This window comes from Ochotona curzoniae, unplaced genomic scaffold, assembly GCF_017591425.1.
Source record: "Ochotona curzoniae isolate NIBS_2020 unplaced genomic scaffold, NIBS_Ocur_1.0 contig_2754, whole genome shotgun sequence".
Classification (NCBI taxonomy): domain Eukaryota; kingdom Metazoa; phylum Chordata; class Mammalia; order Lagomorpha; family Ochotonidae; genus Ochotona; species Ochotona curzoniae.
This window is the reverse complement of record NW_024465582.1, coordinates 19,747,574-20,035,931: the sequence shown is the minus strand read 5'-3', so window position 1 is coordinate 20,035,931 and position 288,358 is coordinate 19,747,574. Positions and strand designations below refer to the sequence as shown.

The window sequence follows — 288,358 nt, the reverse complement described above, 5'->3', positions numbered from 1 at the left end:
TGACACTGTTCCCACCCTACCCCACGATGAAATGTTTTTGGAGTTTCAAAGCACGTTTGGGTACTGCTTCCTGATTGCAGTAAACCAATTCTTTTAACTAAGTTATTAAAAGAAACAGGATGGCTTTATGTTGGTATAAGTAATAGCATTTTGTTGTTCTTGTGCAGTTACCATGATGAACAACCTGTACATTCTTAAGCAATAGCAATGAGAACAACAAAATTATGTAACAGAGAAATTCATGCATGGCAGACCTTTTGGGGCCCTTTTTCTTAAAATTTTTTTTCTTAATTTTTCTTTATTCCCTCTACTAATTTTTGTCTACTAACTTTTGAAGTACCAAATATATATGTATATATTTCTTTCTCCAATTAGGCAACAGTATGTTAACTGTATCAATAGTGTCCCCTGCATTGGCCTATCTTTTTCTTTCTAAATAACTAATTTCTGTGATGTTTTTTACATCGGACACTGATGGTTGCCTATTAATGGAGATATTACTTATTTTTATTCTTTCTAATTTTGAATATGAGGGGCACCTTTGGGGCCAATAACTATTACCTACTGTTCCAATCAGAAGGAATGTTTTAAGAAGCTTCTTCACATCGTGCTGTGCCATCTTCAGTACTGATCTGTTTATTTTGAACAAGTACATATCTTTACATTCTTTCAATTATATTTTAGAGGTTGATCTAGAGCTTCCATCCACTGGCTCACTCTCTAATTGTCTGCAAAGTCTGAGGTTGGAGGAGAAGCTGTGATCACGTTCTAGGTCTCCCAGGTGCATGGCAGGAACCCTATTACTTCAGCTGTATTGCTGACTTCTAGATGCTTCCTGGGTGGTATCTGGAGTCAAAAGCCAGTCAGGACCCCAGAACAGGCAGTCTTACTTGAGTGTCAGTATCTCAGGCACAAAGCTAAATCCCTGTCTCTTTCTTCTTTACTGTTCCTATTTCTTAATCAATCAATTCTACATGATATGGGATAATATGAATAAGACCTTATTTCCTGGTGCTACAATTCATGCTTCCTCTGATTTTTCATTAGCCTTGTCCTGTAGTGCAGCATGTGTATTTCTCAGCACATGTGACATCCACATGTCAATACTTTTACACTTCCATTTTCTTATACGACCTTATACTTTTTAGGATAGGAATCATTCAGTACCTTCATGCTGTATACATTACCCTCTCAGTAGTAGCTACCTAGATTATCAGATCAATTTCAATGGTAATACTTAACAATGACCCCAAATTGCAAGAGTGGTGATGCTAGCAATTAGGATATGCTAGAGAAGTCATAAGTACTTCTTTTGAGTAAAAGTGTAAAAGTTCATTGAGTTTCTATGTATATGAAAAAAAGGTCCACATTATACAACTTCCATGACAGTCTATATTTAATCTAATTGTTCATCTCCTTATTCCTATATTATGCATCAAATCTTCTAGTAAGTACACATAGTGATAAAGCATATGTATTTGTTTTTTCCCTAACTAGTTTTCAACATCAATCTAGAGTCTTGAACATGTTTCACATCAATAAAAGACAGCCACTATATGGAGCAAGGTACACATTCCATGCTTGCCAAAGAATTCTCTATGTCACAGCAACCTTTATTGAAAGATTGAAAGTAAAAAATATATATATAATTGGCAACCAGATACATTTAAAATTGTATACCAAATAGTCTTATTCCAATAATGTAAGGAACAACAGACATATGTTACATCTCACAGTCCTTTGGCACTGCTGCCATATTTTAAAGTACTTTTTCCTCTCTAAAAATCCATCCTTCAATTCTCTAAAGATTTCTGCCTCTTTGGGAGACAATGCCATTACCCATTTCCTCATATTGATTGGGTCAGAAACATAACACCCCTTGCCGTCATGAAATCTGTGGATCGTATAACTCATGAGTAGCACAGTATACTGGTTAGGAGAATAAATTTGGGACCAGTCAAGGTGATTCTCCACATGCTTTAACTTCATGCTGTAAATTGTAACATATTACTTTTTATTTCTAAAGAAAGAGGGAAGAGGTCCTATTCCATAAACAGTAACTAATGTGGTAATTAATGAAGTGACATGTTTAATGCAATCAGTGTATTCCTGGAAATACAGTAACCTCAATATCCATTGGAGATAAAAAATAATTATAAAAGTAGATTCTTTCTTCAACCAGAATAAAGAATAGAGTATAGCACTTCAATGCTCACAGCTTCATGATCTTCCTGCCCCACAGTCCCCAGTGCAGGAGGAGGCTTTGTTCTGTTCTTTTGTCTTTACTGGTACTTAATCAATGGAGGTGAGTAGCAATCGTTGGACAGGCAGGTCTTCGACAGTACATAAATGAGATGTGCACTGGCACTGCCTGTAACTTTTCCAATTTTCCATGATGTTTCCCTTCTTCTTAGGGCAAGGGGCATTACTGACTGGCTCTTGCTCTTCTTTGGTGCTAGATTGTGCAATGTTCATTTACAGCAGGCACGACGCATGTGCTCAGCCAGGGAGGTAACACCCAAGGAAAATGGATTCATTCATAGGTTACATGAAAGAAAGCAAGGCCAACTTGTGATTCACTTTTGTGTAAAATGTGGAAGTAAGCCATGGTCATGCCCTGATTCCCTCTAAGATACTGGCATTTAATAAGAATTTTGATTAGAAATCAAGTATTTTATGTTCTCCACTTTGTTCTTCATATCAGTGTTGAAAATTGGGCAGTATCCATTCATAAAACTGAAAGATATATGTTACATATGGTAGATAAATAACACATAAATACAGGAATGGCCACATAATGATGTTTTAGTCATGGAAGGACCAAGTGTATGAAGGTGGCCGTTAGATTATGGCATGTGATGTGTAACAGACATCTTAGTTTGTGTAAGTATGCTCTGTGATGTTTGCATGATGATGTAGTTGCCTTGTGGCACATTTCTGAGAACCTGCTTCTTTTGCTAAGTGATGCATGACTGTATAGTGAATTTTCTCCAACTTCCTGAAATAAATTTGAACACAAGAACACAAAAAGGATAGATATTCCAGAGACCTGGTAGGAAACAGATGGCACATTCAGACAGGGTAATTAAGGATAATTTAATAAAAAAAAAGTCTAACTTGCAGAGGTGTCAGGAGAATTAAAGAGAAACCAACCAAGGAGGAAATAGTTGTTTTGCTTTCCTTAATTGAATATCTGTAATAGATTATATGTGTTGACAGTCTCATTCCTCCATGAAACAATGTAGTTAAAACAATAATCTAATCTCAAAAGTTTATAGGTGTTTCCTCCTCTGCATTCCTGCTGGACTCCATATCCACTCATTTGTCCCAACATCTGACAATCTCCCCCATGCCCTCAGTCATCATCTGCTATCGATAATAACTTATCTTACTTCACCATTCCTTCACTTCTCAGACACAAATGGAAAAAAAGTTCAATGCTTAGACACAACATTTAAGCATTCTAAGTTAGAAGAGAAAAAGAAAACCATTGAGAACTAATATATAAACACTTTGGTTAAACATGATGTTGGATATTTGACAAATCTTTTTTAAAATTGAATTTTTGTTGTTGTTCTTGCATTGTTTCATGATCCCTATGGACTCTAAGCAGAGTTCAGAGATGCAGATTAACAATGTATCTTCTTACTAAGATAGTATTTCCTTTATAAAATGACCAAGTAAATCATTTTGAATCCCAACCTCCTCTAAAACAATGTAATTCACTTCTGTAAAATACGATTTAGCACTGGGCATGCTCCTTTCTGGATGTCAGAACTCAACCCAGTTTTGGCATAGGGGTGGAAAGATATTGATCATCAGTTGCCATGGAGGTTTGGAAGCTAAATCCTATTCTATTTATTATTAAATCTCTACTGGGGCTTGATATTCCTTCTTCAAAGAAATCTCTCATTTTAAGCAGCCTTGTCAAATTTCAAATTTTCTATCAATATACTCTCATAATGCTTCTAATAATGCATTTACATTACAGGAAAAATGCACCATTAAATATTTACAGGAGTAGGCTGAGGAAGAGATTATCAAGTATTCCAGTTTCAATCAAAAGCTCTAGGAATAGTTCAGTAGCTGATGTTTTCCATTCTATAAAGATTATTGTAAGTAGTCACTAAAATTTTCAAAGCAATATTTTCCATCACAATACTTAGAAAATCTAATTTTTGTTTTAAGCTTTGGGGAAAAAAAAGGTTCTGTTGACTTGTTAAATAAACTATCATTACCAGGCATACTAAGCTGTATTTCTGTATTCAAAGCAATAAATATGACATATATAAATATATTTAAATGTACTTTTAGATGTTGTGTATCCCTTTGAATTCACTGCAAGGAATTTAACTTTCCTCTTTATTTCTCCAATGATTCATTCATTCAAGGAACAATATCAATATCAACATGTAGACATAATTTCCAGATTTTCTTTTGTTGTTAATTTCCAGTTTTATTCCAATGTGATCAGAAAATACATATAATGTGATTTCAATTTAGTTTGTTGAGACTTGTCACCCATTAGATGGCATGTGCTAAGGAATGACCTACATGCTGATGAGAGCAATGTGTGTTCTGCAGCTGTGGAATGGAAAGATCTGACATTTCTGTTAGGTCTAGAAAGTTGGAAAAAGTGAAGAATGGTCTGATTTTTTTTGCCTGTGGTTAGTAAAATTTACCTTGATAGTTAAGACTTCATATTTTCAGGGTTTTCAAAATGTATATATTTATTTCACTGCAGTTTCATGGACTGATTGACACTCTGCCACTTTTCCTAATTTCACTTTCAATTTTTTTTAATCTGAGAGTTTGAAAGAAATTATTGCACAGAAAGATCTTTCATCCAATGGTTCACTCCCAGAATGGCCAGACAAATTGGGTCAATCACAGTCAAGAGCTTAGAGCTTTTTCTAGATCTCCCACATGGGTTCACAGGCCCAAGGATTTGAGCCATCTTTCATTGTATTCCAAGGCACAAGTAGGGAAGTGGATTGGAAGTGGAGCAGCTGGGACTGGAGCTGTTACTAATATATAAGGCCCACACCATTAAGTGGAGGCTTAGTCTACTACACCACAGAGTTGGCCCCCCTTTTTAACTGTTTTTTCTTTTTCAAGATTTACTTATTTTTATGTGAACAGCATACTTATAGTCAGAAATGTAGAGACAGAGCAAATAATTATTTTAAGAAGGAACAATATTGATTTATTTGGAAGTGTTACAGAGAGCCTACCTCTTCTTGTCCACTTCACAGATGGCTGTAATGGCCAGGGCTCAGCCAGGTCAAAGTCAAGAGTTAGAGCTTCATCTGGGTCTCCCACATGGGTAGCAGTGGCTTACATATTTGGGCCATCTTTTCTTATTTTTCTCAAGTCGCTAGCAGGGTACTGGATCAGCAGTGGTGCAGCCGGGATTAGAACCTGTGTGCAATATGAAATGCTTGTGTCACAGGTGGTGACTTTACTTGCTAAAGCATACATTGGCTCCCAAAACATTTTTTACAGGTGCAGGGGGGAAAACCAAGATTTCACACACACACACACACACACACACACACACACACACACACACACAAAATGGATCAAGAAAAAGTAGTTGTTGCTTCTAAAATTAATAATATTTTAAGAGTGTTTCATTGTCAATGACACATTTTGCAGACATGATCTCATGCTAGCCTGTCAACCACTCATAGAAGTAGTTATTCTGTTTTAGATACCATGAAGTCGAGATTTAAAGAAGTGAAGAAATCTGACCAAGTCCACAAAGCTGGGGATCTTTAGTCATACTTCCTGATTCTGACATCCAGCTCTTTCTCCTCCAGTGGAGTTGGACAAGGCACCTCTTATGTGTAAGACATTACTGGTGTGTGAGATGTTCTGCCAGATATTGTCAGGTAGAAATACACCAGGAGCATGCTCTGTTTCTCCAGACTCTGTGATCTAATGCAATGGACATGACACAAGGGAACAGAGTTCCAGATCCTACTGAAGTGTGATTTTTGTGGTATATATATATATATATTTTTAAATGCTACAAATATGAAGAACTAAAGTTAATGTGAATAGAATGTGATCATGACATGAAGATCTGTTCATAGGGCATGGAAAGAGGGAAGTGCCTGCAGAGCAGAGGGCAGAAGGGTGAGTCAATGGGGAGAAGTGACCCTGGGGGGGCATCACCGTGGCATAGTTAGTGGTACCAGCATCCAATATCAAAGATTCTTGTTCCAGCTACCAAGAGTGGTAGACAGCAGTACTTCTTCTGTGTTCTGTTTCTGCTAGAATTAGGTTTTGAGGTTGTCCTGGTTTCATTTGAGGAAATCAGAGAAGGTCATATTTCTTAAAGGCAATGGACCCAAGGGACATGAGAGACACTTCGGGAATGTAGAATTTGATGAAGAGACAGTAGAGCTTATTTGTGGCAAGAACCGTTGGGATGATTGTGTCCAAGGCCCAGTGATTCTCTGTGTACAGTTGCACTGAAAGTTTGTAAGGGACTTAGGATGAACTAGTTGCTAAAAGTGGAGAAGTAGGATCCTGCAGATGAAAGGTAATTCCAAGAAAAATGAGAAAAGGGAACATTTTGAAGGTCCTGCAAGCCTTATGGAATGGGAAAATGGCACCATTTCAGGGTTGATATCAATGTTACTACGAGGCTTCCTGCTTGGTCACCTTTACCTAGAGTTGGCCACCACATGACTCCCACCAATAGTTTGACTCAATATCTCTATTACTAGGACATTGTTCTTTTTTCAGTTATACTGGTAGTAGTAACACCATGAAATGAATATTATAATTCCTTGCGCTGTGTCCATCAGCCATCAATAACTGGGCATGGCTCATTTCCTCCACAAGCCCAGCCTTGGCACTAGAATTTGTCACAATCCAGTGCTTTGGCCAGCCATTGCCAGTGGACCAGACTTAGTCCATCTCATAAAATCTCTAGTAAAATCTCTTTGCCTTTCCTAGTTTAGTGCTAAAGAAGAACTTAATGGTTCCAAATGGTCTCAATTACACTGGGAATAGGGTTTAATGTTTGCATTGAAAACATCCCCTTTGGTTAATGACTCATTTGTGACTGGAGCCTGCCCAGAGCTATTTTGCCACTTGGCTGAGACAGGATGTCCAAATGCTTTCCTCCGCACCCTACCTTTGGACACTTTTATACCAGGAAGCTGATTTCCTTTGGTGTCACTTTTCCCTGTGCTACTCACTTCCATCATCTTACCTGTAGGGAAGAAAATACTAACACAGTGCACAAATATTTTAAAACCTCAATTTGTAGGATGAACCATAAAAGCCCTATTGTTTCCCTGAGTTTGCATAAGGTGTCTTGGTTAAATATGGCTTGTGTGTAGTTTCCATTTCTTTTTCCCATTATAAAAGGCAAGCTTGCTTTTCACAACTGGTGTGACCCCTGCTCTGGGAGACTGCTGAGAATTTTTTTGTAGTTTTTAACAAGATGAGGTTTTCCTTTCCTCTCTTGAGTTACTAAAGCACTCTGCAAGTGGCTGCCATTATACCCTGTGCAGTGCAGGTAGAAGAAAAGTGGCATTGTCCACTTACTGATTGCCAGTGATGATCCTGGCCCATATCAGAGCCTGGACATGCTGTGGTTGGTCAAAGAGAAACAGTTTTACAGCTTCAAAGGACAGATAGCCTAGTGAAATAGACATGAAACGATCACAGTCATGTGTGTGGAGGTATGGTAAATGCCTCATAGAATGAGTCTGCAAAATTACAACAGAATATTTTTGAAAGATTCAGTTATACTTGATTGCTTGACAGACACAATGATGAAAAAGAATTGTTGACCCAAGGATGAGGAAGGATTCAGAAAAATGAAAGAGTATGGGTGTAAACTTTATGTATGAACAATGACCTTAACTTTCCTGGGAGGGCTTCTCTGGCTCTCAAAAACGCACTTTATCTATGATGGACAAATCCAAATTTCAGTCTAAAGGCCATTTTTAGAGGCCCTATGTAAAGGCCTTATTATCATTATGTAAAGGCCATTATTAGAGGCCTTATACATTTTATCTATGGTGAAATATGCTTATTTATATAATCATAAAGCAATAAGCATTGGCCAGTATAAAACTTAGAGCTGGACTGCCATTGAGGAAGGTCTGAAGGACAAGGACCAAGGTTAGATTGGCCTTTTATGTTTGGTATACTTGCTGTTGTGGCTAAAATAATTTTCCATCACTCTGGCTTTTGGGAACTAAATTACCAGACTTCCTAAGGAGAACATTGTCCCAATAAAGGAAAAGCATCCACAGGTATTGAGTGTTTCGACTGTGGGACACAAGAGAGAATGGTGGCAATGTCTTGTTTGGGTTTTGTTTTTCCCTTGATTTGCTTTCTTTTTTCAATCCCAGCCATTTTGACACCGAAAGTCATGGTTTCTCACTCTTCTTGTAGCATCTGACTGCATTCTCAGAGCCAGAAAAACCAAGACATAAATAACTTCAGGAAAGTGCTTATAAACAGTTTAAATATCCCTATATTGAAAAATTATTTTTCTTTTCAAGTAACTATTATTCATATTGAAGTTAGCTTACCAGACTGTCTAATTTGTAAGTTTTTTGAAACAAATCATTGACAGTTTCCTTCTATATCAGTCATAGAGTATGAGAATGAAAAGATTTCCAGGTTTCTACAGGACAAGGAAAATCATGAAAGGGAGCTAATTACTTAATATTTCACAAAGAAGAGTTGTTTGTCATTACTCTACATTAAAAAAAAAAAACACTATAACTTTCCCCACTATTTCTAATGCCTCTATAAAGGGACAGGATAAGGATGAACAAACTTACAGTATAGAAAGGAAATAGATGGCAAGGAAGAAATGCTTCCTTTATAGCTTTTACTATTTTGTAGTTACTTTATCAATTGCATTTGATAATTCAAATAAACTGACTTATCAGGCATAGAATAATGCCAGATGCATTCAATGCCCCACACCCAGTACAATTGTCGCTTGACATCTGGAGTTCAAAATCCATGAGTACTCAAATCTCTTCCAAAAATGATGAAATATATTTTACACATATATTTTACACATACCTTCCATATACTTTGCATATATTTTACACATACCTTCCATATACTTATAATCATCTGTAGATCACATATATATTTATAATGCATTTTTATATATTTATATTATATATAGCATATTTTTGCTATTATAATGTAAATGCTAATGTTGTAATAATGTTAATGTCATACTGTATTGCTTGAGAATGGCAATATAAGTGTCTATTCAGTACAGATTAAATATTTTTTCTAGTGCTTTCTATTCAAGGTGATACAATCCAACAATGGGGAGTCTGTGGATATATAAGTCTGCCTGGACTTGCTAAATTTAAAAAAAAGGAAAAAAATGAAGTAAGGAGAAAAAGGAAGAAGGCCAAAGAAGGCAAGCAAACACAGATATGTAACTGTGCAGAGAATTCTGACAGCTACATAATACATAAAATTAAGTTATCCTAGAATGTTTCAGGAACTTTAGGACATTTTAAAATCAGGTCACACCAGCAGGAACTCTCAGATAAGCCAATAGTAAGCAAAGTGAAATGAAACTCTAAATGGTGTCTAACTTATAAATGCCATGAGCCTATTTCCTAAAACATACTCTATTCATTATTAAAAATGTCTGAAGTCTTAAAGTTTGGACTAATGTGTTGTAATGGGTACTGGACTAGCTCTCCTACAGTGCACAATCAGGAAACTGGAAGACAGGCTGTGCAAGACTGAAATCTCTGAATAACAATGAGCACAGTATCCTCCCATTCGCACCTCCTCCCTCTTTGAGGGTTTCTGTTCTGCCACTATGCAGGGACCTGCCTATTCAGGAGATTCAGGATGGTCTTGTTTCTCAAGGCGATTGAAGTATTCTGCCATCACCAGAGAATGGGGTTCCTGAAGTCTGTACAGAAAAGGAAGGGTGAATTCTTGCCCAAAGAAGGGGACTCATGTGAACCCTCAAAAGCTTACCAAAGACTGTAGAATGGAATAGAGAAATAGAGCTCCCCAAAATGCTAAAGACATTGACATTTGGCACCAGCCACACAGGGAAAACAAGCTTAACATCTCATTAACATCTTAGCATTCAGCAGGGTACCAAAAAGGTGAGGTATACAGATGAACGAACTCATATTTTTGTAGTCATTCTTTTTCTATCCTGAGAAGTAAAAAGTGGAAATGATATAATATTTACTGTCCATGAACTTGGATAAATTAAGAGTCTGTAATTGAGGAGTCTAAAATTAAGGAGTCTATAACATTGCCCTTATAGCAACCAATAGAAAATAATATATAGATGACTAACAAAAGCAGTAAAATGAAGTGTGGAAGAAATCTGAACACAACAGAAGGCAGAAAATGAAAGAAACAAAAAAATGGAAGGAAATAGTAATATTTTACCTATAAGCCCAACACATCAATAATGCAACATGTGTTAATTTATATAAATTTATGTAAATTTATATAATTCATATATAATTTATCAATTTAGGTCATAGCTTGTCATACTAGATGAATAAAGTAAAGCAAAACAACATTCTATTTAAGAGACAAATATTTTTGAATGCATGAGAAAGCTGATTTATTAATATCAGGAAACTTAAAGATTAAATCTGAAAAGTAATAGACATTTACTTGTGATAAAATAAAATTATCAGGAAGATTATTTCTTAAATATGAGTGCACTGAACATCAAAGCTTTACAATTCATAATGCAAAGGCCAATGGATCTAGAGAAAATATAAAGCCTTGCAATCATAATTGGAAATTTTAATAAGCCTCTCTGGAATAACCGATAAAACCACCATAGAAGACAATCACTATGGCTGTAGGCTATCTGGATAAAACTGTTAAGCAGTTTCACTTAATCAGCATTATAGACCAACCGACCATAGAATACATGGGAGTGGATACAGGTGGCTCAACAAGGCATAGCTCCTCTTTGTTACAGACAGAATGAAGGAAAGACTATGTTGTCAAGATGCTAGTGACAGAAACTGAAAAAAAAAAAAATAACAAAGACTCCATAGGAAAATAGAAGAGTAGGTAGAGACAGGCCCCAGGTAGCACACTGGGCAGCCACCTGCCAACTCTGTGACTGCCATCTTACCACAAGGGAGGAAGAGATTACCATGTGCTCAGCTACTCAAAGTTTCAGCTGAGAGGGAATGCCACCAGTCACCCATTGGTTTTTACTTCAGCCTGGAGACCTGTCTGGGAACCTGCCAGGTGTGAGCCGGGGGAGGACACTGCTGTTGTCCCCTCTCCACCATGGCCAAATATCAGCCTTGGGAGTTAAATCAGGCAGCACATCTCTAGTCTGCCCCTAACATCGTCATACTCAGAGTTGGGGCAATGTGTTGAGCACAGGGAAGATCCCCCCCATCCTGGAGTTTGAGGCATTTGCTCGAGGGCTTTGCTCACATATTCTCTGCAAGAGAGGGGGTTCACTTTAATGTCTAGCGCTAACACCAGAAGTAGCTCATAAAAAAATCTTCTACCTTGAGAGATCTGGGTGTTGATCCTGCAATACCCTGCAACACCAGGACTGTAGGAATTTATTCTAAAATTCTGCATGACAAGGCAATCTGCCTGCTGGACATAAAATGGAATCTACTGCATTCTGCTACTCTGGACTCATACCATCCAGAGTAAAATTTCCTGTTAACCTTGTAATCACCCTGGTAAGACTAGAACAGGGTTTAATTTCTGTCTCCCAGACCTTCGACTAGGCCTGTTGGGTATTCTAAGCTACAGCATCAGTCCATGATATTTTCCTTTGGTGGTGTGGTCTATCAGGTTATAGATTTAGATCCTTGATCCATATTGAGTTCATTTTTGTGTAAGGTGTAAGCTAGGGTTATTGTTTTGTACTTTTGCACATATAGATCCAATTTGTCAAATGCCATTTGTGGAAGATCGTTCTTTCCTCCCAGATGGATTTCAGTACACTTGTCAAAAATTAATTAATTTCTGGGACTTCTATTTTGTTGTATTGACCTATATATGTAATACCAGGCTGTTTTGATTATAATTGTCCTCTTAAAGTATGGTGTTGTGATGCCTCCAAATTTGTTTTTACTGTTTAAAATAGTTTTAGGTATTTTGGGTCTCTTACATTTCCATATCAGTTTTAGCATCCTTTATTTCCAGATCCAAGAAGAAAGTTGGAGCATTTTGATTGGGATCACATTGAATAAATGAATTGTTTTTTCAGTAATATAAACCTTTTGATTATATCAGTTATACCAATTGACGGACGGAAAAAGTTTTTCCATATTTTGGTGTCTTACTCTTTTTACTTCTTCATTGTTTTGTAATTATCATTGCAGAGCTCCTTCACATCTCTGGTTAAAACTTTGGGAACAACACCTGAAGACATTTGAATAGGAAAATACTTGTGGATAGGACATAAAAAAACATGTACTTTTAAAAAGTTATCTACATTGAGCCTCTTTCAAAGGCACTAGGAAAGAGATTAAAAAGCCAAGCCTCTAACACAGGAAAATATTTTAAATGTATATATATATGTGTGTGTGTATAAATATTAAATATGCAAATAAAATATTGAAATGTATGTATATGTACATATGTGTATATGTATATACATTTGTACACTCACTAATTTTACCCCAAAAAAACCCTTTCAAGATGTACAAAGGATGTGAGTAGACATTTCACATATGAAGATACTTGTATTGATGCAAGTGCATAAAGATACTCAGCAGGGAGACATCTTTGCTCTTTGCCAAGGAGCAAAGATACCCTGTCCCATTTGGGAGTGTCATGTTAGACACCCAGCTCTGCTTCTTACTCCAGCCTCCTGCTAATGCACACTCTGGCAGGCAGTTCTAGGGTTCAAGCAGTTGGACCCCTGCCACCCACTTGGCAGACAGAGCTGAATTGGGTTCCTGGGTCACCACCTTCAGTCCCACCCAGACTACGAAGGCCGTTTGAGGAGTGAACCAGCATATGGGGTTTCTGCCTCCCAAATAAATCAATTATAAAGGAATACTCAGAATCTTTACTAATCAGAGAAGTAATAAAACCATAATGCAGTATCATTTCATACTCTTTAATAGATAAAATTGAATACATGGAAAAGGTCAGTATTGGAAAGAATGTGGGATGATTAGAACTTAAGGGAAAAACTCACACGAAGCATTTTGCACAGGAATGTTTGTGACAGCTTTATACATAGTAAATATAATTTAGTAACTTCCCAAAGCCCATCAGTGGGAAACTGGAGGACACATTTTGATGCACTTATACAAAAGAATAGCAATTGTGCAAATGTGTGTCTCAAAGAAAGGATGTTGAAAACTTAAACCCTGATACAGTTGTGTTGAGGGTGGGATCCTTGCAAGGTGATTAGTTCATAAGGGCTCTTCTCATGCATGGAGCACTGATATTACTGTGGCAGTGAGTTAGTTACAATAAGCAAGGGTGTGGAAAAATTGTGAATTTGACTCTCTTCAATTTCCTTCTGTCTCCTTCTCCTTTTCTAATCATTTTTATTGGAAAAGCAGATTTACAGAAAAGGAGAGTAAGAGAGCTATTCCATCCACTGTGGCTGGAACAATGGGAGCTGAGCAGATCTGAAGCCAGTAACCAGAAGCCTCTTCCAGATCTCCCACATGGGTGCAGGGTTCTGAGACTTTGGGCCATCCTCTGCTGCTTTCCCAGGCCACAATGGGAAGTGGGACAGCCGGGGACATAAACCAGTGACCATATGCTTGAAGGGGGAGGATTAACCTGTTGAGCCATATGGCCAGGTCTACTCTTTCTGATGCTTTCACACTCTGAGATAGAGAAAAACTCCTCACAAGATGTGAACTCGGAATCTTAGTCCTCTAGTTTCTATATCTGTGCCACATCAATCTCTGCTTTTTATTAAGTGTGTAGGCTCAAGTATCCCCTTACAGCACCACTAGGCCGACTTCGACTTGAATTATAGCATTCCACAGTTAAATGAACAGATAAGTGCTTGCAGCAACAAAAGTGACTCTCAGGGAATTTAATAGGAATAAATGAAATGATGGAAGTGTCTGACTGTATTTTTCATTTATATTAATCCCAAGAATGTACCATAGTAGCCTCTAGTGACAGTGACAGCATCAGCAATCATCAAGAAGAGGGAAAGCAAAGGTGAATTTCTCCCAATTGAATAAAGGGAATTATCCAGGACTCTGATTCCCTTTTTTAGTTTAAACTAATCTATATATTTGCTAAAAATTTAATGACTTGTGTGCTTAAAATATGTATTTCTGAAAAAAATTTGACTTGTGAAAGTTGATTTAAAATTTACTTATTTGAAAGAGTTACAAATGGAGAGATTTAGTATAACCCTGGTTCATTCCTTAAATGAATCCCCTGCAATGCTCAGCACTGGCCCAGGTTGAAATCAGGAACTGTATCTCCCACTTGGGCAGCAGAGGAGCAAGTGCTTGGGCCACCCTCCACAGCTTTTCCCAGTCCGTTAGCAGGGACCTGGATCAGAAGTATAGCAGCTAGGAAACAAACTGTTGTCCATATGAAATTACAATATTGTTGGTAGTGGCTTTATCCACTATGTCACAATGCTGGCCCCCAGTAAAATATTTTAAAGAAAAAGAAATATGAACAGGCTACACTTTACAGACATCATTTTGGTTGAATTGTGGAGGGAAGCTGGACAAGAAAGAGAGTAAAAAGATAAACCTAAGACTACTGCAATATCCAGGTAAGGCATGACCGTGGCTTCTATCAAGGGTATGGTAAAGATGACGAAGAAAATGCATTTGAAAGACCATAAAAAAGTAAATTAATTGAGATTGCTTACTGAGGGTGAAGGAAGGAAGGAAATGATGTGCATGTTCTGGTCTAAGTATCCTAGGAGAGTAATCAGGGCATTACTTAAGCTAGAGAACCCATGAGGGGTGAAGCAAGTACATGGTAAAAACAATTATTATTTTTTTTAGTGATGATTAAGTTCTAAGTGTTTATTTCTGTTTTTTTCCCCTACTGCTAGTTTAGAACCAATGAATTAAGAGCAATCTCTCTTTTATTTCATTGACTTCAAGCTGTACAAGCAACATGCTTACTTTGAAATGACTTCTCAGATCATATCCCGATTCAATTTACTTTCATCACTTCAGTATCTCTTCAAGCTAAGTATTCCCACAGGATTGGCCTAATTTTTTCCCTTCCCTATTTCCTGATACCAAGACAGATACTGTAAAAGAAAGTACTGACTTAACTCTGCAGAAACTCAGTAGTGTGACTTAGAAAAGAAAATATAAAATTGCTATGCTCATTCTCCACTCCTATTGAAAGAATTCTTACAAGCAGGAAGAGTATGCACAGGTATAGTGGAAACTAACAGTTTAGACAACTGTTTTAGAGCATAAAGAAGAAGGAGAAGAAGTGATGAAAGGCAGCCTGTTTTCCATGCATGAGCCGTTCCCCTGCTTTCCATGCATGAGCCGTTCCTTCAAGAGGAAACAGTCACACTGAGCAGGAAGATAAGTTACACTGCTCAGGAGACCATTGGCTTTCACTGACTGCTTAAAGTCTGTGGCATTTCTATGGGACTGTGACTTCAATGAATTCACTGGGCAAATTGTGACCCAGGTCATGTTTTCCAATGACACAGTCTTTTGATCAATCAGTTAGTTGCCATAGTTTCCATTTCATTTCAAAATCCCAGAATAAAGACTTGGTGCTGTATTGGGAAAAATCAACCGGTAGGAAAAATAAGAAAGCTTAGGAAGTAAATGAACTTTTCTCTTGAATCTAGCAAAAGATCTAAGCAAAAATCATTGCTGTGAACTCAGCACTTACTCCCTACAGTGTTATGGCAAACAGCTGATACAAGCAAGTGAATCAAATGAAAAAAGGTGTCAATTTTATGGTTGCTTCAGTTCCTCCAAAAACTGAGAGCACCTCTATCTTCCCAGTGACCTTTGCTCCAATGTGAGCTCTGAACTATGGATGCAGATGTTGGAAAATGAAAAATCTTGAGGCATTCGCAGCAACAGAAAAGCACACAGAGTGAAAATTGGAATTAGACAATCAAAACATTGTTTTTGCAAGAAATATAACTTGCAGGAATTCAAATATTTAAAAATTGGCAATTAAAATGTAAGATAATTGAATTTTAAAGCCACAAAATTGCCAGATTATAGCAGTCCTCAGATGATAAACAGTGGCTTTTTCCTAATTATCAGGTCTGCAAAGTTGCCTTGTATTATCAAAGACAGAGAGAGTGCATTGTGTTAGAGTGTCAGTAACTACAAGGGAAGGAATCAATATTGCATGTATTTTGGGAAGCCGTGCCAAAGAGAATGACCCATTTTCATTGTTGTTTCCATCTCAGGAAAAATGTACTTTGCTTCTGACTATGGGAATTGATGTGCTTGTTTATTCATAATGTAGATAGAGGAATTTCAGTTCGCTTCCAAGTAAAAAGCAAGAAAATACTTCTATCTGAAGGCTTGTGTGTTGTAGGAATCCCAGGAGTGATGCAAACAGGAGTTTCAAAGCAGAAACCCCATCACAATGTAACCCAGCTCAACCAGTTATGGAGGATTTCATTTTCTCATCTGTCAACTCACATGGTTAGTTCTGTGTTAGTTCCTCCTCCAATGGGAATACCACTGACTGTGGTAAAAGAGAATTTAAGAGTTGTTTCCCCAACAATTGCCTAGAAGGCTTTTTTTTCTATAATCTTGGACTAGAGAGTACAACAGTGTTGAATTTTAAATGCTTGTCATGCACTTAAAAAAAAAAGAATACAGTACCTTTGGCTATATCCAGAGGAATAGAGAAGTCATAGTATGAGTTACAGTAGAGAATCTAGGACTGGTTCTGTTTAAGAGATCCTTGGGATGACCTATGAAAACAATCCTGCAGCAGGCAAGCTAAGAGATGATTAGAAGAGAAAGTCAACATGTCAACACAATAGTCCTAATTTTGATAAAAAGATCAAATGGAATTGGAGTGGGAAAAAGCAGAAAAAAGAGTGAAAGTCCAGCTCCCGGGGTAAAACCCCACGCAGTGATAGTATGGTTCCCTTCACGTCTATGAATCCTTTGCTTCACGTTTCTCTTGTACCTTTGTGTTCAGTTCTGTGTGACCTACATACAGTTTATAGCTGCCAGAAGTGTACACATTTTATCAAAAAATTTCTCCCAGATTGATAGGCAACAATTTTTCCTGGTTTTCAACTGCTTTTTTTTATTTTTATTTTTCAACTGCTTTTTCTGGTAAAACTGGCACTCTATTAAGTTAGCTGGGATGCATAATGACATTATCCCCGTATAGGATTATGGCAGTAACTAACAAAACCAGGTATGTAATCACCTTTTGACTAAGCACTCTCATTTTTAGGAATTTATCTTGAAGAATTAGCTTTACACATAAAGGCAAATGGAACTTATTCAATGTTATATTTTAGTAACAGCAAAATAAGCAGTAACAAAAAATGCTTATCTAGGGAAAAGAGTAGAATATATTGTGGATTTCTATGAAGTCACAATCAGAATGAAGAACGTATCCACAAACATGGAGTGACTTCCAGATTGTATTGTTAAGTAAGAAAAAATGCAAAAGATAATATGTGCTATGCAAACTTTTGCTTGAGAAAGAAAGACAAATTGAAATAGTTATCAAAATTTTACTTTTTTTCCCCCCAAAACAACAGTCAAATGCAAAAATAAAACAAACTAAACTGACTATCTATTGGGTGGAAATGAGAAAGTTTGGGAGGGAGAAGTGTAAGCATCACCTACCAACTGAGTTGTGTAAGTTGACTACATATTGGAAAAATAAAGCTCAATTTATAAAGATACAAAAGTAAACCCCAAAATTGAATATGGGGAGAACAAATGAATCTAATTGTACATTAATTTGATAATATAGTCATAAGTGAAAACAATTAACTCAAATTCTTTTGGAAAAGATGACTTACCTAAAAAAAAAAAATTTAGTGAGACTGATGTTAGAAAGAAAACTGCAAAGAAAATGTTAAGCCTTACCTAGTAGGTTGTCACTGTAATGATATTTTAATTCTGAAACTGTTGAACTGAAAAGATGACAAGTAAATCTATTCCTGTAAGGAATAGTTCTTCACAAATGTGACATTCAGAAAGCTCAGGAAAAATAATAAAATATGAGATAAAATTTGAATTGGAAATATGAGTTCACTTTAAAATTATAATTCCTAGCTTTATTAAACTGATTGAAAAGAAGGGGCACTTAAGAGTTTAGTTTTAAACCAAATTTCAAAGGTGCACCACAATGGTGTAGCAGCTACAGCCACCCCCTGTGGTGTTAACATTTCCCATATAGTCTCTGGTTTAAGTCCCAGCTACACCACTTCCAATTTGGCTCTCTACTAATGTGCCTAGGAAGCCCATATTATGAAAGACAAAATGGAAAAGCAGGGTGACTTATTTTATTAGGAAATTTTATTTTTATTGAAAGATAGATTTATAGCTAGAAGGAGAGACAGAGAAGGAGTTCCCATCTCTTGGTTTACTCCCCAAATGCCCCCAACATTTAGATCGGCAGTTGTCTGGCACCAGGAGCCAGAAACACAACCTGCGTCTCCCATGGGCAGCAGGAGGCCCATCCCTTGAGCCCTCACTGCTGCCCCCCAGGGTGTGTGCCCAGCAGGCACTGGAAGCCAAAGCAGAAGCTGATCTCCAAGCAGACTCTGACATGGAACAAGGGTATCTTGGCTGATTAGGTCAAACATCTACAAACCATATAGATTTTAAATGATTGTATTTGTACATGTAGGAAACACATATCTTACTAAATTCAGTAAATTTGTGTTAGGGCACTTATCAAAGTCTAAAAAAATAAAGGATCAGTGAGTTTTAGTGTAAAAGATCATGGTTGTTCTCAAAGCATTTTCACTATTTTTTTGGCATACTCTTTGTTTCTATAACAGAAACCCAAGATGTGAGTTTGTTGAGACAGATGTACAGGGATGAAATTTTCTGGGTTAGGTAATGCCTTTAGCTGGATGACAAAGAGAGATAAATTAGTACAATAGAAATTGCAGAGTTTAAGAAATGGGCCGAATACTAGGATAGCAAGGAACAACCTCCAGTTTGGAACTCCACACCTGCCACAGGTATTCAGAAGGGAAAGGATACATCTGAAAATTTTATTTTCTGTCTCTACAGCTCATCTCAGAGCAGGTACACTATGTTTTCCCACATCTTAAAACTATCTTAATGAATGGCCAGCTCTGCATGCGAGTGTCTCAATGCCAACTTAAAGTGTCGTGCATTCTCGTTGTATACCACTTCCATCCAACTCATCCAATCCAAGTTGCTCAAAACCCCAAGCTGTCTTTTATTTTTAAAGTGTGTGGCCTACCACGGTACAAGTCTCATTAAGTGTTTAATAAGATATCTGTTAGTTGTTTTCTAATTGAGAAGGTTCTGTTCTTTTCACCACAAGAAATCACTTAGGGGACAAACAGCAACATATAATCATTAAACTTGATTGAACCTAATTGACTTGAATGCTAATGAGATGGAGAGTCCAGCATGCTTGGTTTCACTTAAACTTTGTTGACATCTCAGTAGCAGCTCTGCTTTCCTTCCAGGCTACCCGTAGCGCTCCACACTGTCTTGGGTACCACTGGTTTTGTGGTGTCAATGTTGTTTGTCATCTCTATCATGTCCCATGGCAGTTGCCAAGGGAACCAACTCACCAAATAAACAAAAACAATAAAAGAATCATCAGATTTGATTTTCTTTTTTTCATTTGCCTTGATGATGAAAAACATGGAAATGTTCTCTTCCCTCAGAGCACCCAGCACTCTTTCTTGCATTTCATTTTCTACCATTTGGAAACCAGTCTTTATTTAATGTAAGGGGCAAAAGAGAATTAGGCCAAGGTTGTGAAAGTCAGTTGATGTCAATGCCATCATCGTAGCCAACATGTTTATTCTCAGAAAGAAAACACTAAAATTGAATATCTATATTCTGATAGTATTCTTTGGTTTGGGGGCAAGGAGGGGGACAGGCAGACGAGTTTGTGTCTGATTTTAACTTGTATCTTGATATGTATGCTATAAAATATCAGACAACAAATTTTGTAAAGAGGAAAGTCTATGTAGCTCACAGTTTTTGAGGTTCAAGTGCAGAGTTGGGCAGCACCATTGGTTTGACCTCTGTTGGAGGGTGCTGGGTGGCAGAGGAGGAAAACATGTAGAGGAAGACTCATGTGGAGGGCCAAGAAGCAGCAAGGGCAACTGACCCCAGGCCAGACTTACACAACTCCATGACAACTCCCTTCCAAGGGCAGGCCCCCAGAAAGGACTTCTCACCAGGACTCACTTTCCATGCTTTCTCTCCCTTCCCCACAGGACCACTGTGGAGTCAAAACCTTCACTGTGAAAGGTCTCAGAGGTGAAATTCAGCATTCACAGTAATATCTAAACCATGGAAATAGAATAGTGAAGCAAATGAAAAGGCATCTTCTTAGTACAAAGTCTAAACTTGCTTTGTTTTCTTCTGAAGCATTTTCAACTATTGTCGCAGGTCATAGCTTGGGTGTTTTTTGATTGATTTTGTTTTGCTTTGGATGGTATTATGGTGGTAAGGGGCTGTCATGTTGTAGATAAATGTTTCTAAAAACTTGTGTGTGGGTGCATCTATGTAAACTTTCCTGGTTGAGGATTTGGGTCTTTAATTAGATACCCAAATAATCTGTGACTCTCCCAAGTTTATATAAGAAATCATGGCAAATATTCTCAAAATTAAATCGCTTGGATATCCTTATGCACTCTCCTTGCTCTTTCTCATAAGAGTTCCCCAGACAAACTTGAATTCGGGACTTGAAAATAGCATGATTATCTGAGAGCTGAATTACAAAATCTGTTTAGCTTTTCAGCAACCAAAATGATCCAATGCATAGATTAATCCCTTTCCTTTATTGAAGTAAATGATTGCCTCCATCCAGAAAGCAAAAGGTTAATTTTTTCCTCTGCCCACACTAGAAAAACAAAATCAGTGTGGGATGCAGCCATTTCACTTCTCCAAAAGCCAAAGTGGTTTCTGAGAAACCTCTTAGCACTTTGAAGAGTGAACGATCAGAACACTCATGATTAGAGAAATCAGATTAATTGGCCCCGAGTGTGAGGTGAGAGCGTGTTGTCTAATGCAGATGGCTGTGCAGAGTGAGCGCACACAAGCGTCCATCCAGCATCATTCAGGAATTGGAGGCTGTGTTTCTCAAAATGTGTTTCCAAAACTGCGTGGCCAGAGTGGTTTTCTGGAGCCCGTGAGAATGGCCAGTTCTCCGCAGCTGTCGAGGCTGAGGCATCCAGTCACAGGGAACGAAGGCAGAGCATCAGCAAGCCTAGAGAGGACTGGTAGCCGACTAATAGGTTGGAGAGTAACATTTTGCCTACATTAGCTTTATGTGAGAATGGAGGTGAGGCTTTTAAATCCCAACCAATTCCAAACTGCTGTGGAAAATTTTAAAGTGGATCTGCTCATGTTCGTTGGTCTCTTCCTTTAAGCTAGTAGAGTTATAAATTTTTAAAAACCTCTTAAAAATGCCCTGTGGTTGGCCTGCTTATCTTTCTTTCCTTACCTCACACTCCTGGTAACCATTGAGCCTTTTCCTGCTTTATAATTTTGCCTTTTCCATAAGATAATATATTTAGAATCCCCTTGTCTTTAGTTTTTTATTGTTTAGTTTTTTTTTTTTCAGATTGGTTTCTTTCACTTAGCCATATCCAAAAGTTGCCTTTGGTCCTTATCAAACCTCGGTTAACTCTGTTAGTGTGGCTCTGTTCCTGGCTTCTCTACTCTGTTTCATGTCTTTTCGTAACTTGATAGCTAATTTCCTTTTATCTCTGAATAATACTCCTTTGTCTGGATGTAGTATAGTTTGCTATTCTCTAACTTACTTAAATTCATCTTGATTATTCTGTTTATAATTATAAATAAAACTGCTATGAACATTTGTGTGTGAAGGCTTTTGTAATGATGCAAGTTTTCAATTCATTTGGGTAAATGCCAAGGAGCCTGATTGTTGGACCAAATGGAAGTTTGTGTTTAGTCTTGTTGGAATCTTCCAAACTGTCTTCCAAACTCATTATAGCCAGTTGATTTGCCACTAGCAATGAGTTAACATCGCTGTACTTTACATTTTTTTTTTAATCAGTATTTGACGTTGTCTGTGTTTCGGATTTGAGCGAATTTAGTTTGAGATATTCTTATGACAACTAAAGGTGGACATCTCTCCATATTCCCATTTGCCTTCTGTATTATCTTCTCTGATGTGCTGTTTAGATCTTTTATCCATTTTATAATCAGATTGTTTCCTTATTAATTTTTAAGAATTCTGTGTATATTGTAGATAGCTATCCCTTATCCTTTGCCTTCTTTTAAGTCCACCACTAACACAAGTTATTCAGTAGAGTTTCCCACATCTGGGGAAGTTGCAGGGATCAGCTCATCCCAAGTGGGACAGATAAACTTTGCCCTGAGAAAACCACCACTGTGCCCACAGTGTCTCCCCTGCCAGATATATGTCCATTGCCTTTTGCAGATATTTTCTCCTGGCCTGTGGTTTCTCTTCTTATTCTCACAAAACAATATTTCACAGAGCAGAAATCTTGAAAATTTTCTACTCGTCAAGTTTTCTTCGGTGGACTTTATTTTTGGTGCTAAATCTAACGTCAGCACTTAATTTGAGACCATTGAGATTTTCTCCTAACTCCTAGGGGTATTATAGCTTTGAGGGAATTTTGGCAACAATATGTTTCTAGATATATATTTTTTGTATATAGTTGTGTAACAATTCAGGATCATTTGTTGAAAAGACTATCACTCCATGGAATTGCCTTTGCACCTTATCAAACCTCAGTTGACTCTCTCTGTGTGGATCTGTTCCTGGGCTCTCCACTCTGTTCTTTTTATCTAATTTTGTATTTTTTTTTTGTTACTAGTACTGCACTGCCTTAAATAGAACCTTATGATAATATAAATAGATTGATGTTACAGTGTTTATTACAACACAGCATGAGAATACCTTTTTTATATTGAGCAAGTATCATGTTTGCGAGGTAATTATGCTTTCCAAGTGACAACTTAAATCTTGTTGAAGACAGTTGCTTCTATTTAAGCTATTTAAGTTTTGCAATAATGTGCCTTCTGTTTATCAAAGGCAGACTCAATGGAGGTCAATCTTGTTTTGGAAGGACACCACCATACTGCCCAAGCATCCAAACATTCCCTTGGATTCTTTAAGAGTGGCAACAAGATTTTTCTTAGAAGTTCAACAAACTAACTAGGACTCACTGCTACTTTCACTCAAAACACTTGAAGTGAGTCACAGCTATAAAAAGCATTTCTTCTTTTTAAGAGAGAAAGAAGAGAGATCTAGACCAAGACGTTACATCTGCTGGATAACTGCAATGACCAGAGCTGGAGCAGACAAAAGTCAGGAGCCTGAAGCTTACTGAGTCTTCCACATGGGTGCAGGGACCAGAGCACCTGGGCCATCTTTCACTGCTTTTCCAGGCACATTAGCCAAAAGCTGGATCAGAAGTGGAGCAGCCAGGGCTTGAACTGGTGTCCATAAAGCTCCTGCAGGAAAAGGTTTTACCTACTATGCCACAGACTAGTAGAATGTATTTTTGTTTTTTATAAAACATAGTGCCACTCTTTAGAGATCTCCACTGGTATTTAGAACTAATGAATGAATAATGCTTTATTTTTAGCTTGAGGTGAGACATCAGTTACTAAAAAGTATAATTCAGTAATTTTGCAATACATACACAAATTCCATAGTAATTTCTATACTATACATTAGCATTTCTACTTGCTAACATGGTTGTAACTTTTTGATAAGAGTTAAACATGAAACTATGAGTTTTCCAATTAGTCCTTGTTAGATTTCTGCAAACTACAACTTTTGTTAGTTTGAAAAAGTATTTAAATTAACAGATTTTATTTATAGTGGTTTTCAGTACTTAAAAAGGAGAGCATATAATTTTGACCACAGAATATAAAACAAAAAGTTTTGAATCTGTGTTTGCTAGTTTCAGAATAGCTTTAAGCATTGAATTTCATTAATTCAAAGGGCCACCCAACACATGTTTGGTCACCTGATTGTCTATAAAAGGACACATTTTAGGTTACATATTGATTCTCCTTTGGCTTACTTGTGATTTCCCCAAGCATTTTTTAAACATATATTATACGATAGAAAATACATTAAGTTATAAGAGAATACAGTTAAGTAAGGAATAGCTCTTTCTGGAAGAATCTGTAGCCAGTAGAGAAGATGATCTTTTAGAATGAGGCTAAAGAATGTTTGCTTTTGTGTCTTCAATGTGTAACATATGCATTTTAATTGCCACGCATAGTTTGCTTTAGAGGCAACTTGAGAGAAACTTAATTGAATACCTCTGATAGTCTTTTTATCTGCTCTAGTTTAAAAAAATAAACCTTCACAATACTTTCAAAAATAGAATGCCACAACACTCTATATTTTTACATGAACAACTATGCACCCTTGAGGCCATTTATTCCATTGGTAATCTTATTGAAGTGCATTGGCCATGGGTCAAATGGAATTTGTATTTGAAAGGAATGATTTGGTTAAAGTAATAGCTTCCCTGGATATAGAAAGAGCAGAAGATGGTCAAAGTATTTGGGCCTTTGACAGCCATGAGGGCAACCTGGCAGGAGGTCCTGGTTCTTGGCTTTAGCCTGGCCCACCCTGCTTTTGTGGCCACATGGAGTGTGAAACTACAAATAGAAGATCTCTTTCTCCCTCCATCTCTTTCTTTCACTGTTTCTCTTTCACTATTACCTCTCACCCTGCCTTTGAAATGAATGAATGAATGAATGTTTTTAGAAAGTATAGCTTTTCTCTAAATTAACCCAAGCCTAATTTTCTCTTAATGTACAATGTAAGCAGTTAAAAATAGTTAATCATTCAAAACATGCATGATAGTAGTGAAACTGAAGCAATTGAAGAAAAACAGGCAAAATAAATCCTTTCAAAAATATTGTGATATTGCAATGAGAAGAACAGCTGTTAAAAAGAAAGTATGGGATACAATATCCAAGATATTATTATATGGAATAATTTACATGGCTGCCCCTCAAAAGTCTAACCAAAATCCACCCCTCGCCCTTGTTGGAGTAACTCTTTCCACATCTTTGTGTGCAGTTCAGTTCAGCTAATACTAAGCCTAGGAAAGAAACAAAAATTAAAACGACATAAAGTGATCTGTATAGAAGAGCCAGGAAAGTATAGATAATTAGAAAAGTCAAGGAAAATAAGGTCATTGTTTAAAAATAGGAACAAAGTGGTTAATGGAAGAAGCATCCCTGAAGGAAAAGATGGTGTGGTCACCCAGGACTCCTGTGCAGCTGCTCTCCTTTCCAGGCGTGCACCAAGAAAATAACTCGGGCAGTTACTCTGGACTTTGCATGGAGAGTAAAACCCTGGTAATTTACGGGAATGTGTAGTGTTTAATACCAGTGGTGGAGAATTTCAAGTGAGCTAGAGCCTGCCTGAATACTCCAGATGTTAAAATTGGCAGTAGTGTCTTTTGACATAAAAAAGTACATGATATGTGAAATGTGATCATGCATGATTTGCTTTCATGTTCATATTTGCATAAGTCATAATTTGAATTCTAAATCCCTTGCATAGCAACAGAATTAGCCTGTGAGGGTCATAGGCTATTCTACTCTTTCATAGTTTGCTGTTAAGGATGTGAGTTTAATCTATAGAGGTAGCATTTACTGAATGTTTATTGTTGCATTTCCTTGATCATACATATATATGTGAGATGAAGCAAAATATGGGACATAAATGAGCCCCTATGCTGTTTGGGAAAATGATAGTGTTGCAATAGAGTGAAATCAGAACTGATCTTGGTATTGCTCCCTCTTCTCATTAGGAATCTTTATCTCTTCCTTTCTCCTAAAAAGTCTAAAATAATAAGAAACAAGCTCCCATGGGTAGAATGAATAAAAGAAATGTGATATAGAGAGATGGGAACATAGAAAAAGATCTCCCACTTACTGATTCACTTCCCTAGCAAAATTAGGGCTGAAGCCAAGAGCCAGTAACCCCGTCTTGGAGTCCTATGTGAATGACAGTGACCAAAGTACTTAAATCATCTTACTCCACTTTCCCAGGTGCATTAGCAGGGAACTGGAGTCTAAGTGGAGCAATCAGGACTTGAATGACTCCTTGGTATTGAATGCCAGCATCACAAATAGCAACTTAATCCTCTGCATAACAATTCTGGCTCCTCAAATAAACTAATCTTTTTTTCTTTAAAAAAAAAATGACATCTTCTCTCATTTTACTTGAAGACGTTTCATAGACCTTAACTAGGGAACATGCCTATTGAGACAATGTTTACTCTCCCTAGAACCTGCTGCCACCTTCCCTTCTAGCTCCAAGATGCATAGGAAAGATAAAAATCTGACATAATGAGGGGAGGGATAAATTTAAAGAAACCTAAGGCTATTAATCTTTGAAAACTTCACATTTCAGAAGGAGAATAAATTTCATAGATCTGTCAAACCCAGCATTTCCTTTGACCCTGACACCGTGAGACCCAATGAGCTACCCTGACTCCCATCATGGTAAAGAACATACGGTGCTGTGGAAATAAAAAGATCCAGTGTCCAGGTCCATCCAACAATAGGTCCACTACCTCAATACCTCTACCTGGTTGTTTTTAGTTTCTCAACATATAGTCAAAATGCAAAAAAAAAAAAAAAAAAGCAACTGTGAGTGGAATGCCCACACTGATGCCCTAACTAGAAAGCCATTGCCTTTGTAGAGGGAAAGATGAAAATGCAGGGAGTGGTGATCCTTGCCATTTCTCTGTTCAATGTAGTCCTTGCTTGCCGAGACAGATGACAGAAATCCACCATATTGGTACAAATTCTAGTATGTAGATTGTGTCTGTTAATCTGAAAAGGCATTATTTTCTGAAAGTGAAGGTCAGAAGTATATTGTATTTATATAGTGTGGAGCAGGGAAAAACCTGAGCTGGGTTCACAGGTCTTGGTACAAGCAGAAATGAATTGCTCTTTGCCCATAGTTGGCACAGAGAAGGTCCTGGAAGAGAGTTGTGAGTAGTGTATGAGTGAATAAAATATATATATCAATCTTTCCCTCATCAAAAGACACTATTCAGAAAACTTTCAGCATGAAAGGGGAACCATGTTGACAGGGTAACTTGCCCAGTAGGTGGCAGGCAGCATCTGGTCATGTCAGCTCAGAGCATTTGTGGTGGCTTTACAACAAAGGAACAATCCCACTAGGGACATAGACCATGTAACAATCCAAATAGCATGGGTTCCCTTCACAAGGCTAATCATGACTGCCATCCCTGAATGTCCAACATGCTAGCAAGAGCATTATATTTCAAAGAGAATAATCAATGGTTAAGCAGTGAGTCGACTATATTGAGCCCTTCCTGCTTGTCAAGAGGCAAAATTGCATGCAGGCTCTCAGTCTGCTCAGTCTTTGATCACAGCACCCTAGCTAGCAGCACTATGAGGGCTAGAGTATCTGAGCTAAGATTTGAAATTCCACATGGCAGTATGATAAAAACAAGCTTTAATGGCATATAGCCATGGGATCACTTTACTGGGTTGGAACACCTGTCTCTGGCTCACCGCCCTTGTAGTTGAAGCTGACTCACAATTATTTCTTTCTATCTAACGAGAGTTCCTGTAATCACTGCAGCAGGGAGCAGCCTGTCACCCACAGTGATGCTGGACAAACTATGGTGGAATCCATTCTCCATAGCTTCCGGGGGAACCACACTGGTTCCAGGTGACATTCATGTCTTTGCTTAGCAGTATCCTTACTCTATCCTCCCCCTCACTCCTTTGCTGCTGAAACAATATCCTCAATAAGTCATTAATAGAAGAATCAAGATCTCTGTATCCATGAATGACCAAATATGTCCTTTGATAGAAAATCCTTTCTCAGCTAAAAATGTCTTAAAATATTGCTTCTATCCCCTTGGTGATCACACTAAATGTATTTGAATATCAATAAAACAGGCTCAAGTGTAAAAGTTCTTATAGATTACTCATGTTAGCTGTAATAAAACTACAAAATTAAGGAGTGTGCAATTAGCCAGTAGTTACGATGTCTGCATCCAACATGGAAATGCCTGGATTTAATCCTTGTGTCTGCTTCCTAATTTCAATTTCCTACCAATGTGACACTAGGAATAGCAGGTGTATGATCAAATAATTGTATTCTTATCACTCTAGAGAGAGGCTTGGATTGCGTTCCTAGCTCCTGGCTTTGGCCTTCATGAGGCCCAACTACAACCCTGGTGGCTTCTTGCAGCTGGGGAGTGAACCAGCAGATGGGACTTTGATGTCTCTCTCTACAAAAAGTAAAACTACAAAACTACAACTACAAAAGTAAAATGAACTTAGCATAAAAATTAATCAAAGTAAAACTGCTAACTTTACATTAATATGGTAGGTTTTATTTTGGGGATCTTACCTGTATCTATCAGATTTAGAAACAGAAAGATGTAGCATCAGACTTGGTTCTGCATTTCATCTCTTATATTTTAACTTCAACAATACACAGGTACTTCACAATGTCTCTAGAAAATTATATTAAAATATGCGTATGCTGATGTAGAAGTTTTTAACATCCATAATTAAAAGATGTTTTGTATATACATTTACATATGTTAATTCTGTAACAGCAATGTAAATTCTCACTTGATAAATTTCCAAAGCTTTCTCTAATACATGGTAAGAAACATGTTAATCTCTTGAAATGTACATGAAATGGTATCTATTTAAAGTTTTTCTGGATTTAGAACAGAAATACTGTGTCAGATATTTCCCATCTTTATACCTGTTAATTACTTGTTGCAAATCACTACTTATGAAGCTGAAGGGATGCAAAGCAATGCTTGTGCTTGAAATATGGCCTCAAATAAGTGGGACACACTCTTTGAGTTTGGTCTGTCTATTCCACATGCCTCCTGAAGAGTCAGTGCTCCCACAATTTGATTTGTTTTGCATATTCACACAGAATGTGCACCATGACATCATTTGAGACTCTTCTGGTGGAATTGCTTTCAGAAACATAAATGCAACTATGATCACTGAAATTTAGGAAGCTGCATAAAATCCTACTTATGTTCATAATTTACTAGAGATTATTAATAAATGAAAATAAGTTAAAATCTATCTTAGAAAAACTGTGCCTTTTGCTGAATTACTCACAACTCCCTCACTTTTTGGAATTCATTTTGAGAATCCTTGTACTAAAATGGTTCTGAAATCATCTCTGCACTAAAGTTTGCCAGTCTCAGGAACATTGCACCAAAGTATGATGGGTCATCTTAAAAAGTGACTTAACAATCAACTTTTCCACACTGGAATAACTCGTCTTTGATTTAAAACTCAGAGGATGTAGTAATTGATTTTCTCCCATAGCGCAACCCCAGGCATAGGCTTGTGTGCCACTGGATTCTAAAGCTTTCTCTTCGTTCCAAGTAGTCTAATTTTTTGGATAAAATCCACTCTTTTTTTTAATGGTAAAAGCACATTTCTGTAATGAAGAGGAAAAATGCCTGCTTTGAACTAATTAAGTTTCAAGGACACCAATTCATATTAATTAGCAATAAAAATGAAGAATAAAAATATCCTCTGTCTCCCTGAAGTATCTTCATGAAGGTATGACTCATACAAATGCATTACTGTCCTAATGACATTTGTGAAGGATGAATGGTAATCAAATGCTGTAAAAAAAATAATTGAAGAATGGGAGAGCTGCTGTCTAACCAGCAATTTCTTTCTTTTTCCCCTAATATTCATTAACTTACTTTCTTGCCCATTTATTTATTTGGAAGAGTTATAGAAAGAGGGAGTGAAACAGAGAGCTTCCAACTGCTGGGTCAAACCCCAGCTTGCTGCAAGCCAGCTTGCCAGCCAAGTCCAGGAGCCAGGAGCTTCACCCAGGTCTCTTACATGGGTGGGACAGGCCCAAACACTTGGGCCATCTTCTGCTCTTTTTCTGAAGCCATTAGCAAGGTACTGGATATGAAGTGGAGCAGCCATCACATGAACCAATACAATATGGCATGCTACTCCACCACAACTCTAGCCCCTAATAAGAAATTTCTACAACCCTAAGTTAATTGTATATTCTGGTACATGAAAGTGGATTTTGATAAACAGAGCTTGTGGAAATGAATTATTTTGGTGTTTTTATGTTTTCTGCAATAACCTTGAATATAGCCAAGAGTCACTGGTTCTGCAGTCCCAATGGAAGTTTGTTTTTTTAGTTATTAAATTATTTCTGTCCCAAACTTTTGTGTTTCATGCATCAGCTATATTTAACCTTTCATTTGTGACTTCAAGGCCAGAACACTTAGAAAAATAGTGCTGGCTTTAGAGGTCCATTAAAGTTTATGAGATTTAGAAGCTACATTTAGGCACTCAAAGTCAATTTTCTTTTCCTCACTATCTGGAAAAAAAAACATTCTAAAATGTGATTTGAAGGCAAGGAAAAGATTGTTCACAAGTATATAAAAGTGCTACTAGTGATATAATAATGTCATTCAAGAGACCCCTACCAAATCATCTCAGTTGTCTACTTTTATGGTGGAACAAGAGGTTTTGAATTAGAGAATTTTCCAACAAAATTTTTCTAGTGATTCTGAATTAGAGAAATTTGACTTTTCTGTTGTGGCTAAAACCAGTACAGATTGGTAGTAATACAGATCCAAGTTCATCTCCCATCTCTCTTGGGTCCTATCTGGGCAATCTTTGTCAGTATTGCCTGCAAAGCATGAACAAAAAAAATACTGATCTTCCCTGTGACGGCAAACTGGGTAAGAAATTTGGCACATAAAGAGTCAAAGATACAATATATTGTGCACTTGTTATTTCCTCATCCATACCCTGGGCCACTTTTTAATTCACTGCATCTAGCTTTCTCCATGCCCCTTTCAGGTAGCCCACACTCCATTTAACATGATTCTTCCTAGAACTGTTCTCAAAAGGTCACCTCATTACACAGAATTTACAATCACTGCCTTGCTAGAAAATTCTTTCTAGGAAATTCTTTTGTATTTTCCTTGATACATGCTCTCCAGAGTATCCTTTAATTTCTTTGGCTTCTTCATGCCCTCTCTGTTCATCAACTGACATTTATGTTCCTCAGACATCTATCTATCCCCACACTCATGAATGAACTAGAATTCTTTGGTTAACAGCATCAGAGACGTGTATGTTGACTTGACTTAGACCTAGAATGTTTCTTTTCCAACAAGGAAAATGTGTTCAAGAATTTACAGGATGGCCATGACCTCAGCAACTACTAGATTCAGGATCTTTAACTTCTGTCTGAATCAAATCCCTGCTTTGGTCTCTTTTTTTCCTACGTTTATTTTCACTGAAAATAGGGCTTTCTCCCATAACAGTTCACCAACACAGCCATCAATGGCCTTGGAACATTGTACTGGCCTGATACAGACCTTGGATAGAATGTACTTTCGACCCAAAACTCTCAAATTGATTGTATACTCTGCTTGTTCACTGTCAAAGCCAGAATTGTACCACATAAGCAAGGGAGGATGACTATTCCATGCTATCACAACAGGAGAGAGAATAGATACAGTGTGGACTCTTGAAATAAGGAGGATTATTTAAACACTCGAGCAAGCAAGGGGAAAAGTACTAGAAAGTATTAAAGTTTATCAAAAGATTGAATTAACCCCAAGGTTGCACATGTTTTTCATTTAGATCATTTGCTAATTCGCGCCTGTGGGAATTAGGTTCTTGCCTTCCTAGAGCAACTCTGAGATTGGGGCACTAATCCTGTTTAATGATTAGATCTCAAAGAGATCAGTGCTGTGCCCTAAGAAACACATTCTTGGGTTGCAAAACTAGCCAACCACACACACTTCTAAAAAGATTTAAATCTCAAAAAGGTAGGAAAAGTTCAGAACCCAAATTATTTAAATCCAATGCTTTAGGGAAAGGAAGATCAGGGTTCTGAGACTGTAGGTCCTTGGTCAACAGACTGACTCCCCTCAGCCATTCTTACAGGTCAGGCAACTGCCAGAAAAACAACAGAGTTGAGTTACCTTAAGCAAATCTGCTATGCCTGCAGTAACTGTGTTTACAGACAGCCTTAGCTTTCCCTTATCGGTCACTTCTCTTTCAACCCTAGACACTTCAGAATGTTCAGTCTCTACCATAGCTCCTGATAAATTCCAAATAAATGTAATTCAGCACAGATACACCCATGAATTTCCATTATTTTACCTTAAACTTTCATGGCCCATAAACACATTATATTCAACATTTTAAAACATATTTAGTCAGACTTTTGACCTCTCTGCTGAAAATATCCTTTCCAAATTATGAGACGAACATCTTTCTCAGCCTTGACGCCCCATTATCAAGCTTCTTTTATCTGAAATGTATGGCACTCTTCCCACTGTACCAAGTCTCTCAATTCTAACTTCTATCATCAGAACCTATGAAAACAGGATCTTGATATTCCTGCCTTATCTCTACTTAGTTGACTTCAGGCATCTGATTCTATTAGAAATGTTCCCATTCAAATGACAGGAGAAAACTAATTGCCAGTTCACATAGCCAACTCCTATTTATATAAACCCTCTTTCTGTTATATGTCCTATTAGTGCATGGGCATTAGAGAGTTCTCTATTTCTTGTAACCTGTGAAATATTTATTTATTTATTTATTTATTTGAAAAAGCTACAGAGGAAGAAACAAACATGTTCCATCCAGTGGTTCATTCCCCAAGTGGCCACAACAGCCAGAAATGAGCCAAGCAGAAGCCAGAAATTAGGAGTTTCATCTGAGTCTCCCGTGTGTGTGCTAAGGGCCCAGAAACTAGGGCTATCCTCTACTGCTGTTCCCAGACTATTAGCAGGGAGCTGGATTCAAAACAGAGCAACCAAGATAGAAACGAGTGTCCATACAGGATGCTAACTTTGTAGTTGCCCAGTCGAACTCTTAAAAAGGTATATTATATATTACATATGTTATATATTTTACAGAGCTTTACTGAATGTCTGCTTTTTACAAGGAATTTTAGTAGGTGTGGGAGAAGCAGAGATTGGAAAGACCATCTCACAGTTGCAGGAAGTTGTATCCTGCTGAATGCCATAGCCCAGGATATAGATGTTATAGTACAATCAAGTGCAAGTGTTGCACTAGGAAAAAAAACATATATAGGAAGTTGGGAAATGCATAAAAGAGGCATTTGAGTGGGGAAAGGTACGGAAATTTCTTAAACAGAAAAACCGCTGAACTGGATTTTTAGAAGCAGGGAAATGTTAGCCAGACAAAAGTAGAGGGGAATGCAATGAAGCAGATGGAGAGAGCTGCAAATATGCAGACACTGAAAGAAAAAAGAGCTTGCAAAATTGCAAACACTTTCTCATTCTTTGAATAGCCAGCTCTAAATTTCAAATGAACCAAATGAAGTTGGAAGGAAAGTTCCCTCCATCAGATAAAAATTTATCTGAATATAACACTATAGATTTTTTTTAAAAAGAGTTCATGTAAATACAGAGTGGATCATTTCTCCAGAATATTTTCTTTCCATCATAGTATAAACATTCCAGGTAGATTAGAGTGATGCTAAATTGTCACATTAATAAGCTAATAAATTAAATGTATTTATGCAATTTATAAGTGTAAAGCTTAAATGTTATATGGTAATATAACAGATTACATACTAATGCATAAATATGTACTATATAAACATTAATATACATATAGAAATAACGTTAATAACTCAGAAATGAAACATACAGAATGGAGGAGTTGGCTGCTTTAGGAAGATCTCACTCAAGAGCTGAATGTTAATTTATAACCTAAATGATGAGAAAACACAAGAATCTGGAATTCAAAAATAATTTTATTTATTTCTAATTTATTTGAAAGATGGGGAAAGAGACAGAGGCAGAGAGACAGGCAGGGAGAGATGTCCCATCCACTGCTTCCCTCCTTCAATCTACAACAGCCAGGACTGCGCCAGGCTAAAGGCAGCAACACACACTTTAATCTGAGTTTCCCATGTGACTGGCAGACTCTTTAGCACTTGAACCATCTAGCGCTGCCTCCCAAAAGTGAGCATTAGCAGGAAGTTGCACCAGAAGCACAGAAGCCAGGACTTGAACAAGGCACACCAAATAGAGGTGCAGGAGTCTCAACCATCGCACCAAATGCCCACCAAAAAAGTACTGAGTAGGGCCCGGTGCGGTGGCGCAGTGGTTAAGGTCCTCACCTTGCACGCCCAGGATCCCATATGGGCGCCGGTTCTATCCCGGCAGCCCCGCTTCCCTTCCAGCTCCCTGCCTGTGGCCCGGGAAAGCAGTCGAGGACGGCCCAAAGCTTTGGGATCCTGCACCTGTGTGGGAGACCCAGAAGAGGCTCCTGGCTCCTGGATCGGCATAGTATCGGCCGTTGTGCTCACTTGGGGAGTGAATCATCAGAAGGAAGATCTTCCTCTCTGTATATATGCCTTTCCAATAATAAAAAAAAAAAGTACTGAGTAAAGCATCGGCAAATATTCTTTTAGCTGTTGATCTTGACCTGAGTTTTTAATATGTAAAGAAATACTTCTGAGACTGAAAATAACATTTAGTAAATAAGACTTAGACCTCCAGCTGGATCTGTCCTTGAGGTTATTATCTAGTAAGAGGAACCCATAGCTTTGCTTTTATTGGCTCCATAGTGTTGGGTAAAAAGGTTCATAGTGTTTGTGTAGTAGAAACTGAATTCTCACTGAGCCCAAACACTAAACATCCAAATGAGTAAAAGGTACGGAAAAAGACAAAAAGCTTCCTGCTTGAAGAGGGACACAAATAAGTATCATGTCTCCTTTGGTTCTTATTTTGACTATGGAACATATGTCTCTCCATGCATAAAACACTGCAGTTAACAGTTAAGGGACCGTCATTGCTCTCATACACCCACAAGACATGAATTTGGACTATGCCATTAGATTTACCATAACTGATCTGTTGAAAGCAGTGAACTATTAAAAGTAAATTGTTAGCAGTGTAAGAAAAAGACCCATTAAAACAAGCTTCTCAACAGAAGCAATGGAGGCCAGAAAATAGCAGAATGCCATTTTTAATGTGCACAATCGCAGGGGCTCCATTCTCAGGACCCGGTACCTTCCTGAATGCTCTAACTCTTGCTACCATCCCATTGTGGGTGAAGTTTTGACAAACAAGTTAGGAGATGGGGACACAAACATTCAGCATATGGCAGATACAAAATACCTTTTTATTTTCTTCTCAGTAATATGTTCCATTACCTCACTGCTTCCATGTTCCAATGGTAAAAATGGTTTCCTTGCCCCTATGAACATTCACCTCCTACCCTCACAGTCTCTCTTGCTACACAATTGGAGAGACGCCACCAGTTTAGCAGACTGTGATCTGATTACTCATTGCACCTTTCCCAGTGCAGTATCACTTCTACTTCAAGAATCTTGGTTCAGCATTTGTATTCCAAACTCAGTCCCTGTAGGGTCAACTCTGCTTGCATTGCACTCCATTATGCTGTTACACTGCATTGCAGCCCGATTGTGGATCAGCCAGAGCCCTGTTGTCAGTAACTTCTTTGAAAGAAAATGGTGAATAGGCAATATTCCCTATAAACTTTTGCTCATATAGTATCTGTCTTTCATCACGACAGGGAAATAAAATCTTTAGTGATTATGTGATTCTTCATCCAAAATTTTCCCTCTTAAGTGTGTAGATGTTGTTTCACTATTTATTTTCTTTTCTCTATTCTGGCTTTTCACTTTGATAGTTTTTTTATGAATGGAAGTTTGTGACATTTTCTTTTACTTTAAAAATACAGTATTTTTATTATTCTGTCATTCTTCATAACCTTATGAGATTAAAGTAGCCTCAACCATCTGCCACATAGTCTTTATCTCAACTGTTTTCTATGTAGATATTTATAATATATTCAAAACTTTCCCCAAAATATTTAACCTTAAATTCTCCTCCATTTATTTTACAGACTTGATAAAGATGCCAAAGATATAAAACCTTAAAATGAAATTATACATACCTTTTCCATAAAGAATTATCAAATTAAATTTCCCTGACATGCACAAATGTTACGAAACATTCTAAAGCTACTTTATGATTCTAAAATTAATCATTGGACCGCCGTAGCAATGGTAATAAGGAATAATGGATATGTTAAATTCGTGCAAAAGCTTTCATGAGTCATAAAAAAAAAACTGCTTGAATTTTAAATCATTGTGTTTAAAAGGGGGAAAGCAAATGATGAATAAAAGGCTTGGTATAATTCAAATGAGAAGTTAATTAGCATGATAATATTCTGTTAAAAGAGTATTCTTGCATGACTTCATTAATTAAATATATACTTCCTTAGAAGTCAACTTTACTAACAAATACATAAGTGAAAGGAAATATTTCCCCTAGGCTCCATGGTTTTATTCCTCAGTTAGCTCATGCCTTCCAGCTTCTTTCTCAGGTCCTGCCTTAAAAAATGCTTTCCACTTATTTGTTATTCTCTCAAGGATTCTCAAAAATGTGCCCAATTAGCAAATTTTACTTGTCCAATAATTAGAAGAATTGAGAAAAGTAAGCAAAATCTATTTAAATTTTTCCACACTACTTATTTCTTGCACTAACTTTTTCTATACCTATAGATTCTCACTTTGTCTTTCTAAGGAAAAAGATGCTCCCAGAGAATGGCCTAAGAGAGATTTTATTCATTTCCGACTTAAGGACATTTCAGATGTTAGTGAATAAAAGAAAAGGTATATATTTTAGATATGCAGAAAATTTTAACATGAATTTTTATGGTTGTAGAAATAATACCACTATTTCTTTTCTTGTATGATGAAGAGCTAGGGCAGGCTTTTGACCCAGAAATGAGAATGTCCCTTAGGAAGTTCACAACCCAGATGAAATTCAGTATCAGCCTGGCTTCTGCTCTAACTTCTTGCTAATGCTGCCCTAGAGAGGCAATGGGGATGGATCAGATCACTGGAGTCACACCACTCATAGGAGATGTGAGCTGAGTTCTCAGCTCCTGGCTTCAATCAGTCCAGTCTTACCTCTTGAGCATATTTGGGGAGGAAACCTGCAGATGGACATACTTGCTATTGTACTCTCTCTCTCAGAGAGATATATTGATGTATCTGTATCTATAGATATATATAGAGAGATATAAATATACAGGTAGATTAAGATATTTACTCTATTCTCTATATATTATATAGATGTAGAATTTTAAAATGAGAAATCTTTTTAAATAAAAGATTAGCTTATTGCAGAGAAACCATGCATTCATTGTTTCATCTACCCTTCAAACGTTTTTTGATTGGTAAGAATCAGGCTCTGATTGGCACTTAGACAATAATTGAACTAATGCTTGTGTCATTTGTAGCTCAACTGAGGAATTGCCACAATTAGTTTACCTGGATATTTTTGTCCTGGCTTCTACTAAGGAGATCTAAAGAGTCTCCTAGAGTGAATACAAATCTTACGAATGCAAGAAAGAGAGTAGCAGACATGAGAAGTTCAAACAAGGAGTTGCTGGTTCTATGTCAATGCTTGTGTCTCTTCGAAACTCTTACGTTGAAATCGTAACCCCTAAGGGGATGGTGTTACAAGGTGAGGTCTTTTGGGAGTAAACAAGGAGTAGAACATGAATGATTGTAATAAGAGACCCAGAAAGCTCCCTGTCCATTCACATACCAAGACACAGCATGAAAATGTCATCCTTGGCTCAGGCTCTCAGTGGATACCCGCTCTGCTGGACTGCCCAGACTGCAGGACTATGAGATAAAGTCTCACCATTTGTCCACCTCTCAGCTTGTGGCATTATGTTAGAGCAGCCCAAATGTACTGAGATGTTAGGCTATTGGAGTAAGAGATGCTGTGAGATGTGGGATGTGGCAAAAGACTCAGATTGTCAGAAGTGGAGGGAGTCTGCATCAGAGCTGAAAAGTATAGGGTAATCAAGCAGTGTTCGAACCTCCTGGGGAGTAGTGTTGGGCTGAAGTTCATTGTCAACTGACAATGAAGCATGACAGAACTGGTAGCCTAACAGGGCAGAGAGATAAAACTAAAAAGTGGCACATTTCCTATGGGGCAGTAGACCCTTCTGAGGCAGGTGATGCTAAATAAACTTGGACAACACTTTGAATATGCTGACAGTTTTAACTTAGTTTGAAAAGCAGAGGAAGAAAGAGTGAGAGAGATCTTCCATTTGCTGATTTAGAATATTGTTAGTTCAGTGAATATTGAAACACATCCAAATCCAAATAACGTTGTTATTGTGGTATAGCAAATCACAGTACTGAAAGGCACCAAGACCTGGGCACAACATTTTCTATTTTAGTACATGCTACAAGAGACTGAGCATGAAAGATTATCATAATTCTTCATTTCCTTATCTCTCAAAGCAAAGGTTTGTAGCATTGGTCAAATGACAGTAAGGGAATTGTGTCTTAGCCAGTGATAAGAAGTTGTTAAATGCTGTTATCATATTTTAAAATTAAGCACACAAGAATGTTCAATTATTCCTCAATAACTTCATTGTTTCACATAAATTTATAGCTAAAAGCTACCTAAATTTCCTTTGTTTTTTTTCTAAGAAATGCAATTATAGCATGAGTTGAGCTTATGTTCAGGAAGTAGTGGAGCATCCCTCATTATTGAGGCGTATATTTCAGTAGAGATAACAAATGTAAAAATCTTTCAAAATGTTAAGGTGTGAAGGATACAATTGTTAAAATGTTGGAAATTTCAAAATAATCTCAGAAGATGCAGACTTCAGAAGTGTGAGGCTTCTGGAGATGTCGAGATAATGAAAAGAATCAGTTAGAGGCAGAGAGAAGTCCTTGTGAAAGATACATCTTAGTTATTTCTCCAGAGACCAGGTGTTTAGGAGATGGATGTCAATTGGGAGACCATGCTGTGTTCAAGTTAGACAAAAAAATAATAAAAGGTGTTCATAAACCTGGAATACAAATAAGAAGTCAAATGGACAGTAAGATTAGCAAACCAGTGAAATTTATGAACTGTACTCATCACAAGTACTGATCATTTGAGTGGGACACATCCAAAGTTAAGTTGGGACAAAACAGAAGTAGCTAGAGATCTAGTCAAATTCAGCTTAATTGCCCAACTGTTGAACATGAAGGCTGTGCCTGAAGGTCTGAGTCTTCAGGGAGACTCTGTCCAAGGAGGAGCATGTCACCGATAAGATGATGCTGTTTAAAAACTTTACAAGCACCATCTAGGAGTACTTTTAAAATGAAATAAACATGAAGTCAGTATAACCCAAGCTAAATACAGTAAATTAGGATCCAAGGTAACAGGGTGCTAGCAAGGTCTATGTTTAGGTTGCTAAGGGGGAAAAAATCAAAATGCCCCTTCTCATACTTGTTATTACAAACTCAAAAGGTTGGACCAAAAAAGTTACCTTCTAAAGTCTTAAGTTTACCTGTGTGACAATTGTGACAAATGAAACTTTAAAAATATAGGACAAATCCATTGCATTCAATCTCATGGAAAGGAAATAGTGAAACCTGCTATATATAGTGCAGTATTTATAAAAGTATACATACTGTACTTTAAAACTTCATGGAAAATTTGACTTTAGGTAAATATGTTTCTGTGTAAGGATATTTTGAAACCCAGGTAAAACTTTTTCATAATGCGTATTTTCCATGAACTTGTTGAAGACCTCATGTGTTGTGTATTGCTTAAAATAGAAACAAATTAATATAAGCTAGTATCATTTAGTAGAACAGAAAAGCTACAAGAATGGAAAATGATCCTATAAAACAGATCCTGCCATATCCAGAGAAACCTTTTCCAAATAAACAAATGTATCTCGGGGTGCGGGGGTGGTTGGGAACTACCACAGGGAGGAATAAAATTAACGAATCTGGGAAAAAGATCAGGTGAACACAGACCATGTAGGCATTTCTAAATCTTACTTCCTAAAGAACTTTGGCAATGCCTATGAGTCAGCTAAAACAGAATTGCACAACTTGAGAAAGTGAGTCACACATGCTTCTTCAAAACAGAAAGTGCTTCAAAGCTACACACCAGGTACAGTTAAAAAAAAAAAAAGATAATTGAAATAAGCTCAGTGTTCCAACTGATTTGCTTTAAACCAGGGAAAAGCATTCACCTACATATGTAAGTATCCCACATTCTTTATTGAGGTAGTTCAAAGAAATCTAATTGATTGCAATTTGTTAGAAGTATATGAATCTGGGGAAGAAAAGGATCTGAGCACTTAGCTATTGCTAGCAGTGGGATCACAAGCAGGGCTTGCTTTTCATCCTTTCTTACCCTGATACTAATCCAAATGGATGAGCAAATAGCAGGATAACCCAGCTAAATACACTCTATCAAACAGGTGGTTAAGCCCTGGAAGGACAAGATGCATGAAACGCTTAAGGAAAGGAATTTAGCCTTTTGATAAGGAAGAGTGTTCACCAGGAGAAACATCTAAAAGGGCAGGAGAAATGTGCCAATAAATCTTAACTCAGAGTGTGCAAGGCTGAGTGGTGCATGGAAGTTAGCCCATGGCTCAGAACTAAGAAGTAGAGACCCAGGCCTTGGATGAAATCCTGTTTTGTCATCCTTTTTAAATCCCTTAAAAAAGGAAATGTCACTGAAATTTTAAGTAAAAGAGCTGTTTCATTTTGCATCCTTCCTAGTTACTCTTATTTAAAAATCAAAATAAATGGAAAGATTAGAACTACAGGGAAAAAAAAACTGTGAATTGTAAAACACAGACGGAAATGGCTTTGAACTTATGCTGCAACACACCTCAACTGACAAAGACAAACCTGGTCTTCCAAAACACATATTTGAATTCTATAGAGTTTGCGTTTCTTAATAGATGTCTAACATGAAAGTTATAAAACAACAAAACCAACCTGGTATTTCCTTTGTTGACAGCATAATCCTTAGCTCTGTTTCTTATACAATGTTCATAATTTTTTTTTAATATGCAAGCTTTCAAACATAAAATCATCACAATAGAAAAGTAACTGCTCATGCATCTGTGGAACTTCCAGTTTTGTGCTTGTTCTATCATTCATATTTTATCTTTTCCCCCAGAGTCTCATGTGCAACCATTTTAAAGCAAAACCCACACATCATATTATTTAGGCAGTATTTCATTAGGGGCATTTAACTGGCAGTGACTTTTTAAAACAAAGCCAAAATATAGTTATCACACACTCATAAAGTCATCAACATTTAAAAAAAATATATAATACTGAGTTTTGGCAACTGTCTCTATTATCTCAAAAGTTTTTTGCTTTATTTGAATTAGGATCCACTAGGATTTGGCTGTGACATCTAACTTTTCCTATTTTATCACACGTGTTTTTTGAACATTTATTCTTTTCACAGAACGTTATATGACTAATAAAGTCCTTGCCGTTTCTTTTAACATGTTCCTTGATTTCTAATTGATAAATGAGTTTAAATCTTAATTGGATTCAGATTCAACATTCCTGTGGGGGGAAATACGTCACAGGGATGTCATACACTTCCTCTTGCATCACATAAGGCATCTGGTCACCCCACTGTTCGGATAAAATTTCTCAACAAGTTCAGATATTTTTAGTCCTACACATCCTTTAGAAAGTAATCCTTTTAACCTGAAAGTTTTGAGTCCATCCATCAACTTTGCATTTGAATACAAAAATATCTTTTTTACTCTAAAATATTTCTCAGCACTTGAAACGCTACTGCCTTTCATCTAGCTAAGGGAATAAGGCTTTAGAGTGCTAATGCACTATGCATTTAATCATTTCTATTTAAGTCCTGGGGAGATGTAACTAGTACTATTTGTATTTTATAAATAAGGAAACTAGGACATCAAAATTTAAATAGCTTATGTAGAGTAAAACAGCTAGTCACTGCTGGAGCTGGGCTGTGAACATAAACAGCTTACTCCTTGATACAGTGCTCTCAATTACCAGAACCTGTTTTCTGGTCCCTTCACAGCAGGATCTCAGCATTGCCTAGGGAAGATGTTCTGTGAGTGATCATTCGATAATTATTTTTATAAAACCTCAGAGTCTGTTTTCTGTTTTAAATGTGGGGCCAAGAGAGTGGGTTTGGAACTTCTGGCAGTGGAAGTCAGCCACTGGATCATCATTGGCTGAATAATCCTTCACTGGAAATGAGCCTCTCAACTCAGCACAGAGCTTCAGGAGGGCTGCACATGGACTGTGAGAAGAAGATGCCCACCTGGCCAACCAGTCAGCTGAATCAGTCTTAGTGATCCATGAGGTGACAAATATCACAGCCAGATTATCCTTGGATTTCAAACAGGCCAGACACAGAGAGACTAATTGTTATATAGTCTCTGATGTATAGAAGTCTAAACATTGTTGCTCTGAGATTAGGATGGTGGTAACTGTAGGAAGGCGGCTGAACAGAATTGAGGGAGGTTGGACAATGGTTAACAAACCACAATCAGACACAATTCCTGAATGCTTATGTTCCATAGTTATGACCATAGCTCACAATGTATGAACAACTGTATAAAGAAGTAGATAAGAGGAACTGGTAAGCCCCAAACACCAAGAAATGAAAAGGAAATAAAAAGACAAGATGCTTGATTTTATCATTTTATGCTATTGTTCCAGGTTAAGATGTTGCACTATGCCTCATAAAATTTGTAAATACTGCATATTAATAAAAATGTTTGACGAAATATTTTTGGTAGGTGGAATACGCTAAGTGTTCTTTGTATCAATTAGTACATGCAGTTTTGGATAAGGCAGCATTCTTGGCACATTTATCTGAAACAAAGTAGAGTAGTTCCCAGGGGAAAGAATCCTTCTGCCAAGTTTAAGATGAAACAACAGAACTTGAAGATGCCAGTAAACACCTTCTTTATAAGCTGCAGTTTGTCCACAGGGACCCATTCTCTAGGAAGTCAGCCTCGTGCAACAAATAACAATATGTACATAGAAAGGACAACCCTGGGTGTTGCACATCCTTATTTAAGCGATAGGCTTCAATCCTAATCACACAGCAGGTGTGCAGTGCTTGTAAACTTCATTCAACAAGCATCTGCCACAAGATAACATCGGCAGTGTGCTGTGGCCTTAGAATCAAACTAATATTCATGGGATTTTTATCTATTATGTTTACAGTTCTGCTAGGTGGTTCAGAATAAATTCACTGTGCATAAATGTCCTTATGAAGGGGTGCTGGATGAGTGAGTGTGATAAGTAAATAGCGTGCAGTGTCTGCCACATGACTTCATTTTGTATTGCTCATGTTACTGCATGGGTATTGTAGAATCCACATGTAATGAGGTAAATATCAATGTTGGCTGGCAGTTCATGAGATGGGCAGAACTAAAGAACCACAGAGGATTCTAAGAGGAGGGAGCAGGATCTATGTGGACATAGATGGATAACCAGTCAACCTAGGTCCCACCCCGGCTCCCTGTTTCATACATTGCCCTGAGTAGGTCTTGGCAGTTTAAAACAAAGAGATGGGAACCTTCAGTTACAGAATTTTTTTTTTTTAGATTTCAAACATTTTAAAAATCAGAAAATGTTCAAACCACACTTATTACAATAGTTGGTACCTTAAATGCATTCTAAATGGATCAAATTTCCTAAAATACAGAGAAAGCTCCCAAAGTTCGAGCCTTTCTTTCTCTTTATCACCATCTGAAGAGATTCCTAAGCAACAACACTGAAATTATAGGCTCTGTTCCTAGAGAAAAGTATGAAAATGGATGGTGCTAGATGATCTCAAAATACCTTTACTTTTACATGAGAGGGTCTAAGCAAAATAAATGCACAAAGCCAACCTCAGGAGATGTTTTTATGTTAAAAAATTATTTTATTTGTAAAGTAGAGTTATAGAAAGGGTGATGGGGAGAAACAGAGAGATTGATCCTCCATCTACTGACTTGTTCACTCTCCAAATGGCTGCAATTGTTGAAGCTGGACACTGCTGATGCCAGGAGTTTCTTCTGGGTCTCCCACGCAGGGGCAGGCACCCAAGAACTTGAACTACATAGCACTACTGGGTTCCCAGGTGTATTTGCAGAGAGACAGATAGGAAGTGGAGTAGCTGGGACTTGAAGAGTGCCCACATGGGATCCAGCACTGCAGACAACAGCTTTATGTACTGTCACAGCGCTGGTCCCGGGATGGTTTCTTCAACAGATGCCCACACTCACTTCTGGGGCACTGAGTGGGGGACAAGGCAAACCTTCCTCCAGCATTTCTCCAAGTTCCCCCCAGTTCCTCTCACCCTGCTGATTTTCCCTATATTATTACAATAGTGTAGTCCTTCAATTACAATCATAAACCCATCATTCTGCTATTTAAGTTCATCCTGACATTGTAGGCTTACACAATGGCATAAAGTCCAGCATCCTATTGTCGGGATATATTTAACAGTTTCATTTGGAGTGCATCTTTTATTCCAGAGTAGATATGCATACTGCAATGCATTTTCACTTTTTGATATGGTAGTCTCTATTCTATAGTTCCTCAAGGTGAATATATGACCATGCATGTCAAAGAGGAGATTGTAGCAGAAGAAGGAAATGAAAGGCATATTGACACATTGCAAGTTCTTCATGGTTTGATAAGGATTAGCCAACTCATTATACCAGCTGATTCGTACCTACCTTCAAGAATACCACTTTTCCTGTTAACAAAGAAATTTCTAAGATCTGTGAAACAAGAACATCAAACAAGCTATGCTTTTTGTGGGATTCATGAATTACATCTGAGGATCCAGGGGAGCATACATTCTTTTTAATTAATCATCTACTCACATCACTTCCCTTAGCATCAGCCCTTTATTTTCTGAATAGTTTGTTTTCCCTCTCTGGGCTTACATACCAATTTAGATGATGCCAGCATGACCTTTTTATTCTGGCAGAGTCATTACCAGTTCCTGGTCATTTTTGTTTACTTATATTTTTTCCATTTCCCACACAAAGACTATAACATCTAAATCATTTATTAGTTTTGGTAGCAAACTAAATCTGTGCTTTCGTGTTGTTTTTCTGAGATGTTTAGATTCTGGCTGACTTTATTCATTTAGATGAGTACACTGTGGTGGATGAATTCCTTGTTCATAGCTAATAAAGCTAAATTTTGTTTGTGCAAAATGTTCTCAGGGCCAAGATGGATCTTCAGACTAAGATCATTATTGTTTGTCCTGGGTTTTAAATAGGGAACATTGGTGGTTAGCCTACCAGGAAAGAGAACAAATGGTTGGTCAGCATCACCCTGATTTTGGACACTTCATGATTGGTACATCTTGTTTGTTGAACTGAGGAACCACTTAACTCTAGTGGCTATGTTTAATGGCTATGTTCAAGGTTAATTTTGTTTTAAGCCTTCCGCCATAGAAACATTTGCTGAAAGTAAATGCTTACTGGATAGTGAGTTTCTAAGATGGTGAGAAATGGGTACCCTTTTGAACCCATTCTGAAGATAACCTGACCTACTATGATTGGACAAAAAGTTTATACAGTCTTTGACAATATTTGAATAAAGCTATAATAGCAGTACATTGTAATACAAAAAGGATTCAAAATCTTGCCAAACTGAAGTGACTTGTTTAACTATCACTCACTGATAATCCTCAATCTGGTTATATTAAGCAAGTCCACTCAGATTTATTTCTACCCATTTGAAGAGAAGGCATGGCAGCATTTAAATAGTAACAAAGGCACTTCAATTGGGAAGGGAACTTTACAACACCATTTGAAATAAAGCAAAGGTGATCTTCAAAACAAAAAGATGACATCAGGAAGTTTTCAATAGAGTTGAAGTGATTTTCTGCCAGCTCAAGGTGCCAGTTCGGATCCCAGCACCTCCATTTTGATCATTGATTCACTTAGAGTTGATTTTTGTATAAGGTGTAAAGTAGGCGTCTTGTTTTTTTTTTTTTTTTTTTTTTTTTTAAAGATTTATTTTTATTATTTTTTCATTGGAAAGGCAGATATACAGAGAGGAGAGACAGAGAGGAAGATCTTCCGTCCGATGATTCACTCCCCAAGTGAGCGCAACGGGCCGATACTATGCCGATCCGAAGCCAGGAGCCTCTTCCGGGTCTCCCACGCGGGTGCAGGTTCCCAAAGCCTTGGGCCGTCCTCGACTGCTTTCCCAGGCCACAGGCAGGGAGCTGGAAGGGAAGCGGGGCTGCCGGGATTAGAACCGGCGCCCATATGGGATCCCGGGCGTGCAAGGCGAGGACCTTTAACCACTTGCGCCACCGCGCCGGGCCCAAGGCGTCTTGTTTTTTTACTTCTGTACATATTGGGTCCAATTTTCCCAGCACCGTTTGTTGAAGAGACTATCCTTTATCCCTTGATTAATTTCAATGCATTTTCACAGAAAACTATATTCTCAAAGTCTGTTTTCTGGTATAGCAAGAAAAGCCATCGCCAGAGAAGCTGCCATTCCATATCAATGCCATTTCATGTGAATGAACCAAGGATTTAAACAGCAACGCCAGACCACTATAGGTAATCCAGACTTGTGAGACCAAAAGAATTTTTTCTTCCTGTTGTTGATTTTGTTTTATGGCTTTTCATTTAAAAGGATGAATAGTAACTGTATAATAGAGTCTAGCATATTGAGATGTGAAGATACAAGGCAGTATACATCTCTACTTCCAAAATGAACTCCCAATGAATCTGTTTAATGTATATTGACAATAGGATGCTGGACTCTGCCATTGTCCATACCTACAATCAGGATATACTTAAATAGCAGAATGATGGACTTATGGCTATTTATGAAGAAACTATACTATTATAATAATATATGGGAAATTAGCTGTGATGGGGAGTCTGGGGTTGGAGGGAAATCCCAGACCCTATGTCACTGTATCATCAAACAATAAAAAAAGGGATGCAGAAAAATCCCTTTAGTATGCATATTAGCATACCATGCTTCCACATGTATTACCTGTCCAAATATGACCGTCTATATTGAGTCACTTAGTTTTTTAAGGTAATTTTGGGGCCTGTACAAACTAGAGTCTCTGTATCTAGGCTATATCTGGGTTTGTCTGGCTTTATCCATGACCCTCCAGTAGCAGATTACTCTGAAACAGACTGGTGAATGACTCCATTGGATCTTAACAAGTTAGGTTTGATGCTAAGCAAGGGAAAGAAAAACATCCTACATTGTCCGTGGCTTCAGTCCATTCTTTCTCTCTCCCACCATGTTCACTTGTACTAAGTTTGTTGTGATTCTTATAAAGGTCTACTGAACACCAAAAGTATAATTCACCTATTTTGATATTTTGGTGACAATACCTGGAAAGCAGTCTATTTTTGCCAACCATCTGGATTCAGGCATTGGTAAAAGCAGTAACTAATCAATGCACAAAATTTTGGTAATTATTTAAATCACATGATAAGTATGCCAAAGTTAAACAGCAAGGAGCCTCTGCTTCTGTGAACCATTAACAACTGATGAAGCTGAATTTTGCTATTCAGCATTGGATCTCTACCCCTACATACAGCAAAGCATGTAGTAACCACCCAACAGTTACTACAATGCAAATAAAGTACGATCTGTGCCCATTTCTGGCTGCATTGCTTAAATCACAGGTGATGGGTCAGATTTTTGCTTGGAAATTTAATAGAACCCATTGTCACATGTCCTCTACCTTTTTCAATATTGTGGAAATGAAGAAAGTAAAACTTAAGATGGGATATTCACAGGATATTAACAGAGTTCTGTTTCTTTTCATCTCATAGCACCAATGAGGGGATTTTTTTTAAGTAAACAACACAAATGCAAAATAAAATTAAAGCATTAGAAATCTGGCCACAGTCAGCACTAAAACCACTAATTAAGAATTAAACGCCATTGATTAAGAATTAAGACATAAGCCTGAAGTATTTTATCTTCACGATGTTAACCATTATGTTTGTTTTCCACTCTCCAATTATCTATTTAAGCCCCACACCAGTCCTGTATTCGCTGTTTCCTGGACGATTTTATGATTTACCAGAAGTATATTCCCATTTTAAGTAAAGTTTCACATAAATTCAGCTTATTTAGAGAGGATCTGTTTGCTTTCAAAAGGATTGATCAGCAATTATAACTAAGCAATATTTTCCCTTTATTCCAAATATTACTTATAGAATGTTGAGTCTGGTTTATATGTGACTTTCCTGGTTTGTTTCCTTCGTAAAACAAGGCAATGGTTAAGGTGCTCTCCAATTTATGTAGGCACTGACTTCTAAGATAATTAACAAATCAACTGATAAAGCTGGTGATGTAATTTCCCTTAAATAATATCTGCTTGATAGATAATATTTCAGTCCAACATCTTATCATTCTCTCAACCTGTGAAGTAAGGGAACATGATGACTAACTTGGGGTGAAATTATTCATTATGGATCAGCATTTTGCTCTTTTGATATAAAATTGGCTAAGAGAATCAATGACTACATTGTTGAAACTAAAATGGAAAGCGTGTTTGAAGGTATTTTGAAAGTGTCTTTCAGATTCTTAGTTCCATTTGGAAAGTGGCTTCTTTATGAAACCCTGAACCTTTTCAGTTTCACTTACAGACTGATTCATACACTCCAATTTCATTGCCAAGGTCTGGCATGCAATCCAGGACTGTGTAGTCTGCAATGTGAAAATTCACATTAAATCAAAAGGAAGAAAAAAGTGACTTACAGTTATAAAAAACAGAAATGTGATTTTGAATATTTCTTATATTCAGAGTTCATATGCTATCTTTTAATCAGAAAATGGAGTTACCAGTAAATAGCAATTCCTCTTGTATCTAACCTAGGAAACTACATATTAAGTAATGTATTTAACTACAAAAATTAATTCAGTAATCAAGGCTTAATTAAAATAATGTTCTCATTTTTGTCACAAAGTGAATTACCATTTATCCCAAGATACCATATATCTGCCCATTGTGATTGTCCAGTGAAATCTAATATTCAGAAGCATAGTAGCCCATGAAGTATTCAAGTAAACAATAAAAAATTAAATGTTATTCACTAAGACTGCAAAGTGAAACTCTTTGTAACAGATGTTAAGCACCAAGTCTTATCAGACTCATTGTTGTACAGTTGGTCTTATCATTCACAAGCAAGCCTGCTTAAAACTTCTGTCTGCAAAGTAAACTCTATTTGCAATTATTTCTTGCTACCTCTAGAACCTCCACCTGGAACTAGGGCTGAATTGACCAGGACACACATGGACCATCATACTGGTTGTTCAAAACCAAGAAGCTTGTAGAAAGCTTCTTGTTACTCCCTGAACCCAAAAATGCCCCTGCCAAAGACTTGAATTTTTATCCTTCACCCATGAGACTATATGACTGCCTCTGGGATAAAAGCTAACAGGCTTACACCTGCCACACCAGGAAGCATAGCCAGTCTTTGTACTTGAACTTGTCAGTATCTACAACTTTGGAGCCTCGATCTGCTCTAAACCAATGTGCTAGCCTTCTCACAACCATTCTTGCTCCTGCTGTCTGTTCTATGCAATAGAAAAGTGACTTTTACTGTTATTATCGATCAGGTCACATTTCTGCTTTCCTCTTTAGGTTCTTCTTCAGTGGTTTCTTTACATTTTGAATAAAATCCACACCCCTGATAACTGGCATGTGCCTCTCCCACTCACCCTATCTTCCACCAAACTTCTCAGTCACTGTGTTCTAGCATCACAGATCCTACATGTCTCTCTTCAAAGCTTCTACACAGTTCTTAAGCAATTGTCTGAACAGCAATTACTTTATCCAAAGTCCAGTGAAATTCTTTCTTCGAAAGATTGCTATTTGTCTTCATTTTATCTGAAAGGCAGATAGAGATTGTGAGTGAGTGACAGAGAAAGAAAAAAGAAGGAGAAAGAGAGAGAATGGGGAGAAAGGAGAAAAATAGTCTATGTCAATGATTCATTTGCCAAATGCTTGGCAAAGCTACATGGGCCCTGCTGTAGCCTGGAGTCTCCAACTCCTTTCAGATTTCCACAATTTGAAAGAACTTCCCTAGTTTTGACTTACTGTTATGGAATGATGGGGACTTGGTACTTACAGAACTAGGATTCATGTACTACATTTGTTTTCAATATGCATGCAGGCTGATTTCCAGAATACTAGCCCTTTTGAGTGGAGCTTGCTTATGTTACCATATACCCTTTTTAAAAGATTGATTTTATTTTTATTGGAAAGGCAGATATACAGAGAGAAGGAGAAACAGAGAGGAAGATCTCTGGTTGATTCACTTCCCAAGTTGCTGCAACAGCCAAAGCTGAGCTGATCCTAAGCCAGGAGCCGGGAGACTCCTCTGGGTCTCCCACATGGGTATAGGGTTCCAAGGCTTTGGGCTGTCCTCAACTGCTTTCCCAGGCCACAAGCAGGGAGATGGATGGAAGTGGGGCCACCAGGATTAGCACTGGCACCCATATGGGATCCCAGCATGTTCAAGGCAAGGACTTTAGCCACTAGGCTACCACATTGAGCCCTATCATATGTCTTTTATTTCTCAACTATTTTGTACTCTATTCCACTCATTTCTGTTTGAAATATCTTGAAGATAATGGTCTCAAATTTATTTTTTGTTACTACATGTTTATTGATAGATGATGGTTCCTTCTTATTCATTAACTCAATATAATTAGAGTAACACATCCTCTTACAGTTTATTGTCTCATAATGGCTAACTAAAGTCTAAACATACCTAACAGTAAGCAAAAAATATGATCCTATGATACTGTCCTACAAATGCAAGGTGTCCTGACAAAATAGGAGTATAGCCTTCACATCAAAAATCATATTTCAGTATGAATAGAAAGTCAGATGTGAAGTAATTTTCATTTGCACATTAGACATTGGCTACTGTTGAATAACTTCTTTGGGTTAAAATTCCAATAACATAAATTAGGTAGTTAGCTTTGACTCTTTATCTTTCACTGCTAAGCAACCAAGGAAATTATTGAAGTAAACTGAAAAATAGGGTTTACAGCTGCTTAACTTGGTTTTACTTCAGTCATGCCTGAGAAATCATATACATGAACAAAACAGCGATACTCACGACCTGGTGCTTTTCTGATATGTCTACTTCTGCTTGGAGGGAAACCTAGGGGGCCAGATATTTTACCTCAAACCTTTACACAGTCAGAAAGTAAGGGAGAAGAGTGTTAAAAGAAGTATACGTCTTCCATCTGAATTCTAACAAAACTTGGTTGGTGACAAATCCAGCTCTGCCCTTTACTGGATTTGTGATGGAGAGCATGTTACTCAGCCTCTCTGTTTTCCCTCTGTAAAAGAAAAGTGACAGTATTATTCATAGCTACTTTGGATGGTGTCAGGAAAAGTAAATGATGGTCTAGAAAACACTTAAAACAGTACCTGGCACGTATTATTTGTGTTCCAAGAAACCGTCCTTAAATAATTATAATATTTACAACATTATACTTTATCAATAATTCCTTGATGACAAAATATAGGATTTATAAAAATGACAGAATAATTTAGGTTTACATCAGAATTTGTCTTCTACTTTAAAAATATTAGGATGTTCACTTCTCATCAAGGCCAACCCACACTAGTAAATGCTTTCATTGGCCTAAACATGTTTTTGTTAGAAAAGAAATATGACTTGCCTCATTGGCCTAAACTTGAACAGGAGACCAGGGAACATTGGGTGATTATAAGGATTTAACTTTATTTTTAAAACATCTGGAAAGAAAAAAAAAAGCTGGAAAGAATCTCTTAAGAGATTTGTTCTACCTTATTTTCCTTCAAGTTTATAAACTATATTTAAGTATTCCTAAGCAAGCTGCAATACATCCTGAGGAAAATTGTCACGGTTCTCTATCAGCCAAAGTTAACTCATGATGAATTGCAAATACATGAAGTCTCTCTTTGTTTCATGACCTAACTCTAAGGTTCATCTTAAAGAAAGAAGCCAGTTAATAAACACAAAGGCAAGCACATTCTGGATGAGAACTTATTAATGATTAAAATCAAGGCTCTTATCTGGATTAAAAATTCATTTCCCTAAATGCATATAGCCCACTGAGAGGGGAAGGTATGTCACAGATTACAAAAATGTAGTATTTAAAGTCTTCACTGGAAGAATGTTGTTCATTTTGCTTTGAGGAAATACTACAAGTTAGGGGATAATCAGAAGATGCTGAAGAAGATGGTCTTTGAGCTTGTCATAATGAATAAGCTGGATTTGGAAACATAGTATTGGGAGGCAAAGCTTTTAGGTCAGAGAAGGAGCAAGGCATGGAGAAGGAAGCTGGAGGAATGACATTGCAGTAGTCTTTGAGAGAAAATGTGTCATGAGCAACTCTGCTCTCCTGGGGGTTATATTTTATGTTTCCAGTGGCATACATGCTAGACAAAAGTGCTTGGAAATTCCAGCAGACTGTAATAAGAAGACAATTCAGTACATAGACAATGAGGGTTATGAAGCAAATCAACAAAGCATGGACGAGATGGTGACTGGGGACAGTCACACATCGGGGCAAGGTAGGAGTTGCTATCTTTCATAGGGTTGCTGCCATCTTGACATTCCTAAGAGGATGGCAGGAGAAACAGACACTGAAGAATGATGGAAATTTTTGTCATTTGTGTGATTGTCACAGTTTTATCATCTTTTCAATCTAGCCTAAATTGTTATGCCTTTCTCTCGCTCTCTCTCTCACACACACACTACCCACAGTTGAAAATATTGGATGCTTTTTCTTTTTATCTGAGTGTTTCCTGGTGGGTAGTTTTAGTTTTATTCTGTGTCATTCATTCATGTTCTGGTGATTGGAACAGCTCCTTTCTGGAACATTTTGGTCACCCAAGCTGGAAAAAGCTAAAGAGCTCTGGAAGATGGAGCACCAGCACCTAAAGGCTCCACCTCAAAGCGAATCCATCATGTCTGCACACGGCACATGTTCCAAAATGAGTCGAAGGTCCCACACAACCACACAAGCCAGCCCTGACATCCTACTTCCTCACAGGAAGTGGAGAGGCAGCATAGACGAAGCCTCAGATGAACTCATCTGGGAAGTGTGGTTTTTTCATTGTATTACAGGAAGAACACTTAACAAGATCTACCCTCTTAATATATCTTTAAGTGTCCAATAGAATGGATCTCTTAGATTTGTCTTGCTTAACTACAATATTGTGCGAACCTATATTCGTTGCAGCAATATACACAATAACCAAGCTATAAAAGTTATGTGGACATCCAATAACAGAACGAGTAAATAAGATGTTGTATATGCAGGTGATAGAATACTATTCAATCTTTAAAATGAAAAAGTTATTTAAATTGGAACAGTGTGGTTGAAACTAGGGAATGTTGTGCTGAGTGAAATAAGATAGTCACAGGAAGAAAGATGGCACTTGTATGAAATATCTGAAGTAGTCAAATTCACAGAAGCAAAGAATGGTGGTTAGCTGGAGCTTGGGAAAGGTAAAAAGGGTATTAGGGAGGGGAAATGAGAGTTATCTTGGTGTTTTGGGTTTGTTTTTTTTTTTTTTTTTTTAGTTTTTTATTACTCAGGGAAAAAACCCTTCTTTTTAATGTATTCATTTCATGCTTACCTTTGAAGAGATAAAACTGCATGTGTGCAGTCCCTGTGTGAGGCCGAGGACAAATGGAGATGATATATTGCATATTAATGCTCACATAATTCAATAAGAAGTAAACCTAATCAATGTGATAGACTAGAAACGTGGTTAACTTGGGCGCATTGTTGATTGGGAAGAGCAGTTTGCTGGGTGAGCTGGAAAAATTCTCTTTAGCTCTCTTGACTTTGTATAAGTGTCGAAAAATTTGTTCAGCCTGCACCCTGAAGCTACAGCTTATTCACCTTGCTTCACTGAAATCTTTTGCCTGTCTTATGTCACTTGCTACACTATTCACAATAGCCAACTTGTAGAACAAAGTTTATTCAAAAATGGACCTTGAAATGTGTTACATCTAATTTTTAAATGGTTTTTTCAGTTTTTTTTTTCTTGTGTAGGATGTGGGCATTAATAACTGGGAAAAAAAACTGATTCAAGTCAATCTACCTCCTACCTAATATATTCTTTTTTTTTCTAATATATTCTTAAAGAAAGAATGGCTGCATTGCAACTCAGAAGAGGGAACAATTCCCCTAGAATGCATGTGGAAATAACAATTGGAACACTTGAGATGATTTCAGGAACTCAACAAGCAAAGCATTTTTAAGTGATTTCAAGCCATCCTTTTCTTCAATATGATGTTTTGTCCAACTGATACATTTAGTCAATTCTAACATTACTCTAATGTGGAAAAGACATGCTTCCCAGAACAGACTAATGTAACAAGCCAACTTATCAGGAACTCCTGCCAATAGACAAAGTTTTAAGCAAAACTATTGATTCCTAAGCAAGACTAAAAGCCTATGCTTTGTGGACATAAAATAGTCTTGCCATGGCTTTTTACTGTGAAGTGGAAAGGCTCTTTAATAATTTTCCACCATGAAACCTTTATTCCATACAATAATGCTTAATGAGAAGATGGTAGAGAAATCATGGGATTCTTTTTCGAATACTTGAAAATATCTACATTTAGCTTACTTACACACAAAAAGAACTACTTTTTGGCAAAAGCAAAAAAAATTATCAAAACATTATTAATATAGGCATACAGTTTGAAGATACCAGTTCATGCCTTTTAAAAAGAAAAAATGAATTATCAAATGAACCACTTTTAAGCTTCCCATAAATATGTATTTGTGACTTTTAATTCAATAATAAGAATTATGTAAATTATACTTACATTTTATTTAATATTGTTTAATGTTTTAGGTAATTTGGTATTTAAAGCTCACCGGTAAATAAGGAGTAGTTGACAGGATTACTTCATTTTTTATTTTAAAGATAGAGGTGGGAGCAGGAGAGAAGGGAGAGAAAAATGTTACACCCACTGGTTCACTTCTCAAATACAATAGCCAGGGAGTTGGACAAGGCTGAACTCAGCTTGGTGTTCCAAGTGCAGGGCAGGAACTCAAGCTCTTGACCCATTATCTTCTGTCTTCCAGGGTGCATGTTAAAGGAAGCTGAACTGGAAGCAAAGCCAGGACTCAAATACAGGTGCTCTGATAAGGGTCTCCCCACAAGTGTTTTCACTATTGCACCAAAATGACTGCCCTGAAATTATTTTGTTAATCAAAGTATCTCCTCTGATGAAAAAAAAAAACCCACTATGTATATAAATCACATTATTGTTTCAATGAGACTTATCTAAATATTTTTCTAAATTCAACAACCATTTTAATAAGGAAGCAATCTACATAAGAAAGATTATAAATATAATTTTAACATAGAAAGGTTAAATGCATTAGAAATAAATCTTTAACAGTATTGTTGGGTTTTGGTGATTTGGGTTTTTTTTTTTTTTTGCCATTGGTTCACTATAGATAATTATTTCCTACTTTTAGAATGAGACAGGATTTGGTAGATATACTGTTCTCTCTCTCTTTTTTTTTAATAATGTTTACATAGTTGCTTACAGTGAGAAAGGTCAAAGATTAAGGGAAAGTAGATGAGCTCATTATTTCCAAATTTTCTTTTCCTTCTTCCTGTATCAGGGCGAATGGAGGAGATAGGGGAAAAGCCACACCCAACCTTCTAACCACCTCAGTACCTGACACCCAAGGTCATCCTAGCTGTGGAGCACACTCAGAGAGTTCTGCTAAAGTGATTTCAATAGTTCTGAAATGCTGTCCATCTCACCAATCCAAAGATGAAGCAATCTTTCCAAGGTCCATTGGCTGACATATTCCACCTTAGAGTCTCCATTTGTCCAAATACTTGCTGTGAAAGCTTAACTGAGAGCCCTCCTCCATCTGCTATGGCACCAGATGTCCCCTGCAGGCCCTAACTGACTGCCATATCCATGTGCATCTGGATATGCCATCCACTGCTCTCTGTAAGCCTCTGAGTAGGTCCAGTCCTGACACATGCTCTCCATGTTCAGAACACAGATCCTGGTTGGTGTTCTGAGTCCAGCAGTTCAGTTGGGGGGGATCCCCAAAGAAACTTCATCTGAAGTGATCCCAGACCTGTCTATTGTGTGTGCTTATAAGTACATGGTCTGGGTCAATCTATTATCCACATCAGCCTATGCACATACAATAGTAGTAGTAATTGCTGGGTCAGTTTTCTCTCCAGCCCTGTCTCTTACATAAAAAAAAAAAAAATGGATGTTATGGCCCAGACCAACTCTGCCTACCACACACTTGGCCCTCACATACACCAGCAGGAACAGCAGCCTAATTGGAGTGGCCCCAATACCCCCCGCCACTAGACTTAACCCCAGCACTGGTTCCTGTGCTTATAAGTATGTGCAGCAGACTTGTCCAGTCTGTCTCACATTCCATTCAACTCCACTATGTGTCAATGGGCATTGAACCCTAGTTCAACTCAACCAACCCTACTACCCAACCCACACTTATGTCAACAGGTGCCACCACCTGTCTAGCCACACATACCCCCAACCCTGGTTCTCATGTTCACCAGTGGGAGTTGCAGCCCATCAGGGAGATGCCCACCATTCCTCTGCTAGACCTGCTTCCAGTCCCAGATCTTGCACTCTTGAGCTGATTCTAAATTCTAACTTGACAGAATTTTCCCTCAGTCCCAGCACTTGCCAGCTGATGCTGCAGCAAAGCCCAACCAGCCTGCACTGAACTCTGGCTCATGCATGTACCAGTGGATACAGTTGATTAGCCCAACTTGGCTCTCCCCCAACCAAATTCACACGCAGGCCAACAGGTGTTATAGCCGTGCCTTGCCTGGTCTGTCACTGGACCTAGTTCTCATGCTCACCACAATAGCAGCCCAGCAAGGGAGTCCCCTAAAGCTCCCCTTCCTGGCTCACGCCCCCACTCAGGTGTCACATATTCTGGTGGGTGCAGTGGCTCACTACACCTTGACAATGGCTGGGGGCTTCTGTGGCCTGACTCAGCCCAGGTTGTTCCTAGTTCCAGCTCATTCTGGTAGGTGCTGCAGCCTATGCCAGGCCCAGCCAGCCCCCAGTTTTGGCCCTAATGTGTACTGCCTGGTGATTCAACCCAACCCTGCCTGTCCTGCACCCCAGGCTGATTCTCAGATCTACCAGTGGATATTGTGAACTGGCCAAGCCTGGCCTGCCCCCAGACTTAACCCAAACATATGCTGTCAGGTACCATAACCTGGCTTGGTCTGGACTGTTCCCAGACTTGGTTCTTGTGCTCACATACAGGGACTACATCCAATAGAGGAGTTGCCCAAACCCCTCTATTAGGTCTCCTCCCAGTGACAGATCTTGCACACATCAGTGGATCCTTGGCCAGCCTGACTTAGTCTACCTCCTGTGCTAGCAGGAACATTGCCAGGGATTTGTATTAGAAGTGGAGTAGCCAGGACTCAAACCAGCACCCACATGGGATAGTGGTGTTGCAGGTAGAGACTTAACCTACTATACCAGGCACTGGCTCCTGAAATACATAATTTTTAAAGACTTCAGAAAGTTTGAAATTTCTAACTTCATAACCTTAGCCATTACTATTTTAAACATTTGTTTTTATCTTGTGTTTTTAAGTATATTTTCATCAAAACTTGGCACTTTTGCTATAACTGCTTCAAATTACAGAAATATTTGTCATCTGACTGAATTAGCAGTCAACCATACTGCCTGTTTCCTTGACAGTTTCTGCACCTTGAATTTTCTATCAATCTATATCCTCTGTGGAGAGCAATTATATATATAAGGACTATGAGAGAATGGTAGAAATTTATTAATTGGATTACATGCAAGGAGGCATTTTGCTAACGGCTGTAAACTCTTGCTTGCATCTCATCCCACTCACTTCCACCTAACTCATTCCATTCCACCCAGATAAGCCTCCTCAGCATGTCTCACCAAGCAGATACCTCCGCTCTGCTGGAATGTGCCTTGTTATTCATCAGGATATCTGTTCAATAGACACCTAATCAAATATGATGCCCAAAGGCTCGCTTTTTTTTATTTGGGTTTCTTTTTTATTTCTTTGCATATGTGGCCATCTTACATGCTTACAACTTGACACCACCCTCATCAGTATTTGAGATCCACAAGAGTAAATATTTTTGCCAATCCCTGTTGTGCCTAATGTGGATTTGAATTTCAACAAAATATCCCCAGCCTAAATAAATGAATGAATGAGAGTTTTTCTGACTTCAATTCACAACAAAATATTTTAGAAGGATAAATGAATGTGGAATTAATAATTTTCTGCATTTTGAAATACAGACACATTAAAAATAACACAAGGAATCATCAAGAATTCATTATACCAAAAACAAATTAGTATATTTAACTGTTGTAGGCATTCACTGTATTTTCCTCACTGTCTGATTTCTCAATAGTAAAGACCTCACCAGAAAAATCGCTGCCTTGAATACACTGTCCATGCAGCCTTATCTGTGGCCTTATGCCAAGTTACTCTTTTACTCTCACTTCATCCAGAGAAGCAATCTGTTAGCCTGTGTTGGCTAGTAACTGAGTAAAAATACCAAGGCATACTTGAGAGTGGAAAAAAAAGGAGAGATTGAGTGATTGATTGGTTCGAGGTGGAATTGGTAAACCTTTTGTGACCTTCTAAAATATGTTTTTGGGAAGATGTGGAGCTTTTCAAACTGAGTGACAAGGGGAAATTGTTTTTTCAGAGCATCCTTCAAAGATTTTCATGACTATCTGAATGACCACAGACAAACTTGAAGGAAGATGTAGCATTTAATCTGACTCAGCACCTGGGACCTGGAATGAGTCTACGGCAGCGCTGATTGATCACTGCTCCTACCCGATCCTGCCTCACTGGTGAGTCCAACACACATCATGGGACATGAAATTGCATACTTGGTTTCTTTGAAAGGTTGGTGGGAAATGTATATTATGAGAAGAACTATGCATGTCTTTAAAAATGTTCATACTATGACTAATGTTAAATTTCATGAGTATTTTTAACTACTCTTATATGGTCCATATATTCATTTATGTGTTTTAACTCTTATAGCTTTGAAGTTTTATTTACCATTTTCTTTATGTGCCTTGAAATCAAGGCCTTAGTCTCTAAGAATCAATGTCAAGAGTGCAACAGCCAGTGATATATCAGCATCCTGAACCTGCCTTCATGACTGCATGTCTTCTTTGCTGTAGTTTTACCTATTGATTATCATCTGGATTGCTTTTTGATATTAGTTTATTTTCTTTCTCAATGGGGCAGCTCATTCAAAACTGTTCCATTTCCTTTTGTAGACACACAACAGCTACTTATACTCTAAATGATTCCATTGCTAAATATTAGTATTTTTCTTATCATGACATAAACTGTTAGTTTTTGTTTTGATTTGTCTCTTGTTTCGCAGAATGTACTTTCAAATAATGTTCATTGTTAGGAACTCCTGAGGAAGCCGGCCTTGCCTTGCTTAGCCATGCTTGTCTTTGCCACCAAATTCAACATTTCCAAGTTGGAGATCTTGAAGAGATAGACCAAACTTTCCGCATATCTTATCTCACCACCTTCTCGGAAGTCTTGAGAGTTTTTCATATTTTTTATCTGTTCTCATGGATAGCAAACCTACCAATTTATTGGTGCTAGATCCATGGCATGCCACTGCTGCTACCTTCTATTCTTGCTAATCCCTCATCATTCAATTAGTTTGGAAAAAAAGAGCACCTCAAAAGGGACATTTTAATCACAATATACCTTTGTTTCACATACACTAGCTAACTTTTCACCTATAGAACAATATTCAGATCTAAGTAGTCATTATTCACCCGGGCCATCTCCATCTTCCACCACAGTGAATACTTCTGGTACTGTTCATATTACAAAGAGAAGCTGATTGCCTCTTTAAAAAATGATTTATTTTGGGATCATTGTGGTGAATGAACAAGATAATCCTCCACCCACAGTACCAGCATCCCATATGGCTACTGGTGCTTGTCTTGATTGCTCAACATCTGATCCAGCTCCCTGTTTACAGTCTGGGAAAGCAGCAGAGAATAATTCAAGTCCTTGGGCCCCTGAACCCTTGTGGGATACCTGGGAGAAGTAAGTTCCTGGCTTCAGGTCAGTCCCGCTACAGCTGTGTGGTCAGTTGTGGTGTGAACCAGCAGATGGAAGATCCTCTCTCACTGTTACTCCCTCTTTCTCTCTGTAAATATGCTTTTCAAATTTAAAAAAGTATAAATCCTTAAATAAAATATTTATTTGTTTATTTGTTTACTTGAAAGGTAGTTAGAGGTGGAGAGACAAAGAGAGGATTTTCCAATCACTGTTCATTCCCCAAATGGCTGCAATGGCTGAGGCTGGGCTGATCTGAAGCTAAGAGCTTCTCTCAGGTCTCTTACATGGGTGCAAGTGCCCAAACACTTGGAGCATTTTCTACTTTCCCAGGCCATGAGCAGGGAGCAAGATTGGAAGTGGAGTAGCTGGGGCTTGAACCATGCCCCATAAGCAATGCCAACACTGCAGGCAGGGCTTTGTACACCACAGCACCAGCCTGAAGACGAAACATTGTGTCCTTCAGCTAGTTTAGTCAAAACCAAAATTTGAAACAATTATTTATTTCACCGGTTCTAATTTTGTGGTGTTTTATTTCATGCTGAAAGTTTGAATGAAAACTCAGAAAAAGTCAACATAGCAACAATAACTGACCATACAAACATAAATAAGTGTAAGACTATTTATGAGCAGTTGCCTGTGTTTTGACAAATATGAAGGGAAATGGCATCCTAAAAAAGCCATCTGTGTTCAAGCCAACAAACACATTGGGAAACGTTTCCCAGTGATTTTGGCTGCACGTATTAGCTCCTCAAATGTTAGTAAACATAAAGGACTAACCAAGTCAACCAAGGATCTCATCACTGGCAGGCATCAGGAATCTTTCACAAAATCTTTAGTCGTGAATGACTGTGTGACTCTGTTAACAGCCAGACCAAATATTTTTCTAGTCTTAAAACTCAAATGAATAACATTTTTATAGTTTACTCTTATGTCTCCTCCCACTGTGACTTATTGCAAATAGTCTTAAGCGTTTCTATGATATTCATGCATAAAATAACTTCAATCCAAGACTAAATGTCTCCAAACATCTTTCTGTTTCTGATGAGGTTAGTGTATCAGATCTGGGTTGTGTTTCCTTCCAAATCACTCTCGGGGCATAGGAGTATTAGGTCTTGAGTTACTTCATAGCATGAAATAAATATATTTATTTGAAATAATTAGCCAGGGTCAAAGGAGGCACTTGCAAGATCTTGAAATTTCTACTATAGATTTCTCAAAATCTCAAAGCCCCTCTTTGTTTTATAGCTACAAAATCCTGTTAACTTAAGCTCTATGTGAGATCATAAAATTTAGGCAAATGAATGTAGAAAATTGAGTTAGTTTCTCTCTCAGACAATGGGAAATCAAGATAATTTCAATTTTCTAGTTTTTATCATTTGTAATAGCTCATGGTAACAGATAACTGAATGCTGCTCTCCAACAACTCTTGGCAATGCAATAAAATGGATTTGCATCTATGAAAACTCCAGCTTTTTCTATTCAACGTGTATTTATTTACAAATTATTATCACTTTTAATGAATAAATGAAATCAATGTACTGTTAATTTTAGACACATGTTTTTCTAATAAAGCATAGACATGCTTAACCTTTATTGCCAGCTAATCTAACACATTCACTAGGTGACAAATGCCTTGTCTGCATCCCAGAATTGGAGAAGTCAGGAAAAATTAGATGCCAGAGTCCATTGTCATTAAAGTGTTAGGAACTGGATTCCTGCCTGTATAAATAAAAAGAATGCTTTTTTTTTTTTTCAGATAAAAGGCGCTGCTGGTAATTTCCTTAGTATTACTGTAAAAGATATTTTCTTTACTTTTGTGTATTTAAGACTGTTTCCTTTAGCAGATTTTTTGAGGCAATGCTGAGTGGGCAGAGAAGAGAATATGTGAGTTCCATGCTTTCTATTGCCACTAGCAGGCTTCTCCTATTACTGATGTTTATTCAGTGAAACAAATATTGTCTGAAATTCACAAACATGGAATGTGAAGAAATACGTAATTGTGTTCCTCTTCCTTCCTTCAGTACAGGTATCTTCAGGTTCTTTTACCCATCTATTTTTAATTCTTCCTAAACTCTTGGAGAATGTCAAAGCAGGTCCTCTTCTCTAACTAGTCTCTTGGTGATTTTATCAAGGCTTAACGTTGGGCTTCCATCTCGATGTTAGCGTTCCCAATGTCCTACCTCTAGTCCAGACCTGGTCCCAAACTCTGGATCTGTATATCTACCTGCTGTTTCAACACCTCCTCCTTGCATGCCCTACAGTGTGCTTAATTCAACAAGTCCCTCTTCAGGAGCACTCTCACTAAAAAACTGAATGGCTGACTTCACCTCGTGTAGCCTTTGCTCAGATATCTCTAACCCAAGGAGCCCTGCCTCAACTGCCTTGTAGAACACTACATCCAGCCCCTGTTCTTATCCTAGGCCCCCTAATCTTCTCTACCGCGTGCTACCTTTTGTACCCACAGTTCTTTCAACTTACTCTTTGTATTTAATTTGCATCTCCCTCCTAGCATACAAATTCCTTGAGGGCAGCAAGTTTTCTATTTCACAGTACATCCAAAGCACCTAGTACGTTGCCTGGTACAAAATACTTGTTCAGTAATTATGTATTGAATGAAAAAGGCCAATAATCAAAGTCATTTCTTAAGTTAAAGTACACGTAACTCCATGTGTCAATTAATGTATAAATCTGTAAGAAATGAAAAACCTGTCTCTCTACCCTGATCATTTTTGTTTTCCTGCCTAATATCTCTTGCATTTAGCTGTTTCTCTTCCCCTAATTTCCTTTCCCAAATGCCCTGAATCTCCTTCTGCCTTTGGATTCTACTGAGTAGAATCTATTGTGAATGGAATAACACAAAAGTAAGGGTCCATGACTGACTCTCAATTGTTAAAATCACAATCTCTACACTTCGTGTTCATTGTTAAGTAGGAAATACAAGCATCCTTTGCATGTCAACAAAGACTACTCTGTAGTGTGCTCAGACTTCACTGTGTTGTTGAGTGAAAATTCCAAAAAAAGTTTGAAACTACGATGGGTGAATGTATGACAGATGACAACTATATGTAAGCATGACAGACACATGATTTGTACATTTACTGGCTCACTACTCATATGAGCTCGTCTCATTGGCATGAGACTTAGCTCTACTTTCATCAGTGCTTAAAGTACAGGATACTGCACTTGCAAATATAAAAATACATCTACATCTAATATACATGTAGAACTAACCAAAACCAATCTTACTGTTTTACCACATGCTGTGTATTCTGGTGGTTTTGTTACAGTTTAGTCTAGACTAATTGAGCATTTTCTTAAAGGAGTATCAAGGAGTATCACTAAGTTGATTTGGTAATCCATTGAGTTACAATTTATACCATAAGTCACATTAATGGGTGACATTTAGTTTTTATTTTTCTGTTCTTCCGTGATATATTTATCATGATAGTTGCAAAAACTGAATATTAAAATTTCTGATGAGCTTGCTTTTATAAAAGAAACTTACAGCCATCAGCCTCTCTGTCCAATAGAAGCCTGGAACTGAGTATTCTGGAAAGTCTGGCAAAGTCAGTGGTAGCAGTTATGGAAAATGAGTGTTTTAATCCATGATAAAACTTCATGGGCTGGCATGATTGCTCATCTTGTTAGTCCTCTGCCTAATCAAGGAAGTTCTGGGTGCTCTTATGGGCTCCAGTTTTAATCTTGGATACTCCACTTCCCATGCAGCTCTCTGCTTGTGGCCTGGGAAAGCAGTATAGGATGTTTCAAAGCCTTGGGACCCTGCACTCAAGTGGAGACCTGTAAGAGGTTCCTGGCTCCTGACTTCAGATCAGCTTACTTTGGCCGTTGCAGTCATTTGGGAAGTGAACCAGTGGCTACAAGATCTTTACCTCTGTTTCTCCTTCACTTTGTAAATCTGCCTTTCCAATAAAAATAAATAAATATTTTTCAAAAGCTCTTCAGTAATATTATCTTCGTACACATTATGGCAGTTATTTTGCTTTAGAGAAAGTGTTTTTTCTTTGTTTCAATGTTTCCTTTCACATTTTAAATTTAAACTTTATTACCACTAATAAAAATACAAATAATTAATGTTGCTTCACTTTTAAAAGAATTTAATACACAAAATCCTCCAAGCAATAACAAAATGCATATTGACCTTTTAAAAATATATTTCATTTATTGTTAAATATATTTTTAGTTATACAAAAGAAGTAATTAGTGTCTTTCACACCTTTTAAAAGAAAATACAGACCACACACTGAGTTTTTAATTATACTTTTGTCATTTCATTGTCTTGCTAAATAAAAGAAAGCATTTAGGCATAATTTGTCTACTCAAATGTATAGCAGTAACATTTTTCTCACAAATGAATATGTCACAATTTTTATGGTCAGAGTGATTTGCAAGGCTATTTGTTTTCAGGACAGAAGAAAATGGAAAAATGCTAATTGGAAAAACTGCTTTTCTCCCAAGTACATTTAGCATTCAGCACAAATAGTATTGAACACCTTGGAAGATCATCAGGTGGTTTTCACCCAAAAGTGAGGTCACTGCAGGGCCGCTCACTCAGCCACATCCAAGGTCCAGCAGGTGCATCTATGGTGACCAAGAGGAGCTAAGTGGGGAGGTGAATGGAAGGCCTATACATCACCCAGTTTACAACAGTTACAGGTGAACTTGGACATTGTAAAATGCCTCCTAGTGTGGAAGAACTTCTCCTTTTCTCATGCCGTGGAATTACTTGAGAACAAGATGCAGAATACATGGAACAACATTCTTTGTCAATGGTGACTTATAAAGAGAAGCAAATGCCTCTTACTCTTGACAAATCCATTCCTGAAAGACCTGCCCTTCAGCTCTGAGCAGGGCATGCCTCAGCCTCCTTCTGCAGGTTCCATGATGGAAACCAATTAGATTCCATGATGTGAATCTGGCAATTTGTGTAACTAACCTTGAATCCTGGTGACAATCACATTTCAGAAGAGGAACGTGAACGTGAAGAAGTGTGGATGTTCTACCAGCCTGCTCTGAATCAGAATGGGGCCAGCATTTTAAGAACTCTACCTATTTCTAAATCAATAAACATAGCCAGTTGTATAGGCGTGTGTGAGGATATGTGTGTGAAGGGACTTCATTGTGGTAACAACATAAAAAGGAATTGAAGTTATAGAATCAATTCAGCCTGAATTTTCAACTAATTATTCTGTTACAGATTGGTAATTAATCTGACCATCGTCATCCTTATTGCCTCTCCTTTGGGAAGTGAAATGATTTGTGAACCTTCGGCGTTGAGGTTCGTCATTCGGCGTCACCGTTTCCTCTCCTGCTGAGAGGCTAAGTCCGTTCGGCGTCACCGTTTCCTCTCCTGCTGAGAGGCTAAGTCCGTCTTAGAAACTGAAGAGATAAAGGAAGTTTTTATCGGAAAATTTAGAAATATGAATTAGTTGAGTGACAGAACAAAGAAACCAGGAGATTCACTGGGCAAATATATATCAAGTACTTATGATCACAGTCCTCTTCTAAACACTGAGAACAGAGCAGTAAAAAACATAAAGAAAAGAACTATATGATCTCAAAGGTTCAAAAAAAAAAAAAAGAGGAGGAGCATAGGAGGCAGATGGGAAGAGAGAGAAGAAGGGAATGTGACTGGGTTCTTGAAATTATATCCGCAGATTGATGTGTTAAATTCTAATTAAAATTTTTAAATTTTCCACAAACATTGATAGGAAGAAAGCTGAAGCACAGGAGGAGGATGGTGAGCACGAATGGTGCACATTGTACATGAGGGCAGATGTGAGTTCTGTTGCTACCTAAGAAATTATCCAAAATGTAGTAGCTTGAAAAGCTTCCGTCAGGCAGTGGGTCGAGGCCAGCCACCTCTGAGACTTGGGGCCGACTTCCAGCTCATCTGCTCGTTGGCAGAACAGATTTCCCTGCAGCTGCAGGCACTGGTGCAGGCTGCTGCCTCACAGCCCACGGGCGCAGGTTCCGAGCTTCCAGAGGATCCAGATGCTCTTTTGATGGCTCTGCTGACAGGACAGGCCCTCAGAATAATCTGGAAAGCTGCTGGTAGTCCTATAATCTGACTATGGTATATACTTAGGTTTTATGAAGCACATTTCATTTTTAGAATCTTACTTTTAGGCTAAAAATGCAATATGTATGTAAAGAAAGAGATAGAGGAATACTTAGAGACATCCCTTCCCATACTTCTTGTCCACATTTCAAAGAAATTTCATCTGCCCTACTCATTCTGCCTTGATAGCTATGACCAAGAGTTTTCACATACTTCGATTGAGATGCCATTAGCTGCTTAAAAGATGAATTAATTATCACAACATGTGTAAGAATAAATACTGTGCCCGATGAATTGATGTGGAAAAGTGATTCCAGGTGTTGTCCTTCTTTTTGCCAACTCTGAATCGAGCTATGGAGAGCTTCCCAGTTTCTGTAATTTAAATGGAATTCCTCAATGTGTGCAAGAAATGACTGATGAGTGAAATGTACCTTTCTCTGGTGCATTTTTCCTTCCACATATTTCCCAGGCCCAAGAAATATCAGTTCACCATACTGAATTGATGCTACTCAAAAAAAAAAAAAAAAAAAAGAAAGAAAGAAAGAAAGAAAGAAGAAAGCTTACAGTTTTATATACCTGTGTCCAAAGGCAAGTAGTTGACTGGTCTATATCTTATGGATTATTGCTCCTTCCTGTATTCTCTTTTGTTTTTTTTAAAGATTTATTTATTTTTAATGGAAAGACAGATATGCAGAGAGAAAGATCTTCCATCTGTTGGTTTACTCCTCAAGTAGCCACAATGGCCAGAGCTGAGCTGATCCAAAGCACCAGGAGCCAGAAGATTCTTCAAGGTCTCCCATATGAGTGCAGGGTCCCAAGGCTTTGAGCCATCCTTCACTGCTTTCCTGGACCACAGCAGGGAGCTGAAAGGGAAGTGGAGCAGCCAGAACATGAACTGGCACCCACATGGGATCCCAGTGGTTGCAAGATGGGGACACCAGCCACTAGGCTACCGTGCTGGGCCCATTTTTAATGTTCTTCAAATTCCTTTTCATGATCTACATTCTAATATCTCATTGCTTTTATCTCCTAGAAATGACAACTTTCCCTCACAGTTGACAGGTCCTATGCCATTTTTGGATATTATATAAGTTAATGGTACATGTCAGGGTTAGATACAAACAAAGGCTACTTAAAGGCTGAATTACAGTTTATTTGCCCACTATTATTTTCATGGCTGATTTCTCCTCTATTTTAATTAAGGGATAAACACACTTTCCTAACCTAGGAGTCAGAAAACATTTTGTCTTTAGAATGCTATATAGAAAACACCTTTGTCTTCACAGGCCATATGATCTATGTGCTGTTTTACAATGCAACTGTATCAGAACAGGTGGCGAGGATGTATGTGTTTACTCTAGCCGTTAATATGCCCATATCTTCTATCAAAGTCCCCAGGTCTGGTTCCCAGTTTCTGCTCCTGCCTCCAGCAGGAGCAGAGCCTGGAAGGCAGTGATAATATTTCAAGTGTTCTTGCTACTCACACGGGAAACCAGGACCGTACTGGCTCCTGGCTTTGGTTTTAGCCATACCTTTTATCTTAAATGAGCCTATATGTTAATCAATGAGACATACAAATAGTATAAAACTATAAAGATAGTTCATGAAGCAATATTGGATTAAATGCCTTGTTAGTGACCTATGAGATAAAAAAAAAAATTATCTGGGACATAAAGGATTTAGATAAAATTGTTCTGGAATAATTGGGGAAAATCAATAAGACCACAGCCTAAACTGAAGTTCAGAGAAAGAAATGTGTATATATGCATGTTTCCACCAGTAAGTAAACCTGACTTGAAAAGAGGATTTGAATTAGTATTGGCCACAATTCACAATTCTTTGTTCCAAGGAATGAATGGTCAGCTTAAACAGAAAGGAGAACGATGCATTCTTGCACCTTAAATCATTAGTAGTAGAGCTTTATTAAGATTCCAACAGGATTAGGGGTTCACATTATTATTTCAGGGTTCTCTTAGCTTTTCAAAGACAGCAACAGAGAGAAAACAAGAGCAAGTGTGTGTGTGTGAGAGAGAGAGAGAGAAGGAGAGAGAGAGAGAAGCATTCAGTCCACTTCTCCCAAATATGCAACAGAGACTCACCTGAGCTCTCATCATTGTCCTCCGGGTCTGCATTGTCAGGAAGCTGAAGTCAGGAGCTGATAGAAATAGAAAACTTTCTCACAGCATCGGGATATCAATTCAGGGGGACAAGGACAGGCTTGATACATAGATCAGGGACCCAGAATGATTGTGAGATCCAAAAGGATAAGGCTTATACCATTGCTTCAGCCTTCCTGATGGGCCCAAACCTTGGTGTCTTGAAGAAGAGGTGGACAAGCATTGCGGAGAGCCATTCCCAAAATGTAACAGAGATGCTAAACAAGTGAGAAAAAAGACTCCATATTACCAACAAATTTCACTTTCCTGTGTTTCATAGATCAACATTTTATAGAGGTATATTATAAATCATACCATATGTTAGCTATGAACTATGAATCTCTGTCCTATTATGACAATTTTTTGGATGATGTCTGAAGCTTGTGAAAGTTGCTCATGTTATCTCTGTGAGTTTCCTTAGAAAGTGGTACACTTTGTCCTCCTTCTGCCACAACTGCACATCACCATTGTAAGGGAACAAAGATGGGCAGAGAACTCAAAGGTGGGCACTGCAGAGTGCATCAAATGAACAGATGATAGGACATTGTGAAATTTCATTATTGGCAGTATTACTTCAACATCATGGAAAGATTGATCTGTTACTTCATTCCTTCAAAAGAGCTTCTATATAATTATCTACTTACAAAATAATCTGATCCCTTTTTTTTTTGACTGTTGATGTTCTTCTCACAGAGAAACCTGACATTAAAAGGCTCAGCTAACCTGATCCCCTCTCTCTTCCCTTACACCATTCTTCCGTGCCCCCTCACACTTTACCTGTTATTCAAGACATTTTGGAGAACTTATTCTCCAGTATTGTCTCCGGCATGAGCGTTCTTCCGAATGAAGAACTGGGGTATCCCAACTTCACTAAGGAATACTGAAGCTTATAATTTGCTGTGAAGGGCAGGTGTAGGCAGTACTGATGAAGAATCGTTAAAAATCACAATGCAAGAATAAGTCTGCTAAAGAATTCTGATAAAATAGCATCAGAGTAAATTCAATAAAGAATCTTTAAAAACAGGGCATCAGAGCAAGCTCAATGTGATGATTGATGCTACTTGAATAATGATAGACTCTTGGTACAAGTAGGATGAAGTCTGAAGCTGTGCCTTTGTTTTTATATGAATTGAGCTTTAAAAAAAATCCACTGTGGCCACACAGCTTCTATCTGCATGAATTCAGGGTATTTATTTTGCTCAAGAATAAAAATCATCTAATTCTGTATTTATATGCATTCCCCAGGTCCTTTGGGTCTGGATTTTCCTTCTTCTCTTTATTTCTGTGCAATATTTTTTACAAATTCACTTTATATACGTAATGAAAGGACACAAATAGAGTAAATTGACATGGTCTGAAGCAAATTGTGGACCCAGGGTCCCACACAGCTCATTGAAGCCCTTCGTATTGCTGAGAGCATCTAAAGGCTAAACCAATGTCCTTGTTTAGAAAGATACATACAAAGTGTTTCCAAAATAGCTCAGATAATGAAAGAAGCCAAATTGTTAATTGTAGGGCACTAAATGCAAAAATTTCTATGAACTTTCTTAAGCTTTTGTTAAAAACAGATACACGAGTTCACCCTATGAACTAACTTCATCATTATGTGTAATTAGATCCACATAAGTAAGCACACTAACATGCATTTCTTTATCTGTATTTTGTCATGTTTTTATTCTTTGTTGCTGTTCTTTCACATCCTGATTCTTTGGAAATGTAGGTAGAAATTAAAATACATACTTTAAAAAATTACACAGTACCAAACAGAAAGTTAAAGTGGCCCACTTAGCCCACAAACCCAAATTGCTTTCCCCAGAGAAAAATAACAAAATCTGCTTTTCAACGGTTTATTTTATTTACTGCAAAGGCACAGTGACAGAGAGGGAAAGAGATCGCTCATCCTCTGATTCATCCCCCAAACAGCTGAGGCTGAATCAGGTCAAAGCCAGGAGCCAGGAACTCCATTTGAGTCTCCTACATGGGTGACAACAGCCCAAATACCTGAGCAAATTTGCACTAATTGCCCAAGCACATTAGTAGGGAGCTGGATCACAAAGGACAGGAACCAGTGCTTCAAGATGGGATGTCCCTACTGCAAGCAGCAATTGAACCTGATGCGTCCCAATGCTTATACCACAGTCCGTAATTTCTTCACAGCATTCTAGTTTCATGGAGCCACATCTTTCAGTTTATATAAAGGAGTTTTAAAATGCTTATGGAAAACGGAGTTTAAAGGTAGTTCATTTTGCTGTTGGTGAGGCTTTTTACTTAACATGATAATTCATATTGTAAAAGATAACTCAATGTGAGTGCCTTCAATAGGGCTCCTGATGTATTTCAGCATTCCTGTAACTTCTCCTCTACATTTAAAAAAAGTTTGCTATAGTTTTTGTTTTTCTTGTTTCCTCTTTTTCACTGATTGTTTTATTTCCTTTTTTGTCGTTGTTGTTTTTGTTATTTATCCTCTAATAGACTGAACCTTGTAGTGATTTTTAATCTAGTACTTCACTGTTATTGTTGATATTTAAACATATGGTTTCCGGGTCCAGCACCGTAGCCTAGCGGCTAAATTCCTTGCCTTGCACATGCTGGGATTCCATATGGGTGCTGGTTCTAACACCAGCAGCCCTGCTTCCCAGCCAGCTCCCTGATTGTGGCCTGGGAAAGTAGTTGAGGATGGCCCAAAGCCTTGGGATCCTGCACCTGCGTGGGAGACCCAGAAGAAACTCCTGGCTCCTGGCTTGGAATCAGCTCAGCTCCAGCCATTGCAGCCACTCAGGGAATGAATCAACAAATAGAAGATCTTCTTTGTCTCTCCTCCCTTCTGACTTTCCAATAAAAAATTAAAAAAATATATGTTTTCCATAACTGTCACACTTTTAGCAGTATCTTAGTATTCCCAGAAACCAAAAAAAAATGTCTATTTTTTTTCTTTCCTTTTCTTAACTTTTACTTTCCTCTCCTTGCTCCCTTGTTCCACTGCCATTTCTCCTGACTGGGTGAAATAATACAAAACTTTAATTCCAAATTGTACTAACTTTATTCTATTGTTTGCAGTAATCCTTTCTTTACAATCACATCAAGATTTGTAAATACAATATCAACAATTACTTAGGCTTACCTACAAGTTTTTCCCATTTTTTTATTTACCACGCATATTCCATTTTTTATTTTGCAGAACAGCATTTTGGGGAATGCTTTTCAGAAAGGATCATGATTTTACAATTACTTGTAAGTTAGAAATGACCCTTGTTTGGCTGTTATTTTAGTTCTTCCTTCATGAATGGAATTTTGGAATTCCACCCTGAATTTTGAAGACATTTTCCCATTATTTTCCAGCATCCTATGTCTTATACAGTAAGTCGACCCACCCCCTCTTTGTTTCCTGGACAGCTTCTTCCCTTCCCTGTAATTGATGGAACTTTTCTCTCTATCGTCACTGAGATCAGAATGAACTGATATAAGCTGATGATGAAGTCCAAGTGCTAATTCTTCTTAATAGGTTTCCCTTGGGGATTCGAATGTGATTTATAGTAAGATTAAAGGCCTGTTCTTGGAATTCTTTCCTGGGGACAAGGCTGTAGGTAGCTGCTCTTCATCACTGCCAGGTGCAGGTATATATCTGGGTTGTTTTGACCATCGTTGATGGCTCCCCCTTCCACCAGCTACCTGTTCCTTGAATCTTCCCTTGGTCCTCGAGTATGACTGAGGACTGTATCTGGGGCTTCATAAAATGCTCTCTCACCTTGCCAGCCTCTTCCCGTCTTTCCTCCCTTCTTCTTTTATAGTTTTCTGTTACTATGACCTATATTTTGTTTCCATATAGAAAACCATTTTATATAACTGCTCTTTTCTTTCTAACACCTTTATTCATTGTTGCATTTTTAACTTTCTGTCATTTCTAAGGGACTTGGGGAGGGAGAAAAGAGGAAAATTCTCACACATCAATGTTGAAATAGTGCTTCATACTCTATCACCTGGTTACCTTGGGTTTCTGATTTCTTTTTTGATCCACTGGGAGACAGATACACACACACACACACACACACACACACACACACACACACAGAGTGAGCATACTCCATCCATTGGTTCACTCCTTAAATGCCCACAATGGCTGGGCCGGAGCCAGGCTGAGGATATTCTGGGAACTCAATCCAGGCTCCCATATGGGCGGCAGACCCAATTACTTGAGTCATCATTGCTACCTAATAGTGTCTGCATTATCAGGAAGCTGAAGTTAGGAGCCATGGCCAGATATCAAAACCAGACTCTCCAGTATGGGCACTGGGCATTTTTTTTTAAGATTACCTATTTGCTGGTTCACTCCCTAAACAGCCACAACAGTCACAGATAAGCCATTCTGAAACCAGGAGTTTCTTCCAAGTCTCCCACACAGATACAGTGTCCCAAGCCTTTGAATTGTCCTCTACTGCTTTCCCAGGCCATAAGCAGAGACCTAGATCAGAAGCGGGGCAAATAGGGCATGAAACAGTGCCTTTATGGGATACTGGCACATGTAGGAGGTGATTAGCTAATTAAGCCTTCATGATGGCCTTGTGCCTGGGCATCTTAACCAGCATCTGCATACTCACGTCTATATCTGGTATAACAGGCTAGGCCTCAGCCTGTGGCAGCCACCTTCTGTGAGGGTGCTGATTCAAGTCCTGGCTGTTCTACTTCCAGTGTAGCTCTCTGCTAAAGGCCTAGAGAAGTAGCAGAGCATGACTCAAGTCCTTGGATCCCAGCACCATTGTGGGAGATCCAAAAGGGCTCAGGCTCCTGGGTTTGGATTGGCCTACCTTCAGCTATTGCTGCTGTTTGGAGAGTAGACCATCTAGTGGAAGATATACATCTCTGTATCTCTCCTTCCCTCTGCAATTCTGATTCTCAAATACAATTTTTTTAAATAAATCTTTTTTTTAAAATTGGGAAAAGTAAGAATGGCCCACATACAGAAAACTACCAACACCTGCTAGTGAGGATGTGGAAGTCGGAATGGAGAATACACAGGCAACTGAAAATTCACCTACCATATGACCCAACAATCCCATTACTGGGAATATATCCAAAGGATCTGATATATGAGGAAGCAAGTTGCACTCCTGTATTCATTGTATCACAATCAACAATTGCAAAAATATGGAAACAGCCTAGATGCCCATTGAAAGAAAATGTGGTACATCTACTCTATGGAATACTACTCAGCTATTAAAAAGAATGAAATTCTGTAGTGAAATGAGGCAATCCCCCCCAAGAAAACAGATATCACAAGTTAGCTCTAATACAAGATAACTTCCATCAAAAATACAAAACAAAAGGTAAATAAATAAAGGAGAATAAAGACACATATGTAACCCCACAAACAAAGGATGTACTAGAGACCAGACTACCAGGAAAAAAGAAAAATAAATAGAAGGCATCTCTGCTAAGGAAAGAATGTAGACTCCCAATGAAACTTCTAAGTATACTTAAACAACAGAAAATTTCAATCTTATTTTTGCCATGCTAACAGTGTCATGACCCATGCACAGAGCCAAAAGTTGGAACCATTTCTCTTTCACCTCTAATTTTAAGTGGTTGTTCCTTCGTGGTGCTCATTGCTAATATGGTTGAGGGGTTGTTTTGGTCATCTTAGGGAGTGGCTCTTGTTCCAATTTGCAGGGTTTTTTTTATGTCAAATCCAATTGTTTTTGCTTTGAGTTTTACCTTTTTGCACTTTTTGCACTTGCTAGTCATTTGTATCCTTTTCAGTAAGTCCTTGAGATTCATTAATTGATCATCCATAAGAGACTTTTTGATTGCTTGTAAACACCTGAGGTTGTAAATGTCCCTTCCAACACTGTTTTTGATACATCTCATGGGTAATTGTTCTTGTTCTGTTTTTGATACATCTCATGGGTAACTGTTCTTGTTTTTACTGTCATTTCTTCAGCACCACATGAGTGATGCAGTAGCATCAATTCCTACAAGGTTTTTTATTTTCATCACTTTAGTGGTGCTATGGTAACTCTGTAGCATGTTGTTTACCTTCATGTTGATGAAAACTTTCTGTTTTTCTCCCTGTTGTGGACTGTGTTTTCAGGCTCTGTATTTAAAGGGATGTATGATAGAATTGTAGCAGAGACTGACATGTCCAGATGTGGAGACATCATGCAGTATGCCTCTCTGCATCCAGACCAAAGATGGACTCCCCGTGAAACAGTCGCAACTATTCTGACAGTAGGATGCTGGCCTCTATGACATTGTCCGACATTGTCCGTGGCTACGATGTCAGGAAACACTTCAGTAGCAGGTTGATGGACTTATGACTGTTTATGAAGGACTGCCCATTGTAATACTAGAGGGGAAATTAATAGAGGAAGGACAGGACTTGGGGAATGGGGCAGGAAATTCCAGAGCCTATGGAACTGTATCATAAAGTAATAATAAGTAATAATAGTAATAATTAAAAAAATTCAAATGCTGGGATTCCAATGGGTGCCAGTTTGTGTCCCAGCTGCTCCATTTCTCATCCATCTCCCTGCTTATGGACTGAAAAAGCCATGGAGGACAGTCTAAACCATTGGGATCCCTGTGGAAGACGTGGAAGAAGCTCCTGGCTCCTTTCTTTATATCAGCTCAGCTATAGCCATTGTGGCCATTTGGGGAATGAATCATCAGATGGAAGATCTTTCTCTCTGTGTCTCTCCCCTCTGCAAATCTCCTTTCCCAATATAAATAAATAAGTCTTTTTTTTTTAAATTGAGAGCCATTGTGTAGTTTTCTTTCTACACACACTGTGCTCACTTACCTTACGCTGCTGAGTGAGTTGGACTTTGTTAGTGAAATTTTTCTCCAATACCTGACCTGGCATTAGTACTTGCTATGAATTAATACATTTAGCTTTTCCATCTTTTCTTCCTTGTTATTGGTTTTCCCATCACGGGACTTAATATTCCTATCCAAACATATTTGTCATGTTATATATCCCTGACTCGCTGCATGTACCCCCTGGCAATTAATTTTAACTTGCTTACATTTAATTGAACCATTGCTTTCAAGGCTGAGTCTCCATCTCTCTTCCCAATGTGTTGCAGGTATGTGATTAAGCTGTTTTGACCATCCTTTATGATTTCCCCTTCTACCATCTAAGTGATTATCCATGAAGTACTTCCAGTCCTTCTGATTAAACAGAAGCTTGAGAGCTCAGCCTCTGCATTCTCCTGTAATTTCCTAAAGCACACCTTTGTCATTGTGTTTCCATGGCACACTCTTTTTCCTAGCAATAACAGATTAATCAACTCCCCTCAGACCATGCCATGTTGGAGCAAAAAGCCATGGATTTATCCAGCCTCTGACTGTGGCAGGATTGACATTTTCACAATGCTGAATGAGCACTTATGCTCCCATAAAAAATCCTAATTGAAAGTAAACTTCAATTTAGATGTATCTGGGTGTATGTGATCAATTGAAGCCATCACTAACCTGAAGGCATGGGATTGATCTGAGAAAAGACCCTTCATGACAAAATGACCTTCAAAATGAGCAGCTCTAATAGTTTTCAACACTTATTTAGAACTTGGATCAATGAGATATTTTTCATATAGGACTCTTTACTGATAAATTATTTATAATTGCGAATCATAACAAGATCAGCTTATATTCCTTTTTCAAAAATTCTCTCCATGTTTTAAAGACTTATTGATATTTACTTGAAAGAAAAATTTAGAGCAAGAAGGAGAGACAGAGAGAGAGAGAGCTTCCATCTGCAAGTACATTCCCCAAATGTCTGGCACTGAGTCAATCCAAAGCCAGGAGCCAGGAGCTTATTCCAGATTTCTCACGTAGGTCAGAGACCCAAGGACTTGAGCCATCTTCTGCTGCTTTCCCAATCCTTAAACAGGTAGCAGAATGAGAATTGGAGTACCTGAGACTTAAACCAGCACCCAAATAGGCTGCTGGCACTGCCGGCGGGAGATTAGCCTGTTGAGTCACTGTGTCTGCTCCAAATTCTCTACAGCCTTATTTCCTGAACTTGGAAAAGGTCATACCTACCACCCAGCCTGGGTATGCCACTGGGGAAAAAATGAAGATACTTGTCCTGTTCATTTTGTGCCAAGAATCTCTTCAATATTTTACATAATTCTATATCAGAGATAAATATTTTTTATCCCTTTTCTGTTGAAAAACAAGAGCAGAAGGAAGTTAAGCAAAATGTGTTAAGATAATTGAAAAACAAAACAACAAAACAACAAACAATTAAACTCAAATCTCTCAGTCCCTAAGCTTATGCTTCCAGGGAGTCGGAGATTTAGATTGCAAATGTGATCCTCAAAGGACATGGTTGATGGAACTGACACCTGACGGCCCTCTTAAGTAGCACATAATAGTTTAATAGATATTAAACACACACACACAGTCAAGTGGAATAGGTGAAGAAACTGAGATGCAAGGAGGCTAATGAATGCAGACCACTTTGAGATTTGGGAGCAAGGATTTGAGTTCAGACCTGCAGGCTGGAGCTGGCATTGTGGTGCCAGGGATTTCAGCTTCTGCCTACCACATTAGCACCCCATCCTACTCGAATGCCAGCTCAAGTTCCAGCTACCCTGCTTCCCATCCAGCTCCCTGCTCACATGCCTGGGAAGGCAGAAGATGGCTCAAACACATGGACTTCTGCCACTTACGTGGGACCTCAATGGAACCCTGGACTTCTGGCTCAGCCCAGGCCATTGCAGCCATTTGGGGAGTGATCTACTGGATAGAAAATCTTTCTCTCACTTTCTGTATTCCACTTTCCTTTACTTCCTTCCTTTTTTCTCTAACTTTGCCTTTCAAACAAATACATAAGTAAATCCTTTCTAAAACATAACTGATGCCAGACCTGCAGGAATCATGAGACACACTCACTGATCATGAAATGCTTCCCTGATTTAAAGCACTTGTTCTCAGCCAAGATATGTGTCCAAGTGTGCAGAGTGAAGAAGTGTAGTTTTCAAAAGCATATTCGTTTGTATATAGTTATTTTATAACTATTTCACAAATACCTTGGTTTTTAGCACAAATCACTAAAAATGGTTCTTATTGGTGAATATTCACATATAAGGAGAATACCCGTATAAGTAGGGTAAGAAACTGGGAGAAATAAGTCAAGTTTTCCGATTTTCCAAAGTCACAATGAAATGACTAAACATTCCAGGTCCAAGTATGAGAAGTGAAGCAAGAAAAAATGTTAGGCACTCATCAGATATCTCTTTAAGATAGAAACCACAGGCTGGGGTTTTGGCATAGCATGTTAAACTGCCATGTATAACATCAGCATTCCATTTGGGCACCGGTTAAAGTCCCAGGTACTTCACTTCTTATCCAGCGTCTTGCTAATGCACCTGGAAATGCAGTGGAAGATGACACAAGTGCTTGCGCCCCTGGACCCACGTAGGAGATCTGGAAAAAGCTCCAGTCTCCTGGTTTCAACCCGGTACAGCCTCCATCTGGTTCAACGATTCGGGAAGTGAACTAATGAATGGAAACATGCATCTCTAAATCTCCTGTCTTTTTAAAGGCATGGTCAATACTTTTATCTGTCTGGTAATTCTATACGTTTAGCCAATTGCAGGGTTAAATTATAGCAGCAAAATAATGGCTAGGTACCTTAGACCCATGAGTCACATAGTTTTACAAAGTTTAAACACTCATCTTGATTCTTGCTTTCTCTCCGCAACTGAGTGTTAAGTCTTAACTTAGGCCTAATTCATGGTGAATTTTCCTGCTGATGTGCAGTAATGGCTGGAAGCCATGGAACCTTGTTTTTTTTTTTTTTCCAACCTCTGAAGGAAGGCTGGCAATGGACAAGGTGTCAAAGCCAAACTTTACCTACTTCAAGTTTTGCCAGGGTACAGCCCTGTTTGCTACCCACTGAACACAAGCTCATTAAACTTATTTTTGTCATCTGGCACTGGAACATGTGCAGGTTATTGGGAATTTTTCTGGATTAGATTAGACAAACAGCAGGGAGGAAGAAGAGGGAGGGACAGATGTAACATTCATTATGAAAGAAAAATTGAGAGTAGCCAGTGACTGCCTGTGGACGCCAAGGAATAAACAGGACCCACAGCAGGATCTGGATTTTTTTTTAGCCTAGGTGATTTGGGAATGCTTAAATTTGGGAGAAACATCAGCCAACAAAACTATTTGAAAATTGCTGATGAATACATCTACATAGAAATAAGAAAAGTGTTCACCAAATTAAGGTGAAAAACGGTGCTTGTCTTTCCTTTAATATTCAGATGGAATGATTAGAGAGGTCTCTCTGGCCTTAAATCCCATGATAAAATATTTAATCTGAGCTATAATTCTAGGTACTGATGGAGAAAGCAATTGAACATTAAGGCAGTTTCCTATAGGTTTGGGAATGGGATTCTTCGTTCCTACCGAGCATTAGGCAGCATCGCATGCTGCTTTGTCACGGGCACTGTTGTCATCTTCTATGCACATTAGTCAATTTATCTTCACAGCAAACCTACAAGCCAGCAGCTGTCAGCATGCCCACGTTTCCTGTGAAAAAACTAAGGCCAAGAGTTGCACATGGTATATCCAGACTGAGGGACATAGCCTCGATTAGGTGTGGGCCAGGGTCTTGGGACCCTGTACCCACATGGGAGACCTGGAGAAAGCTCCTGGGTCCTGGCTCCTGGCTTTGAATCAGCATAGCTCTGGCCACTGCAGCCACTTGGGGAGTGGACCAGTAGATGGAAGATCTTTCTGTCTCTCCTTGTCTCTGTATAACTGCCTTTCCAATAAAAATAAATACAGCTTTTTAAAAGAAAAATAAAATGCAACATTCTTTAGAAAACAAAATACAGTTTTGTGCTTACATATTGCATTTTGACCTTTCAAAAAGCCTGCTGCTAAGCATTATGATATCAGCACCTTGATACTGGACATTTTATTTCATCCCAGTCATCCATTTAGTTGACAGATTTATTGGACATCATTATGTTCTAGATACTCACCGAGGTACACAGACTACCCTGGAGGGACAGACATGCACAGATTTGTAATAGCAAGAAGGGGGAAAAATGTTACTTAACGCATTCACGCAGTCTTACCACACACATATGCAAAAATAAACAAGACCTGCTTTTGCTTTCTTTAGGGTGGTGTGTACGTGTGTGTGTGTGTGTGTGTGTGTCTCAGAAGAAATCCTTAAAGAGTAAGATGGCAATCCTTAAGTTTCTGTCAATGTTTTCCACTGATGAACATCTGGGTCCTCAAGGGAGAGCTCGGTTCCCAAGGCCACTTTAATGAGTTTGGAAATAAGAGGAGCAGGATCTCGTGGTCAGATCAGATCTGGATCAGTGATAAGAGGCCCTCTACGATGGTACCTGGTACCTGGCAGGCTCTTTTCTCAATGCCCTGTTGTGCTCACTCTTGTAACGCAAGCACCAGCTTTACAGAAAATGTCTTTTAATCCTGACTAGAAAGAGTAGCCATAGCTGTCATTCACAGCTTGAAAAATGATAAACCTGGGATCTGAACTTGGGCCTAACACTTTTGCTATTAGCCAGTGTATTGAATTATCTCTGTGGGGACCACAGGAGCCAGAATTCTGCCATTTTATCAAGTCAGAAGGATTTGTTTTTCAAGAGAGAAAGTGTAAGCATGGAATTTCTTTAACAAAGATTAATGCTCCCAGGAGAAAACACCTAGCTAAAGCTCCATGGCAGGCATGACTGGTAGTTTTAACAATAGAATTTTTGCGAGTTTCTTCATTTGCCATTCAGTTCATAGACTTCAGGGTACAATTCATTGGTTTCTATTATATTCACAGAATTGCACAGTAACATAATCAAGTTTAGGACATCTTCTTTACTAACAAAAGAAATCCTATACATTCCAATACAAACTGACAATTTTCATTTATACTTGGGTCACAAAAAAAGTATGATAAATCAGCTCCCACAAACACTTCATGTAACTTATTTATACCTGTATGATGGATACTTCCAAATTTGCATTCAGTAGTGAAATGATGTAAGATTTTATATTCTCAGTGCACCCCCACACTGTAACCACTGCGATTTTTCTTGTATTTTATAGATGAGAACACTGAAATACAAAAATATTAAATGATAGCTTCAATTCATTGTGGAGAAAAACCTAAGATGCAATACTGGTTCTAAAATCATGAAAATGCCCTTTTTATCATATAATACATTTTTATTGTATAATAGTTTATAGATTATAGATAAACCAGTCACATCCATCTCTGAAATACAAAGGGTGATTGTATTTTGAAAACTCTCCCGTTGTGCAAAAAGCAGTCAAAATGAAATGTCTTTATCGGTAACCGTCAAAACACCACTATTTAAATGAAAACTTTTCCAATCATTTTGCCACTTATTAAGTGTCATGCAAAGAAATAATTTTGTGTGAAATTATGATTGTTACCATGGTAATGAACTGTGGTATCAAACTCTACGCATAGATCACTCCTATGCAAGCTAAACAAAATAAAACTAGAGAAACGTTGAGAGCTTTTCATCCAAAGCTGAACCCATATTTCATAAGAATGTATAAAAAAATTAGAATCAGAATTTATATCACATGCCTTACCATACATATTAGTCTTTGTGCCAGTTTCTGTTGATTTAAAATAAGTCATTTTGAAGCCATTAGGAAAAGCTACTTTTTTAGTAGTTTTCTCTCTCAATTGAGGTTACTGTTTAGTGCACCATTATCTTCTTATGATGTATAAGTTAATAGACTAAAAATAAGGGCGGCAACAAAAGAATTTTCTCTATCTGAAAGGCAAACAAGAAAAAGAATGCTTGCTTCATTTAGAAATAGTAACAAAAATTTGAGAATACGTATTTCATCATTCTTATTCGCAATACATATTAAGTAATATATATGTATATTACATATACATGTATATATATATATATATACATAGTCTATGTATATATACATAGTCTCAATGACATCAAATGTTTTAACCTAATAATTTAATGTGTAAGAATTTGGCTTCATAAAATAATTATTGCTATGCATAAAATGAAAATCAAGGGATATTTAAGAAAGCATAATCTGTAACTTTTAAAAATCTAGGGGGATTCTGATAGACCAAAGAAGAAATTATTACTCAATTTTAATAGGCTAATAGGGGATTCCCAATTTGCATGTCCACCCATAATGATTTGGCAGATATGAATTTAAACAGGAGCCATTACCAGAGACCCGACCCTCACCCTGGTGACAGGCTCATCAAATGTGCTTCCTGCTTCAGGTCAAAACCAGACTCGGTCCCCAAGAATGTGGCTCCAGCACTTCATGGCCAAGGCCTTGCAACTAGCCTTGCATTCCAGGGAAACCAAAAGACCTAAACCAATCTTGCTGTTAATCCTATGGATGTGGTAATCCATTTAACATCTAATTTCCTGGCTGCTTTCTGTTGAAGATTGAACAAAACACCCTGCCCTGGCCATTGTGGCCATAGAGGGAATTAATCAGCAGATGGAAATTCTCCCTCTTTCTCTTGCTCTCTCTTTCTTTCTCTCTCTCTCTATATATATAATTCTGCCTTTAAAATAAAATAAATCTTTAAAGTTGGTTTAAAAAAAAAACAAAAAATCAGGCTTAAAAATGTTTGCCCTTTTGTCAAAAAAAATATAGACTGATTCTCTCTTATATAAGGAAACCAACATGGAAAGTGTAGCTTCAGTAATCTGATCCATGCTGGTTTTGTTTTTTTGTTGTTGTTGTTGGTTGTATGCTTTTTTGGCTTTATCTCATGTGTTTTGATGTTTTTTATTTCAGTTTTGTTTATTTCAAATAATTCCTTTTCTCTTGTCGAATTCATCACTGGCTCGTGGATTACACGGTGGCATCATTTTTCCCAAGAGATTTTGTCTCCTTTTTGTCACTCATGTGTTATTACTCAGTAGTGCGTTTTTTTCATGGTGCTATAATTTGTTATTGATGTTGCTGTTGTTGTGGCTGTTCTAACTCATACCAGTTGTTGACCTGTTTTCATGGCTTCTCAATTATGGAAATATATAGTGATGGAGTACTGGGGTCTATCATATACAGATGTGGGGGAATAATGGAACATGCATCCCTGCTTTCAGATGAAAGATAGATTCCCAATGAAACTGTTGGATGCTGGACTGCCTGACATTGTCTGTACCAACAATGTCGGGGTACACTTAAATAAGAGACTAATAGAATTATGATTCCTTATGAATGAGTACACTATTGTAGTAAAATGGGGAAAAATCTGTTGGGGCTGGGAGTTTGGGGGAGAATCCCAGTCTATAAAACTTGTACCACATAATTCAGAATTCAAAATAAAAACATTAATATATATAGAGAGAAATAAATGGTTATAATCTAAAATGGCCCTCTAATAGTTGAAGTATTTCTTAAAGCAAATGTAAGTAAATGTTCTTTAAATCACAGAGAAATAAAAACATTCATTTGGGTCTCTTTCCAAAAAAATGGTTAGCTATAAAGGTGATGAATGGCAGCAGTAGTTCACTAAGGAATTTAAATAATGTATAAGTTCAGCCTTTATGCATTTATTTGTCATACTGATGTTTTATGTTCCAATTTTCTCCTTAAGAAGAAAGTTGATAAATTGTTGATGATATGGTATATGGAGATTAAAGAAAAGACAGCAAGAAATAAAAAAATTAACTTTTGGCCTGGCACAGTAGCTTAGTGGCTAAAGTCCTTGCCTTGTACATACCAGGATCACATATGGATACTGGTTCAGATCCCAGCTGTTCCACTTCCAGCTCCCTGCTTGTGGCCTGGAAAAGCAGTAAAAGACACCCTACATCCTTGGCTCCTCTTCCCTCTGAATGGGGAACTCCTTGAAGACAAAGACCCTTGAGCCGCTCATTTTTGTAGCCACTCATTGATGCACCAGAAGTTGCCTGGTGTTTGCTTTTCTAATGTATAAATCAATCAATACAAGTATCTCTCACGTAGAAGATTTAGTAAAACTGACAGAATGAAAATCAGGATTTCCAGAAATGGGGCAAAAGACCAGCATAGTTTCTTGAACTCAAATATGCATAAAACGAAGTAAAAATGTATTCGCCAACATAAACATCTGCACGTAAACTTTTCATAATGTACGTCAATTAATTTATATCTCTTAAATAAGAATGTAAAAATGAAAATGATGGAATCATAACTCTGAAATGCTAAAAGAACAGGGAAAAACATGTTACCTCTTTGAAGATCTGTATAACCCTTCTCGGCCTTTTGGCTAAGATCAAGTGAAGATTTGTATTACAATGCAAACAGGAAGGCAGGAAAGGATGCTGATGTATGATCCAGTGCAGTGTCCTTTGGAAAAACAAAGCAGTCATTATTTCCAGGAAGATTCTCCAGCATAGGAAAGGCTAGTGATGCAGAGAATTCTTCTTAGGCAAACCCTTTACACCTTACCTTCTACCAGGAAATTCACTCCAGTACAATTTCAGTAGCTAAAAAGAAACTAATCGGGTTGGATAGCTTCTTCTTATCCAGTTTGTGCTTTTAAAAACTGTTGCCAAAGCAGCACATGTGCATTGCGGGAAATTAGAAAGTAATTCATCCTTCAGCAGGGACTGCTGCTACTCACTTAGGTGTCTACCTTTTCAGGCCTTTATGGACATGCGCACATGTATATATGCTTGTATATACAGAATCAGGTGCATAAACATGTCTTTGCAGTTTTATACAAACAGTATTAAATCGTACTGTATATCCTTTACTTCAATTTATTCTTTTTCCATTAAATAATCTCTACATTATCTTTTAATTGATTTTAGCTCCTCCATGAATAAGATTTTATCCAGTGTTCCCCAATTGACCCTAAAAAATCACATACAGCTGATTTATCCAAATATGAAATGCAGGATCCAATTTCGTATTTATTTATCATGTCTTTTAAGTTTCTTGTAATTGACCACAGTATGTTTAGTAAAATACCGACTTTTGACTAAAGCCTAACCAGTTACCTCCCAAGGCATATTCCTGGATTTATCTGGTTGGTTTGTTGATCAAATCAAGCATTTCATCAACATTTGATTTGTTGTTATCTGGTTGATCATTTAATTTGTTACATCCTGTCTTTTCTTCAAATGACACATTATATTTTGTACTTCATGAATTTGCTTTAGATAGTCTGCCAAGAATAATTCATAACAACAGCATGCATTTCACAGAGCATAAATCAAAAAGCACAGAATGAGTGGCTAACCTCCACTTAGGGATGCTGCAGTTGCTCTATTTACTAAGCTACTGTGTTCCCTCCTTTGTATAGCTAAGGTTTCCCTTTTTAATTAGAAAGTAACCTACGACATTTCCTTTCTGCCATTAACCCATAATCAGTTCCTCATTAACCATTTACACAAGGCTTTTGATCATGTTTAGGGTTTTATACATTAGTTGTAAAAGTATGCAGAAAGAACAAGATGGGGTGATCACCGTGCCAGGATACTGGGACCATGGTTTGAATGTGTTGCTTAAACATTCTGTCTTGGAAACGTAATGCCCAGGACCAATCGTGGTGGGAATTAGGACCTACTGAGAAAGGAATAGGCGGTGAGGGTGGGAGAGAGATCAGGGCCCTCAGCAGGGACTGGAGTTCTTCATTGTGAATGTGTTGAGTACAAAAGGGCAAGTCAACCTCATCTGACGCTGGTGTGTACCCTCCCCCTTGCTGTCATCAGGGATGGTGCAGAAAGATGGCTCTCGCCAGAGGCTGGCCCTTCCTTCTTGGATTTCCGGCTGCCAGAATTGTGAGTAAACACATCTATGTTCGTTACAAGTTATCTATCCTCTCTGATCCTCTGTTAGAGGAGTACAAAACAGATCAAGATTTCCAGGGTGGAGAGGCGGGATTGCCGTGGAGGGGAAGGCACGCGAACCATGCGCGTGCGTGTGTGTTTTGGGGGATGGGGGTGCAGTTGAAGTTACAAGTGTTATGATTTAAGTTACACCAGTGTTTGCTTTAGAGATATATTTATGAAACAGTACATGTTGGGAAAAGGGTGCAGGTCAGAGAGGCAACTGCGAGACAGAAGGAATTCACAACCAAACTGAATTTACTGTAAAAGAGAAGTGATTTGCAGAGGGAGGCCAGCTGCTGGCACGTGGTAGTGGCCCTGACGTTCAGTAGGCTGAGCCCTTCCTAATTTTAGGGTTTTGAAAATTTGGGGGGAGTGGGAGCGTTCAGGGCAATGGAGACGTGGGGGACCTGGGGTAGCTTTCACAGACATTTTGACCTTGGCTGGCCTTACCCTCCTAGGAGATTGCCGTTCGCTGTCGGGGAGTTGTAAAGACTGCAGAGCCAGAATGGCTGAGGCTCAGTCTTTGCTTCGTCAGTACAGATACATTTTTATGAAATCTCTGTAAATTTAGGTTTCACAACAAGAATAATATGGGAGTCAAAAGGTAAATTTGGCTATTAACAGGAGAGATAGATGGCAGGACGTTGCTAAAGGTTACTAACCCTGCTCATTGAGCATTGTCACCTGGCAGCACACATGTGATCCAACTATACATGTAGAAAGAATAATTAAAGTAAGCCAGTGATAAAAACATTTGCAAAGAAATTTGTGTACTTAGAAAATGCTTGAAAAAATAACTCATTTGTTTGATGGGAAAATTTTCCATGTGAGCAATAAGCCTAAAAAGTAATCTATTAGAACTAAAAGTCTTCGTGGAGATGTAGTGGGTATTTATAAAATAATAGTAAACCACAAAACCATTGTGAATATGCCTTTATGCATAAGAGTTGTCACTTAAAACACAACAGAGTCAATGAGATGTAAGTAGTTTTCAACAATTGAAACTGCCTTACACAGAAGGTAGGAAATTTACAACACAAATTATTACTACTGCTACTGTTACTATTTTACATTTCATTTAAAAATACATAGACTCTAAGTCATAAGATTCATTATTGAAAGAAGATGTATCATCCCTTCTTATATATTTTCAAAACATTCAGTTTGAAACAAATTGTCTCAGTATCTTTACCAGGTGAAGTCCCCCAAGGCAGTGAAAGCATTTGCCCGAGGAGTTCTGATTTGCAATAGAGTACTGCCACCTGCTGGACGTCTATCATATTTGCGTTCCAAAATACCACTCAACTGTGGTACTTTGTTTTTGCAAAATTTCCCATCTTAGTTCCCGTGAGTCAAGTACATCCGTCTTCCTTCAACAAAGTTCAACACCCTGTTTTGTCTAGATGGTGCCCCCTTACACACTTTCTCTGGAATTCTTCTATAAGTGAAGAAACACAAATACACAGATACACACACTTTCTACCAATTATCTCTCATGTATACCTATTACACCTGTATTTTGTATTGTTAGAACCTATTGTTTAACCTTTCAGCTGGACATTTCATTTGGCAATTGAATTCTCATCTGCACCCTGAAGTCTGTTTTCTGGGCATCCCCATTTCGCTTCACCTGTACATATTTCATAATCGATGATCGTGCCGTCATAAAAAGAACACCCAGCCTTCCTCAGAATCACCTTGAGAAAAATGCAGAAGGAGCCGTTCATGTGTGGTTCTGTGAGTTTCAGGTTTAAGGACAGGCTGATGCTCAAACAGATGAAATCCTTTAGAAATGGAAGGGTTGGCCAGATGCAAGCTGCGCTATGATGATGCCATCCAGGGCTACGCACGGGTGGGGTGGCACAGGTGGGGTGGCATGCCATGCTGAGGAGTGCCCATGCAACTCTGATAGCAAATCATCTGATCTGGTGGTTTATCTCACATCTGGCACGCCAATGAGATGAAAAGGGAACTGCATGACACTCAAGTCAGAATGCTCTCTGTTGCTTCAATTATATTAAAAAGGCAATATTAATCCCAAGATCTCGTGGATGTCTCACTCTTCAACACACCTTAACATTTATCAGTTATTTTGAAAAGGAAGAATAACTGTGTATGATTTAAAGTTTCCACCAAACATTTTTAAAAATCTTAAAAACCAATCTCGATTATGTTTGAGTCTATTAAGCCAAAATAAATTTGAAACCACTTGAGCGAATATCTCAGAGCATGCCCCACATGCGGGACTTGGGCTGGGTGGGAAACCGGGTGGGGCTTCTCCCTCAATATCCCCCTCTACCTCAGATACATGAAGGAAACAATATGGAAATAATAGTCATACCCACTTTCTGGTAGCCCTTGACCCTTTTTACCCAAATTAACTATGTAAAGATTGTCAAAATAAAAATAAATAAATAAATAAATAAATAAATAAATAAATAAATAAAATGAAAAGGCAAGCTAAAAAAAAAACATGAAAGACCATATGAGCAAAGTAAGAAAACTCCTCTGAGGCATTTGGGGGTGGGAATGAAGGAGCTGAATGGTCGTTGATTTCCATATTAAAGAACTCATTAGAATGCTGAAACTAGAATCCATCATTCATTTCCATCTCGGCTGTATTTTGTAACTGGCTTCAGCATGCTAAAGGGCTGTGGGTGTTGAGACTCCAAGAGCTTTAGACCAGGACTGCTACTCTGTATCAGAAGTTTGTATCTTTTGCTCAGCTTTGTCACATGAAGGGCGATGCATAGCAAGATACTGCAATATCTATTCCTGCCAGTTGTAATTCCTACTTCTCTTCTAAGGCATTTAAAGCAAGCAAACATGAAGTAGCTCTATCCAGCAATTAGACTGTAATCTCCCCTCATATATGTGATGTCAGTCATTAAGATGGTGGGGAAACACTGGGCATGGGAGGGGGTGGGTGATCGGCAGGTAGGAGCTCTCCTCCGGAGGACAGAACTGAAGCAGCCACGGAGCGGATGAAGAGAACTGGAGTGCACACGGCTAATTGAATCAAACGTGGACACATGAGAAGCAAGTGGAAATAAATGAACGGGTTAACACCCGTCAGGATCCAAGCAGCTTACAGGCACCGTAGGCCTGAAATGTTCATTACATTATATGCCTTGATTCTCTTACTCTGATCAACTCTCGGATGTGCCATGGTCTTAATATTACTTGTGGAAGTTTAATGATCTCCATTTGTAATGGAATCAATCAGGATATTCCTATCTTTTTGACATTAAATATGTCCATGGTTCAAAACTAACAAATTAGTGGACTTTTTAAAAAAGTATACATTGTTCTCCAGGGTTAAGTTTATATTTCTCTCTGTGCCTAAAGCTTTTCAACCAAAAAAAAAAAAAGGGAAGAGTAGTAATATAAAGAAAATAAGCTGTAACCTTCGTGTTGTTCATTTTTACCAAAGTTGGCAAGAAGATTCTTATCAATTCTTGGCCCACTGGCGTTCCAAGTTGTGTCTGTTCACTGACCATCAGGAAGCGCTGGAGGGAAGGATTGGTTTTTTTTTAAAAATATTTCTTTTCAGCAGAAATATAAATTTACAGAGAGAAAGATTTTCCATTCGCTGGCCCACTCCACAAGTGGCCACAAGGCCAGAGCTGAGCCCATCTGAAGCCAGGAGCCAGGAGCTTCCTCCAGGTCTCCCACGCGGGTGCAGGGTCCCAAGGCTTTGGGCCGTCCTCGACTGTTTTCCCAGGCCACAAGCAGGGAGCTGGATGGGAAGTGGAGCTGCCTAGACGTGAACCAGTACCTGTATGGGATTGCAACAGTTGCAAAGCAAGGATTTAGCCATTAGGACATCATGCCAGACTCGGAGGATTGGCCTTTAAGGGCAAGAGTTCCATTAGATTTTGGAAGAATGAAATGTTAGGAGTGAAATGAAAGGTTCTGCAGAAACAAAGAAAACTGAATTATCCTCAGAAGGCACCAAGTCTTTCCTCCTCTGCTTCCAAGAATGTCCATCTTGGTTAAAGAACCTGTGCTTCTTCAAAGGATCAGAAGGGGGCGCAGTAGAGCTGAAACCATTCCTCCCTTTCTACATGCTATCACTGACAGAGGATGATTAAGACTTTGGATCTCAACAGAAAATGGAAGACCACATTCACACCAGCTGCCTCCTGGTCTCCCAAAGGGGACAGAGGACCAAAGACTTGAGTCATCCCCCACTGCTTTCCCAAGCAGTGAACTGGATTGGAAGTGGAGCAGCTGGGACATGAACAGGTGCCCACATGGGATGCTGGCACAGTAAGCAGAGGCTTAGCCTGCTACACTGCAGCACCCTGAACATTTTATTTATTTACTTTTTAAAGATTTATTTATTTATTTGAAAGTCAGATATACAGAGAGGAGGAGAGACAGAGAGGAACATCTTCTGTCCGATGATCCATTCCCCAAGTGAGCGCAGCGGCCGATACTGTGCTGCTCCAAAGCCAGGATCCAGGAACTTCTTCCGGGTATCCCACACGGGTGCAGAGTCCCAAAGCACTGGGCCATCCTCAACTGCTTTCCCAGGTCACAAGCAGGGAGCTGGATGAGAAGTGGAGCTGCCGGGATTAGAACCGGCGCCCATATGGGATCCCGGCGTGTTCAAGGCGAGGACTTTAGCCGCTAGGCCATGCCGCCTGGGCCCACATTTTATTTTTTAAAATTGAAATCATATCATTAATCTTTCCAGACTACAAAGAATTAAAATCAGATATCAACAGCATAAATATTACTAGGAAAGTTACATATGAGAATTAAAATATGCTCCTGAATTAAAGCAATTAAAAATAAATTTAAAAATATTGAAACAGATGAAAGTGAAAACACAATATATCAAAATTAGTGAGAAATAGCAAATCCAGCCTAAAGAGGGAAGATTGTAGCAATAAATGCACACATTTAAAAAATTAAAAATTTCAGGCAAAAAAATTAAAAAAAAAAACATTTAATGACATATCTCAAGGACTTAGAAAAGCAAGAACCAACCCCAGAATTAGCAAGCAGCAAGAGATCAGAGCAGAAATGGATAAACACTGAAATTAATGAAACAATGCAGCAGACCAACAGAGAAAAAAAATTCAAATAACTAAAATTAGGCATGAAGAAAAAGGCACTAAAACTTGCAGTACAGAAATGCACAAAAACTATGATGAATAACTATATGCAACCAAACTCGAAGTGTTGAAAACAAAACCCAGAATTTTCTGCACATATATAACCTACAATGATTACATCAAGAAGTTACATAGAAAATCCAAGCAAATTCATAACAAATAATGAAATATAAGTAGAAACTAATCAATGAAAAATCCAGTACTGTGGTTTTACATCATAATCCTACAAAACAATGAGTAAACAATTCCAGTATTTTGTCAAACTCTTCCAAAATACTGAAAAGGATGAAACTGCCAAACTTGTTTTATGAGACCAGCATTACTCTGACTCAGAAATAAAGCAAAGACACAACACAGAAAGCAAACTAGAGGCCAGTGTCCTTGATAAGGAAATGTGAAAACTCTCAACAAAATATTAGCAAGTCAGATCCAACATGATGTCAAAAAAATACATTGTGATAAAATGAATTTCTCCCAGTTATTCAAGAACGGTTTAATGTTTGCAAATTAATGAATGTAATAAAGCACATCAGTGGAATGAAGAACAAGCCATAAGATTTGAATAGATGTGGGAAAAGTATTTGATAAGATTCAACATCCTTTCATGATAAAAACTCTCAATAAATCAGGTATAAAGGAACATACCTTAAAATTATAAAGGTTATATGTGACAAACCCACAATTAGTATCATACTGAACGGCGAAAAGCTGAAGCCATTTCCCCCACAGATCTGGTAAGACAAGGGTGCCCATGTTCATTGCTATCATTCAACATAGTCTTGTACATTCTAGCAAAAGCAACTAGGAAAGAAATAAAAGACGTTACAATTGGAAAGGAGGAAATCAAAATATATCTAAATATGTAAACTGTGTAGACATTTAGGCTCTTATTACTGGGATCTGAAAATTCCTCTGATTCAGTGAGATACTAGGGTGTTTTCTCTACAAAGTACAAGCAATTTCTGGTAGGAATTTACATAATACATAGAAGTCTCTGGAACATTTTCTGTGTGAGCATGGAATGGAATCTGGCATTAGTGTTTTATGGGCTATGAGAAAGCTTGTCTATCAGTGAGGTAGTATTTGAATCTTGCTTTTATTTCAGAAATAAAGAGGTTGTGTAATAATGAAATTAACTGCAGTTCTAATTAATTTTTCATTCCTTAAGCAACACATTTATTTTAAAAATTTAAAACCTCTTTTGTGATAGCCTAGGGAATGCTTAGCAAATTTTTCTGTTTCCCACCAGGGCAACTTTTGTACCAAAAACAATGGAACCAGCAAACAATGAGACAAGTACAAACTTCCCCCCACACACAATTTAATGTTGTAAAAAGACAAGAAATACAAAAGTTATCAAAAATCCATATTTATAGGTTCATTAGGAGGCGAAACAGTAGGGCTGGAACTCTTCTTATAATTGATTCATGGTACAAAGTAAAAATAATATCAAAAATACAGCAGCTACAACTGTCCAAAGCAGAAGCCACCTGCAAAAGGGTGGGACAGAGTGGGCTAACCGGGCACCCAGCGTGTCACGGCCTCAGCGACACAGGTTGGACGGGCTCAGCTCCCAGGGTCTGAAAGGAGGGTCACTTTGCACGCCTGGAGTCCACTTCTTCAAGAAGCCACTCGATGCCGTTCAGAAAGCCAGCGAGAGTCTCAGCATCGGCGTCCTGCACCTGTGAGGGAGGAGAGCGGTTGTCAGGGACAGCCTGGGGCCAGCGCCTCCCGGGCAGGGGCACACTGGTCCCCACACTGAGGCAGCAGGAGTTCAAGGATCCAGAAACACTGGGGGAACATCACTCCTGGATAAAAATGTGATCCTGTCTAGGGCATCACATCAGAGTAATTCGGAACTCAACTTTAGAAATGAGAGGAAGTGCATTTGCATGACCAAAGGAGGTGGAGAAATGGAATTAAATTAATATTGGTGCCTGAAACTTTTGAAATCCACAGGCAGTATGTCTTTGTGTTTTGCTTTTATTTATTTTCATGATATGCATTTTCCATGAACTTTTCGGAGAGCCTCTGTATGCATGGGTTTCAAAACGTGGGCGGCGGGGGGGGGGGGCAACCAAAATAACTTTTAATTCCATTTTCCAACAAAACAGGTAAAATACTCTTCGTATTAGAAGAGGCCTCCATCGGATTGACTTTGAAAATGGAAATACTTTTTCTGAATCCATAGGGTCAGCTGGCAAACATCATGATGATGCAAAACTGTGTCTTGAAGACCGTGATTGCTCCTGGTAGCAAAGCTCAGATTCTGACCTGTCAGCGGGCTGCACCTCTACCAGGAGCCTTCAAAGATTTTGTCCCAGATTTTTTTGAGGGGACAAAAACAACCCCTTACATTCCACAGGACATGAGCCTCCCAAAGATTCTGCAGAGCTCCACGGGAGAGGCAACGATTAGAAAGTCCGTTTTCATTCAGCAAAAGCATTTCCAGATTTAATTTTTATTTTTTTTGTCACCCAGAGGTTTTCATGTCAAGGATGTGTCATTTGTTTAATAAAGATTTTTTTTTCCCCACAGTACCGATTTACGTGCGCAGGGGATCAGCCCTCCCCTTCCCCAGACCTCCCTTCTATTATTTGTCCCTATGATAGTCCTTCGTTGCCCTGTTTCAGGCTTAACTTTCTGATATATCAATGTATCCTGACATGAGGAGTTAAAGGAAGAAAATAAAGTAAAAGAACATACAAGTATGTTTAAAAAATAGTAATGGGAATCCTATTGGAAAAGGGGTGTTTCATTTGAAGAAAGGATTCTATAATTTAAATACATTTTGGAAAGTAATGAGCCACAAGATGGAACCTATACTTCTGATGCATCAATAATGAAAAACAGTGTAGCTGCATCTAAGCCAAACAATTTACCATTACTATTGCGGGACTGTCAGGACAACGCAAAGGCTAGTAAGGAACACTTGAGCAGTTGTGGGTTAGCAACACCAATCAAATGGCTCTCATGGATTAAGCTACTGAAAGTGAGTTCAGGTCTTGGCATTTAGCCTAGAGTTAGGATGCGCGTGCCCTATGCTGGCATGATCAGGTTCAATTACCGACCCCAGCTCCCTGCTGGTGGACACCTCGGGCGGCAGCAGTGCTAACTCAGGTTAACCGAGCTTTCTTCACCCTGGAGGGAAATCTAGACTGAGCTCCCAGGTGGCCTCACAGCTTTAGCCCCGGGCCCAGCTCAGGCACTGCACGCATGCATTTACGGAGTAAACCCGCAAGAGGGCGCTCTCTATGCTGGCTCAGTGTTTCTCTCAAAACCAAAGCCAAAGCCAAGACAACCACCACCACCACCACAGCAACAATGAAAAGCCCTGACTTACAGAATGCCATTTCATCCAAGAGTATGATGCGCCGGAACGGATAAAATCAGAAGACAGAATGGAGAATAAAATGAGGTTTGTATCTCCAGGGAAGGCAGGAGCTTACCATCCACGGGTGCTTTCGGAGATTCAGACGCAGCTCATGGGCCAAATAAAAACAAGGCATCCTTTTGATACTTGCTTGAGAAATACAAGCTAAAACCAGCATGGGTCTGCCTGAAGGCCCAAAAGCTGGATCTGTCATTGCCGTAATACGAGAATACTCATCTTGCCACTCGTGTCCTGTGGAATGTAAGTTTAAATCATTAATTTGCATCACTTAAAACAGTTTGAAAAAAAATTTTTTTAAACAAACAAAAAGGGGGAACAAATTTTAACAGGATCCAAACATAACAAACGGCTTCTACTGCTGGTTCACTCACATGTCTGTATTCTTACAGAAGTAAAAGTGCTTGGGCATGCGCACTCTCCCAAATCCTGTCACTACCCTTTCTTTCCATCTAACCATGTTATTAGGTCTACCGTTTTTCCTAAAATGATCAAGTTTGTCCTTTACAGAATGTCTAGATCCTTTATGTTTTGGGGCAGGCAACATTTTTAAATGACCCCCGCATACCTTATCCTTGCACAATCCTTTTGCCTTTGGGTGTTGGAGGAACCTGTATATATGATGGAATACACCCCCATGCTTAAACTTAGACACACAATTGACTTTAAGAAGTAGGGAGTTATGCTCAGAGAAGATGTTCTAATCAGGCAGGCCCTGTAAAGCAATTCCTGTTGATGAGGAAGATTCTAAGGAAGGGAGAGTCTCCATACAGGATTTAAAAATGGAACCATGGGAAAGAATTTCTTGGCTGATAGCCAGCAAGGAAACAAGGACTTCAGGGCAATGACAGGAACCTGAATTCAGCCAGTAACTTGGATGATCTTGGAGGCAGTTGCTCAACAGAACCAACAGGAGGGGATATAATCCATATGACACCACCCTAATTTTAGTCATGAGATCGTAATTAAGAGAAGCCATTTTCTACCATGCCCAGATTTCTGACAGAAGGAACTATGAGCTAATAAGCAAGGGATGCTTTAAACTTCTATAGTTGAGCTAATTTATTACATGCCAATTGAAATGAACAACTAGTATAATTATCACCAGAGTACAGATAAACCTAACAGGCATCTCCTGCATTTTGGCAACAAGTCCCATTGATTTTTTGTTATTCTAGACTATTTCTCTTTTGCTTACCTTAATGTTATTATTAATGTTATGATGATGGTAATTATTATTATTATTATTTTACTATGTGGTTTTATAGGCTCTGGGGTTTTTCCTCTCCTTCCCCAAATCCCCTATTCTCACTGATTTCCCCAATATTACTGTAGTAGTAGAGTCCTTTATACACAGTCACATGTCCATCATTCTGCTATTTAAGTGTAACCTTACATTGTAGGTATGGACAATGGCAGAGGGTCCAGCGTCCTATTGTCAAGATATAGTCAACAGTTTCTTTGGGAGTTGATCTTGTGTTTGAAAGTAGAGATGTACACTGCATTGCATCTTCACAACTGGCTATGATAGTTTCTATTTTTAATCATTTTATTTCCACTACAGTTTCATTTAGTTGTATTTCTGTAGGCTTTAAAATGTTATACAGCTATAATTCATTGTTACCTTGCTTTTACAAAATTATAAAAAAGTAAAGTTAGGAACAAAATCTTCTTTGTGAGCTATATGTTTCCATCCCAGGGTTCTTCATTTCATTTTGCAGATGCAAATTTCATTGAGTCCCATTTTCTTCTGCCTGGAGAGGCTCTCCTTTAGGATGCCTTGCAGCTCAGATCCACTGAGGAAGAATTTCCTCAGTGCTGAGGGCTGAATCTACCAACCATATGTGTTCCATTCATGTTTTGGATATTTCATTGCCAAGGCCACAGTGTTAGAAGGTGGGTCCGTCGGTGAGAGCCTTCATGAAAAGATGAAAGCTGCTATGAAAAATGGGACCTGCAGAAGACAGGCCTCTTCCTTGCCTTCCTGCACTGTGAGTGCACTTATTCCTCTTGCCCTTCACCTTCTGCCTTGGGAGGATGCAGTTAAGAAGGTCTCACCAGATGCTACTTGTTACACTTTGAGGCCTCCAGAACTTGAGGAGTAACGGTCCGGTCTTAACAACCTACCCTGTCTGTGCTGTTCTGTAGGTGTGAAAGAAGAATCTAAGCCACTTGGGTTGGGCTTCTCTGAAATGGTTGACTTGGCCTTGGTTTATGAAAACATGTTCCTGCTGGTTCTAAGATACCCCTCCCGGTTCTCTGCTGCAGGGATTTCCTTCCAGGGCTTTCCAGCCTGCAGCGACTCTATCAGCAAGTACGACTCTGGACCTCTGTGCACGTGTTTCCTTTTTCTCCAGCTTCCTAAGTGAGCTCAATGTAGGGGCTTTTCCCAGGGTTTCAGCCTCACTGTTGAACTTGGCCCTGTACTGCAGAAAAGTCTCCAACACAGATGTCATTTCCTTCCCCAGGTCAGCAACGCCTGTTTTATAGCAGGATCATCACCCCAGGTGGGATTCCCATCCCTTTCTTCCCCCAAGGCTAGAGAGAGCTTTGGTTTCTGATCTCTCTCCAGTGGCAGCCATCCTTTGCCTGCAAACTGGAAGCCAGAGGAATTCCTGTCCCTATCTCTAGTGGCAGACAGTTGTAGTTGGCTTCCTACAGGAAAGGATATGGAAAGCAGTAGGATTTACCAGCCTGTGCAGTAGTCACCATCAGTACTGGCATGCCTCCATCACCATGGTGAACACTCAGCGTTCCTTGCTCCATCACAAACCTTCAACATGACCACCCAATGGAGGCCAGAGTCTGGGGGGGGTGTGTGTTAGGAAAGCTTTTCTTTGAAACTTGTAGTTTTAAACAGGAGTATGTGGAGGGCAGACTGGAGAAAAAAATAGGGACCGCATACATTCTAATTCCTGATTATACCCACATAGTATGGAGACCTTAGTGGGAACTCAACCATTGGTTGAACAAATGAATTCATTTTTATATCGCTTCTAATTTTTGCTTTTATATGTCTTTCTGATCATTTCCATAGAACTTCAAAATATAATTGCTTTTGTGCCTAGCAGATCATAAGAAAAATAAATTCAATAACATTCAAACCAGTGCATTAAAGAACTATATCATTTACATGTACACACATATTTATCTATGTATATTTTATATATACACATTTAAATGTGTGTAATAATTATATATAAACTTCATCTATTTTATCCTACCTTATTCACAAAGGATTTTGAAAAACTTTCTAATCCAGTGTCACTGTGATTTCACTGTGAGAGCATTCTCGACTAAACTACTTGCTGAAATAGTTGCACTTAACTAACAGCTCACTGTTACATGTGTCTACCATCTAGGTGAAAACAAACTTTTTTGTAATGATCTGCATAAATTTTAAATAAGACAACAATCAGACAAAACATCATTTTTTGCAGAAACCTCAATAGAAAGACAATATTTACACTGGAGCATCAAACTTTGACATGCAGCAGAATTCCCTGGGTGCTTATGAAAAAGAACCAGCCAGGACACAACGCTGATCTATGAATCATAACCCCTACAGGTTGAGATTAGCAGCTTTATGCCTCAGTTGGTCCTGATGCACACCAAGGCATGAGAAGGCATTATGAAAAGACACAGAGAAGCACATGGATAACATGCCACTCTATTTAGGAAGCCATTTTTTCATTTGTCTCACAAAGAACAACCTAGTGATGTTTTTCAAAGGAAATACTAGCCAGCTTACTTTTATGAGCTTCAGCATTCGCAACGTAGATGAATCCATCCACAACCTCACACACCTTCTGGATTTGTGGAATCACACTGTAGCGGCTCCCTTGTTGGTCATCTCCTTCGTTCTGGACACTGAACATCTTATTAACTGCACTGGTATGCTCTTCTCTTGCTCTGTCTCTCTCCTTCCTAAAAAAAAAGTGAAGGTAGAAAGTCAAATGATGCTACACAGGCTCCATCCCCCTATAACTAAATGTTCTAGTTCTGACATTTCAATTAGGCCACCCAGGTAGGCCTTACCTGGTAGTTGAATATAATATCAGGATGTTGAATTTATGTTGGTTGTTCAACTGAAAATTGACTCCTGATCCAATACCTAAAGGAGAAAATTGCAATTATCAAAACACATCATTAGGAAAGGCAAAAAAGACTAAAAATGTACTCAGTGAGGGTACAAAGGGCTCCCTCTCTCCACCTCTATCCTCAACCTTTGCTCCAAATTATCACCATCTCTTGCTTTGACTTTTATAATCTCTTGTATTAACCCATCCTGCACTAGTCCTTCTTCTGACAGTAGCCAGAGATTTTAATAAACAATGTTTTTCTAAATATGTCTCTTCTCTACAAAGTCATGGCTCCTCAGTAAAGAAGCAAAACCTTAATGTCATCTGGCCTTACCTTGTTGGAGACCAGGCTAGCTTTCATACCCTTCATGCCTGTGTTATAACCAATCTACTTGCATAAATAAGCTATGCTTCCATTCTAGGTAATACACTCATACAAAATGCTGAATCCTCTGGGCTGGCACTGCAGGCCTGGAGGCCACACTGACTATAGTCCTCACATCGTTAGATGTGATGCATGTCCCACAAGATAAAAAACAAACATACAAAAAAACTGCTCCTGATATTTATTTTCATCAATATATTTCCTAGAAATTATCCTTTCAACATATCTGACTTGGTCTGCAAGGGCACTATACTGCTGTATACTTCGGAGCCAAAACCCATTTTCTCACAAGGTTTGAGGCACAGTGAGATGGCTGACTTTATTCAATCACTTGGTTTCTATGTAAAACAAGTAATTGCATTTCATAATCAGAAAATTCCCCAGATTTCCGACCTCTTCCTCAGATGTAACTTCCAACTCGCAGCCTTCCCCGAGCTGGCCTGCACCAGGGACTCTTCTATTGCATTGTATTCTCGATTGCTTATTTTCTCACACCTTACGTTAAAGGAGTCAAGTTGCTGTTTTTACTCCCTATGTCATGTCTAAACCCTTATTCATCAATCCTATTTGAGCTTCATCCATTTGAGAAACACACCACTCAACTATATCATCATTTCTCCTTCCTTAGGCTTGTTGCTTTTCATTCTTTTTTGAATAGTCCCCTCCCCGAAAACATTCACTAAAGCTTTCATCACACATTTCACAAATCTTTCTCCTCATTCTCAACATGTTCTAAATCCATGTGTGCTCCACAGGATTCCCAAATCTCAGTGTCTAGCCCCGACTGTATTCTTGAAATCTGGACGTATAAAGTTACAACATTATTTGTTCAGGTACCAGATGCACAGGGACATCCTAAGGGCCTGAAACCACTCAAACTCCTAAAAACAAACTGAGAAGATCCCTGTCCTCATGAGCTTCCCTTCAAGTGGAGCACACAGGGTAGGCATCTCCCTTCGGATCTTCTCTGAAGTTATCCAAGTCAACAATACTCCAAAGAAAAGCTGTTATTCTCTTTAGAGATCCCTCCCTGACCCCAACCATCTCTGAGCCATTCCTTCAATGATTTTGAATCCTCACACACAGTTGTGTCATCTAACTGTAAACTCAAGTGGAAACCTGCAGCCCTCCGTACCACTGCTCATACAACATGCACTGTCAACTTTAGATCCTTAACATTCATCTTCTGAGGTCAGTTCAGACCCTCTTCATATTTTTAATCACAGAGTGAAGTAGTTTCCTCAGGTATCAACATGCCATTAGCCCCTTCTAACTCATTCAGAAGGCAGAGTTAGCTTTCTATGGTGTACTCATAATCACCTCAATCCTCTTGATTAGAGTCCTTCAACAGCTCTCAAATGCTTTGACATGATACGTAAGTGCCCGCCACCTGGCTCCACTATTTTCTAGACACAAGGGGCTTCTTCAGATGTGTCCTGCATAGCCAGAGCTTTGTGCTCTTCGATATGGAGTTCTCACTGCTGAGAATACATTTGACCCAATCTTTTCCTAATGGCCCATCAAATTTGTGTCTCCTAGAATGTAAGACTATGGTAAAAGTAAAGAATACGTTGTCAGGATGCTAAAGTGCATTTCTTTCTGTTTACCCCATTGGTGTCAAGTTGTGCTTGAATGATGATGTATTATAAATGAACATGAAAATTACCATCAATCTGCCTGTGTGGCAAGCCAGCCGTAGGACAGAGTTCCTCAGAAGACATCAAGCTCAACACCAAAGATGTATTCAGTTCTTCCAAACCTGGTCCAAACATAGCAAACCGTGGCTCATTTTGTATGATCAACGAGTGTAAAAAAGAGGTGACAGCGCCATACACAGGCCGGCTGGATTTTAAGGCTCTTCTTGTATGTGGACAACACATTTGATAGCTGTGTGAAATTATCACAGTTAGAAAACAAGTGCACAATACTTGGCCAGAGAATCATCTAACAGTATGTAACTTAATGGGTACCTACAGTCAGGAGATGGTGACTAACACAGTCCTCAGGGCAGCTTATGGTGACAAGGAAGTAAGAGGGTGAGAGACGCCCAGGGCATGGTCATGTACTTTCTTACCCTTCCCTGGGATTCTTGGCTGAATGATGGGATCTAACACTTGTTTGGGCAAAGTGCATTGCAGTAATGATTCTTAACCTGAGGAGGGCCACTCCTTAGCTCATGGCAGAAATGGCTGATAATGTCTGAACGGTATTTGCATTGTCACAGCTGGGGGAGTTGTGCTACCAGCAACTGGTGGGAGAAGGACAGGGACTCTATAGACCATCCTATGACACACAAAAACTCCCTTCCCCCAGGCACGCACACAGCATATAATCCACAATGTAGTAGTGCCAAGACTGAGCAGGCTTCCACTGAAGATAAACTACACAGAGACTTTGGTAGAAAGCCCCTGGAGGCTAGCTCCACCAACACCAACAACAAAGTACTGAGAGCACCCATACAGCCAAATGTCTTGGGGTCCCCTATTAATAATCCCAATCATACTGTTCAGAGCAGTCCCAATGATCCTTAACTGAAAGCCTAGCAAAATAAGAATCATTGTCTTTCTCAATGGCTATCAAGCTCTAAATGAGCAATTCAATGTTTTCTCAAAAATTAAAACAAAGTTACCCGAATCCCAGTAAAATCAAAAACCTTTTAAATAAATCAAGTTAGTTAAGAAAATTCACTAACTTAACAAAATCAGCTTTGTTAGGGTCATGATAATCTCTTAAGGAAAATAGAATCAGCTTTGAAACAGTAGGCTTGGCCCAACCAGAGCACTTTAATCCATTATATAAACCACTCGGAATCCTAACTTTGGTTCATCCAAGGTTTTAAACATTAGCTATAACTGGTATAATGATCAACAATAGCTACTATGATTATTACTACTCCCTAGAGAAAGTAATTCCACAGCATCTATACATGATGCCATAGTTGCTGATGAGGCCCTGTAGAGGCACTACCTGACAAGTAGGGCAGAGTGGCACATGTTGACATTGTAATTGCCAAAAATGCACATCTTTGATCAGTCTCCCAAGACCTGACATAATGGCATGTAGACTGGAATAGGGAAATACTGGGGGAGGTGGGGATATGGTATGTAGCTACTGAAACCAACACAGCAAAACAATTCTTACCTAAAGAATGAATATTTTCCTTGAATTGCTTACAATGGCTTCTTTAGGGTTCTTAACAAAGCAGGTCATATCCACATGTAGTCACATTATGAATCTTAGAAGCAGCATGAAGGGGTTTTCAATCTGAATTCTAAGCTATTGAAACCCTATCTGGACCTCTGGGAGAAGACAAATAAAAGGCTTTTTGCGGGGTGATCAGAAAGTCTTGTTTCCCAGAGCCCCCAAAGGGCTTTCTTCTCTGCCAAAGAACTGGTCTCCAATCTCTGGTCATTCCTTTTCTGGATATGGGAAAGCACTCACGACTCAACAAAAATAACAAGTATTCTAAGATAACGACAGTTTTTGGAAATATTTTTTTGTCTTGCCATCAGCACTGCTTATAACTATCCAAATACTGGCTGGGCAGCTTGGGAAGACAGAAAATGTTAAAACTCAAAGGGTTCTATGAAGAAAATCATGTGAGTCAGCCCCTAATTTTGAAAAAAAAAAAAAAAAGTTCACTTAGATAAAATCCATGCTACAAATTACCAGCCTGGTGAATACAGACTTATCCATAGTAACTGAGTAACATTTAGTATGGTTCTTTTAACTGGTACTTACACAGCCATGTAGTCCACCAAGGTGCTGTCAGTAACCTCAGAGATGGGCTTCTGCAGCATTTCCAGATCCGGAAGAGACTTCCAGTCCACGGAAGACCATGAAGGGAGATCTCGCAGGAGAAAAAACCTCCACAGAATGGGATCCCGCACGGTTTCATTCCAGTAATGATTCGTGCTTCCCAACTGACACAGATCGTGCGGGGAAAGGAACGACAGTATATACAGCTGTACGTCGAGCTGGAGCAGGGGCAAGCAGCCGGGAGGGGAAGAGCATCAAAAACGGGTCTCAGGAAGTTGTAGTTTGGGGCGTTATACACCCAACAAAGGTTGCACTAAGGAACTTAGGGCAACTTCCAGCCTGATTTTAATAGTTAGACCTGTCATTATGTAACTGTCTGCCTAGCATCAGGGGGTACAGATAAAAAGAAAACCAAACCAAAAACCACTGCCCATTCTTTCAAGCAAAATAACCAGGTCCTCTCCTCATGTCATCTATTTTATTATGGATATAACTTATTCTTCAAAATGAAAATAAGCCGTTATCAAGCAGAGAGTTTTCTGTTGTCATCTATTAAACCGGCTCCAAGAACCTCTCTATGGGGCAGTATTTCCATGTAGAATGGACGTTTAGTGTGAGTAATCAATAATCCAAAAGTGAAAACAGACTTGAAATAATTTCCACGAGTTTCTGCTCTATTTTCTGAGCTGCCTGAAAAGTATAACAATAAACGTGGCCAATCCTTGCAGCCACTCATCTTCCTGCATTCACTTCTAATACATGGTCACAGCTGCGATATCCTGCTAGCTCTTGGTTTGGGGGACCCCCTCCTGTGTGTTTCAAGCCTCGAGTAGCAGTAATGGTCTCCTTATTTCCCTCAGGTGTCCTAGTCCCCGTGCGGGGTGCCTGTGTTAGGGGTACAAAATCAGGAAGTGATTTGGCTGGCCACCTGCCCAGCTGGGGAGCACCAGGGGTCACTGCCAAGGCCAGTCGGGTACAACTGCATCTTGCTGGTGATGACACTGCCAGGAAGCACTGGGCAGGGCCAGATCCAGGCCCCGGGTCCTGGAGCCCACCCCCTAAAGTTCCCACAAATCTCCTGGGGGGCGGTTCTTCCAGCCTAAGCTCGGCCTAAGCCAGTCGCGGCCCGCGCTCACCGGCAGCCGAGTCAGGGAGCTGGCCTTCTCCTCCTCTTCCGCCTCCTCGCGAGGGGCAGTCCTGGCCACCCTCTCCTTACCAACCGACTGCCAGAAGTTCCTCCAGCCGCTGAGGATGGCGGCTTCCAGGCGGCCCCAGTCGCTGGCGGCCGGCGGCGGGGAGCTGGATTTACTGCGGGGCTCGCTTCCTGCCATGGTCACCGGCCCGGCGCATCACGCGCCGCAGGGCCGCGCCCGCGTGTTCGCCTCTCCCGCCTCTCCCGCCGCGGGGGGAGTAGCGTGTCCGCAGCCGGACCAGGCACCCCTGCAATAAGGTTCCTCACCCTCTTTCATTCCTGGCCCCAGGCTCGGCCACGCCCACCTCTGCCCACACTGTCACACTCCCTGACTTCACCTCTTGGCTGTACTTGGTCGCCCGGGGTGACTCATGCTTTTTCCAAGATCCACTACCACTATGCTGGGCTTATTAGTTGCTTCTTTCTCAGGGATGTGCTTTGTTTTTAATCATAGTTTGTTTGTTTGGCACAAATTGTACGTTGTGCTTGAAAAACTTGTTTTCTCAGGGATTAACAAGAATTGAGACTGGTGATGCAGTAGGAATCACTACAACATAAAGGAATTTGTTAAATGTCCCACCCACAAACCTTTTTTCTTCATTTATTCACATTCCTAAGAATAGAATTTTAAAAGCACAGGATTAAGTGTACTGTTCTTATTGCAGGGCATAAGAAATGGCTGTCTTGGTCTTTCATGATTAATCCTAGATTTTAAGTTAGATGTTATATAACAGTAAATTGAAATATTCTGCAAAGCCAAAAAAATCTAGTCTGTTTACCCAATTCTGCATAATCCACAACATACCCAATTCTTTATTTAAAAAAAAAAAGCTTATTTTTATTGGAAAGGCAGATTTACAGAGAGAAGGAGATACAGAGAGAAAAATATCCTGTCTGCTGGTTTACTCCCCAAGTGGCCACAATGGCTGAAACTGAGCCTATTCAAAGTCAGGAACCAGGAGCTTCTTCCGGGTCTCCCACACAGGTGCAGTGTCCTGAGGCTTTGGGCTGTCCTCTACTGCTTTCCCAAACCATAAGCAAGGAGCTGGTGGGAAGTGGAGCAACTGGGACACAGACTGGCACCCATATGGAATCCCATGTACAAGATCAATATTTAGTCACTGAGCCATTGTGCTGGGCCAACAAACCCAGTTGTAAATAATGTATCACCTTATAATTGGTCTCTGAGACAATTTCTGAAAGCCCTGTGAAAGACCAAATGACTGTAACGGACACCTGTGTTGACAAGAAATAACTACCTGGATTTTAATAATATCATTCTTTAAATTCTTAAGTTACTCTTCTTATTCTACTGTGCTTAAAGATAGGACATTAAAAGGTTAATTTACATAGAATCATGGAGTTAGATAAGGACAGGGCTATCAGTTTAAACTGAGACCTCAGGTTACCAAGTCCACATACCAAGCACTGTTCTAACCTGAAAGTTCCTAGGACCTGAGCAAGTGACCAGTTGGGATAATAGGGGGTTATTGTGGCAGAGAAGGTAAAACCACCATCTGCACTCCAGCATACTGTGAGTGCAGCTCCAATCTCAACTCTGTTTACAGTCTCTGTTCTACCGATAGCCCAGCTCCCTGCTAAGGCCCCGGGAAAAGCACTGGGAGATGGCCCACAGACCTCAGCCTGGCCCATCCACAGTGCTGCAGCTACCGGGGGACCAAACCATCATATGGGTGGTTTCTCTGTCTCTCCCTTGCTTTCTCTCTCTTCACCTGACTTTACATAAACAAAACCTTTTCAAAAGTCAGGTTAATAAACTGAGATGGTAAAGATTTCATTCTGACATAACCACCAAATACAGAACACAGAAAAACAGAGGAATATGGTTTTTATTATTTTTTTAATGTATAGGTTCCAACACTGTACTTAGAAATTTCCACAAGTAGGAAAAACAAACTAAACAGTAAAGAACACCAGCATGAATACAAATTCCATTCTGCACTTATGACTATATTAAATGTATATTAACATAATACTTCGATAACATGGCCTCATCTCCTATTGTGTTCTAATGTACACACAGGGAAGGAACTGAGGGAAAACTATAGAATCCTCCATTCCGTGGCAGAAGGGGCACCCTTATTGGAGCCAGAAAAGGGTACCCAAAAGGTGGAGAGAAAAAGACACTCTAACTCTAGCATGTAACCTAGCTGTAGGGTTTTTAAATTGCCATTAAAATGAAATCTGGAAAAGCCTGCAGTCAGACACAGCTCATGGTGTCTGTCTTTAGTGAACGAACAGAAAAATTCACAATGAGACTGGGAAGCCAGGGATATAATTTTTATTGTGCGATGTTCTCTGTGATTTTCACCTCACTGTATTATGCTCAAAAGGATAAGGAAAAGTCTTCAGTCATGACTTTCACCTCAAGTGGGATCAAATGGCAGTTGGATTCCCTCTCAGGGCAACAAAGCAGGCAGAGCTTAACTATGTCTGAAAGCCCAGTTAACATCAGAAAACCCTTCTTGGGAAAGAACAATACAAATGGAAGGATCCTTTAACAAGAGTTTGGTAACCACCAGAGTTCAAATCCAAGAGAAAGCCCAAGTGTGAGAGCACAGCAAGGCCTCAGGTTATCAGACACTCAGTAAAGCACACACTGGACAGAATGCCTTAATTCACTGTTAGAACATCCATAAGAAAAGATGCAGTAAAAATACAAGGCATTAACCCAGGGGGTGGAATTCAAAGATGCCAACTGGCAAAGCAGCAGAGCTTCTTAGTGCCTCCCCAACCTCCCTATATACAACACCCACTCAATGTCATGATTCCCTTTAGTTTGCTTTATTCTTCTTTGTGGTACTCATCACTCGGCCGTGTCATACAATTATTTGTTAAAATGTTTGAATTTCTTCCACTAAAACACGAGCTCTGAAAGAGCACCGTGTTTCACAATGCTACAAGCATAGCCTCACTGTCCAGGACACAACGTGGCACACGTAGACACACAACTGTTGAACTGTGGTACTCTCTTCAGGTTGAGCAGTATCTTGGGGTTACTCAGACTAAATCAAACAATTTACTTAACGGCCTTGACCTCTTACAAAAATGTGTTGTTCTTTGCCTTACCATGCAAAGAAGGAACAAATATTACTAACTATTGGGGTCTATAAATGTTGCCCAATTCTTTGTGGTTTGGAAAGTTATAGGAAAAGCACCCAATAAAGCCCTCAAAACTACCAACTCAGTGTACCAGCCAACTGTTACTGAAACCCAAGCAGTCCACAAGGATCATGAAGGCAAAAATCTAAGTTTTCAGATTCTGAAAAATAGTTCTCATTTTTTCAGAGTTGGAATAATCTAAGTAACCCAGGACTCGGCTCAGGGCTGTGTTTAACTGCATTTGTCCTGGCAGGCACTGACGGCTTACAGATCTGTGGTTGCCTTGTCAGGCATGGCAGTTTGGAGTCAGAAAGCAGCAACCTTTTTGTGCCATCTGGCACTTTAAAATCATTCTTCATGAATTAAAACACACACACACACACACACACATACACATACACAACTAAGTGCCCATTGTGTATTAAACATTGTACATAAATGTAAATTTTTAAAATATGGAATTTACCTATTGGTAGTAAAAATAATTACAAAGCAATGTGATCAGCATAAAATAGGAGAGGAAGACTATGGGAACCAAATGCGGAGTAGCAAAGATTGGCTGGCAAAGGCTGGAGAGAGCCTCTGGACATGATTTCACTGCAGCTGAGTCCTAAGATCAAGTACTCCCTTGCAGCAAAGAAAGATACAGAAGTCATGAAATCTGCAGCCACATTAAAAAATCAAAAGGCTCTGAAGAAGATAAAAATTGCTGGGGGAAAAAAAAACCGTTATGAGTTACTGAAATTCGTAATTTCAGAAGGAGCAACTCAGGATGCTCATGTTCAAGGTGATCACAGGAGTCCATGGCATACCCGCTGGAATGTGATACAGTCACTGGGCCAGAAGACCAGGATAGCAGAGAGCAGGAGACAAAGCGTGACAACTGGAACTGAGGTAGAAAGACTGTAACAGAAAAGGTTATGCTCTCTGGCCTTCAGCACTCAAAGCTACCGCTAAAGACAGAAAACAGTAGAACTACAATACAGCAGGAAGAAATGAGCCCTAAAAACAAATGAACCAACGGTGAACTAACCTGACTTGGTTTTTATCTTCATTTTGCACTTGAGAAGCCATATACTTTAAATACATGTCTAAAAGTAAAATTTTTCAACTTGATGAGCAATGCACGACAAAATCACTAACCACTCTAATTTCTTAGTAGAGTCTTTCACCAGTTACCTTATTCAAATGGGGTCTAATACTATCCGTCTTTCATTTTTGCTACATTTCTATAGTATGTATTCAAAGTACTGAGGTAACTTGATTTTGATCTCTGAAGCAAACTTCAAACAGGGTGACTGAAAGATTATCTTAGGATTGTTCAAATGGTAACAAGTTAAATATATTTCAAATCACAATAAAAAATAAGGAAAACAACTGTGTAGAGTTGAATTAGTGACAGGACATGTGTAGTTCAAGCTGAGTTAACATGCATGCCATTTCAGAAACCAAATTATCATTCCTCCATGGATTTAAGAACACATAAGGAAAGATGGTTACGGCACTGAAAGGAGGGACCATGTTGGATATCTTTACGCAGTGGATGGTTCTCAATTCACTGTCAGTAGGTCTTCTTTTCTGGATCTTTCTTTTGCATTACAAAGATTTTCTTGTTTATTTTCCTGGCTGAAGAAAATCAGATGAACTTACTGGTTACAATGATGCTGAAAGAAGTTTAAAATTTGTTTTGCATTCGTTGTATTCCACTCTTGTTCTTTCAGGGGTCCTTCACACACAGACACGTACTTTCTCAAAATTTTTTCTCCAACTTCTCGGAAATCGAGAGGTTCGCTGTGTGCAGTGCAGCTCGCGCCAGCAGCAGCAGGATCCACGTCACCATGCTCCACCTGTTGCTCTGCACAATGCTTCAATCCCCAGTAACACATTTCTCCACTGTACATCATAGCCAGCAGATGGATGTCACTAAATATTCCTGAAGAAGCCATTGATATTGGGAGATTAAAATGACAAAATTACAAATTGAAGAAAAACAAGACTAGTTACTAAACTCTAGGAAATTTCTTCTCAATAAGCATTTTCCCTTCTGAACAGCACTTAGAATAGCCAAGTGTAACTAGTAACAGAACCTTCATTTTCTCTCTATTTGATCCATAAAAAAAAGCCACTCCCCAGTTGCCCACAACATGCAGGGCTGCGCCAGGCTGAAGACTGGAGCCAGGAGCTCACTCCAGGTTTCCCACATGGCTAGCAGGCACCTGCATACTTGAGCCATCATGTGCTGCTTTCCACAGTGGGCACTACTAGAAAGCTGGACAGGCTCTGGGGCCAGGAGAGACAGGCCACACAGTGGAGGCTCAGCTCAATGTGCCACATGGAGGACCCCAATGTTTCCTTCTTACTGATAGTTTTTCCAAATAGCCAACATGTAATGAAATGTGTATGCATTTAAGGCACACAAAAATTTAGTAGAAAGACAAACATAGCTAATGTCAATGACCTTTGGGGTCAGAGCCCTTCACTTTCAGAGGGAAGCATTTTATATGGAATACAGGATAAATGACACTTTCAGATGGCACTGTAGAACATGCATCCCTGTTCAGGAAATTGCATCCTTTGTTAGTGTCCTAAGATACACTCCTTCTTACTTGTTTTTCAGGACACCGAAATGATAAAAGTAAACTCTGTTAGTCAAATCAGCTTCTGTAGAGCAGTCTTCTGGGAAGTCCCTTGTGACTCTTCCACCCGTGTTTCACTGGTCAGATTTTAAGCAAGTGTCTTCCTGTAGCTGTAAGAAAACCTAGGATATACAGTCCTTAACCTAATCATTTTTCAAATAAGATTAAAGCTTTCTTAATAAGAAAAGGAATGTTGGGTGGTAACTGCAAATTTCTGCCACAAACATCTATGCATCAGAAGAAGTTTAGGACCTGGGTATAGTGAATCATTTTGGTTTTAGACCTAAACGTGAGATCACCTACTCTTAACCATCTCCTATAAAAGGAGGGACTGAGTTCTTGGTGAACCGTGCAACCTGTACAAGATTACACAGCTACAAGTGATGTTCGATTATACATGCCAAGTTTGTTCTCTTCTGTCGCATTTGAAATTTTGATAAATGAAAAGAAATACGAGAAATTGTTAAAAAAAAAAAAAAAACTTCTTGGGAAAAGTTCTGGAATTTTAAGCATACTTTAATTCTTGGTGTATTTGTTTGTTAGCATCTCCAATCTTTTTCTATCTGAGCATGTTTCCTTGACACTAAACACTTGATAAAAACCCTGCAGGCAGTGATTTAAGTGTCATTAACATAGGCCTAGCTAGTGACCCAAAGTTGTTACCTTCTGTTTATTCAGACAAATATCATAGACCAGCTTATTAAAGAGTTCCCCCAGTAGGCACAATTTTTTTTTCTTAATAAATCTGGAGTATTCTGATATGCTTACGGAATGTATACATTTATTATCCCAGATAGCTAATGAACCAGATAGAGACTCTGAAAATGATCTTTGGGTAATCTCATCAGCCGCCCACCAGGAACGATGACATAGGGCTGTTAACCTAGGATACTGAAGCTAATGGTGAGGTAGGCCTTAAACGATATAGAAAACCACAGAAAAGTGGCCTGAATCACCCATTTCTATTATTTTCTTATTTCTAATTAGAAAGTAAGGTACCCGGATGGTATGGAATTGTTATATTCAGGAGGCCTGTGATACTAGTGTTTTCTCTTAGCTGTACTTTGAGTTCACTAGCCCTTAGCTTCAGTCCTTTCTTCAGCAGAAGAATCAAAAGCCTTAGGTAAGGGTCTGCTAGCATTTTCTGGGAACAAGGAGACCCATGTGGCAGTGACTTCTTACGTTCATCCCAAATAAGGATGGTCGATCAGACTGGTCTCTCCAGATGACTAGATCAGAAGCTGGGAAATGTCTCAGAGCCTGTCCTCCTTGAGCTTCTCAGAAACATGGGGAGAGGACTTCCTAATATTCTGAGTAATTCCTTATCATTTAGTGAGAAAATTTTATGAGACATCAAAATACTTTGTGGCTAAATCTTAGTGACCATTTACCTAATTTTATCAGAACTCGAAGTTTGTTTACTATGAGTTTTTTTTCCCTCAAGATATGATAATTTATACATAGGACACTACTTGTCTGTCATTGAATTTCCAACTTTTAAACTTACCAATTACACGTGATAAGCCTCTTGGCCGCATTTCTGAGCCTGACTCCTCTTTGAAAGTTTGGACATAGCCTTACAAAACAGAAGGCTTTTTAAAAAAATCATATCAGGATAAATCCAAAATTAAGTGGAGTAAGTAAAACTGCCATCCAGCTTTCACACCCTTGTTTTAACTACCCCCTTACTGATGTATAATATTGAGGTCTCACCCTGTTTTATGTATACCATTGAAGTTCCTCCCTTCCCTGTAGTCCTTTTACCCCACTGCTCAACCTAGAACCTGAATATCAGATCAGCTAAAGGACAGCCTGAGCTAGTATCACTACATGCCTCCATAGCTGAACAAGGCAGATTTCTGTATATTCTATGTCACTTCCTATTTCAGCAATATTTTGAAGTCCAGGAATTTGTTTTGAATAAGCTCCCTAAATTGTTGTGATGCAAGTAGGTTTGGGCATCACTGCTCCTAGAAGTTGCCTGTTTGCCATGTTTTTGTTTCCCCCGTGCATGTCACACGCAGCCCTCACTCTTACTTTGTGATATGTTCTTGCTCTTTTCATCCTCACCTCCCCAGGTCACATGCCCTTCCAACCTGGGATGTGTAGTTACCAAGGATATACTTAGGGCAAACATTAGTGTTTCACTAAAAAACTACACTAAGTGGGAAAATGAAGCACCAAGGCCATATCATATAAGCGAAGAGCGCGAATATATAGAAAAGCCACTCCTGGGAAGTAGGAAGTCTGAGTTTCGTATTGTTCATCTCTTTCTAATGCATCAGTATTCTAATGCATTTGTTTTCAAAGTGTAGTCTGTGAGCCAGTAGCCTGAGCTTTTGGGTCCTACAAGCTTGTTCAAAAAGGGCAGATTCATAGGCAGATAAGAACAAGAGCAGCTCATCTTGCTCAGCATCTTCTTCAAGTGAAAGAGCACTAAATGTCTACCTGAGGTACTGTCAATGTGTCATAGTGTGACACCTGGCTGGTCAGGGCTACGTGGGATGCAACATACACCAAAACAACATGATGGCATCTCTACAAAGAAGAGATTAGAAGTATGTTTCTATTTCACACAAAAAATATTTTACTCTTTAAATTTTTTACATGTCCTTTTATGACTTTTCTCTGTAAGCTAGCTTGAAATTAAATCAGAGTGAAGCTTAACTAGTTTCTTAAAACCATAAAGAATTTTAAATTGCAGTGTTCCAGGGGCCATTGCGGCAGATTGGCAGGCATCCCTACGCTGCCAGTTTCAGTGCTGGTTGCTCCAGTTCTGACCTGGCCCCCTGCTCATGCTTCAGGGAAAGCAGCAGCAGATGGCCCGAGCGCTTGGGCCCCTGCACCACATGGAGGCCTGGATGAGGCTTCTGGTTCCTGGCTTCTGCCTGGCCCAGCCCTAGTCGCTTTGGTCATCTGAGGAGTGAAACAGGAAATGGAAGACTTCCCTCTCTCTACTTCTGCCTTTCAAATAAGCAAATAAATCTAAAAAAGAAAGAAAGGAAAAAGAAGAAGAAGAAGAAGAAAACTTTCAACAGATGACATTACCTGCGCTCAGTAACTTGGCTGTGTCTAGGTCTTGGAAAGCAACTCCATCATTTAACTGGACAGGACAGCGATAATTTAGCATCTGTAGCAAGTAGCCGATTCCATCAACAAGATACTAAATAGAAGCCCAAAATTGGAAGTATTATTTACACAGCTATATAAATTTCAAATATTTTCCCCATTCTTAACAGGAAATGGGCTGACGTACATACACATATGGCTATTACATTTTGATAGATTAAGGACCTACTGCTTCATTAATACAAAATATTGTCATAAGTATACTCTTCCAAATGCTGCAGTGAGGAAAACTATGAAAAACACTCAATAAAGAGCATTAATTTCAGTAACATGCTTGTCAAAATTATTGTTCAACAGGGTCAAAATAATGAAGATGCATTCAATGATTTTAAAAAGTTAAAATGCAGTTATTATAATATAAAAATATTATGACCAAACTTCCATATTATGACACCTGTATCCATACCCACCCACTTCGTATGCACATTTAAACTGAGCTGGAGTTCTCAGCAATGCAATACTAATACTGACATCTCGGATTGAGAGGTGTGGTCCTAACAGGAAAGATCAGAGGGCCACGCTTTTCAGGGAGCATGGTCCTGTGGGTTCCTCAGAAGTGACAGATGCTCAGTGTCCAACAATGTTTTCTTTGGGTCAAAACAATATGCTTATACATTAACACAGGTTATCTTGTATGTCAAAAAATAAACATTCAGAACTTTGAAGGACTTGTAGATTTTTCCAGCTGACAAAAATGCTCTCAAATGTTAACTATTTTATCTTTTAGACTTCACAATTCCAACTAGTTTAAGATGATGCAGCTAGGAAGTATAAAATGAGACTCTTTAATTCTACTACTCTTAACTACTGTAATGAAGGCAGCTCTGTGAAATCGGTGTCAACAATCTTAAATGTGTAAAGAACACTTGCTCACCTTTTTCAGCAGGGCGGATTTTCCGGAGAGCCATTCTCTCCTTTTTGTCAGAGAATGACAATACATATACAGCAGAGCTCCCCGCCGCCAGGAGAGGCACTCCAGCAGCTCATCCCCCAGCAAGTCGCTGTGCTGAAACACAGAAAACAGAGACACCTGAAGCCTGGGCAGGTCCAAGCGGAAACTCAGATGCCAGCAACTAAAAACAACCTCATGTCACAAGACATGCCCTTGGCATTGTTACTTACACAGGAATGCCTCATAGCCAATCAAGTAGAAGTAGGAGGGGCCAACATCAGGTTAAGTTATAACTCGCGATACCGACATTCTATGTCAGAGAGCAAGTTCAAGTCCCAGCTGCTCTACTTTGGCTCCACCTTCCTGCTAATGTGCCTTGGGAAGCAATGGATATAGGGCAAGTATTTGGGGCCTTGTCATCCATACAGGAGCCAGATGGAGTTCCAGGCTCCAGGCTTAGGCCATTTGGACAATCAGCAGAGGAAGACAGGTTGTCACCCTGTTGCTGTCTGTCTCTCTGTCTTGCCTCTCTTTTCTTTCCTCCTTCCTTCTATTCTCCCTCCATCTCCCTTTCTCTCTGTAACTCTGCTTTTCAAATAAATAAATCTTTGAAAATACAAAATATTTTAGGAGTAAATTCCTCTAATACATTTGAAATAAAAGTAATCTATAATATAATTAATATATTTCAGAGATATGGTAGTTGAAGTGAGATTGCATTTATTTCTACTATTGCTAGAATAAAATGAAAAAGCTGAACACACACACCAAAAAAAGTTTTAGTAAGTCAGTATCTTTACAGCTATCTGTCACTTAAATCTGGATGACTTTTTTTCAGTTAGCCTGTCTTGGCACAGACAGCCAAGAAGATACCCAGATAGAGAATCAGCAGGCAGTTACAGAAAAGAAACTGTCTACTCAGAAGAGTACCATGGCTAGAGACATAGAATTTGGAGTCATGTAAATGGAGAGCACATGAAGAGGCGAGTGGACCAGGTTGTCAAGCAAAGACAGAACAGAGGCTGCCAGAGGCATGGGGGAGCCATCCTTGGGGAGTGCCTATGGTCCAAGTTGAATAGAAGGGAAGTGTTAGAGAAACAACAGGAAGTTCCTCTTCTCGGAGAGGAACCAGGAGAAAAGGAGCATGCAGGGTGTCATGGGGACAGGTGAGCGATGCTACGAAAGGCAGCACATTGCTGTTCAGCAGGATAAGAACTGTAAAAAAGGACAGTACATTAACACACCTGTGAAAGGAAAAAGAGCAGAAGTAAGGAATGCCTGGGTTTAGAAAATGAGGAGGTGCTGCAATTACAATTCCATTATGCAAATATTCCAAAGCTACTTAGTAAAACACTTATTAGTAAAATAAGGTAGTTTGGCTGTGGTGTTTGAAATTTTAAGCTCACTCATCTTATTCCTTCTATATTAATTTGAAAAGAATCAAGAGTACAATCAAAAGGGAAAAAATACAAACTCTCAGAGCAGAATAGCAAGAACTAAGAGGACTCCACCATAGTTTGTAAAAATGCAAAACTTACTTTTGGATACATATTATTTTCTTTAACCAAAACTTCCGGTTCTGAAAGAAAACGGATCAGTTCTTTTACTTTCTGCGCAGAAAAGTCCTCTGGAAAATCTTCATCTACTAACTTGTTCTCCTCAAAATACGTCATGTCCAAAATAGCCTAAAAGGAGAAAAAGCTAAAGCTTGTGAGAATAACATATATTTTAGCAGAAATTAAATCTCCTACCATACTATGTAAGTTTGATAAAAGTAGGTAAAATGTAACATAATTTGAGAAAAAGCTTCCATGACTATTTTAGTCCACACATACTTTAAACCGAGTCAAATTACATGAGTAATTACAAAATTAGATATACACTGAATTAAAGATAATCTCACTTCCCTCAAAAACATAAAGTAGGATGGTTTCAGTGTTAATCACATGCAATGTAATTATTGAAAAATGTATCATTGCATTCTTTGGCATGTATGTGTACATAACCCCTTACATTTTCTAAGCACTTGATATCCTAAGGTCACCATCACTGATTTGGCAGAGTGAATCTTCAAAGGACTCACCTGCTCCCTCAGATGCAGAGCCACCAACATGATGCAGTTCAAACCTTCAGTCACCAGGATCTTTGATACAGGAGATACTCTGCAAGCACCTTAAAATTACTGCATCCTTTTTCTTGTTTTAATCTACTGGACTAAGACTAAGGAGAGTGGGTTCTAATGTCAGTTCTATCCCCAGTCACCCAACCAAAGACAAATCCTTTTTATCTCTGTTGAGCCTCCATTTTTTCACTGGTGAAATGATACTTTGGGATGAAATGCCTTCCCAGGCTCCTTGCTTGGAGGGAAAAACGAATCAACAAGTGAAAAGCCCTTATATCCTTCCATCCTTCCATGGCACATAGTCAGTGATCCTTGTTACTGTGGAAAAAACCTAGCTAAAACGAGAGCTCATCATGCTATGGAAGATCTGTTGATTCAGAACCAAGACAGGGCTCAATAGAGTCTGGGAGATTTCAATCTGTACCTCTAGATTGTTTGGCTTATTCTTGGAAAGAAGTTAAAATGTTTAGAACACTTTGATGTGAAAGACTTGACATGATGACATGCATCCTATGGAAAGAAGCAGTGAGTGCTCAGAAAGGAAATGCAGTGCCGGACTTCGCTGGAGCTTCCCAATAACTGTTAGAGGCTCATTCAGCCAGGACAAGTGAAAGCAGAAATGATCTTCATGTAGCTCCTGGGAGAGCACACTGCCGGGCATGTGAATGCTTTGAGTGCTATGGAAGCCTAACCAGGTTTACTCTGCTTTCTCTCTAACCTCATCTTTACTAGTCCTTAGCAATCAAGAAAACGTATATGGAAAGCACTCTAACTACGGAGTATTACAATAATGTTAGTTAATGCAATGAATTATGGTCTTATGTCATCTTGCCACAGTAGAGTTTGGAAACATAGGTGCTGTCACAAAGAAGCATCAACTTGAAATGAAAATAAACAAGGAGAACAGAAAAATCTATGGATGTGCCTGCCATTAGCAGGAGAAATCATATGCAGAATTCTAAAGTGCATTTCAAAGAGAAAAAACATCAGGACTTGAGCAATGCCTCCATTACTATTAAAAAAAAATTAAATAAAAAAGAAACCATTTTGTATGTCTTTCCTGAATTTTTATTTTTGAAACACTTATGTATTTTCATTTCAAAGGCAGATTTTACAGAGAAGACTACAGATAGAGGTTTTCCATTCCGATTCACTCCCCCAAATGACTGTAACAACCAGAGATGAGCTTATCCAAAGCTGGGAATCAGGAACTTCTTCCAGGTCTCCCATGTGGGTGCAGAGTCCCAAAGACTCTGGCCACCCTCCAATGCCTGTCCAGGCTACCAATAAAGAGCTGAACTGGAAGTGGAGCAGCCATGACAAAAACCGCTGGCTGTATGGCATGTCACTACCATAGGATGAAGGATTAGCCTGTCGTGCCAAGACAAAGGCGTAGCCCCGTCTTTTCTTATCAATCCCACTAACAAACTTTACTTTTTGAAATACTGCCTCAGTACATTGGCACCTGCAGAGGACACCTGGTACCATAACAGAGAATGGAGGACAGAACAAATCGATCAGCTATCCCAGCCAAGCGCTGACAGTGAATACCTGGGCAAACGGAGACTCTAAGGTGGACTAAGTCAGCCAGTGGATTCTGAAAGACTTCATTGCGATTGGAGTGATAACACTGACAGCAATATGGAACTGCTGAGCTAGCAAAATCACTCGAGCAGGACTCTTGGAGCATGTCCCACAGGGGACCCTGGGATGGTCGGGAGGCTGGGTATGGCTTCTACCCTTATCTCTTCCTTCCCCCAGATACAGGAGGGGAAAAAAGAGATTGTCAAAATAATGGCCTCACCCACTTTCCTCCAGCCCTTGACCCTTTGCACCCTAATCAACTATATAAAAAATATCAAAAATAAAATTGAACACTGCCTCAAAGTGTGAGGTCTATATGCTTTACACAATTTTTTTTTTAACTGAAGTCCTTTAAATACAGAACAAGTCAATGTACTGAAGCAGCTGAGTGCGTCGGTGGACCAGGAGGCTTATCGGGAGCAGGAACACTTGATGCAGAGATTCATCTTGGAGCAACTGAGTGCAACTGTTACACCTCCTTCCTCCCTACCTCCTCCGTCCTGAAGAGCAGAAGGCAGCCCTAACCCCAGTGCTGTCTGTGTCTTCTCACCTTTCCCAGCGTAAATAGCTAGGTTACTCCCAGCCTTTCTGCTTTCTTCAATTTTAATTCACATAAGAAAAACAATTCTAGAGACTGCTACTTTCACCCAATTTAGTGATTAAGGAGAGCTTTGTGCACCCTGGCTTGTTGGGATGTAAGTCTGTGTGTGTCATCCTGCAAGTGTGGATGATGGCCGCATGCAGATTAAATTATTTCTCCATTAAGCCTCTCCTGGTTCTTGGATCAATCATGACACTGTAATTCCACCTAAATTTTGGAGTCAGCCACTTAAAGCAACAATTGTAGCCTCATGCGAGAGTCCCCATCTGTGTTAGTACCTGTGTGTAAAGTTCCAGAAGACTTGATGGATTGGAACATTCTTTCTCTTCTCCACACAGGAGTTTCAATTTTTCTAAAGCTGCAGAGGCCCGAATTAAAAAGTGATCTGGAAGGAATAAAAATATAATAATTTTACATAGTTTGAATGCTATTTAAATAAAACGTCATGTACCTGAAATGACAAAATGATTTTCTAGCATATAGAGAAACCATATTATAGTAATATTTTTTTGAAATAAGAAGCATATTATACCAATTAATCCTAGTTAAGTCAATTTATCATGAAAATCTATTCCAGCATGTCAATCTTTCTACATTTACTGTTGCCATTTCTTTTTTTTAGAATCTTTACTTTATTTTCAATATTGATTACATAGCCATGTGGGCCTCTGATTAGGGTGTGGAATGTTGAGGTGACACTGCTGCCATTTCTTCATGCAATCTATGGTCTCATAATGACTCTCTTAGATGTTGATGCAATCAGAATGTGCAAGTAAACTGAAAATCCCATACCAGAATAGTATAAACACTATACATAAATGCATAGAAAGATTTTTACAGAAAACTTTTTTTAAAAAATTTTATTTATTTTATTGGAAAGGCAAATTTATAGAGGAGAGATCAAGCGAAAGATCTTCCATCTGCTGATTCACTCCTGACATAGCTGCAAGAGCCAGGAGCACTTGAAGGCAGAGGATTAGCTAGTTGAGCTACCATGCCAGCCCCCACAGAAAATTTTTAATTTCATAAATGCACTTGTAAATGTAAGCTTTCACAAATATAACTAAAAAAAAAAATGTCAAAGCAAATGCCTTATAAAATGTCAGCACTCTGGGCAGTTATCTTTACCATGATTGTTTTTATAGCTGTTAAACAAAAATTCTATAATGCATTTCTGCTTCATGTTTAAAATTTAGAAATGAGAGACAGAAACCTAGAGGGCTCCTCTCCCCAGAGGCCCTTGTTCACTAGTGACCAAATGAGGACCCCCCCAAGGGTTCCCAGCAAACTCTAACCTGTACGGAGATCAGATATAGATGCTGCGAGATCCACTCTCCCCTAAACTGAAAGCTACTTCTTTGGCTGGCTTCCCATCCCTCCTCAGCCCCAGAAGCACACCTACACAACTCAGAAAAAGTTACTGTGACCTGAAGTCTTCCGAGCTTCCTTAGAGATGAGGTTGACATTTAACTTGGCAGTTATAACTTTAGATGTAAACATTTACACCGAATTCGCTAAAAACACTGCCAAAGCAGTGCCAGGTCAATCCATAACATTATCATGGCTTAGGGTGCGGAGGCTGCAAAGCTGAGATTTTTTTTTTTTTCAAAGCCCACAAAAGTGCACTATTTTTACGATTTAGTCAAAGTCCTGAGCAGAAAGACAATAGATACAAGTAATTGTTAACCTCTGGAAAGCACCAGATTACACCTGCTTACACAAAAGGAAGGAACAAAACCTGGCCAGAAACTGGGCATTCTTAGATGGCATGATGTTTAACTAAGTCTGATCTAATTTGAAAAAAAAAAAAAGAGCAGGAACTAGCAAGTCCTGTAACCTAATAAAAATATAGTTCTATTAAAGAACAACATTTTAATACAGATTGTTTTTATTGTCAATGTCAATTCAAATAACGCAACCTTGTTTTAAGTAAACTTTACAGAGTGAGATAGTCTTGTTGACAATTCTTTAATTAGGTTGAATTGATTTCACTACTGACTAATAGCTCATAACCTGGACCACTGTCTTTAGGACTGCAGTAAACTTAAAATCTTGACAAAGGAAATATATGCAGCAACATGTTTGTTATTCCTGGGTCTCCTTGGAGGTGAACTGGATACATCCTAGCAACAGTTCCCAGGTTCTGGGACCTCTACAGGTTTCAAGGCAGTCCGTGGATATTTTTGAAGAAGACACCTTAAAGGGAAAAATCATGTGGCAGTCTTCGCTGGGTATTTTGAAATACTTGGTAGTATGTTGCTGTTTCTATTCAACAGACTCGCCAACTGTTCAATCGCTTGGGAAAATGTCCCCTCTCCTGTGTCTGAGGACACGGTGATGGTGCATAAAAAGTTTAAAATGTATCCAAAGCAAAGGCTCAAAACTAACCCAAAAAAAGGAGTTCTGTAAAACTGAGAAGGGACGAAAATAAAATGAGACTGAAAACTGGAAGATCAAGGTAACTGCCAATTTTTCAAAGGAAACTGCTCAGGCATTCCCAGAGCCCTTCCCTGAAATCGTCTGAGCTGCACCTGCAAAAGCCCTTCTGCAAAAACCCAAAATATAAACAAACACAGAAACAACCCGGAAAGAGCCACTGCTGAACCCGCCCATCTGTCTTCGCTGCCTGCACAGCCATGGTTACTCACTGGAGGACCAACAGTCAGTCTGATCCTCGATTTCAGCTCTCCTGTGTCCCCCGTCGCCCCAAAGACAGTACACAACCGGCGGAGACGGGAGCAGGGACAGGATGGCACTAGTTAGGAAACGAAAGATTCTGCAAGCACAGGCTTTGGCTCTGTGACTTCCGGCGTGATGGGCAATCGATGCATGGGGTGGTCAACAACAAACTAAAGATCTTGGGGTAGCAGTGGCCTGGGACCCCTGCACCCCGGGGTCTGCAGGCCTCGGCCGCCCGCACTGACGGCCTTCAAGCGTCAGCCCTGAACCATCGTGCGCCAAGCCCGCCGCCCTCTCCTCGGCTCCCTCACCGTCTTCACCGGCGGCTTCACTTAGCTGCTGTATATGGGCCTGAGCCAGGTCCCCGAGCTCTTCCACTCGCCTCACCACAGAGCACCCTGCGGCCGCCATGGCCACAACGGGCGGGCGCGCCCCGACCACGTGACCGCGCCGGCCGCGATCACCTGATCCCCAGGCGCCAGCAAGGCGTGGGGGCGGAGCTCCTGTGGTTGGTAGGCGGAGACATCAGCCCCGGAAGAAGGTAGACCCCGGCCGGCAGAGGTCGTTCCGGGTTATTTTCCCGACCGCCCCGCCCATTCGGATGCTCATAATCCTGTGCCGATTGGAGGGGCGGCTCTGACGTCAGGACACACCTGTCTCCCGCCCCCTCATCTAAACCAATCAGGAATCAACCCTGGCCTCACGCTGAGCCAATAGGAAGTCCCGGTAGCAGAGCGGCTGGCGGGAGGGCCGAGAGGAAGGTTGGTGGAGAAGACTGTGGACTGAAAAGGTCGTGTTCTTACAATCCCGTGGTCATAAAAGGAAAGCCTGGCGGCCTAGTGTGTCAGGTCAGGAAGCTTCCAGTATTCGTCGCTAAATACCGCCTAAGTCTGAATTTTAGTGAAAGCACGTTAAGCAGCTGGCAACCACCAGTTGTAAAAAGTGGCGGCCGCAGCACGTCCGCATACTCTCCTTTAGGGCCTTGTCACTCACCCAACTGGGCGAAGCACGCATCCCACAGGTCCAACTTCCGCTCTGTATTCCCTGCCGCCTTCTTCCTTCGCCCCAGTGAGCAGGTTTAATTCCAGGTGATAGAGACTTTGGGAGAACAAAGCAGGCTCTGGAAGGATTCTTTGCTTTAAGTTCACAGTGAGGTAAGAATGAGTGAAAACAGCAAAGAAGACAGCCCCTGAATGGTTTCACTCTTTAAAAAAAAATCTGTTGTTCCGTGTTCGTGCTCAGTAGGCTCTGGGGTTAACACTGCTTTCTGGCTCTGAGTGGCAGGTTGTTATGGCAGGGAATTCAGATGGCGAAATCAGGACGGAATCCGGGCCAGATGTAATTCCAGCTGCTCCAACGTGCCCTTCATTTTTGACTCCTCCAGCTTCTTCTGCTCCTGTTCTTGATTTTTGGCCTGAAGGCCTTGTCTCCTACATTCACTGCTGGAACTCCCTGGCCGTCTCAGGGGGCTGCTTCCTGCCGTCTTGGGAGCTGAAGTTGACACATGCTGTCCCTTCTTCTCTGCCTGCTTTCTTGACTGTCATCAAGCACATCTTTTTTGTTTTTGTTTGGGATTTTTTGTTTGTTTGTTTGCCTGTTTGTTTTGTTTTCATATTTTCAAAGATTTATTTATTTGTATTGCAAAGTCAGATATACCGAGAGGAGGAGAGACAGAGAGGAAGATCTTCCATTCGATGATTCACTTGCCAAGTCACCCCAAGTGAGCACAACGGCCGATACTATGCCGATCCGAAGCCAGGAGCCTCTTCCAGGTCTCCCACGCGGATGCAGGGTCCCAAAGCTTTGGGCCGTCCTTAACTGCTTTCCCGGGCCACAGGCAGGGAGCTGGAAGGGAAGCGGGGCTGCCGGGATAGAACCGGCGCCAATATGGGATCCCGGGCGTGCAAGGTGAGGACCTTAACCACTTGCGCCACCGCGCTGGGCCCGTCACACGTGGACTTTTGAATAGGGAAGCATTGATATAAATCGGTGTTAAAATAGAGTATTTGAGTAAAAATGGATTGACCAGCACGAAGTAAGAACACTTTAAAGAAAAAAGGAATAGCCTCTTAGAGAGCAGCCGATACCACTGGGACAATGATTCAACCCTGTCAGAGAGCTCAGAGCCGTAGGTCACTGTAGAACAGAGAAGTCACTTTAGTCCACACCATTGTAACATCTGGAACTGCATCCTGGGGACCTTGCCAGACATCTGTCATCTAGTGCGCCAGGGGAAGCTATTCTTGGGGAAGTATCTCCCAGGAGTCACTCTGATGCAGAACTGCCCCAAGTGGATGCCCTAAGTAGCTGCTGGCTGCCAAGCTCTGCAGGGCTGCAATGCCAGAGGAGTGGCCTCTGTGGAAGGAACGACTCTCACCACTCTGGCTGGGCTTCATCAGGCCATAAGAAAGACCAGGAAAAAACACTGCGCCTCCTGCAGTGGTTCTCTAGCTCCCTCTAACTGTCAAAACGTACCATTGTATCAGCAGACAATGGGAAATGCTGAACCGGCCCAGGCAGGTTTATATGGCACACTGTGGAAGAACCGAGTAGGCACAGTGGGTCGGACGTGCAGGAGACCCTGAGCTTGGAAAGAGCTCGATAGTTTGGGGGAAACAAAGGCCAAAGGTGCCAACGGTGATTAGGAAAGATCCGGGATAAAACTTTGTCAGAGGTCAAGCTAATCGCCCCCCCCCCCAATATCATTTGAAAAGTTAACTTCAAAAAGCGCCGTTCCACAAAGAGCAGATATGACTAATGGCAGCTGAGTTTTTCCAGGGAACTAGGGTTCTTTCTCTCCCGACGTGTTTGTTGCTTAACTTTCCGCTCATAGGCTCCTGTTATCTATATCTTAAAACCCATCAGAGTCTGGATTCTGTTGCTTGTGATCCAATGAACACAATGTAACAGGTAGGAGCCAATCAGACAGTCATGCCTAAAGGTTGCGGACCTTATCTTAAGTGCAACAGGAAACCACTGAAGTCGTTTAGCAAAGAAGCCGTGTGATCAGATGATCATAACGCAGCTCTGGCCACTGTATACAATCGCAGCAGGGGTGTCAGAGGAAAGCGTGTAGTTCGTTGGGAGACTTTGTTCTATGCGTAAGAACTGAAATAATTGCTGTTAGAGTGGACGGTGGAAACAGAAAGAAGTGTCTCTGTTTGCTATGCTGTGCAGGTAGATCAGCAGGACTGAGTGACTGGACTAAAGGCGAAGTGGAGGAGAAAGACATCAGGGAAGCCTCCAGGCTTCTGACCAGAGCCGCATGGCTGCTGAGAGTGACACCATTTCAGACAAATCTGGAGGGAGAGATTGGGAAGGGAGATCAAGAATTCAGTCCCCATAGTTTCTGAGAATCTGCATAAACACTGATGGGATGCAGCTCTTCCCCTTCTTCTAGTGAGGCAAAGGACACTTTCATCTTAGGTTTTATGTTTTCAGAGAGGGTTCCCTGTGGGCATACGGACAGTTAGGAGCTGCTCAAGTGTCAGGATTTGCAAAAATAAAGGCATGATAAACAGGGCTTGAATACTGAGAACTTACACTATATAACTTAATTCTCTAGTAAGTTAATTATGGAACAGAATAGAAAGGCTGCTGTGCCATTTAGGTTTTCTGTCTCATTTCTACCTTAGAAGAAACTGTTGCCAGCAAAGCTCGGTGGATTCTTTACTCAGCTTAGCATAGAAATAAAAAGCTGGAAGCAAACAAAAGCATAACAGAATCTTTATTCGGAGCAAAGCGACAGGAAAGCACTGCCCCACAAAGAAGTAGCCAAGTGGAGGCTCTGACCGGACACTGGCTTTAGGGCAAACGACTTCGGCTTTTTAAGAGTTTTGTTTGTTTTCTGTTCCTTTCTCGCAGTCATGAACATAGAGAAGGAAATAGATGAACACAGGCTTCTGGGCTTTTATCAGGTGTCTTGAATGAGAGGAGGTCCTGAAGGAGAGTATTCAAATGATTCTCTTGTCCTGTTCTGGGAGCCTGGCCTTCTCCCTCCCACTCCCAGAGTCTGGGCAGAGAAGCAGAAGGGAAAAACTCCCTTTCATCCCCTGGTTCATTTTCCATGTGGCTGCAACAGGCAAGAGCTGTACTGAGCTGATCCAAAGCCGGGTCTCCCATGGGGGTGCAGTGTCCCAAGGCTTTGCGAGCAGCGTTTTCCTGCAGGCATATTGGCTGCCCTAGAATTATGTTATGTTGTTGTTCAGAAAATATGCCCCTGGTTAACCTGTTGCTTCCAAACTCTGTGCAAGGACACTCAAACCCACTCCCTGCCTTTTGTGCAAAAGAAATTTCCTCAAATCAGAAAGTCTGAAGGCCAGGGAAGTCTTCATTGATGTTCCTCTGAGGGATTGAAATGTTCCTTGCCAATCTGCAGATCACATCAAGGTCTCTCATTCCTGAGGCCCTCCAAGCCCGCTAAAATCCTGGCCACACCTTCAAGTGGCCCAGCCATTCCCTAACTGGTTGAGAGACTATACATGGGGAACCTCTTCCCTGCAGGTTCCAGCCCAGACAAGGAGGGGTCAAGGAACTCTTAAAATCCCAAGACGCTTCTGAAAACCTTAGGTGTCTCTCCCTCTCTCCTTCAAAGGGGCACCCCATCTCCCAGCCCTCCCCCAGGAGGTGAGTTTCACCTTCCCTCTTCTTTCTATATTCACCTGGTCACTTTTGAAATAAAACTTCTCTGTCTGCAACTGATTCCAGGCTTCGTCCTTGTATGCTCAGCTGCGGAAAGAGCCCACCAAGCCTTCCTGGTAACAATCCCTCCACCTGGAGAGCCTGCTCCGAGGGGTTAACACCCACTCCAAGGTTAGGAATCCAGAAGCAGACGACTGGCATGCTGGGGAACCCCCAGAGCTGCCTCCTGTCCATGGCTAGTGAGACTTTAATCAGAGCTTCCCTTTGGTCAGGGAGTAAGTCTCTTTATCCTCTCGATGATATAAATTGCAGATACATTAACTTCAGCCTTTTCCTGTGAGACTCTATAACTTGACTGCCAAAAAAACAAAGTAGTGATCATATGTTGACCTACAGTTCCCTTTATTTTGATAGAAACCTACAGATCATGCTCATATTGAAGCAGAATCCCTTCCTGAAATTTTACTTTTCTTATGCCTTTGGCTAAAATTTACCTAAAACTAATTGACTCTTTTAAAAATATTTGTAGTAGCATGTTTCAATACTAATGATTCTTCATTCAGGGCTCTGATTGTGTCCATTCCAAGGTAAACAGGTTTTGAGATTCCAGGCTCTGAGATAAACAAAGAATATCAGTTCCATCTAACACAATGGTAAATAACAGGTGGATTAGGAACCACTGGGTTCATGTCTTTGGTTATCTGCCTAATGACACTCAGATCCTGTGCAAAGTGGTACTCATTGGTTCCTGGGTTTTTTTATAGGCAAAATGGCAATATTGTGAAATAAACAGTGTATAATGAGCCCTTTTGAAATCAATGATAATTGGCTGACTCCCTTGAAATCCTGCCTCATTAAAGGCTACTGTTTAATTTTAGCAATCTTGTTCTTGTCCTCAAGTTTTTTTTTTTTTTTTTTAAGATTTATTTATCTTGGCACAGTAAGTAGCCTAACAGCTAAAGTCCTCACCTTGCACTCACCAGGATCCCATGTGGGCACCATTTCCTGTGTCCCAGTAGCCCTGCTTCCCATCCAGCTCCCTGCTTGTGGCCTGGGAAAGCAGTTGAAGATGGCCCAAAGCCTTGGCACCCTGCACCCACATGGGAGATCCAGAGGAGGCTCCTGGCTTTGGATTGGCACATTTACAGAGAGAAGGAGAGACAGAAAGATTTTCCTTCCTCTGGTTCACTCCCCAAAGGGCTGCAACAGCCAGAGCTGAGGTAAGCTGAGCCAATCTTAAGCAAGGTGACTGGAGCTTCTTCTGGGTCTCTCATGCAGGTGCAGGGTCCCAAGGCTTTGGGCCGTCCTCAAATGCTTTCCCAGGCCACAAGCAGGAAGTTGAAGGGAAATGGAGCATCCAGGATAGGAATTGGCACCCTCATGAGATTCTGGCGCATGCAAGGCAAGGACTTTAGCCAGTAGACTACCACGCTGGGCCCAGTTTTAGCTCTTCTGGATTTTCTGGATGCCTGAACATCTTGATTTACTTTGGAGAGACTATTCTTAGGAATTTCTGTTGACAAATTAGTTCCTGTTTCAGTCATGTGGTTTGAAAGACACAGCTCTGTTCTTGTGGATTTATAACATTTATCTTCTTGGTAGGAAATGTTGGATACACATAGTCAATGAATCATGTTCCAGTAGCAATATTGGACATTCAAGTAGTATAAAAAAGTTCATGTTAACTGAGTTTTTCCAAGTTGATAACCTAAAGGTTGGGCAAAAAGTCTTTTTTTTTTTTTAAATCGTTTTTCCTAAAATGCCTACCTCACATTACGCCTTTAGAATCATGTAGAGCTAGATGAGGATGTAGAATGAGTAAGTAGCCCTAGGAGTTTTAATTACAAAGTCCTCTAGCTCATTTATCACATGTGTAGTTCCCTGGAGCTACTGTTGGCAAGTGTTAATGGATAGAGTCTTTCCCCCAAGTTTGGGAGCCCCACTGCCACATCAGTCCTGGTTGCTGATAGTCAGCAATGGTGTCTGGTAGCTATGCCCCTGGCCCCTGTTATCATTTTCACTGTCACACTGGGGTCATTCATTTTTCTCATGTTCTTTCTGTCTGTGGTAAGTAGCTGACTTCATATCAAAGGGTGTTTGCCTTTTTACTTGATGGTTAATTGACCCAAGTTATATTCTTTGTTGGTCTTGAGATGGTTGGAGTCTTTCCTAGGGCTGTAGCTAGGAGGGCTGCCTGTTATCAGATGCCTCCTCTCTTATGCTTTTCTTAAACTTGGGCACTGCTGTTAAAAACCGTGAAGAGCTATGGGCCAAACCGATAGAGCTGTGAGTCCTACTGGTTCCCTTTGTAACTTCTGAAGTGTACTGCAGATGTCTACAATATTCTGCCTGGTGAATGTCATAATATAGTTCTTAGGTTTTCTGGGCCACAAAGTTGACATCAGTGTATGGTCTTTAAGCTTGAAAAAAATTCTTCCTAAAAGTACCAGAAGCTTTTATTTTTGTTTCTTGTCAAACCTACAGTACTTTTTAAAAATTTCAGGATTTTTGAGCTCTCTTTTGCAATCCTACAAGTATACATTCCCCTTTCTTGTGGGAGCCTCACTTGATCATTAACACCGTTTAGATTCGAATTAAGATTCACATTTGTCCACCAGGGCCCATTAAGCCTTTTCATCGGGACAGGCTGGATGCTAGCCTCCAAATGGGCCAGTTCTAAGGGTTGTGTTGTTTCCTAGCTTTCCTTTAGCTTAGATATTCATGAGGTCTTGCACATCTGCTTGCATAAGATTATGAATAGCAAAGATGGAAGTAAACAAACTATCTATTTTCCCTGGCTTGATTCTGCATGTGGGCATATTATTTTTATAACTATATACATCCTAGTTAGAAAAACGAGCATGAACATATGTAAATGTGTGCTGCCAGTTTTCATTTTTCTTGCTGGGACTTGCCTTAAAAGATACTTCCATATCTTGAAGAATATTGGAACTGATCCAAGCCAAACTGAGTGTCCTGTTGGTTATGGAGGGGGTGGTTGTTCCTGGTGGATTGTCAGGCTTTGCCCTGGGAATCACAGCATTCATCCTCCCACTCATAGAACTATTACCGAGTAATAGAGCAGAGAGAGCCAGAGTGGCTGTGCAAGTCACAGGAGGTGCCTACATCTTTTCTTCTGCATTTGAATCTGATAGGACAGATTTTTTGTTTGTTGACTCTTGGCACAGCCTTTCCTTTTCTCTTAACTCAGTCTGCCACATAAATTGACATTACTATTGTAAATGCTTATTCTGATATTTAGACATAAAAAGACTGGTTAGATAGGACTCTTCACAATGACACAATAAATCTAATTGCAAAACAGTGTTACCATGCAGAAATCCATCAGACCTTCCCGAGTCTCTGGTGAGTCATGAGGCTGGGCCATAGAACAAAGGAAAATCACACTTTTGCTCTCCTAGCCCAGAGCTGAACATTCTCAGTTTTGCAGAAGTCAGCAGAAAGGGCTGCCAGTGAGAACTGAGGCAGAGGTCCTGTGTCTCTGGTGACCAAGGCAAGAGGCAGTGAGCGCTGTGTTCAGTGCATGCTGCTTGTGACAACGTAATTTTTCTTGGTGTCATGCATGGCTTGATTTTTTTCCCATTTCCCATTTTGGATAAAAAAAGTTTTTGTATCAATATCTTGTGATACTTATGGTTCTTTGTTATCTTCATTGTGAATGTGTAACGGAGTTCTCAAAATTAAAAAGACTCAATTCTTTCATGAGTCCTCTCCCTTCCCTTTCCCTTGCTAACAACTGGGAAACAGCCCTGAGACCATCTGCAAGATATCCTGCTCTGATGACGTTCCCTCTCCCTGTCCCCATCAAATCCTTTAGCTCTGTTAGGCTCAATCTGCAAGTTGCTTGTATCAGAGAACATTCTTTGTCTCTAAAGAAGTAATTTATTACCAGGGACAGAACCGAGACTACTAAGGCTACCTATAGAAGGATATATTATGTTTCCACTCTGTAGTGATCACAAGGCTAGGGCCACGTCAGAATCTGCACACACACACACACACACACACACTCACACACATCTCAGACTAAAGAAACATCATGGATGCATTTGCGGGAGTGCACACTATAACACTACCTGTTCTCCCAGTTGTGCTCTGGTGGCTAACTCTTCATCATTTTTCTAGTGGTTAGGTTCTAGGACCAGCTATTAGTTTAGACAGTTTTATTACTTTAATATTCAGGTGTGTAATTTTTTTCAAATATTTATTTGAGAGATACAGGGAGAGAGCAGTCTTCTGTTGTTTTATTCCCACCTCTGGTGAGACAAGAGCTGGGCCAAGGCCAAAAATGAAAGCCAGAAACTCCAGCCAGGTCTCTCCTGGGTGTGGCAGAAACCCAATTACTTTAAGCCATCCCTGCTGCCTGCTATCATGCATATTAGTTGGAAGCTGAAGTAAAAAACTGGACATGGGAATCAAATCCAGGCTCTCTAATATGGAATACAGTCTTTTCAGCTGGTGATGTAACCAGTAAGCTGACTGCTGCCCCTCAGGGGTGCTTGTGTTAGATATCCCCAAACGTTGAGAGGAAATCCAAAGATGTAGCTATGGGAAGAAGGTAGCGAGATTTCAGTTCAAAACTACCAACAACTGTCCACTGTGGATTTGTTCAATGAGGAGATATCTTACTTCCTGGCTTAAGGGCTTTGTTTCCCTGGAGCTGCCATCCTCATGCTTTAACAGGGAGGTGTGAATTGGAAGTCTCTCCAGCTGCTCCTTTCCACTGTGCCAGCTAAAGGAAATAGGACTATGAGATGTGAAATGCAGCACCTGGTCTCCTAAGACTCCTGCCTGGGTTCCCAGGTTGAGACTAGAGAAGGCAAAAACTGCTGAACAAATGCTGTATGTCATTGTGGTCAGCGCACTTAGCCTGACATGTGCTTGCAGGTGGAGCTGTAGGTGCACTGTGTAAGTGTTACACAGCAGGTCCTGGAACATCATCTTGGGCTGCTGTTGAAAAGCAGCTCCCAACTGACTCCTCCACACAGCCCCTGGCCACCCCACTCTGCTGTGTTTCAGATGCCACAGATAAGCAGGGTCATGAAGTACTGGTCCTTCTGTGATGGGTTTATTTCACAATACAGTATGTTTAAGGTTCATCCGTATCAATGTGACAAGATTTCAATCATTTTAAGCACTGAACAGCATTCTATTGAACACAATTACCAGACTGTCTTTATCCAGTCATCCATGCATGGACATTTAGGTCATTCTCATACCTCAGCCATTGTAACAATGCTACAAAAATCATGGGAGTGCAACTATTTCTGTAAGTTCTAAAGCTTATATTTACAATAAAACTTTATTTGTGGTGACTGTAAAACTTAAAGAAAAGTTGAGTAGCTTACAATGTGCTGAATTACCCAAAGTCCTACCATTATCATCTTGGTTTTGTCCCTCACTTTCAGAGGATGATTCTCAGTTCTTGTGGGAAAATATATAAAGCATGGTTTTGATTGCTGTATCATAAAATGTTGAAAGTATGGTCCTTTCCTGATCTAAAATTTATATTTATTGATCTTCACTTTATTTGTAAAAGAGAGAGCTTCCATCCATTGTTTCATTCCCAAAATGCTAGGGCTGGCCCACATCAAAGTCAGGCACCTTCTCATCAGATTTCAGGAACCCAGCACTTGAGTACTCCCAAGAGCGCATTAGCAGAAAGCTGGATTGGAAGGAGCCTCTTATACATGGCACTCTGCTATGAGATGCAGGCAGCTAATCTGTTATGGCAAATGCCTACCCTAATACACAATACAATTTTAATTCTGCCTTTTACCCTTACCTGAAGCATTTCTACATGTAAAAATGGGTTTTACTTTTAATGGAAGTATGTTAGTCTTTCAAGATGATTTTTATAATGGAATGAATTGTCGCCCTGTGGTTGGGTATTTATAAGTGACCTTGACTTGTATTCTACTAAGCAGCTAAAATAATAAATGTGGAATATGATATGGAAATAAATAAACAGTGTCACAATCTCCTGGCAACCTTTTCCAAAATGGGCTATTATGATCATTAATAGTTGCCTTGGCAACCCCTATGGGATGGAGATACCAAAAGTCATACTTGGTTTAAGTTATCTCATGGTGAAAAAGACTTAGGCTAATTAAAGATTCACAAGTAATAAGGAAACAGATGGGAATTATGGGTTGATTAGGTCCTATCTACTTGGCTTTCCAAAATCATGCAGTTGCTTAAACTTTTGTGTTAATGGTTACTGGGATAAGGGCAGAGATTGGGGTCTGTGAAAGGTGGGCCTGGTAGGAGGTCTTTAGGGCATTGGACATGCCTCTGTAGGAAGTCCTTGGGAGAGGGTTGAGCTCACTGTCGCTTCTTCTACCTTCCCCGATCACCTTGTGTTTATTCCTGTTCCTGCTCCCACATTGCTGATTCTACCAGATGCCAGGCCGGTATGGCCTTCAGATCCTGAACCAAGTGAACACAGAAGCTGTAGATGAAACAAACACTTTTCTTGCTGGAAAGAACTTGCAGATATTTGAGTTAAGGTAAAGAAAAGCTGCCCAACAGACATGCAGTTGTTATTGTTACCTATACCTGAGAATGTGCAAGAGCCTTTGGAATCAGGATATGGGGAAAAAATTGGAAAAGTTGGGAGGAGTAGGAACCAAGAAGGCCAGAATTCTATGAGCAGAACATTCTGAGTGATTTTCCTGAGAGTGTAGAAGGTCAGAATACAGACAGAAATGCAGACAGTACTGACAGGGGTCTCAGAAATGCGATTCTATTAACAATTATTTGAACAGTCACAAGTGTGCCAAAGTACCATTTAAAAAAATTTTTTTCAGACCTTTTAGGCTGCTGGGAAAGATGGTGGGCTCATTGCTTTGCTGAAGATTTTAAGACAGGATGAGTGTTATTGGCAGCTGTCAGCAACTTTGCAATGAGAATCAGGAGCAACAAGGAGCACAGCAGAAACATTTGGAAAACTCACTCTAGATCAGAAAGGAAAAGGCAGGCAAGCTAGGTGGAGAAACAGCTTCAGAAAGAGACCTAAATAAAAGAGATATGTGTTCCTGGGAAAGACAATGGGAGAAAGATGTTGAGAACTTTTCAGACCAGCCCTTCCAGCATGGGCTCAGAGGGCTAGAAGAGCCAGTTGCTTCCTGAAACACCAAAGCCAGGTCTGAACTCTGGCTTGCAGAGTGCCCCCTGCTGGTACATAGCAGGGTGGCATCATCCCTGTGATGCTGGTTTTGTGTTGAGCAATATATAGGAGTTAGTTGTAGGGGTTGTTAGGGCTGTCCCCGCCCCGCCAAAGATGTCAAAGGAAAGCTTTGGAGGCCTCCCAGGGTTGAAACCCCTGCATGCGGCGGCATGAAGTGAAGCTGTGAAAGTGGAGGTGCAGAAGAGACCCCAGACAGGGCGGGGTGTCCATCATGTGAGACACTGATGAAAGCTGTGGGCCGTCTGCCCAGTGAGGAGAGGCAAGCCACAGACAGCAAGGTGCAGCTTCAGAGAGCAGCCACGGGGGCCTGGAGGGCTCCACCTACACTTCAAAGAGTGTTTCGGGCAAGCTGGGGGCCCAGGCAAAGACCTGTCCCGGGGCAGAGCCACAGGAAGGAGCCCACATTAGGGCAAAGCCAAGAGGCAATGTGGGGTTTCTTCTTAGCAGTTGTTCTGATTTTTTAACTTTGCTTTGGCCTGCAATCTTCTTTGCTTTCCTGTCTCTGCTGTTCCAAACAGAAATCTGTAACTATGTGCGGCCCTGGAAATATGCATCTTGTTTTAGATTGTACAGGTTCACAGCTAAGAAATTTTGCTTGGAGTTTCAGATGAGAGTTTGAACTATGGCATTTGAAATCAATACTGAGCTGAATTGTGATGGTGAAGCGTTAGGGGATGGGATGATTATTATATCTGTGAGAATAATGTGAGTTTTAGGGGAGCAAATGGTACAATGTTTTCTGTTGACCAGGCTCCCCAAATTCATGCCAGTGTTGAAAGTCTTATATTAATGGTTCATGGATTGATGGCAGAAACCTGACTGAATTATGGTCCCGGATGGTAGAGTCCAGTAGAAAGTCGTTAGGTCCTTGGGGATTTGTGTTAGAAAGCAGTTCTCTGATGACAATTGGTTCTTTAAGTCAAGTTCAGCTTAGCTTCTTGATTTCTTATGTAGGCAGGCAATAACTCTTCTATGCAGGCTCTGCCATTACCAGCCTCAGCCAAACACCAGACTAGTGGAACCACCCACTCCTGAACTATGATCTTCCAAAAATGAAAGCCCAAACAAACTCTTTCCTAAAAAGCTCCTTTCAGGTATTTTAGGTATAGTAATAAAAACCTGACTAATACACTTGGGTGATAAAAACACACAAACAAAAAACAATGTCTAGTCCATTATATGACTATTTTCTTCATGTCCTTCATGCTTAGAAAGTTTTCAATCTGAAGACTTGAGCTGAGAGATGTGCCTCAAAGTTCCTGGCATGTTTTGGCACAGAGGAAAGGCAGTTGCAATCAGGTCAACACACGAGATGTTTGTTGAGTCTTGGCTGTCTGTATGCTCAGGACAGCATGGCTACAAAAAAGAAAAACAACACAGTAACAAATTACTCATATTCTAGATGGCAAGGAGTCCAGAGAGCACAGAGCAAAGAAAAATGGTTTCTTAAGAGTTGTCGTGGGGCCATGTGGCTGCCTTGGGGAAGGGGCGCTCACAGCAGGCCTTCAGGACCCGCTGTTTGGAGGCTTTTCAAACCAGCTTGGGTACATACAGCTGAGCACACTGGCTTCCTGGGAGGAAGGAAAGCTCAGTGAGCTTCTGGAAGTTACTATTTTTTTGACCTGCACAGGTGCCTGTAGCCAGGCCGGGTGGCTCCCCAACAAAGGGCCGGGGTGGCATGGGCGCCAAAGATGCTGGGCAAAGTCCCCTGGGCCACTCAGCGGCCCACTCTCATGCTTTGAAGAGTGATGGGATCTCATACATGGTAATGAGAGATGACCTGTGGTTTTTATGCCCAGGTTAGGAATTACAGCTGAGGGACTTCCATAGACAAGTCCACAGCATGTTATGTAAGTAGGGGGCTGACAGCAAATTGGTTTGGAGGGGAAAACAAGAGTGAGAGAAGTGAGTCTGATAGCAGAATCTGTGGGGGAAATGTGGGCTCACCCCTGTGGAACTGCAATCTCTACTGGCTTGCCCAAGAACTGCAAATGGGGTCAGGCCTTGCTGGGGAGCTTAGGGGGAGCCCCAGCTGGGTTGGGGCTCTCTCACTGGTGAGGATGAGTAGGATTGGGGGCAGCAGGCTTGGCTGGACATGGCTACAGCCTGCACCAGTGTAGGTGTGCACTGGGACTGTGGAGCGTCAGATTGAGCTAGACTCCAGCCCCCACTGGTACTTGTGAGAACCAGGTTGGGTATAGACTAGAACCAGGTTAGCCAGGCTAGGTCTTGACTCCTGCTGAGCTATGTGAAAGCTGTGTCTGTAATGGACCAGGTATCACTGGGCCGCCACAATCAACAACAAGGACCAGAATGGGTGTGGCTGGCTGAGCAAGGCCATTGTTTTTGCCAGGGCAGGAAATGTACAAAGTCAGTCTGGGCCAACAATCCTCTGGTGTGCACAAGAACTGCCACTGGGAGGAGACTCGATGGAGTAGCTTGGGAAACTCCTTCACTGGGACATAGTCCCTGCAGGTGAGCACAAGAAGCAAGGCAAGGAGCAGCCCAGACAACACCAGGTTACAGTACCCCCTGGCATACATGTGGACCAGGTCTGGGGACAGACCAGTATGGACGAACACATAACACCCACTGTCAGAGCTGAGAACCAACATGGGGCAGGAGGAGCCAGATCAGGCTGCAAAACCAGCCAGTTCGCATTAGGACAGGGACAGCGAACAGACTGGCCTGGGAAAGGCTGCAGCACCCAATGGCAGGAGCTGGAACAAAGGGCAGACTAAACTAGGCCAGGCTGTGCAATAAGATTGCGGATGTTAAGGTGAAGCAAGTTCATGCTGGAATGGACCCAGTGGGACTGGGTTCAAGAGTCCTAGGGATAGGGGATCTGACAGGGCTTGGGTAGCTTGGCTCAGGTCCTGGGGTCTACCTGCATGGTGGGGGCTAGGTTCCCGAGCCCCAGGGACAGGAGAACCAGTGGGGCTTGGGTCGCCTGGCCCAGATCCTGGGGCCTGCCTCCTTTTGGGTGGGTGTTGGGTTCGTGAGCCCCAGGGTTGGGGGATCTGGTGGGACTCAGTCACCTAGCCTGGGTCCTGGGGCCTGCCTGTGAAGTGGATGTCAGGTTTATGAGCCCCAGGGGTGGAGATAAGGCGGGGCTTGTGTTGCCTGGCCTGGGTCCCAGGGCCCATCTACTAGGTGGGGGTGGGGTCCATTAGCCCCAGGGGTGGGGGATCCGGTGATGCTTAGGATGCCTGGCCTGAGTCCTTGGATTTGCCTGCAACAACATGCCCTACTTAATGAAAAAGGTAGAGCAGTGGGCACAGACCCTGTTGTAAAAGCAGGATATGGCAGCACATTTGGTGCTATAGCAGAAGAACAGAACTAACTGGACAACCACCCCAAACAAATGACAGCAAAAAAATCTCAGTGAATGGAGCCAACGGACATTGGGAGGGTGACATCGTGCTTGGATCAATGAAATCGGCAGCATTTCAGAACTATCCATGCCACTTGGACAGACCCCTCGGAACAGGTACATTGGGACTCTGGGTTGATATGAGGTGGAGGTTCCTCATCCCTGGGTACTGGGACATGTGGAAAGTCATGAATGGTTCCTCCCTTTGTCTTTCCCCTTCAGCCAGGAACAACATGAAGTAATAGCAAATTTGGAAGCGACAAGTACACCCAATTTTCCCTAAACCTCAATCCTTTCCACCCTGGTCCACCATGTAATTATTATAAAAAATAAAATTTATCAAAAAAAAAAAAACACCAAGAAAGAAAGAGTTGTTGAGGGCCCTGTGCAGTAGCCTAGTGGCTAAAATCCTTGCCTTACATGTGCTGGGATTCATATGGGCACCGGTTTATTTCCTGGCTACTCTACTTCCCTTCCAGCTCCCTGCTTGTGGCTGGGAAAGCAGTAGGGCATGGCTCAAGGCCTTGTACCCACATGGGACACCCCCAAGAAGCTCCTGATTTCAGATCCGCTCAGCTCCGGCCATTGTGGTCATTTGGGGAATGAACCAGTGGATGGAAGATCTTTCAGTCTCTCCTCTCTGTAAATTTGATCTGCATTTCCAATAAAAATAAATAAATCTTTTTTTTTAAAAAAAAATGCAAACATTTATCATAGGTGGTTTACTGATCTTTGTCCTTAATGCTGGCTGCACAATGTTTGGAAACTTGATTCACATGGCAATTTTCCCTAGACTCTCGGTATATGTTTCAGTTAAAGACGACCACAGTTGTGAAAGGAAGGAATCAGGAGATGTTTGTTTCAACAGTCAATTGCTATCCAAACAGCCACTGACTGTACCAATCATTTCCTGTTCACATAATCTTATTTGTTTGTTTGTTTGATTATTTTTTATTGGAAAGTCAGGTTTATAGAGAGGAAGAGAGAGAGAAAGGAAGATCTTTCATCCGCTGATTCACTCCCAAGTGACTGCAATGGCCAGAGTTGAGCCGATCCGAAGCCAGGAGCCAGGAGTTTCTTCCAGGTTTCCCACGCAGGTGCAGGGTCCCAAGGCTTTGGACGCTTTTGTTGTACAATGAGCATGATGTGACGGGAAATAATGCTAGGTACTATATGTTTGTAAGGAGGCTAGCCAAGTATTGTGTTTTCGTAAGATTTAAGCAAGTCAGTATGAAAAGGTCTAATTGATAAAAACATAAGGACAGAACTGCTATTGTCTTCAGTGGCATATTTTATAGTTGAACATGGGGATTATTTATTCTAAGGTTTGCCACCTATTGATTCAAACAGACTGGCTGGAAAACCAAAATGAAATGTATTCTGCTGATCCAGCTGAAGTTTTAAACTGAAGCAAGCAGCCAGTTACTTAAGAAGACTATCCCACAACAGTGCCTTTGGCTGTAGGTTTTATACTTTCCCAACAGTGTGAGTGCCTGCATTCAACTGGGTTTGAAATCAAAGAACATCTCTTTGAAAACTGAAGAAGTTGATCCTTGACTGACGCAGGAGGGACAGTTCAATCCCTGGGGAGGCAAATGGTGGGATCAGGAGTCGCTCTTCCTCAAATGGCCACAAGACATGCAGCTCACTCCTTACTGTCCTTCCTCAGGGTACAGGTTTGGGGGAAGGTCATGTCATTGGGAGCTGGCTGCTGTACGTCTTATAGTTTGTGACAGACAGGGCATTCAGGCTGACTATTTCATTCTTAAGTCCACAATCAAAACTAAAAAAATCGTTATAACTTCTAACACGTTAAAATCAGAGATATTTTCAAAATGCATTCAGTGGCTAAAATCCTTGCCTTACATGCACTGAGCCATTATGCTGGGCTCAACAATTTAATTTCAATATCTGTTTGTGGACTCTAGAAATATCCCAGACAACCCTTAAGGTTATTATGTTCACTTTAGTTTTAAAACCTTGGTTATCACCCGACGTTGAATTTTAACTTACAGTTTATGAAATTTTCTTGAAATATTTTATTTGATTTTAGAAGACCAGATCTGGATTTGAGATGACAATTAGAAGACTGATTAAATTTGAAAGGTAAAGGACATCTGCACAGGAAGGAAGTGCAATAATCAAGAGCCCAGATCAAAGGAATTCTGAACTAGTCAAGAATTAGTGAAAATGGCGAGTTGGGGTCAGATCCAGTGGTTTCTTAGAAAGAAAGGATTGAAAAGGTAAAAGCAGTCTTTAAAACCATACAGTCTAGGGTTTCATTCCTGCCTGATGTTTTTCTTATAAAAATATAAGATAGCTGGCATTGTGGCATAAAACATCCTTTGCTTATGAAGCTGGCGTCCCATATGGGTGTCAGTTCGAGGCCTGGCTGCTCCACTATCAATCCAGCTCTTTACTAATAGCCTTAGAGAAGTGACAGAGAGAGGATGGATGGCCCAAGTGCTTGGACCCTACAAGCCCAGCCTGGACCAGCCTTGGCCATCACTGCCATTTAGTGAGTAAACCTACAGATGGAAGATTTCTCTTTCTCTCTGTCTTTCTCTCTCTGTAACTCTGCCTTTCAACTAAATAAAATACAAACCTTTCAAAGATTTGCTATAGTCAGGTATCTTCCCTGAATTTATGTTAAAGCTTCATGGCTACTGCTCAGGGGTGGGCCCGTAAGGGTGGGACCGCATGCAGATTAGTGACCCGCAAGAGAGGTGAGAGGGAACTGTTTGTCCTTTCTTCCAAGCAAGGACACCAGGAAAGTGTAATTCATGAGGATCTTCACCTACTATTTACTAAGCAGTCAGCAGCGTTTTTGAATGAAGACAATCTGTGAATCAGACAGCACTTGGAACCACTGGAAATTCAGCAATGTGGGCAGACAGTATTAACAGACTGGGAAAGGAGTGTCATGCAGACATGTGATCAGCTCAGTTCCACAGGTGCCTCATTTGTGCTTGCCATGTCGAGGCCTTTGCCTTACACAGACACGGGCAAATCTGTTGCCAGCCTGTGATTGGCTGAGAGTCACTTGTTCGTACAAGAATCCATTCTTGTTAGGTTGCAGTTTGTTGACATTCTAAGTTAGGTTTTAGGTTGTTATGTAAAAATTCAAAGTGGAGGCAGCTTGGGTCAAATTGGGTTTAACATACCAAAATGCTAATGTCTTGATCTTAGACTTTCAGCCTGCAGTACTCTGAGGGCTAGACTTCTGTATACAAGTTACCCAGTCTTAAGTGTTTTCTTGTGAAATGAATGCTTGGACATTATCCGTTAATATTGAAACAGCACAGGCCCTGGTACGGATCTGACCTTATAGCTTGGCATTCCTTAAGCTCTCTTTAACTACTGTGTTATAGGAAACCCACAGTCAGAGCTAAGATGTGACTCAACACCCTCCTTACAGAATCTGGCTTCTTTTCATTTCACTGATGACAGTTGGTTCAGAGGTTGCACAAGCTCCCCATGTGAAAGTTAAGAAGCACACAGAGTTTAGAATATAAAGGAACCATGGCAGGTAGAGGACCTGGAGGGCATGTTGCTTTTTTAGGCTAGTTAAGAAAGGTATGATTTGGATTTCAAAGGTTGTGTCTGTGGGGGAACTCTTAAGGGCAAAAGTAACATGATCAGACTTAGGGGAGTAGGAAGAATCACTGTAGTGTGTTTTCTTCCTTTATGTTTCCTGAGAACCTTGGCATAATTTTAATTTTTATCCTAGGAGTTTTGACTTCTGTGGCCCTCTTGTTCATTAATTGATTTATTCAACTTTAATCTTTCGTTGCGCACACGTTAGATTTTAGTTAATGAAGATGAAGCACTGCGAGTTTTACAAAATAGTTCATAGAACAGGCAGATTGCAAAATGATTTGTAACTTTAAAAAAAAAGTTTATTTATTTTGAAAATTGGAGTTGTAGAGAGAGATGTTCCATCTACTGGCTTACTCCCATAATGGATATAATAGCCATTGCTAAGGCATGGTGATGCCAGGAGCTTCTTCCAAGACTCCGACCTGGGTGACAGGGGCCCAGGATCTTAGGTCATCTTCCAGCATTTTTCCCAGGCTGTTACAGGAAGATGGATCTGAAGTGGAGCATCTGGGACATGAACAGGTGTGCAGATCAGATGCAGGTATTGCAGGTGATAGCTTGGCCTGTTACCCCACAACACCAGCTCACAGGTGATCAGCATTTTAAAACAATACTTAGACTTGCAGATTTATGTGGCTCAAGCCTAGCAGAGGAAAATTGTCCGAGGGAATATGGTTATATAATAGAAGACTATTACATAAGATGAAGGATGCATGCATTATTGCAATTTGCTGAAATGACCTCATATTTAACTAACTCAAGCCAATGGGTCAACACATGAAAAAGAAGTCTTCCAGTGCCCTTACTAACCAGCCTGGAGGGTACATCACAAACTGTGAGGGCAAGATGTCCTATTTTTCAATAGTGAGAGATGCCAATGCATTATATATTAGAATTAAGATGAAAACCCAAGCAGAATATCATGACTTTATATTGACAGTGTCTGCTATCATATGATTCATGCACACTTAAGCACCCTCATAGCATACAAAATTAGCTTCTCTTTATCTGGGATGAGATCTTTTCTTTAAAAGCTTTGCATTCAATTCTCTCAGTTTTTAAGAGTATGGAAATTAAGCCCCATGAGATTCTACTAAGCAAAGCTTTCAGAATATACTTGCTACAAACTTCCCTTTGAAGAAAGGCGGAGCTATTTTTGCTAGTTCAGAGTTCATTTTTTTAAAAAAGAAGCAAGTATTTACACACTGAAATGGCCCTCATGGGACTAAAGGGAAATCTGTACAAATCTGTGATTTGTTCAAATGGAAGCTCCTCCCATATTATTGGAGATTATAGGATCAAGACTTCAGGCCAGTGAGTTCTGACCACACAGTAATGGGGCAATTTTTTTCATCAGACTCAGACACACAGGAAGCTTCAAGTGTGTGTCTTCCACAGCCGTTAGCAGCAGGTTGAGGCTAGCCAAGAGGAATGAGTCATATGACTGTAGACAAAGTCGCCAGTGCTATTTTTCCATTTCACGTGCCCCGTGGAAGGAAAATAGCCGAAAAACAGACCCCTTTGGAATGCTAGCTTTTTCACCCTCCGTATTAGCACTGGTTATCAGCACAACTCCAATACTTTAATTTTCTCTCATTTCAGCTTAGTGAAATGTGTCAAAACTTCCCTGAAGTTTGAAAATTCTCAGTTAATTTATCCTATATAATTGCAGAGTCAGATTTAATTCCCTTATGGCTTTTGTTTAAAATGATCGCAGTTGAAGGGAATAAGATGTTCAGTTAACAGAAGACTTGGGGACATGTGCTCATGGAGACTTTAAACTGTTCAGCATTCTTTGCCTTGTTGTACTTTTACTTGCTGCGGCAGTTATAATCTCATTTAATTTTCTTGTATGACTTGCTTTGGTTCAAAATTAACAGTCACATTCCCCGAACTTGGTCAGTCTTTAATCAAACACAAAAGTTTACTGTACTTTCACTTGATCTTACCCTCTGGGGAGTGTATGGTTCTGAAGAGCTCAGACTTGGCCCCTGACTTCAAGAAAATGGTCAAAATGTAATGCTCGGAGAGGACGTAGGAGGCGTACCAGGTCAAATCACCATTGCCACTGGCATGCACGCTGCGTAACACCTCACATTTATTGAATGTGCCTAACGGGGCCGGAGCTCTGCAGGAATGATCTCACATAAACTTTATGACAGTCTGGGTATTACAATCGTCATTTGAGGATGAGGTTTAGCAGAATGGTAACTTGCCTAAAATCACAGACAAAAGCAATACGCACTTTGATGTTTGCCTTGGCTGGGTTATCCCTTGGGTTGGTGGAATTCAGCGGCAGAGAGATGCTAAAAGACGCAGGCTTACAAGATGGGGAGATGGCATGCTAAACTTGGGTCTGAGGCTAGTGCCGCAGGTCTTGTCCTTCTGCAGGTCTGGCTGGTCACATCTCACCAGAGGGGATGGCAGGCTGTCAGAGCTTCCACTGCCAGCGGGAGCACGTGCAGCTCACCTAGGAAAGCAACAGGCTCCGCGGGGGGTCCCTACAGCGCCAGAAAACGCCTGGCCAACGCTCATCCGTGAGGGAGGGGAAAAGGGACATCCATGTCCCCTGAGTTGACGGGCTGTTCCAGCGGCCTGAGCGGCAAGTGCACGCCAACACAGTTACTTCTAAGAGCCCGAGACTCGGGCCCTTCCCGCGCCCCACCTGCGCTGCGCGGACCCTCCATTCCGGTCCCCGGGCCCCTCCCAGGCCGGCTTCTCGAAGACGCCCACAGCCAGCAGTGGGCGGCGGGCGCGCGGCGCGGGAGGCCCCGGAACGTCACCGACGTGCAGTCGAGCCTCCAGCCCGCCCCCAGCGCGCCTTCCCTCTCGCTCCTTTTTCCGTGACGTTGAGCCGGCCCACGGCAACAGACACTCGCACCCTCAGTCGCGCGCTCCAACCCGCCGTTTCCTCCCGCAGCCCGCCCTGAAGATGGCGGCTCTCAAACTCCTCTCCTTCGGGCCGCGGCTCTGCGCCTCCGCCCGAAGCCCCTGGGCCAAGGTAAAATGTGGCAAAGACCAAGACCACGCGCGGGAATGCATCCCCGTTTGAGCCCGGGAACTGGCACCCGTGGCACGCTGCGTCAGGCACCGGGATGAGCCGCCGCCCCCGGAGATGACCTCCCTTGCGCGGTTCTGCATCCTCGCCGGATGGGGCGAGATGCGGTGAAGGCGTGCTCCGGACCAGGCTGGAAGGGGCGGGAGGACGCCTGCTCGCCGGCGGCCCTGGCACGCTCCCGCGCCGCTCGGGCGGCGTCCGTCTGGGGAAAAGGGTGCTGGCGGCCCTGACTGGGTGAGGGCGCCAGTTTGAGAGGAGACAGTGAAGGCGGCAGAGGGTCGATAGTCACGCGGGGAGTGGACATCTCGTGGCACCGGCACCCCTGTGGAGGCCCAGACCCCGGAGCGGGTCGGCCTGGGCTGGGCGCGCTCTTTGCCAAGGGGGCGGCTGCTGGGCATGCCTCTCCCATCCTCTCCTGCCCTATATGGCAGTGCGGCGCCGCGGCGGTGGGAGACGGAACCCGGACTGGAGCGCTCGCCCCGGCGTCTGCTTGGCGCGGCGTTGAAGCCGGCCGCCTTCTGGTCGGGCTCTCCAAACTTCGCTGACCAAGGGCGTTAGACGTTTCCGCCTTCCAAGCCTTCTGGGCTCTGGCTTAGGGGCTTTCCTTTGAAAACCTCATTCTGCCCTTTCTGCCAGGTGTCCACTAAGTGGTATCCAGAGAAACTGTCCGGATTAGAGTGGATTGTAGTTCCATGTGGTTTTTGCCCAATGTGCTGTTCCTGCCTGTGAGTCCAAGTCTGGACTAGTCGGCCAGGTCCAGGAGGGGAGCTTATCTCAGAACCCCGAGAGGCTTAGAGGAGCAAGTAAAACGTGTTCCTTGGTAGCTTATTAAATAATCGTTCTGGGCTTGGTTGTATGCCATGGGTATGGAGCAGGCACACCGTGCGTAACTCTGCTGTTCACTGCCCCCTCCCCCCTCCCCCGCTGCATCCAGTCTGCATCCGGGAGTGGGGGGCGGGTTAGTTCTAGGGAATGACTGGGACGTGGACTGTTTTATTCCTATGAGCGGTTTAGAAAGCCTTTGGGTCCCTGCAAGTGGCTTTAGATATATAGGAGTAAAACGTTACTAAAAGGGAACTTGACCTTCATTCAGACTGCTGCGGTGCTTAAACTCAGTTATATCAGGACACAGTGATACCCTTGAGCCAAGGTCAGGAGCATTCCTGCTTTTGGCAGATGCGTGTTTGCAGAAGGGTAATTGACTTACTCCTGTAGTCTCACCTTGAGTGTAATCATTAAACCGTTTCCCATTCCGGCAGCCTTCTTCCTGGATGGATGAGCTATAAATGATGGGTTTTTACCGTCTCTCCTTGAAAGTTCTAATCAGGGTTTGAGCTGTCGGTTTGGTTGTCACAGATCCAACTCCTGCTTTCTAGAATGCTGCCTGGGTTGAAAGCATTCGGTGCCCTGACTAGTTCTTTGTCATTGAAGTCCTCACTTCCGGCTCCTGTTGCACTGTAACATAGATGTATATCAGTATTTCCTTCAACCTTACACACTCCATGGCAGGAGCAGAAGTTTAGCAAGTTTAATGCGTGGAGGAAGGAACGCTGTAGGAAGTCTTACAGTAAACTTGAAAGCTTGTCTGCTTTTTGTATCCAACAGGTAAAATGAGATAACTGGTTTTTCAAAAACTTAAACAGTTTATGATATGCAAACTCCGTGTCTCTTCAACTGGAGAACGGTGCCAGAGTTGCTGGAAGTCTCATGAGGCAGCAGGCTCTGCCCGCCCCTGCCTGGGGCCCCCTGCTTTTCATTAATTAGCTTCAGATGTGGTTGATGCTGTTGGTGTGAGCATGGCGCTTTCAAAACCAGCTGGTTAGATAGGAGTTAAACTAGGCCATCTGAGGGTATCTGCTTCATTACTACGTTCATGGGAAGCATTCAACATTGTATTCATAATAAAAATTAGTGGGGAAAAATTATAGAACTGCAATTAAAAGGTCATTTATTTTTCTTCTTTTAAACCGTTTGTCTTTGGTTATATCTCTGTCCAACCCTGGAGCATCCCTAGCTGTTTTTCTGCTGGAGTTTACTGGGGAGTTCACCTGTGTGTCATTCTGCACTTACGGCTCTCTCTGCCTCAGGAAGGTCTGATGGTAGAGTGGCTTTCCTTTCCCTTGTTTTGTTGTTGTTTTTGTTTTTTTTTTTCCCCATTGTGGTTGATAGCACCTGGAGCTACTCGGCGAGAAAGCTGGGACCCTTGGAAAGGTCCTCGCTGCCTTTCTCTGCTCCGCTTGATCAGCCGTTGTGCTCACACCTCTTTCTAAAGTGTCCCCCAGTGCTGTCTCTAACAGTTGTCTGTTTCTTCCCTGTAACTTCCGGATTGACAATTGCGTTTTACTTTTTGTAATTATTTTTCTGACTCTAATCCTTGCTCATTTTGTAAGTTTCATTGTAGCATGGTCCCTGCTTTTTTTTTTTTTAAACACCAGGCTTAAAAAAAAAAAGGCTGTTTTTAAAAAAGGTATTAGTTTTTTTAGGTGTACTATACTAAAAAAGGTATAGTTGGAACAAAATACAGCAAATGAGAGGAAGAAGAAGGAAAGAGTTTCCTGGGCAGGTTTCTGATTCAGGCAGCTCTGTTGGAAAAGTTGTTCCTTTATCATTGGAGAATGAAACAAATTCTGCGGTGTACTCTAAGCCTTTTATAGCCTGCCTCTCCAGCCCCGCCTCACTGAAGTCTGATTCCACCCCTCCCTGACCTTCACATCTTTGTGCTTTCCAGGCACCGCCCCCCAGGGCTGCAGCTCCCTGGTCTTGAATGTGCCACCTCCCCATGTCCCCCCTCCCGCCCAGCAGTGTTTTAACCCTTCGTAAACTTCTCAGGCTTTCTCCTCTGCTGGAAGGAATGAGCTGCTCCTACAGCCGTTTCTTCAGAGCACTGAACTCCAGGGTTGGAACAGAACATACACATTTCGTCAAAAACAGGACGCCCCCATGGCTGTAGAGACCCACTCAGCTCAGTAATGACACGAGGCCCTTGGCATTTATTTATGGCCTAAGTGCATAACTGGCACTGTTGCCTTCAGTGTTTGGTTCAAGGTGAACATTCCAGCTTTGTTAGACATTGGTCTCCTGCCCGACAGCCGAAACATTTCAGCACGTAGTCTCTCCTCTTGACAACCATATCATATTCTTTGCAGGTCTGTAAGTGTGTGTAACCATCATCTTTTTTTTTTTTCATTTTATTTTTAATTTGATACAATTTCATAGACTCTGGGATTTCCTTACCCTTCCCCAACCCCCTCCCCCAACTGATTTCCCCCCATATTATTACAACAGTATAGTCCTTCATAAGCAGTCATAAGCGCATCATTGTGCCATTCGGTGTACCCTGACACTGTGGGTACAGACAATGACAGACAGTCCAGCATCCTATTGTCAAGACATATCCAACAGTTTCATTGGGAGTCCGTCTCTGATGTGGAAGTGGAGATGCACACTGCATTGTATTTTCACATCTGGATATGGTAGTCTCTACTACACAGTTAGTGTATATTCCATTAAATGAAAAGCCATGAAACAAAATCAACAACAGGAATAAAGTTAAAAAATCTACAACACCATAGAGTTAAATAACATACTACTGAATAACCAGTGTGTCGATGAAGAAATGAAAAAAAAACCTTCTTCGAGAAAATAATGTTATTATATTATGAGTCAGTTAACAATTTAATAAGAGCAAAGCCTTGGGACCCTGCACCCGCATGGGAGACTCGGAAGAAGCGCCTGCCTCCTGGCTCCGGATCAGCTCAGCTCCAGCCGTTGCGGCCACTTGGGGAGTCAATCAGCAAATGGAAGATCCTCATCTCTATCTCTCCCTCTCTGTAAATCTGCCTTTGCAATAAAAAGAAATAAATCTTTTAAAAGAAAAAGAGAAAAGAAACTGTTTTGAAAAAAATGAAAATAAAAAATGTCAACACCTATGAGTTGCAGCAAAAACAGTATTGAAAGGGTTATTGGGCCTGGCGGCGTGGCCTAGCAGCTAAAGTCCTCGCCTTGAACACGCCCCGGGATCCCATATGGGCGCCGGTTCTAATCCCTGCAGCTCCACTTCCCACCCAGCTCCCTGCCTGTGGCCTGGGAAAGCAGTCGAGGATGGCCCAAAGCTTTGGGACCCTGCACCCCTGTGGGAGACCTTGAAGAGGCTCCTGGATCCTGGCTTTGGATCAGCATAGCGTCGGCCGTTGCGCTCACTTGGGGAGTGAATCATCGGACGGAAGATCTTCCTCTCTGTCTCTCCTCCTCTCTGTATATCTGACTTTCCAATAAATAAATAAATCTTAAAAAAAAGAAAAAAGAAAGGGTTATTGGTCTTAGAATTTGTGTGAAGGTTGCTTTATATCAGAACACATGTATTTGTTCTTGCGGGATTGATTTATTTCACTGAGCATAATGGTCTCTAGTTGGACCATCTAGTTGGAAATGGTATAATCTTATTCTTTGTAATGGCTGAATAGTATTCCACAGATACCCCAGTTTCTTTATCCACTCCTCTCTGTGTATCCTGCTAAGGTAACCGTCTTCACCTGCCTCCATCCACATTGGCCCGCTTCTGTTGGGCAGATATTGATGCTGAAGTGAGCCGTGTCATTTTGTTAAGGTTTGGATCTCATTTGTGCTGGAAGTTTGGCAGTGCTGAGAGGTGGTGGAATCTCTTTTAGGTTTTCTTAGTGAAAGATGATTAGTTCTTTGTGAACCTTCTTCTTGTAGGGGATGAGTACAATTGCTGGATTCTGGTTCATTCCTGCGATGGTGGGTTGTGAGGACAAAACCAGGCAGGTCTGGTCGTGGCTTCTCTCTGGCTGTCTCAGTGTGGCCATTCATTCCCTTTCTTCTTGCGTCTCGAGTCGTGACGTGGTCCTGGGGACCCTTCCCCTGAGGCTGGAGAGATGGGCCTGCTTCTTGATGAAATGTCAACCTCCCAGGCTGTGAGTTACGCCAGGCTGCTTTTCTGTAAGAAGTAACCAGCCTCAGGTATTTTGAAATAGCAACAGGTGATTTATCTAACTCTAAGGTGATGAGATAAATGGGAGTGGACTGTGCCATTCTGCGTCATTAAGATTATTTAACAGTAGAAGATGAGTATGCTTTGTGGGTTTTCATGGAGAGACCATTTTAAATGCTTTTTCAGTAAGTTCTGGAATGTTGAATTGCAGAAAGAGAAAAATTAAGGTAGAAGAAGTAATGGTGAAAATGACCAGAATGGCTTAGACAGGGGTGAGATAAAATCTAGACTTCAGAGATAAAGATTTTGAAGAGGAGGACAAGGGTGAAGATACAAAGGATTTTTAAAAAGGGGAAATATTTTAAGTGGCAAAAAGCTGTGTCCTGCAAGAATTTTGATTATTTCTTGCATTTCAGTAATCAATCATTATTCCCTCAGTTGTAGGGGCAGAAAGCAGTAGCAGCACTAAAACGGAGTCTAAAGGTGGGGGAGTTAAACACGAAGTGACGTGGTTTGTGGATGTACGCACGTGAGAGGGAAGGAGTCCCCAGGAGACATGGCAAGGCTGTACCTTCCACTATTCTTCATTCTTCCGGATAGCTCTGCAGACTTGAGGTTTATTTATTTTGGTAGCAGCTGGTGAAGGTTGCCCCATAACTGGCGGAGGTTGGAGCCCTGCTACCCGGAACAGATGGCAGAGTTCTGGCGGGCCCGGAGGCAGCGAGACCACCGCCACACCGATGACAGGCCGAAGTGACCCCCGCTTCAGCTTCCGTGTCAAGAGGGATTTCAAAGCCCCTTGCACCTCTCTTCCTGGCTCTTCTTCCGCTGCAGCCCACTCTTTCACATCCGTCCGTCTGCTACACCGCGAAGGGAATCCGGTGGCCGCGGTTTCCTGGAATAAAGGCCATCTCAATTCATTTTATTTATTCGGCTGAGGTATTCTTTCCCTGGGGGTCGGGGAATGTTACAGCTGCTACATAGGCCTGTTCTCATCAAAGTTTTTATATAAAATCATTTAGAATATTAATTTGTTTTCATTTTTATTAAAAATGACAGATGGACAGAGATCGCCCATTTGCTGATTTATCTGCAACAGCTGAGACTGGCCCAGACCAAAGCCAGGAACGTGCGGGTTTCCCACACAGGCAGGCCAGATCCAACCACTTGACTCACTGCCTGCAGCTGCTGAGGAGTGCGTTAGTAGAAGCTGGATTACAAGTAGAAGTTGTGTCAGAACCCTGGTACTTCCGTATGGGATGCTGGTGTTCCCAGTGGCAGCTTGCCTGCTGTTCCACAGTGCTCGCACCAGTATTGAAAATATGTTCAAAGAGAGAAGTCAACTTATGAACATCCAGAGGCTCTCCTTGGAATCCAGCTATCTAGGAGAAAAAAAGTAAATGTTATCAGAGAAATACTTTTCTCCAGCTGCCTATTTTTAGAAAGTGTTGGCAATGTACAGATCTGTTTTTTTTTTTAAGGATTTATTTATTTTCACTGGAAAGTCAGATAACAGAGAGGAAGAGAGAAGGAGAAGGTCCTGAAGTGACCACAGACCCAGAGCTGAGCCAGTCCAAAGCCAGGAGCCAGGAGCCTCTTCCAGGTCTCCCACGCAGGTGCAGGGTCCCAAGGCTTTGGCCTGTCCTCGACAGCTTTCCCAGGCCGCAAGCAGGGAGCTCTATGGGAAGTGGGGCTGCCAGGATTAGAACCGGCAACCATATGGGACCCTGGGGCATGCAAGGTAAGGACGTTAGCCACTAGGCGACCGCACCGGATCCTGCACAGATATTTCTTTACTCAGAGTTTGGGAGTATGGGTCTTGAAGGTGGCCTTGGGAGGAAAGGTGGCTAAGAGAACAAATGCATAGGTTCCTTTTAGGCCTTGGGCCTTGATGAGCAGCTGTGGCTCAGGTGGCCCTCGGCTTCCTGCTGCTGTTCGGTCTCCTTTCTGGGTTCAGGCTGCTGCCTTTCCATGCAGTCTTGATCTGGTAGATGACTTGGTTGAGTTTGGTATCCGTGTATTGTTCTTCTAGGATGTTTGCCTAACTTTAGAAGCCTTCTCTTCATTTATTCAGGCTATCAAACTTTTACTTTCTAAGATTAAATATGTGGTTGTGTATGTTTATTTAAGAAAAGATGTTTCCTTGCTAGAAGAAAAGGATGGCTCTTTGTCCTTCAGGCCCTTCCGTTTCTCTCTTTGCCTGTACTTATTTGCTATGGTTTAGCCACTGTGGCCAAACCTCCCCACTGAACTTGGCCAAGGTTGAAATCTAAAGGGACAGAAATCATTTGTGTAATTGCTTCCTTTTCAACATTGTTGACATGTTCTGTGGAAGGAGATTTTCGAGGAAGAAAAGAAAGGTGGGGTTGCCTGTGTGCCGTTCCTTTGAGCAGGGCCATTTGAGTGTGTCTGGCGTACTGTCTCGGGCAGAGGATGTGAGCCTCGGGTGGGGCTCGTTAAGGTGGCATGTGTCAGAATCCCTTTGCCATTCCAGCCTGCTCTCTGTAGACGGGCTATAAAATGAGAATATAGGCAAGGCAAAGTTGAGCAGGAGTGATGGAATGCACTTTCCTCCTGTGGCTGCATTGTGGGTAAAGCACAAAAAGCGACCGCGTTGGCAGTTGCTCACGAGTGTTCGCTAGGCAATTGATTTGACATCAAACAATACCCTGGGGTAAGGCTAGCTTCCTCGTAGACGGTAGTCTGCCACTTCAAGTGTCATAGGGAGACGAGTTGTTTTGTGTCCTGTTCTTTAGTTTTCCGTTCAGGAGACATTTTGTGGCTAATACTGGCTGACAGACTCAATGATGTAGACATTTGTAGCTTTAACCACATCGTATTTGATCTCCTAGAGGGCAGCCAGTCATCCTATGTTAGTGCTAACTCTGCCGGAGTAAATAGCAGAGAACCTGGCACATGGTCAGTTCTTAGGTATTGAATGGACGGTGAGGTTACTGTCAGAGTGATACTTCATGCCACGGTGAGTGTAACTTTGAACTTTGGGTGGTTGTCGCTTTTGTAATAGGAAACACTGATCCTAAAGGGACGCTGGTGATCGTGCATGGGTGGAGAATGCTCATCCCTCTTCTAAGAAGGAGTCAGGTGAAGTCCCACTCTTTTGAAGTTGGGATAATGCCATGAACACAGAGAATAAAATGGTGATTATCAAGGATTGGGGCGTGGGCAGTTGGAAAGGTATTGTTTGAAGGACACAGTATTTCTGATAGAAGGAATACGAGAAATCCATGCATCGCAGTGACTGCGGGTACTGACACTTACTGAATATGAGAAAATTGCTGAGCAGATCTTCATTGTACTCACCATAAAACAATAGTAAGTCAGGTAACAAATATGTTAAATAGCTTGATCCAGTTATTCCACAATAATCAAAACATCGTATTGTACACTATAGATATAATATATAATTGTCATCAGTCTGGAAAAAGACAAGGATAGTGAAATGATCATAAAGAGAATAGGTCACTGTATATGCAAGGTAAATGTGTGTCTTCAAATGATTATTCACTGACTATTTTTTCACATTTGTCAGGGTTGTGTTTGCTACTTTTCCACCAGTAGTCATCGCCATACCAAATTTTACACAGATGCGGTAGAAGCTGTGAAGGACATCCCTGATGGAGCGACAGTTCTGGTTGGTGGTGAGTGTTAACACGGCTCTCCTTTTTATGGTAATATTCTTAAAGCAGAGAAATCATGGTGGCAAAACTCAGATCAGAAACATCAATTATTTTATCTAGTCTTCCTCACTTTGTTAGAAAGATTTATTTTCCATTTGAGAGTCAAATTTACGCACACACAGAAAGAGAAAGAGAGAGAGAGAGAGACACAGAGAGAGAAAGCTTCCATCTGCTGGTTCACTGATTGGCTCCCCCAGTGGGCTCAGTGGTCAGCACTGAGCTGATCCATAGCCAGGAGTCAGGAACTGCTTCTTGGTCTCTCACTTGGGTACAGGGCCCAACTCCTTGGACCACCTTCCACTTCTTTCCCAGGCCAGAGGCAGGAGCTGGATCGGCAATGGAACAGTCATAGCTCAGACTGGTCCCCATTTGGGTTGCTGGTGCTGCAGGCAGAATGTCAGGCTGCCATGCCACTATGCTGATCCCTAATATAATCTTTATTTAGTTACTATTCTTATTTGTAGTTATTTGTTACACATTGTTATCTCTGATTTTATTACAACATTTTGTTTCTGAGAACTATATTGATCTCATTGGCTTATATCTGGTCACCTCTTTTTATAATCTTTCAGTGATGGAGAGCTCATAGTCATTTCTCTGTTGTTACAAGATTCATATTGTATTGCTTCTTTTCATTGGGAGTATCTCTGAGACCTGCTGCCTGATACACATCTGCCTTGTTGCCTGGAGCAGGTGTTGAACACAGCCGTGAGGATGGCTGAGTCATGTTTCCGGGTACCTGAGTTTGCTTTCCTTTGTGAACTTCAGACTCCACCTTACCGTCAGTACAGGCTTTGGAAACTAGCCAGGGTGTCTCAAGTAACTGTGTTCCCTGAGACCTGGATGGCGTCCGTGGGTCCTGGCCCTGGCCCTACTCCATCCCATCCTTGGCTGCTGTGGGCAGCAGTGGAGCGAACCAGTAGACAGGAACGCATGCTCTCTCTTCGCTCTCACATTCTGTCCGTGCCTCTCAAAAAAAGTGAAAGAAAACAAACAAAATTAAGAAAATAATTAATCAAAATCAGAAAAATTACACAAAAACGCAGCTTGCTGCCAGATTCTTATAAATGAGATCAAGGCTTATTTGTAGGAGGATCACTCTATTGGTCCATTCAGTCACTCAACCGATGAGTCACTGACCGTTCGTCTTAGTTCCAGCAGTATTTGAGGAATTGTGGAAGATGTAAAGAAAGGTTACTAGCTGAAGTTTCTAGTTCTACAAAGTCTACTCGGGTAAAATTTAAGACAGAAATATTTGAAAAAAAAAAACTTGAAATGATCGAGTCTGAAGGAGGCTTCTTCTCTGATATGTGGCTAAGGGCATCCGAGCAATGTATAGCCATGTAAACTGTACTTGGCTTCACACATGTGATTCAAAGACTCGATAGTGACGTCTGGTGCTTTGTAATGATGGACAAGATTTGGCTCCAGCTATTAGGCCATTTGCCGAGTTGGTGAGATAGATCTGTGTATTTTACTTGCTAGATCTAGTAATATCCTTTGTAGTTTTTTTTTTTTTTTTCTTTCCTATTAAAAAATATACCACCTGCGTTTTCACACGTTGTCTGCCTGTTGGCTCGTTCCAGGCTTTGGGCTCTGTGGAATTCCAGAGAATCTTATAGGAGCTTTACTGAAGACTGGAGTGAAAGGGTTAACCGCAGTCAGCAACAATGCCGGGTGAGTGTGCCTCTTCAGTCCGCTGGCTTGAAAGAAATGGCAGTTCTTGATCACGTCTGAGAGCTTATCAGTTCAGTGGAGATTTCCCCTGCTTGTATGTCGTGTGTCCATGCAGCCAAAGATAGTGTTGGACAAGGTCATGAGTGGAATTTGCATCTGCTTCAATATTTGTGGTACTGTCGTTCCTCATTAGAAGTAATGTAGATTTGCTTCATCTCCGATAAAGATGTAAATTAAGATCTTAAAGTAGGATCGTATATATTAATCTGATATGCTTTTATTTTTTGTTAAAATTATTGTCAAAGCTAGAAAATATATTTTAAAATGGAATCACATTAAATTTTTAATTTTATTTATTTTGAAATATTTCTTTGAAAGGTAAAGTTAAAGGCAAAGAGGGAAAGACACAGAGAAAATGAGCGAGAGAGAGAATGAGAGAGAAAGGACTTCCATTGCTGGTTCACTTCCCAAATGGCCTTAACTGCTGGGGCTGAGCCAAGCCAAAACCAGGAGCTTCATCCGCATCTACCACAGGAGTCCGAGGGTCCAGGGACCAGGGCCATCCTTGGCTGCTTCCCCAGGCAGATCAGGAGGGGACTGGATTGGGTGTGGAGTAGTCAGTACTTACATTGGTACTTAAATGGGATGCTGGTGTCTCAGGTGGCAGCTTAACTCACTGCACCACAACACTGGCCCCATATTTTTCAAATTTAGAGATCTTCTTTTATTTCTTTGTTATTACAGATTATATTTATCTTTTAAAAATATTTATTTCTTTATTTTACTTGAAAGTCAGAAGGAGAGACAGAGAGAGATCTTCCATCCATTGTTTCACTTTCCAAAAGGCCTCAGTGACCAGAACTGAACTGATCCAAAGCCAGGAACTAGAAGCATCTTCTGGCTCTTTCATTTAGGTCAAGGGGCCCAAGGCTTTGGGTCATCCTCTGCTACTTTCCCACGCCATTAGCAGGAAATGGAGCAGCTAGGACTAGAACTAGTGTCCATTTGGGATGCTGGCACTGCAGGCAGAGGGTTACCCTGCTATGCTCCTGCACCTGCCCTTAGGTCATTATTTATAAATCAAGATGGACATCTGTTTGAAATCTGTTTATTTTTGGCTATGCCATTATGTGAGCTGATACATAAAGTGTAGCATTAGTCACACATATGCCGCTGCTTCCAAAGGAAGTAGCCAGCACTTAAGACAATGGCTTTGCATATCAAAGTGGTCAGCAAGAAGCCATTATTTAATAATACCATGCACCATAATGTACATTTAGCTACGCTGGGAAAAATGATCTGTACACCAAGTGCAGAATCACCTGCTTTCTTCATTGATCTTGTCCCTTTCTGAGTTTTTTTAGAGCTTTTATACTGAATCCGCAGGGACTGTCTACTGCAGTGTATGCCTTCTCTTTGGATCACATACCTGTCCTGGCGGTTACACTGGGTTCACGTGCCCTTCTGTGTTGAGTCTGTGAGTCTGAGTCACAATGTTATAGTTGGACGGGACTGTTGAGATCGTTGGTCCCAGTTCCTTATTTACCCAAGGAACTTCTTCCTCATAAAAAGAGATGTAGCTTGTTCAGCATAATAACGTGTCGTGTCTTCCACACTTTTCCTGCCCTTAGATCTGATTTTGTACTTACTATAAGTATTTTTTTAAAAAAAGATCTATTTATTTGAAACTCAGAATTACAGAAAATGGGGGGAAGATGGATACACACAGAGAGACAGGTCTTCTGTCCACTGGCTCGCAGCTCAGGTAGCCACAGCAGCCAAGTCTGGGCCAGGCCAGCTTCATCTGGATTGGTTACCTGGCAGGGGCTCACACACTTGGCCCCTCCTCCCTGGCCTTTCCCAGGCCATCAGCAGGGAGCTGGATTGAATGCGAACCGCACCCATGGGGGATGCTGGCATCACAAACAGCACCTTTGCCCCATATGCCTCAACATCAGCCCCACTTTTTTCTTTTTTAAAATATTTACTTTAAAGGGAGAGACAGATCTTTCATTTGCTAGTTCATTTCCCACATGGCTGCAGTGGCTAGAGCTGGGTCCGGCTGGATCCAGGAGCCAGGATCACCACCTGATCTCCCATGGGGGTGGCAGGAGCCAAAGCCTGTGAGCCATCGTCTAACGTTTTCCCAGACACATTAGCAGGGAGCTGTATTTGAAGCAGAGTAGATGGTTCTCGAAGGAGAGCTCCTATGGGATGTTGATGTTGCAGGCAAAGGCTTAGCCTGCTGAGCTGTAACACCAGCCCCTAAAAAGACTTTCAATGCTCTATACTACGTTTAAATTTTCAGGTCGCTCCATAAATGGTGCAGATCAGTGTGTAGTCATGCGCTTACTAGTAACAGCGTACATTCTGAGAAACTCATCATCAGGCTGCTGCACTGTCGCGTGAACACTGTAGATGACACTGACGTAAACTAAAGTGGGCATGACATCACTCCGCAAGGCCGTCTTATGGGACCACCGTGGGATGTGTGGTCTGGTAAAGTGTGACTGTTGTTGATGCTGAGTTAAGAAGACCTTTGCAAACCCTCACTGGCAGATCAGTCTCTTGCAAAGAAAGAAGTAAATTCTGGAACTCTGTAGGAATTAGAGTCTTGTTTAGGCCACTGAAGCTAAATTAATAAGGGAGATAAGGGAGCTGTGGCCTCATAGGAGAACTACTGACATGGTTTGATTCATTAGGGGCACGGAGAAAATTTGAAGTTAAATATAGTAACTGTTTTCTCTCCAGAATAAAGGACTTTTTTCTTTGGAAGGGTGTGCTTACATTGGAAGTGCTTCAAAGTACCTGAGGATCAGTTTTTATTTGTTAATTTATAATAATTGGTAAGAGCTATTATGATACACCACTTGTCTTACTATGAAATATGGGTTAATGAGATAAATTTCCCTTTGGGATCACACAATTGAATTAGTAGTTTGCGATGTGCTCATCAAGAAGGTTTTAACAACTAAGAATGTGCTTTTCCTTGATTTTTGAAGGACATTGGTAAGTTAGAAACCAGAGGTTCATAATAAACTACACATCAGCCTATTAAACTGATAGCCAGTGGGGGAGTAAGTGTGCCATGTTGGTCATGTTCATTTTCTAAGGACTAGATTACACTGCTACAAAGGTGGGAGTAGGTGACTCCAGGTGCAGTCCCACTTCTGTGAAGAAGGCTAATAAATACTAATTGGTAAAATGCATCTGTCTCAACTGGTGGCTAGTCCACCAGTAGTAGTTGGGTATAGGAGTATTTTTTTTTCCTTAGGTCCTAGTGGGTAATTTGTCACCAAATAAAATGACTGGTACTACAGTAGTGACTTGAATGTGGAGAAAATGGCAAGGAGGCCCTTCACTCTGGTTTTGTCTTTTCTGTTGAGGCACCTGCAGTTCAGAAGGACCTGGTGCCCACAGGCTACTTTGAGCGATCAAGATCATTGCCCGAGGCTGGGCTATTTTCTTTGAGACAGTGAGCTTTGTTTCAGGATGTGTATCTGAATTTATGTGCCCAACTTGTGAAAGACCTTATTTAGCTCAGTAAGTGTCATAAATTAACCTTATATTCAAATATAGTGTTTTCTTTGGCTCCCTTTGATATTATAAGAGTGACTAGAAACTGCATAATTGAGAGCTAAGTATGTCTAAAATGAGAAGTATATAAAAAAGAAATATAGGTAGACAAATTATTATAACTTCATTAAAAAAAAAAGATTTATTTATTTGAAAGGCAGAGTTAGAGATAGGGAGGGAGAGACAGAGAGAGGAAGGCTTTCCATCCATTGGTTCAATTCCTGAATGGCCAGCGGCTGGGGCTTGGCTGGACCGGAGCCAGGGACCAGGAGCTTCTTCTAGGTCTCCCATGTGTGTGCAGGGGCCTCCACACCTGGACCATCCTTCTCTGCTTTACCCAGGCCCGTGAGCAAAGAGCTGGATAGGGAGTGGAACTGCCAGGACTGTGCTGGCACCCACATGCCAGCTTTACAGATAACAGCTTTACCTGTTAGTCCACAATATTGACCCTGGAACTTGATGTTCATTGGAGTTTTATTTTTTCAAAAATTGTCAATTACTGAGATTTTAGCAAATGGAAGGATTTATAGAACATTGATGTCTTGTGTACCATACCTGTTTGTTTTACATTCATGTTTTTCTTTAATGAATTCTTGGCTATAGACTTAACAAATAAAACAGTTAAAACATGCTTATTGTGCTGTAGGACAAGATCAAAATTCTATTGAAAAAATGGGTGGCGTTCTGCTGGCACTGTTCAGTGGCCTGTTAAACCACTGCCTGCAACTCCAGCATCCCATTTGAGCATGGGTTAGAGTCCAGCTCTTTCTATTGTGCTTGGCAAAGCATCAGAAGATAGCCCAAGTGCTTAGACCCCTGCTGCTCACGCGGAAGGTTCATGTGAAGCACCTGCCCCTAGGCCCAGCCCGCTAGGGAATGAATCAGCAGGTGGAAGATCTCTCTATCAGTAAATTGGCCTATCACATAAATACATAAGTCTTTTTAAAAAGCTACAAGATAGTTTAATGAATGTTTCTGTATTAGAAACATGTTTCTTTATTTTGTTTGTATTGTGTACTCTTAAAGGTAAGGATCTTGCTTTACACATTTTTTTAAAAAGGATCTATTTATTTCAAAGGCAGAGATCTAGAGAAGAGGTGGTGGTGGTAGAGAGAGATTGAGATACAATCCATCCACTGATTCACTCCCCCAGTAGCTGTGATGGCCAGGACTGGGCCAGGCTGAAGTCAGGAACAAGGAGTTTCATTAGGGTCTCCCACCCAGTTGCTGAGGTCCCAAGTATTTGGGCCATCTTCTACTACCTTCCCAGGCAGATAGCAGTGAGCTGGTTTGGAAATGGGGCAACAGGAACTTGAACTTGCGCTGTTATGGGATGCCAGTGTTACAGGCAATGGTTTAACTCACTGTATCGCAACCCCGGCTCTTTACTCATTTTTACTATGAAAATAATATAATGGACATGCATGTTTGTTCCATTTGTGAGTTGGAAAGTATATGACAAGAAACACACTCTTTTTTATAAGCTGGTTCCACCTTTTGTATCTGGGTTGGTCGGTTGTTGTGTTAAGCATCTTGTGTACTATCTGCCTTGCCATGCCAGCTTTCTATTCTGAGGACAAAGCAAAAGCCAAATATGCAAGAAGTCCCAGAGCCAAGATCAACAAATACAGATAGGTGAACCTCAGATCCTGCCAAGTCGAATGCTGCATGGATTGAAAAAGCAAATAGAGATACCTGAAAAGAAATGATTTGAAAAATTCCCAACTCGATGACCGACCAGCTATATTCTGGTTGCTCATAATGCCATACGCACTTAGAGGGAGCTTCAGATATTTAAAGCTCCGGAAGGCAAATTGGACTGCCCACTGTGGTGGAAGATCAGGTTGATGAATTTAGTAAGACTCTGGAGGATCTCAGTGGTACTCTGACGGAGGAGTGGTCATGCAGTTTCCTGAAGGAATCTACCCTCTTTGAGGGAAAGAACCAGAAGGGATAAATAGGGCTGCACAGTCTCCACCAGTCCTAGCACTGAGGGACGAAGAGCGGAAACTCTTACTGATATCTGGAAGATAGTTCTAGGGAGAGGGACCGTCACTCATCGGGAAAAGAGCCGGAGGAATAGAAAGCCTGGAGTCACTGTCCCTTTCCCCTCCACCCCAGGTTTCCTGGTGATGCTCCCATTGGCTGAACCCAACCATAAATAGGCTGAACTCAGTTTGATGCCAGCTGCCGGAAGAGCCTTTGCTTTAGCCATGCCAGGCCCAGATCTGGCTGGAGTTCGGAGAGTGGATCCAGAGAGGAAGACTAGAAATACTCACCCCAGTAACTTGGTAGTGTGTATTTAAAAGGAGCTGGTGACAAGGGACAAAGTGGAATTGAACAATACATTCATTTAATATTTGTTCAACAAATATTTGTGGGTGACTCGCATTGCAGTGCAACTGGCTAATCCTCCCCTTGCAAGTGCCAGGATCCTGGATGCTGCTCCATTTTCCATCCAGCTCTCTGCGTGGGGCCTAGGAAAGCAGCAGAGGATGGCTCAAGTCATTGGGCCCCTTCACCTGTGTGGGAGACCCGGAAGGAGCTTTTGGCTTCTAGTTTCAGATCAGCTCAGCTCTGGTCATTGCAGCTGTTTGGGGAGTGAGCCAGCAGATGGAAGATCTTTCAGTTTCTCCTTTCTGTAGTTATGCCTTTTCAGTAGAAATAAATCTTAAAAAAAAAAGTCTAAATATTTGTGTACTAATCTCCATGTACTGTAGCATCTGCAAGTCCTCGGGGGGCATAGCAGTGAACATGGACCTCAGATTTTAGTAGCCAGAGGCAGACAATAAGAGTCAACTTATCAAATCAGTCCAGTGTCCAGTATGTTGGAAAGTCACATGTGTCATGGGAAACAGAAGAGAAAAGGGAGATTGTGAGTCTGAAAGAGGAGGGTCGGGTTCCGGGATTCAGTAGGGTGATCCAGAAGGAGATCTGTTAGGCCTGAAGAAAGTCGGGGAGTGACTGCAGCTGTTGGGGGAGAGCGTGTCTCAGAGAAAGGCTAGGGTGGCCACAGTGGAATCTGCTTGGGGCATTGGAGATGCACCGTGAGGACGCCTGCAGAAGCAGAGAAGTAAGCCGGGAACAGAGTGGAGTGAATTGAGGCTGGAGATGCAGGATGGCGCCCGAGTGCATGGCGCCTTATCGGTTGCTCAAGAGACCCTGGCTTTTGCTCTAAATCAGTGTGTAATCTTTGCAGGGCCTGGAACAGAACAGTGACATGTTTTACTTTATGTCCACGGAGCTTCCTTCGGCTGGCATGCTGTACAAACAGTAGCAAGAGCAGGGAGCATCAGTGACCAGGCAGGAATGGGTATAGGGTACAGAGGGGGCAATGAGAAGCGGCCTCCTGCTGCAGGGGCTTTCAGGGTAGTCGGAGTGTCCCGTGAATTGCGGAGTGTGAGTGAAGTGAAAGGTCACTCTGCTAGTGTTATCCTGAGCATCTGTGAGCTCGGCAGGGGAGGTGGAAGGGCTGCAAGAAGGGAAGATTTAGAGAGCTAGAATTGTTAACCTCAAGGACTGGGGGCTCATCAAGGAGGAGCAGATTATAGGAAAACAAAAACAACAAACCTAGAAGGCCTTGGGAGTACCAGCAAACACCTGGGTGGGATGAAAATAAGAAATCTATGAATTTTATGATTTTTTGGAAAAAGAATCTTTAGTGATTTGGAGACCTCTTGTGGACTAAAAGTATATTGTTAGCCTCCATGGAATTCTCCGCATATCTCAAAAGTACACTCCTGGGGATCATGTCGTTCACATTATTATTATTATTTTTTTTAACACTTGGAAATAAATCACAAACCTTTCTTTCATAGCCATGACAGCTGAGAAAGGTTGCAGGACTCAATAGCTGGAGGGCTAAGACTGTAAAAAACGGTCTAGCAGAAAATGGACAGCTTCTGTGACCTGGACCACTTTCCTGTGGGCATCGCCAGGATGTCCTGGGGAGCTATGAGGCTTGCAGGTGAGAGAGGTTGAGCCTTAGAAGGGGTCCTGATGGCCATGAAGAGTATTTAGATGGGGAAGAGTGAAGGTGGAAGAAAGGGTTTGGATAGAAGACCTGTCGAACGCTCTTCGAACAAGGTGCGTTGCCTCTTTGCGCGTCAAACCAAAGGATGTTGTGCGTGATCCTTAGGTTAACTTTCCCCACCTCCTCTTCTGTTGTATTCCATTGCCAAGTTTCAGAGTGCGTCTGCAGCTCTCAACAGGATGGGCAGCAAGTCTTAGGAATGAGTGATTTGCTGTAAATAACCCTCAGTTTGTGCTTTCTTCTTAGCCCATTGCCTCTGCCTCCGTTTTAATACTTGTTGCTTATTGGAACTTGCCACTTCCTTGGTGTTTCTGCCTCTTGTTCCTGAATCCTGTTGCTCTTCTGGTGAGAATCACTCAGTCACGGTGTCTGGATGTCCAGATCTCGCTCTGCCTGCCTGCTCCCGTCTCCTGCTGGTGCCTCTACCTTTGGTCTGTCTCAGCCCCACCCAGCCCAGGCCTCCCGAGATCTCTCCCCAGTGCTCAGCAGCCTCTTGCTCTCATCCTGAACTCTCCACATGTGTTGTTGCTGTGGCTGTTGGTGTCTGTCTAACTGCAGTGTTCTGTAAGGCGGCTCCCTCTCTACAGCTTTCTCCACCTTCTTGCCTGTCTCCTGCTGTTGGGTTCTCCATCTGCAGTGTATCTCACCCTTTAGCAGACTTCTCTTAGCAGGCCTCTCCCTCCACTCTGTTTTAACTTGTAAGTTGCCGTGTTTATCTCCTTGGCAAGCACAGTGCTGTCCAGAGGTCAGAACCGGGCATTAAATATGCTGCTGGTCCTAGAACTGACCTTGCCAACCCTGGGGTGAAGTGCACGCTCAGTAAGGGACCCTTGGAGGATGGGCCAAGTGGATGACACAGGTCTGGCGGGGGCTTGTTGGGAGGAAGCCTCGGAGCACTGAAGGATTATGAGGGAGACGCAGTAGGGAAGGGCTTCTGTTTCTAGGAGGTGCTACAACCTTTATCACTGCATCTCTCTTAAAAAATTTATGGAAACACAGCGTGGAGTAGTATAAAAAGGCGAATATATATCATAAATACATAATTTGGTGGGTTTTTACAGGCTTCACACCCATGTAGCCAATGGCCAGATAAAGCAACAGGTCGGGGCCAACTAAGACAGAAAGCTCCCCTCGCACTGACCATAGAAACTTATCAAGGTTAACCATTAGTCTCACATTCTGATTTTGAACTAAATATAAAATGAGTATTCAAGGGCCACAATGGTGGCGTATCAGGCTGATCTTTCTGTAACACCAGCATCCCATATGGGCAATGGTTTGAGTCCCAGCTGCTTCACTGCCAACCCAGCTCCCTGCTTATGGCCTGGGAAGGTAGTGGGGGATGGCCCAAGTCTTTGGGTCCCTGAAGCCGCCTGGGAGGCCCAGAAGAGGCTCCTGGGTCTCAGCTTTGGACTGACCCAGCTCTGGCCATGGAGGACATTTGCAGAGTGAACAAGAAGATGGAAGATCTCTTATGTCTTCTCCCTGCCCCACAACTCCTGTAGCTCTTTCAAACAAACATAAATAAATCTTTAAAAAAGGAGTAATTCAATATGTACTCTTGCGTCTGACTTTAAAAAATTTGTATGTTTGATAGTGTTTATATACCTGATTGCGGTGGGAAAAGTTGAGGAATAGGGGAAAGCAGGTGAAACCACTATTTCCACACTTTCCTCATCTTTTTTTTTACATCCGAGGGGAAGTGGGAGACAAGAGGCAAACCCACACCCAGCAGCCTAACAGGTCACTTGATGTCATCCCAGGGTCCCTGATGTGGAGCATGTTCTGAGGGTTCTGTTCAGGTAATTTCGATAATTCTGACATGCTGTCGATCTTGCAGATTCCTTGGAAGGAATGACGAAATCCTTCCAAGGTCCGTTGGTGGATAGAGTCCACTAGAGTCTCAATTCATCCAGAAATTAGCTGTCAAGCTTCTCTGGGGGTGGTTGGTCAGTTTGTTCTGCCCTGCTTTCTCTGCTGTGGTATTAGATGTCTTCTGCAGGCTCCAGTGGACTGCCTGGTCCTCTGTGTGCATCTGGGTATGCTGTCCACTGCACCACCTTCGGTAACTGAGGTGCAATGCACTGTTGGCTCACAGGTCCTCCCACTCTCCTCATGGCTGGTGTTCTGAGTCCAGCAGTTTAATTGGGGGGGGGGAGACCCTCAAAGGAATATTTTCTGAGGTGATCCCAGACCTGACTCCCATGTGCTCCTGCCAGTACAGGGTCTGGCTCATTCTGTCACCCACTTCAGGTGGTTCTGCAGTTTGGCTCAACAGGACTCGCCCTCCAGTCCCAACACTTGCCAGCTGATACTGCAGCAAAGCCCAATGAGCCTGCCCTCACTCAGGCTCATGCATGTACCAGTGGATACAGTCAGCCCAGCATGGCTCTCCCCACAACCCAGTTCACATGCGTTTGGCTTCTTTTGCTTAACATTTGGTCTGCAAGGTTCATACATTCTTGCTGGTGACTGAAGATCATTCGCTTTGCTGAATGGAAATAGATCTAAACTAAATGAGACCTATTCTCTTTATATTAATCAAAATACAAGTAAGAAAGTTCATTGTATGGCTATGCCACCGTTGATGAACATTCAGGAGCTCCGATTTGGATATAAGAAAATGCATTGGTATAAATCTACTCATTTGTGTCTTTTGGTGACCATGAGTTTGCATTCCACTTGGTTAAATACCAGAGAGGAATTGCTGACTCATAGACACGTTACTATATTTAGCATTGCAGATTGAGAATCTATGATATGAAAAAAGCAAACGTCCAATGTTTGAAGATCTGGACATTTTTGAGTGCTGACAATACACCACGAATAGAGAATTCCAATGGTGACGTCATGACAAATCAACTAAGATGCAGGCGCACTGTAGATACTGTACAGAGTGTTTTCAGGGCTTGTGTATTGTTATATGTCAAACATCAGGGGATTTCATGTTTAGGCTTGGACACTATTCCTGAAGTGTCTCATTAGGCTGTAAAAATATTCTAAACTGGGAAAAATTCTTGAATCTGAAACGCTTTTTTTAAAAAAATTTTTTAAAGATTTATTTTTATTATTTTTATTGGAAAGTCAGATATACAGAGAGGAGAGACAGAGAGGAAGATCTTCCATCCAATGATTCACTCCCCAAGTGAGCGCAACAGCCGATGCTATGCCGATCCAAAGCCAGGAGCCTCTTCTGAGTCTCCCACGCAGGTGCAGGGTCCCAAAGCCTTGGGCAGTCCTCAACTGCTTTCCCGGGCGACAGGCAGGGAGCTGGATGGGAAGTGGGGGCCGCCAGGAATAGAACTGGCGCCCATATGGGTTCCCGGGCATGCAAGGCAAGGACCTTAACCACTGCGCCATTGCGCCAGGCCCCTGAAACGCTTTTGTTCACGCATTTTGTGTAAGAGCCAACAACCTGTAATAGGGGCCGCTGATTGTTTTTATGAAGGACTTATATTGATTTACATTCTCACAGTACATATGAAAATTCCAGTGGTTCCACATCCTTGCCAACACTTAATGGTCTCTTCATTTCTATTTAACTATTTTTTAAATTTATGCAATGGTGTGTCATCATGGTTTTCACCACTGAAAGGATTTAACTTTAGAGCAGATATTTTTGAAGCTTAAAGTTCTTTGTTGTCTCAGGAATGTTTTCTTTTTTCTAGTTGGTTATAGATTTCTGAAACTTGTGAGTAGAAGATAAGAATAAGGTGATTGAAAAATGAAAAAGTGCTTAATGTTTGTTCTCTATTGACTTTGCTTGAAGTTTTCTTTGAATAAGATGATGGAAACAGAAGAGAAGCACGGGCCTGGAGACCTTTACCTCACAGAAAAGAACGAAGTAGAACACCTCTGCGTGCATCATTTCCAAGAATAAATTGTGTTCCAACTTTGACGTGATAGGGATATTAAACTATAACATATATAATGAAACAGACTTGAAATTACTCTGCCTACCCATGATATTGTCACCAGTCTGATTCAATTACTGGTTTTTAAAATTCAGACTGTTGAAATTTATAAGTCTTCTTTAGCAAAGTACGTGTGACATAAGGAAAATTTCCATTGGTATCTGTCATTTGGGTCCGTACTTCAATAAAAGTGCTAAGTTTTGTCTTTCAAGTTCGAAAACACACCCTCTCCTTCCTGAAGAGACGCTCCTCTCCAGCCAGGTCTTCCCTGAGGGCCAGGATGTGTCTGCTGTGTTTCCCTGTTTCCCCAAAGCACAGGGAAGCAGCGTCTCTCTGCTTCATCCTAACTCGAGAACACTTTCCAGTGATGGCAAGGACAGCCAAAGTGTGCTGAGTTATAGGATTGAGGTGGCTTTGAGTGTTGTCTGTGTCCATTCCTGCCTAAGATTTGGGGGAAAAATGACTCAGGAATTTTAGTTTTACTTTTCTCAGGTATAAACAGAAACAACAACAACAATAACATTTTTAAGATTCCTTGAATGGACTGAAAGTGGATTATATGGCAGGCAGAAAACATTTCCTTTCAATCAATTAAATTTCATCTTATAGAACATGACTAAGTGATGATAATGTTCTTTGAGATGTTTATTTGATAAATTCTCTTCATTCTCCTTCTAGCGTGGACAACTTTGGCCTGGGCCTTTTGCTCCGATCTAGGCAGATAAAACGCATGATCGCTTCCTATGTGGGAGAGAATGCCGAATTTGAGCGGCAGTATTTGAACGGTGAATTAGAAGTGGAGCTGACCCCTCAGGTGAGATGGTTTCTCTGTCTTTTTTTTAAAACTAATTTATTTAAAAATGTTATTTATTTCCCCCCAGAAATTTCTTTGTGTGGGAGAACCAAGGCAGAGGGGGTGCTGTTTTATCCAAGTGAGAGATTTTGTTGAAATGACTCCTGCTGATTATGGAGGTGTTGTATCTTCTGCTGCTTTGCTCTGGGGAACAAGGCATTTCTGGTAAAAATACAGGCTGCAGGAGGAAGTCTTAAGTGTGGCACTACATATACGTGTGTATGTTATGCCAGATGCATGCAGAAATGTTTAAGGATTGTTCTAGAAGGGCATTTTTCTGAATCCTAGAATTTGAAATTGGCAGATGATGTGGTTTGGCTAAGATGCGGGTGCAGGCTGAAGTCCGCGGAGTTAGAGAAGGTAGGTGTCACCCGTGCGCCGCCAGGGGGCGACGTGAGTTGGGAGTGAACCGTTCTCCACGGATCTAGCAAGTTCCCAGTCTGTTGCTTTGCCGCCTGACGGATGGAAGGGCTTGTCACAGAGGGAGGCGGGCGTTTTGCACACACGAGGAGCCTACAAAGCTGTCTGCCGTTTTGACGTGATCTGCCTCATCTCTAAGTCTGAACCTGCCACTCTGCTTCAAAATGGTAACCTTGCCATCTTGACCAACTTCATGGTAGTGCAATGTTGCAGGTGAAGGAAAAACAGCTTTGTTGGTCCTGTGCCTGGGGGCCGTGCCTCCTAGCCGGGCTTTCACATCTGGCCTTGCCCTGGCGCAGTGCCCCGCGCTGACCATCACACTGCGGTGTGTTTTCCATTTTCGGTGTGGACAACAGAAAGGATTTCCGGCAGTTGTGGAGCCTGAGTCAGTTCCTGAGAGGGCTCCCTTCCTGGCCTGTGGCTGACAGACCTCACCCTGGGGCTTCACCTGGCTGAGGGAGGGAGCAAGCGGGTGGGCAAGTTCTCTGACGACGCTTCTTTTTCTTTCTCAAAGATCTATGGATTTATTTGAAAGGCAGAGTTAGAAAGAGAAGGAGAGAGAGGATGGGAGCGATTGGAACTGAGACCATCCAAAGGCAGGGACCTTCTGGATGGCTGCAGGGCCCAAGCACTGGGACCGTCTCCCATTGCTTCTCAGGTATGTTAGCAGGGAGCTCGACTGGAAGTGGAGGAGCTGAGACTTGAACCAACACCTATATGGATGCCAGCACTGCACGAAGCTGCCTTGCTTGTTATGCCACAACACTGGATCCTGCTGTCACTTTTTTTTTAAAATAAAGCTTTATTTATTTTTTATTTGAAAGATTTACAGAAAGGAGGAGTGACAGAGATAGGTCTTCCACTCTGCTGATTCACTCCTCAAATGACTGCTGTGCTGAGCCACTACACCACTGCCCTTCCTGCCGTGTCGTTTATCAGAACAGCAAGCCTATGACATCAGAACCTTGCCTGTCCGCCTTTCTTGAACCTTGCCATCTTACTGTAGGTCCTGTCTCCAAGTACGTTGGAGGATTAGGGTTGCAGCTGAGAACGGTTGGGGGGTATGCGGTTCAGCCCAAAGCTTACATTTCTGCTTTTCACACTCTTAAGTTGAAATACCTTCTCCTTTGGCTTGAAAAGTCTCTCCCACGTGATCCTTTATCTTGTCACAGGACATACATGAACCTCCTTCCCAGTAAATGTCCGTGGAGTGTTGGTGTCACGGGGAAAATAGTACATGAATGTCAAAGTTTTTTGCACCAAAATCAATTTTCATTTGCATGGACTTCTTTTTGGTGAATATTATCGAAAGACTCAGGATACTAAGTAGAACCAACACTGCCCTTGAGACGGACTAGTGACCAAGTGACCTGGGAGGTTTGTGGGTCTCCTTGGGGTCACTCCTTCCCCACAGTGCCTCAGCCAGCTGAATAACTTGAGTGGCGGCACTTTTCCTGGTGGGACTATCTGAACACACTGTCCTTGGTCACCAAGTCCCTTCTTGCTGCTGAGAGCCAGTGAGTTATCCAGTAAGACAGCCAGAGCAAGACCGCAGTGATGGGCTGTGCTGGTGCAGGAGTGTGGAGTGTTGCTTGGGGAGAGCGGGGATGCTGGCATGAACAACAGAAGGACATTCCAAAGCAACTTGCCGCGCGTTGCCTCCCCTGGGAACAAGGCTGTAGATTCTCTGCTGGCGTAAACCCAGCAGCCCAGCTGTGGTGTTGGACTCTGCGCTTACCTTCATTGGCTTTCCTAGGTGCTTCAGGAGGCTGAAGCTATCTTAAACGCTTTTCCTACATATTTTAGCCCTGAATGCTATTGAATTGTTATGAATGACCTTTTTTTTAGACATGCCTATGTGTAGCACATAGTAAAGCAAAAAATATTTTTCAGCATATTTTATAGCTGAAGGTCCATAATCCAGATTTGAAATTTGATTGACAAAACACTAAAACCAAACATGTGTAGAATATGGTCTCGAGACGAGTGTGAGGAAACCGGAAGTCCATCTAGACACTTTGCTTTTCCATATGGATGGAGTAGTTGTTGCATATGGAGCCAGTGAGGCTTTTTAAAAATGGATCTTTCTACATGATGGCCTAGTGGCTAAATCCTTGCCTTGCAATCACTAGGATCCCATAGGGGTGCCAGTTCATATCCTGGCTGCTCCACTTCCCTTCCAGCTCCCTGCTTGTGACCTGGGAAAGCAGGAGAGGATGGTCCAATGCCTTATGACCCTGCACCCGTGTGGGAGACTGGGAAAAGTCCCCTGGCTTTGATCGGCTCGTCTCTGGCCATTGCAGCCAGTGGGCAGTGAATCAGCGAATGAAAGTTCTTTCTGTGTCTCCTCTCTGTAAATCTGACTTTCCAATAAAGAAATAAAAGTAAAGTAAATCCTTAGCAATGGATCCTTGAGCACAGAGCGCTGGGGAAAGACGCTGCTCGTAGAGTCATCCCGGGCACTTTTTAAACTGCCAGCCCGCGCAGGGCCGGAGCCTTGTCCCTGCGTGTTTCCGTGCTGGCAGTCGGAGCGGGTGCTGGGCGAACTGGCTAATGCGGCGCTTGTGGCTCCCTTGCAGGGCACGCTTGCAGAGAGGATCCGGGCAGGAGGGGCTGGAGTTCCTGCCTTTTACACCAGCACAGGGTACGGAACCCTGGTCCAGGAAGGAGGGTCCCCCATCAAATACAACAAAGACGGCAGTATCGACATTTTCAGCGAACCGCGAGAGGTAAGGAGTGCGCTCCGGGACGCCGGGGTTGGGAGCCGGGCCTCTGGGTAGACCCATCGAGTGATGGTGTGAGGACAGACGCTCATTTTCATCAGAATTACAGGTGAGGTTTCTGGCTAGCCTGGGCTTCGGCTCCTCATCAAAGTCCTGTAGAAAAACGAGTGAACAAGGACAAAAGAAGCTATGGTCTAATATAATAATTAATCTAATAGCCAAGATTAGTTCCTTTGTTTGTTAATTAAAATTTTTTTCAGCAGTGACACTATTAACATTTTGGGCTACATACTTCCTTTGTCCTTTAAATTGTATGTGAGGGGCAGAGAGATCGAGAAAGAGACAGAGACACACACACACACACATTTTCACCCCTCTCAGCTGCGGGGTTATTCTGTACAAGCCTGCGCTGTCTGGGGCGCACGCCATAGCTGGGAGTCGGAAACTCCGTCCGGGCCTTCTGCTGCTTCAGGTTCCAACCCAGAGCCCTGCCTCCTGGGAGAGCAGCATGCCTGTTGGTGACTCACTACTAAGCCACACACCCATCTTCCTTTTTCTCTTTTTTGAAGATTTATTATTTGGAAGGCAGAGAGGCAGGGAGAGACAGAGCTCTCCCAACCACTGCTTCGTCCTGCACGTGGCTGAGACCACTGAGGTAGGGCCAGGCTGAAACCCGGTAGCCAGGAACTGAATCCGGGGGGCTTCTGCCCAAGGGGCAGGGCCCGAACTAGGGCCATCTCAGGCACCTTAGCAGGGAGCTGGAATGGAAACAGAGTATCCGGGGCTCAAACGGGGTGGCCCTACTATGTGCTGCTGCCACTGTTGCAAGCGGTTGCATGACAAGGTTGGCCATCGTCTTCCTCTTCTTTTTTTTTTTTTTTTTTTTTTTAATGTTAGAATAGCTAACTCTTAGAAGCAGCTGGTGTGTGACCCAAGCAGGAAATTCTATCATTGGAATCGGCGAGAAAAGTGACATTCTCGATTCTGCTCCGTGTTAGTACGTGGTGACTCCAGTTTTGAAGTTGTTGCTCAGCTACTGCTGTTGGTGTTTGTAGTGATGATGCTGAGGTCCCCGTCGGTTGGAAGTGACCACCGCTTCAGGGAGCTAGTGTCCCGATGCAGTGGGTAAAGCCGCTATCTGCGAACCTGGCCTCTCCATGCTCCTGCTTGAATCCCAGCTGCTCCATGTCTGCCAGTCACCTGGGCAACGCAGCTAACGACGGCCCGCGTGTGTGTGGGCCCCCCGCGACCTGGGTGGGAACCCTGGAAGAAGCTCCTTGCTCCTGGTTTCAGCCGGGCACAGCCCTTGCTCTTGCAGCCGTCTGGGGAGTGAACCAGGAGCTGGAGGATCTTTCCTCCACTTCTTCTTCTTCTCCTTCTTCTCTCCCTTTCTGTAACTCTGACTTTCAAATAAATAAGTAAATCTTTAAAAAAAAAATTAAGACCTTTCACAAAATGTATCCATCTTTATAGAAAGAAGAGCTTCATTTGTTCATGATTCTTTAATTTCATTTACCTTTTCTAGAATGAAAATGAGATGACTTTACAGAAACTTATGAAAGGATTTCTGCTTTAAATGATATATAAAGAAAAGTCATTGTACCAAAAGAGTTTTTCAAAAGATTTAGTTGTTTACCTGAAGGGAAGAATGGCAGGAAGAGAGAACTTGCATCCGGTGGGTCACTTCTCAAATGGCAGCACAGTGAGGTCAGGGCCAGGTCAAAACCGGGAGCCTGGAATTCCTTTCTGATTTCCCCAGTGCGTGGCAGGGACCCATGTATCCCAGTCCTTTCACCATCCTTTGTTGCCTTCCAGGTGCATTACCCTGAGGCTGCATTGGACGCAGCGTAACTAGGAAACAAACAGAACAACACTCAGATATGGGACGGTGGTGTTGCAAGCTGCGGCCTAATTTTCTAACCCTCTCACCAAAAAGTCCTATTGGGAAAGCTTTTTACTAAATGCGCTTACTCTACTTGTCCGCCAGGGGGTGCTGCAGGAGTGAAAATGAAATTCAGGCTTTGGATGGCTTCATCCCGTGCAGTGACAGAGGATGACAAATGGTCTAGGTTTCGTCTTTCCATTTGCTTTGGTCCTCTAAGTGGACAAAGGCAACAAAATGCCATGACAGAATCCCTGCCTTATGTTCTGCACCCTCCAAATTAATAGGCAATAAATTTAAAGAAGCAACAGTAGCATTCCGTTTATCCAGTAGTGATAGAAAAGATGTGATAAAACAAGGCAATATTGATCGTAGTTATCAGAATCCACGAAGCATCCAGGAGTGAATCCCAGGAGGCCCTTTAAGGAGAAGTTTGAGATGTAAAATGAAAACATCAGTCATAGAAGCACAGATTCTGCCAGTGGGCAGTGCATCACTTCTCTGCACATTAGCTTACTCTTTAGTGGATCGCAATGAAAAATCTCAACAGGAAGAGATGAATGAGTTGATAAAACTATTCATATTTTGTGCACCCCACAAGCTATTTCATGTCACTTCTATCATTTTTTCTCAGAGCTGAGCTGGGGAGATGGACTATGTTTCATTTTCAGAATGCGAGTTAGGCACACAGCTAATACGGTGAATGTCACCCCCTTTCAGGCCTGAAGAACTGTCCATTGCCCTACAGCTCCAAGCTTCCTCTTGTTGCTGAACCTTGCCTGTCCTGGTCCCTGAGCTCTGTCCAGCCCGCTCGGACTGGGGCCCATGTGCCCACACCACTCACCTGTGCAGATGCTCTTCCCTCCTGGGACCCGGAACGCTGAGTCTTGAGTCCTGGTCTCCAGCCTTTGTCACCGTGCACGCGATGAGCATGCGAGTCACGTATGATGCTTGCCACCACGCTCTTTTGTCTTGTGCAGGTGAGAGAGTTTAACGGCCAGCACTTCATCCTGGAAGAGGCCATTACGGGGGATTTTGCTTTGGTGAAGGCCTGGAAGGCCGACCGAGACGGAAATGTCATCTTCAGGTAATGGGATGTCTATGAGCAGTTCTGTATTTCTTATGTTACGATGATTAAAAAAAAAATAATGCTTTTTAAAAAATGTTGTCATTTTAAGGATGGATAAGGTTGAACACCTCTGTGGGATTGTGTGCGTTTATGCTGTGTGTGTTCAGAATGTCTCTGTGATGTTGCTGGCCAGGTGCACGTGTGTATTCTGTCCCTGCAGATGCTCGCCTGCAGTTGCTAAGACCAGCAGCACATCAAGTTAGTTCATCTTCCTGCTGTTGTAACGTGTCAAAATCACTTTGTTGTTCTGGAAAGCCATTGCTCATAGTGCTTTAGGGTCACTTCTTCTCGTGTCCCGCAGGTGTGTCCCAGGAAGTGCTCGTCGATGTTCTGTCAGCAAAGTTGATTCACCTTAATAATGCTGAACTCTTATTCTCATTACCTGGGTAGCCGCAGACCTAATGGGCTTTTCTTCAGAATACAATCACTCTGGCTTCTCATGTTTCTTACTTGCTCCTTTTTGGGTCCTGCTATTTTAGTGACAGCAAGGGGGCTTGAAGATGTATTTAGCCACAGGATAAGCTAACATCCCAGCTAAAGAAATGAAGGCAAATTCATTCCTGCTGGAGTCAATTGACTAACAACTTTTCTGTCATTTTGCATATAAGCCATATATTGAGCATGAAAAATAGTTCTCTTTCCCTTCCACACGTGATGCAAACGGAGTGAAATGGGCCTTCTGTTTTTTAAGTACAAAATGTTATAACTGGAAGATAAGATACACTCTTTTGAAAGGATGTTTTGTGAATAAATATTTATCTAGTTTATATTGTGAAAGCTGGGAGAGATGCATCATCCTTTTTTTTTTTTCTTTTTCATGTCTGATGTAGGAAAAGTGCAAGAAATTTCAACCTGCCCATGTGCAAAGCTGCAGAAACGACCGTGGTGGAGGTGAGCCAAGAGGTCATGGCGGAAGTCCTGGAGTCCAGGCTTCACCCTGGTGTGATGTGTTCGTTCAGGAACGAGCCCAGCAGGTGCTTTGTTTCCTGGAGGGTGAAGAGTGACAGCTTTCATTCTGGACCATGGGCCAGTTCTACCTTGCTGGGTGATAGCTGACAGATTGCTATACTGGCCGCCTTTGGTTCCGTTGGGTCCTTCTCTGAACATTCTCTTGGGGATTTAGCTTGTGGGACCAGGTCATCTGAGTCTTTGAATGTTGAATAAAACAGACCTTCTTGCATGAAATCTAAACGAACTGATTCCTGCAGCATGCCAGGGAAATAACAAATTGTATCAGGTGAAGTTTGTTACATTTCTGGGTAAAAACGGAGTGGATTCCTCAGGGGAAGGAGTGGGTACGCTTGTCTGGGGTGGCTCTCAGGGTACAGGGGAGTGCACGTGTGGGGGCTCTCGTTGGGGCTCCTCAGGGTTTGGGAGAGGTGGAACTAAGCCTGGAGCCCTCCTGGAGTTCAGGCTCAAGGTTTGTCACTCGCTTACACATATTCGAACCCCAAAGGAAGTTTCCAGATTATTCTCAGCTCAGGCTTTAGAATCAGATGTTCTTGGGCATTTGTGATAGTTTTCTGTTCCAAGGGCAAAGGCCCCTGGGACCGACCTGGGGTTCTGGCAGTGGGAACTCGTGCCCCTGAATTCCCGCGTGTCGGTGGTATTCAGGGTGGCACCTTCGGTGGCGTCTGCGTGCTAAACTAGCGAGAGTTTGCCCTTGGAAGTAATCACTTGCTCCAGTTCTCTGGGAGGTGAGCTGCAGTGTCTGCAAAGTGTTGGAGGATGTGGCGCCCCCTGCCAGGTGTGGCACGTGCTTTTGCAGGGGACTTTAGAGGACTCTGTGTGGGGAACAGGTCATGCGATTTGTCCTCTCTGGGTACAAATGCTTCCTTCCTTCTTGGGTCATCATAATGCCTGCCTGTGCCACTGTGCCATCCCATGGCTTCAGATACCACCCTATTGATGGGATGGAGGCAGCGTGTCTGACTGTAACAGCACAGAGAATTTCCAAGTGCACCTGCTGTCTCGCATACAGCCAGAATCTGCTCCTGTGGACTCCCAGCAGGCAGCGTTTCTCCCCTGAGTCCCCAGAGAGCTTATGCAGGGTCCTGGCTGAAGTGCAAAAACATTTCTTTCCCTCTTAGGGTATTTTTTTTTTCCAGTAGAGAATGGTCTTCTTACAGGCGAGAGCCAGGGGAGATTAGAACAGAGCTGCCCTCACATTGGGTTAAGGAGAGAGAATCCTGGAAATAAAGTCCAGGTTACTCTTGACTGTCCCAAGACAGAATTTTTTGAACAAAGCACCTTTTGCAGGTAGGCCCAGACTCACTTTAGGATCTCTTTTGAAAGATGAATTTTTGTTTTTATTTGAGGGGAGAGAGACAGGCAGACAGCATCCATCTACTGTTTGACTTGCTGTATGGCCACAGTGACTGTGGCAGGGCCAGCCTAAAAAGTCTGGGACCGTGAAGTGTCTGGGTCTCTCACACGGGGCGCAGGTGCCCAAGCTCATGGGCCATTATCCACTGCTTTCCCAGGCGTATTAGTAGGCAGCTGAAGGAAAGTGGAACAGCTAAGAATCAAACTGACACTCATATGGGATGCTGGCTTCTCAGGTAGCAGCTTGACCCGCTGTGCCATGATGCCAAACTCTGAGATCTCTTTCAACTCATCCTGCAGGCAGTCACTTGCGGCTGACTGCCCTGTCTATTATGGGAGTCACTAGCTACATATGACCTTTCACATAAAATTCATTCATATTGGGCCTGGCGTGGTAGCCTGGCAGCCAAAGTCCTTCCCTTGCACGTTCTAGAATCCCATATGGGCACTGGTTCCTGTCCTGACAGCTCCACTTCCCATTTAGCTCCCTGCTTATGACCTGGGAAAGCAGTGGAGCATGGCTCAAGACCTTTGGACCGCGAACCCGCGTGGGAGACCTGGAGGAAGCGCCTGACTCCTGGCAGGAGCCCAAACACTTGAAACATTTTCTGTGGCTTTCCAGGTATGCTGGCAGGGTACTGGATGGGAAGTAGAGCAGTCAGGAATCAAAGCAGCACCCCTATGGGATGCCAGCATTGCAGGTGGCATTGTAACTCACTGTACCACAATGCTGGGCCCCAGCCCGTTGCTTTTCATGTTATTGTTGTGTGATTAAACAGCAATTTGCAATCAATGTTTTGTGTTAGCAAGTATGTTTAACTTGGAAATCAGTTTTGCAGGTTCCAGGGGTGGCATGGTGGGTTAAGTTGCTTTCTGCCACATTGGCGTCTTTCCACTTGTGATCCTGATCCCTGCAGGTGCACCTGGGGAGGCGGTGGAAGATGGCTTGAGTACTTGAGCCCCCAGCATGTGTGTGGGAGACCCGGATGGTGCTCTGGGCTCCTGGCTGCAGCGTGGCCCAGCACTGGGTCATTGCAGCCTTTTGGGGAATATGCCAGCAAATTGAAGAGCTCTTTTTCCAACCCCCCTTTCCCTGCATTGTCTCTCTACCTTTTAAATAATTAAATTTTTAAAAACTGAAATTAGATTTTGCCCTTGACATAACTATTTAGAATTTCTGTAATACAGAAACATTATTATTTTTTTTTTTCTGGAAATGTTTTCCCTTTCGAGTGTGTTCCAGACAAGCTTGTAAGTTGCATAAAACCAAAGTGCTGACTACCGTGTAATTTTGCTAAAACCGATTTTAATGTTACATTTGCATTACCTTTTTCTACTTTAAAATATTTATGTATGTATTTATTTTATCTATTAGAAAGATAGATAAGCAAGATCTACTGCTTCACTCCCCAAAGGCGCTTGCCAGCCAGGGCTGAGCCAGGCCCAAGCCAGGAGCCCAGCACAGGGCCCAGGCCTCCACTTGATGTGGGAGGGGCCCACCCGTGACCCTTCATCTGCTGTATCCTTGGCTGCATCAGCAGCAAGCTGATTTGGAAGTGGAGCAGGCAGGACCTGTGCCAGAGGAGCTAGTCCAGAACGTAGATGTCCCCGCTCCGCTGTTTGCATCCTTCTCCTCAGAATCGTGAGGTTGTCGGTGCCAGCTGCATCTTGCTCCCCTTCTGCGGGACCTGGGTGGTTACTTGGGGGAAGTGGTCCATGTGGGTACGCACACTGACATGCATGCCAGCTCCATGTTTCTTCTTTTAGTCCAGACAGTGTTATTTCTGAACCTCCTTCTCTTTGAGTGGGTGAAGTTTGCTCTGATAAACTTGAGACATTTAAGTACAAAGCCAGCTGGGAGAGACTGCGGCTGTTGTGTGTGTGTGTGTGTGTGTGTGTGTGTGTGTGTGTGATGAGATGCAGCAAGAACTATCAAGTCTTCCAAAGGGAACTCATTTGGCCCTTTCTCAGGAGGAGCCTGCTTAACCTCTTACCTAGCCTGGATCCCCTCTGTCCCTCTCCCGTGGACACTTAGCCCGCCATCTGGTGTTTCTCCGGGAAGTGGCCTGTTTCTACTCTGCTGCTGGTTTTTGAGGTGCTGATAGCCGGAAGTGTCGGGGCAGGGACAGGAGTGCCTCGCCGTGCAGGCTGTTGGCGCTGTGTCTGCTGCAGCAGCCTGGCGCGCACGTGCCGTCAGGAAAGGTCGTGTGACTCAGCCGTCTGACTGCTGAGCTGCTGCGACGGAAATAGCCCCTTTCCTTTGGCTTCCTTTGTGCGGTCGGGCTTGCGCTCTGGCAGGAGTCACAAGATGGCAAAGGTTTACCCGAAGCCCCTTCAACCATTTTGACTCATTTGGCTTAGTTAAAATAAGTATATTCCCTAGTGTGATTTAAATAGCCATTTAATAGGATTTATATGATGACATATATTTGCGGGAATTTTTATATTTGACAAATATGAATGCATATACATTCATATAGCAAGTGATTTATGCAACACAGTAATAAAGTGAATATCTAGGAGCTCAATGAAAAGAATATTTCCATTTATATGCCCTCCTACAAGAACACATTACTGTAAGGCTTATTGTGTATTTATGTCCTTTGTCTTAACAATATCCTACGTCATCAGGCATGGACATATTGCAGTTATCTTCTGAATCGACACTGTAGGACATTTTCTTTATCAGAGCCAAGCTTTGGGAACTGGGACTTCTATGTTCTGCAGCAAATCCTGGCTCAGCATCTCTTGGAGGCTCAGCAGAGGGAAAAGTTAGGGGTACGCACTGTCCTGCCAAGCACACATACGTTGGCAGGTGGGAAACAGTGAAGAAGGCAACGAAAGGCACATTTAAAATGTTTGTTTTTAATGCTTATTTGGAGGGTGGTGCACACCCAACAGCAAGCAGAAGGGCTGGAGCTCGGTTGGCTCTAGTGACCATCAACCCACAGTCACCCCCGCCCCAACTTCCCCATCCCCTCCCCTTCCTCCTCCTCTGGGGTATTTTGAAAGTAGCATCAGGCATCTCATCTCCATGACATTTGAAGGCAAGTTCATTGGCATCAAGGAATTCCAGTTTGCTAAACACTTGTCTAAGTTACGGAGAGATAGCAGTGCGTTGCACGGGGAAAACTCCCAGCCCTCCTGTGGTTCACTTTCTGATGATCAACCCAGGCCGAGAGTTAAATCAGTCAAATATGTAGTGCAGTAGATGTGGAAAAGTGTTATAAAAACAAAGTATGAAAAAGCACATGAAATAGCAGGGAAAGAACATGAAATGTTAGATACGATGGTCCGTGGAAAGATAACACTGAGGTTTCTGGGTGAAGACCTCAGCAGAGGGAGGGAGCTGATGGATTTGCAGCAAATTGAGTGGGAGCCCTCTGGGTGGGCCGAGGGAGCAGCAGGTGCAGAGATCTGAAACAGAAGCTGGAGGGTACAGAATAAGGACTGGATACTTTATCCTCTTTAGGGCAAGGTGGTGAGTTGCAGAGTTTTTGTTTTTAATTAAGACTTGATTTGGTTATTATTTATTAGGGTAGTAGAAGGGTGGGGGAGACAGTGAGATAATTGTCTGATCGATGATCTCACCCCCAAATGCCTGGAGTAGTCCAAACAAGACCAGCTTTACGCTGGCACCCAACCCAGGTCTCCCAGTCTGGGGGCTTGGGTCACACTAGTTGAGCCAACACCTGTTTAAGCCATCTCCCAGGATGTGCAGTCATAGGAAACTAGAATTTGAAGCAGAGCTGGAACTTAGTCCAGGTCCATCAGTGCGGGATGCAGGCAGCCCCCGTGGCAGCCTGCTGCTGAGCCAAACGCCCATCCTCTTAGTCTGATGGGAGGGCAGAGTTTTGGAGAGTAGCAATCATCTTTTTTTTTCCTCCCAGGTTGTATGAAATATGATTTCTATTTTCAGTGCATTTTATACTTGTACCTGAGAAGTGATTCAGCCTGAATCTAATGTTACCATTCTGATGTCAATGGGAACTGATTTTGAGGTTGGAACCTCCTGGCTTTTGTGTTTCTCTGGTCCGTTTAGAGAACTTGGTGTTGATAATTCCTCAGAAGTTATCATAGCGGAAGTGATCAATACTGGTTAGTCTTGTACTTTACAATAGACTGTGGATACATAGTAGATTTTAACCAGCTGTCTTAATCACGTCAGTGGCTCGTGTAAACATTGAATCTTCACCAAGCAGGCCAATTAATGTATCAATAGTTCGGTCTTCGGCTGTCTCACTTCCCCCTCTGGAGAAAATGAAAGTGCCTAGGGGATAAACATAATTCTTCGCCTCTTAAGTTTCCTTTATTCTTCATCGTTAGATTGCTAATGCCTTATGATTATACAGTTTCAAAAGCAATGGAACTCAATTTTTTTTTTTTTTCAGTGTAGCTGCTCAGACGAAAACAAGTTGTTCTATACAGGAAAAAAAAAAGTGGAGCTCCTCTCCACGTACCACAAATACTTCTGAGCACATTACAAAACCGCGCGGATTTGACACATTGCTTTTCCAGCACACACATCCCTGTTCAGGCTCCTGTGGTGTCAGTTCACTGCCATACAGATGTCTCCGATTGCCATGTGGGGACATACGCCTACGAGAAAGAGGCTGATCTCAAGTTTGTCTTTCACCGCATGAAGTCTAACAGGCTAAATGCTCTTCACTGCACTTAAGTATTTACTTGGTAAAGCTCTTTTCTTCAGGTACCGGAAGAACATGATAATTAGGCACTAGGCTCTCTCTAATCCGCCACTCTGAGTTGAGGATTCCACGCAGGGTCTTTTTAATTTTCAAGTCAGAATTACAGGGCAGAGGAGAGACCTTGCATCCACTTGCTTTAGTCCCTACATGGCTGCAATGGGGAGGCTGAGCTGTTCCTAATCCAGGAGCCAGGAGCTTCTTACAGGTCTCCCCTGTGGTTCAGCTGCTCAAGCATTGGAGTCCTCCTCTTCTGTATTCCAACTGCACAGTAGCAGGGAGCTGGACTGGAAGTGGAGCAGGCAGGACTCTTGTGCGGTTCTGGCATTGCGGGTGGAGGCTTTGCTTGCTCAACCATGATGCCGGCCCCCGTTTTTGTTTTAATTATTTTCATTTATGAAGTTTTGTTTATGCTTTGCGTTTGTTCACCCTCCCACCCTCACTGATTACTAACCCATTTTGAGGTGGTTCCTTGTAAATTCTGTGCTACAAAGTAAGCAAGGCATCAGTGCTTTGACAGAGATAATCCTGTGCTGTTTTATGTAGTAAATGGACAGGTTATATGGATTTCAGAATCTTCAAGTCTTTAAGGACCTCTCATTTCTTTTGAATTTCCGTGAATTGCCTTGAACACGTTCAGATGCTCATATTGTAATGAAATAATTTGGTAAAATATTTTTCTCAGCAATGAAATTACTATTCTATTGATATTTGCTATTTCTAAGAAGTAACTAAAAAATATGGGCTTGGAGAATGCCCAGTTGCCCCCCCAACCCATTTTTGCATATTTTTGTGGATTATTAAATAGAATTTAGTAATGAATTTAAATAGAATTTAGCCTAATGACCATTTTCATCCAAAAAAATGGCAGAGTAGAAATAGTTATTGATAGCAGAAATATATTAAACAAAGTGCTAATCTTGACATTTTATTTCTCGTTGCCTAGTAACAAAGCAGCGACGAAGTGAGAGAGTCCCATTATCTCAGGTACAATGGACCTCATTGCATTGTAGGGTGGAAATGCCAGTTACAGCAAGTCATCTGTATGCCATTATCCTCACAGAATTTTGGTGCTGTTTCCTATTGTGCAGAGATCCTAAACGTCATTTTAATAATATATTCCCTTTTTTCGATGGATTCGTGAATTTTACTATTTTGAGCTTTTTAAACTTGTATCTAGTTATAATTTTCGAGGCTTCACAAATCTGTGTTTTATCAACCCGCATATATCGAGCCTTTTACATGTCCTTATCAATATGCACAATACGAGGGGTACTGCATTAGTTCTTACTGGGTGTCTTTTATTTTTGGCCACCTTGAGAGGGGAGAAAGACATTGCTGGGCAGATTCTTCGCTTCAAGAAAAACAGGACATATTTCCTTTCCTTCTGTGATCCAGCACATTGCTAATTTTAGCACTTGCTTCAGGAAATCGGGAGAAGGAAGCCAGTTGAACTGGTGTACTGTGTTCGAAGTGAGAGGCTGCGCCATGTTGTACGTAACCATATTTTTCTCTGCATATCATAATCATTATTATTTATGGCAAAGCCTGTTTCCTGTTTTGCTACTACCTGAGAGCTGTGGATCTTTTTTTGCTTTTTAAAGGGTTGTTTTTATATGAAAAAGGAAGAAATACTCAACAGAGGTAGTTTATAGCTTGCACACCTAAAATATTATCTGACCCTCGATTTGTGATACAGTCTCCACTCCTGTAGTCTAAATATATTAAATGTCACAGTGTTGTTTCTCAGCAGCACTGAACTAACAGGACGGTAACTGATTTAAGGAGAGTCAGTGGGGACAAAACACCTGAGTATGTTTCGAAGCTGTAAGGTGCTGTCCTCTCACCTTGGTCACTCCCGCTGCGTTGCTAAGAAATCCCTGCTGCCTGCCGTCCTCGCTCTCTCTGGTCCATCCATGGTGACTGTAAGGTGGCTGGCAGCTGGCAGGGCATACACGCTGTGTCCTTTCCCTGTCTTCCCAAGTTCTTGAACTCCAAGGTAATGATGGCTTCGTAACACACCTGATTTCTAAAATCCTGAAGGAGTGTTAAAAAACTCGTTGAGCTGTGTTTTTAAAAATATTGCTGGCTCTAATCCTCAGTAATTCAGCAGATATTTGCAGCCTATCATAATCAACAAAAATCTGATGATACTGTACATTGGGCCAAAGCTCTGAGGATGATGAAGGTTGAGTATTAAGGGCCCTTTGAGGAAAGAACAGCTCTTGCACATCTGTTGTTTTAGGTGCTTTTGATGCACACAGGCCGTGATGGCCTTTCTCGTGGAGCATAAAGTCAACGATCTGGTTTTTGTTTGCTTTTTTTTTTTTCAATCTCTTTTTTTTTAAAGGCAGAAATATAGAGAGGAAGAGAGACAGAGAGGAAGATCTTGTATTTGATAGTTCACTCCCCAAGCGACCACAGTGGCCGGAGCTGAGCGAATCTGAAGCCAGCAGCCTGGAACCTGCTCCGGGTCTCCCACACAGGTGCAGGTCCCAAGGCTTTGGGCCGTCCTCGACTGCTTTCCCAGGCCACATGCAGGGAGCTGGATGGGAAGTGGGGCTGCTGGGATTAGAACCAGAGCCTGTATGGGATCCTGGTACATTCAAGGAGGACTTTAGCTGCTAGACTACTGGGCGCTGGGTCCATTCCATCTCCCATCTCTTTTTATATACTGAATCAGAGTATTCATGTGAATATTTTTGTTTGGCATAAAATGAAAGCTTGTTCCCTCATAAAATTTGCTCTTGCTGAATATCTATTTAGACTTGTGAGTAAAAATGACATCTGTGACTCTGGGGGAGCAAAGGAAAGAAAAGAACAAAGAACATCTTAGATACTCATTGATGATTTATGTTCAACCATGGGACACTCCTGCCAGCCCACATCAGTGGAATTAATGATCCAAAAATAAAACTTTCTGTATTTCCTCAGCTGGAGAACAACTACTTTCTTGTACAGAGAAAGTTTGTTTTTAGTGTTTTCTCATGAGAGCTTTATGCTGAATTTTCATAGAATCACGAAAAAGACTTTTTCAAAAAATGTATTTTTATCAGAAAGTCAGATTCACAGAGTGAAGGAGAGACAGAGCTCTTGTCCGCTGAGTCACTCCCCAAGTGGCCGCAATGGCTGGAGCTGAGCTGATCTCAAGCCAGGAGCTTCTCCTGGATCTCCCACATGGGTGCAGGTCCCAAGGCTTTGGGCCATCTTTGGCTGCTTTCCCAGGCCACAAGCAGGGAGCTGGAAGGGAAGTGGAGTGACTGGGGTACAAACTGGTGTCCATATAGGATCCTGGTGCATGCAAGGCGAGGACTTTGGCTACTAGACTATCACACCAGGCTCTGTGTTTTGGTTTTGAATGAATTAATTTGAAGTAGTTGGTTAATCTGGGAAAAATAACGAAAGACTAGAAATCCAGAATAAATGAAGTTTTGAATATGATGCTCTTCTGTTCTTGGTTCAATCTAAGAAGAAGCGAGCGCTACTCAAGGTCAACATAGGGCAACCTCTCTCCAATTCAGTGTCTGAACTTAAGTGATAATGTACAGTGTTTGTGTCATGAATGAAACTTACCTAGAATAGAATTCTAAATCCAAATCATGTGAGAGAAGAGAGAGATGGGAATGTGGAGAAATCCACTCTTGTCCCTACTTTCTGTGGAACGAGTGGCTGGATCATTCCTGTAGAATCTATTTTAGTGTCCTTAGTAATTAGGGGGGAAAACATACAAGTTTTGCCTTGCATTGTGAAAAAGTTTTGTAGAATTTCATTTTCAATTTTGGATGAGCTTTTCTAGCACAGACAAATCTCAGAGAAGAAAAATTCATCATTATCAAACTTAGATGAATATAGGTTGACTATAAAAAGCCACAGGATTAAGGCAGTTATGGGCTTGGGAGTTTGGGTATAATCTAAGTTCCTCTCAGTTGAGGAGTTTAAAGGCTCATTCATTTTGAGAATTGGTTCTCTGAAGTGGGAATTAGACCTTTATAAGTGTGAGAGGTATTAAATAGAATTTTAAAGGCAGTTTTATAACCCAGTTGCCACCATAAAAAGAAGTATTTTAGCTGCTGTTTTATTTATAGGATTCTTTTCAGTGCTTTTGGGCATTCAAACATGTTTGTATCCAGAAAGTTTTCATTTATTTTTCTTCTTTGTTGGTTCATATTTTTTAATGTATAAAGTAGCCTTTTATGTTTATGTTGATGAGGACTAAGTTTTCTCAGCAGACTGTTTTACTTGCCATATTTCTGGAGCAGCTAGGCCTGGGCCAGGCTAAAGCCAGGAATCAAGAATTGCATCCATGCCTTGCACACAGGTGGCAGGAACCACTGTACCTCTTATCCACTGCCTCCCAGGCACAGTAGCAAAAACATGAACCAGACGTTCAGTACCAAAACTAGGCATTCAGCTATGGGATGCAGGTATCCCTAATGAAGGGCTGAGCTACTGCGTGAGAATGCCCGCCCTAGAAAGCAGCCTGTTTGAATTATATCCAGAGCAATGTCTTCTTCTTAATGGAATCTGCTGTCAGCCAAAATGAGTACAGATGTGTAGATTAATGTGTAAATCCATGGAACAGAATAGAGAGCCTAGAAATTAATCCAGGCACCTATAGCTAACTGTTGCTGGCAAAAATGAGTGCATGTGGAAACATAAAACACTAGAAATGGACTTGCCATATGATTCATTAATCCCACTGCTGGATATATATCCAAAAGATACGAACACATCATTAAAAAGATACCCGTACCAAAATCTTTACAGCAACACTGTTCACAGTAGGCAAAATAGGGACTCAACCCAAATGCTCATCATGACATGGGAGGATAATGTGCATATGTGTGTGCATATGATGGATGATTTTTCAGCTGTAAAAGAATAAAATTCTATCGTTAGGATAGAATTGTGATATGTGCACCTGTGGGAGACATCATGTTGGGCAGAATTAGCTGTCACAGAAAGATAAATACCACATGTGCTTCCTCATATATGGGGGCTAATTTAAACAATAGCACTGGTTTTGTGATGTCACAAGCTGAGCCTCCCATATGAGTGCTAGTTTGAGTCCTGGCTGCTTCGCTTCTGATCAGCTCCTAGCTAATGCGCCTGGGAAAACACGCAAGATGACTCAGTTGCTCTGGCCATTGTAGTCATTTGGGGAGTGAACCAGCATGTAGAATATCTCTGTTTTGCCTTCTCTCTCCGTAACTGTGCCTTTCAAGGTGAAAATAGGCAAATCTTAATATGGAAATATGCCCCATTTTATACAGGGGACTTGAACATCCATGGATTTGATCCCTCCTGGAGGATTGTCCTGGAATTAATCCTTCAGAGCTGCTGGGGGATAATGTGTTACTATTCCTTACACGGAAATGTCATTGGTGTTGTATTTCCGAGTGTTCTTGACCCTCCTACGTAGGCGGGGAGTTGTACAGGGAGGGAAAAGAGAAGTTGCAGAGCTGTGATGGCCAAGTGTGTTGGTAGAGCCAGGGCTTCTGGCTGTGTAACCCAGGTCAAGATCGCAGTTGGCCAAACTAGTGGACCGGGCAGGGAAGAGCATCAGGTGTGGAAGTGAAGATGGGTCAGGTGCTTGGAGAGGAAGTGACTGTGGTCAGCAACACAGCTCTCCTCATAGGGCCTGTTCCCAAAATAAGGTGCGAGTCAAGTGCTTGTTGAGTCACTGCTGTGAGGCGGCTTTCTATAATTCACAGTCATGATTTCTCACGAAGTAGTCCTGCTGCAAATGAGGACATGGATTCTGTTAGAAAAGAAAGGGCCAGAAAGAAGCAGTGGACATCTCTCCCTTGGCGCAGGGGCTCTGGGAGTACCACCCGTGATGGTCTTCTAGGTTATGGACTAAAATCCAGTGTGATGGGGAGGGGGGGAGGAAGGAAGGTGCTCTTAGAGTCACCTTACTGTAAAAATGGGCAGAGATTCCATCTCCTAATTGTGCTTTCTCTGTTTGTTTGACCTACTTATTAATTCATTCCATGTTTGTGTTAAGAATTTAGCTTGTGATTTTAAAGTCACTCTGATTAAAAGTAATAGTGGCTTCCCTCACTCCTTCCAGAGACCCTGTCAAAAATCTTATTTTTTTTCCACCTCAAATTAGATCTAGTCTACAAATACTGAAGTGATAATTAGGGCTTATGCAAGACTGTTTCTTTTTTAAAAAATAGCTACTTTTATGTTCTTTTTTTTTTTTTTGGAGGGGGGTGTGCAATTACTTTCTCTACCCTTTTGGTTCAAGAATACAGCTAATGGAAGATGTTGTTAAGGATTTATTTAGTTCGTTAAAAGGCAGAGTGACTGAACAAGAGACAGAGATCTGGGATCTGCTGGTTCACTCCCCATATGTCTTCAACAGCCAAGGCTGCATCAGGCGAAGCCAGGAGCCTGGAATTCCATTTGGGTCACTTGCATGGGTGGCAAAGGCCCAACTCCTTGAGCCATATTCTACCACTGCTTTCCCAGCTATCTCAGCAGGAAGCTGAATCAGAAGTGGAGTAACTGGAACTCCCACCAGCTCTCTGAAATGGAATGCTGGCATCCCAAGTGGCAGCCTGCCCTACTGTGCCACCACCTCAGCTCCCAAAGAAGGTCTTTGACAGTCATGAGTTACCTGTATGATTGAGTAAAAGCAATTAAAAAAATGCGTGAGAGATGCTACTAACATTGTTCATTGGCTGCTTTTGCGTTGCTGGCTGTATTCCTCAGAAGCACATTTCTGCATGTGTTGATGCCGTAGTCCAAGCACGTGCAGGTGGCAGCCTCCTAAAGTCAGGATACGTTCAGATGTCCCAGTGGCCTTTGACTAGGCCCTAGGAGAACCAAATGTTATAGGAGCGAGAAGAGATAATTGCTGAGGCATTAACAGTTTCTGGAGAGTAATCAAAGGAAACTGCCCTTGCAACTTTAGCCAGGGTGAGCACTTGTGTTTCGTTGTTGTTGTTATTATTGTTGTTGTTTTTTTTTAAGTAGAAAGGAAATTGTGTATGGTTTTCCTGCTAGGTTTTGCCATTTCTGAGATCTTTTCCAAAGTTAGGTTCCTTGTTCTGTATAATATAAATATCTGACTGCTGACACTCCTGTTTGTATATACCCTAAACCTTTTCCCAAGTGACATCTCCCTATGTTGCCTCTGTTGGTTCCACCCTTCCTTCATCCTGTACCACTGTCCTTGTGCTTCTTGCTGTTAGCACTGCCCTCCTTGTCTTTCTAGAGTGTATTTTCTGACAGATTTCCCTCTATTGAAGCATTTTTAAATATTTTGCCTATGTATTGAGTCATTTGAAAGGTAGAGTACAGGCCAAGACCTTCCACCCTCTGGTTACAACAGCCAGGGCTGGGCCAGGCTGAGGCAAGGACACTGCAACTCCATCTAAGTTTCCAACCTAGCAGAGTCCTAAGGACTTTGTTCACTCTCTGCTGCTTCACAGTGAGCTGGATTGGCAGCAGAGCAACCAGGGTATGAACCAGTGCCCTGGATGCCAGTGCTGCGGGTGGTGCCACAGCACTGCCCCCACACCCCATAGTAGCATTTTTTCCCCCGTTGTATTATATAGTGACTAGCCGATTCTCTGTATCCTCTGTGAAGCTCTGATCGCCTCACGAGGCTTTGTCATAGTCATCTCTGTATTTTCAGAGTGTGGCACGGTCGCTGTCCCGCAGTGATGGACTTGGTGCATGGAGCCGAAAATAACACACGTGGACTCTGACTGATGGTCAAAAGCCGAAGTTCATTAGTGGCATCAGACTTTATACACTGAGGGTCATACGGGATAAGGGAGGAGGTATTAACCTTTTCAACAAAACCCATCAACTGTTTCTATGTTTGGAATTCCTTTTGTTTTGTATATTCCACCAAGTGTTCTCATTCACATGCTGTCCACTCAACTGTTCTCATACAAATCATATCCAATCAGTTATACAAAAGTTATCCATTCAGTTGTTATCACACAAATATTACCCAATCAAATGTAATCCTGTGCTCGTTGACCTTCTAGGGTCACAATGTCCTCCTACATGGCACGATGCCTAGCACATGGTGGATAGTCCTTGATGAGTCATTGAACCAGCAGTTTTAAAAGACAGGATAAGCACCCTTACGAGTGTTCTATCCAGTGCACTTGATTCACATTATTTTCCTGCTTTGGTCTAAGAAAGTAATAATACCTTACAGTGAGTGGTTCCCTGTGGCAGCTTTATGCTCACATTCGAGGCCATGTCAGGTTCTGCGTGGAGAGACTCAACAATCTGCCACCACCTGTCCTGTAAGTGGTCAGTTTCCTCTGGCTTCTGTGTGATCTTTTCATCTCAAGGTGTGCCTTTTGAAGCTGGCTGGAAGTGATGGTAGGTTTCCTTCAGTAAGCTTTTATTACTCAGCACAGGGAGCATGAGCCATATGGTAGCTAACTAGACACACAAAGGAGTATAAATTGGTAGCAAATAAACTCGCCTTGTAAATGCAGTAGCCTGGTAAGTCAGGAAAGAATTGGCACAGTTAATGCTTAGGTATAGAGAAGTTCATATTAAATGCATAGAGCTAAAATAGTCGCATTTAACAGAGTATGTCAATAGGAGGAAATTGATCTAGAATGCTCAGTAACTTGGGATAATTGGATACATATTGTCGAATGATGTAATTATGTATGGATTTGTTGTATTGAACATCCAGAAACTGATGTAGACTTATAACATGCCAGGGCTGGCAGCAGTATCAGGCTGTGTGTACAGTTCACAGTTCAGAGATGAAACAAGGACCTTTTAAAAATGATACTACAGCAGAAACCAGAATTTTCAGTTTGGATTCCAAATCCAGTCTTGTTTTACAGCGTTCTGTTGTTCTTTTGTTTGTTAATTGTAGGTGAAACATGTAGCACGAAGATCAGTGGATAAAAATCTCTCCCTTAAATAAGTATTGGCATACACTAGTCATTATTCCGTTAGCCATAACCATTTTTCCTTAATGGGGAAAAGCTGTCTAAAGGGTTAGCATGTGTCTGCTTGTCATTATTAAGTTTTCAAATAGTGTTAAGGTTCCAGTCTGAGCTCTGTAGGAGAAGAAGATGGTTAGTTACGACTGGCCTTGCTTTCCTGTTGCTAACCAGAGGGTAGAGTCCAGCTTGTTGTAACAAAGCTGCAATCATGTGAAGCTAACCACAACACCAATTGTGTCCCTGTATTGTGTCTGCTAAGGGAAGGACCATTGAGTCTTCATGCTAAAATCACAACCAAGGATGAGATGAATATACTTTACTTTCTCGAGAATTTAAAAATCATAATGTGGGGCTAGCCTTGTGGTATCGTGTGTTAAGCTTCCACCTGTGACACTGGTATCCCTTATGGGTGTTGATTCAAGAGATGGCTCCTCCACTTCTGATACAGTTCCCTACTGATGACCTGGGAAAGCAATGAAGGAGGGCCCATGTGTGGGGACTCCTGCATCCATGTGAGAGACTCAGAAGAAGAAACTCCAGCCTCTGGCTTTGGCCTGGCACAGCCATTTGGAGAATGAATAAGCAAATGGAAATCTATCTCTCTTTCTTTGTCTCCTTCTCTTTCTATAACTCTGCCTTTCAAATAAATAAAAAGCTAGACATATTTTTAAGAGTCAGTTTTGGAAATTTGCTCCAAGAGGGAATTCTGTTTTGGAGTTTATGTTTACATTTCTGATTGCTTCACACAAAATCAAGAAAAAGGTGACATTTTAATTTATTTGAAAGGTCAAGGGAGAGAATGAGAGAGAAAAAGCTAGCTAGTCAACTCCCATTTGGTTCACTCCCCAACTGTTCACAACCGCTTAGGGATGGGCCTGGAAGAAGCCAGCAGCCAGGAACTCCGCCCAGGTCTCTCATGTAGGGGAGTAGGTGGCAGGGACAGGGTCTCTAGAGTCCTTACCTATTGCTGCCCAGGGTGTGTGTTAACAGGAAGCTGGATTGGGGGTGGCGCTGCGACTCAACCCTGGACATGCCAGTTTTGGGGTGCAGGAGGCCCAAAGGATGTCCTACTGCCACTGACTGCCTCCCCCTTAGGGTTTTTTGTTTTGTTTTTTTTCTTTTAATGAAACAAGTAGGATTGTATTTTACTTCTTCAAAGTGAAAACAGATGGAGAACATTTAAAGTATAAGATGAATAAAGAAGATTCTTACTTTACTTCACGTGCTAAATGATTTTAAATTTAGGGAGTATTGAGTCATGCACATGCTGAATTCAAGTCACAATTTCTGTTAGATTTAGCAGCCATTAATGTGTTCTGGAAGTGCTAGTTTAGCCCCATTCTGTTTTGCAGTTTATGTGTTAAATATTGTGTTCTTGCATTATAAAAAGCTGCAAGGATGATTAAAGCCCCAAATTGAAGGGAACTGTCTTAAAGAATAACCTTTTAAAGTTTTATTTGGTAACACTAGTAGGCAGTGTTTCTGTGGCTGTAAAGCTCCGTGCAAACTTTCTTCTGCTATTTCTTCTCAACTCTTTTCACCGGGAAATGTTCCTATTTTGGTTCTATAATTATGTCATGTCTTCCTGTTTTCCTTGGGGTATGTGATAATAGTGTAATTTTTTTCTTCCATTATAGATAAGACTGGTGCTTTGGATGAATGTGTTAGAAGTATTTTAATTCCTTTCGGTAGATGTATTCATTTTCATTATTTCCCTGTATTTGCTGCAGTCTTAATACAATCTCTTTTAGAAAATGATGACATATAAAATTTTAGTGTTTAGAATATTGCATGAATGTTATTCAATCACTCATTTAGTGAAGATTGACATTTTTGGGCAGGCTCAAAGTTCTAGCAAAACATCAGCCTGGAGTAAGCTGTTTGGTCAAGAGTATTAGGATGAGGAGGGGGTGATAATAATACTGAAAACTGCTTTTATATTTGTTGAGTGAGACAGTATTACCACATTACAGAAATGATTGGGATAGTCTATGAGTTATGTAGTATTCTCATATTTGGGGGATCAATACGTCCTATTGTTTTTTTTTGTCGTAGTTTTATTAAATGTACACAAAACTCATCATCTAATTGATTGTTGCATTTTTTTATTCTTATTGGATGTGTTTAAACAAGATGTTAGAATGAGGAGGGGCTGTTTGGGTTTTGTATTAAGCTGTAAGTTGGAGGTGATAAACAGCAATTTGGAGCAGCAAATGGAGGAGGGAAAACTAGGCATTTTGGACTAACTCTGTTACACTGGAGCCTTTGGACTGGTGGTTAGCGAAACCTTTTAGTTTTCTCTTCAAAAAACACTTATCAGGCTAGGTATTATATCACAGTGTTAACCTTGGCCATAGTTGAGTTTCAGTCCATTCATGTTGGCCTGTTTTATTTTCCTAACATATTGACATCAGTTTTCTATCTGTTGTATTGCCAATCTTTCTGACTTTGTCTCTTCTCCAGTTTGATAAACATGTGTGTTGAGTTTTCACCTGTGTTGTTTAGAGATGATGTAAAGTGGGTTACAAAGCATAGACAGTAAAGGAGACAGCATATAAGGCTAAATGAAGGAGGGATAGCCTCTCTAGGACCAAATGATGGGGCTAGGATTGGACTAAAAACATATGCGTGAGCTCTGAGGGAGCAAATCAAAAATTAAAGTAATTAAAATATTTGTTTATATAGTTAATAGTACAGCATGGAAAGGATTAATGATCATGTGAGATACATTTCTTCTTGCTACTAAAGCTTGATTTCAGGTAAGAGAGATCTCATTTGATTGCAAGAAAGACTGACTCTTCACAACTGTGCTGTTATGAAGATAAAGATACTGGTTTTCTCCTGGGACACAGTTATTCTTGGATCATTGAAAAGAGAGATTGGCCTCCTTAAATCTGATTTTTCTCTTATTAATGTTTGAGAAGTGCTTAGAAGTGTGATATTTCCTCCTCTAACCGACACATAAATACATCTGTTCTGAAGTGCCAGTTGCTCACAGATCCTTGCACCTGGAAGGCAACGCTGGCTTTCATAGCTTCACTTATTGCTTGGATAACGACATTGAACAGATTAGGACCAAAAGCATTGAACTGCAGAGCAAGATTTCTCTTTTAACCTGGGTCTAAACTGGTGCTGGAGGGTATTGAGGAGAATGGGGCTGTGGACTAATCTGGGATTTTATGAAAAATGAGAAGAGATATTTGTGTGTGTGTGAGAGAGAGAGAGAGAAGAGAGAGAATAGGGAGAGAAAGAGAGAGAAAGAGAGTCATCTAGCTCTCATCAGGCTTTACTTCATGGAAAGGTAAAAACCACAACACTAGATACTTCCTTCTTTTGTGTAAAAATGTTTCTTGTCATTACATTTGAAAGGCAGAAGAGATGGAGAGAGATTCTTAGACAAAGCCATTGCATGTGCTCATTCTTTCCCTAAATGCCCACCTCAGTCTGGTTGAGCTAGGCTGAAGGAAGAAACTGTGAATGGAAATCAGGCCTTGGGAACTCAATCCAGATCTCATGTGGGTGACAGGGACCCAAGTACTTGCTGTCCCCTAGGGTGGACATTAGCAGGAAGCTGGAATTGGGAGTGGACCTTGGACATTCAGAACCCAAGCCCTGCAATATGTGTATTTCTGGTGTGCTTTAATTTGGTCACTAAATGTATACACCTTTCTTGTGAAGATTTTTCCAGCCACCAAGTATTAGTTGTTTTTTTTTTGCTTGTCTGTATATTCCAGAGCAAACATTTTTGTCTTTTTTCTTCATTGCTGAGTCTAGTAGCTGTTTACTTTGTGCTGTGGATTGACAGAGTTTGAACCCAAGTCCTATTTTCCCAGTATGTCGATAGCCCCTTTGGAGAGGGATTTGGTCGAATCTTGTGAAATCACACACTGTGTTTCCCCCAGGCCTACCCATGCTTTCTCATAAATGAATGAAATTCATTCTGCATGACTTGCTTTTGGACAAAGATCTGAACCTTCATCTAGTCATATTATTTGCTCGTTTGTGATTTACAACACATCCATTTAAGTCTTTCTAGAATCCTGTTGTTACTGAACCCCCATTTTGAAGAGGAATGTTTTTGCCTCTGTTAACTTCTCTGCCATTGTTATTGTATGGTAATTGTATGATTCAGTGTTTAGGTTCTTTGAGAATCCTGGCCTGTCATTTTTGTGGGTCCACACGCTAGAAGTTAGAATCCAGGGGTCGTCTTGCAGTTCTTCCTTACCTGTGCTGATTCTGCCCTTCCCTTCTTCCTGATGGCAAAATGAAATCCAGCTGCTGTGTCTTTTCTTTTGTCTTCTGCCCAAGCAGTGCCCATTTTCTTTTTCTTTTTTTTTAAAGGTTTATCAAGGAGTCTTTATTAACCAAACTTGGTGATAACAGGGCCTACTAGAAACAGCAAATCACAAGTTCATGTGGCAGTTCAGCCAGTCGTAACCCCAAGAGGAACAAATGGTCATTACCCTGAAGGTCATCTGTTAAGCTGAAAACCTATGTCCCAGCTTCCCCAACAATATAAGTTATCCTAAGAGACATGCAGTGAATAACCCAGACACACAAAGCTGCAGACATTCACCTTTCCCTGGCTTCTCTGCCCACATTCCACTACTGCTAGGCCTCACCTCTCACGGAGGCATTGCTATCTTCATTGTCCCAACCCAGCAGTAAACAGAGGGTGAGGAATACAGGCACGCAGGGGCCATGCTCAGGGGGTACCTGTCCTCAGAGGTACTGCGGAGGCCAAAAGTCGAAGTGCCAGAATGAAGGAAGCACAGGACTAAGAGAGCCCATTTTCCTTTTAAAATTTTCTAGGAGCAAAAAGAAAATCATATCACAAAACTTTTTTTTTTTTTTTGGTGCTTTTGGAAAACGCCATGACTTGCAGGGATATGCTTTTGTAAGAACCCTTTCAAAGTGCAAGGAACACGCAGCTGTCTGTGTCTCACTTACTAGACTCTGTTTGAAATGCACAATTCCCTTCCATGATCCCCTTTTGTGTTGGCAGAGTAAGGGGGGTGGTTTTAGGATCTTCAGATCGTTTATAACCCTGTCTGACATTTTTGAGTTTCTGATTACTTTCTCTGAACATGCTGAAACCTGCTTTGCTTCAAAGACTGGAATGTGCTTCTTTGTGTGTCTAGGATTCTGTTCCTGGTCTGCTGCATCCCAGTGCTGCATTGTCACTTTCTCTCGAGATTTCCACCAGTTCTAATTTACCGAGCCATGTGTCCTGATGGATTAGAAGTCCAGAATCTCAGTTTCTCTGCCTTTTCTATTCAAATAGACCTTGCTGGAAGGCAATACAACCTTAATCAGCAGAGTGGTCCGGGTGGTTATCATCTCTCAGAATGTTACTGCCTTATTTCCAGGCCTGTTGTGTCATTTTCATCTGGATCTTTGGCCTGGTGAGTGATCTGATCGTACAGCCATCACACTGATGGTCTTTCTCGTTTTAAACTCTGCACTATACGTTACCACACCTTATTCCTCGTCTGTGGCCTCTCTAGCCTGAGTATATCTTCTTGCCGTCATGTTCCTTTACCAGTTTGTTTTCCCTGGATATTGTAGAGTGTTAGCATCCTATCTCTTCCACTGTTTTCAATAATGATTATGCAAATATACTCTTCACTCTTCTTAAGGTCACAAATTCATTGATATTCAGTCATCTTTTAAGGTTTTTTTTTTTCTTGGCATTTAAGATAGATAACCAAGGCCATATGTTTTGTTCCTGACCCTTTTAGCTTTCATACCATTTTCTCATGTGTGTATATAAATAACTTTAAGCTTTATTTGTTTTGAAATTTATTTGAAAGGCAGAGAGAGGGGGACTGGCTGATTGATCTTCGATCTGGGGGGTCACTTTTCCCCCAAATGTTGTGGTCTAGGTTTTGGGCCCAATATTCATTTCCTATGTTCTTGTCTCTTACTTAAGAAGCATTTTAAGTACAGGCACAAATAGAGCTTACAAAGTGATAAAGTTTTTTAGAAAGGCAAGGAAATCTCACACACACACATGCACATACGCACATACACACACAGGCCTTATTCAGGGATAGAGTGGGGCAGGGAGAGAAAAGGAGGGAGAGAGAGAGGTGTCTACTTCCTGTTTGCAGAGTCCAAAGGAAGAAAGAGAGCGAGCTCCCCCCTTTTGGATTCCTAGGAGCTTGATCCTGTGGCAACACCCCAGGTTCCGGGTGAGAGGGGGTAGTTCTGTAGGAGGGGCTGACTGATTGATGGGCAGACAAAGTTAATAGGGTGGCGAGGGTGTGGCTTCCGATCCTTGAGGTTGCACTGACTGGCTACACTATGTCACACATAATCACAATAACCAGGAATGGGCCAGGCCAAAGCCAGGAGTTGGGAACTCATTCTGGATCTCCCAAGTGGGTGGTAGGAACCCAAGTGATTGAGGCCTCGGTTGCTGCTTCCCAGGGTGCACGTTATACCAGGAAGCTGGAATCTGGATTGAAAGCAGAGTCTGTACTCTAACCCCGGGCACACGTGTGTGGGACTGAGGGTGTTGCACAGGTGTTCTAAGCACCATCTTACCGTCTGCGTGAAATGGCCACCCTAGCTCAGATGTGTTTGAACCTCCACGCAGGAAGCTTGGGAGATACGCAGCTTGTCTGTGTTACGCTCTCGCCTCTGGGTTCTCCAGGATGATGCTTTGTATGCTTGTATTGCTCTTCGGCCCACTCCCCCTTTGGATGAACTCCTGACCCAGGACACCTCTGCAGCTAACTTGCAGCTTTTTGTCTTAGTACTCATTGCCTACTGCTTCTGTTTCTCTAGTTGTGTATGGCTTTTTCCTATTTGTGGATTATTTAGTGTTTCTTATGATTCTGGATGTCACTGCTTTTTTGTGGTCTTTTTTATATCTTGACAAAAAAAAAGAAAAAGAAAAAAAGAAAGAGAGAGAGAAAGAAAGAAAAAGAAAGAAAGGAAGGAAGAAAGAAAGAAAAAGAGAAAGAAAGAACAAACCTTCCTTCTAAACATTTGTAAGTTAAAATGCCTGGGGTGGGCGGAAGGGGTGGATCTGGAATGTGAGTGGCCCCTGCCCTCCTCCCTTTGTGTTGCCTATGAAGTTTTGCAGGAGTGCGGCATTTTTTCACTAAGAACCCTTAAGATTGGGCCTGTTTTCTTAGGTATAACGGATTGAGGATGTCACTAAAATAAAATAAAAAGTAAGAACGTCATTGCCTTGCAGCTCCTCTGTCCCCTTACCAGAGATATAAATGATATTTGCCAAGTCAATGCAAAAACTTCATCACCCAGGGATGAATCCTCATCCTTCCCTGAGTGTTAAAATAAAACTTTGCAGAATTATCAAGCAGGGAGGGTGCAGGGCAGAGAAAGCAACCTTTTAAAGCAAAGTTCAAATCAATAGCAATTAACATTTCCTAGCCTCCGTTTTCCTGCTAATGACTGAAGACAAGTACTAATTAGAGAAGCCTCAAGTGTCTGGATTTCTAATTGTACCAGATGGTGCTTTCCGAAAACTTCCCCGTGCCTGGGAGAGATCTGAGGTGTTCCTTTAGACCTTGCCAGATCCTGATCTTGCTGGAGCACACTGAGGCCTGCCCTGTTCTGCACACTGAGTCTTCTTCCTGGTTCCTGTGTGACCCACTTTTGACGGCAGGAGGGGCATTCTGCCATCTTGCATGAGGGATCTCGGGATCTTTAATTTCCCATCTTCTCTAGTAAGCTCATTTCATTGATCATTTTCTTTTCATATTTCCTTTGACTCTTATGGAATCAGCTGATCACACTAGAGTTTCTGACCACCCCATGGTTCTTAGTGTTCCTAAGATCATATAAAACTAGCCCATACTTCAATCCCTTCCACAGCCAGCATGAAGAGTTCTGTCTCTCCGTTTTTTTTTTTTTAAACTTTTTCTTTCACAGATTGTCTAAAAGCATATGCTTTCTTCTTTTGATTAGTGCTTCAAATATTTTCTGCCTCTTCTGTTAACTCTGCCAGCCAAGCCCCAGAAAGGCTTTGGGCCTTTTTGTATATGTTTTGAAATATTCACGACTTGAGTGCTGAGATTGTTTTGACAAATGATGCCCATGTATTTTTTACAATGTTATTGCTTAGGTTAGAATGACAAAGCATGGGGTAGAGTTACCTGTCACTTGGAGTTGTTTGACTAGCTATTTGTGTTTATTGTGAAAGTGATGATGTGGTTTCTTTGCTCAGCTTAGTATGGAAAAAAAAAAAGCCAGGAATTAATTGCAGACGGAGAAGTTTTATTTGCAAAAAGTGGCCAGGTGAACCTAGACAGAAGAGGGAGAGGGAAACGCACCTCCTGGGGGAGGGCTGGCAGATTGGGGGGGGGCCTTGGAAGGAGAGAGGGAGAGACACCTAAGGTTTTCAGGAGGGTCTTGGGATTTTAAGAGTTCCTTGACCCCTCCTTGTCTGGGCTGGAACCTGCTGGGAAGAGGCTCCCCATGGGTGGTCTCTCAACCAGTTAGGGAATGGCTGGGCCACTTGAAGGTGTGGCCGGGATTTTAGTGGGTTTGGGTAAGTGTCAAGGATATAATTGCCCTAGTAATGAAGGCTTGTCTTAATTGGGTATTTTTTTTTTAATTGAAACCTTGGTAGAACCTCAAGAAATTGTTGTTGGATTTCTATCATCATTTCTGGGTTATGGAAAGAGCACCAAGTTTTCCCACTTCTCTGTCATGTTCCTTAGTCCTGGGGAAGCAGGGGCTGAATTAGAAAAGCTGCTGGAGTAATTCAAGAAAAATTCAAGAGCCTGGGCCTGGTGTGATGGCCTAATGGCTAAATCCTTACTTGCATACACCAGGGTCCTATGTGGGCGCTGGTTTGTATCTCTGCTGTTCCATCCAGCTCCCTGCTTGTGGTCTGGGAAAGTGGTAGAGGATGGGACCCTGCACTTGCATGGGAGACCCAGAGGAAGCTCCTGGCTGTTGGCTTCAGATCCACTGCAACCCCAACCACATGCAGAAGTGGCAGCAGCTTTGCTGCTCTGCGCCTGGTGTGTCTGCCTTCTCTGGGTCACTTCCTGGGACACAGAACACCAGTGCCTAGAGTCATTTGGAGGGAAGGGTGTAGTGTAGTGATAAGAAATCCTCCAGGTCTCCCTGTAACTCGTCCCCAGATGCATGTCTGCCCTAGTTCATCGTAAATGCTCACATACTTTCTGACTTTTCTTGGAGTTCTTTGGTCTAGGTTCCTCTGCTTATCAGAGAGGATAGCTTACATTCACAGTGCCCCTTTTCAGCCGATTGGAAACATTGCACCATAGTTAGACTATCTCGTAATCACTGGTATTGCTTGAAAACAGCAACTTTTTAAAGTTTTTCTTTCTCCACTTTTTTGGAAAGATAGATAGAGAGAGGGGAAGGGGGAAAATGAATCTCCTTTGGTGATTCACTGCTCAAAAGTCTGCCAACAGCCAGAGTGAGCCAGGGTGAAGCCAGGAGCTTCCTGGGTCTGCCGCATGGGTGCAGGGGCCCAAGCACTTGGGCTGTCTTTTGCTGCTTTCCCAGGCTGTAAGCAGGGAGCTGAATAAGAAGTGGAGCAGCCAGGGCTTGAATCACCTCGGCTCTTGTTACAGAGGCTTAATCTACTGTGCAAATGCAGGAATCAATCCTGGTATTTCTCTTTAGAAGGAAGCCTGAATGGGGCATTTAGCAGTAGAATGGCATGAAGAAATCTGCTTAGCCTTACAGACTTGTAGGTGGCTTTAAAAATTATTTAGGAGAAAAGGATGATGTGACTCTCTGTATGTAAGTTGGTTCATTTAAGCAGATCTTATTCATGGTTTCTATGGTATCTGTTAAACTGAGTAATCAAGATTTGAGGGTATTTATTTGTCTTGAGAAAGCTAGTTTTTGATCATAACAATGTTGACTTTGGTTTTTCTTGATCCTTGTCAATTCTGATTATTTTTACTTTTAAAAAATGAATTCTAAAATAACAGATCAACTTCGAAGCATTTGATAGTGCTGCAAAATGCCTGTGGGCCATATGAATAACTTTAATTCATGTGAAATTGAATATTTCTAGTTATTAATATTTCCTTTTTGAAATTTCCATATTAAAAAGAGAAGTGAAATCATTTCAGTGATTGCAATTCTGTCACGGTCTCAGGGAGCTAACAACAGGGACAATTAAAAAGTGTTACAAATAGCATTTGTATGTAAAAAGCTATATTTAAAAAGCTTTTCAATTGCCCAAGCAGATGTTGTTACAGATTTTTGTCTTTGATATGATAAAGCTCCCGTTAATTTTGAAAATCTGTGTTTAAGGCATGAACTTTCAAGTTTTGCATAGTTGAGCTGCAATTTGTGAAAAGTTCAAACAGCTGTCCTGATGAACCCATTCGACACATTGATTCATAGGAGCTGTTTTAGGCAAACACTGACTTCTGGAACTTTATTATTTTTTTTGTATTGTATATTCAGCTGCATGCATTGACTGCTTTTTCTATACAATCTGCCTTGCACATATGTACATATATGGATATATGTTGCCTCATATTTGTTGCCATTGTTGATGCGAACTGTTTTGGAGATGGGGATGCATGTACTTCTCTTCTGAAAACTGAAACAGTTGGCAGTGACAGAGGGGTGGCATTGTGGTGTGCCACTGTGTGGGACCCCTGCATTCTGTTTAGCATGTGCATTTCAGTCCTGCCTCTGCTTCCTGTCCTGCTTCCTGGCAATGTGCTTGGAAAGGCAGTAGACGACGGTGGATGTAATTGGATTCCTGCTACCCACATTGGAAACCCGGGTGCAGCTGCTGACTCCTGGTGTCATCCTTGCCTAGACGTGGAGTGTGGGCATGTGGGGCATGGACCTGAGAATGGAATCTCTCTCACTTTGTCTATCCTCCCTCTCTCTGTCCCCCTGTGTTTCACATTAAACAGGTAAAAATAACAACTTAGCTCTGCGTTATCTGGCTTTTATAAATAAGAGCATCTGTACCTTTAGAAACAGTGGTGAAAAGTGTTGAGTTTTCACCATCTGATTTAAAAATATTATTTTTTCTTTTTGTCTGTCTAGGTTGAAGAAATTGTAGACACTGGATCATTTGCTCCAGAAGATATCCATGTTCCTAAAATTTATGTGCATCGCCTTATAAAGGGAGAAAAATATGAGAAAAGAATTGAGGTAAGCAATTTAACATCTTGATCAGTATTTATGGATCAGATTACCAGAGGTAATTGTTCCTTGGGTCATTTCACAGCACTGTTGCTCATCAGGCTGTCTTGCTGTGGGTCTTGGTCAGAACTTCTTATGTATCCACTTAAGGGAACGTGGATGCTGTTGTTCAACTTGATACTGCCCTGTCTTCATAAGGTGTATTCCACCATGTCCTGTATTTCTTAGGCTGTGTCTGTCAGCCCTCTGTAATTGTCCTACGTTATAACATGAGGTTTTGGTTGACTGTGTTAGAAGGCTGAGAAGGATAATCAGGTATTTGATGAATTTATCCCTGCTAGATTCTTAATGTCAGATTTTCCAGAAATGTATATCATAAAGTTGCTTTACACTTGTACTAAGTTAGCATTAGATTGTGTATAGCTAGGAGATACTAGATTGTGCAAGGTCGGGTACTAGGATCACTGAAGACCAGTGAGAGCTTAAAAGATGACCAGCTGGGCCAGAATTGATCCCAAGATTCAGATTCATAATGTAGTAGATTATCCTACGGAAAGATGTTCTATAATCCAGCGGTCTAGGAAGAAAGGGTGGCACATTTGCAAGCAGGAATGGAGTCGTGTCAAGAAAGTTTAGCAATAGCTTCCTGGGATGCTGAGTATTTGATTAGGATGCTCATTCCTGTCTTGGAGTGTTGCGTTTCATGCCTACCTTCCCTCCTGTCTCTAGTTTCCTGCTAATGCACCCAGAACTAATGGGTCAAATAATTGAATTCTTGCCACTTAATGTGGGAGACCTGGATTCAATTCTTGTAGCTCCATTTGGTCTCAGCCCTCGCTGTTGCAGGTGTTTGCTGTTTGAGAGAACCAATGAGAGTGCGTGAATACTCACTCTTTCTTGTGTTCTTTCTTGCCATGTCTCTGCCTAGCAAATAAATGCATGATAAAACCTAAAATTTCCTACTGGTTTCTGGACATTTCTGTTATTTGAATGAAATAGCAAAGCCAGTCTACAGTCTGCAGGTGAAAATAGGCTGTTGGCAACAGCGACACCTGATAACCACATTCTGAAGCTTCCGAAAAGAGGCTCCCAAAGTCCTGTTTTCTTTCTCTGGTGCCCTCTGAGAGTACCCAGGGAGAAGCAGGTGTAGGCGTCTCCGGCAGCACAGGGTTGCAGCTGCAGAGTGGCAGCGACAGAGGGCAGTGGGGGCTTCACAAAGAGACAAGCGACTTCTCTCATTTAATTCCTAAAGGATTATTTCTATCCTCCAGTGTCACCTATGTTATTCTTTTAATTCCTTGTTAAATTGCAGATACATTGATCTCTTAGTAGTAATGAGAAAGAGTTACTTTTGTATTCCAGCAGTGATAATACAACTTATGCCTTCAAGTATGGAGAACTGATTTCTGTTTCTTTTAAAGCGTATATCACTCCGGAAGGAAGAAGATGGAAAAGCCAAACCTAAACAAAGTAAGGATGATGTGAGGGAACGCATCATCCGGCGGGCAGCCCTGGAGTTCGAGGACGGCATGTATGGTATCCTTTCTCCGAGATGGGCAGAGAAGTAGCCCATGCTCACTCTGCATTCATCAGGTCGCTCAGCTCCTGAACAGTGATTTATCTTTGGTCCTTGGCAACTTCTGAAGCAATTGATCACTTGCTTATAAAAAGTGGCATATAGCTTAAAGTAGCATGATTTATGAAATTAGGGTTATACTATTTGCATTCTGGAAGTAAAATGGTCACCCAAAACTCACTTTACTATTTTCTAATACACATTTGACAGTTAGCTAGAGGTTTTTGGGAAAAGAAGTTGCCTAAGATAAGAGTTCCAGATCTTGGAACTACTAATCATAACCAGTGCTATTTATTCTGACATCTCCACAGTCCTTGAAACATAAGATCCAACTTCTTTAACCACTCTCTTCTTCCTTTGATAATAATCTTATGAATGCACTCTTTTATGTCTAAGGGTATTCAATGAATGAGTCAAATTCTGCATTCTATACTTTGTCAAAAAAGAGGACAATGCTAGAACGGTTAGTGTTTCGGTTTTGAATGCATTTAAATAACAAACTGCCATTTTGTTACTTTTCAGTACACCAGACCTTTACCTATGCTTGCATAATGTAACTGGCACACAAGTGACATATGACAGATTTAATATTTGTTGAATGATGGACAGGATGAACTAAAAATATAACCAGTGGCTCCATTCTGGGAGCTTTGTTAGCCCATGCATGTCAGCTTTCTCTGCCTAGTACAGGACTAACTAAAAAAATATTAGAGAGCTGAGAAAACAGTAGCGTATAATGAAAGAGTTGAACTACAAGGCTTCTAATTTTAGTTGTTCACACATGAAAATACTTATCATGCAATTAGTGTTCATATGCTCTCTGTGCATCACTGATAAATTATGTATAAATAATACTATGCTAGATGTGGTTTGCTAGGAGGTAGATGGTATAGCTATGATCATGGCTTTGTAGACTTATCTGGGTGAAGAAAAGTGACCTGAGTTATTGAGTTGCCCTGCTCATCTTTGCAGTTTATGATGGGGCAGTGTTTATAACTGTCTTGATTCATAGAGATTTCACTCTTACTGGACTCTCATCAAAGTGCCATTTGGATATGATCAAAAAACCTTTTTTTTTTTAATTTAAAAATGGGGCTAGTGCATCCCATATGGAACCAGTGTTAGAGTCTTGGCTTTCGTACTTGCAGTTCAGCTCCTTGCTTATAGCCTGGGAGAGCAAGAAGATGCCCAAGACCTTAGGCTCCTGCATTCATGAGGGAGACCCAGAAGAAACTCCTGGCTTCAGCCTGGCTCAGCTCTGGCTGTTGCAGCCATGAACCAGTAGATGGAAGATTCCTTCCCTCCCACCATGTCTTTCAAGTAAAAATAAATGGATACTAAAAATAGTATCCCCTTTTGAAATACTTTAGATCATCTTTATTCTTATGGTAGCAAAAATAATTTTACACCAAAATAAAGCTATGTTTTGTAACAAATCACTCATAATATATCCTACATGCTGAGCACGTTAATGAAAATAAAATCTGTCATTTTTGTTAAAATGACCTCTTAGCTAGCTTCTGAAACCATCACTTTGATATCTGTGAGAAAGTAGATTGATGTTACTGAAAAAGCTGTGACTAGTTGGACATTTGAGAAATTACAAAATAGTGTGTTGAGGCGAATTAAAGATCTTTTATTTTTATATTCAAAACAAGTGCCCTTAAATAATTCTTCTGTTCATATTTCTATATGTAGAGGTTTACAGTATAATCTCTCCACGTTTTGTGTTTTGGGCCTTAATGTCTATATTTTTATAGCTAACCTGGGTATAGGAATCCCTCTTCTGGCCAGCAACTTTATCAGCCCAAATATGACAGTTCATCTTCAAACTGAAAATGGAGTCCTGGGTTTGGTAAGATGGCAGTGATTATTTATAGTTTGCCAAGTTATAAATATCTCTATTTTTGTTATTTCTTAATATATTGTAACTGCTAAATCAGTGAAAATTGTAAATGTGATGTGTATCTCCTATTTAAAATGTAAATAATAGGGAACAAGTGCTTAGTCTGGTAGTGAAGATTTCCATATTCTACATCGGAGTGATTGCCGGCTCCAGTTCATGGACTCTGACTTTAACCTTGAGGTGATTGCTGGCTCCTGTTCATGGGCCCCAGCTTTGACCTTAGGGTGATTGCTGGCTCCAGTTCATGGACTCTGGCTTTAACCTTGGGGTGATTGCTGGCTCCAGTTCATTTACTCTGGCTTTGACCTTAGGGTGATTGCTGTCTCCAGTTCATGGACCCTGGCTTTGACCAGTACAGACACCAGGGGGCGGTGGTGATGACACCCTTGCTTGAGTCACTGTTACTCTCAGCAGAGGCGTGGTTCACGTTCCCAGCCTCCAGCTGCTGGCTCTGACTCTATCTCAGCTCCAGGTTAATCAGCGATTTGCCTAGGCAGTTTGTGTAGCACTGAGTAATCAATATGAGAAACAGAGCTGTAAAAACATTGGAATTATTTTTAAAAGGTTCCCCTTAGGTCCTTGAGTGATAACTTCTTAGGGTCTTAGGGAAATTATTTATATTACCATTTTACTAATTGGAGGTATCCTGTATCTGACAGGGTCCATATCCATTGAAACATGAAGTTGATGCAGATCTAATCAATGCAGGTAAACACACTGTTGTGTGTGTGTGTGTTGTGTGTGTGTGTGTGTTTATTTCCCTTTGCTGTAACTTTAATCCTGAGCTTTATCATACTATGGACTTGGAATAAATTCCCATGTTTTTCCTGGAGAATGTTCATTTATTGAGAAGGCAGGTAAACTTTTCTGGTCCTTCTCTGGAGTCTCTTCGCTTTGGGGATGTCTTAGATGAAGTGAGGAAGGACAGGTGAGGGCATGTTCAATAGCAAAGTTTTAAACAAATAGGCAACATTCTCAAATGGGGGTAATTAAGGGGAATTAAAGAAAAAGACAATTTACAAGGATTTAGAAGGGCAAAGGGAAACCAAGGCAGATTGGTGAAGTTCACAGTCATTAAGCAGCAGTGGTAGGAAGGTATGTAACAGGACTGCAGACTGGGAGAGAAACATCACTGTCCTGCCATATCCCAAGTGGGACGAGGGCAGCCTCTGTTGGGTCTCCTGCTTGTGCCTTGCTTTGCCCAATCCCAGCTGGAAACAGGACAGCCTTGTCGGGATGGAGAAGGTAGGGGGAGGACTCACTATAGCAAAAAGGACCGATCTGCCACTCTAGAGTTTTGATGGTAGTTGGTACTTGCTGCCCTGTAGTCCTCACTGGGAGTGGGGATTGGGAGAATATCCTCCAAGGATGCTTAAAGGAGTCCTCTGGTGCTAAGAACATCCCGGTGACGCGAACTGAGGACCATAACTTTTTCCTCTTCTTTGTTCCTGTGCTCATTAGCTTTGCCTTGTATTGTGACTTTAAATAACTGGAGTTCATGCAAAGGATCTTCAGAAAGTTCACCAAAAATGTATATTATGAAAAAAGTGTGAATGGGTTTCTGTTTTTTTTTTTTTTCTTTTTGGCCCCAGTTTATACTTCCTTTTAAGTTCATTCTTCTATGAGCTTCTTAAAGGTATCCATGTAGACTCACATATCAGTAACCTCAGGGAGGAAGAACAGATTAAGCCTTTTAACTCTCATGGCTGTTTGCGCTTCAGCCAACCCTATCAGCAGGTCTGGGCTATGAATCGTCCTTGGGCTGGGGCTGCTGTGAGAAGCTGATTTTTGTGTTCTGGCCTGATTCTCTGCACCCTGTTACTCTTATTTCTTCTATGCCTACAAACAAATTCTTCCTGTGCACCCCAAAATAGTATGTGTTGATGTCAGAAGTAATAGAAACTGAACATAAAGGCCAGCTGCCAAGTAGAATTGATGTTTGACACTTAGAAATTTTCCAAGTAAAACAGCTTCTGGTTGAATAGTTGAATTAGTTAACACAACTCAACTCTGAAAGGCCCTCTGTGCTAAAGCAGTGACATTTAACCAAGGCTATGATTTAATTGTACCATACCCTTTAGCAATAGTTCATTGATCTGTGAAAAATATTTGCTGCTTGGTTTAATTAATTTATGATATTAGTGAGTTATTTGCAAAATGAATAACTCCATTTTCCAAATTTCAGGCTTGAGTTCATATAACCCACTTTTCCTTGGAAATTAATTTTTTCAGTGACATCATTGAACGGTAGGCATTCCCAATTCTGCTGAGCTTGAAAGCAGCTCAATTCACCAGTTTTATATTTTACCCTTTGAAATATGACATACAACATTAAACTGCTTTTCAAAGCAAGAACGCAGGGGCTGACACACAGTACCACAGTATGTTAAACCTCAGCCTGCAAGTACCAACATCCCATGTTTATTTCCCAGCTGCTCCACTTCTGATCCAACTCTCTGCTTATGGTTTAGGAAAGCAGTGGAGGATGGCCCAAGACATGGCCCTCCTGCACCCCTGTGGGAGACCTGGAAGAAGCTCCTGGCTCCCAGCTTTGGATCAGCGTGGCTCTAGCTGTTGAGGCCATTTGGGGAGTGAGCAAGTAGATGTCAGATATCTCTCCCTGTTTCTATTTCTTCTTTTTCTCTGTAAACTATTCCTTTCAAGTAAAAATAAATAAACCTCAAAAACAAACAGAAAAAAAAAACCCACGCACACACAGGCTATGGTGTGATGATGAGTAAAGCTACTGCCTGAGGCACCAACAATCCTCCTGGGCACCAGTTCGAGGTCTAACTGCTCCACTTCTAATCAGCTCCCTGCTAGAGTGTCTGGGAAAGCAATAGAGGATGGCCCAAGTGCTTGGGTTCCTGCACCCATTGGGAGACTCAGAAAATCTCCCAGCTCCTGATTCTGGACTGGCCCACCTCTTGCCATTGTTTGACAGTCAGAGAGGGAACCAGTGGAGGGAGACTCTCTCTCTGTTTCTCCCTCTTTCTGTAGTACAATGTACTACATTCTAACTCACTTATTGAGGTCTTTTATTGGCATTTTTTTTGATGAATGCTTTGGATTTTCGCAGCTATATAAATTAGAGAGGCTAGAACATTAGCTAATGACTTCCTTAACTTCCCGAATTATCTAAAAGTTTCCTGGAAAGTTACTTCCATTGTTTATTTGTGTTAATTTGATTTTTTTTGTGTGATTTGTGTTGTTTTTTAAGAAATCCTGTTGAATGAATACAAAGAGTTATGTGTTTAGGTATAATTGGTGTATTAAAATTTCAAAATAATTATAGATCTGTTTCCAGGGGTCAGTTTTTCTAAATAGTAGTTTCATAGAAAGATTATAGAAACATGAATTCTGCTTGCAAACCACTAAAAGTAGCTTGAAGACTACTTTTTCAAGTACGTTGTACCATTTGCACTTCAAAAAAACCTTGTCATCCCAATTGAGAAAACTGAAGCCCATAAAAGTAAAGTGACTGTGATCAGCACTGCTGACCTGTCCCCTTTTTCCAAATCCTTGTTGAGAACCCAACTCGTACCAAAATACAATCCTAAGTGATTGAGGCTTAGAGCATTTCAGGGGCCTGATCCTGCAGTAAACCCATGCAGCTGTAGGATTTCCATGTCTTGGGTTTTTGTTTTGGTATTTTTGTGCATTTTGCAACCTTTGTTAGTGTTGTCTTATTTTAATGTGTAAATCATGTTTTAAATGACCGGTTTTCATCTGCTGACCAGTAAACGTTGTCCTGTCATCTATACTTCACAGCCTTGCTGTTGAACAGGTTAGAGGGTGTGTGAGGATGTGATTTTTCATTCACTGGGGACATTCAGTAATGTCTGCAGACATTTCGGATGATCCTGCCTGGGAGAAGGAGTGCTGTTGACATGGAATGGATAGAGGCCAGGAATGCTGGGAAATGACCTGCCATAACTCCCAGCAAGAATTAGTCAGCCCCACTGTCAGTAGTGCCGAGAACGAATCCGGTATGGAGAAACACAGACCTGTAGATTACAGTACAAACAGCACCACATTCCACATCTCTCTGATGATTGAGCCAAGCTTGCCAGCGTTGTCTTTCCCTGAGACCTGCAGGGCTGCCTTTGTCCATCCACACAGGACTAGCCTGATGTGCTGGGGGCATCTCTGAAGATGGCTCGTGTTTTCTTTCCTGCATGCTTTAATTCTGCCCCTCCCAATTTCATTGCCATCTCCTCAAACATACTGTAGCTGTCCTTCAAGTGCCAGTTCAGCTGTCCTCTGACTCATTCTATAGGACGGGATTGCCTTTCGTCTGAGCCCACAGCATGTCGAATGCCCTTCTCGTAAGATCCACCTTTGTGTCTTCATGGTGTTTGGAGGTATTTCTCTCTCTTGCTGCCAAGTTGGATTGGGGCAGTGCTTCTCCAGGTTCCCAGACCCACAGAATGAGTGTCCCTGGGGACTTCTAGCAAAGGAAACTCCCTGGCACCATCACATACCTTCTGCGTAAGAAACCCTGGGAATCAGATGCAGCAGCCTGCATGTTATAATGCCTCCATGTGCTGCTGAATTGATACCAGAGTTAGTGAACCAACAATTGAGTGTAGCTGAATTTTGTTAGTAATGCAGTTCAAGGAACCCACCAGGCCTTCAATCAATATCGAAGGAATGACCTGTGATTAGTCAGAGGACTCAGGAACTGTGAAACTGTTTCTCAAGTATCATAAAGTGGTTCAGATATATACACAGATCAATCCGGAAGAGCCAAATAAGGCAGTCGTCTTTTCTGTTGTTGAATGTTTTATCAATTATGGTTCTGACTTTTTTCTTGATCAGATGTGGATCTTGAATTTGCAAAGCATAGATTAAGCTTTAGAGTTTCTATTTTTTGTTTAAATATTTGGTGTTTAAAAATATTGAAAATTTACTTATCCAAAAATGTACTTTTATAAAGTGCTAGATGGGATTGATAAAGACCTGATATCTTAAAATATATGTGCATATTTTATATTAAAATATTTTGTATTATATATATATGTATGCATTTTAAAAGCAAACAGAGAGAGAGGTCTTTTCTCTTCTGGTTTACTCTTCAAATGGCTGCAACAGTTTGTTCTGGACTAGGCTAAGCTTAAGAGCCAAAAACTCCATCTTGATCTCCCGGGCAGGGGTCAAGTACTCAGGCCGTTGTCCAGTGTCTTCCTAGGCTCCTTAGCAGGGGAGCAGCCAGGAGCTGGACTGCCACACTGACAGGGAACGTCGGCATTCCAAGTAACTTATCATGCTGTGCAACAGTGCTGGCCTCTGATTATTTTTTTTTCTTATGAGACTTATTTTCTGGATTCTTTAATGAAATTAGGCTTCCTTAATTATAGAGGGAGAGCCAAACACTTCCGATTGACCTGAGTTTCCTCTGAGTTGGTAAACAACGCTTATGGGCTGTTATGAGCCAGTAGAGATGCTCCTTTAGAAGGTATTGCAATTTAGTGAAGATTGTTATATTTTCTTCCCTGTGTTTGTTTTGTTTTTGTTCTTCATTGCCTCTCCATCTCACAGCCATGGTGGTAAGGAGATGGTTATGCTGATCACAGAAGTTTATTACAGTAAGATACAGTTTATTGCATGTTTTAAAACATAGAACCCACGCCGGCTGGCCATGTGTCCTCACTGTGTGAAGCAGTTACTGGGTCTCTAGAGGAGCAATGGCATTTGTTTCTTTCATCAGTGGGTTTAGAGAGGATTAATAACACCGACAGTAACAAATGCTAATGTGTTTGAAGCCCTTTCTGTCTACCAGGCACAGGAGGCGTAAAGGCTTTACATGTGTTCTCTAACTTTATTCTCCGTGTCTTCCGTGCTGTCTAAACACCCTGTGAAAAATATTTGCCAAAGCTTTTTCACTTAAAAATGTGAACATGTTTCCATGATTTAGGATCAAATTCCTCCAGAGAATAAACAGTTCAGCAACCTATATATAGGTTTACTCTCTCTTCATTCTTGACCTCCGATGGTGGGAAATACTGATGGGCGGGCAAGCTTCCAAGGAGGGCAAGCAGAGCAGGGTCTAGCTGTGTTTACTTACGGACCAGTCACATGATTTCTCAGCCTTTTGGGATGGGAGTTTTTTCTCTAGGTGAATCTTGGCTACTACTTTTCTTCCCTGTTCTTTCCTTTTTTTGATATGTGCTGAAACCTTGTGGCTAAGCATGTTCTCCCTTAGTTGACTTATCTTTGACTAATTGGCGTGTGAGTGCTTTTCTGGTTGAGACCAGAAGCTGTTCCTGGGCAGCTAATGCCCTTGAACAGAGGAAATAGTTGGCAAGATGAGAGCAGCTTTGATGGGAGTCAGGTGATATTACTGTGTAGTCACTGGATGACCTTGAAAATCTTTCTTAGCTCTCGGCTTCTATAATGGAATGTAAATTTTGGGCAGGGTGTCTTTCAAGAGCACCTCTTGAAATTAACATTAAGTATCTTGGCCATTATCACCATCTTATTCATTGATTTCATCAAGGCCTTACAGTTTAAACATTTATTTGGCAAGAAGAGAGAGAGAGAGAGAAGGGAGAGAAAAGGGAGGAAGAGGAAAGGAGAGAAAGCTCCTGTTTGTTATTTTGATTTCAAAAGTCAGTAGTTGGTGATCCCAAGCTGGGGGTTGAAGATGAAATCCTGGAATGCAATCCAGATTGTTGACATGTGCGGCAGGAAGCAGTGCTTGCTTCCTCCCAGGGTGCACGTTAGCAGGAAGCTGGAACCAGGAGCAGAGCTGGGACTGGAACCTGGGCACTCTGCTATGGGACATGACTAGACTAAAGCCGTGCTTCCTGTTGTGTGAGTAGGAGCTTATAGGAGCAAGAGGGTAATGATGTATGGTAGGGAAACTCTCAAGCTAACACCACTAAGGAATTAGGTGGGACCTTTCTATATGATTTGTTGATCTTTATTTTGATTTTATACACCATCTATTGGAGTACAATGAACAAATTTATATACAGCCAAGGTATACATGTTGAGTTGATGTATTTGTATTTTATGAAGTTATTAGCATAACCAAGTCAAATGCATATTCATCACTTACCAGTTTAAGTGTACAAGATGGTATTTTAAGCTATATCTACCATGCTGTACATTAACTCCTCAGAACAATTTCATCTTATAACTGTTAAGTTTTAAATAGACTTAAGAAAATGAATGAGAGCATTTCCTGTGTCAATCCTCTCAAAATGGCATTTCTTCATAAGTTCCTGTGAATTCTACCAGCTCTCTGCTCTATTGACTTACAGGAGCACTGGCTCCTGACAGGTGTCATTCCACCCTGCCTTCCTCCTGATTCCGTGTAGTGTTTAGCAGTGGCTTGTGAAGGGAATGGGGATGGCAGGGGCTGGGGTACAATAGGCAATAGAGGTTGCATTGCTTCTAGAGAATTTCCAAACAGTAAAAGTTCATCTGTTATCACTAGGCAGGGACAGTGGTGAACAATGCCAGTGGCAAAATATTCCTCATAATAGGGTGGGCAATTTCCCCTCCTGTTTACCACTCCTTGTGGCCTGGCCTTTTGGCCCAGGGATCTTAACCGTTTGGAGTCAGAGAAGGTGCTCTGTCCCCCATGATGCTCTTAGCAAGCTAATAGCTTTCCTTTCTTTTGTGTGTTTAGGCAAGGAAACAGTCACTGTTCTTCCAGGAGCCTCTTTTTTCTCCAGCGATGAATCATTTGCAATGATTAGAGGGTATGTAATAACGGAGCCCCCTGTTTCACACAGTGCTGAAGGAGCTGAGTCATCCCTTAAGTGCGCTCACAGGGCTCTAAACGCAGCCGCCGTTTCCCGCAGGAAACGATCACAGGTTTCTTTGGCTTCAGGAAGGTGTGGGATTATTCATGCTGCATGTTGGACGTCGACATGTCCAGCCCACTATTAGGAAAAGAATTCTTCAAATGCAGTATATACCCTGATGCCAACCAGACTGAAGGAAATATATCTAGGGTCCCATCTGAGGATTCTGACATTTTCATCAAATTGTGTGCTCACTTTTAACTGGTGTTCTCAAATCACATCTCATGTGCCCTCATGGGGGAAACAGGCTCAGCTGTGTACACTTGTTCGTTTGTTTTGGGGACAGTAGAGGCTGAACTGTTTAATAAAGAATCGTTATTTTATTGCATTGGCTTAGAGCTGATCTATCTGGAAATTAGTTACAAGAGAAAGATAAAGGATTTGGGGGAGAAAAAATGATTGAAACTACTGTCCGTGTCAAGTAAAAGGGACAGAAAGCTTGTGACATTTGCTTTAGGAGTCTTCTTTTTTTCGTTCTCAGCGGCCACATCGATCTAACCATGCTAGGAGCAATGCAAGTTTCCAAGTATGGTGACCTGGCAAACTGGATGATCCCTGTGAGTAAATGTCCCTTTCTTTTTAATCATGCTTGGATCAATATAATTTTTTTTTAAAAAAACAGGAAAAAAAATCCTGTCATTTCCATATGAGAACACAATGTAATTATGAAATACTTTAATATGCACTTTAAAATTTTGATCAAGTTTTAATCAAGCAAGAACCGAGAAGTGTTCTGCTTTGCAAGTTTAATACATGGTTGGGACTAAAAACAGACAAAATCAAGGCAAAATAATACGTTCCTAAGAAAGTTGAGAAAGGCAAAACCATAAAAGGATTAATTATACTCTGATGAAAGTAAGAAATACAAATGTTTATTATTGTAATTACCGTTTTAAACTAACTAGAAAAAACTGAGTTCATTAACCTTATGTTCATTCTATTATTTTCCTGTTCACAGTGCTTAAAGTTCTCTCTTGATTGTGTACCCCCCACCCCCAAATAATCACATTGTCTTCTGTTGTGGAATGCCAGACCTGTGACAATTAAACATTCTTATGAAATGCAAATCGTTATCGTTTAATAATGACCTGAGTCGAGGAAAACACCTCTTACAATCAGCCTTGGGAAAAGGACTATAATCAGTAGCTTAATCCACGAGTGTGCTCATTATGTTCCAGGCTGCTGCATTTTGAATCTGTATGTAAAAAAAAAAACCCAAAACAGTGGGTGTGTACCTACGATCATGAGCTCAGTTTGGCTGTTTCTCCAGGTTATTGCTTTTTTGAGGCATTTGTTTATTTCTAATGTGAAAATGAGAAAGAGAAAGCTTCCAAATGCTGGTTCACTCCTCAAATGCTTGTAAGAGCTGGGGATGAGCCAGGCCGAAGCCAGGAACCTGCAATTCCATCTTCTATGTGGAGAGCAAAATCCCAAGAACTTTGGTTTGAGCTGCAGGCCTCTCAAGCAGCATCTTAACTGCTGTGCCAAATATTTGCCCCCAAGTGATGCTTTTATTTTCGATTTTAAAGAGGTTTACAGTTGTATTTCTAAAGCTTATGCTCCGAGTAATCTTGTCATGTAGCTGAGGTTGGTATCCTATGATGTGACAGGTTTTCTAAAATCTCTGGTTTTTCTTAATAATTTTTGAGCCAGGTGAATTAATATAGTTCACAACCATGTTAGAGACTGGTTAGTTTACCTCTTTTGATCAATACCACATGGAATATTAGTTCAAACTTTCACTAATTATTAAAGCCCTGTCTCTCAAACTTGTGCACATATTGGAATCACTATCTAGTTTTTAAAAAATATTAATGCCTGGGTTCCAACTGCAGAATTTCAGTTTAATTGTTCTTGGATGTAGGATGCGTATTGGAATCACACAGCTGATTCCAGTATGTGACCAAGGTTGGATATATTAAAGAAGAATCACCGTACATATTTAAAATGTAAGGGAGAAAACGTAATAGAACCATTATAATTAAAAACTCATAAAATCTGAATTACATCGTTATTTTAGTTTTTAAAATATTCTGATTCACCTATAGTTGTAAGGGTTGGCAACTCCTGGAGATCTCTAAGAAATCAGGATGGCCTCCCATGCTTTATAAAGTGATATGGACAAGTTATAAGATGCTTATTAGTACAAGAAATCAGAGTATACTTCCACTTTCAGGTTTTGCAAAAAGGATTTTAGGGGCAGGAGGAAGAAGATGAGATCACGTTTAGGCCTTTTGACTTAGATCAAGTGCAGGAAGGGAGAGCAAAGCAACTCCTGCATTTTAGCCTTGACTTTACAATAACCAGGGTGTGACTTTGAATGTATCGCCATGTCTTTGGGTTGTGGTGTTACCTCTAAAATAGGGACTCGACATAATGACCTTCAGTTCCATTCTTGTTGTTGCAGAAGATACAATGACACCTTTTTTTTTAATGGCTGCGTGGTATGGCATTGTGTATATCACAGATTGATATAGTTTTTATATATTAGCATTTTTAAAGAATAAGAAAAAGAAAATTTGAGACTACATGGTTTCAGGGGTGCTGTCTAACTCTGGTAGTTTAGTGGTTAAGGTCATGGGCTCTGCAGTGAGATACAGAGGCTGAAATCCCGTTTCATTTATTTGCTAGCAGTGTGACTTGAGCCCGTTGCCTTCTTTTTCTTATCAGTAAAATGGAAATGTAAGAGTGTCTACTATTTAGAACCATGGTCAGAAGTAAATAAAATAATGCATACCAAGTACATAGTGCAGGATGGCTTCAGAGTGAAGACCAGAAGGTTTATTTTGGAAAAGAACTGGTTTGAATTTTAGCTCTACCCCTTATAATTTATCTGATGCAGAGTGTGTTTCTGCTAGGATTAAGTGAACACTTCATGTGTTCCATAAACAGAAATGGTTTTTCTGTTTTCTTGAATGCTTTATTGTTTAACATTAGAGAATATGAGGGTACTTCAAAAAGGTCATGCAGAATAGAATAGATAAATGTGTTTTGGGGCAAAAAAAAATTCTTACATCTCATGCATAGTTTTTACATAATATGTATTTTCTGTACACTTTTTGAAGGATATGCAAGTATTTTGAAAAATTTTTGCACCAAAATGAATCTGTTTAATTTCATTTTTTCCCACTGGTCCTTTGAAATGCCCTTCTGTTTGCCTTAAACTACACTGGGAAGAGCAAGGAGATTATCCAGGAGCCAGAACAACCTGCTTATCCTAAGCTCATATGCAAATGCCAAAAACTGAACCCTTTCAGGATGCATTTCTTGCTCTTATGGGTTACGAATAAGACACAGCCTACTGTCCTTACGCAGTTTCAGCCAGCACTCTTATCTCTCCCAAAGATTTGCGTTGATATACACAAATTAGATACATTTTTATTTTGCGTTTCTGCAGTCAAGAAGCTAAAAAGTTCAGCCTTATGATATCATTTTTCATTTACTTTTATCTTTTGACTGAATTTAGTCATTTTTCAGTGGCTGTGTCAGCACAGTATCACCATTCATTGTGATGATGTTGAGACCAATAACCCTGAAGCCTTTAAGACAAGCAAGTGATATAGATGTGATCTGTCTTACCCTATAATAGCTTCTTACTATGCAGTGTTGATCCTATGGGCAGACTTCTGACATTTTTGCCCAAAGCATCAAACAGGGAAAATATGGCAAAACCTTTATTGGCTCCTTTAAGTTCCTTGCTTGTTGTGATTCTGGTAAAACCCCATGTGAATTCCACAAAGGTGGAGAGCTGTACTGGCTCCTGGATCTACATGCTGGTGCTTTCCAAGGTCTATTTTTGAGCAACAGCTGGCACCGATTATTGATTTAAGAAGCTGAGTAAACATGTGTGATCAGCTCTGAGGATTGTTATGGAAAGCATGAAATAAGCAGCCTACTGGCTAGGGCTGCCATATGTCAGCGGCACAAGAGCCCCACCTTTGTCGAAAAGACTGATAGGAGGCCTTTTTAAGGCAGAGAACAGGTCATTTTGATGTTTGTTTTTCCTTACGTTTTCCATTTCCTTGTGTGAATAAATACAAATGAATACTGCCCAAGTATGTGCCTCATATGAGCACGTCCAACTGATTGTAGGCTTTGAAGAAGGCAAGTGTCCAGTCTAGCCAGTTGTAGAACTAAGAAATGTGTGTTCAAGTTTCAATCTGTTGCAGAAAACATAGTCCACATAGAAAATTCATAGGTACAGATTATGAGATAGGTGAGAGTATAAACTTACATATAATTTTAACATGTTAGTGTTGTGTTTGCTTGATCCCAAGAATCAGGAAAGTACACATCATGACTATGGAAAAAGAACAGGTGGAAACCATGTATGTTATAGCGGGACACTTTTACTCAGTAAATGCCTTTGCCTGCTTGGTGTGATAAAGGAAAGCCGAGGACTTTGGCATGAGGCTTGTGCTTGCATACTGCTTCCTTCACAGATGGTGACAAGGCACATCATCTCCTCACACTGTGCAGATGCTCCTTGAGTTACATAAGGCTATCTAAAACCCGTAAAGGCTTAGATAAAACCCATAAAACCATCACAAGCTGGAAGTACAATAAATCAGAAAACACATTTAGTACCTTAAAAATCCATCATCAACTAAAAAAAAAATTCTGCCAAAAAAGTGTGCTTACTCATTCACAAAATGACAATCATATTTAACGTAGCAAGCTTGTTCCAAGGATAACATTAGTGCATCCATTCAACAGGTATTTAATCAGTCGTACTTTAAGGGTCATAAACTGTTGTAACTTTTTCAGCGATGCACCTGTGGAAAAAAAAATTCACTGCATTTGCGTAGCTGATATTTTAGCAGGGATCATCAGAATGTGGCACATGTACGGAATCTAGCCCATTGCTTGTTTCTTGCAAATAAAGTTTTATTGGAATATAGCCATACTCACTCGCTTACATATGGTTTGTGGCTGTTTTGATATTGCAACAGTAGAGGGGAATGGCTGAAGAAGAGAACAACTCTTCTTTCAAAGTGTCTCCCAAAGTTCCTGTGTTGGAATTGTGACTCCCCATGGGGCAGTATGGTCATGTCTGGAGGGCTCTGCCACATGCATAAATGGGTGAATTATCTCGGGAATGGATTTGCTAAAAAGGATTATGTCTGTCCCTTTCTTTGCTGTGGCTCTTTGGCCTTGTGCCATGAGGTGATGGAGCAAGAAGGAACTCAGTGCCATACCCCGGGAGTTCCAGGTTAAAAAATAAGGCCCCAACCACAGGAATTTCGCTCCAACACTCACATAACACACTCCCACAAGGTCCCAGGACTTAGACAAAGTCTAAAATAGTTCCCACTTTGCCCCTTTGTAGAAAAAGCTTGCCAACTCCTGCCTTACATTATTGATTGGAAACCTACCATTGTTTGTTTGTTTTTTGTAATTGAAGCAAGCAAAGCTCTACATTGCTGTCAAAGCACTATATTTGGTTCAGATGTATTTCATAATTGCATACTCAATGTAATCATCAACATGCTAGGATTTAAATCTTTTCAATATGTTTTCCTTGTTCGCTTCATGTTTCTTTTGTTGTTGTTTGCTTTATTTTGGATCAGTTAACTACTTTTCGTACTCTTATTTTACACTCCTAATTGTCTTAATGATTTAATGATTTCTTTAAGCTGTCTAATATACATACATCATAAGTAATCATGTATTGCTTTATATATAAGAATCATACAAAAGTAAACTAATTCTGCCTTCATCACATTTATTAATTATACATTTTATTCTGCGTGTAATATAAACCCCAAATACTTTGCTGTTATTTTTGTTACAAATTTTGTGTGTTTTCCAACACGCTTGTTTGTTTGTTCTTTTCTGCAGTTTTGATGTGTGCAGGTCCAGGTTGCTATCAGATGTTGTTTTGCTTTTGCTTGACAGGCATCCTTTGACATTTCCTGTAGTATAACTCTTAGAGCTGTCTCTTGGGTCGATCCTTCCAATATTTATTTTGAAGTCTTTAGTTTCTGTACTTCCAGTGCCAAGCCAGTTTGCTTTGGAGACCTGAGCCTGATCACCATATATTCTGAGATCTTTCTTCTCTGGTTGTTAGAAATATCAATTGTTCTGTTACCCACATATGTGAGTTCATGCCTAAGGCTCGCGTGTAGATCTTTCCTATGTTTTGGCTAATTTTCTCTCATGGACGAGTGTGTGCTGAGGGATTGCACACTCCAGAATTCCACCCGAGATTTGCGGTGACCCCTTGGCAATCTTCAGAACATTCTCTGCAGTGACCTCCTTTCTTGGTGTTTTCAGATCTCAACTCAGTTCTGGTTTTCTTATCCCCTGCACCCAACAAAATGATCCATTCCTGTGCTGCAGCCTGCAGATTGTCCCCAGGCAGTGAGCTGGGGACAATTGTTGGCACGTTTCATGGAAACAGGATTCTTTCCAGTAAATAAAACTTAAATACAAAATGCCCTGCTTGTCCCCTGTGGTATTCTTTGACCTGTAAGAGGGTCAAAATAGTCTTGGAACCCATTTTGACCATTTCCTTTGTAAATTCTGCTTCTGAGAAGATACTCCCTCTCACTCCGGCTCTCAAAACTCTCTCATTTGACTATCAGTGCAAAAGCAAGACAGGGACAAAATCATCTCACATCTAGCCAGACTGTAGTATATATTTTATATTTATGTTGTAAGAAAAATTGCTCTCACCTAGAAGTCTGTTGATGATTAAAATCTATGATTCAAAGCCACAGCTGAATTATAAAGCTATTGTTTTTATAAGGAAGGAACTGTTCTTTTGTTTAAAAGAATTATTTATTTGAAAGGCAGAGTTACAAGGAGAGAGAGAGAGAGAAAGATCTTCTGTATACTAGTTAACTCCTCAGTTGGCCATCATGGCCAGGGCTGGTTCAGGCTGAAGAGTGTTAACATGGAGCTGAATTGGAAGTGCAATAGCTTGGACTTAAGGCTGAGTTTACTTGGGTGCTGCAGGTGGCAGTTTAAGCTGTTGCACCAGGACAGTTCCCTAAGTGGGAACTCTGAATGATTAAGCCTATGCCACAGGCGAAGTCCTATGCTGGATTATTTGTATGTTTATTGTCATTTAATTCTGCACTATTGGGAGTTAGTCACCCCTTCATGGGTGAAGACATTTAGGCAAAAGGAGTTAAATATTCACGTCCCTCTATGTTGTTAGTGATGAAGTGGGAATCTGAATCAGTCTCATTAGCTGTTATGCATTTTACATTCTGGAAGCAACCTGAAAAAATAAATAACTACCCTGTAATATTGCTGCAAACTGGGTAAAGAAATTGTTGCTTTGTTATGGTGGCATAGCTGGTTAAGCCACCACTTGAACTGGCATCCCATGTTAAGCATGGGCTTGAGTCACAGCTGGTTTCACTTTTGATCCATCTCCCTGCCAAAGTACCTGAAAACTCAGCAGCAGAAGGTCCCAGCCCTTGGGCCCCTGCCACCCACGTGGGAGAACCAGATGGAGTTCTAGGCTTCTGGCTTCCACATGGCCCAGTCTAGAAGGGATGGACGATTTATCTGTCCCTCTCTTTCTGTAACTCTGCCTTCAAATAAATAACATAAAATATTTTTTTTTTTAAAAAAGTTTGCTCTTCAGATAGGAAACATTTAAACATCATTACAGAAATATGAGGATCATAGTGAAGAAAAGTGATGAAAAGAAGTAAAAAAAATATGTAAAAAGGAAGAGATTAACATCAAGGTCAGACAAGAACAAAAGCAAACTCTTGAACAGCCCACGTCCTCACTCCTGGTAACCTTTTAGGTAAGGGAAGGAGCATGAGGATGTGAATCTGACTTGTTCTGATCTTAGCGCTGGGCAGGCTTGCAGAGGTTTTACCTTTTGATTGCTGTTAGAGGGTTTTTGTTGTAGAGGAAATGAACTGTTTCTCTCCCTGATGTGTTTATGAAACAGCTGCGTGACTGTAAGAACACGGACTCTGCGGTGGAGCTCAGATAGCTTCAGTCTAGAGACTCAAAGAAAGGTGCTGTAAGCGTCTGACTGAATCCAGGCTGTGGTGCCAGAAGCTCAGGGAGGATTCTCTGTCTCCCCTGGTTTAGAAGGCACGCTCCTCTCCGGGGGTGGGGGGAGCCTGTGGTACTGGATTGAGTCTGTCTGTCTGTCTCTCTTTTCAGAGGCATTAGGCGATGAGTTTTCAGTTTCGAATATACATCCTTTTGACTAATGACCACAACAGCCCCTTCTCATTAAACATCCCGCTTAAAGGAGAAGAAACATTAGAAGTGGTACATGAGGCCTCCCAGAAACCCATTATTACTAATGTGACAAGTAATGGTGCTGCTGAAATGAGTTAGCAGGGAGTGAAACCAAGGGCCTGATGACAGCATGACCCTGCAGGCACAGAGCTAATGACTCTTGAAAACTGAGTTTCCTGAAATGACTGAATTTGCTGTTTCCAGTTGGTGAAATCTCTTATTTCTTCCTTTACTCCTTTAGATTAGAAATTATATTAACACATTTATTTTTAAGAAAGCTGTATTAGGAAAAATGTGAAGTATATGTAAAAAAAGGGGGGGGGGCGATTTTTGACTTGGCGCTTAGGAGGCCACGTGGGATTCCTGCGTTCCGTATCAGAATGCCTGTTCTCAAGACCTGGGCAAATGTCAACTTCCCGTTTCTAGTGTGGAAGGCAGTGGGTGATGCCTCACATACTTGTATCCCTGTCATCCGTGTGGGAGACTTCGAATGAGTTCCAGACTCCTGGTTATCACCTGATCAGCCCCCAAATGATTCCTGTTACTGCCTTTCTGCTATCCCATCCGATGGTACTAGAATAAGTATGGAATTCCTTTACATGAGTAAGCTGCATTGTACCTCAGTTTTACTACAGAAAAGCCCGAATTCAGAGAAATGACACGAATAGATGCACTATTTGAGGACAAATTCACTTTCTTTCTTTCTCTCTCTCTCCCTCCCTCTCTGTCTCTCCCTCTCCTCCTCTCTCTTTCCTTATTTATCTGTTTGAGTGGCAGAATGAGAGAGACAGACCAACAGACATGGAGGGATCTTCCTTCCACTGATTCACACCCCAAATGGCTGTAATGGCTAGAGCTGGGCTGGCCCACAGGAGCCAGGAGTTTGATCTGGGTCTCCCACATGAGTGGAAAGCCATCCTCCACTACTTTCTCAGGCGAATTAGGAGGGAGCTGGATTGAAAGTGGAGGGTCTGGGACTCCAACCAGCACAGGAGCCTGTGGCTTTACCCACTATGCTTCCGCACCAGCTCCACAAGTTCACTTTGGAAATACCACATTCCAACACTAAGAACCTTCTATCTTGAGGCCTCTCAGAAGCCCTTTGAGAGCCTGTGAAGTCACTTAGCCTTTGTAGACCTCACCCCCATCCTTTTTTTTTTTTCAATGTGATGAATGAGGTAGTGTTTATTTAGTGAAATTTATTAGAGATTTGTAGGGTGACAAGCAAACAGTACAGTCCTCTCTCTTACAGAGAATATTATTTGTGTGGCGAAGATAGTCAGAGAAGCAGGGGGAATAGCTAGCAGAGTGTTGTAAGGTTGAGGCAAATCCTGTTGCACACTCAACATTAGGTTGTGCTTAGATTCAGTTTCTTTATTTATTAATTCCCAGAGACAGTATGGCTTTATAGAGTGAATGAAACTAGGCTTGGGAGAGGGCATTTGACAGGGATTAAAATATGTGCATCTGCTGTCAGCCTGCCTTCTTACGCACAGCCTGGAGTACAACATGTGACGTGTCACAGGTGCTTCGGCCTGAGGCCATGGTGGGCACCTGGGAATGACCCCGCACGTCAGAAATATGTCCATCTCCACAGCTTTGCCTCTCAAAAATAAAGCAAAAAAAGATCTGAATTGTGGTTTTCACTGCTAACAAATTGTGCTTTCTTACAAATTACTCTCTTTTACTCTAATATAATATGATGCGAAAGTTTTCTCAGCAAAAATGTTCTCTGTGCCTTATGCAGTGTGATAACCACTGGCCACACATCAGCTTCTGAGCCCTGGAAATGTGCGATTAGTGTGGCTGACGAAGCAAATTTCTAATTTTATTTCAGATAATTTATTGACACATGTGGCTAGTCTACTTTGTTAGACAGTTCAGGTCTAATCTATAAAGTTCTTGCATTGAGTAATTCCTTTTAAAGGAACTCAGTTCTAAAATTTTAGCTTTTAATGATGTTATGATGTATCAGGACATTTGAAAACAGAAACATCGGTAGTTGAAAGTTGGTGAAATTTGAACATTTTTGTGCTTAGCTCAAGACTCCAACATTTATGAGACCTACAAATCATCCGTGTTAGATAACTGAGCCTGTGGTCATAAAAAGGCCTTGAAATGCAGAGAATTGTTTTAGTAAAAGTCAGCTTCTAAAAATCAACCTTCAAGTTAAAATTGCAATTATTCAAATTATGCTCGTAAAGATGTTTTCCTTCGTCAAAGGTTGAGAAACCCATCCAATCTATCACACAGTCTTTCCTCAAGGGCACTGAATGAAAAGGAAATGAAAGTTGAAATGATAAATTACACAGAAATTATTGAAAGTGAGAATTGTATACCAAAGGCTGTAGGTTGTCCGTGACATCATACATGGGGAACAAAAAGGATGCCTTACATGGTTTTGCTACTTGCAGGAGCTCTGAATCAGCCGCTGTGTTCCTCACCAGTGTATTGCACGTGGGATGGCATGAAGCAAGCCCATTGTGCTAGTGCTGGATACAGCCGAGTCTATCAAGCACAGTGCTGGATCCTCTAGTGGTCGTTGTTAAGAACCAGACGGAGCACATAGTTTCCATCTGGGGACATTTGGTGTCACAACCTGTATGTTTAGACCCTCGAGTTCTCTGGATAAGGTTTTATTATGAAATGCATTTGTTATCTGGGATTGGAACTAAGTGAACCTCCTTCCCATCTCCCATCTCATCCTCTTTCTAGACTTACCTCTTCTTGTCCTTCAACCAGTACAGTGGGATTTTCCTAAGGAAAGTGCAGATAGAGCTTCTCAAGTTTCTTGTGTCCAATAGATTGAGCACTGCCCGTATTATCTATCACTGGGTAATGCAAGTAGAACCTTGCAGTTGTAGTAATAATGTATAGAGAATCATTAGGTTGTAAGATATATGCACAGTTTGTTTCCAGACTTTTCCAAGTTTAACTGTGTAAATAGCAATTTAAAAATGGTTATGGGGCCCAGCGCAGTGGCGCAAGTGGTTAAGGTCCTCGCCTTGCACGCCCGGGATCCCATATGGGCGCCGGTTCTAATCCCAGCGGCCCCGCTTCCCACCCAGTTCCTTGCCTGTGGCCCGGGAAAGCAGTCAAGGACGGCCCAAAGCTTTGGGAACCTGCACCCGCGTGGGAGACCCGGAAGAGGCTCCTGGCTTTGGGATCGACATAGTATCGGCCATTGCGCTTACTTGGGGAGTGAATCATTGGACGGAAGATCTTCCTCTCTGTCTCTCCTCTCTGTATATCCGCCTTTCCAATAAAAAAATAATAAAAATAAATCTTTAAAAAATGGTTATGGATGGAATATCAGTCTTGTGACAGTTGTGCATAAAAAGAGCAAATATATCTGCAGAAAAGACCAGACTTTGAGCTTTGACTTGAGTACATGAGTTTTCACAATTTTTGTAAAGATTTACTGGATTATTATTTGAAAGATAGAAATACAGAAGGAATGAGAGAGAGGAAGACCGAGACAGAGAGAGATCTTCCACTCACTGGTTCACCTCTCAAATGGCAGCAGTGGCAGGAACTGGGCCAGTGCGAAGCTAGGAGCCAGGAGCTTCTTTCGGGTCTCCCACTTGGCTATAGGGTCTGAGAGTTTGGCCATCCTCTGCTGCTTTCTCAGGCTGTAAGCAGGGAGCTGGATTAGAAGTGGAGCAGCATGGACACAAACCAGTGCCCATATGAGATGCTAGCATTACAGGCTGAGATATATATGTATGCATATATATATATGTATGTATACACACACGTACATATGTATGTTTTGGATTTGGATTCTGGAAACTCAATCCACAAGTATTTAAGAAATAGCTCTTTTTTAAGTACGTTTTTCTTACTGCCCCAACTTTGTGAAAAGTAAGCTTATTACTCTGACACTTGGAAGATTTATCAGCAAACCTATTTTCTTCCTGAGTGTAACTTATAATCATGTTGGTTTTAGTAAATTTAATTTTCTAAAATCATGGTTTTCAGGTTGGTGAAAGATGCATGATTTGTTTACAAGCACATTGGAAAGTTCTGTAATTTTGGTTCTGGAGGATCTTCACTATATTTTTAGAAATTGTCTAAAGTGAAGATACAGAGGACATATTTAGGCTTGCCGGTTGCCTCTCAATGCAATTAATTAACGGCATCCAGTGGATTAGAGATAATAAGAAAGATAGTGAAGTAAATTAGACATTTTAGAATAAGAAACATCTTCTATGGGGATTCAGGTGCTTGTGCTTGCCTGACTTGCTCATTGACTATGGGTGATGTATTTAACTTTTCAAGCACTGTTTATTTCGTTTCTCCTTCCCTCCCTCTGCTACCTCGGCTCTTCTCTGTAAGCCTGTTATATTTGCTTTCTGGAAAGATAGCTTATATAACGAGGAATTATTTTCATATAATTGAGTTTTTAAAAAGGTACATACAATGGACAAAGTAAGTAGCAAGAATGGTGAAAAAAAAATTAGCCAAAGATAGGGGTGGTATGTTATTTTTTCTAGAACTAAGTAACAATCTGCATTCCTTATTTTTTTTTCAAACCGATACTAACATGGCTCAGGACCATTCTTATACACGGTCCTAATTACCATACTTTATTATAAAAAGACAAGGGAAAAATTTGTACCAAAAAGCAAGATACCTGGCATAAGGATGAGCTTATTGGAACAATCATTTAGGTGGTGAAATTTACTTATTCCTATTAAAAATATCAAAAAGTCTCACAATGCCATTTTCAGAATCATTTTTCGTATTTCTTAAAGCCAGATTTACTAATTCATGGCTTTCTGTTTTGCTGTGTGTTCTAAGTTAGCAAATGTCGAATTTACAAAGCGATAAGGTTTAGTTACTACAGAAAGCAGATCCTAACTGGCAACAAAGGAGAGGTTCATTGACATATTGTTAGTTTATATGTTTTGGAGTCCATTTCCCCCCCCCCCTTCATTGAGGGATTATCTCAAAATTCTTTAAAAAGAGGGAGATCCTGAGAACTTAAAAATGTTTTAAATTAGTTTCGAAGAAAACATAGAGAAACCATCAAAGCAAGTCACATGTGAGTTATTTTTAAATATAATCTCATTTGAGAATTCACAGGAAGGCTTCGAGGTAGAAGGGGTGTTGCTGTGCATCCCGTGCAGTTGACCCCATCGTTACCGCCTGGTGGGAGTGTTAACATGCACGGTGCATCGGTCAAAACTGAGAAACACACATTGAGACATGACTCCTTATTAAACCTTGGACTCCACTCTGATTTCATCAGCTTTTTTCCCCCCCGTGAATGTCCTTTTACTGTTTCTAGGCCCCCTGCAGGACAGCACGTTGCATTTAGCTGTCACATGTCCTCCCTGACGTGTGTCAGTTTCTACTTCCTTCTTTTCCCTGAATTTACAGTTTTGAGAAGACCAGCTGGCCGTCTCCTAGAATGTGCCCCGTGTGGATTTGTGTGTGATGTTTTTTTCATGATTACACATGGGTTATGAGTTTGGGGAAAGAATCCAATCACGTGATCTTCTTGTATCTGAGAGCAGAAGGTGTCAACATGGTGAAGTTAGTCTTTACTGCTTGGTTAACATGTGGTCACCAGGTTTGTTTAGTACTAAGTTACCATTTTTACCTGTTTCTCTTTTGGTTCTGAATGAGATTCATTACATTTAGCCCACTTTCAAAGGCTAGCAGGAAGGTTAAATTCTACCACCTGAGGGAGAAATGCAATAACAAGAAAGGCTGTCCCCAGTGCTGGATACTACACTTCTAAAATTCCTAGAATTTTGTTCCAGTGTTATAATACCCAGAAGCTTTTATCGGACCGCATTGGGGCCATGCATTATCCAACTTCCCTCTGTCCCTCTCCCCTGGCCCTTTAAAAACTCTCTTAGTCAGTATTCTAAATTCAGACCATTTTTAAAACTTTCACGTATGAGAAACAACATACAATATTTGTGTTCCAGCGTAGTTCCAATTAACATTATCTCCAGTTCTACCCTTTTTGCTGCAAATGTCATTGCATTGTCTTATGACTAAATATTGTCCATTGTGAATATATGCCACATTTCTTTTTTGGCTGTTGATCAGTGGATTTGTAGATTGGTTATACATACTAAATACTGTAAAAGGTGTTGCAGTGAACACTGGGATAGGGTATCTCTTTAACATGCTGATTTCATCTTTATGCCCAGAAGTGGAATAACTGAGGCGTATGGTAGATACATTTTTGTTTTTGAAGGGTCACATGCTGTCCTCCATAATGACTGTATTAACTGCTTCTACCAACTATATATAAGCATTTGCCTTTTCCCATCAATATTGGTTTTATTTTGCTTTTGATACTAACCTTTCTAATTGGGTGAGAAGATATATGATTGTGGTTTTGATTTTCATATGACTGATAACTAGTGATTCTGAGCATTTTTCATGTATTCATTGGCCTTTTGTAGTTTTTTTCTGAAAAATGTTCAATCCATTGACTCATTTCTAAACTGTATTCTTTGATTTTGTCATTGACTTTTTAAAAATAATTCTTGTATATTTTGCATATGAATGCTTTGTCAGATGTGTAGTTTGAAAATATTTCCTCCCATTCTATTGGTTGTCTATTCACTCCATTGATTGCATATCTTGCTTTGTAGAATTTTCTTATTTTGGTATAATTCTATTTGTGTTTTCTTTGATTGTGCTTCTGGGATCTTATCCAAAAATCAAGTATGTCAATGTCTTGAAGTTTTCCCTGTTTCCTTCTAGTAGTTTCACAGTTTCATTTCTTACACTTAGATCCTTGTTGCACTCTGAGTTAATTGTTGTTAAGGGTGAGATGTTAGGGTAGATTTGGATCAATATTAAATCTCCTGCATAGGCCTATCCAGTTTTCTTGGCACCGTGTACTGGAGGTTCTCCTTTCTCCACTATTTGTTTTTTGGTATTCCTTCAAAGGTCAGTTGGTCATAGATGCATATATTTGTTTCTGGTTTGCCTGTTCTGTCCGTTCATCTGTGTTTTTGTGCATGTTACATGCTATGTTGATGACATACCTCATAGTCTATCTTAAAATTTAACATGTTGTGTCTCCGCCTTTTTGTTCAAGATTGCTTTGCTTATTCAGGGTCATTTGTGCTTTCATATAAATGTTTAATTTTTTTTTTCTATTTCTGTGAAGAATGAATTGGTATTTTGATGGAGGTGAGGGAATTGATCCAAAGACCGCTTTAAATAATGTGGACATTTAAACAAATTCCTGTAATCCATGAATATGGGAAATTATTCTAGTTTTTGTATGTGGCTTCAATTGTTTTTCATTTGCATTTTGTCATCTTCATTGGACAGAGCTGTCACATTCTTGGTTAAATTTATTTCAGGGGACATTTTTAGTCTATAGTGAAAGGGATTGCTCTTATAAGTTCATTGTTAATATAATCACATAATACAGACACCAAATTTGACTTTCTCCTTTGTTTTTTTTTTAATAAAACTTTTGTTTCTTTCCCTTGTATTTCTTTTTAAAATTTTTACCAGAAGATCAAAATGTCAATAGAGGGTTGGAATTTTCAGCCCTAACCACAGTCTTTAGGGAAGAGGGGGAGTGGCTGGGTAAGGAGTTCAGCCACCAATGTCTGATGATTTGATCAAAGATGCTGTGTAAGGAGCCTTCATAAAAACCCCCAGTGGGCTAGCAGGGATTTGGGGAGGGAGGAATGGAAATCCTGTAGCTTATGGAGCTAAATTATGCAATAATTAAATAAATTAAATTTTAAAATCCAAACAATGGGATTCTAGGAGTGTCTGAGCTGGTGAAAACAAAGATTCTGGGAGGTTGCTGTTTCTGGAGAAAGCATTGAGCTTTTACACTCCTTACCCCTCATGTTGGCTTCTGCTTCTTTCGTTTGGTTGTTCCTCAGTTGTATGCTTCATGATAAACCAGTAATAGTAACCAAAATACCTTCTTTGATTCTGTGAACCCTTTTAGCAAATTACAGAACCCGGTAGTTGGAATTTCCTGACTCTGTGGTTATTTAGAAGAAGTACAAGTGGCCTGGACTTAGGACTGTGTCTTTGTGGCCGGCTGTCTTTAGTAGTCTGATTGCTCCTACAAGACAGCTCATATCCTGAGGTGCTAACTGCATGTGAATAGAGTCAAAAATGAATTCAGTTGTTTGACACTCAGTTGATGTCTAGAGAGTTTAAGAATTGGTTGGTGTGAGAAGAAAACCTATACTTTTAATACTTTTAATATTAGAACTGTTGTGAATGTGGACATTTGAGGAAGACGTATTAAATATATCTTCAGTTTCTCTTTTCTCCTGTTTATTCATTGAATAAATGAACAAATCATTTGTTTACAGCAAGCCATTCTCATGCATATTTTATAGTTTATGCTGTAATGCAATACTGTGTTATTTACTTTGAAATACTATCTACGCTGCCTTTGGCCAGTGATAGTTTTTATATGTGGGTTTCTATACTGTAGCAAGTTTATATTCTTTCTCCTTTCACACAATCCTTCCTTACTTTGTGTTACTGTAAAATGTTCCTCTTCTACTTTTTTTGCCCTCAAAACCATCTATCTTAATCTTAAAGAGCCCTAGTTGCTTACATTGGACACTGGTATTTAGAGTGCAAAGATCTGGGTGCTAGGTGCACTGCTACTCCTGGGCATCATTGAAGGCTTTCTCGATGACAGAGTTAGACAGTGTGCCCTTTCATACAAACCTGTAGTCAGGTGGCTCTTAATAGCAGCAGCTTTCCATTTTAGACCAATTCATTGAAAATAGAGGGAAAAAAGTGACTCTCTCCTAAATAGCTGTTTCTCGGGGTGTTAGCTGTAGCTCAGTTGTATTTTATAGAAATTTTTAAAATAATCAGGTCCAGAAAATGGAACTTTATTGCCCCAAATAATGAGATTTTATGAAATATGCCCCACCAGCAAGTATTGCCCAAGCTTGGGTTCCAGGAGGCCACATGTGCCATACAGTATTACAGTAGTAAACAGAATAAAATCACTGCAATGGCTGTGGCTGCCACTTCCACTTGATGGTGCACTGGGCTCCAGATGTGCCTCACAGTAACCCCATGTAAAGGAGCGTGGAAGTCGTCAGAGTTTAGGCTCCTGCATAATGCTGCTCTGTCCCAGGTTTAATACCCCCCTCTGTAATTATAAACAAAAGTATTAAAGCCATCAGATCAGAAGCCTGAAAGGTCATTTTTGAAATTCAAGCACAGGAAATGCTAGCCTACCAAGAAATGAGCAAAGTTTTATTTTGATTTCTGTATCCTCAGGGTCTTCACTCATAGTTGGTTTTCCTGTTCCTAATTTCTGAAGACAATTTCGTTTTGGTTTGTTTTTACAATTTAAGAGATTACTCTGGCACAGCTGCATTGCAGAGAACAAGGTAGAGATTAATACTCTCTAAATTTGCCTTGTAATATATCTTTCAAAACTATTAGCTTCGTGGAAAATTACCCAGAGTTAATTATGTTAATGTGTTTTTTTTTCAAAAGTTATTTCCAGCTACTTCTCCCCAGCTTGAGAAGAAGTCATTTTGTACCTCTTAGTAGGTACTTTCATTTTCAGGGTCTTCATGGGGTAAGCCGTATTTCTCTATTCCAAAACCTTCCACAGCCTGTGACGGTAGGACCCAGGCACAGGGACTCAGTGGCATTGTAATTTGATCTCAGAGATGGGCCAGTCTTATAGAAATGATGCACTCAGACTCCATCTTGGAGGCCCCTGATTCTTCTTATTCAAGATGTGGGCCCTGATTGCTTTCTCAGCCAATCAGAGGTTATACGTGTGCCTTCAGAGAGGAGGAGCGCTTGCTCCCTATTCTGCAGAATAAGGCAAGCACAGCAGAAGACCTCGCAGGCTTTCCCATCCATCACCATGGGCTTGTCAGTTTGCATGGACTGTTCACAGCTGTCGACTCCCAGTGGGTACTTAGCAGTCATTATTATGGGTCATCAGCTGAATCCAGAGGGCATCTCAGAATAAACATAGTCGTTATCATTAATTAAGTGCAGAATCAAAATGGTTTTATGCCCTTCCCCCAGCACTCTAGTACCTGCTGAATAAGGTACCTATCTTTGGTATACATAGTGGTTTCCCAGATGGTCTTAAAGGCATGTGGGTGGTGGTGGTGGTGGTGGTGGTGTGTTTAACTTTTAAATCATCTTATACATTATTTTTTGATCCTTTCTACTGTGGGTAAAAATACTGGTAATGATTTTGATGTCCTCTTAATAATGTTCTTTCAGTCACTATGCTCTCTGTAAAGAAATCCCATGCAGCTGTCAGAGACGGCAGCGTAATTACCATAATTCTGTAATTGTGCTCTTTAGAGCTTTACCGACAGCAGGAGGAGATGATGGAGCAAGCGTGCTTCTGCCCATGGTTCTGGCTCCCACACCTTCTGCCTTCTCCTGAACCAACCCACACCCCGTTTGAGATAAAATTTCCGAGAATCATACTTCCTAATGGCAAAAGAAAGTGCAGTCGTTTCATATTCCATATGAATGAGTCGCTGAGGAGACTGACATATTTTAGTGCAGAAAACGATTACCTTTCCATTTGTATTTTAGCTGCTATTTTGGTGGTGATTATCCAGGGAATTTCTAACAATAGCATAACTTCTTTTTAACTAATCTGTGACAGTGAGTTTGATCTTTCATCCTTTACCATTAACACATTAGGTGGAACCAAGCAAATGAAATTCCTGAGCTTATAGGCAGTGTGCAGACATAAGGGCAATTTCATATGATTCTGATACTGTTCTGTTAGTGATCCGGTGGAAGGAAGAAAATAAGTCCTTGGGCTTTCAAATAGAATAAGGTTCTGTGTCTGGATAATGTACGGGAGCAGAATCTCCAGTACTATTGTGTATTTAATGGGCTCAATTCACTTGATCATAGTGAATAGTTCATCCTTCTACATGGAAGCAAATCTTATACCCATTCTGAAGCACTTGTTCAAGCCCTTTCTCTTGATTTTTTTTTTTTGGCAGGAGATCTGATAAAACAAGGGGAATTCACTTAGCTATTCCTAACATCTCCACGGTGTTAGGAAGTCTCGGTGAGAACTGAAACTGCAGCTTCAAAATACAGCTAAGGAAACCATAGATGCTTCTTTCCTCTCTCCATTTTCTTAATTCATCAAACAGATAAGAGTTTTAGCCTATGCAACCTTGGTAATAAGTTAACCAGTACAAAGTGCTTCATTTATTTATTTGTTGATGCTATCTTAGGAAAAACCAAACGAGATTGATGCCGTGGTTTTACTCATTTAGTAAGTGCTTATTCATTTCCTACATAAAGGTGGACTTACTGACCTTTGTATAATGATAATCAAATTTCTAGGCATTAGAATTTTTTTCTTGATTTATGATGAGGCTTCAGAAGTGAGCTATGAAAACCTTTTTGAATGTTATTTACATTTTTATGAAATGAAAATATCAGTGTGGCTAATAGCTAGGAGCAGAACTCATTTTTCTTATTTGAAGTTAATTGATTTCTTTAGGAATCCAACCTATTATATCTGTGACATTTTATAACCTACATAAGTGGTTGGCCTGAACTATCTTATGGTAAATGAATAAATAAAGATTCTGATCGTGGTAATATAGTGAATTGTTTTTGCACTAGGATCATTTTGTTCCTTTGGGTTAGTTTGTGGTGAGCAGTATTTTAGGGGACCTTTGATGTATATATAGTTTTGATATCAACTGACATTGACAAGTTTCTTATCAAAGTAATTCCATTTCAGATATTCTTCATATAACTAGGAAAAGCATACATTTTGAAATAACCTATTACATTTAACTATCATAAAATATTGTTTAAGTTGACATATACTAGTGGTTCTATTATAAATAGTTCTAATAAAATTTGTTCCTTGTCCTTCTAAGGGAAATGGATTTTACCCTGTGTGTGTGAGAAAGAGATTAAAAATGACAGCTTTAGGATTTTAGAATGTGTTGTTTGGAATTCATTCAGTCTGAGGAACATAAGAGAGCATTAAGGAACTGCAAGCTATTCAAAAATGAGGATTTTTCAAGTCCAAGGGGAGAATGCAGAACACCTCATAAAGTACTAAGTAGGTGTTTAATTAATGGCTAATGGTTGGAGTACCACAAATTCTAAATCTTTTTCTTGGGCATCTTAAAAATGATTTTCTTCCTCCTTAAAAAAAAAAAACCCTAGAAATCTAGTGTAGCTTAGCTATTTCTTAAGTAACATTTATCTAGCACTCAGCACTGAAGAGAATGAATAAAAGGTCCGTAATTACAATCTGTCTCAAAGTCCAGATTCTCCGTTCCACCTTGACCTCCACTTCAATCCAGGAAGTGTTTACATTTTCAGCTTTGCTATTTCCTGCAGGGAAGCTTTTCATTTTACAGCTGGTTTTCGTCACCTCTGTAGGCCTAGCTCATCTCTCCTCTGTTGAGTGCATTCAGGGGCCAGACCGCAGGCCCTGGGTCAGAGAGACCCGAGATGGCCTGCTGTGCCCGAGCTGCTGCTGAGCTGTGCTCTGGAGGAACCTGTGAGTGGAGAATGGTGCCGGCAGCACCCGGGGGGGCCCAAGTGCAGACAACTCACTGCTCATGTCTATCGTCCTGGCCTTCCTCAAGCACACTCCGCTGAGTCATGTCTCCTGTTGGTCCTTTCTCAGTTCCATTTGCTCTTCGTCTTTGCTCTGGACATTTGTAGTCTCCAGATGTAGATGAGGAATAGGAAGTCAACTCACAGTCACAACCTGGGCCAGCCATGGTTGGGATGCCCCTCTGCCACCCATCCTTCTCTGTCCCTCCCGTCGCCTGCTGTCATATCAGATTGTATTTGTTTTGGTGTTGCTCTCTGTTTCTCTGTGGGTAAAGTCCACACTTTGATTAACACACACGTGTGCACCTTAATTTTTCTTTCTGATGCTACATTTTTTAGGAAAATTTTTTTTACCTTTAGACAAAATTCTGCAGTAATTTAAAAAGTGTGGATACTTTCAATATCTGCTTTATATATATATAAAGCAGAATATTATATATAATTATATATAATCAAACTATATACTATACTATATATTATATATTAGATTATATAATGATACATGATATATATTATATATCATTTCTATATTTTTTATACTATATAATTTATATGTACTATATCATATATTACATCTATTATATAATATTTATTACATATTATGTGTATTACATCTTAAAATCTTATGTATATATAATATGCTATATATTATATATCATGCTATCTATTATACATTGTATATAGTATATTATACATCACATATTATATATTATGAGTATTATATAATATATAATATATTATCTATTACATGTTATATACTATATTTTACATATTAGATATTATATGTTATATGTTATAGGTCATTTATTGTATGTTGTATATCATATATCATGCTACATATTGCATATTGTGTATGTAATATAGCATATATTATGTATGATATATTGTATATTTTATATCACACATATTGCATATTAAATATTATGTATGTTTTTAAAGATTTATTTTTATTATTTTTTTTTTCATTGGAAAGGCAGATATACAGAGAGGAGAGACAGAGAGGAAGATCTTCCGTCCGATGATTCACTCCCCAAGTGAGCGCAACGGGCCGATACTATGCCGATCCGAAGCCAGGAGCCTCTTCCGGGTCTCCCACGCGGGTGCAGGTTCCCAAAGCGTTGGGCCGTCCTCGACTGCTTTCCCAGGCCACAGGCAGGGAGCTGGAAGGGAAGCGGGGCTGCCGGGATTAGAACCGGTGCCCATATGGGATCCCGGGCGTGCAAGGCGAGGACCTTTAACCACTTGCGCCACCGTGCCGGGCCCAATATTATGTATGTTATATGCTACTTCTATGATATATAATGCATATAATATATGATTTATTATATATGATATGATGTGTGCTATATTATATTATGTGCTATGTAATATGTTATATATCATATGATATAATATATATTATATATTAATTATATGTTAGACTATATAATAGATAATATTATATTATATATTGTCTATTATATATAATAGAATATATATATATATATAATTTTTTGAAAGGCAGAGTGATGAAATAGAGATCTTCCATATACTGGTTGATTCCTCAAATGCCTTTGCAAAACAGGAATGGCCAGGTTGTGGCCTTGTGAGTGACAGGATGCCCAGCATCTGACTCTCACTTCCTGCCTATCAGGCTGTGTGGCAGCAGCGGAGTTAGGACTTGAACCCATGAACTCTAATATGGGACACAAGCGTCTCAAGCTGCCACAAGCATCCATCCTGGAATTCAGTTTCTTTAAATAAACACTGGAAAATGTCTGTTCTGGATCAGTTACTGCATTGATTTCATGGATTGCAGATGACCATGAAAGATTAAGGGCTTATACTCTTTTTTTTTTTTTAAAAAAAAGATGTATTTATTTGTATTGCAAAGTCAGATATACAGAGAGGAGGAGAGACAGAGAGGAAGATCTTCCATCCAATGGCTCCCTGCCCAAGGAACTGCAATGGCTGGAGCTGAGCCAATCTGAAGCCAGGAGCTAGGAGCTTCTTCTAGGTCTCCCATGCAGGTGTAGGGTCCCCAGGCTTTGGGCCATCCTCGACTGCTTTCCCAGGCCACAAGCAGAGAGCTGGATGGGAAGCAGGGCTGCCAGGATTAGAACCGGTGCCCATATGGGATCCCGGGCTTGTAAGGTGAGGACCTTAACCACTACGCTATTGCACCGGGCCCAAGGGCTTATACTCTTAAAAAAAATAAGAGGAACATTTGTTTATTTTTATTGGAAAAGCAGATTTACAGAGAGAAGGAGAGGCAGAGAGAGAAAGATCTTCCAACTTCTGGTTTGCTCCCCAAATGGCCACAGCAATCAGAGCTGAGCTGATCCAAAACCAGGAACCAGGAACCTCTTCTGAGTCTCCCACATAGGTACAGGATTCCAAGGATTTGTTCCATGCTTCACTACTTTCCCATACCTTAATCGGGGAGCTGGGTTGGAAGTGGAACAGCTGTGACACAAACTGGTATCCATGAGATGCTGGCGCTTTCAGATGGAAGTTTATCCAATTGAGCCATCACTCTTTGGAGCAGGACGGTACTCTACATGCGTGACAGCTGATCTTAAACAAGGAGATAAGGTGCAGGAACCAATTAATCAGAACAGCTGTGGTAGAACAGATGGTAGATTGTGGGAGACATCTGGAGAAGAGGATATGTTATTACTTCATATGAGGAAGAATTTCAGTGACAACTACCTGTATCTGCCAATGGAATACCAATCCCGATCTTAATGCAGGCAATGTGATACATTCTAAAGTGGGAATGTGCAAGGATTCTGTGAAAATACCCAGGAGAGAGTCCTGTTCTGGACTTATGGATGCACTGGGACAGAGGTCTATGAACATTTCCTGGGAGAAATGATCACATAAAGAAATGTCTCAACATAAAGAATAAGCCGCAGTTCCCTTGATGGGGTGTGGGTGGAACCTTAATTGAGCGCGTGAAGCTATATTCTGTGTGTATGCACTTCACCGTTCCTGGCACAGCAACTGGAACTGGGGTGTTTGTAAGTCAGGAGTGTAAGGGTCAGGACCCTGGAAAGTTTTAAGAGAGAGATTATTTTTGAGGCTGTGAGTTGGACAGACCTTGGAGGGGCAAGAGTGGACAGAGTGAGGTGGTTATTGCTACTGTCTATGGACAAATCATGAGGTCCTAGCTAGGAAGGGGATGGATAAGAAATACTGGTAGAACTGAAATTCTCAGCGATGATTGATTGAATGTAGATTATGGAGAACAGGCATGAAATAAGGTTTCTGATTTGGATCTTGGGGACAATGATCCATTAACTAAGGTAGGAAATTAACAGGTGGAAGAAATTTACCTTGGTAAACAGGCTTAATTTAGCTTGGCTCATACCGAGCTGAGACACATGTTAATTAGCATACTCTAATAGAAGTTTTAATTTTTCATTCACTCAGAACGAAAATGAGCACCCCTGGTTGGCAGGCAGCTCTGTTCTGTGCAGTAATCCAGGGAAGGATTCCTTCTGTCTCATGGCTGTATTGTTGTCACCTTGGAATTTGCAGAAAGCCAGAGCACATATAGGATTGTTCTTGGAAGACTTTATGGCCCAGCCCCAGAGGTGTAGTGTTCATCTATCACTTTTACCCACTTTCCATGGGCCACAGCTAATTCATGAGACCTAACCTGACATCCAGGATTATTGGAAAATGCAGCCAAACCAAGAGCCCAGGAATAAGAGAGAAGGATTCGAGCCATCAGCGAAGGGGCTGGTGCCAAGGTGTAACTGGCAAGCTTTTGAAGTAACTGAGAGTTAGAAGGGAGGCCCAAGCCAGAAGTACCTTTTTAAGGAGTTGCCAGAGATAGTGCTGTTTGTATCCAGAGAGTAGAACCACAGGAGCCCAGAGCAGTAGATCAAGGCCATAGTGCTTCATGTGGCTAATTTCCAGAGGAGACATGGGGAAGAGGATGCTAAGAAGGAGATTGGTCTCCAGAGGAACAGACAGATCCAGTACAGGACTGCATCATGGAAACACATGATTCAAGAGCCATATGGAACAGGTGCAAAACACCTGCAGTGGATGTGTTCAGGAGTGTGGTTAACCCCTAAGGGGCCCACTTCTTCATCAGCTGATTAACTGTTGAAAAGCTACAGGGATTCAGTCCGAGTGGAATGCCAGTGACACAAACAGAGGCTCCTCCGTGTTGGTATTGACCGTTATTTTTTGTTTTGAAACTAAATGTATAAAACAGAAGAGAAGAAATATCCTATGATTGAGGTATCGCCACAACACTAAGGCAAGTTGTCCATCTTTTTTTCTCCTCCAAGAAAGGAATTAGGACTTGTTTTGTTTAAAGGAATGCTACTGATATCCTTCTTAGTTTCTTTGACTCTAGTAAGGAACATGTGTAGAGGCACTTTCTTTCTCAGGTTTCCTAATGAGGAAGCCAGAAATAAGCAGTCTTATATTTGGGTCAAGGTGGGAACTTGATGTCCTGGGGTTTAATATGGAGCCACAAGCCCTAGTTTTATTAATCACTCCACAGTTATCTTTCCTTTTTTACTTCTATTCACATTTTCCAGTGTGGCACATAGCGTTACTTGAAAATGCTCTAACAGTGTTTCTATATATTACAAATTGTTTCTCGCCAAAGACTAGAATACTTGAAGGTAACAAATTTCTGGAAATGAGTCATTGCGCTTTGTACTAAAGATAAAAGTGGTGGCAAGAATGATTGTCAGTGTGTTTTATATTTTAAGTAGCGTTTCACAGAAGTGTTTAAATGAATCCATTTTATATTTTTGTAAAATCCTTAAAAATATCACCAAAGGTCATGTTTAGAACTTGAATTAATGTTTCTTTCTCTGTGAGTGCATTTTAATATTTGTACTTTGATGTACTGGGTTTTTAATGCCATTGCTTTAAGAGTTTCACTTTATTTACTTTATATTTTACATTAGGAAAAAGGATCAGAGTATGTGAATATGTTGAAAATGCTGATTTTAATTTAAATCTGTCTTCTAGAAAAAAGATAGATGATGCTATTCTGCTTTTCTAATTCTCATGTTGGTTCTTGGTACGTATTTGTGTTTTGAGGGTAATACTTGAATCAGTGTTATATCGAGAAAGTTGTGGAATACTGGTGTTGTAGGCAGGCAGCATTTCTCATTCATTGTATTGCAGTATTTTCTCTGTACTTGATAAGTGGGTCAGTCCTTTACTGCACAAGGGATGAGTCTATTGAGAAATGAGCACCCAGCACACATCTCTCCATCATGCAAGATAGAATACATTTCAGAGGTAAAGTTGCACCATGCAAGATATGTGTTTGCTGGTGAGATTTTAAAGAAAGCCAGCTTGTGTTACGCTGGCCTAGATACCCTTCTTCTTGATAGTCTCCTTCCCCTCTGTATCACCACCCCTCTTGCGACTTATTTAAAGGAAACCTTCCTGTTTTCCCAGTTTCTCAGTTTGCATATTGAATAGTATGTTGGGTCTGCAGGAGAAAGATAAAGATGATTGTTAAGTCTATCTATCTATTTCTGTTGTTCCCTTAACTGGTGATGCTGTCTCTCATCCCCTTACTCTCTCACAAATTCAGCCACTTAGCAAGCATATTGTGCCTCTGCAAAGTATTGCACATGTAGGCAGACAGAAAATCATGGTGCTTAGAAGAATATTTACTTCTTGTCACTGATCTCGAGGAGCAACAATAAAGTGTCCCTGTCCCCCAATGCCCTCCTTGCTTTACTGCTGTAGTGTTGAGTTTTCATTCCCCACTTTTAATCATATCCCTTCCTTGTGTTTCAGTTGAACACCAAATCATTTTATCAGTGACTAGCTACTGTAACAGATAAGTCTTCCAGTACCAGTGGCATTGCACCCTTTATGTTTATTTATAACACACATGAAGTAGTTCAAGGCTGATCTGATTAAGCCTTGCTGTGTGTAGTCATTTAAAGACCCAGACCAAGGGAGATTCAGCCATATTCTAGGTTACCATGGACGCTGACATCCAGATTGCAGAAGGTAAAAAACACAAAGGATCACATGTTACAGATTCTTATAGATCAGTGTTTGAGAAATCACGATTGTCTTGCTTTAAAACACTGTCGGGAACTTAGGCACATGGCTACTCCTGACAGTAATGGAGAGACGGGCAATGTTAGCAGTAAGATCTTAAAAGATCTCTGGGATCTGCTAAAATAGCATGAAGAGTGATGAAATGGCTAGCTCACATCACAGTGAGTGCCCTATATGACACCATTTTTTGGTCTACTGGTGTGGACAGAATGATTTATCTTCCATTAGTAATTGATTTTGGAATCAATCTTTGGAAATCTGAAGAAATCCTTTGGAAACTGAAGAAACATTTTGTTTCCAATGTAATGGAAACCAAATGTGTTAGAAGGCTTGCCTTTTGAGCTGCCACAAAGATTTCCATCAGGAGATTCTGTGGTTCTTCCACTTAGCAGTATTGCTCTGTCAGCCTGGCAAGCTGGCTGGAAACTCTAGTTGTGAATCCTGTCCTGAACCTCATCCTTCCGTCCTTGTTTCCCCAGGTATTTAGCAGTTGCCTCTCCGGTGTTTTTCTAGAACTTGAACATTCCTAAATTAATTTAATTTACTTATACAGATACTTCTAATGGAAGGAGAAGGAGAGAAGGAAGGAAGAAAGTGAAAAGCTACAATTCACTGTGGTCAAATTATATATTGTGTGATGTGAGGGTGTGGGGAAAAGGTACTTTACTTTGGGGATGAGGGAGGAATGAATCCCTGTTATAGGGGAAGGAAGTTTGGTCCAAGTTTTCCTGCATGCTTTTCCTTCCCCATACTATGAGCTTTTGTGTATACACCCTGACTCCAAGTTTATACGCAACATTCAGTTGTTAGACTTATTGAATGACAATATAAATGAACATTTCTATAAACATTACTTAGTACTTTGGGTGTTTTGTCCCTGCTTCATGGTGGATTAACAAGCCAGATTGCTGGATTTCTGCATTTCTTGATCTTGGAAACACATATTGAAGTATCGTAAGAGAACTTTGGATTTTCAGTATCTAATATGCAGCTAAGACGTACGACCCTTTGAATCTCCTTGAGTGATGAAGGCTTTTCATTTCTATTGAGACAAGCAAAAATGTTTAATGCAAAGAAAGTGGTTTTTCCATCATGTTTTATAATACCTCATATTCCTGCCAGCACAATATCTTGTGCCCAGTAGGCACTCTATAAATATTTTTTAACTTCCTGTGATTTAAATGTTTACATTGGATTTACCTAAATCAGACAAGCTTCCTGTTACAAGCTGTTTTACGTTTTTACCTATGTAATCACTGAGTCATAGGGAACAAGAGTTGCTTATAGCATATTTTAAATCAAGAAACGTTTTAACATACTAACCCCTATAGTCTCTGCCCAAGGGTGCTGTATGTGGAAGCTGAGGTTGTCTGCATATTGATAGCATTACAAGTTGCGATGCTTTGTAATGGAGCAGGTGAATGTCTTTGGATGTTCTAAAAACTCAGAATTTAATATTGGAGTTTATGATAGACATTCATTGCTTCTATCTCTTCCTAATCCATATTTCATATCATAAAAATGTCAATGCTTTCTGCAGCAATATTGACTTGATGCCCAAATGATTAAAGTTGCAGTTGACTAAAGATGAAGACATTGTTTAGACAAGTTTAAAATCGCTCCTTTTCACATGCATATTCTGCTTCAGCACAAACTTCCATATCTGAAACCAGGCTCATTCTGTACCCTCATTGCTTACTGCCTGGCACGCCCTTCACCTGTGGCCGCTGCAGCCTGTCTTATCTGGTGGTAGGCTTCAAACCACCAAGCTGTTATGGCTATCTACTTCTTAGCTATATGCTACTCATCTAATTAATGTTCATGGTGTATATTGCATTGACTTCGAAATCATCTCTGAAATAATGGCATACAAGGTCGTGTTTCAAAGCCTGGAGTTGAGGGTGCATTTCCTCATCTCCATGTAGCTCTGAAATTATAGGAAGTGAGCTGTGAACCCTTTAAGAGTATACCATCAAATCATCAAGAGGACTTGAACCAAAAAAATGCTTTAAGGAGATTGTAAAGTTAGAAGATATTCCCCTTCACTGTACTTGAAGAAGAATTTATTTCATCACCTCTGGAAGCATTTGCTTTTCTAAAACTCTGTAACTAGGAGACAGAATAGACAGTGGGAATTTTTGAGTATGTGAAGCATAGAAGATGGTTGGCAAGTGTATAATGAATGAGGGGCTGGACAGCTGAGCAGAAATAGAATGGTAATATTGAAAGGATCCTGAAATCTCTGTCTGTTTCCTGCTTTTGCTTAACAGGAGTATGCTTTACATTTTTGTTTTATTTTTCCAAGAGCAAGTTCAAAGCCAGGTGTTAGATACACCTTTTGTATTAATCATTGCTAGAGAAAAACCATCAGTGCCTCAACCTACTACCTAGTGGCACTTAATTCTGTAAGAAATCTGAGGGAGTAGCTTAGGTTGTACGTAATTGAAGACTCAGTGGTGTCAATTATGTGTTTTAAAAAAGGAATGGATGTTAGAGGTATCTGGAGTTGATTTGATATTTTTGGAATGGTAATAATGTACCAGAACTTTGGAAAGGTTGTTAATTTTTTGTTTCGCCCATTGAAAATATGGGTCTTATTGCAAATATGTCATTGACAAAACCATGTGAGCCACACTTGATAAAAGTTATATCATCCTGAACTTTATCCTCCTATCATAAAATAATTGGTTTTTCTATAACACAAAATATTAGCACACCAGACTTATTTTACAATATTAAGTAATGAAGGCAAATGAGTTTTTCTTGTGAATTATTCCAGGGGCTTAGTCTTACAAGATGATTTACAAACTGTTGTTTCTGTTTTGTAGGGGAAGATGGTGAAAGGAATGGGTGGTGCTATGGATTTGGTGTCCAGTGCCAAAACCAAAGTGGTGGTCACCATGGAGCATTCAGCAAAGGTAACATGTTTTCTGCTCACAATCTGCCAAAAACCAGTACATGAGGCTACTCAAGTGTGGTTTTTATTGATTTCTTTGGCTCATTCAAAATGATAGCATTGCTGATAGAGAAAAGAATGACAAATAAGGCAGTTACTTATTATTATCTAATGACTCAACTCTGAGAGATGCCAATCATCCGGGCTTATCTTGCATGGTTGCCTGTATCCACATTGCAAGTTAAAGCTCTAACATGTTGACAAGCAGTGCTACGAGGTTACTGCGGGTGTACTAACTCAGGGTTTGAAATGAGTGTAGTGTGTAAAACCTGTAAGCTTGTTTTACAGAAACCAACCTTCAGAGTAACCACTTGAAGTCACATTAGCAGTGGAACTAAAATTAGACCTGGGTGTATCTGACTTGATCTTACAGCCATGGAACTTTCTAGTTGTGCACTCAGTGTCTCTAAAGCAGGTGAACTTCATCCCTTTCCTGACCTCAATGCATTGGATTCGAAAAGCGATACCTTCTTCATTTTTTTCTTCCTTTTGTTCATTCTCCTTTACTCTTTGTCATCCCTTATTCTTTATCGTTTCTTAGTTTGTAAAGCAGTATCTGCCGTCCTCACCCTGAGATCTGCAAATCTGTGTGGAATGGTAGTGTGTTTGTTAAATGGCACAGCATTGTGTAAGAGCGTAGAACTGGAAGATTTGCACCTCATTTTGTTTCCACAGGGAGTTCTGTTACAGTGATGTGTGCCATGAAATGGTTTGGTTGCGCAAGCTGCAATGAATATGAATGATCATAAATTGTCTAGTAAACAGTGGGAAGTGAGCAGTGGTGCATCAATGTGGAAAAATAGAAACAGAACCAACTCAGGTGACTTGTAAGAGATGCCTCCAAAAGCATCCGAGATGCTTCTTTTCTGAGGCAAAAATGATGCCAAGCATGCAAATCCAATCCATATTTTTCTGGGACACAATGTCTATTTGGAGAAAACTCATCTTTTCCTTTTGTTGTTGCTCTACTGTTGAGACATTGGCACTGAAGTCTGACTGACTTTGGATTATTTTTGTGCATTGGTTTTCAAAACATTAGGCTTATGTTTAGCAAATTCTTTCTCTTTTCTTCCAGATTTTTTTTTTCCCTCCCCAGCTGGAATTTCTGATAGAGGAAAATAAATGATGCCTCAAACTTCTCATTAGAAATTTCATCTTAAGGCTTTCTACAGGCTCAAGACCATATTTTTGCCTTTCTACTTTGTTTCTTCTCTCAGTGGGAAAATTAGCTTTGAATCTTAGATGAGAATTAGCAGTAGGTGTTTTTCACTGGATACTTTTATTTGAACAAATGCACAAAAAATGTACTTGTGGGAGAGGCATTTGTTACAGCAGGTGAAATGTTGCTTGGGACATCTGCACCTCCTTTGCAGAGGCTGCGCTTGAGACGCCCCTCTGCTCCTCATCTCAGGTTCCTAAGGAATGCCATGGGAGACAGCAGTGATGTCCCAACTGCCTTGACCACCGCCACCCATGTGGGACACTCAGATTGAGTTCCAGGCTCCTGGGCCTTTGGGAGATAAACCAGTTGATGGGAGAGCATGTACTCTCTCTGCCTTTCAGATAAGTAAAATATGTACATTTTGAAAAGATTTATTTTAAAGTCAGTGTTTTATATACATACATATATATGTGTATGTGTATATAACACACACATACATATGGAGAGCGAGATCTTCCATTTGCTCATTCACTCCTTGTATGTGTGTGTGTTATACATATAAGAGATCTTCCATCTGCTCATTCATTCCGCACAAGGCTTTGCTAGCCTGAGCTAGGCCAGGCTGAAGCTGGGAGTTCTCCTGTGCCTCCCATGTAGATGGCAATGGCCTAAGCACTTGGACCATCTTCCACTGCTTTGTCCAGCCATTAGGGAGCTGGATTAGAAGTGGGGTTGCCAGTGCCACAGTGCCAGCCCCAGTAAGATCTTTTCTTTTTTAAATGCAATATACTAATGATTTTTTATTTTAACCCCCAAGTTTCTTGTCACTTTCACACTTGACCTTGGTCCTAGAGGTTCTGCACTGACTGACTTTCAATGGCCCCGCTCTGGAAGGTGGGGTCCCTGCCACTTCTTTCCTGAGCCTTTGGCTCGGGTAATTTGTTACTCCTGGTAACCTCTCCAGTTGCTGATGCATTCTTTTAGACCTTCCAGGTTGCTTTTGTTGTCCCATAATTAGCCTAGAGGGTAATCTCTAAGTTTCTGAAGATGAGGGAGGGAAAGGTTCAAAACCTGACAAAAATACAATCATTCTTATGCAACCATGAGAGGGTGGAGCTGCCCTGTGGCTTTCAGGAAAGGCTTCCTTTTTACTGCCTTTCCTCCTTTCTAGTTTTACAGGTACAGAATGTGAGTAAATATGATGTTTTCTGACCTTTATCAACATGCTTTTGAGTTGTTGTTTGCATCTCTCAAAGGATGCTTTTTCTCTACAAGCCTTTGCCACCGGCCATTTCTGGAACCGGAAACCTCCCTGAGCGTGCTTCTCTTAGCTGACTTCAGCAGCCTTTGTTCCACCTAGAAACATACATGTGACAGGTGTCACACCGGTATCACAGCACCAGTTTCACTGAAGCTAGATGTCAGGGTTATTGGAGAATGGTGAATAGAGAGCCAACTTTTTGGGGTGCAGCCGCTGTTGATGTTAAGCTTTGTGTATGTCCTCCTGCTTTGTGCCCTCTGAGAATGGGGAGAAAGGGAAGGTGAGTGGTAACATCTTGAGTCTTTACCAGAAAGAGGTACTATGCTTCACATTGTGCAGTCTCAACATTTGAATGGCACTGTGCAGCGAGAGGAGGGATGTAGGCAGGGGAGATGATCACCGAGGTAAGGAGCTATTTAACTGAGTTTGGTCCAGTGTGTTTTGGACAGACCCCATGCTCTGTGGTACCTCCTCAAGGAGCTACCCCATCAGAAGCAGCAGCCCACCCATGTCTTCAGGTCTCAGAATGAGAGCTCTCCTTGCTTCAATGAGGCAGATGTCGGCAAAGGACTTAAGAGAAAGCAACCCCTGCCCCTCACTGTGCTTGCTTCTAGTACCTCCTCCCTTTCTTCTGGCTTGCACTAGTGGTCTCTGGGCTTTATCAGGATGCATAGCAGTTAAGTGACATGCTGCATTTCCCAGGCTTCCTTGCCCATGGATGTATCACCCCTGCCCAGCTTGGGGCAGGAAATATATATATATATATGTATATACATACATATATATATTTATTTAATTGTTTATTTGAAAGTCAGAGCTACAGACATAGAAGGAAAGACACAGAGAGAATAATATTTCATATGCTCATTCACCATCCAAGTGGCCAAAGCAAGGAGCTTTATGGAGCTGCCCCATATAGGCAGCAGGGGTCCATGTGCTCAGGCAGTCTGCTGCTGTTTTTCCAGGCCATGAACAGGGAGCTGGATTGGAAGTGGAGCAGCTGGGACTCAAATGCCCAGATGGGATGCCGGCATCCTTTGAGTTGGTCCTTTCCTTTAGAGGTCCTCTTAGGAACTCCTCAGAATCCTTCTCTGGCACTTTGCACTTCTCTTCACCCTCTTTAGGTATCACCTCCATTTTGGGCATCATTTACTTTTCACTCAGTGGCAAAGCAGTTATTTTCGCCCATACTGAGGTGTTCAAAGGAGCTGCAGGACTGTGCTACTCACTCCCTTTTGCACAGCTCTACCTGGTCGACCACTCCCTCAGCTGCTGCATATTCACTAGTGAAACCATCACACTACCCTAAACTTGTCCAATACCTTCTGGTCCAACTGGAGGAAACATGGTTTCCTAGCCCATCTGAACTCACCCCTGGTGCCCTGTCTGGCCCCCTCCCTATGCCAAACATTATATACTCTGTATCCCAACACTCCTGCCACCTGCCCTCTCCTGTATGTTGCTATTCTCCCCTGTGTCATCTGCCCTCTTGCCCCATCCTATACAGATCGCTGTTGCAGCATCCCAAAGGCCCCTTGGCTGCTTGACTGGCTCTCTTTCTTGTGATCAATCATACCCCTGCCAGAGCGATCCCTCTGAAACAAAAGCTAGGTTGCATGACTCCCATTTCAGATCCCATACTACAGTTAGTTACTTGATTCACCTTTTGCCATCAGTTCTCTATCAGCTCCTCGTCCTTGCCTCCAGACTTCAGTTCTGCTGGGATCTTCACAAGCACATTGTGGGGTCTTGTTAACTCTCCCTTCCTGTTCTCACTCTTTGCACTGGGCTTATTCTGACATCTATGGCATCACAGATAAATGAGCAATGTTTTTATGAACTTGCTCATTTAATGACTTTCATCTTTTATTACAAGTAACCAAATGAATATTCTTTTAGGATTTACCTTGGAAACTCAGTTGAAATGCATAGTGACAACAAAAAGGGAAGACACAGAGAGAACCTTTCTCTGATTTGCTTTCCAAATGCCCAGGGTGGTTTTGGTCAAAGGCAGGAGCTCAGAACTCCATTCAGACCTCCCACATGGTATCAGCCTACCTGCTATATGGTAGCCACAGGAAATACAAAGGATCACTTCCTTCAGACAGCTCAGAGTCTCATGGGAAGAAAGTTATGGAAATCAGCACTCAAGGCAGAATGGTATACAAAACAGTGTGCAGAATCCACGGCAGAGCATAAGAGATGCTTCCCATGGGATCCAGGCAGTATTTAGGGAGACCTACAGGATGGGGCAGAGTATGAATGGGACTAATGTTTTGTAGTCAATGAGGGAACAGACCCTGGGTTTGAAGAGGACAGTGATATTGTCGGTGAATAATTTCAATGGTCAGAGAGTAAACGAAGAGGAGTTGGGTGGAAAAAAATACACACATACAGATACACGTACACAGAAGCTGTTCTTTATGTGGAGACCAGAGTAACTTTTTAAGGACGCATTTGGGATGTCATTTTTTCCTCATTTTGAAACCCTCAGTGGCTTCCCATTTACTTAAGATCCAACTTCAGCGTTCTTATCATGTCTCTACGGCTTACATGGTTTGCCAACTTGACCCCCATTCCCTCTCTTGCCCATTGAGTATTTACTGCACTTCCTGAAACCTCTGGAACATTTTAAGTACAGCCAAACCTCAGAGCCTTCACACTTATAATTCTCTGTGTGTAGACATCTCTCCCCAGACATCACCCCATTCAGTTCACCCAGGCTCAAAATACCAGACACACTTCCTCCAACTACCCTGTTAAATAAAAACAAAATGGAAGTCTCCCTTGTCTGAAAATCCCTCATCCATGCTCTTCGCTCGAATGGGAGCTCAGAAGGGCAGTTCTAAGCACCGAGTCAAACTGCCCCATATGCACAGGGTCCACTCCACACTTGTTGAATTCATTTCTTCTAACGACGATTATAGTTGGAGCATGTAGTGCACATTTAATCTTTTCTAGGCTTTTATGCATATTTACAGTCTTCATTTGATCATTCTAATACTCTTGTGAGAATTTTTTTTTTTGGCTAAATGTTTGTGGTAATTATCACAACCACTAACAAAAACAAAGAAAATGTTGTATCTTCAGTATTGAGTGCTAGAAATGTATTCCTAAGAGTGTAACTTTCAAAGCACAAAAGCAAAGACATTCAGTCAGAGCTGTCATTTACTGGAAACAAGCAAAGCCTGAGTACCTATTTTTGAGAACATAAATGAGAGCTCTATTTCTAAAACAGGTTTAGCTTTTATTTTTATTCCAGTAGGAGGTCTGGATTCTGAAGGTATGAAAAGAATCATAATTATATTGTTGTGAAGTTGAGAATAAAATCTTTGTGAATCATTTTCTGATTTAGTCCAAGCTGTGTTTGATAGCATTCCAGATTTCTACATGAAACCCAAATTATTTCATCTTGTCTTTATTTTTTGTGGAGCGAGATTATGAAAAGTAAATGTTTATTAATCCTATTTCAGATGAAATGCATTTCTGAAAGCCAACAAATCATTTCTTTGGGAACATTCTTAAAATGTTTTTCAGCAATGTTGAAAAATAAACCTAAATATTTTTGTTATGATAATTCATAACAATAGTTTTAACTGGTATACTTGTTTTCATTTTAAAAGCTTTTTTTCTCCCCATAGCAGTTGGTTTAATTAGTTTGCATAGTGGCCAGGTCCTATTTGGCTGGGGTGGGGAATCACATTTGAAAAACATACATGTTTTTGTCTTTTTAGTTCTCATTTATAATGGGAATGTTTGAAAATGCCTGTTAGAATGTATGTATGTAAAGGGGAAGGGCAGAACATAGTACAGTAGCTAATAAAGCTTGTAAAGTGTTATATGGAATTTAGTTAATGATTTGGTGCATGGGTATCCCTGTTGAAGATGGAGAGCAAAGCTGATGTTAAGAGCATCTTGAAGCACCACAACACTTAGTAAATGAAAAGAAAGAACACTGCCTACTCATCCCAGGGCTTAGCTGTCAGAGGGTGGAGCTCAGAGGATGCAAGTGTTACCGAGGTAGCAATGGTTTCAGCCAGGATAGGGATCTCTGTGCTATGTTGATTAAAGGGGGCCCTTCTGTCCTAAGGCGTCAGAACTCTGCAGATGAAGTTCACGGGGTGGTTTGTTGTGAACGTCATCTGATTTGGCCTGCATGCCCCTTGAGAATGTCCCCATAACCACAAACTATCAACACAGCACATTCAACAGTTAATTATAATAGTAAATGTTTTCTACTTCTGAGTTAGTTGTCTCACCAGAAGTTCTACTTGGTTTGTGTGTAAAATATTTCACTTCAGTGTTGAGGTAAGTGAAGAGAATCAAGGGCCTGAGGCCGAAGACAATCTGGCTCCTGCTATATGTTGTAGCAAGTCCTCTAAAAGCTTCCTTTGGCTTCCTTGTGCCGTCAGAGAATTAAATATTGTCAGCATTTGTAGTCTGGCTTTTTGGCAGATTATGACAAACCTTGAAGCTTGAGAGAAAGAGCAAATGGAAAAGATACAATAACTATAATTTACCATGTTCCCCTTTCTATTTAACATTGGTTTGCTTTCATTGAGGAGTCTCTGCTTCTTTTGGCCATGCTGTTGCCTGTCTCCTCAAAGTGTTCCAAGCTCCTTGACATACCTCTGCTAGCTGTGCTTCTTCTAGTGAGCTCCAAGGCTCTGAGAATGAAAAACTACATATCTTAAAGCTAGAAACTACCTCAGGATGGTCCATAAATACTTTATGGTAATTTGTAGCTCCACCCTTGTTGCAGTTTCTTGATTCTGAAATAGTGTAAATTATGTTCCAATGGCTTTGATTGATAGTTTGCCTGCTGTTCCTCTCACTGCTGTAGACAAAGGTGAGTGGTCTCCACCTTCAGTAAGCTCAGAGTCTAGGGAAAGGGATGGAAGGTCAGCAGTTTGATGTGTGATGAGAGAAGGAAGTATAGGACCAGTGTCTTCTCTCCCTGAGTCAGGTCCTGAAGAGTCAGAATGGCGATGCCATTTGAATCTGGAGTGACAGAATGCATGTTCCAGGTAGCAGGTGACATGCATAAAAGGTTTAATGGTTTGGTCCTATTAGGAACAACCAACTGCTACAAGTTGTGCCTTTTCTGTAGTTGGCCACTGGAGGCGTTCTAGAGAAGGTGCTCCAGGGAGAAAATATGTGTATATGTATATATTGGTACATATGTATATGTTATATGTATTTCAGCTTATAAGAAGCATTTAACAGAAGAGATAAGCATAAAATAAGATTTCATACATGTATAAAGCCAGAGCTTTAAGAAATGCTCAGCTGCCTTAGGTAAATGAAATGTTGACATCAAATCCAAAAATCATTCTGCTGTGAAAAAGAGAATCTGTTATTTGGGATTAAGTTCATTGTGATTACACAAAATGTATTGTTATAGCAAAGGGATTTATAATCATTTAACTAAAGTTGTTTCTGCAGAATTTGGGCTGCAGACATCAATCAGACTTCAAAATGGATGAAAGAGATCAGCATAAAGCAAGCAATAGAAAGTCCTGGGGCCCTAAGTCGTTTAAAAAGAATGTGATGAATTACCCACACAGTCTTGATTGGGTGAAGAAGAAGAAAAACAATGCAAACTAGGGAAGCTGGAGTAAAGGGATTGAGGTACTTGGTGAATTTAGGAAGAAGTATGCAAATAAGAGCACCGTGAGGTTGGGACTTTGTTGCAATTAGAGCATTTTTAAAACTACCTTTCGGACATCCTTTCCTGGGATAAGAAAGAAGGAAGCATAGTGAAAAGCATGCCCAGCCCCTAGAACCTGGGATATTTATGTACACAGGTTCACACCCATCTTTTCCCCTCAGTTCACTTCAGAACATTCCAGTTGATTCCTAACATGGAATCAGGTCAAGAGGCTGAGGAAATTGAAAACTGCCCTACAAGGAATTTGAAGAAACAAGTTAACTATTAAATGGGAAATCTAAGAGTAAAAAGCTAAGAGCTAAGAGAGCTAAAAGTCTCTGGACCACAAAGAACTAGCACGCTACATTGCATCTCTTTCAGAGTTTATTTTTAAATGCTAACGGCTCAGCAATTGTTCCTCCTTTGTGAATCACTAATCTATGCAGCTGCCATTACCACCCTGTCAGACTCAGCCCAGCATATTTAGGATAGAGTGTTAAAGTAGGAGTTAGTCATATTTTGGCTTCATAGCCAACCTATTGTTGAATGTTGAAATTGCAACACTTTTTAATCTTTTTGCATCTCATTTTCTTTTCCCTTGATCTGAGTTATGTCTCGGAGCTCAATGTGAATGGAATCATCTAGCTGTGCCATTTTACCTGCAAGAATGCAGTGGTGCCAGTTCCCTGAGCCAGCCACCTGGCTTGCATCCAAATATGTGTTCTGCTTTTGTCAGTTTTATGGGTCTCAGTTATTGTGTGTAGGCTTTGTTTTCTGCATAATTCAATGCCATACTTCATAAGGGGATCTTTAACCCTCCTAAAGGGTTTCCTGTAAAGTTACAGAAAAGGTTGAAGAATATATAGGCAATACCATCTAACAAATTCATTGAGCACCTGCTAAGTGCTGGACACTTAAAACTTATTTAAGACTTACAGTGACACTGTGGGTTAAGGTGGATTGGAGGCAGTGCATGTATCTCCCACAGATGGTGCAGAACAGGGCTGGGTTTTACACATCTGACCTTTGCCCAGTCCACACTCTGTAACATTATGCTATCCATCCTCTTTATGCAGAGAATGACCTATTAAAGACTTTTATTGGTAGGACATAATTAAGTCTGTCCATGGAACTCCTTGAGTCCCCTAAAATGGAGCCAGCTCTTCATTAAAACCCAAATGACTGGTTTCATACCAGATATAGGTCTTGCTCAAATAATGAGAACAAGGTAAGAGATCCTTGCAGAAAATGTTCTTCAGAGGCTCACCGATTATCTGGCTGGTTTGAAGACAGGCCCGGAAATCATTGTAACCTGCCTTGCTGGAGTTTTAGTAGGTGGAAGTAGACTGAAAACTGCACAAATTCTGATATTCATTATTCAGCTGCTTAATTTAGTATCTGTGACATGGTAGAACTTGCAATCTCAAAAAGTAAATAGAAGTAAAATGACATTTTCTTTGTCTAGCTGTAAATCTTCTTATGCAGTAAGATCTAGAACCATGTAACTTAATAAATGTTTCTCTGTCCATTTTATATGTATTTTGCTCATGAAAGCACTGGTTTCTTTTTTTGAAATCCATCCAAGATTCACAGTAGAGTTCTCTCTTACTTTGTCCATGTATATCGTTGAAAACCTGTTGAATGCTTTTTGTGTCTTGGCACTGGCAGAAAAACACAAAACCCCCTTAGTTACTGGTGCATTACTGAGTTAACAGGCTATCACAAAGTCTAAAGTTATTTTCATTCAACCCAGTTAGCTGAAACGCATTGCCTTTGAACATATACTTGGTCTAACAACTGTCTAAAGACTGTGTAGCATGCACATAGTTAAACAAGCAAGACATTAAGGTGACCAAAGGTGGTGGTGACATTTATGTGGTTCATTTAGATCCAAAAGAAAGCAATAGAAGCACTTTGCCATTTTTGAGAGATCAGTATCCTAGATTAGCCTTCAGCCCCAGGGAAAGTGTTATTAGGCTCCTGGTGCTTCGAACATATAAAAGGAACTTATGTGTAAGCAGAAGTAAAGGTTCGGAGAGTCAGAGCATCAGGTTTCATGTTCCAGGCACCTGCCTTGAACACCGCTTTTGTTCAACTGAAGGATGTGAATGGGAGAGAAGGGGATCTAATGGGCGAAAACTCGGATTCCACTATAATCCCCCTTTTCCTTCATGTTTGAAGAAAGCATACTGTGGCTAAAAATGATGTGAAAAATGTGGATTAGGCAGCTCACTCATTAAGGAGTAAATTGAAGTTCAGACCAACTTCAAGAAGAGCAGACAGCTGTGTAGAGAAGTGATTATTATTGCGTATACTACACTACCAGCACCAGCAGTGGCGTTTCACTTGTATGTTATGTCTGAGGGAAGTCTACTCTGATCATTGAGTAAACTCCAAATTGAGATGTCTCATTCTGGGAGAATTGAAGATGGTGAAGGGAACTGGAAGAGGAGGGCAGAGAGAGGTCATCATAAGGGAAGTAAATCTTCATCTGCTATAATTTAAAATGTCAGTGGATGTGATGGACAACTGAGCAATCGAGGCACTGGGGGGTGGAGGAGCATTTGCGCTAAGAGTTAATATATGCATTAAGACACCCGTGTCCTTCACTGGCATGCCTGGGGCCAATACCCAGTTCCTGCCGCTTTGTCTGTCTCCCTGCCAGCACAGACCTTCAGAGGAAGGTATGTGAAGTTCATTTACTTTCTTTGTAAATATTAACCTTTTTCTAGATGTAAACATATAAAATCTATATATTTATTTTTAAAAATAATTATTTTTATTGGAAAGTCAGATATATAGAGAAAAGGAGAGACAGAGCTCTTCTGTCCTCTGATTCACTCCCCAAGTGGCTGTAATGGCCAGTGCTGAGCCAATTTGAAGCCAGGAGCTTCTTCCAGGTCTTCCATGTGGGTGCAGAGTCCCAAGGTTTTGGATCATCCTACTGCTTTTCCAGGCCACAAGCAGGGAGCTGGATGGGAAGCAGGGCAGCCAGGAAATGAACCAGTGCCCATATAGGATCCCAGTGCTTGCATGGTGAAATGTTTAGCCTTTGAGTCATTTCACCGTGCCCTTAATTACAATATTTATTTGAAAGACAGAGACAGAAGTTGGATGCAGATTTTCTATCTTCTAGTTCAGTGTCAGAATGCCCACTATAGTCAAGCCAGTTGAGGCTGAAGCCAGGTGCCAGGAATTCAGCATGGGTAAACAACATGCATGGCAGGAACTCAGCTCTTGAAGCCATCACCTGCTGTCCCCAAGGGTGCACATCTGCAGGACACTGGGTAGAAGTGAAACAGCAGGGACGCAATCCAGACATGCCAATCCACCATGCCAAACACCTCCTGTGCTACTTTTAAACAAAGTATTTGAAAGGAGGACTCATATGTGTTTACCTGTGCTCCTTGTGTCTTTCCTATCCTTGGCAGATAGCTGCTCATGTTCTAGAAGAAGATCATTCCATGAAAAGCACAAAAAAATATGCAGAATACGAGAAGTGATTTCAAATCACATAGTACGAAGGGATCTGGCTTAAGAGATCATGTCTATGTTGGGAAGCTTCCCAAGCAAATCATGCCTGCTTTGGGCTGTTCCTTTGGCATTGCCCACTGGTCATTTCAGAGAGAGAAGCTCCTTCCAGAAACAATAAAAGCATAACTGTGTGAAGACTTTTAAAGCAGCCTGCAGTTAGGAGACAACATGTCTAGTCATTCCTGTTTCCCCTATATTTAGCACCAATTCTAAGAAACATGTCCTAACCACTATTTTTGATGTTTCTACTTGAAAACAGGGAAATGCACATAAAATCATGGAGAAGTGTACCTTACCACTGACTGGAAAGCGATGTGTCAACCGCATCATTACAGAAAAGGTAAAAACTTCCTTTTTAAAAAATTTCCTCTAATATCTAGCACCACCATTTTTATTTATGAGCATTTTTAGAATTTTTTGTTACCCTCTCAAAGTGCATTATGTCAGTCGTCTTCGAATTAATTTAGTCTGTGGGTAGAATGAATAGGAAAATTGATGCATTTAGCATTTCTAAATGTGGAGTTCTTCATGTGCAACTCTCAGGAAATACACACATAAACCCAAGACTAAACTCCTGTCCTTGGTAACTGCGAGAGTAGGATAAAAGCAGAGAAAAGTTCAATTGCAATTACACAAGCACACTTTGCCAGATCGCATGTATAAATTTGGGGGTTTTATTTCTCAGTTCTCTGCCTCCCAGAATTCTACCATCCTTCCAGCTCAGTGCACTTTCCATCTTTGCCATGAAGTTTTGTACTTGCTTAGCTTGCACACAGTGGCTTCATCCTCAGAGTCCCACACCATGCCGTTCACTATGGCACTTGTCACCTGGTGCCTACGTTTTCTCCTGCGAGAACTCGTATTGTTATTCAAGCTGGCTGCCGTTCTTTTAAAAAGGCTTGTACACCCATCTCATTCCCACCCCCCCATTGCTTTATTCACTCAATTAACATGCAGTTTTTGAACATCTTTTCTGAGCCAGGGCATTGTCAACTGTCCTGGAGAAGAGGCAGCACACACAGTCTGTGCCATCAAGTGGCATGTTTGAGAGCACCCAGCTTTACCAGCAATTAGAGTGACAAATACGACAAAGGCTGTGGGAGAGGGGCACACTGCATGCTAGGTCAGAATTGTAGAGAAAAGCCACCTAGCAACCTCACACGAGGGGTCAGGGGAGCTTGGTATGGTATCATTGACAAGCTTTTAATGGTGTTTTGCAAGACATCGCACATTCTGGACCTTTTCTTTTGTCCTTTCTGCTTTAACATTCTCCCCATTCCAGCCACAGTAAAATGCTGTGAGCTACGCTGTATTCGCCCTTGGCTGATTTTCTTCTAGAACTTGTACCTTCTGTGTTTCTCCCAAGAACATTCTACTCACTCAGTTAATCTAATTTTTTTTTTTTTTTTTTTACAAATCTTATGACTCTGGCCTGTATTTCTCTTACAAATCTTCCCTATCCCTCCCCAAATGGTTCTTGTGCTCACCCTAGGTTAGCACTGAAAATAGCCTAAGCACGGCCTCTCTCAGTCCTCACCGTTTGGCCAATGCTTAGCTTGGAGCCTGATCTACACTCGGCAAGTACTTACGGAAACAAGAATGCTGTGCCATACAAAAGCTGGCAGACTGAGTGATGAGTCCCGAGAAGAGAGAGTAACTTCATGGGTTCAGAAAAAGCCACACTAAAGGAAGAAGATGCTGCCTGTTCAAGGCCCTGCAAGCAGAGCAGTGATCAAGGCAGGGTGTTTCTAGATCCTAAAACCCAGCACAGAGATTCAGGAAATGGACTCCATTTGTTGATACCTGCTTGGCAAGGCAGAGATGATGAGTCAGCTGTGGGGTAGAGAGATAGCTGTGTGCTATTGTGTCTCTCAGAGAGGCCCAGAGCCACAGGGAGTTGCAGACAGGGAAAGAATGGAAGACAGACAAAGTTTGCATTTTGTATTCTTGACCACATACGGTCAGGTTTCAATGAACAGTTTGAGGACTGAGAGCTAGAGCTGTCAAGAGAAGGCAGTATCGGAGAGAATATGTAGTTGTCATTAGCCTGTGGGAATAGATGGAGCCTTAATTGTAGAAGGCACATGGTAGGCAGCATGGAGGACTGCTAAGTGTGACTCCACTGCGTCAAGCGAGATGCTTGGTACGTACATGTTGCGTTCAGCAGGAGCGCAGTGCCATTAAGCTGAGGGCAGTGTGTGTGGACAGCCCTTCCACTGGCAGGCGAGGAGCTAGAATTCCATGATGTACTTCAAGGAAAATTGCACAGGTGACTGGAAGAGACACAGGAGAACGTTGTGAGCTGGATTGTTTTGTGTGGCTAGAATGAGGTTAGGAAGAAGGCTTTCTCAGCAGTATAGACTGAAAAATGCTTCTGTCCATAGTGGAGCCTCTTATAAAGGGGATGAGAAAGGAATTACCTACCTGGAAGACAGTGTCGTTTTGATCTTAATCTTTGTAACTGAACAACTTACTGAACCTCTGTTTTCACCAAATTTTGTTCATGCTTTATGTTACTTAACTGGAAATTCTTCCTAAATGTTCCAAAAGTGAGTTTATTTTTTTTTAAAGGAAAGGATTATTTATGTATTTATTTATTAGACAGGCAGAGTTGCAGAAAAAGAGGAAGAAACAGAAAGGGAGCTTTTTCCATCCAGTAGTTCACTCCCCTAATGGCCACAGTGGCCAGGGTGGGCCAGGCTGACCTAGGAGCTTCATCCAAGCTTCCAGCATGGGTGGCAGAGGCCCAAGCCATCGGGCTACCTTCCACTGCTTTTTTAGGAACATTAGCAGGGAGCTGGATCTGAAGTGGAACAGCTTGGACATGAACCACTACGTATATAGGACGCCAGCCCTGCTAGCGGCAGCTGAATGTGCTGCATCACAGCACCAGTTCCACAAGTGAGGGGTTTTTGTTTTGTTTTTACATGAAAGGTGCTTCCCTTTATGGTCTGGGGAGCCGATTAAGGTTTGATAAAGGTGTTAATTGTTTCTTTTTTTTTAAAGCAGTATCTTTGTCATAGACTTTGGTCTTTCAGATTACTAAAGCCTTGTATTTATGATGCCAGTTATCACTGCTGCATCATCTCCATAATGTTTCTTAATATAACCTAGAGACTCTTTTCTTATTTTCTTCCATTTGTATACATTTACAGTTTTTCATAATGCAAGAAAAGAGTAAATCAGGATTAATAGTACTCTAGATACATTTTCTACACAGGAAAAAATGTCCATTAAAACATTGTCATTTTAAAATGAAGCAAGCTAATGGCTAATGGAATAAACAGACATTCCTAAATTAGCAAATTTTTTTTCCCTCTTGACACACATTTTTGCTAAGGGAAATTTTTAGAAAGATAAAAATGTGCGAACAAAATGAAAGTTTGCTAAAATATTTCCTTTTATTGTAAAATATTTTCCCCAGGAAAATCAGCTAGGTTGTCTGTGCTAAGACCTGCTGGTCCCTGTGAGGCTTGGTTGCTGGGGAAATGAATCAACTGGAGACACTCATTTTACAAGGTGGCTGTTATGGTGTGGCAATTAAGATAGGCTGGGGAAGCCCACATCTTATGTCACAGTGTATGGTCCCAGTTCCGGCTCTTCTACTTTTGATCCAACTTCCTGTCATTGTGGGTCAACCAGTTGGATTCTTGCCACCTGTTCTGGCAGAACTAGATGGAGTTCCTGTCTTGTGGTTTTGGTCTGGCCCAGCTGTGGCTGTTGCACATATTTGAACCATCAACCAGCAGCTAACTAGAAGATCTCTCTGCCTTTCAAAGAAATGAACATAAAACTTAAGGAGAAATGGTTATTTCAGGGCGTAGGCTCACATAAAGCGACAAGTCAAACCATGGAAGAGTAAGAGCAGGCCTCTAGGATGCCCTGTTCTTCTCAAGGCTATAGCTGCAAGTATGCTTTTTTTTTTTTTTAAAAAAATTCATTCATTCTTTTCTTTCTTTCTTTCTTTTTAAGTTTGAAGAGTAGAATTCACAGAAAGCAACAGAGAGAGGAATAAATCTTCCATCCTCTGGTTCACTCCCCAAATGATCACAATGTCCAGAGCTGAGCTGGTCCCAAACCAGGAGCTTCCTTCCTCCAGGTCTCCCACATGGGTGCAGCGGCCATGTTTGGGATGGGGAGGAGGCTGTGTGTGCCTGTCCTGAATGTGAGCATCTTCACAGGATGTGCACGCCGTGCGGGAGGGTCTCAGGCTCTCTGCTTGGGATCTGTGTATTTCTGTGGTCCCACAAGATAGCCATCTTTTTTAGAATTATTCTTAAGCATATAATCTTCGGTAATCGCTTCTGTATCCTGCAATTTCCCCAGGCAGCATTTATCAACTTTTCTCTCCACCATGCTTGTACTTATGCCTTCCAAAGATCTCCTTTCTCCCTCCCTTCCTTCAAGTCATTGTCAGTCACCTCATTGACATTTGACCAAAAGTGTACACTTAGTAAAGGAAGATAACCTGTAAAAACACTGCCTGGAAAAATGACACATGCTGCCAATGGTCAACACCCACTTTCTGGCAGCTATGGTGTTCCATGACTAACTGCTGGTTAGGAAGGTGGCGTTCATTCTCCCCAAAATGTCATGTTTAGAGTCGACATTCTTACTGTGCTGATATTCACTCCCTGGTCCTGTGTCTTCTTCTCCTTTAAGAACCTGAGAACCTATTTCTGCTTTGTGTCATAAGATAATTACTGTGACAGATGTTGTCATTTCCTTGATTCCGGCAGGCTGTGTTTGACGTGGACAAGAAGAAGGGCCTAACTCTGATCGAGCTCTGGGAAGGCCTGACAGTAGAGGACATAAAGAAGAGCACTGGATGTGATTTTGCAGTAAGTGTTGCCGTGAACAAATGCAGCCGCTTGTCCTAGGTCACATGCTTGATGAATGAGTGTTTACAGGACATGAACCACTAATTTGTGATCATTTTTGGAGCTGACCTTTGCAGGGAACACGAGTAGAAGAAAGGGTGCTTGCAACGCAAGAGCCACACAGGAGCAGGTGGGAGCAGGAGCTGGGCTGTGACTCAGTGGCCAGGGTTTGGTTCAGGAATCAGAAGCAGGAGGGGAGGAGCCCCACGTAGCTGCTTCATCGGAAGCTCCCAGAATACACTGTTCTTTGCTTATATGTCAACTGTGGTTAAAGGTGATTAACTGAAAATGTGAACTGCACGGGGAGAAATGGCATTTCCTTATTTTTAGACCCAGTATGACTTGTGACTTTTTCTTTGATTAACATAATATCTTATTATTCCCTCCACTCAAGATACCAGGATGTCAAGTTTCTGACACCATCAGATCTATTATCACAAAATAGGTAGACTGCATTTGAAGATATGCTAAATACAGAATACACTCAGAATTATAAAGCAAACAAATGCATGGGAATGTCCATTTAAGAAATTCTCAAGTCCCTTTTAAAGCAAAGTACATTGAACTAGAAACAGCTGCCCCTTAGTGTAAGTGGTGATTTTTGAAAAATCATTTTTAATGAGGGGTGACAGGAAGGCTTAACCCCTCTGAAGTTAAGCAAAAGGATGCCTCTTAATTAATGAAGAAAGGACTTAATTCTGAAATACTTTTTGATGGACTCATATCCACAAAGTGATGTGTGGTTACAATGTGTTGATGGTACTTACTCACCTTAGATGAAATAACAAAAATTGTAAGTTGTATACATCTCATGTTCCTTCGTTCAATGTGCTACATACTTAACAATACATAATGAGCATCTCTTAAGAATAATTTTTCTAATTCATTATCCACATAGCAACTTTTCCTTCTACTGGAAGTGTCCCAGTAAAACTTTGCACCAAAAGCACATTTTAAAATTAGCTTTCAAAATTCAGGGGGTATGTAGTGGGAGAGTTTGTTTATATTTTATTTAGGATTTCTTAATCCAGTGATAAAGGCAAATGACCTTTCATCAGTTGTTCTTTATTTGGTTTTCCATGTGAAAGAACTCACATCTTAAACAGATAGCATTTTATAGAAGGTATATTATCTTGCAGCAGGAAATTAAATAAAGGAAAACTTATTTTGTAGTTCATTGTTATTCATGTAATTAAAACAGGAATGAAAAAGATTTTTTTTACTGTTTGGCTTTGTCTTACAAAAAACGAAAACGTGCTAGTTTATATGGTTTGACATATTGAACAATATCTGTGGTTCTTGGTAAATCCTGGTATCTTCATCACTTAGCAGTAATACATGATCTTCTTTGCTCCAATCAGGCTGTTGAGACGAATGTTGACTGTTTGTGTTGTTCTAAAAGCAAAAAAAGTGTGGTATCACCTGGACTATGCAGACAGAAGAACTAGTTTTTGTGGGTCTGATGAGCAATGGCATTAAAAAGGACACACATAGTAACAACAGTACATTGAGGATAATGTTCCTGTTTCCGATAGTTCTGACATGAATGTCTTCTGAAGATATTGTTGTTGCTACATGGACAGCACTGCACAGCACGTGTAACTCTATACCAGTATATAGTTAGTATTTCTGTTGGAGAAAGCACTCAATAACTCATCCTTCAAAATGTAACTGACAGAGAAGATTCTAGAAGGGATTAATTAGATAGTTTGTGTCTAATAAGGAAAAAAAAAAAGACAAAAGCCCCAATGCATAACTATTTCAAAGTGTATTGGCGAGGGTCCTATATATCTAAGTATAATGGTAAACAAATGGGCAAGGGTAAGTTAAAAGCTGGTTGAGAATGTATCGAGATGCTCACTTCCGCAGCACATATACTAAAACTGGAACAATACAGAGAAGATTAGCATGGCCCCTGGGCAAGAATGAGAATGTCTTGAGAATTTCAAAGAAAAAGACCAGGACAGTGTCAGATAACAGGACATGACAAAATTATGATTTCAGGGTATTAAGAATGGTTATAATGAAATATTTAAGCACTTTTTATAAAGGAAGTTACTTTTGGATATTTTATAGTTCAATTAGCAAATACAGAAGGAAAAGATAGCCTTTAAATATCACATGAATCAGCTTTAGTGAAATTGTAAAAACCTTCACAGTTGTATTCACGATTCCATGACACTTCAGAGTTTTCAGCGAGAGGCATGGGTGTCTAAAAGTCCAAAGGAAGTTGTGAAAATTTGTTACAGCAGGCCAAGCACTGACCCTCTCTCCAGAAACTTCAGCACACTATCCAAGTAAGATTCTGGCCAGGAGTAGCTTGCAGCTAGAAAAAAACCAAACTCCTCTCCTTCCTCACATATAAATATGTATCCATATGTAGGATCGCTGGACCATATGCCATCTTTTCATTTTTTTGAGAAGCATCCATATTATTTCCCACTATGGCTATACTAATTTACATTCTCCTTTTTTCGGCATCCTTGCCAGCACCTGTTATTTTCTGTTTAATAGAGGCCTTCTAAACGGATATAATGTGGCTTTGATTTGCATTTCTGTTGTGATTAGGGACATTTGGTAGTTTTTCATATGATGGTGGCTGATTTGTTATGTATCTTCTTTGGAGAATTGACTATTCAATTGACTTTTCATCCATTGGTTCATTTGAAAGTCAAGGTTACAGAGAAAGGGAAAGACAGAAATTTAGGGCTAAAAAGTGAGAGAGAAGGAGAGAGGTAGAGTGAGATTGATTCATTCCCATCTTATGATTCACTCCCCAAAGGGCCACAAAAAACCAGCACTATTCCTGGCCAAAGCCAGAAGCTTCATCTGGTCTACTACATGGTTCAAGCACACAGCAGCAGCAGCAGCTGGATTGGAAATGGAGCAGTTACACATGAGTTAGTGCCCATATGGGATGATAGCAACTTTACCTAATTTAGCTGCCGTGCCCCCTGTTCCGCGCCTATTTCTCATTTGAGTTATTTGATTTGTTTTTTGTTTTTGTTTTTTTAATTGTGCAAGTTCCTTTAGGTATTCTGGCTCTTAATCCCTTATCAGATACAGGAGTTGCAAATATTTTGTCATTCAACAGGTCAACTTTTCATGATGTTGGCTGATTATTCTGGTACAGTTGTTTTTTTTTTTTTTTTTTTTTTAAGTCTTGTATAGTCCTCTCATTCTTTTGTGACTGCTTTGGATCAATTTTCTTCTGATGCACTCACATTTTGAAAGAAATTTGTTTCAAAGGGTCAAAACTATAATGCACATTTCCTCTTATTAAAAGCTGTGACAAGCTAACGAAAATGTCAAATTCCTTGATTTTTTACTATATTTATAATATATAGTGTGTCAGTTCTTGATGGGCTCAAGTAGAAAGAAGCAGAAAAGGGAAGCTGAGATCCCACCACTTGAATTTCATTATTCCTAATATTTCCTTGTTTTAGTAAGTAGTAAATTTTTGTTGTTTCACAGTTTTTTAAATATTTAATCATTATTTGACTATGTGATAGAATAAACTTGAAGATGCCATTTGTCATCTCTGATTATCAAATATTCAGTCCATGTCCCATATCAAGCTAGTAATTATAAGATAGAACTAAGTGATAAAGTTCTGACTCCCAGTGCCCTTAGTCTTTTCTACCACTGGCGAAAGATCAAATAAGAAAAGTAGTTATTGATATGTTCTCAATGAAATCTGAACAGAACCCGCTGTAGATCTTACTGGCTGAAGTTAATAAGTATATACTCTCAATATTGATTATGAAGCAACATTGTACCAGAATCCAAGATGTACTCTTGAGATTCTGCCAGACTGGGAAGATGGACTGTTGGCTTGTCTACTACCCTTTGGCTGTCTTGTATAAAGCTCAAAATGTACATCACTCTGGCAGGGTAATCCTCTCTGATCTGCATGGGCTTCCAATGTTGATGAGACTGGGAGAAGAGAATGAGAAATATGGGCTTAGTAGATGTTTTTCATGCAAAAGTAGCCAGGTAATGTCCGACCTCATAAAAACCTCATCTTCTTTTCTGATAAATCCCAGGGAGAGTATTAAGAGCTCAAAATATGAGTAATGTGACAAGGAAAATGATCAGATATTTATTTTAAAAAGCAAAGGTGTCCAGAATTCCTTGTAAAGGAAATACTGTGAAGTATTCTTTTTTTAAAGCAGATCATTTCCAGTGAAGAATTTCATTATTTCCATTCTGTTAAAAAATTGTAACACACATTTATGTAAATGCTAAGAATCCATAGATTTTTCTCTCTCAGGAGAACTGAGTCTCTGCAGGTATGTGGAATGTTGCCTTTGTCCGTTCATTTTGTGGTCTGTTATTCTGCTGTATGTGTGTTGCTTAAATGGCAGACCTGAATGAACTCTTTTACCCTAAGCTTTATACTAAACCTGATTGGTTTTAAACGTCATTTAAGCAAGAAATTCTTACTTATTCTTGATACTTAGTATTCCCACGTTTTGTCCTTATTCATTCTTCTAGAAAAAAATAACGAACAAATGACGAAGGAAATATTAACCATTGACACTGAGGACTTTATACAGATGTTCCTTGTAAATAAACTGAAAATATTTAACTTCTTTGAAGCCAATAATTGCCTTCTTTTATTGTTTATTTATTTTCGCTCCCCTTCCCATTGGTAGAGGCTGCAAGATTATTTAACAGGCCAATTCGGCAACAAAAGGAAAATAAGTTTGAGTTGCTCTAAAGATCAACATGAGGCTTTTGAAAGGATATTAGACCATTTATAAATGATAATTATGTTTTTAAAAGATTTATTTGTATTAGAAAGGCAGATTTACAGAGAGAGGAGACAGAAAGGGAACAATCTTTCATCCACTGGTTCATTCCCCAAGATGGTCACCAACAGCTGGAGCTGAGCCAATTTGAAGCCAAGAGCCAGGAGCTACCTCTGGACCTCCCATATGGGTGCAGGGATCCAAGAACTTGGGTCAACCTCAGCTGCTTTCCCAAGCTACAAGCAGGGAGGCGGCTGGAAAGTTGAGCACCCAGGACATGAGCCAGCACACAGATGGGATGCTGGCGTGGCACATGGAGGATTAACTTGTTGTGCCACATCGCTGGCCCCCAGTGCATTTTCTTCTAATTTGTCCTGAATTACCATCTGGGAAGGTCAGTTTTTCTGATCTTTATCAACAGATGGCCAAGACAAGTTTCTTAAAGGTTGTATGGCTGTTGCCCTGCTGTCTCCTAGATTTCACATTGTTTGCCCGTAACACTCTGGCACAGCACATTTCTGCTGTTCACCTCTGCCTCTGTGTGGCACTCTGTGGTACCAGCTCTGCACAATTCATACAACCTCAGAGCAAGTTTTTGCAAAGCATGTTTGAAACCACTATTGTCTGTTATTAAGGATTTCCTAACTTGGTAGATATATCTATAGGAAATGGGACAGGGGACGCAGAAACAGGACTTTTGAATGTTTAAAATGGGTTGACTTACCTTCTGTTACAAACCTTTCATCTGTTCTTTGGAGCGTATCAAAATCATCAACTGATTATTCATTATTATTTATTCTAGGAAATGGATGGGGAACCCTGTTTCTGCCAAAGGCCATTTGAATATTTGTAACATCACTCATGGACCATACAAAATTATCAACTTGCAAATTAGTCTGCTGTAGACTATTTGAATTATGAATTGTTCTTGTAGTTTCCTGGGTAGGGTGTAACCAAATGATTTTGTGAGCTCTTATATGGTCCACAGACAAAATATTCCCTACCCCTGCTCTAGGGGGGTAAAATATTAATTAGGCCTGCCTCATCCTTAACCAACTCAAGAAATCCCCCAAGGCCAGATACTTGGCACAGTGGTGAACACAATGATTAAGATGGCTACAGCTTATAGTGGCATGCCTGGATTCAATTGCAACTTTCTGCTGATGCACACACACCAGGAGGCAGGAGATGGCTTAGATACATTGGTCCCTGACATGTATGTAGGACACCCATCCCATTGCTGCTGTTAGTTTTTACCCACAATGAGTCCTTACACGCAACTAATTTCCACAGCCAAGTCCTCTTTTCACAATAGGTTTGTGGCCATAAGCCAAAATGTCAGACACAGCAAGGTACCTAGGAGGTCCTTTCATTCTAGCAGAGTAGGAACAGGGGTGGAGGAGGAAGGGAAGAGAATGAGAAGGGAAACATCTGCCACAGAAAGAGGTTGCAAGGGCAGGGGAATGGGGAGGGGGCAGATGCAGGAGGATGGGGAAGAGGCAGGTGGGGAAGCCACAGCACACACAGGTGAGAAGGAGGAAGTGAAGGATACTAGATGGGCTTATTGGAGTCTCAGCTGATTGGTAGGTGGGCAGAAATTAGGGGCAAGGGCCGAGAGAGATTGGTGGGTATAGTTATCAGATACAGCACCATAAGGTTACAGCCAGTTGGTAGGTAACCAGAATGGCATGAAATTTGCAAGCTGTGGGAAGAAGCAGGAAGTGACACCAGATCCAAGATGGCAGGGCCTCATCAGTCTCCAGAATGGTATTTGAGCCACTCCTCACAGCCACGGTTCATGCCCCATCTGTTCCACTACCTATCCAGCTTCCTGCTTGTGGCCCAGGAAAGCAGTAGAGGATGTCCCAAACCCTTGGGAACCTGCACCCATATTGGGGAACTAGAAAAAGCTTCTGGCTCCTGGCTTTGGATCAGGTTAGGATCAGGCTGTTGCGGCCAATTGGAAAGTAAACCAGCAGATGGAAGATCTTTCTCTTTGTATAGATGTCAGTCAACTGAATTGAGTTCCTACTACTGGCTCTGGCCCTGTTCTAGCTACAGCCATTAGAGCCACTTGGGGGAGTGAATCATGCATAGGGATCTGTTTGCTTCTTTGTTTCATTGTCTTTCTCCTTCTCTATAAAGAAAAATGCTTTAAAAATTATTGAATATTTAAATTTCAGTAGAGACTGTTACTAATTAGAACTCACTGTGGATTTGCCATGCTGAATTAGGAATTCTGAAGCTGGTACCACATGTTGAACTGTCACAATTAAGCAAGGTCGCTTCTGTTTAGTGTTTCGGTTTTCTTCATTCACTAGTTATACCAGACACATTCTCTCTCTCTCTCTGTCTTTGTGATTCAAGACCCAGGAATCCATTTTCATATACATACACTATGATTATAATCAGGTTTTTTTTAGTTCATTTTCATTTATTGGAAAGGCAGAATGACACAGACAGAGGATGTTAGGGGAGATCTTGCATCCACTGATTTCACCATCCACATACCACGACAGATGGGGATGGGCCAAAACCAGGAACCCAGAATTCTATATGGGTTTTCCACAGGGGTACCCGGGGCCCAGCTAGTTGAGATAGCATATGTTGCCTCCCAGAGTGTCAAGCAGGAAGCCAGATGTGAAGCCGAGTCTAGGACTTGATTCTAGCACTCCTGTGTGGGGTGCAGCCATCCCAAGTGGCGCCTCATCTGCAGCTCTGAAGGCGTGCCCTTATGGTCACCATTTAAGAAGCTTCACACCTCTAACTTTTTGGAATAGCTCATGGTCCTATTACTGCCTTTGTATTTTCCAGTAAGACTTAATCATTGATGAACTGTAGTATATGCACACATGATGGAATACTGCTGTGTCATCAGCAACAATGAAACCCTGACTGACATAAAATGGATGCAACTGGAAATCATTATGTTTATAAAGAAGCCAGATCCAGAAAGACAGTATCATATTTTCTCTGATTTGTGGTAGCTAATATATAAAGCATAAAAATTTAACACATGTCAGTGAAATTCGCATTCTTATAATTTGATTAGGCCCAGCATGATGACTCAAAGGTAAATCCTTACTTTGCAAGTGCCATCATCCCTTAGGCTGCCAGTTATATCTCGACTGCTCCACTTCCCATCCAGCTCCCTGCTTGTGGCCTGGGAAAGCAGTAGAGGATGGCACTGTGACTGGCTAACAGATATGCCTATCTCTCTGGACCCTCCAATGAAGTTAAAGGTCAAGAAACACAGGAAGCACAGGAAGCTGTGTCCCAGGGCAAATTCATTACCTGCTGAAAAGCAGGATGAATGTAACATTTGACTTCCTAGAATTGTTTACAAAGGAAGTCCTAGCACAACTCATTAAAGGGGAACAGAAGAGAGACTGGGGTGTAGCCCATCACTCTTGTTTCATGCACAGTGAACAGGACATGTTGGGGCCTCCACCAAGGACACAGTGTACCATGTGCCCATGGCCTCCCATATGGGCTAGGCAGGCAGAGATTCATGGGCAATCTCCCACAGACAGTTGCAGGCATCCTTAGCAGAGGAGCAACATCACGGGAAGGTTTAGAACCATGGGACCCTGCAGATGTAGGCAGAATAAGAGTTCTCTGTCTTATTCTGTAGGTTTTGATAATAGAAAACAAGATTATCCTAATGTAAGTCCACAAAAAGGTTGGTTATAAATTTGAAGAAGTATTTATTTCATGTAAATTTTTGTAATTAATTCTTTTTTTTAAAAAAAAGCTCTATCTTTCTGTTATTTTTAACTTTACAATTCCCAATTCCATAGACTTTGTAATTGATTTCTTCCCCCTCTCTTTCACCAGGTGTCACCAAAACTCATGCCAATGCAGCAGATCACTACTTGAAATGTGGACAGACATTTGTCCCAGCCTGCGTGTTGTTCATTGTAAACCTGCCCAATTAAATTGAAAGAACATCAGCAATCATGCTTGCGTATTTAACGAGTAGTTTTCTTCTAGCTTCTCAAACTTTCTACAGCCATATTGACGTTTCTTTCAAGTGTGTTATAATAGTATAATGAAAAGCAAAATATGTGACAATCTTACCTGTTTTCTAGGTTCTGAAGTTTCCTTTTATACTTGGTGCTTATGTTGAATGTATCTGTGCCTTCTCTTATATAAGCTCAATTTTATTCAGGATCCACCAAGATGGGCCATAGGAAGAATTTTGCCAACGTACTTCTGTCTATTCGTTTTGACTCTCTGGACTGAAAAAACAAATACATTGATAGGCACCTGTGCAGCTTCTGATCTGGAGAAGTGCTATCTCCAGGATTATTTTTCTCTCTGCCTCCTCTGACTTTTCTTCTGGGCCCTCTGATTTTGTGGATCACATGTTGTTTTGCTAGACTGTTTTCCTGCCTCCCACACTTCTTCTAGCCAAGTAGATACCCAAGAAAGCAAACAGGAACAGCTACGCAAAACAGAGGAGAAGTAACTGTCTCACGGAAGACCAAATATGGGAAATATTGGTGCCAAGATCCTACCAATAAGTTGCCTTTATTAACAACTTTCTTCTGTACTCTGCCAAAGACTAAGGCTTACCATAGGAGGAGGGTTAGGAACCCAGTCTGTCTATGCACTTTTCTCATTTTTGTTGTTGTTACTGAGGCCTGTGGGCTACTTGTACAATGCCTGCTCTTAAGTCAATAAGGACTGTAATTTATCATGAACCATAGACACAAATGCAGCAGTGGTTTTAAAAAAAAAAGTCTGTTCAGGTTCTCATTTCTGTTCATAAAAGATTCTAAGTATCGAATGAATTTTTCTACCCAGCTTTTCTTTTTTACTCTGCCAAGGCTACTTGCTTTAACAAAGCGTGTTTAACTCATCCTTATTGAAGCTGAGTAAATAATAATGGACAAGTCCAGGCTTTAAAGAGTCAGTGACTTTGAGTGTTAGAGAATCAACATGAAGCATTTGGTTAGAAAGGGGCTTTTCATCAATGGTGTCCTTAGTATCAGACATGTGTCCAAAGGGTATCAGGTGGGGAAAGAGTCTGGGTGCTGGGGGGACAGGCTGGACAGCTGGCCTCTGGATGGAGTTAGGCATCATACAGGGCTGTTTATCATTTCTCTAGCACTAAGCGTAGGGATGTGTTTAGGTACAGTCATTGAAACTTGTATTCAGAAATAGGGGAAATAGACTTTCTGTGAACGGCGCACTCCAACTGTAAATTTGCCTTCTCCCTGGCTCTAAAGCTCTGTCCTAACAATTTGCCAGGTCTGTGAGATTACTATATTTTTGTTAGAGTTATGATTGGCAGTTGTCAATATTTTCAAATATATCTGTTTATCATTCCTGTCTGTCACTTCAAAATATTGCAATTTTAATAATGTTCTAAATCTTAAATGGTACAACTGAAGGAGAGGATACACTGTTCTTAACTAAGAACTCTATGGATGTTATAAAACACATTAACAAATACAGTAAGTATTCGAAGTGGATATAGATTGTTGTTGTTGTCCTTTATCTCACTTGGGTGTGGTGTGGTTAAGCGGTGGAAGGATATGGCAGAGACCGTTGTGAAGGCCAACAGTGAGAGTGAGGTCAGCACCAACTTGTGGTTTCCGCCTCTCCTTTATCTAAGATACTTCCCTTGTAGTAGAAAAAGAAAAAAAAAAGAAGAAATGCATGCTGTGTTTTGCTTCTTGTCAGAGCCAATTATGTCCCAGTTTTCACGGTAATAACTTTTTGGTTTTGTCCAAAAATCTCCCTTGCTGTATACATACATTGTTTCATATCCAAGAGCCATGTTGGGTTTTCTTGCATTTTGAATTGACTCTTGTGTTGGCTCCTGTGTAACAGACTCATCCCCCAGCCAAAAAGAGTGTGTGAGTTTCCTGGAGAGACCACTCTTGATAGCGAACCTGTGTGCACAGTGATTATACCCAAGGATGGTGTATGATCCATGATATGTCAGTCATGTTTTTTCTCCCGCATTTAAAAACAAGTCACTGCTGAACTCCAGGTGGAGAGAAACACATAAACACAGAACAAAAGGAGGGCAGCTCCTGGTGGGCTTGAATTCCTGGTTCTGAATTAGAATTTAAGAATGGGTCTTAAGACCAGCTGCCTTCCAACCATGCCATAAATACCAATTTTTGCTTGAGTTGTATCTTTCATTTGCTGCCATAATATGAACTCACAAGCTCTAATTCTTAAGTTCCTTTTTAGGGATTTATTTGAAAGGCAGTGTGAAGAAAGACCAAGAAGAAAGACAACTTCTATCTGCTGGTACACTTTCTAGTTGGCTGCAACAGGCAAGTCTGAGCCAGGAGCTCCGTCTGGGTCCTAGGTACCTGAGACATCTTCCATTCCTCTCCAAGGTACATTAGTAGAAAGTTGAAATGAGAAGTGGAGTAGCCAGAACTTGTACCTGCACTCCCATGTGGGATGCTAGAGCTGCGAGTGGTGGCATAATCCATGTGTCTTAATGTCTGTCTTTGAAATTTGCAAGTCCTAAGAGGGACTTGGCCTGCTACAGAAGCCTGTGGAATATGAGCAAAGGTGCTTATTGTCTTGGCCCAGAGAACACAGGCAAGGGGCATTTATAAGTGGGATGAGTGGGTAGGAACGCTGTCGCCAGAGTCGTCTCACTCCAACTCAGAATAATCAGCAAAATTTGGGATGTTATTGCAATGAAAGTATAAGATATTTCATAAATGGATAGATGGTTTCATCATTACCCTCTTTGCTCATGGAGTATGTCCATGCATTCCTTAAGCTTATTTTCAGATTTTCTATTTTTAGAAGGGGATGAATACCCTAATTTCCAATGTAGATATTTAAGACACAGGTAATATATCGAATTGCAGGAAACTAGCAGTCTTTTAAAATGCTGTATAAGTGACAGAACTCTTGTTGTTTTGTTTCAATGATGACACTCCCCCTTACTGCAAACTGAATAGCAAACTGACTTTAAGCACAAACACCAATGGATGTAACGTGATCTGGTGCACATCTGTGTCATGTGGGTACTTGATGTCTTCCATCTCTGTAAATGGAGAATGACTGTGCAAAACTACCAGGAAACATAGCCTGTCCCATGAGAGTGACATCTGTTAACCCAGAGAGCCAGTGGATAAAACAATCCTTTTCCTCAAGATCAAACACAAATCATTTATGATCAAGGGAACTACTGGTTGATTATGGTCATTAAGTGCTGTTCCAGACAGTCCTGTCAGAGAGGTCCTCAAGCAGCCAGATTCTGGGTCTTTGGAAATGTGACCCACAGCATGTCCACAGGGAACTGCCCCCACGCCCCTATTAGCTGTTTTGAAACAATGGCATCTTGAGTACCTGGTGCAGCCATTTTGTATCTTTGGCTGCTTCTGTAAAAGTCAGGCATTTGATGTCCGGCACTTTAAAATTTCCAGGAAGAAGCCAAACTGTTCCAGAAGCTCACACAGAAAGCCCCAGGGTCCCCTCTGTGAAGCCGGCATGATTTGGTGGTAGGAGGTGATAGCTCCCACGTGGCCCATCAGCGCTCTCCAGAGCTCAGCAAATGCTCCTCTCATCTCTAGTTCCCAGCCTGGGCGTGCGCTCGGGTTGGGTGAAGGGTTGAGAGCTGTCTTACTGCTTATCCCAATGAGTTTTCAGTTTTGTTCGTTTTAGAATCTTTGTATTTTTGTATAGCAACTAACCCACCCATGGGAGCCTTCTGAGTATATTTAATTGAATCACTTTACTAACTAAAAGCATGGATGGTATAAGGCCTGGCTTAGAGGCCTTCCTCAGCGAAACAATGACAGACATTCTCTCAGGATGAAGGAAGAAAAGACAAAAAGAATTGAGATGGGTTCCAGAAACTGTGACAAAGGAGCCAAGAGCTTGAAATAATTCCTTATATTTAACACTTCATAATTTACAGGATACCCAGAATATGAGAGCTGGCTTATTTGATTTTCACAATAACCTGCCAAGCAGACATTATTACCTCCATTAAAATTAACTTGATTAGTCTGAGAGAAGTAATGTCCATCAGTTCTTTAATCAAGTTAGCCTTTCGGGACTGAGGTTGGATTTTGCCGGGGTACTTAATGAGATGTGAAGTGAATCCCCCAGAAAGCACCAGGTCTATTGCTCTCCAGTAAGCTATGAAACGTGGAGTTCAGATGCTTTACGCCTACACGGGACAAACGTGCGGGTTTCCTTCTCCCTGCCCACACAGCCCTTTTGCATAACCCAGTTCATGTGGAAGCGTCCCTATGCAAGACTTGTGATCACTGGATTTGCTCACTTCCAAGGCCCTGTGTAGACACCAACAGATATGGACACTCACTTGACACCAGCAAGATGGGTTGACAGGCTCTGCTTTATTTTTGTGGCTTTAATCCAGTTTCCTTGGTATTAAAATCAGACTTGTGTCTCATTCAGTTGAGCCTAGAGATCAAGCTGATACTGGCAGCCTGAATGTAGATGTTGACTGGTGATATGGGAGGAAGATTGCTGTGGGAGAAGATGGGATTGATCAGAGAAGAGTGCTGATTCCATTGCTGGAGCCCGGAGGACTAGTGGGATGAGAGTGAGTGGAGCAGGCTTCAGGCTCCAGCAAGACACGTAAGAGATGACATAGGACGTTACTGTACTTCTGTGTGACACCATCATTTGTGCTTGACTTGTTATCAGGAGGGATTTTTTTGCATAAATGTTAAGACTTTTTTTAAAATTTAGGACTATTTTATTTCTATTTGAAAGACCAGGTCACACACAGAGAAGAGAAAGATCCTCCATGCTCGTTCACTTCCAAGATAGCTGCAATGGCCAGTTAGACCAGTCTAAAGCTGGGAAGCAGGAGTTTCTTCCAGGTCTCCCACTCAGGTACAGAGTCCCAGGGATTTGAGTCCTCCTTTGCTATCTCCCTAAGCCACAGCAGGGAGCTAGATGGAGCAGCTGGCACATGAACTGGCACACACATGAGATGCTGGTGCTTTCAGGCAGAGGAGTAGCCTGCTAGATCAGGGTGCCAGCCCCCAAACTGGGACTTTTGAGAGTTTCTCAGTCCAGATGAGTTTGACCGACATCCGCTACCGACATAAAGCAGAGTCATTGATGGATCTTTCTGTAGCCCACAGGTAGGAGCCCTTCATGGCGCCAGGAAATTCACCATTCCTGAAGGCTATGTTTGTAATCCTGGGGCTTCTCACTAACAGGAGGAATGAAGTAATCACAGGGTCAGAGAGATGGTCAGGGCAGGAGAAGGCAGGGGAAGCATGGAGCAGGCACCTGCCTTGGTTCCTCTTCTAGAGCAATAAGGCAGCCAGAAGCTGAAGATGCCATGTTTTGTTAGCTGCATCCCAATTTCAAGGATGTTGAAACTGTGGGTTGGTGCTTTGGGTGTAGTAGATTAAGCCTCTGCCTGCAGTGCTGGCATCCTGTATAGGTGTCAGTTCAAGCCCCAGCTGCTCTGCTTCTGTTCCAGCTTTCTGCTAATATACCTGGGAAGCAATGAAAGATGGCCCAAATCCTAGGACCACATGGGAGACCTGGAGGATGCTCCAGGCTCCTGGTTTGGGATTGGCCCAACTTTAGCTATTGTGACTATTTGAGGTATGAACTGGCAAATGGAAGTTCTGTCTCCTTTCTCTGTAAATCTTTCATATTTTTAAAAAAATCTTAAAAATATGGTAAACTATTTAGCATCAGTGAGTTGCAGAGCATCCTTTGAGGCAGAGGTTTGTGTGAGATCTGGTGTAAGGTTATTTTAAAGAAGCATTGTTATTCCTTTCAAATACATACAATACTGATGGCAGTGGAAATGATTCTTAGCCACCTGCTTTATGGATGAGTTAATAATTACATTAATGTATATATTTTTAAAAAAATCAGTGTTCAAAACCAATTCATCTAACTTTATAATCTTTCCATCAGGGTCGCAGGTCAGGCTGCTGCCTATGGTACCCACAGCTGAGAGCCTGTGGGAATCCTGGCTGCTCCACCTTCCATCCAGCTCTCTGCTCATGCAATAGCAGAAGGCCCAAATACTTGGGACCCTTGCACCCCCATAGGATACCCGGATGGAGTTCCAGACTCTTAACTTCCACTTGGCCTTGGCTGTTGTGGCCATCTGGGGAGAGATCAGCTCATAAATATCTCTCCACCTCTTCCTTTCGAATATAGATCTTTTTAAAAAGTACATCTCTCATGACATGCTTTCCAGGTATGTCTGTGTGTTCCTAACATTTCCCTCCTGTCTGCAGTCACACACTTCATCTTAGGTGTATTCAAGCTTATCTGTGATCAGTGTGAAGAGCTATTACATTACAGGTAGTCAAATGCATAAACAAGAACAAAGACCACTGTATTTGAGGAAGTACTCCCATTAAGTCGGCAGAATCAAACTCCAGAGGAAACAGCAAATACATGTGAGCAATTTGGAGTAAGCTCAGAGACACCAGGAATGAAAAAGAATCAAACTATGGGGAACGAATACATTGCTACATATGTTTAACTTGCAAACGACAAGTTAAATGAGTGATTTAACAAACATCTAAAGAATTGTTATGGAAAACCAATACAGATGCCCCAGATCTCAAAGAAAGGAAGAAGCAAAATGAAGAAGATGAGAATTTAGAGATTAATTAGCATTTCCTGATCATGTGATTGTAAAGAACAGGAATTAGAGGACCTATATACTCACTTTAAAATTTTATAAATTATACAGGAACTGCTGTGGCCCACATGTTTCAGTCACCACTTGTGGCATTTGCATTCCATACTGGACACACACATTTATGAGGTGCCATGCAATATTTCCATGCATGTATATGCTCCTCATATGTAATCTGTATTCTGAAGCATTTAACAAATATATGAGGAAAACATTCAAAATTCCTTCTTTTCCCACATTGGAGTACCTGAGAGTAGCTTATGGCACCAGCTTCCTGCTAATTGCAGATCTTGGAAAACTGCCAATGAAGGCTGAAGTAATTGCATCACTACCACCCACATGAGACATCTGGTTTGAATTCCTGGCTCCCTGCTTTGACCCCAGTGTTGCCCTTGTGGGTACTTGAGAAATCAACCAGTGAATGAGAGCTCTCTGCCTGCCTGCCTGCCTGCTGCCAATATCGCCCTCCATTAATCAGACATTTTTAAAAGAAGTACAGAAGAAGTAGAAAAAGAAATTAACCAAAAAGAATAGAATGCCACTAGGCCCAGGGATTGTACCTGCAGAGCCCAACCCCATTGTCTTGGAGCAGGTAATGATGGGTGGATGCCAGGCTGAAAAGCAACAAATCACTCTCCAGCGTAAGTGGCTGCCATGAACCAGCAGTGGGCATCCTAAGAATAGGGAAGTCACAAACTGTATAGAGCCAGTCTTGTTGAGCTCACAGCCTAATGCAGAGAAGCAGCTCTTAAAAAATCACACTCGAGCACAAACTTAGAAATGTGTTGAATCTTTTTTTTTTTTTTTCCCATCAAGGTTAACTCTGGGTACAATGAGAGATTATTCTGAAGGAGTCTAAAATTATCTCACACTTGCCCTTGATTAGCAGTCCCTAAATATACACCAGACTAGTCAATAAAATGTGTAAAGCACACTGAAAAAAAAAAACCCTAAAGTGTCTTTTGACAATCAAGAACAATAAAGTCCCACAGAAGATGGAGATAATTTATGACTTATTATATATGATTTGTACCCCTCAAAAAAAATCACAAAAGGAACTCTGCTACAAATAATGCAAAGCTCTGGCTAAGCAGTGGGTAAAGAACAAAAAGCAGGCCCAGTGAGAAAGACTGAAGTTTCAATGAGATAATAGAGTTACCGAAAGGGCACAAAACAGAATGATCCTGGCTCAGAATGCAGAGCAGACCACTCAGTGGCTATTGTAGCCGTCTGATTAGAGATGCTTTATTGTGGAAGGATATTACATAGATTCAGTCTTGTTCTGAAGGGATCAATTGAAATGCTCTGGTGACTCAGGAAATGCAGCTCCCCGAACTGGGCCAGCTGTGTTTTTCAGAAAAGAAGCAATTGTGAAATGACCTCATTGTCATCTGTAATGTCATTGGAAAAGCAAAAACACTCCAAAGACATCTGAGTTGGTGGCAGAGCTGAATAGTTAAAACTCGGGCAATAACTTAAATTTCATTTGTCAGGAAAAAAATTAAAGCAAAGTCATTAAAACAGTCTACTGCATAGAATTGATTCGTTCATTTATCTTTTATGGTGATCCAATTATTAGGGATTTTTTTTTCGGCTTTGTTAGGAACATAGCACAAACAGATCAATTTATGGCACCTGTGGCTAGTCCAGAAAAAGATTATGATAAAAATAATTCACTAACACATTCTAGGAAGCTCAGCTGCCAAAGAGATCACATTTTGTAAGCACAAGTTTTATTTCTACTCATACCAAGATGAATTATTTTGAACCTTTGCTCCACAAGCAAGTATGCAACCTCCAGTCAAGGCAACCTTGTCGCTTGACCTCATCAGAAAATGTATTACCATGTGGATAAAATGATGGGAAAAGAAAATCTGTTTAAAAATATTGTTGACCTGGGCACTCTTATGGCAGACACCATCTTGCCATGAAAATAGTTATGAAATAGTAAAATTGATGAAAATTCTTGAAGGTTTATTTTAGTCAAGAAGTGACAAGAACTGCACGTGGTAGAGACTCCAAAAATCAGCAAAGAGAAAACAATTGGCTACCACCTGTCGCTCCTGCCATGGCTCCCTGGCTGGAAATGCCATCTTACAGGAAAAGGGGTTTATGTAATAAAATAAGAGAACTGAAGAGACTGAGGGAGACACTTCGGTAAGGAGGAGATAAAGTCTGCAAACAGCATGGAGAAATCAGAAAGCCAATAGAACGAAGAACAAACACTCGTCTACTATTCCCTGTGTGCTAGTCTTCCCCCAATTCCCCTGCTTGAAGCTGCAATGTGTGACAGGGAGAGTTAGGCAGGACGTGCCTCACCCCCACCCCTGTGGCAGACAGGCAGCCCTCCACGCAGGATAATTCCATAATCCTCTGTGACTGTGAAACAAGTCTACAGAGCCAGCGCGGGCTGCCTGTTGTTGTAGAGGAAGCCTGTACCCTCCCCTCTGCCTCCAGTGTCAGCCCCCAACTACTGCAGATAAGTCGGCAGACTTTGCCTGTCCCAGAGGACAGCAAGCAGGCTTCTCATTACCACAGCTCTCCAGAGACAACACTGACGCTCCCCAGGACACAGAGCAGGCCCCTGTGAATCCTACAGGCTTGTGTGTACAAGCCCTGGAGCTACTTTTTTTTTTTTTTTTTTTTCTCTGAGCTATCTAGGGAAGGTCCCTATGGCTTACTGGGACTGATTGCCAGCAGCAGCCTACACACAGTCTCCATGAATCAGATGCAAGATGACCTTTCTGTGGTTCTAGTCACAGGGTGTTGTATTCCCACACACCTGGCACACCCTTGCATGCCTTGAGGGAAGTGGGGGTAGGTCCCCTGCACCTCCGGAGCTGTTGTCACTGGTACTATAACCCTTAGAATTAAGCTCCTACTCCCCTGTGGGAGATAAAAGGCCCTGCACAGGTTCTTTGGATTCAGGGTGGTGACTGGCTATCTGCAGTCCCTGGGATAACGGTCATCCTGTGGGACTTGGGTAAGGACCCCACTGCATTCTGCAGCCACACGAGAGTGATTAATACTACATCGCTCAGAGAACACACCCTGCAGGACCCAGGGAAGAGTCTATTTGCTTTCAGTTCCCCAGAACCACATCTGCCAGTGTACAATCCTCAGCATAGCCCATATTCCCTCTGTGGTACTGGGGCAAGTTCCTCGTAACATCTCCCAGGTCTGGGCCTTGGGTTCTTGGTGCTACAAGCCACAGCATTAGTCTTACCCATATAAAACAGGGCCTAGAGAAGGTCCTGAGGGCCGTGGCTGTTCGTGTCTCAAGCTGCATATCAATAATGCTTGCGTGTCAGGACAAGGATACAGCCCCATTTGTGTCCCACAGCACCAGGAGATCAGTCATATGAAAAACTCCAGTGTGACTCCCGATTAATTAGTAAAAGACAGATACTTTTGGAGGTTAACAGAAATTGCTCCTGCCTGCATAAACTAAAGCTAAATCAATAATCCTGAGTGACATCATGCATTCCATCTAAACATAAGTCTTTCCCATCAAGACCTATGCTATAAAAAATAAATAAAAAGGAACTGTGATGCCAGATGCGCAGACATCAATCTAGGGACACAGAAAACATGAATCCGGGAAGGATGATACCCACAGATAATAGTTTTCCAGAAATAGAACCCCATCTGAAGGAAATCTAAGAAATGCCTGAGAGAAAAATTCAGAAGAATAAGGAAACTCAACTGAATGTGAGAGAATTCAGATAAAAGTGAGAAACAATAAATGACATGGATTAGAAATTCAATAGATATAAATCATTAAAGACAATGAAACTAAAACTCTGGAGCTGAAAACCCCAATCAATGAAACAAAGTCAACTGGGAGCTAGAAAATCAGACTAAACCAGTTAAAGGAAAGAAATCTCAGATCTGGCAGATAAGATTTGAAATTAGTCAGTCAGAAAAAAAAATAAGATTTTTAAAATCAAAAGCCCTGACATATGAGATACTATTAAGTGATCAAATGTTTATATTATATGGATATTTTTAGGGAAAATGCATTGGAACTACCGATTTAAATGATCATTGAAAATATTCCAAAAGTTGAGACAGATATGGACATCCAGATACTGGGAACTTAAAGGACTCCCATCACACTCAAAAAAATCTCATCCAAGGCATATTATAATTGAAGTGTCAAAACTGAAGACAAGGAATGAATTGTAAAGGCAGTGAGAGAGAAATGTCATGCTACATATAAAGGAAAACCAAATTAGACTTCTCCGCAGAAGTCCCACATGTTAAAGAAAGAGGGATGATATATTCAAGCTCTTGACAGAGAAAGAAAATAACACTTCGAACAAAGACTCTACACAGCAAAGAAATCCTTTAAAAGTGAAGGAGGAAACAGTGTTCCCCTGACATGAAATAACAGAATTCATCACCACCCAACCTGCCTTACAAGAAATCCTGGCTGGAGTCCTACACTGGAAACATGCATCATGATGACCTGACAGTACCAACTTCACCAACAGAGCAGCTATAATCAGTAATCAACCAACAAAATATCAGGAATTACTTATTATGGGTAAATATTAACCTTGAATATAAATGCATTAAGTTTCCCAGTCAAAAGATATCGCTCAGTTGAATGGGTTAAGTTAAAAAAAAAAAGCAACACTATATATTGCCAACAATAAACATACATCGGAGAAAAGGTAAGCTTCACAAGTTAGGGTGCTGGCAAAGTGGATGTACCTATGTACAAGAATGAAATTGAATCCCTACTTTTGATCAGTAACAAAAATCAGCTCAGTATGAATCAAGTCTAAACCTAAGACCAGAAATATGCCCAGTGTTGTTGGGTGTATAAATTATTGTAACTACTATGGAAAACAGTGTGGCAATTTCTTAAAAACAAAAAAAGAAATGGAACTTACATATGAATAAGTAATTCCCTCTACTGGCATTGACCTAAAAGATATGAACTTAAAGAGATACCTGTCTCCTCATGTTTATAGCAGTTCTGTAGTCAAACTGTAGAACCAATCAAGAAACCCATCACCCAATGAATAAATAAATCAAATGTGGTATATATACCCAGTGGCATAATACTGAGTTATAAGATAATGGAATCCTTTCATTTACAGCAAGATGGGTGGAACTGGAAGACATCATGCTGAATGAAATAAGCGAGATGCAGATAAACACTGCATGTTGGGAGTCAAACACAGAATGCTGATTATTAGTGGTTGAAAGGATTACATGTTTTGGGGGTTAAAAATTAAGAAAAATGGCTGTGTTTCATTGATACACACATCATATGAAATGTTAATGGGATAAGTGGCTACATGCACCTGTTTGCATTAGTATCTCAAAGATTTTCCTATACATTTAAGGCTATCTGAAATAAACTGTTAACAATAGGAAAGACACATTGAATTGTGTTGGATTTTGGTAATGATTGAAGCCAAGAGAGATGGGTCCTTGCTTCATTGTCTGTACTGTGCCATAGTAAAAAGCATTTAAAAAAGAAAATAAAAATACAACATCAACTACTGCATCTTCATGAAATCACAATCTTTAATTAGGAAATCTAATGATGGTCTTTTGGGATAAGAAATTTAGTCAAGAGGAACAGCAATGTCAATGGAAACCATCTAAGGATTTTTTTTTTCAATAATCAAGTTAACTTTGATTCTAATTATTAGTGAGGCACATCTCTGTGCTGGGTGAAAATAAGTAGGCACATGCCATCAAGTAAATGTCAATTTTTTTAAAAGGCTTGTATTGGAAAGGTAAATTTACAGAGAGAAGGAGAGGCAGAAAGATCTAGCTGCTGTTTCATTCCCCACACAGCCACAATGGCCGGAGTTGAGCCAGTCCAAAGCCAGGAGACAGGAACCTCTTCCAGGTCTCCCACTTGAGTGCAGAATCCCAAGTCTTTGGCTATCTTCCTCTGCTTTAACAGGCCACGTGTAGGGAGCTGGATGGGAAGTGGAGTGGCGGGGACACTAACTGGTGTCCATTATGGGATCTTAGTGCTTGCAGGCTGAGTATTAGCTAACTGAACCATCACACAAGCTCCAAATAAATGTAAATTATAACCACAAGCCATCATCAGGGGCAGGTATTTGGCAGAGTGATTAAGATGCTACTTGGGACACCTACATCCTATATCAAAATACCTGTTTGCTTAGCTTCACTCCTATTTCTAGCTAGTGCACACTCTGGGAGGCCAGCTGTTTGCTGGGTCAAGTATGTGGTGGTGGTTTTGGCATTTCAGAAGTGAACCTAAAGATATGTGATCTTTGTTCCTCTGTTTCCCTTCTTTTGAGATGAATAACAATAGATGTCTAAAAGATATACACTGAACAGAATAAGTAGTAAGCAGTGACAATACCAAATACTGATAAGGATGTGAAAACATGAAATCATTCAGATACTACTAGTGGGATGTGAAATGGTAGAATAATTGGAAAAGTTCTGCAGTGTTTTTTAAAACTAACAAGCAATGTACCATATGGTCCAGCAAATGCACTATTGGCCATTATCCCCACAAAATAAAAATTTATACAAAAAACTACATGAATGCCACTGGTAGTTTTACCATAAAAGTTGAAAACTGGAAGCCTAGATTTCTTTCAATAGTTGAGTGCTTAACCGAACTGTAATAAATCTGTAAGGAGAAAATTAGGCAGCAAGAACAGAAAACAAATTATTAATATATATAACAGCTATTATGAATCCCTAGGAAGTCAGACAGTAAAGAAAAATACTGAAAGGCCATACATGGAATGATTTCTTCTTATCATTTTTGAATTGATGCAATTGGGAAAAAGACGTTAGTGGTTACCAGTGTTCAGGGACCTCAAAAGGCAAACCGAAGGGAGGGAGGGAGGGAGGGAGGGATGGTTTTTAGGGATTCACACGTGGAGTCCTAGTGATGATGGGAGTGATCTCTAACAACGGAAAGTGACTATCAACTAGAAGTTAAAGATGAACTTCAAAATTACCCAAATGTTAAAAGGCTGCATTTTAATCTCTTCAAAACCTTGATGAGTGTCCAACATAGTGTTGAGTAAAATTTTAAAATGGTTATGATCTTTCCGTTAGTGATAGGAAAGAGTTGCTTGTTTTACCTAGGTATGCCCCCAGCATGACCACCTGCAAACACATATTTTAACCTCATTGGGTTAAATAACTGGGTTCCAATAACATTGGTGTAAAGACCAAAAACATATCTTAAGTGCCTGGGTTGTACAAGCTACTTAATAATTTCTTTTCACATTGGGGATAATTTTTTCATGTGGAGGTTTTTTAAGGGCTGCTGCTTTAGTTATTTTATTCATCCACTTTATAAAAATTTATTTGCAAATGTTACAGGGAAAGTATCTTCTATCCACTGTCTCATTCCCCAAGTGGCCACAATGGTCAGGGTTAGGCCAGCCATAGCCAGGACCCTGGAGCTCCATCCTAGTCTTCCATTGTACAGGCACAAGAACCTGGGCCATCTTCCATGGTTTCCTCAGGCACGTAAGCAGGGAGCTTGATTAGAAGCATTGCAGCTGGGGCCCGGCACGGTAGCCTAGTGACTAAAGTCCTCTTCTTGCACACACCAAGATCCCATACGAGCGCTGGTTTGGGACCTGGCGGCCCTGCTTACCATTCAGCTCCCTGCTTGTGGCATGGGGAAGCATTGGAGGGTAGCCTAAAGCCTTGGGACCCTGCATCCACGTGGGAGACCAGACAAAGCTCCTGGCTTTAGATCAGTGCAGTCAAGTCGTTGCAACCACTTCTGGGTGAATCAACAGATGGAAGATACTCTTCTCTTTCTCTCCTCCTCTCTGTATATCTGACTTTCCAATAAAAATAAATTTTAAAAAGAAGTGGAGCATCTGGAACTCCAACTGGTGCCCATGAGGATGCTGGCATTGAAGGTGGCATCTTAACCCAGAGTGCCACCACACCAGCTCCCCTACTTTCCCTTTTGTCTTTGGGAAGGCTTTTCTTGTATAGGTGTGTCCCTGGGCACATTAATATACTGGGATATAGTAAAATCTTTGGTTATCAAATGGAAGTTTAGAAAGTTTAAAAATGACCCAAGGAGTTACTAGATTATCCACTTTTAAATCTATCCCCTTCATGGCTTAAGTGAAATGTATGATAATAATCAAGAACTGATGGCATTGAAATTAATGGTAATTTTAAAAGCTGAACCAGTAGGGCATTAAAAGTGAATATAAATTTTCATAATAGTCTCATCAGTTTTCATTTATCATCAAGGACACCTGTTAATTTAAAAATATAAAGGCACTCAATGAGAGCGTGTGCTGGCCTTGTAATGAGAAGTTATGGAAAACCATCATTGCATCCTTAGCAATGGTGTACACATGTGGATCCATCCACTTTTACAAAGCAGACAATTGGGCATGTTTTGAAGGTAAAATGAGAAAGGTAACTCTTTGGCAAGCAAGCATAGTTTTTAAGATTTTTATGTAAGATCAATGTAGAAAGCAAGAAAGGCGTTGTAGTAATATACCAGGCACACATAAAACTGGCCACAGAAAGCTATCAGAACATCTGAGAAAATATCTTTCCCCACCCCCAGAAATCACTGGGAGGGGGGCATCAAAGTAGGTACAACATGGCTGAAACTCCATGGAGCATAAAGAAACACAACAGTATGATTATTCTTAAACTTGACATCCCATTCATTTTCCCTTTAGAGGGATGTGTCAATTTGCAAGATTTATGGGACCAAAATAATAAGGAAGGAAAGTGACATTTGTAAGTCTGAGCATCTTAGAAGCATTAAACCATCGTAGGATTTGGGTAGACAAAATAAGAGGTCAAAGTTGTCTGAGGGTGCTGGCTTCAGCAGCATATATAATAAAATTGGAATAACACAGAGAAGATTAGCATGGCCCCTTTGTAAGGATGACATGGGAATTCGTAAGGCATTCCATATTTAAAAAAAAGTTGACTGAGGAAAGGCTCTATTAAACAGCTCCTCGTGTTGCTGCCACCATTTCCTCCCCCAACAGATGTAAGGGGTTTCAGACACAAGCTTAGAGATGGTCTGTTGAAGGCTGTAGATGGGGAGCTAGAAACGGAAAGCAGGGAAGAACGCTGACCTAAGTTAAAATACACTCAACTAATGAGAGAGAGCACATGAGACCATGGGAGATAAATAAGGTGGAACACAGGACAACAGGAAATATCCAGAGGAAAACAAAATAATAAAGGATAAAAAATAAAGATCGAGGAAAGTTTGGGGAAAGTGTGTACGGATCGGTGGAACATAATACAGAGGTCTAGTATCTGTGCAAAAATGTGACAGACAGAGGCTAAGAGGCCTTCATGAGTAAAATACTGTCCACTTGCTTCTAAAGTCGATCAAAACTCAAGTCATAGATTGACAGAAGCCCCACCAAACCTGAGCAAGATTTAAAATAACAGTAACAAAAGCCTCAGGTGTTCTGGTGGCTCATCACTCTACAGGGACCAAAATCCACTGTCACCCAAAATGCTCGTTGGTTCCAACACATTCCACTGGTAATTCCCGTAAATGAAGGAGGATTTTCCTTTACTCGTGGGAGGGATACATGGCAGTGTTCAGGTCTGTAGGAATTCACAGCCTGAGGTCGGAGTGCACAATGTTAAATAGTACGAGATGAAACGAGCATGCCTGGGTTAGGGTTGGGTCTCAGTCAAAACAGCCGGCAAGGGCCTGGCATGGTAGCCTAGTGGCTAAAGTCCTCACCTTGCATACACCAGGATCCCATATGGGTACCGGGTTGGGTCCCAGTGGCCGGGCTTCCCACCCAGCTCCCTGTTTGTGGCCTGGGAAAGCAGTGGAGCATGGCCCCAAAGCCTTGGGACTCTGCACCTGTCTTGGAGACTCGGAGGAGGCTCCTGACTCCTGGCTTTGGATCAGTACAGCTCTGGCTGTTGTGGCCGCTTGGGAAGTAAATCAATGGATGGAAGATCTTTCTATCTCTCCTCTCTGTATATCTGACTTTCCAATAAAAATAAATCTTTAATCAAAAAAAAAAAAAAGAAAAAAGAAACAGCCGGCGAGTTCCATGCTGTGTGGAGTGTAGCAGCTGTGTTAACCTCACTCTGGCCCTCACACCGGCTCCCAATTAAGGTGCTTCATTTGCTGGGGTAGGAAGCCTGGTGAGAGGTCACGGCTAGGACACAGAATACCATTGTTTCACAGGAGAATGTGGCGCTATGAGCATTCCCTGTGCTAGGCGGCTCAACAGCCAATACCTGAAACCAAAGACAGAACTAGTCAGTGTCTTTCAAAAGAATTAAATCATTTGTTGATTATACTTGATAATGGATGATATGAGCTTCATTGCCATTTGCAATTGTATCTGATACTATTATTCAATTTAAATATATCGTGCATGGTGTGTCAGCAATCATCTTTTGATCAGATAATCTGTGACCTTACTTGGGTAACTTAGAACAATGAACTTCAGGTGATCGAGCAGTCAGTACCAGGGGACAATGGTTTATCCACTCCAGCAATTTATATATAAATGCCAAGTGGATTCACAATAGAATGACTTTAAACAGCTTATGTTTTTTAAAAAATGTGTTCAGCATCATGATCAGAGCATTGTGCTCAGCATTTAATAACTTGGAAGCCAAAAAGAAAAAAAATTAAATTTTTTTGTTGGAACTGCTTGCATTTTTAAGAGAATGGAAATGGAAATAGCCTGTCATGCAGTTAGCTGCAAAACACTCTTGGAAACAAATACCAGAGTGAAAAAAGAGAAGAAAATGGAGAACCCACTTCTTCAGAAGAAAGAAAAAAAAAAAAAAAAAACGGAAACGAAAAAATTTCAAGGTAACTAAATCTGATTTTAAAAACTTCCAGGGCATCCAGTCACCCACACTTTGTGCATTTGATCTTTGAGGGTTCAATCAGGCCCTCAGAATAAATATCAGAGGAAAATGCCCCTTGTGCTCCAACAGCTGTTAGGGAGCAGACTCGAGGAACCATTCTGAAAGGTGCCAGAGAATTCTTCTGCTTCGCAAAGCCTGGCCCCCAGGAGAAGCTCATTAGCCTAATGTGCTTGGGCGCAGGCAGAGCCTAATCAGCCACCACGTGGATGGAAGCCCGAGCCCGCGCTCCCACGGTGCCTGCGTGTGAGATTCCCCACCCAGACTCACAGGCTGGCTGAACGTCAAGTCACAAGTTCCTCTCCTGGCACGCCGTCCGAGCCCACAAGCGAGAACTTGGATCAGTGACTATGAACATGGCTTCTGCTTCGGAGTTCAGAGAAATTTCTTTTGTACTAATCTTAAACCAGAGTCAGTTCTTGGAAGGAGGTAAGGTAACATGTGTTAGCTCTGGAAGCGCTCAGACTAGCGAGAACGAGAGAAGGCGTTTAATTGAGGCAAAATGTTTTATTAGTCGGGAGAGTGAGTCTTGACAGACTCCAGCCTGGCGGGAGACAACCTGGGACCACTTCCACACAGCAGCGTGACCTGTGAGGGAAATGGCCACCCAGGGCATAAAGCACTTGGGTTTTATACATCGTAGGTGAGGGCGAGGGGAGAAGGCAGCTGCTCCTCTGTGTTGCGCATACGAGTGACCTGTGGTACCCGGGTGTGAGTGATGAAGGCACGGCAACATGGCGGAGAGAAGGTGGTCCCTGCAGCGCATTCTGGATGTTCTTGAGGAGATTAAGGTCTGGAGGCTCCAGCATGGACTCGCTCTCACTGTGTCTCAGGCCAGCCTCCAGCTCTGCCTAGCCTAACTGTTGGAGTCCACATTTACGTGTTTAGCGTTTGGCAGGGCTCTTGCTTAGCCACCTGTATTCTCCTGGGAAGAGTTAACTGTAGAGGCGGGACAGCTTGTTTCAAACTCCAACAGGTTTGGGCTGTGATTGATTGAACTAGGGGCCAGTGGGGAACTCCGTGCAGCATGCTTGTCTGCCGCAGAAGCTTCAGGTGCCAGGGGATTGTTTGTGTTTTTCTAATAAGAATTTACTTACTTGTTTAAAAGGCAAAGTGGAGGGAGGGGGCCTTCCTTCTGCCGGTGACCTCTCCAAATGGTTGCAGTGGCCGGGTTAGGCCAAGGAGAAGGAAGGAGCCCTGATCTCCATCTGGGTCTCCCATATGGGTGCAGGATCCCAAGCCGCTGGGCCCCTCCTGTACTCTTGGTTGCTTTTCCAGGCTGGCTATCGGGGGCTGAATCAGAAGTGGAGCAGCTGGGGACTCCAGTCAGCACTCCTATGGGATCCCGGCACTGCAAGCAGCAGCTTAGCTGGCTGAACCACAACACTGACCCTACCATCAAATCTTTGATGTTCCAGGACTCAAGGTAAAGAATTACTTGTAGAGCCACCTGGGGAAGTTAACAGAGCATTACTCCAATGCTTGCTCAGAACCTGCAGACTTTTGTAAATGGTTCTTCAAAGCTGACTGAATTAGCTGTATATATATTTTTTATTATTTATTGTTGCTTACATTGTATTATGTAGTACAGTTTTATAGGCGCTGGGGATTCCCCCCACCCCTCCAATACCCCTCCCCCCATGGTGGATTCCTCTACCTTGTTGCATAACCATAGTTCAAGTTCAGTTGAGATTCATTGCTTGCAAACACATGCCTAGCATAAAGTTCAGCGTCTTATTGTCCAGATAAGTTCAGTGGCCTCTTGGGGAGACCTTCTATGGTCTGAAGATAGGTCTGACAGAGTAAAGATCCGGTCAGTTAAAAGCCCCAACAAGGCCTCAGTATCAATATACAACATTATGGAATTAATTGACATAGTATTGGGTAAACAATATGTTAAAAATAATGCAAGTTCCCTTCTTCGAAACATCTGGGTTGAGACAGTATCAATGACAGGTTCAAAAAATAACAAACAACCAAACAAAAAATTACAGGTTAAATCAAGGCAAACATGTGGTATCTAATCTTTTGGGATTCGCTCATTTCCCTTAGCATTATAGTTTCCAGTTGTGCCCATTTAGCCACAAAGAACTGCATTTTGTTTTTTTTAATAGCTGAGTAGTATTCCATGGAGTAGATGAACCAAAGCTTTCTTATCCAGTCTTCTGCTGATGGGCATTTTGTTTGCTTCCATGTTTTTGCAATTACTGATTGTGCTGCAATGAACATAGGGATGCATGTTGGTTTGTCGTAAAACAGGTGTTTTGGATATATTCCTAGGAGTGCTATTGCTGGGTCATATGGTATGCAGAACGCGCCTGATCTCGTCTGATCTTGAATTAGCTGTATATTAAGCTTTAAAATCTAGAGGTTGGTGTCTTTCCTTGTGGTAGCAGTGGCAAGGTGTCACAGCTCACCCATGCCTTTGGAAGGGATCCCTTGACATACACTGGACTTCTGGGCTTCTGTCAATTTCACAGAGGCCTCTGTGGGCCAGCAGGCTTGTTCTTACCGTCTGGCTCTCTGAACTGGTTTCTGCTCCTGCTGACATGATTTAGTCAGCACATACTGATCAACATATTGGGTCAGTGTGATGTTGTTGGTGAACAACACGCCAAACTGGTAGGAGGCATTTTTGTAGACCCCTCCTCCCAAACTGGGTCCACTCACCCAGTGTGAAGAAAGCCAATAATTGTCATCAGGGTGGTGGAAGAAACTGGTCTTTGTTGCAAAGCCCAGAGCAAAGAGCAAATCCCTCCAACAATATAATGTCACATTGCGTGTATCATCTTGACGGGTAGAGGCAGTTCTAGCAACCCCCACTTTACATTCCCTCTCATTATCTCTCTCAATATGTGATTCAAGGAACTGATGTGGGCATTCTGGTAGTTGCTGTTGAAAATATGAACTTGCGAAGATAAAGTTATTAAGTCCCCATGCTTTATGCCTGCATCCTTCTTTTCATATACCCCTGTGGTGACCGATGTCATAGCCGTTGACAAGTCCACCTGTTTGGCTAGCTACCCACAAGTCTACTATGAAACTGTTTGTCTCCGAGACACTATTATCTCTAAGCCCATATTGATTAGATGAGGCTTTTGATGGTCACAGCTGTTGGTGGATGTGGCTATTGGTGAGTGTGTGACTGCATGTGGCTATTTGTAAATGTCTTTGTGTCTGACTGCCACCATAGACACAAAGGCAGATATTTTCTGTGGCCCCGTGCTGACGGGGGCAAGTGTCTGTTCCCTATACATTCCTCATTGCTGCTGTGGTAAAGGAGAAGTAACCCACAAACAGCTTGGAGTTGACCTCTGACCTGTCAGAATCAGGCTTTGCTTGTCTTAGGCACTGAGCCCTGGGTATACAGTTGTTCAATGTGTATTTTCCAAAAAATTTCTTTTAGACCTGGGGATATAACCACAGAATAGGTTTGGTGGTTTAGGATGCAATATATTTGAAACTCAAACTCCCTTGATCAACTACCCACTTTGAGTTTCCATTCTGTTAGACCATAGAGGCATGTGACAGTATTTGAATTGTCATCATCTCACAGCCAGTGGATGGTAATCCTCCAAAAGTCTCATCAGTCTGGTAAATGGCCATTGAAGAGAAGGAAGATCACAGCGTGAAATTCAGTCTGTATTGCAATGCCTTTCCTCAAAGGGCCCAGTTTCCCCTTATTCAACGGGCTCTGGCTTTGTGAACTGCCTCAGCTTGACCTATAAGTAAAATAAATGCAGTTCCCTTTGGTGATTATTCAAACTTGATTTCTGTTCACCAAACCTACAGCTTTTCCACTACAACAGGATCTACTTGTATGTCCACATCCGAATTTTAAGGTTTATAGCTTGTTAACTAATGTTCGAGCTTTAATGTATGAGATCCAGCAAGCCTGTGAGTTTGCTTTGTGATGTAATTCAGCTGTCTACGAGATTAGATTCTGGGTTAATTTTTCAGAAGTCTCAATCCTATGGTTATGGAGATAAATATTTCTTGCAAGATAAAATTTTTCTCTATTTGAAACTTCATCTGTGAATGTGAAAAGCCTTGAATTCATCATTTTCCCCCCAAGTTCTGCTATATACATAAAAGCAACCAAACAATCCTACTCAACCTTTTGTTTTCTCCAAAATTTTCTATGCATTAGCTTCTTGGTCTTCCAAAGTCTTGATTTCTATAGGTGCCTGACCACAGGTGTGTTTATGAGTGAACATTGGCATGCTGCAGGTAAACCTTTGTGCCCTTAACTCTAAGCAAACCAGACATCCAAGTCCAGATACACCAGTACCGAGTTAGAGAGGTTCTTACATTTCTGTTATGGGTCACAGGTGGTTCTCCTTAATTTCCTCACATCACCCATGCAAGTGATTTTTAAATGTGGAGGTTTAGTTTGGGATGACACTGGACAGGGACGTAGTAATGTTTAAAGTACACTTGACCATCCCTGACCCCAGAAAGTTCTACTGTTCCTGTGGAGTCTGCTCCTGCTATTCTAAAGATCAGCTCCTCCTCTAAAATTTTTTTGTCCTACCCATTTTAGGTTGTTTGTATGTTCATCTTTATTTTCTTTTTGTAGAAAAGTTTTATTTAGCTAGTTGTCTTACTGGTCTCCCCCAAGACCATATCTAGGCATCTTATTTTTCATTTCCAAATTGATCAAAATAGTTGCCTAAGCAGAAAACATTAAGTGAAGACGCCGCAGTTAATTATTGCTTTTAGCATCCAACATAAGTTAGTATGGAGATAAAGATCGATGAGTGATGGAGATGAGGGTTGGAGATGTTGGGGAAGGGGAAAGAAGTTGACTACTCTACCTAAAGTTCTTTTTACCACCATTATCCTTTTTAAAGGATACAGCATTTTGTCTTTCTCCCACACAGGAAGTGCCATTACTCATGAGCAGAATCATGTCCTTAAAAATAAAACCAAGTAAGGAAACTGTCCCCAGAAAAGGATCTGTGATTTTACAGTTGATTGACTTAAAATAGACCAACATCCCTCTACTCTCTCACTCTATTGAGAAGCACATTAGGGAAAAATTTAAGCAAATTGAAGTTATAAGACCTCAGGGTAAATCCTGAATCTTTTTTTAAGTGGAATATGAAATTTCTGTTGGAATGTATTTTTTTATATACCTGAGATTTGTAAGATCCAAAAACAAGGTATGCATGAGGTGATTATTTTCAAACGGGATGTTTCTTAATAAGGAAAACTACCATTATACATGGCAAACAAGTAATAGGCACTGTAGATCTGAACTGCTATGTTATTTGGTTTTAAAATTTTTATGCATTTAAACTTTCTATTTTTAATTCAATCTTACTCATCCTCTTGTACGTCTAGTCCCATCCTACTGACGTACTATTTCTCACGGCTCCCTACCCTCTGCCTCTGTAGTAATTAAGTAGAGCCATTTATTTGAAGTCGACTGTTCTCTGTTTTGTATTTGCACCTGTTTGGGGTATAATAAACTTTCATGGGTCACCATCTCTTTCTAGCTTCCCGTAGTCCACTTCAAACTGGTCAGTTCCGCCTCTTCTAGGCCTGCTGAGGTCTGTCTGAATTGCTCTATTCACCTCTTCACTAATTCCTTGTGTTTTCAACTGGTCTCAGATTGAAACGTAATTGTTTCCTGGCTTTTTCCCAATACCATGTAGCTACCTCAAGCACATGTATACAACGAGGAACCCTTAGCCAAGTAATTAATCTTAATTGGTCAAAAACATATCAGAACTATTAGTTTCTCAGATTATTTAACCATTCTCTAAAAATGTTTTAAAAACGTGAACACAGTGGAATTTTCCCTTGAAATTCCATCTAAAGTTTATGAAGGAGTGACAGTTTTAGATAGGAAGGAGTCTCCAGAAATAAAATGAAAAGTGCCTAGAAACTTGTGGAAGTCCACAGATGTTCTTTGTGACATCTGTAAATGGGGTAGAATGAGTCCTGATTAAAGTTGTTACCACCATTGTTCCAGAGAGGAACTGTTCTCGGCCACAATGAAAGGAGAGAGTGGAGATGGGACCAGAATGTTCACACTGTGTGATGAACAGAGGGTTCAAGGATGGCGCCAGGTTAGGGTTTCTTTTCCTAGCTCTGCCACTTATCTGTCCTGTGACTTTGAAAAAGTGACCTAATCTTGGGAGCCTATTTTCCCTTTTTTGTCAGAGGAACCCTTAACATTCACCACCTGCTGAAAGCAGCCTGTCCATAGATAACAGAAAATAGTTCCAACAGTGAGCTAGAAGACTCCTTAGCACCTTAACAACGACAATTCCAAACAATGGAAGAATGATACTCTGCACTGCCTTGCAGAGGGAAATTGCCTAATAGCCTCCGAAATGATACAGAAAGCTTGGTGGAGAAACCAGTCTTTTTAAGATCATAGATTGCTAAGTATACAGTTGCTGTGCAGTTTTTTACAAAAACTACCTCCTAATTGCACTGAGTTTGACACGTTTTCTGTTCTAAATGAGTCTTGAGAAGGTTTTTACATGAGAGACAGCTTGGCAGCGACAAGAAAATCAAAGATAGAAATGTGTGATGATTTGGACTCGGTGAGCGTCGATAGAATCCACTTCGGGTTTTAGGCTTGACCCTTCATGGGAGCTTGAATGCAATCACACATTTTCATTTTCCTGTATTAAATAGGAAGAGTGTTACCTTTTATGAAATACTCATA

The 288,358-nt window shown here is 41.0% G+C and overlaps 3 protein-coding genes, 2 non-coding genes and 1 pseudogene across 10 annotated transcripts; 3 read left to right on the top strand and 3 right to left on the bottom strand.

The window, feature by feature from the left end:
* Positions 1-22,399: 22,399 nt before the first annotated feature.
* On the bottom strand, positions 22,400-22,577 carry LOC121154681 (annotated as a pseudogene).
* Positions 22,578-91,658: 69,081 nt separating this feature from the next.
* FBXO4 (F-box protein 4) lies at positions 91,659-103,420 on the bottom strand. Its single transcript, XM_040977677.1, has 7 exons — positions 103,151-103,420; positions 101,997-102,232; positions 99,922-100,142; positions 97,827-97,902; positions 97,540-97,715; positions 93,847-94,022; positions 91,659-92,079 (listed from the first exon to the last, which is right to left on the bottom strand). The coding sequence occupies exons 1-7, from the start codon at positions 103,343-103,345 to the stop codon at positions 91,990-91,992; spliced, it is 1,170 nt and encodes a 389-aa protein (XP_040833611.1). The 5' UTR covers positions 103,346-103,420; the 3' UTR covers positions 91,659-91,989.
* A 1,617-nt stretch (positions 103,421-105,037) lies between these two features.
* Positions 105,038-120,407, bottom strand: CUNH5orf51 (chromosome unknown C5orf51 homolog). Its single transcript, XM_040977500.1, has 6 exons — positions 120,284-120,407; positions 117,572-117,678; positions 114,525-114,671; positions 112,969-113,100; positions 112,014-112,128; positions 105,038-108,262 (listed from the first exon to the last, which is right to left on the bottom strand). Exons 1-6 carry the CDS (start codon positions 120,381-120,383, stop codon positions 107,976-107,978), a joined length of 888 nt encoding a protein of 295 aa, XP_040833434.1. The 5' UTR covers positions 120,384-120,407; the 3' UTR covers positions 105,038-107,975.
* Positions 120,408-141,643: 21,236 nt separating this feature from the next.
* Positions 141,644-264,104, top strand: OXCT1 (3-oxoacid CoA-transferase 1). 6 transcript variants are annotated; one of them, XM_040977496.1, is made up of 18 exons: positions 141,645-141,797; positions 150,356-150,464; positions 152,090-152,180; positions 164,382-164,517; positions 167,309-167,329; positions 167,556-167,705; positions 170,562-170,668; positions 171,541-171,601; positions 197,715-197,822; positions 199,235-199,349; positions 201,150-201,244; positions 201,955-202,003; positions 208,935-209,007; positions 209,594-209,669; positions 238,779-238,868; positions 250,773-250,853; positions 255,253-255,354; positions 263,985-264,104. In XM_040977496.1, exons 1-18 carry the CDS (start codon positions 141,729-141,731, stop codon positions 264,024-264,026), a joined length of 1,575 nt encoding a protein of 524 aa, XP_040833430.1. In that variant the 5' UTR covers positions 141,645-141,728; the 3' UTR covers positions 264,027-264,104. The 6 variants fall into 6 exon arrangements, with proteins under 6 accessions (XP_040833433.1, XP_040833430.1, XP_040833431.1 ...); XM_040977497.1 differs by lacking the exon at positions 167,309-167,329 and adding an exon at positions 148,478-148,492; XM_040977498.1 differs by lacking the exon at positions 167,309-167,329 and having other exon boundaries at positions 171,541-171,595.
* Positions 257,247-257,349, top strand: LOC121154702. Its single transcript, XR_005883589.1, has one exon. It is a non-coding gene; the product is annotated as a U6 spliceosomal RNA (small nuclear RNA).
* A 15,517-nt stretch (positions 264,105-279,621) lies between the features above and the next one.
* On the top strand, positions 279,622-279,728 carry LOC121154696. Its single transcript, XR_005883584.1, has one exon. It is a non-coding gene; the product is annotated as a U6 spliceosomal RNA (small nuclear RNA).
* Positions 279,729-288,358: the final 8,630 nt, after the last annotated feature.

Coding starts and splice junctions, on each gene's coding strand:
- FBXO4 (XM_040977677.1), bottom strand. CDS start 103,345: ATGGCAGGAAGCGAGCCCCGCAGTAAATCCAGCTCCCCGCCGCCGGCC. Junction 97,716..97,826: donor ATATTATATTCAACTACCAG/GTAAGGCCTACC, acceptor CTTTTTTTTTAG/GAAGGAGAGAGACAGAGCAA. Junction 92,080..93,846: donor TCCGAAAGCACCCGTGGATG/GTAAGCTCCTGC, acceptor CCTCCCTCACAG/GTGCAGGACGCCGATGCTGA.
- CUNH5orf51 (XM_040977500.1), bottom strand. CDS start 120,383: ATGGCGGCCGCAGGGTGCTCTGTGGTGAGGCGAGTGGAAGAGCTCGGG. Junction 117,679..120,283: donor TGAAGCCGCCGGTGAAGACG/GTGAGGGAGCCG, acceptor TATTCCTTCCAG/ATCACTTTTTAATTCGGGCC. Junction 113,101..114,524: donor AAAATAATATGTATCCAAAA/GTAAGTTTTGCA, acceptor TCTGTGTTTCAG/CACAGCGACTTGCTGGGGGA.
- OXCT1 (XM_040977494.1), top strand. CDS start 142,251: ATGCCTCTCCCATCCTCTCCTGCCCTATATGGCAGTGCGGCGCCGCGG. Junction 171,602..197,714: donor CAGAAACGACCGTGGTGGAG/GTGAGCCAAGAG, acceptor TTGTCTGTCTAG/GTTGAAGAAATTGTAGACAC. Junction 199,350..201,149: donor GTTCGAGGACGGCATGTATG/GTATCCTTTCTC, acceptor ATATTTTTATAG/CTAACCTGGGTATAGGAATC.